Source organism: Prionailurus viverrinus, chromosome D1 (assembly GCF_022837055.1).
Source record: "Prionailurus viverrinus isolate Anna chromosome D1, UM_Priviv_1.0, whole genome shotgun sequence".
Taxonomy (NCBI): domain Eukaryota; kingdom Metazoa; phylum Chordata; class Mammalia; order Carnivora; family Felidae; genus Prionailurus; species Prionailurus viverrinus.
The window spans coordinates 93,346,777-93,635,134 of NC_062570.1; the positions used below are offsets into that span (position 1 = coordinate 93,346,777).

General features: G+C 37.9%; 1 protein-coding gene and 1 pseudogene across 10 annotated transcripts; both read right to left on the bottom strand.

The window, feature by feature from the left end:
- Positions 1 to 28,222: 28,222 nt before the first annotated feature.
- Positions 28,223 to 28,803, bottom strand: LOC125146538 (1,2-dihydroxy-3-keto-5-methylthiopentene dioxygenase-like; annotated as a pseudogene).
- Positions 28,804 to 68,678: 39,875 nt separating this feature from the next.
- Positions 68,679 to 233,987, bottom strand: LRRC4C (leucine rich repeat containing 4C). Of its 10 annotated transcripts, none has more exons than XM_047824182.1 (4): positions 232,677 to 233,987; positions 232,248 to 232,593; positions 92,028 to 92,397; positions 68,679 to 71,190 (listed from the first exon to the last, which is right to left on the bottom strand). In XM_047824182.1, exon 4 carries the CDS (start codon positions 71,146 to 71,148, stop codon positions 69,226 to 69,228), a length of 1,923 nt encoding a protein of 640 aa, XP_047680138.1. In that variant the 5' UTR covers positions 71,149 to 71,190; positions 92,028 to 92,397; positions 232,248 to 232,593; positions 232,677 to 233,987; the 3' UTR covers positions 68,679 to 69,225. The 10 variants fall into 10 exon arrangements, with proteins under 10 accessions (XP_047680138.1, XP_047680137.1, XP_047680143.1 ...); XM_047824181.1 differs by having other exon boundaries at positions 92,028 to 92,094; positions 92,346 to 92,397; positions 232,248 to 233,987; XM_047824187.1 differs by lacking the exons at positions 232,248 to 232,593; positions 232,677 to 233,987 and adding an exon at positions 181,625 to 181,657 and having other exon boundaries at positions 92,028 to 92,094; positions 92,346 to 92,397.
- Positions 233,988 to 288,358: the final 54,371 nt, after the last annotated feature.

A 288,358-nucleotide genomic window follows, 5' to 3' on the forward strand; every position in this document is an offset into this window, starting at 1 on the left:
GTGTATAAATGATATACAACTTTAACATATTTAATATTATAATATATATATATAATTATAACTATAAATACATTACATATTTTAACATACAAATAATGTATAAAATTTATGCATATACTATATAAACATATTTAATTCTCCAAATATTTCACAAATTTGAAATATAAGATTCTTAAATGATTTTTTACCCCAGAGGACACACTGCAACTTTAGTGATCATCCAACTTTTTTTTTTTAACCCTCTTAACCATTTTTAAGAGTACAGTCTGGTATTGTTAACTATATCCACATTGTTGTGTAAGAGATCTCTAGAATTTTTCATCTTGCAAAATGGACACTCTATACCCATTGAATAACAACCCCCATTTCCCCTTCCCTCCAAAGCCTGGAGACCACAATTCCACTCTCTGTTTCTGTGAATTTGACTATTCTAGATATTGCACATAAGTGGAATCATACATTATTTGATTTTTGTGACTGGCTTATTTCACTCATCATAATGTCCTCAAGGTTCATACATGTTGTAGCATGTGACAAAATTTCCTTCTTTTTTTTAAGGTTGAATAATATCCTATTCTCTCTATAATATACATATATATGTATTCCACTTTCTCTTTATCCATTCATTTGTCACTGGACATATGAGCTGCTCCCACCTCTTGTGAATAATGTTGGAGCTGAAGCAGACATGAGCCTAGAGGCCCAGGAGCACTCTGCACTGGCATGGGGGGCACCCTAGCAAGCCCTCTGAAGACAAAATGTTATGGGCTTGGAGTGTTCTAAAGTGCTTTGAGACTATGTCACCTTGGCACAACTAGCTGGAGCTGTAGTAAGCAATGCCCAGGAGTGTCCCAGTGTGCGCCATGCTGCGAATGCCTTGGTGGGATGGCTGGGGCTGATGTGGATTAGGGGCCTAGGACTCACTGAAGTAGGAGGCCAGCAATGGCACCCAAACCCTGCTCCAGTCTGCACTGTCAAGATGCAGGGGAAACATAAGCCATGGTGCTCACCAGCCCCTCCCACCTAGAGAGAGTTCCAGCCACCACCCCCACCCCCACCCATACCCTCACTCCCCACCCTGCCCCACTGCTGTTTGGTGGAGGTCTAGGGCTGGATCTTTTATATTCTAATTCCCTCTTATTTTTTTTATTTTTTAAAGGTTTTTTTTTTAAGTAATCTCTAACCCAATGTGGGGCTTAAACTTACAACCCCAAGATCAAGAGTCTCATGCTCTACCGACTAAACCAGACAGGAAGCCCTATATTCTAGTTCCCATTTAAACCATAACTTTTTTTTTTGTGCCCCAGGGCAGATGAATATGTTCCTAGCCCCTCAGTCTTGTCTTTCCTCACTGCGCTTCGCAGCTTTGGGGGTGAGGGTTCTCTTCATTACCGTGTTTCCCATCTCTCTTGCATTCTCTATGGGCTTTCTCGACCTTTTGTTTTGCAGAAGTTTTTCAGTCAGCCCCCAGTTCTTCTTTAGAAGAAATTGCTCTATAAATAGATTTGGTGTTTGTGGAGGAGGTGAGTTCAAGGTCTTCCTATCTCACCATCTTGAACCAGAACTCCATGATCATTTACCCTTTAAATGCTGTTAATTTACACTGCTTACATCATCTCATTCGAGATGCACTTAACAGAGTGCATATGAGCTGTGATAAAATATTTTCATCTTATGTGGGTATTTTCTTTCATATTTTAATTTCCTTTACATGTTTCTCAGCATTAATATGAATTTTATCTGTCTTTTTTATGGGCATTGTAACTTGAATGATCTGTCTTCATCATCACCAGTACTATGAAACTCTTGTTAGTTGTCAATTTTTTTAAATAAAAAATGTATTTTCAGCAAAAACCTGATTGATGTGTACCACATTTTGTTTAAAAAATGCATCTAAATTTTTACCACAGTATTTAATAAGATTTTTTAATTAGAAAATGCCTTTGGGACCAAGACCATAAGAATCAAAGTCCTATAAAATCCACTTTTTCATTTATTCATTTAATAAATATTAATTGAACACATGCTATGGGCCAAGAACTACTTTAATATTTGTAATGGGCTATATATATATATATATATATATATATAATGTAATCAATTGAACGGTGATGAGTGCTATCATTAAAAAAAAAGTAAGTTAACAGTGATAAAGAACGAGAGACTAGAAATATGTGCAATTTTAAATAGAATAGTCAGAGAAGACCTCATTGAAAAGGTAACATTTGAGGGGGCAAAAATTTAAATGAAAGTTCTAGCCATGTAGCCACCTGAAGAATGTTCTAGCCTGAGGAAATAACCAAGACAAAGTTGCTAAGGTGAGAACATTTCTGTTATGTTTGAGAACAAGCAAGAAGGACAATATAGCTGGAGCATATTAAGTAAAGGGAGATAGTAGAAGATAAGGTTAGAAAGGTAACATGGTGGCTAACAGATCATACAGGAACTTGTGGGCCATTACAAGAACTGCATGAAATGGCAAGCTATCATGGAGTTTGGTACAAAAAAGAAACATGATCCGCCTTATATTTTAAGAGTTACTTAGCTGCTATGTTGACGATTGTCTGGAAGAGGGAAGGGGGTAGTGTAAAATCAGGCAAGCCAGTTAGGGAACTATTGCAGTAACTCAGTAAGAAATGATGGTGACTTCAAACTTGTACCAGAATGGCAGTAAATTGGTGTTAAAAGTAGTGAGATTCTGAATATAGTCTGTCATTCCTATTACATTGGGTGTGGGGTCCAAGAGGGAGAAACTGAAGATCACTCCAAGATTTTTTACCTAATCAAGTAGAAAGATAGAGTTGTCATCAGTTCAGTTCTGTGGGTGGCACAGGTTTTTAGGACTGCTATATTTATCAAATAAAAACAGAGAATACTCTATTAAATTTGGATTGGATTTAACTAGGTGGAGGTTACCTGAAGACATCAGTAAAACCCATTTTGTTTATGTACAGGGATGAAAGTCTTACTGGAATAAATTTTTGAGAAAATGGAAGGGCATGGATTGGAGAAAAAGCAAGTTGAATACATTTTTTTGAGGTGTTTTGCTACAAAAAGAGAAAAGAAAAAGAAAGAGATGAGGTGATAGCTAGTATGTATAGTGGAATCTTGCATGCATTGTGTATTTATTCATTCATTTTAGGTAAGGGAAATTATAGCATGTTCACTGCTTATAATAATCTAGAAGGGAAAGAAGAAAATTGGTGGAACTATGTTCTTGAGTAAACAGGTACATAGAATGTAGAAGTATGAATAATTCATTTACCATAATAGATGGGTAAGCAGAGTATAAATGTGCACGTATTGGTGGTAGATGAGATGATGGGAACCTATGCAAATTCTCTTAGGATTGTTTCATATTAAGGATAAGAAGTAAAGTTTTCAGCTGAGACTGAGGATGATGAGAGGTGTTGGGAGTTTGAAAGGAAGGTATGAAAGACTTATAGGAGAATGTGTGAACAATTGTTCTAAGAAAGTATAACATGATTGCCTGACAGAATTAATGCATCACTTGAGATTTGTGGATATAATGTAAAATGAGGCCAAGCAGCATGATATGATTCCTTAATAGAATCAAATGTACAGGTGCAATAATAAGAGATATGAATTTAACCATGTTTGTGGCTTTGTGAAGGGAAACTCACAAAAGCAAACAAAGAGCAAAGACTTTGAGGGTCTGTGCAAGGGAAAGGGTATAATGCTTGACTGAAATTTTAAATGGGTAAGGAGAAGAGAGGGAACATCAATGGGGTCAGGGTTCAAACTGTTGGTTCAATAGACAAGTGATCAAAGAGTAGTTGAAGGGTTTGGGGAGTTATGGTATAGAGTGAGTAATTTGGAAAGATAAAAGGTTGTGGTCAGAGAATGGAATGTATGAATTTGAGATTGAAATTATGGTGACAATGAAGTTATTGATAATGACAAAGTCCATTGTTTGAAGAAGCTGGGGTTGACATTTGGAATATTTGAAAGCTAAATCTGCAACTTTTAAAGCTTAATGCAACTAGAAAGTATTAGGAACCCTTTCTCTGCTACTTCTTATGCTGAAACATTCACACTTCCATGTTTTTAGTGTAATGCACTAGTTCACCTACTCATTGAAAGAGTGATGTGAATACTCTCAGGGAGGAAACTGTCCATTGTTTCTTAGCCAATGTTTTACATAATTCTCCAGATGGGGCATGTAGTTTTTCCTGATGACTCATTATGGGATTTTCCATTGACTAGAATTAAAAACCAAGAAGAAAATGTTTGGATGCAAAATCAGTACTACGATTCAAAAATCTTTCACTTAACTGAATGTAGTAGGTTGTTAAATGATTATAAACAATACTAAGATACATGAAATAAGTCCTTTGTCATTATTATATTTATAATTATTACTACTATTTTAAATTTATTTTAAAGTATCGTGTCTTATTATTTCAAATTGAGATAAATTGCTCTATAAAGTTTTACCAAAACCTAATAGTCTGCATGTTTAACGATTGCCCGTTTTACTGTCCATGGGAGCAAATTTTTGTAGTATACTATTCTACACATAGCTCTTAGACAATAGTACTCACTTCCATGCATTTAAATGGTATCTGTTTGCCTATAGATCCTATATTCATATCTTTAGCCCCAGTTTTTCTTCTGAGCTCCATACCCGCATATTCAGATGTCTACCTGACCTCTTCCTAAATTGGTTTCACCAGCTTTTCCCAATATGTCCAAACCTGAGACTGGATTGCTCCCATCACCAACCAAACTTACCGGTCAGTCTCCTAAGGCTTACTGATTTACAATTCTAAAATCCCAGGTGGTCAAGGCAGAGACTTGAGATACCTCCTTTATTCTTCCTTTTCTCAAGATCTGCATTCACTATATTCAAATTTATATCAATGGTAAGTCTTGGGAAAAGGTCTGAATTAATCACTCACTCTCCATTAGCAGTGCCAATTTCCAAAGCTAGAATTGTCTCTTGACTGAAATATTGGAATGGCTTTCTAATCCATCTCTGACCCTTGTCTCTCTCTAAACATTCTCCAGACAGCAACTAAAGTAATCATCTTGGAATAATTTCAACAACAAATTGATCATGTCAGTTCCCTAGAAACAACAAACAACCAACATGAAACTCTTCACTGGTTCCCCAATTCAATTACAATAACATTTTAAAAATATTCAATACCCCTCAAGACTTTATATGATGTGGACTTGCCTACTTTTTCCATGTCAATCTGGTATCAGTCATGTTCTGTACCTCAACTAAACTATCCTTTTTTTCCGAATTCCTCAAACATAGCTACTTTATTCCTACATTTGCATATACTCTCTCTTCCTAGTACTTTATTTGCTACATCACATTTCAGTTGTCAAAAGGACATTTTTCTGACCCCAGTCCAAGCTTGTAAACTCCATTATATTCATGCATAGCGTTCTGTATTTTTACTTCATAATTACAATTACACATTTTTTTCAATGTTTGTATCTCCACTATATTTTTAATTCCATAAGGGAAAAGATCATGTCTGTTTTACTCAGCACTTTATCTTTATTTGTAATTATTTTATTAAGTGTTTTATTTTAATTCCACTGTAGTTAACACACAATGTTATATTAGTTTCAGGTGTACAATATGGTGATTCAACAATTCTATACATCATTACTCAAGTGCTCATGATGATAAGTATACTCTTAATCTCTTTCACCTATTTCACCCATCCCTTACCCACCTCCCCGCTGATATGCTTTATTTTAAACAAGCACTTTATCTTTAGCACCTAAGAAGGTACCAATAAAATGTGTTGAATGAAGAAATAAACTTGTAAAATCCTCTACTTTTTAATTTCAGCATTTTAATTGGCTGCTTAACTCAAATTCTCCCTCTCTTCCTTTAATTTAATATCTACGTTATTAAATTAGAGACAATTTGAGTCTTATTTTTACCACTAACTACTTTGATTTAGATTAAACAAATATACTATATACTCCTCATTGGCAGTTTGCACAGCCTCCTCTTTTGTTAGTTGTGTTTTTCTAAAACTACCATTGTTTTCAGGCATTGCTCTAAATTTGATGGGAGGAACAGATTTAGATTTTTCCTAATTCTCACTAACACAAAAAATTAGAGAATATCACTCAAAATGTTTGATAATGTATTTGTTCTAGTCTATTATCAAGTTATATATTTAAAAGTTACACACATATTAATATGTATTCAATTAACCATTTTCTTAATAAGCAACTGACACAAATCAGAGGGAGTATCAAATACAAAATCAACTGCTTTCAAGAAATTGAGAAGCCTGTGGGGATGGATTGATGTAGGTTTAATGGAACCTTGATAAATATGTGAGATACTGTATTTCGTGTTGTGACACGGAGTTATGTGGTTTCAGAGGTGTATTTAAGTTAAAATTCAATTAACTTAGATTATGAATAGGTTTCCAAATTTTTAAAAATATTTGTTTCTTTCTCTTTCATTTTTCACATTTGAATGATGGGGTTTTTGTTTGTTGGTTGGTTGGTTTGTTTGGTTTGGTTTATTTATTTATTTATTTATTTTTTTTTTTCAACGTTTTTTATTTATTTTGGGACAGAGAGAAACAGCATGAACGGGGGAGGGGCAGAGAGAGAGGGAGACACAGAATCGGAAACAGGCTCCAGGCTCTGAGCCATCAGCCCAGAGCCCGACGCGGGGCTCGAACTCCCGGACGCGAGATTGTGACCTGGGTGAAGTCGGACGCCCAACCGACTGCGCCACCCAGGCGCCCCGGTTTGGTTTTTTTAATGGATACACGTAAAAGTTCCTAAAATATTATGGAGGAAGGGCATCTACAATAAAGTACCAAATTTTATGGTAAGGACAGAGAAGTATAAGAGCAGAGCAAATGCTACAAGGGTACACAGGATCAAAAACACAGAGCTGACAGCGAGGAATTCAATTAAGATGAAAAGCTCCCTATGTCTGTTCTTAACAAGATCATACTTGTCTTGGCAGTCTCACAGCATAGGTGAGTTAATGGAATAAAGTGAAAATCCTGTTAATCATCTTATTTTTTCCAACATTTATTTGACTGAAAAGTTATTATAGAAAGAAGTTTATTTTGGCTTTAAGTAGCTAGCCCACTGAAGGATCAAGTTTTGGTCTCTGAGTCATCTGTCTTAGACAACCTGTGAACCAAAGTAAGATACTCCATGGACATTACTACTAACTAAATTTATTATTTCCTAAACTCAATTGCAAACTCCCAACTTCCTCTACTAAATCATTTCCATTCTTTTAAGGACAGCTAACTGCTAAATATCTTATAGAAACACTCATATGAAACTAATAAGCAGGCAATTTATTTGACTGCTTTTATAATAAGGAGAAACTATAGATGTCTTTGGTGAAGGTGAAAAGGGTGTTCAGAAAACACCTAATTTACAAAGGCAATTCACCCAGTCGATTGCTTGGCACTAATAAGATCACACCCAGGATTCCACCATACTCAAAGCTAAAAACACTGAATGCTATGTATTCCTATTTCTTAAATTTGCTTTAAGGATAGTGGCGCTGATCTAAGAAGTGTCGTATACTGAGTGTTCTATGGTTACTTACGCACTGTGGTCAAATTTCATGCTGAAATATGACATTTCTAAGGTTTAAAACTTAAATGTTAGTGGTCTCACCTGTTAAAATCACCAAGTGCAATAAAGGAAAACAAAAAAAGAGGTTTCAATCTTAATAGAAATTATAAATACCTTAAGAGTTGCGTGAGCTGGAAGGTAGTTGTTCTTCAGAGTTTCATCAATAAGAAATTTAATTGTTTCCATTGTATGTTATTATTATTATCATTACCATTACTATTAGTATTTAATGCCAGTTAGGGGATCAAAACTACTTGGCACTGGGTATTTCCTTAAAGAAATGAGCTACTTGCCTTTTACAAAGCTGGAGCAGTGACAATTGTTTAGGATTCAATCTATAGACGAGTTTCACACAAGGGAAGATCTAAATCTCCTTTTTATTTGTAACCTCATAAAACTGATGCACCTCTTTCGAGGTAATTAAGCTCAAGTCACAAAAGGATTTGGCCACGGAGCTCAAGGGAACTGGTAATAAGATATTCAGCCTTTTATCTCCATGCATTTGGTGTGAGAGTGTCTAGGGCTGATAATGGATAAAAACAGTAAGTGTATGCCAATGGACTCAGGGTTCCTGCCAGCCAAGTTCATGATTCCTTTTCTGTTTTCATGTTTCACTTGCGAACTGGCTTCTAATTTGTCATTTGAAGAGCAGAATCATGCTATTAAATGCTTCCCTACTTTAAACATTTGATGTTCTTTAAATTTATGTTTATCCTCACTATCAACCTTTAGAGTAGTCAGATGTTATGATCCCCGGTGGATTCACAGACCGATTACACATTCAAGGACACGGAAATAATTGTTGACTAAATCGACACTTAACCTAAAAGTGAACAAAGATGCTGTTCTAAGCCACCTGAAGTGGTCAGTTGTACTTTGAGAGGTTTCCTGGCAAAAATTCCAATGCTAAACTTTATTTTCCCGATTGGAAGATTATAAAGAAAAAGAAAGGGGTACGGGTGGAAAGGGAACTAGTCCCTGAGGCCTACCTTACAGCAGGTATTTAGTAAAATTTCTTAAAATTTCCTTTTATTCTTACAACCTCTGTTAAAAGGCATTATTATTGTCATTTTACAAACTGTTGAAGTTGAGAATGGTGGATATGTACTCCTCTGTTTTCTAATAAGAGTTTTTCTCATAGACTTTTGTTTTACAATTTTTAAAACTTGCGTGATTAGATATTTATAAAATTAACTGAAAGATATGTTACTCTTACAGAAAAAAGTACTTTATATCTAAAATACAAAGAGGAACAAAAATATTTTCTTCCCACCAAAACTGCATCTTTTTTGGAATTTTAATTTATGTCAAAATGTTATATCTTTATTGTTTTCTTGTTATTCAGGCTTATTATGAAAAACTTATTCAAATAATATGGAGGTAGATATTGCATCCATATTTACACAAGATATCATCAATTTTAGTGTTCTATGTTTATTCTTCTAGACCTTTAAAAATATTAGTATATTGCATTTGTTAATTTGCAAGAGATTTTTTAAAACAAATTTAATATTTTATTAATAACACTTTTCTGTGTTAGTATACATAGATATCTTTCATGACTGTATTACAATCCTTGGTATACAGTGTCAACTTATTAAACTGATCTCTTATTAGTTCATTTCTTGTTATTATCATTAACATTGTAAATATTCCTGTGACATTCCTGCACATTTACTGAAGATTTTCTTAAGGTAACTCATTAAAATTAGAATTTCTGGGTCAAAATATATGAACATTATATTTCAGTACATACTCATTTATGCATCCACACATCCATCCATCCATCCATCCATCTATTCTTCATTCATTCAGCAAATATTGAGTATGTTCTGTGTATCAGGCATGGTTTTAGATGCTTGAGTTTTATCAGTGAATCAAATAGACTAAAATATATCTAGGCTCCTAAATTCACACTATATTGAGGGGAGAAAGACCATTTGAAAAAAATGTTAAATAAATTATGCTTAATGGTGGTATGTTCAAGGAAAAAATAGCCCAGAGTTGGGGAGTTGAATTACAATTTTCCACAGGGTGGTTAGGGTAGAAATCATTGAGAAGGTATCCTTAAATAAAGAATTGTACATTTTTATTAATGTACATCCCCAGTAATAAAGTACGAGAGTGACTATATTCCCAATCTTTGTTAACATATGGTGTTATCAATCTTGTGAATCTTACATACAAAAATGATACTTCGCTCCTCTTTCAGTGTAACTTCTTTAGTTGAGAGAATGTTGAAGATCTTGTTATGTCTTTGAGAATCAGCTAGTATTTTTTCACTTGAGAATTTGTTATCTGTTATCTTAGCCCATATTTCTAATGGTTTATTTATCTTTTTTTGTCTACTAATATTTAAGTAGTATTTATGTAGCAATGGTATTAACTCCTTTTTTTCATAAGTCAACATTTTTCCAGTGTATTTGTTTTGTCTTGTTATCTGATTATAATTGTGCCTGACAGTCCTCAGAAATGACTTCTCTTTCTCATCCAAATATATTACCTCATTGTGTGAAAGAAGATAAAATATCACTGCACTGTGAAGCCTGTCCTGATTAGTCCCACCTTCCCCTAGCAGTAGTCAAAGTCTATATTATACAAGGTTATACAGTGTTTTCTAATTTGCTTATCTGCATTTTTGTTCTTCAATCAAATGACCAGCTATATGTTCCCAAATTTCTTTGAACTGATCAAACAATGAAAGATCAAAAGCAATGACTCTGGAAAACAAATATAACAAAACAAATTTAAAAAATGCCTTTAAAACAAAAAATGGAAAACAACTCTGTGCTGAAGCATTTCTTTTTGACATAACGTGGATGTCATCAGCAACCTAATATGAAACAATGTTGTATGGTTCTTAGACATGCTAACCTGCAAATTTATCATCTACCCTGATGGTCTTACACTGAGATTCCTCACACTTCCCTCTCCTGAGGTTTCAGAACAGCACAGAGTCTACACCATCTTGGCAAATTTGGGCAAACCCAATCCTAAGCCTTTGGCTGCCTGCCTGCTTTTTCCAGTCTTAATCTTCCCACCTAACAAGACCTGGTGCTGAAACCAAACTCATCTTCACAGTGAAATCTCAGTCTAAAGTAGGAAGGTTGGACCTGAGAACCAAAAATTTATTCAAAGGTTCTCAGGGAACAGAGGTCAACATCCCTGGGATGGCTGGAGATCTGTGTGCAACTTGTCCAGGTTGTTGTGCCAAAGGCAGAAGGAGACTTCAGAACTAGATGCGAAGTTGTGTTTCTAATGACTCATTGTCATTCTAAAAGGAGTCAAGGTAAGCCCAGTGAGCAATATGGCATTGTACTAAGTTTAAGAAACTAAATTAGCATGGCATGCAACTTTACATAATCAAGAGAATACAATGGCAACAACTTACTAAAATAGCTTTACCATAAAATTAATCTTCTTTATAAAACTTAATTGGATAGAGGGAGATCAATATAACACAGTATTAAATTACTTGGATGTGTTCTATTCACTCACCCCTTTCAGGCATTTACTATTATTTATCCTCTCTAACTTCTAGGTGGCTGATGCTCTGAGACGGTGCGCTCCGTAAGTAGGGAGTATTTATTACGCCAAGTTGTGCCTCAGTATTTCCTGGACTCTGCTGACTCATATTTTCTTTCTACCATGCCTAGATACCTAACCCACCTCATCTAAAATTTTAGTAAGCAGATCCTCAAGCATTATCATGCCTTTCTTTCTCTTTGCTGTGCTGTGGCACCCTAGGGTCTAGATTCACTACTTCTGTTTGCCTACCTAGATTTTATTCATCCATTCAAAAACAAACAAACAAACAAGCAAAACAAAACTATGAATCAAGTACCATGTAAGGAAATGAGGATATGGAATTGGTTCCTAGAATTGCACCTAGAGATTTTACCATCTTGTGAAGGAGACAGGCATGTAAGTACATGTAAGGCTGAGCATAGTGAGCACTAAATATCACTGTTATTTAATGTTTTGACCCCCAAAATATGGAAATTCCATACTAGGAGAAGTATGACTCTATTGTATGCCTGCTGTTCCTGAGTTCATCCCTGTAGGGAAGTGCAGGAAACTAAAGCAACTAAACTAAACTAAAGCAACTAAACTAAAGCACGGTGTTTAGAATACACCGTGGAAAGATGATCTATGATGGAGTCATGTGAGGAATATTTTGAGAGCACAGGAGGTGGTAGGGGTCAGTGGGATAAATAGAGGAAGCAATGCTGAAAATAAGTAGAGAATTCTAATAATATGTTTGGTACATGAGCTAGACCCTCACTTCTTAATCTCCTTACTCTCAATTGTACTTTGTCACTTTATTTACAGACTTCAACTTTTCTCAACAGTTATTTTGGGGGCCCTTTTCTGGATATTACATTACTATATGTTCCCTGGTTTTTGTAATCCTTCTGTCTTACTGTTCTCTGTTAATGGCCCAGGATATCACTTTCCATGACTATTTCTTCCTCTTTGTTCACTAGTTTGCCAATATATAGACCTAACCTACATTTAGCACAAACCTGACTTAATTTTAATACCCCAGTGCTAAAATGGCAGGTATATTTAAAATACACATCCTGACAAAAATGAGCTTGTTCTCTACTACCTATACTCTCTGTTTTAAACACAGCTGGCATTCTATTAATAAATGTAAGGCATTATTTTAGTTGCTTTCTTGAGCACAGGCACTGACACATCTTGTGTTCACATTTGGTGCTGAAGTAGTCTGCATTCTCATAAAGCAAAAATCCAGGAGAAAAAAATGCCCAATTTTTCTGCTTTTTTATCCTTGTTTTAATACACAATATTTTTAGCACTAAAAATCTATTTGTTATTCTACCATGAACATTTTTAAACATGAAAGTAATGCGAATATTACCTAAATCCAGAATCACTATCCACACCACATTAAATTGAAATTTCAGCAAAAATTAGCTAATACGTTTATTTAAAAAATTTTTAATCTTTATTTATTTTTGAGACAGATAAAGACACGGCATGAGTGGAGCAGGGGCAGAGAGAGAGGAAGACACAGAATCTGAAGCAGGCTCCAGGCCCCGATCTGTCAGCATAGAGCCTGAGGTGGAGCTCGAAGCCACAAACTGTGAGATCATGACATGAGCCGAAGTTGAACGCTTAACTGACGGAGCCACCCAAGCGCCCCTATGTATTTTTTAATATTTGCATCACCCTCTTATCTCAAATGACATTACATTACAAAATCTAAACAACAAATTAATGATGACCTATATCCTTCAGATTAAGGATAATGTTCCTTATTTGCAAGCACCATATGTATTTTTAAGGTGGTATCTGATCCAGGTTTTACATAATAAAAATTTTAAACATGCATGTATTAGCCTCCATAATGTATGACTTTGCTCCAACCATATATGTATATCTGAGGACTTGAATTAGAATTTTAGAGAATAGGTTACATTTTTCCCTAAAAATTAATATATAAAATATCCTTTGATGGTGATAATATAATAAACTGGACACCATCTATTGCCCAAAAATGCTACCCAAGAAAACACCCACCAAACTTCACTGGGATACAATAAGAAATGCTCATTTTTATTTACCATCTATGGGTTATCTAGACAGTTCTGAAAACAACTTGGCTCTTTCACACAACTGCCAGCCAAGGAAGAAGTTCTGCTGAGCTAGAATGAGCTCTCTTTCATGTAAGTTTGATGTAGGCTGGGTCTAGGCTGGTATACACTGGACTCGGGATAACTGAGTCTACCTGGCCTCTCATTGTCCATCAGGAAAGCTCAAGCTTACTATCATGGTGGAGAAGGGATTTTAAGGGAGGACAGAGGCAAGCAGGGCTGCTTGAAGCCTAACTTCAGAACAAACACATTATCATTTCTTCCACATTCTGTTGGTCTTAGCAAGTCACAAGATAAACTGTTTCAGTGAAGCAGAGCCTACCTCTTGATGGGAGAGTCACATTGCAAGGAGATGGTGGAGAATTGGAGTCTTTTTCTAAAAACAATCTACCACAAGCACTGACATTTCTTTCCGGTGAAACCAAAAGCAGATATTTTTTAAAAATTATTATGTGAGACCAATTAGACCAAAATCTATTTAAAACTTTTTTGATTGTTTGTAATCATTGATCAGTTGATATATTTTCTACGAATATAATCAAAGAAATGCTATAAAAGCATAAAATATTTCATGGTGAAAATGTCATCTCACAATTTTTTTTCTGTTATATAATGAAAGACAAATGATCAAGTGATCAACAATATAAGACTGATTAACCTAATTGATGGCATTCGCTCTAGAATATCATGCAGTTTTAAAAACAGTCATAAAGTTTAGAGCAACATAGAAAACACAGGTGAAAAAGTAAAAAATAATATTCACAGTCAGTTAAATATGGAATATCATACAAAAATGCAGAAAAACATAATATTTTACTGTTATAATTATTATTTAAATATATTTAATGGTAGATAGCTCAACCTCTTTGGACTAATTTTCCAAAACTTAGTCAATTTGAATCTTATTTTCTTGGTTTTCTTAAACATTCAAATTTATTTTTATATAAAAGTTATAAAATGAAATCTCTTATGACTATTAATAATGTATAGCAAAGTAGGGGAGGAGCCAAGATGGTGGAACAGCATGGAAGATTTTTTTGCATCTTGCATCCATGAAATACAGCCAGATCAATGCTTAACCATCCTGCACACCTAGAAAACTGATCAGAGGATTAACACAATATGCACAACCTGAACCACAGAACTCAGCAGGTACATGGTACAGAGAGGTTAACTGCAGGAGAGAAAAGCAGCGAAGGGCAGGGAGCTGTTTTTGCTTGCAGAGAGAGGACGGAGGTGGGAGAGAGTACGGGAAAAGCACCCCCACCCCCAAAAGCGGCTTGGGAGAAAGTGGAAAAGTGGAAACAGCCACAGGGACTGAACTGAAAAGGGAGAAAGGAGAGGGTTTAAATTCCATTACGACTCTATAAACAGGGGGAGCTCAGAGTCTGAAATTCCACAGCTTGATGCCTGGTGGTGCTCTGATGGGAAGGGCGAATCCCCAGGAGCAGAGTGGGTTCCAGAAGGTTCTCAGGCCACACAGGAGAAGTGGTTCAACTGCTGGAAGGACATATGGTAGAGGCTCTGCAGCCACCCAGTCCCAGCAGACCCCAGAGAACAACCACATCCTCTGGTACTGGAACAAGGTTGTTAAGGATGAAGCCTGATGCCAGATGTGTGTTGTGATTTTCCATAATCCCATAATCCCATAATCCCATAATCCCAATGCTGCTGCTACAGGACCACGTGAACTTTTTCTGGGGTGGGTTGGCACCCAGCCGCAGTCTCTGCATCGGCAGCAGCATGATCCCAAGAACATTCGTAGGTGTGGCTGGCACCCAGCCATTGCTTGGTGAGACCCTCCCTCAGAGGATCTGAGCAGGTCAAAGCTGCAGTCTCTCAGAAGTGAGGGGTCAGGAAACACAGCTGCACCTGAAATAAAACTTAGGAGGGACGTGCTGCCTGGCAACCTCATGGCTTTGTCATGGACAGTTTAAAAGCAGGGAGTGGACACAAGCTGGAGACAAAGTATGGGTGCCTGATTGCTGATCTGGGAGAAGGCAGACAGTTCTGATACTAGAGACTAGGTAGCTGGCTGACGCCATTTTCACTGCTCCCGCGCATGCACATACACACCTACAAGAGCTACAACAATCCACCCCAGTAAGCTAAGCAGCACCATCTAGTGGAGAATGGAGCCGTTACACTAAACCCCACCCAAGTGAGCCAACCTCGTTCTTCAGGAACACCACAAGTCTCTCTGCCTGCTGTTTATGGACTATAAAGTGCTTCATAGTTTGACTTCTAGGTGAAAATGATGTAATTTCAATCGTATTTCAGTCGTTCACTGGTCCATCTTTCAATTATCTATTTTTTTATCTTTTTCATTTCTTTTCTTTTTCTTGAATACAGAAAAAAATTATTTTTAATTTCAATCTTTATTAAAAATATTTTTCTTTCATTTTTTTCTACTACATTTTTACTGTTTTATAAATTTTTCAAATTCTATTTTACTTCCATCATTTCATTTTATTCGATTTCATTATATCATTTTTTCAAATTTTCAAAAGTTTTCCTTTTTTTCCCTTTTTCTTTTTTTTATTGTTTCTTTCTTTACTTTTCCCCTCTTCTTCTCTAATCTATAAAGCTCCTTTAAACAACCAGACCAAAACACACCTAGGATCTAACATCATTTATTTGATTTGTGTGTGTGTGTGTTGTTTTTAATGTTTTACTTTTACTTTTTTTTTACCTTATTAATTCCTTTTCTTCCTTCAAAATGATGAAATGAAGGAATTCACCCCCCAAAAAAGATCAGGAAGAAATGACAGCCAGGGACTTAACACAGATACAAGCAAATGTGTGAACCAGAATTTAGAATCACAGTAATAAGAATACCAGCTGGGGTCAAAAATAGATTAGAATCCCTTTCTGCAGAGATAAAAGAAGTAAAAGCTAGTTGGGATGTAATAAAAAATACTATAACTGAGCTGCAATCTCGAATGAATGTCGCGAAGGCAAGAATGGATGAGACAGAGCAGTGAATCAGTTATATAGAGGACAAACTTATAGAGAATGATGAAGCATAAAAAAAGAGGGAGACTAAGACAAAAGAGCACAATTTAAGAATTAGATAAATTAGTGACTCGTTAAAAAGGAACATCAGAATCATAGGGATCCCAGAAGATGAAGAGAGAGAAAAAGGGGTAGAAGGGTTATGTAAGCAAATCACAGAAAGTTTCCCAACCTGGGGAAAGACACAGACATCAAAATCCAGGAAGCACAGAGGACTCCCATTAGATTCAACAAAAACTGACCATCAACAAGGCATATCATAGTCAAATTCACAAAATACTCAGGCAAGGAAAGAATCATGAAAGCAACGAGGGAAAAACAGACCTTAACCTACAAGGGAAGACAGATCAGATTTGCAGCAGTCCTATCCAGAGAAACTTGGCAGGCCAGAAAGGAGTGGCAGGATATATTCAATGTTCTCAATCAGAAAAATATGCAGCCAAGAATTATTTATCCAGCAAGGCTGTCATTCAAAACAAAAGGAGAGATTAAAAGTTTCCCAGACAAACAAAAATTAAAGGAGTTCGTGACCATTAAACCCACCCCAAAATAAATTTTAAGGGGGATTCTCTGAGGGGAGAAAAGACTAAAAAAACAAAAAAACAAAAAAACAGACCAAAAGCAACAGACTAGAAAGGGCCAGAGAACATCACCAGAAACTCCAACTCTACAAGAAACATAATGGCAATAAACTTTCAGTACTCATTCTAAACGTCAATGGGCTAAATGCTCCAATCTAAAGACATAGGGTAACAGAATTGATAAGAAAACAAGATTCATCTATATGCTGTTTACAAGAAACCCACTTTACATCTAAAAACACCTTCAGATTGAAAGTAAGGGGATGGAGAACCATCTATCATGCTAATGGTCAACAAAAGAAAGCCAGAGTAGCCATACTTATATCAGACAATCTAGACTTTAAAATAAAGAGTGTAACAAGAGATGAAGAAGGGCATTATATAATAATTAAGGGGTCTATCCACCAAGAAGACCTAACAATTGTAAACATTTATGCTCCAAATGTGGAGAAACCCAAATATATAAGTGATTTAATCACAAACATAAAGAAACTCATTGATAATAATACCGTAATAGTACGGGACTTCAATACCCCACTTACAACAATGGACAGATCCACGTAAACAGGAAATCAACAAGAAAATAATGGCTTTGAATGACACACTGGACCAGATGGACTTAACAGATATATTCAGAACATTTCATCCTAAAGCAGCAGAATATACATTCTTCTGCAGTGCACATGGAATGTTCTCCAGAGTAGATAACATACTGGGACACAAATCAGCCCTCAACAAGTACAAAAAGATCGACATCATACCATGCATATTTTCAAACCAAAATGCTATGAAAGTCAAAATCAACCACAAGAAAAAATTTGGAAAGATAACAAATACTTGGAGACTGAAGAACATCCTACTAAATATTAAGTGGGCTAACCAAGAAGTTAAAGAGGAAATTAAAAATACATGGAATCCAATGAAAATGATAACACCACAGCCCAAAACCTCTGGGACACAGCAAAAGAGGTCATAAGAGTGAAGTATATAGCAGTCCAGGCCTTCCTAAAGAAGGAAGAAAGGTCTCAGATACACAATCTAACCTTACACCTTAAAGAGCTTGAAAAAGAACAGCAAATAAAACCCCAAACCAGCAGAAGACTGGAAATAATAAAGATTAGAGCAGAAATCAATGCTATCAAAACCAAAAAAAACAGTAGAACAGATGAGTGAAACCAGAAGCTAGTTCTTTTTTTTTTCAATTTTTTTTAACGTTTATTTATTTTTGAGACAGAGAGAGGCAGAGCATGAACGGGGGAGGGGCAGAGAGAGAGGGAGACACAGAATCGGAAGCAGGCTCCAGGCTCTGAGCCATCAGCCCAGAGCCCGATGCAGGGCTCGAACTCACGGACCGCGAGATCATGACCCGGGCTGAAGTTGGACGCTTAACCGACTGAGCCACCCAGGTGCTCCCAGAAGCTAGTTCTTTGAAAGAATTAACAAAATTGATAAACCACTAGCCAGTTTGATCAAAAAGAAAAAGGAAAGGATATAATTAAGAATGAAAGAGGAGAGATCACAACCAATACAGCAGAAATAAAAATAATAAGAAGAAAATATTATGAGCAATTATATGCCAATAAAGTGGGCAATCTGGAAGAAATGGACAAATTCCTAGAAACATATACACTACCAAAACTGAAACAGGAAGAAATAGAAAAATTGAACAGACCCATAACCAGTAAAGAAACCAAATCAGTAATCCAAAATCTCAAAAAAAAAAAAAAAAAAAACAAAAACAAAAAAAAAAAAAAAAACAAGAGTCCAGGGCCAGATGGCTTCTCAGGGGTATTCTACCAAACATTTAAGGAAGAGTTAACACCTAGTCTCTTGAAGCTGTTCCAAAAAGTAGAAATGGAAGGAAAACTTCCAAACTCCTTCTATGAAGCCAGCATTACCTTGATTCCATAACCACACAAAGACACCCACTAAAAAGGAGAACTATACACCAATTTCCCTGATGATCATGGATGCAAAACTCCTCAACAAGATATTAGCCAACTGGATCCAACAATACATTAAAAAAAGTATTCACCATGACCAAGTGGGATTTATACCTGGGATGCAGGGCTGGCTCAATGTCCACAAAGCAATCAATGTGATTCATCACATCAATAAAAGAAAGAACAAGAACCACATGATCCTCTCAATAGATGCAGAGAAAGCATTTGACAAAATACAGCATCCTTTCTTGATAAATACCCTTAAGAAAGTAGGGATAGAAGGATCATACCTCAAGATCATAAAAGCCATAGGTGAAAGACCCAACGCTAATACCATCCTCAATGGGGAAAAACTGAGAGCTTTCCCCCTAAGGTCAGAAACAAGACAGGGATGTCCACTCTCAACAGTGTTGTTTGACATAGCGTTGGAAGTCCTAGCATCAGCAATCAGACAACAAAATGAAATAAAAGGCATCAAAATTGTAAAAGAAGAAGTCAAACTTTCCTTTTCACAGATGATATGATACTCTATATGGAAAACCCAAAAGATTCCACCAAAAAAACTTCTAGAACTAATCTGGTCAGCAAAGTTGCAATATATAAAATCAATGCACAGAAATTTGTTGCCTTCCTATATACCAATAATGAAGCAACAGAAAGAGAAATCAAGGAACCAATCCCATTTACAATTGTACCAAAAACCATAAAATACCTAGGAATAAATCTAACCAAAGTGGTGAAAAATCTATATGCTGAAAACTATACAAAGCTTATGAAACAAATTGCCGAAGACACACACACAAACTGGAAATATATTCCATGCTCCTGGATAAGAACAAATGTTGTTAAAATGTCAATACTACCCAAAGCAATCTACATATTCAAAGTAATCCCTATCAAAATAACCCCAACATTCTTCACAGAGATAGAACAAACAATCCTAAAATTTGTATGGAACCAGAAAAGACCCCAAATAGCCAAAGCAATCTTGAAAAAGAAAAGCAAGGCAGGAGACATCACAATCCCTAACTTCAAGCTGTATTACAAAGTTGTAATCATCAAGACAGTATGGTACAGGCACAAAAACAGACACTCAGATCAATGGAACAGAATAGAGAACCCAGAAATGGACCCACAAATGTATGCCCAACTGATCTTTGACAAAGCAGGAAAGAATATCCAATGGAATAAAAAGAGTCTCTTCAGCAAGTGGTGCCAGGAAAACTGGACAGAGACATGCAGAAAATGAACCTGGACCACTTTCTTACACCATACACAAAAATAAACTCAAATGAATGAAAGACCTCAATGTAAGATAGGAGCCATCAAAATCCTCAAGGAGAAAGCAGCCAACACTTCTTTGACCTTGTCTGCAGCAACTTCTCACTTAATACGTCTCTGGAGGCAAGGGAAACAAAAGCAATAATGAACTATTGAGACCTCATCAAAAGTAAAAAGTACAGCAAAGGAAACCATCAGCAAAACTAAAAGGCAACTGACAGAATGGGAGAAGATAACTGCAAAAGACATAGCAGATAAAGGGTTAGTATCCAAAATCTATAAAGAACTTCTCAAACTCAATACCCAAAAACAAATAATCCGGTGAATAAATTGGCAAAAAACATGAACAGACACTTTTCCAAAAAAGACATCCAGATGGCCAACTAACACATGAAAAAATGCTCAACATCACTCATCATCAGGGAAATACAAATCAAAACCACAAGGAGATACCACCTCACACCTGTCAGAATGGCTAACATCAACTCAGGCAACAACAGATGTTGGCAAGGATGCGGAGAAAGAGGATCTCTTTTGCACTCATGGTAGGAATGCAAATTGGTGCAGCCACTCTGGAAAACAGTATGGAGGTTCCTCAAAAAATTAAAGATAGAACTACCCTACGACCCAGCAATTGCGCTGCTAGGTATTTATCCAAAGGATACAGGTATGTTGTTTAGAAGGGGCACATGCACCCCAATGTTTATAGCATCACTATCAACAATAGCCAAAGTATGGAAAGAGCCCAAATGTCCATCAATGGATGAATGGATAAAGAAGATGTGGTACATATATACAATGGAGTATTACTCAGCAATCAAAAAGAATGAAATCTTGCCATTTGCAACTACATGGATGGAACTAGAGGGTATTATGCTAAGCAAAATTAGTCAGTCAGAGAAAGACAAATATCATAGGACTTCACTCACTTGAGGACTTTTAGATACAAAACAGATGAACATAAGGAAAGGAAAACAAAAATAATATAAAAACAGGGAGGGGGACACAACATAAGAGATTTAAATATGGAGAACAGACAGACAGTTACAAGAGGGGTTGTGGGAGAGGGGATTGGCTAAATGGGTAAGGGGCATAAAGGAATCTACTCCTGATATCATTGTTGCACTATATGCTAACTAACTTGGATGTAAATTAAAAAAAATAATAAGTTAAATAAAAATACCAAAAAAAGAATATATAGCAAAGTATACCATTTTTAGAATACAATTAACCAAAAAAGGCCCAAACCTATGCACAGAAAAAAAGACTTATCTGTAATTATTGTGCAAAAATTTTTAATTTTTATGTATTCAAATAATCTGTTTAAAATATTTTCTATAACTATGCACAGTAATTGCTCCTAATCACGTGCTGCCTTCACATAAAATTCCAGCATATGCATATTTCTATGATACCCACACAAGGAAAAGAATTTAAGGGCACAAACTTGGAAACCATATTGTGCTGTGAAAATGTTTTGAAATTAGGAAAGTTGACATAAGGATAGGATCCAAGAAAAGCTACTGGCATTTGATCACTGGAAATTATGGAAAAGAGGAAGTAATAATGAATTAGGTCTGACAGTGGTTCCAAGGGAACTGGGTGCTAGAACACCACCTATAAGAATCTCCAGATGTTTGGATCAGGGTGATTTACCAGACAACTATAACTTTTTAAGATTCTCTTAATTCCTCTGCCTGGTTCATATTCAACCAATCACACTGCTGAGCTAAAACTAATTTACAAAAATGATTTCCCTGCTTCATATAGAGTAAGTGGACTTAGTCAAATAAATGTTTGATGGTTGTTGTTTCATGTCTGCCTCAGACTGACGATCAAAAACCCATACTTTAAAATAATGTAATTATTTCTACAACACAGATCAGTTCTGCAGAATATGGCCTTTGAACTTCCAGTCCTGTGAAGCTGAATACTTGGATTAGTAACATCAGCGCTTGCAAAGTGGTCAGAGTTGGATGGATATCATGGGGAATGATAGTAGAAGATTCATAAAAACAAATGAATCTGCAATTTCTGTTTCTAAGTGTGCATAGCTCATTTTAAGTGTTATCATTATCGTTGTTAATTTGATGCATTAACTTAGCTAGGTAGGCTATGGTACTCAAATATTTGGTCAAACACCAGTCTATAGCAGATGTCAAACACCAGACGTCATTGTGAAGGTATATTTTGATGAGATTAACATTTAAATAGTAGACTAAGTAGACAAGATTACCCTCCATAATATGAGTGGGTCTCATCCAATCAGGTGGAAGCTTTAAGAAAAAAATCCTGAGATCCCTCAAGGAAGAGAGCGGGAATTTTTACATCTAGACTCAAGCAGCAACATCAGATCTTTCCTGGGTCTCCAGAGTTCAGACTTGCCAGCCCCCACAATGTTATAAGCCAATTCCTTAGAATCTTTCTCACCTCCTCTCTCTCTCCTTCTCTGTGTCTCCCTGTCTCTCTCTTCCTCTATGTAGATACATGACAGATAGATAAATAGATACACAGGAAGATATAGATTTTCACGCATGCACTCGTGCGACACACACACCTTACTGGTTCTGTTTCTCTGCAAAACTTTGAAATATCATATTTTGTGTTCTGACATATTTTAACTATTTTAAGATTTAACAATCTCTACCTATGGTAAACAATATTTTCTGTTCTCATATCAATCCCTTTTCATGGCAACTCAGGGGGACCATATCTTCTAGTCTCCTTTGTAGTTGTGTTGAACCTATGTGACTGAATTCTACCCAGTGGAGTGTCAGTGGAAGTAATGTAAGCCTCTTCCAGACTTAGTCCTTAAAATCATCTTACTTAACCCTCCAACTCACTCTTTCTCTTACAAAGCAATCTTGAAGGCCATGTATCCCAGAAGACATGAAAACAAGATAAAGAAAAGCTCTCTGATCCACATGAGACTAGTTTAAGCAAGAAGTGAGCCTTTATTACATGCAGTGATTGAGTTACAGGGATTTATTTCTTACTGCAGCATAGCCTAGTATTAGTCTTATTTATACCATGCATCAGGTTGGTTGCCTATAGCAAGGTGTAACAGAAACGCCAGAATCTGATTAGTCTGAACAATATGGAAATACATTATCTCACATAATAGGAAGAGAATAAGTTGGATATGTTTCACAACTGGTTGAATATGTCAATGATGTTTCAAAGTCTGTCTTTTAAAAAATACTCTTATTCTCCTGTGTTTCAGCTTTGCCTTTATGCTGGTTCTCCTCATACTCATTTGGCCATGCTAGACACAGACTTCACATCCAGATCCACTACTTCCCAGAATTGCCAACAGTCCTACCTCCTCGTGTTCCATTGAACATGAGGTGAGTTACACACACCTACCACCTGACCAATCAATGGCAAGGGGATTAGGAACACCATCAGTATTTTAAATAAATAAAGATTTCCCTCCCTGGGACTAACGTTAGGGTATGTACTCCAGAGTTATGTGAAAAAGAAGTTATTTTAAGCAAATCAAAACTCTGTCAATAGCATGTATCAAACTCAAGGTCATTGGGACACTAAGTTTTGAAATTATGCTTTGGACCTGTGAACAGGTCATTACCTAATATGCCTAAGAATCAAGCTATAAAAGGGTCACTACCTAAGGTGAAGAATCCTGACCAAACTCATCACCATTGCTTCTGAATTAAGGGTATATACGTAGTGCCAGAATCACATTCCTACATTGTATGACACAAGTAGGGCAAGAACGTGTATGTCCTGAGCCTTATGCCATACACTAACTCTCAAAAAGTTTATTTTGGGGAATGCCTGAGTGGCTCAGTATGTTGAGCAGCTAACTCTTGAGTTTGGCTTAGGTCATGATCTCACAGTTTGTGGGTTCAAGCCTGACGTCAGTCTCTGCACTGGGAGAATTGAGCCTACTTGTGATTCTCTTTCTCCTTCTCTCTGCCCCTCCCCCACTTGCACTCTCTCTCTTTCGCAAAATAAACAAGTAAACATTTTAGGGGCACCTGGGTGGCTCAGTCAGTTGATCGTTTGACTTTTGATCTTGGCTCAGGTCATGATCTAAGTTTGTGAGATACAGCCCCCCATCAGGCTCTGTGCTAATAGCACAGAGCCTCTTTGAAATTCTTTCTTTTTGTCTCTCTGCTTCTCCTCTTAAAATAAACAAATAAGCTTTAAAAATAAATAAACACCTAAATACATACATAAACAAACATTTTTAAAAAATAAATAAAAAGTTTGCTTTTCTACTATCATAAGCTGTTAGTGATTTCTCTCAGTAATAAAGAGTGAGGACAAGGCTAGCCCTTTCAGTAAATTCTCTAAAGGAAAATAAAAAGTAATAGGGTGATCTGTAAAATGCCTTACTGGGAATTCAATATGAAAATGCATTAATTTCAGCTTCAAACAACAGAGAAATACATTTCATAATACATGACTACATTCTTTTATCACTCAAGAGAATAGCAAAAATGGGGGAGGAGAGAAGTTTGGAAAAAAAGATGAGAAAGATGTAAGAAAAATTAAGGAACAATATTAATGAAAAATGCCATTATGCTTCATAAAATTAATTAAGTCTTCTATTGAATGTCACCCCAGAGCCACATAATCTCTGCTCAAAAAGACTAACCCAATTTGTGCCAATTAACCCAAAGCAAATCTAGCGTTTTTGTATATGTTTAACAGAAGCATACACAAAATGATACAACACATCAGGATTAGAGAGGAGTCGTTATAATTCTATCTTATTCAGTAAGCATTAAAACAGAAATAAAACGTTATCTATTCAGTTGTTGAGTGCATTCAAAATGTCATTTAATACAGGTGCAGAGTATAAAGTTAGTGCCCATGATCTTGACTTTACTTTCCTGACATTCTATGAAAGCTCAGCACAAAATGGAAAATGTTGATTTGGTTGGGGAGTTAGGGTTTCTAGTTTTAAAAATCTCTTATTACTTTTGTAACCCTGGGCAATTCACTGAAACTTTCCTAGGTTCTGTTTAGTTACCTAGAAAGTAACAACAATGAATATATTCCTGTAAACCTTCAAGAGTTGTGTTATTTAAGTCAGTACCACCCCAAGGTTAGACAAAAGAGCTGATCTGAATTATCACTGATAATTCAGTCACTGATAATTATAGTCTTGAAATAACTGCTTGTTCATTATAATACTATATACCTCATTCAACATTTGGCAGCTCTAAAGCCTTATTCCTTTATTACCATTCAGTTGCTAGACATGGAGGACCGACTCCTGTACTCAAAGTAGTCAAGAAAGGGCTAATGTCACAGCTTTTCATTGCCCCCCCCTGCATTATTGAGGTATGTTTAATTATTTTATTTGTATTTCAGGGGTACAACATGATGCTTTGATATACATGTACATTGTAAAATGATCACCACAATCAAGCTAATAATACCCATATTTAACTTTTAACACATGTTTAACTTTTTTTTTTTTTGGTGAGAACACCTAAAATCTACTGTTCAGCAAATTTTAAATATAAAATACAGTATTTACAGTTACTGTGCTGTATATTATTTCACTTATTTACCCTGAAGTTCTGAAACTTTGTACCTATTGACCAACATCTCCCCAGTTCTCTATACCCCGGTCCCTGGCAACCACCAATCTACTCTCTGCATCTATAAATTTATGTATTTTATACATATATCAAAGATCATATAAATATGTGAGCTTATTTCTGGGCTCTCTATTCTGTTCCATTGGTCTATATGTTTGTTTTTTATGCTAGAACCACACTGTAACTTTGCAGTATATTTTAAAATCAGGAAGTGTGATGCCTTCAGCTTTGTTCTTCTTGTTCAAGATTGCTTTGACTATTCTGTATCTTTTGCGGCTCCACATGAACTTTATGATTTTTTTTCTATTTCCATGAAAAATTCCATTGGAATTTTGACAGGGATTACATTGAATCTGTAGCTCAGTTGTGGTAGTGTAGACATTTTAACAATATTAATTATTCTGATCCATGAACATAGGATAGCTTTCCATTTATGTGTTTCTTCTTCAATATTTCATCAGTATTTTCTAGTTTTCAGTGTACAAAATTTTCACCTACCTGGTGAAATTTAATTCCAAGTATTTTACTCTTTTTGATGCTAGTATTAATGGTATTGTTTTCTTAAATTCTTTTTTGGGTAATTCATTATTAGTGTACAGAAATGCAACTAATTTTTGTATGTTAGTTTTGTACGCTGCAACTTTATTAAATTTGTTTATTACTTCTAACAGTGTCCCCCCCCCAGGGGAATCTATAGGGTTTTCTATATAAAATTGTGTCATCTATAGACAGAGACAACTTTACTTCTTCCTTTCTGATATGGATGCCTTCTATTTCTTTCTGCTTACCTAATTGTCCTGGTTAGGATTTCCACTAGTATGTTGAGTAGAAATTGTGTGAGTGAGCATCCTTATCTTGTTCCTGATCTTAAAGGAAAAACTTTCAGCTATTCACCATTGAGTATGATGAGGTTAGCTGTGGGCTTGTGATATATAACCTTTATCATGTTGAGGTATATACCTTCTATAACTAATTTGTTGGAAGTTTTTATCATGAAATAATGTTTTATGTTTATTCATCTATTGAGATGATTATATGATTTTTAGCCTTCATTCTGTTAATATGGTGTATCACATTTAATAATTTGCCTATGTTGAGCCATCCTTGCATCCCAGAGAATAAATACCACTTGAACATGGTGTATAATACTTTTAATATGCTTCCAAATTGAATTGTCCATAGCAGTTTCTTATGATCATTTTTATTTCTGTGCTATCAGAAATAAAAATTACAATGTCTCCATCTTTCATTTATAATTTTATTAACGAGTCTTCTCTCTTCTGTCTTAATATAGCTAAAGGTTTGTTAGTTTTATCTTTTTAAAAAAAAACAAATAAATCCTGTCAATCCTTTATATTTGTTTTTCTCATCTCTATTTTATTTATTTCTGCTCTAAACTTTATTATTTTCTTCCTTTTGCCAATTTGGTTCGTTCTTCTTTTACAAGTTCCTTGAGGTGTAAAATTAGGTTATTTGAGATCCTTTTTTTTTTTTTTTTGTAATTTAGGCACTTTTTCTGCATCCTAAAAGTTTTGGTATGTTGTGTCTCCCCATTATTATTTGTCTCAAGACGGTTTTATATTTCTCTTTTGATTTATTCTGTGACCTGTTGGGTGTTCATTTTCATGTTGTTTAATATTTCCGTATATTTATGAATTTTCCAATTTTCTTCCTGTTATTGATTTCTAGTTTCATACAATTGTGGTCAGAAAAGATTCTTGATTTGTGTCTCAATTTGTTAAGTCTTATTGTGTGACCCAATAAGTCTCAATTTGTTAAGAATTATTGTGTGACCCAATGTTCCATGGGTGCTTGCATAGAATATATATTTTGCTGCTGTTGATGGGAATGTTCTGTTTATGTCTGTAAGGTCTATTTGGTCTATAATTTTATTCAAGTTCACAGTTTCCTTAGTAAATTTCTATCTGGAAGATGTATCCATTGTTGAAAGTGAGGTATTATAGTCCCTACTATTATTGTATAGTTATCTACCTTTCCCTCTTCTGTTAATATTTGCTTTATGTATTTAGATGCTCTGATGTTGAGTATATGTTTGTAGTTGTTATTAACTTTTTTATATAAACTTAAGGCAGTTCCTTTATTTTGAAGAAGAAAATGGCATCAACAATTCTGAGTATCCCCCCAGTGAATATGAGAGCTCACCCCTGACAGCACTCCCCACTCAGGGGAGAAAAGTGTCTTCTATCTGGCCAGTCCTGTAATCTACTATGACGCCTTCTTACAAGGCAGGCATGAGACAGACTGACATCTGCCTACAGTAGAAGGACCAGGTCTGGATAGATCAGCTTAGTGCTTACATTCAGGGAGATGACTCTCATTTGGGTTAAAGTCCAATGCATATGTTAATACAGAACTGGTGACCACTGATCTTGAATAAGGTAAAATTAATGTGATTTGTCCACATTTCCAAGGTTGCTTCCATGTAAAAATCCCTTTTATAATAAATCTCCTTTCCTTAAAACATACTGTGATCAAATAATCATGCAAAGAAAAGTTCACCTAGTCCCCCAATATAAAAGCAAGGAGAGAGGACAGGTTCTCTACTGTGATCATGTTCAGGAAATTCACAAAGGCAGAGGGTGAGCTAGGCCCTGGGAGCACCACTGCTCTGTCTGTGCTAAAACTTTCATGTACTGCCCCTCCAGCCTCAAATTGGTCAACTAGCCAGTTGTATGCTGTCCACACTGGTTCTCCCACAATCAGACACAGGACCTTCACTTAGTTCTTTTCATCCAGTGTGGAGTGGTGATAAATCCCTACAGGAAGAGTTATCATGTCTCCTTTTTCCATGAAGATGTGGATCCACTTGTCCTCTTTGTCTTTCACATCAAAGTACTCACTGCCATCCAAGATGTAGCAGATCGCATCGTTGAGGTACAAATGCTCCTTGTAGAATATCTTCATCTTTTCTTCATTATTTGGTAATTTATCCTTGTATATGATTATTATGTCTATCCAGTAGTAGTTTCTCTCTTTTTGAATATTTTGTTATTCTGGATAATTCTTATATATGTCAGCAACAAGCTTACAGTAAAGAACTCCCAGCTGGCACAGCTGCTCCAGGTGTATGGGCAGGGGATGGCTTGGCATGGTGGGGCCACATCAGGTTGTGGGCAGACTTGTCCATGTCCCAGGCCTGTACCATGGCCCTACTCGGGTGCAGGGAACACCTGCCTGTTCCACTGCCCAGGCCATGGCCAGCTGATCCCACACAAGCAGCTGCAGGAGGTAGTGGAGAAAGGAGGAAGGGGACCATTATATATTTTTGATGATGAATTATTTTTCATTGTATGATGACTTCTTGGTCTCTTTGTGACAGTTTTGATTTAAAATCTAATTTGTCTGATAGAAGTGTGGCCATTCCTGTTCTCTCATGGTTTCCATTTTCATGGAATATCTTTTCCCACTCATTCACTTTCAGCCAGTCTATGTCCTTAAAGCTATAATGAATCTTTTGTGGACAGCATATTATTTGACTTTTTTTCTTTTCACCCATTTAGCCATTCTATGCCTTTTGATTAGGAAATTTAATCCTTTTACATTTGTGATAACATGAAAGCTTCTCTAAAAGTACTCATCACATACCAGGAAACCACAATAAGGCTATCATTGGATTTCTTAATAGAAAATTTGCAGGCCTGGAGAGGGTAAGGCAATATATTCAATGTGTTGATAGAAAGAAAAAAAAAAAAAAAGAAAAAAGAAAACTATACCTGGCAAAGCTGTCCTACAAAATTGAAGAGGAAGCATAAGCACAGGAAGTTTATCATGACTACACCTGCTTTATAAGAAAAGCTAGGGGCGCCTGGGTGGCGCAGTCGGTTAAGCATCCGACTTCAGCCAGGTCACAATCTCGCGGTCTGTGAGTTCGAGCCCCGCGTCAGGCTCTGGGCGGATGGCTCGAACCCTGGAGCCTGTTTCCGATTCTGTGTCTCCCTCTCTCTCTGCTCCTCCCCCGTTCATGCTCTGTCTCTCTCTGTCCCAAAAATAAATAAAAAACGTTGAGAAAAATTAAAGAAAAGCTAAAGGGGATTCCTCAAATCAAAATAAAAAGACAACAAGAAAACATATAAAACTCACTGTTAAGGTAAGCATATAGTCAAATTCTGAATATTCTAACACTCCAAATAATTATAAATAAGTTTTAACTCTGCTTAAGGCCCAGAACATTCTGAAGTCATACTTCATTCATCACCACATTCTTACATCAACAATGTTTATACATACACTATTTTCTGGGATTTTCAAGATCAGACACTGTAGCTGTTTTATTCACTACTGACATACATAGTACCATATCTGACACATACAGCTAGTCCGTAGCCAAAAAAAAAAAAAAAAAAAAGGTTACACATGCCATTTAATAGTCTTAGTTGTGCCCAGAATGTGTTCCTTGGACCAGCAGTATTGGCATTACTGGGACTTGTTTTTAAACTGAAGTCCATGAGTCCTACACAGACACATAAAATCAGAATACATAAGGGTTGGGGCCAGGAATAAAATAATAAAATCTCTAGGTGATTTGTACACTGACTAAAGTTTGAGAAGACTTGGTCTAGGTAAAGTCTTTAAAAGGCAGGTAAAATATTTAGAACTTTTATTTTCAAACATTGAAAGTGTAATGCCATTTAAAGGGGACATTATTACAGTCAAATCAGATACAGTGGGTAGTTAGCACATGTGATGTAAAGATAAATTCTTCTGGATTTAGAATCTATATCTCTTAATTTATTTTCATATTTCACAGAGTTAAGTGACCACTGTTGACATGTTAGTGGCATTAATGAATGTGCCCTGGGTATACAACTATACATTAGAAACTTGGCATACATCTGAGGTAAAATCCTTGCATGATAATATGTGAGTTATGACAAATAATGAGTGTGTCATAAAAATTCAAATAAAATTAATCTCTTCACAAGAAAAAAAAACTCAGTAGTCAAGGAATATGATGACAGCTTGGGAGTGTTCCTAATATTGAGAAAAACCTTTTGGAAGAAAGCATATCCCGACTTATTCTTAAGTAGAATACTAATTCTTTATTACAAAGAAAAGAAAGCACTACGACTTAGTAAAAGTTTAAGAAAAAAAAAAAAAAAGAAAAGCATACATTTGGCTTATAAAGCAGAAATATTGACCAGAAGGGAAAATATACCTTGAAACACAGAGAAAAGTGACAGTAACAATAAAAAAAAAAAATAAGCTAGAGATAGAGAGTCAATGGGGATATAGCCAGAGGTAGAAGAAAAGGACAAAAGGACCATTAATAAACCCATGTGCCAAACAGAGGCAATTAGTCAAAGACACGTAAACTCCTAAGTATATATCTTAGCCCCCTTGCATGGGGACTTCCTAATTGCTTAGACACTCAATGAGGTGTATGTGGATTATTCACGTGTTTCCTGCCCACCCCTCTCTTGCTTGTAACTACAGACAAAAAGGAGAAGGATGAGAACTGTGTTTGGAACTCTATTCTAATGGCATTTTTGTCCTGGTGTGTAGGAAGTGTTAAAAATAATAAGTCTGCTTTTAAGATACCATTCCTTGGCTTTCTATGGGAGAAGTATCACCTCCAGGGTAAGATAACAATCTACTCAGAATTCAAAATCCTACCCAGGAGGGACACAGGATTGAAATCATGGTAATGTAACATGTTATTATAAGAATTGTCTTTTCTTTCCAAATTTCACAAGGAAGAGCACATTTTCAGACTTTTATTACTTTAATAAACATCACTACAAAAGCAGGTCATTGTTATTTTTTAATTAAAAACAATTTTTAGAACAATATCAAACCTTCAAGGTAAACCTACATAAGGAGAGAGAAACTGGTCAGTTTTAAACTGCTATAACCACACTATTGACTGACATCTTTACATGGACACATTTATGTGCATGTGAATTTTAGAAAAAGAAGCTCCCAGGCTGCACCAATTTTTAGTGCCAATCCACCAAGTAGCTACAATCATTGCTATTTTAATAACTGTATTCATTTCAAAGAAACCCAAGTAATGCAGCTTTCTGCAAAAGCCTTGAAACTGACTAAGCCCTTGGGGTATCAGCATTTCTAAAGGAAAGAGGTTCACAGTTTACCATGCTATTTATAAGCATATTGAAAGAGAAAGATTAAAAGCAGCATTGTAAGTGTCTCCCTGCATTTTATGCCTGCCAACTCTTTACTCATATCAGAAAAAAGAAAAAAAGAAAAGAATGTAAACTAAGGGGATATAATCTACTCATACCTTGCTTAAACTAAGGCAGAAAAACCCAAAAGTTTCTGTGTTGCTCTGGAGAAATGCCTCTAAGAGTATCGAATGGAGTCAGTCATTCTGCAAAAGCCCTCACATTTGTGGGGGCTGTCATATACTCATCTAGCTGACCGCCTCCGTGAAGCATTCAGAGATCAATCCAGTTTTATACAAATTTCTTCCCTGCTCATATTATATTCTCAGATTATTCCCAGATTATATTCTCAAGTAGGATATATAAATCTTGATGTGGGTTGACACTCCCTGGCTAGATCATATAGTCTTGAAGAAGCTTCCCTTACAACCCACCTAGGATGCAATATAGTATCTTATGCACAGAAGGTTCTAAATATTTCAGTTTAAACCTGAGTCATCATACTTAATGTATTTACCAGGGATTCCATATTTGTCACACAAGGATATTTGACTCAGCCAGTATTGTAACCACATATAATTTGTTTAGGGGCTGAGTACTTTCATAATGGTTGCCATGGGTGATAAATCAGCAGAACTCAAAACTGACAGTTTGTATTCATTATAAAGTTTTCTAAAGTGGGAAAAAGTCCATGCTTTTTATATGCAACATTTCCAAAGAGGATCTTTGAGGGAAAATTCTTGCAAGTTTGGGGAGAAATGAGAAAAAGACAACATTTGTAAAATTGACATTTTTTATTCTATCCTTCCATAGATGGGGATTTACTTTGGGATTCAATGGGTCATGGGTACATTGGTCATGATTGCCAAGCCCAAAAATCTGGAAGCTGTCTGCTGAGGCCGTATTTGTAATCAGGATTATTGAAAAAATCGGGAATAGTAGCCAAAGACAGGAGCCTTCTTATACCTCCCTCATTTAGGCTTGGAACAATTTATGTTCAGGATCCAAGATTTCAACCTGGCCAAAGAGAGTTCAGAGAAAAAAAATAATTTCTGCTCTTCTGAAGGGGAAGTCTGCATACCACCTTCAAGTTGTTATCTTGCAGCATAATTACTGTGAACATAGCCAGTTCTGTAGAAAATTTCACTACGTTTCTGAAGATATTCAGTTTTTCTTGGAAAGTTTTACAACTCTAACAACAGTTGCTAGTCTGTAGCGGGCTATGGCTCTTAAAAAGCATGAAGCAACCCTTGTTGGTGATCATTTCTAAAAAAAATGTCACACTTTGCACCCAGGTACCACATGAAAATTCCTCTAGTGTGTAAAGGTTTGAACACGTTTTGTCCCACATGTCTGGAGTGTTTCTCAAAATATTAAGTTTACCTCTTCAACATTCCCAAACAAATGCCTTAGCGTATAGCCAAGATAATCACAAGGTTTAACTTTTCAGGCAGGGGAAAGATAACACAGTATGGAAGATTGGACAGAGATCAAGATTGGGTACCAATCTGCTTGGTTTCTAATCTCATCTGTGAAATAATCTTGGGAGTACATATCTTTAGCTCTCTGGAATTCAGCTAAATAATTTCTGTAGTCTTGTCCAGCTTTATTCTATAACATGAGGAGCTTGGAAATATCTCTATTCTTTCTTGACCATTTCCATGATAACATTACATGGTTAATAAATGTATATGATAGATATTCTCTCTTTCTTTCATCTGCATAACATGCTGTTGTTGCAGCCAGATATAAACTGAGGCATTTACAAAGCCTGTATTAATCAGGGTTCTTCTGGCTGGAAGTAATAAAATATCACTTGAATTCATTTGAAAAGAAAACAAAATTTTTTATACATATTAGCTGAATAAAAGTTGGAAAATCATATAGGCCCATCTTGCACATTCAAAGAAATAAGGTCTGTAAATCAAATTTAGTTATTGATAAAAAATGATTAAAATCTTCACTGAAGTCTCTCAAACAAATTCAAAGAGACGGATTTGTAATTCACAGAAGTATTTCAGAAAATTCTCCACTTCTCAAATCCTCAACAACTCTCACATTCTGGGGCCAACTTGCTGTCCCTCTTTCAACCGCCCCTGAGGCCACTCCTAATCAAACAGTACCCCAAGCTTCCCCGCCCCGGCCATGCAGATCATCTCCATTTCTCCCCTCCTCCCCTTTTGAAAATTCTACAGTCTTTTCTAGTGTAAAGTAAAGTGAAGTGTAAAGTAAAGCTCTCTTCTTCCTAATGTTTCAGGTCTATCTACCAATCACTCAGAATCAGTAATACAAAGACAAGGGAACTTAGGTGGAAAACTTGAAATCAAGTTTAGAAAGTGAAGAAAAAGAAGAAAAAAGAGATGACCTCAACAGAGATATTAAAAAGGGGAAACTTTGAAAACTTTTATAATTTTACATATTCTACTATTTTCTGTACTTTAACATACATGGGGAAAGGGACAGCAGGCTCCTGACAATCTATATGAAAAGAAAATAGCTGTCCTCTAGAATGTACTAGAAACAGTAGAATGGATATTTTCAAGGGTATCTTTTTTCAGTCTCTGCTTTTTCTGTGTGTGCATGTTTGTTTCTTTCTTCTCTCCTGCTCTAGAAACTGTTCTTGACTGCATTTTTGCCTTTATATGGGAAAAAGCATATTTCCACTGAGTTTCCATTTAATATGTTATATATTCAGCTGCCAAGAGAATAAATCAACTCTTTGTAATAGGAAGGGAATCTGATTCAGTATAGATCTCAGGTCCATCTCACATCTAATTAAAAATGGCCAAGGTGACTGGTTCATATTTTCCCAAATACACCTTGAAATGCAAACAAACAGGATTTCTTAAAATGCAGTGGAGGGTATGATCTGAGAAGACAATGCAACTGGTCACTTACAAGGCCAATCATAAATTTCAAGTCCGGGTGTAAGAGTAAACTTTTGGATTCTTTAGACAGGCTTAGAGTACCATTTGTCTCCTTTTAATTGTTATTTTAGTTGTATTTCATGTATCTCAGTTTCAATGATGCATCCCTTATTGTAGGGTGAGCTATTTGAAAATAGATTTCTAGAGGAGCACCTGGGTCCCTCAATCGGTTAAGCATCTGGCTTCAGCTCAGGTCATGACCTTGAGGTTTGTGAGTTTGAGCCCTGTGTTGGGCTCTGTGCTGATAGCTCTGAGCCTGGATATTTGGAGCCTGTGTCTCCCTGTCTCCCTCTCTCTCTGCCCCTCCCCCTCTTGTGCTCTCCCTTTCTCTCAAAATAAACTTTAAAAATTTTTTAATAAAAAATGTTTTCAAATACATTTCTAGAGATAAAATGTTTTCTTCATTATTCATTGTATATCTTCACACAACATTGTCATATGTATTAGTTTTCCTGATGAAACAATGATTTTTATTTTTATCCAGAATCTTGCTTTCAGATTAGTAAGATATTTAAACGTTTCAATATATTCACTATAGATGATACAACTAAGAGACTTATCCAAGACCACACAGCTGGTAAGAGAAAAATGCAGTAATTCTAGATCTTTACTTTTCATTTAGTTTCACCCGTGGGCCTATGCAGTATAAGTAAACCTGTTTTGTACATTGGAGGAGGAGTTAATTTAGGATTGGCTAAGTTAGAGTATGCAATCTTCGAAGAAAGATAAAGGAGAACCAACAGCTTTGGAATTTAAAACAGGTTAATATGCTTAGTTACATACAAAGTTATATGACCCAGGAAATTTATAAAACTCTGAATTTTCTTTGTGTCCTAATACCTACAGTAATAGTGAATTCTACCATAGCTGTAACTGTACATAAGAGGTTTTAAAATGACCTTCAATCAAATACCTACATTTCAGGCATACAGAAAGAATACATTTAGAATGTAAAAATGGGGGCACCTGGGTGTCTCAGTCAGGTAAGCGTCCAATCCTTGATTTCAGCGCAGGTTGTGATCTCACAATTTGCAAGATCGAGTCCTGCCCCAGGCTTGTGCTGACAGCACAGAGCTGTGGGATCATGTCAGGGTCACCAGTTGTGGGTTTGGCTTCCAGCTTTGTCCAGCAAAGCCGAGGATGGCAGAAAGGATTATTCAACACTTCACAAGAGAGGAGAGGGGGAGGCCAAGGGAAATCTCCCCGAGCTACTCTCAAGCTCCTGCATTTATTAGGCATACATATATGGAAAACATTGCACAATATGTCAGTGGCTATATGCCAGTAAGATTGTATAGAAAGCATGCAAACAAACAAGGCATTCCCACAGCTACAAAAGAACAGATGCAGAAAGCAGAACAAGACATTCCATAGATAACATGGTCTAAAGGAATTCATGAGCACAGGCAGGATCCAATCCCTATATACGCATTAACTAGATACTGGTCTGCTGTTTTCAGCAGGGCCAGAAAGCAGTGTAATGCGTTCCCTATAATCTCCTTAACCAGGACATAGCTATTTGATTTCCCACAGGAAGGCTGCTTGGGATTCTCTCTCTCCCTCTCTCTCTGCCCCTCCCCTGCTCCTGTGTACGTTCTCTCTAAAGATAAATAAACATTAAAAAAAAAGAATGTAAAACTGGATTTAAACTTTCCTTAGATCCACATAGATTTTGCATTCAACTATTTTTACATCAATAAAGAAAGGAAAAAGATCATCTACCTAATTTGATCATGATAAGGTTGGGAAAGAAGATGGGCAAAGATGGGGTCCAAAGAGTTAACTACACTGACTAGAGAGACCAGCAAAACCATGGCACAGAGTAAGCTGCAAAAGTTTTCTTGGTGATCGAGCTATGTAGAGCCTTGACTTCCTAAGGGCAGCAACAAAAAGAGCTGGATTACAGAGAGATCCAGATCAAGGAAGTCTCCAGTCAAGGCCAAATTCACACAGATAAATGCACATTGGAACATAGGGGGTAGGTGCAATAGGAGTTAGGGCTAGTGGAACTAAGAGGCAAGTCAAAAATATTTATAAATGAGTCGGTAAAAGCCAACCAAACTTGGGGGATTTTGTCTTTGTAATAGTTAATTTTATGTATCAACCTGACTTGGCTAATGGATGCCCAGATAGCTGGTAAACTTTATTTCTGGGAGTGTCAGTGATGGTGCTTTTTAGAAGAGGCTAGCATTTAAACGGGTAAAGAAGTTCCTTTCTCACCAGTGTGGGCAGGCATCAGCCCATCTGTTGAGGGCCCTAAACATAATTAAAAGGTCGAAGAAGGACACATTCTCTCTCTCTCGTCTTGAGATGGAACGTTCAATGTTCTTCTTGAATGGGGACATCCCACGTTGTCCTTCCCTTGGACATTGAAGCTCCTGATTTTCCAGCCTCTGGCCTCAGATTGAATTACACCACCAGCTTCCCTAGTTCACCAGCTCACAGTGGCATCTTGCTAAGGGCTGTGGTTAGTCTTCAGTGGGCTTCATGTGTAACACCACAGTGATTTATGATGCACTACTTAGAATATCTATAATTTTGAATTGGCTCATGATGATAGGGTTGTTATGAATACATACTTCTAAGTATATGATAATCTTTTAAAAGATGCTTTCCACTTGGGATACACATTTTTTGGTCCTGAAATCTTAACAAAATTCTGGTCTTCTTTCACTCAACCCATCCGTTTCAAATTATCTCTGAAAAGTATGAAAAGTATCTCTCATTCTCTTTCTTCTAAATGCCTCTTTGGAATTTGACTTCCTCTTTAAAATAGAAATGGTACAAATACTCTGAGACAGAATTGCTGTGGCATAGTCAACAAACACTCTATTTTCTTGATCCTCATTCAGAAAGATCTCTGGTTCTTTCCACATTTCCAACTCACACACATTCCTTGTATTTCTCATGTTCAGCCTGGATATTAGAAAGAAATTCACACTGCATAGGATTCCTGGTGAGCAGTAAAGACAAATTCAGCCTTCTTAAATTTCAAGATTTGTGTCCATGAAAAGAAGAATTGAAAAGAGAAAATGTAAAAGTTCCTGAGTGGGACTAGTTTTTTTAAAGATCTATTTAAAATGTACAGGGTACCTGGGTGGATCAGTCGGTTAAGCATCCGACTTTGGCTCAGGTCATGATCCCATGGTTTGTGGTTTCCAGTCCCTAATCAGGCTCTGTGCTGACAGCACAGAGCCCCGAGCCTGCTTTGGATTCTGTGTTTCCCTCTCTCTCTGCCCCTCCCCCACTCATGGTCTATCTCTCTCTCTGTCTCTCTGAAAAGTAAATAACTACTTAAAAAAAAAACTAAAAAAAGATCTATGTAAAATTTTATACAGATCTTTAAAAAATCACACATATCTATGATAGCTTTTATACATATATACATATATGTAAGATTTATAGCTTATAAGCTATAAACATAAGCAAGTAAGATTTCTAGTTTTCTCACCTGTAAAATGGGGATGATATTAACTTACTTCAAGGGTGATTATGAAAGGAAAAATAATTATTAAGTGTTGTCTATAAGTGCATGACATTATTATTATTACAGATGTGCAGCTCCATTGGGTTGGTATTTCAACAAGAGGCTACCAAATGTTAAACGCAGTTGAGATGATCATAGTAACTACTCAAATCTTGAATTTGGAAAAAATATAAATTCAGGGGGCCTGTGTTGTACACAGACCGTGGTTTAAGGTTACTGCTTACCCAGACTTGCAGTAGAGCCATAAGAAAAGAAAAAGAGCGAGAGAGAGAAAGAGAGAGAGAGAGAGAAGTGTACTACTTTCTTTTAAGGCCACTATCCAAAAAGTTGTTCATATCTCTTTTACGTTGGACAGAACCTAGTCACATGGCCATACCTAAGTGCCTTAGGGGCCTGGATGTATAGCCATGTGCTCAGGTAGGATAGATAGATGATAGAGATGATATAGATATAGATGATAGTTATAGATATAGATGATATAGATATAGATAGATATAGATAGATACGGACATGGAGGGGGAGGCAATGCCAGCCTCTGTCATTGTCCCCATTGTTTTGAAGATAAACATTGTTAAGTGTTCAGAAGAGACACAGTTCCAGTTTTTTCCACCTTGATCCTATTTCCTGACCTATCTCACCTTATCCCTGGTTAGGATTTAATAAAGAAAGCCTATTTAAGTCAAATCTTAGAATAGCAATCTTGCAGCATTGGTAAACATTTCTTCCTTTTTTTTTTTTTTTTGACTCTGCCATCTCTATAGATGCTAATGTGGTCTTAATGGATGAAAGCTTTAAAATAAAAACCAGGATTTTTTTTTTGTAAGGAAAATACACTTTCTATTGACATAGGGCAGCTTCAATGCCTTCTATCAAATTAAGCAAATGTCTTCCACTACTGAAAGCAGCATCAAAACGTTAAAAGGACATTGAATATTCAACAAATGTCAGGCAACTTAGGTCTTAGTCTTGACTCTACAGGTGAACAGCTGACTGGCCTTTGGCAAGACCTTTGTGATATTAATGTTGTGGGCAAAGTAATGGCTCTCCAAAGATGTCTGGGTCCTAATCCCCAGAACCTGTGAGTATGTTAGGTTATATGACAAAGAGGAATGAAGTCCGCAGGTGGAATAAAAGCTGCTAATGAGCTAACCTTGAGATGATAAATTATATTGTATAATTCTGGTAGACCCAATATAATTACAAGAGTGTTGTTTTAAATCCTTAAGTTTGTGGTAATTTGTTATACCATTAATGGGAAACAGATAACATTATTTATATTACACTTAGATCAAACGTTTTACTACGTGATTCAAAGCATCTCTTTGACTCTCTGAAGTAGGTATTGAAGAAAACCCAGGATTAAGGAAGTTAAGTAGCTTTCTCAAAGTCACCCCAAAATTGGTGAAGAAAGTACTCAAATATGTTCAAAAGTCTACAGTATCTTAAGACACAGTCTTTGTATTCAAGGATCTGAGAGGGGTTCTGATTCATTAATATTATGATATTTTGAAGAGCGTAGAACAGGAGTTGACAAACTTTTCTAAAAAGAACTGCATGGGAAATATGTTAGGCTTTGCAGGCCAAGTGTTCTCTGTTCATGCTCAAATCTGCCATTGTAGCATAAAAGAAGCCACACACAAAAAGCTAACAAATAAAACTTTATTTACAAAAATAATTCTGGCAGCGAATTAGCCTATGGGTGTGGTTTTTTTAAACTACTGCTCTAGAATATAGGAGCTTAAATACAGGGAAATCTATTAAATGGCTTTGCTTAATGGACACTATTCTCTGTGTATAGGTAAAGATTTACTAGAAGGAATAATTAAGAATGAATTGGATTTCATACTGGTACTTTTCATTTACTATTCCCTTCCTGATATGCTACTTCTCCCCCAACTCCTATATCTACACAGCTAGCTCCTTTTCTCTTTTCAGTCTTTATAACTGCATGATAGATCCCCTTTTCCCTATTCTACATTTCCCCTCCTAAGGTATTTATTACCTTCTAATATATAACATATTTATTCATATTATCTATGGTTAGGTGCCTGTCTTGCCATAATAAAAATGCTCTTTGGGGCAGTGGGGTGGCTCAGTTGGTTTAGCGTCCAGCTCTTGATTTCAGCTCAGGTCATGATCTCATGGGTTTCTGGAATCGAGTCCCATGTTGGAGCCTGCTTGGGATTCACTCTCTCTCCCTCTTTCTGCCCCTCCCCAACTTGTGTGTGTGCTCACTCTCTCTCTCTCTCTCTCTCAATCAAAAATAAATAAAGCTTTAAAAATGATCTTTGCCTTGTTTTGTTTGCTGACACATCAAGTATCTTAATATAGTACTTAGTACATAGCACTCTCTCAACACATATTTGTTGACTAAATATTGTCCATGGTATCTTATTTGTTTCTTGTTAGGTCAGACTTGTAAAGCATTAATTTCTTCATACTTGAAGTGTGTATGTGACCAGAAGCCTTCACTTAACATTAAATTTCATTTTCTATCAGGATATCACACTTTCACTGCCTTATTAAATACAAACATAATTTCATTTAACCTACTGAGTCTCCTTCCATTCAAATGGATTTGAGGTTTTCTATTGCTGTCTCTAAATTCACATTGCAATGTAATTCCAAATATGTGTTGCTTTTCTCTCCAGAGAATCTCACATCAGTGATCGCAAAGCACTTTGAAAATATTTCAGAAACAAGTGGCTATTTAAATGCAAGCTCCAATATGGTAATGAAGAAAAGGAGAGACATTGCAAGACACAAGTGAAAGATAGAGCATGCTTGTGTTTATCCTAGAGCTGTATTGGGATTCCTATAATGATTAATGATGCAATAATATAATAAGAACTCAGTGGCCATGAGGCAGTGGCATTTGCAAATAAAGAATGAGATCGGAAAGTAATCAGCAGCAACTTCGAACTTAGTTAAGGTTCCAAGTTATGCACCATTTTTTATATCATGTTAGTTCATTTCCTTTCATATTACTACCCTAAATCATTTTGCTCTAAGGAAGAAAGAACAGCTGAGTTGAGTATGAAGATTAACAGGCAGTATATCTATCTTTGTTTGCTAGGGTGAGCACCTAAAGTTTAGAATGCAGATCAGAACTTCTCGGTTTGCAAATTGGACTGGAAAAATGCCCAAGAACAGGTTTTTTACTAAACATACTCTCTAACCCTGGTCATACTGGAAATGCTATGCTGGTCCTTAGTTTGCTGGAAAAGCTCTGAAGAGAACACAAATATATGAATGAAAATCACAGCAAATTGAAAGAAACTGAGTCTCCACAACAGTTTGATCAAAGTTGAAAGCCTGATTATTTGAATGTGGGACATTTATTAATTGAAAGTATACTTCTCTGGACTTTTGCATCTCTCTTTCTTGACATCAATACCTTTTGGACACTCAGACTTGCATTTCTAACTGTTTGACTTCTCCATCTCAGTGTCTTGCCCAAGGGCCACTGATACCATAAACACATCATGTTCAAAATCAAATTCGTCACCTCTCCCTTAAAATGGCTGCTAATAGCACCAGTCACAGAGATTTGATTCCTCCTTCTGACTTCTATTATCTAATCACTTACTAAAATCACATGGATTCTACATTCTCAGTGCCCTTCATATTTTGTTCATTCTCACCTACATTACCCATTATAATACAGGCCTTTATAACATTTCTACTTTGTCATTGTAATAGCCCTCTCACCGGTCTACCGCCTTCTTTGTCTCCAAGGCAACATCCTGCAACCAGATTAATCTTCTGAAATTATATCTCTGACAATAACTTGCTCAAATACTTACCAACTCTTCAATATCTCCCAGATTAAGGATGACTTCTTTGTCTTTGCATTCCAGTCTTCCAAGCTATTATTGAAATCCCTTTCCAAAAGCATCTCCATGATGCTGCCAAACACAGAGACCAAAATGTAGCCCAAACCCCCTTAACTTTCCAATGTGAGTGCTTTTGCTCTCAGTACATTCCTTATATGGAATGAACTCCCTTAACTCTTCTGCCTGTGAAATTTTACCCATTAATCTCACACACAAATTCTTCATTATATTCCTATTTTCCTTAAAATGTTTTATCCTACCTCTGTTGAATATACATAATCCTTTCTTAGTATTTTCCTATATCCTCACCTCACCCCCAATTAGGTCAAGAAGGACTGTGCTTCATCCATACCTGTGTCCTTTTTGACATATCACACAGGGTACCACACATAGCAAGCTCTTGTTACATGCATGTGGCAATAAGTTGAAACCAGAAATATGAACAAGGATATGACTAAATATTTCTAAAGGTCAGTTAGTGGTTTCCAATCATTTTAAATTTCAGTTACTATAACTGTTTTTCCCCTATCCTGAAAATTCTGAATAATATTTTTTCATAAGGGAAGAAAAATGTACTGAAATTCAGGTAACCAAATTCAGTTAATCTTTAGGACAACGTTAAACAACAAAATCTAGCCATAAACACCTATTCAACTTGAAGTAGCAAGGGGCATATATGTTTTGGTGAGAAGCACTCCCAATTACCTTGCCCAACCTTTGTCTTTCCAGAATCATTGTGTCCATTCATTCAAAGTATTAACTATTCCCACATTACTAAATCTAAAAACCTGAAGACTATTTTGTGGTTGGCTCTATTGGATTATTCCTACCACTTATCTGTTTTCTTAGCAATTGCCTAGAGAACTGACCATATTTCTGAGACACTTCTTCAGACTAAGTTACATGTATTCTGCTGAATGTTATTTGCTCGAAGGAAAACAGAAAGATCGCATCCATGGGAAAAAAAAAAACTTCTTGTTTTATTATATTACAATATAAGTGTACAATTTAAAATTGTAAATCTGATTTTGCAAACCCAAAGGAAAAGTGTAATTATTAATTATCATGATGCCATTTCATCACTGCATTTGCAAATATTTGTTCCAAACCTAGTGACAGGTTCTATATTAAAAATGAACACTTTTGATGAAACAGTCACTAATTAGAAAACTAATGTTATAGTGAGCTTACTCCAGACATTTGTACCATCAAAAGAGAATATAAGTTTGATCCAGTTTTTCTAAAGGAAGGAAGGCCTCACTGCAGCTGCTGTGTTCCATCTATATAACCCAGATGCTGAGTATGATTCTTCCTTCTTAGTCAAATGCAGGAGATTCCACTACTAGTGTTTCCCCACCATGTCCAGTAATGATACACTTGGAGTCTCCGATATCTCTTTGCCTGAAAGTTTGCCATTTGCTTGGTTTCTTTGCCTGAATGAGCATGAACAGAAATTCTCACAATACCCACAGACACAAAAACCATACACACTCACAACTGCTTAAGTACCATATACAAATAATTAAAAACAAATAGGGGTGCCTGGGTGGCTCAGCTAATTGAGCATCCGACTCTTGAATTTGACTTAGGTCATGATCTTGCAATCATGGGATCAAGCCCCACATTGGGCCCTGCACTGAACACGGATACTGCTTGGGATTCTCGCTCTCACTCTCTCTCCCTTCCTCTGTCCCCCCCTCTCTCAAAACAAACACGTACACAAAGAACAATAACAACAAAAAGAAAAGCAAATAAAAAGATACTTCCAATGCACAAAGGAAAAAGGTCCAAACCTCTTACTACTGATTTCAAAGCTCTGTATAACCTGGCTCCTTACCAGCTTCCTCTCTTGTGACTTCCCACTTTGGAAAAAATACTCTACACTTACATGCCCCTGAAGATGCTGATCCCTCTGTGTGAACTCTTATCCACTCTGATGGCATGAATTATTACCATTATGCTGGAGACATTCACATCCCTATCGGTAGTCCAGCTTTCCTTTCTAAGCTCCAGACCATGTTTTCAAATGTTTATAGCTCCTCTTCAGGTCCCATGTCTCACAGTTCTTAAAATTCAAACAGACCAAAGAGTTGCCACTTTCTCTACCATCCAAACTCACCCTTCTTTATTCTCTAATCAGTGAATGGAGCGACATTGTAGTAATTTCCCCACGTCAGAATCATAGTTTCACCATTAATTTTTCCATTCCCTTTGTAACCTATAATATACTCGATTCTATGTCTATTTGAAGACCTACTAATCTCCTGAACTCATCCACTTTTGTCCATTCCCATGTGAGTACTCTAAAAGGCCACCATCTTATCTCTATTCTTTAAGTAAATTTTTTCCAGTCTTCTGTGGTCCCCTGAGTGTGGGATAGAAGCCATTCCTGGGCACTCTTCCTAATGTAGGTATCAGCATCCCCCACTAGAGTGCACCTCTCTATATTTTATAATTGGGTCTCCGTGCCTTGTTATATGCTGATCCAAAATGTATATTCATCACTTTTTTTTTAGTCATTATAGATAAAAATGTTTAAATTACTGGTGAAAATTGAAAGTGATTTTTTTTTTAGTCATGATAAAATGTATGACAGTGAGTTTATGATACAGAAAAAAAGAATGCAAGAAATCAATCTAAAACCAATGGCTTTTTAGCCAATTTATGCTGACAGAGCAACTGGAGAATATAATGGAAGGAAGGAATAGGAGTGTGGATTTGCATGTGTATGTAGTATTCAGTTGCCAAGAAATCATTTAGTTCTTGATCTCTCCAAAGCCAAACCTGGACTTGTTGGTTTGTTAAGACTCTCTCTCCTTCTGAGCGTTTGGCACATCAAAAGACCAGAGAGTCACCTACATCAAAGAATCTTGGTGATAAAAGAGACTTTCACCTAGGTAAAACCTAAAAGCCTCCATGGGATATTTGTTATTGGACCTTTATTCTAAGATCAAACATGTCCCAACTCAGCCAGCTACCAATCTAAACTAGGTATCAGTTGATTAAAAACTGAGAAGCAAGCAGATGTTACCAGTCAAGTGCCAGGGCTCATATACTTTCAGCCTTGAAAACTGAGGTTTGTGAGGAACTTTCCATTTACATCATCATAAAAACTGAAGCCGCTCCTGAGTTGCCGGTTGTGAATCATGCAGGGGAATGCGAGTAAAATTTTATAATCAATAAAATAAAATCAACAAAAATGGAAGTCATTCAAGTCAACAATGAATAAATTCGTTGAAAAAAATCTGTTAAAAATCAGAACACCACCACTGTTTTTTGTCCTAAACTTCTCTCTCAAGGGCTTTGTATTTGTAAGATACATAAGATACATAAGATGCTCCCACCCCTTTTTTTTAAAAAATAAATACTTCCCTCCATGAACAGAGGAAAAATGATGTTTTCAATTTCGTATCATTTTGTTACCTGTTAGTTGTTCACGGGTCTCTTCCTTCAGCTTCATGTTATGTGAAAGCAGGTATCTTGTCCCTTTCTTCCCTAGGCCCACTTTCACACACAGGGTCTGGCATGTAGTGAACAATTAAGCCTTAAACAATAGACGTGCTGAATACATCAGGGCAGTCTTTGGTACTTTCAACTTCATTCTACCTGAGATCTTCCATTCTAAAGAAAAGTTTCTCCTGCCAGGAGTTTTCAACCTTGGCTACAAAATTAAAATCATCTGACAATTTACAAAAACAAATTGGCCCCTCCCCAATTAAGTCAGGGAAAGAGTCAAGGGTCACAGAGGAGTACGTGTTAAGAATTATCGTGAAATGCTTGCTAAATTCAGATCCCTGGACATACAGTCAGAGGATCCGATTCCTTGGGGTTAGGTGGGACCTTGGAGTCTGCATTTTAAGACAAGTGCTGCCTAGGTTGTGATCTTTAGAGTTCATAGTGGAATGGCGGTGCTGGATTTAGTAGCCGGCATAATGTGTCTGAATATAGCTGTGCCTGGATTCGACAATTTCCTGAAAAGGTTAATGGAGTTTGGAGATGTCTTCACAAAAACTGTGCATTCATTAAATTGAGGGGGAAAACCCCATTCTAGAAAACAATACATTTTAATTTAAAAACGATGCCTTTCTTTTTTTAAGTTTATTTATTTTGAAAGAGAGTTAGAGGAAGAGTGCGTGCACAAGTGAATTGGGCAGGAGCACAGAGAGAGAGAGGAAAAGAAAAAATCCCAAACTCCAGGGCCCCATACAGGCCTTGATCTCATGAATGGTGAGAGTGTGAACTGAGCGGAAATCAAGAGTCAGACTCCTAACCAAGTGAGCCACCCAGGCACCCTGAAGATAATGCCTTTAAACAAGCCTTTGTTATAAATACTATTCTGAGAACTGAAAGCTGGGTTTTGCTATACTAACTTTAATAATTAATTAATGCTTTCTTGGTGATTTGCTTTATGTTAGTCCTACTCTACCAAATTCCTTGAGGTTATGAATAGTTAGAAGCATGGACTATGGATTTAGAGCTGGGTTTTAGTCCCTGCTATATTTCTTTCTAAATCAGTTAACCATATGCCAACACAATCTGCTCTTCTATAAAGTGGCTACCAATAACAACCTGTGGGCTAATTTGACATCATTTATGTAAAATGCTTAGCGCTGTATACAACAAGCATTCTATATATGTTTTTCTTTTTTATTATATTTTGTTTATAATATCACTTATTTATATTACTTTGTATATAATGCTACTTCTTTATAATATTTTGTATACCAGCTTTTACCAGACACAAGCCTGGGGATTTTATAGCTATTTACTAAATATTTATTAATTGCACCACAGTAAAAAGAACTAACATTTTTAAAATGTCTACTGGACATAAAGCCCCATGCTAATGCTTTATATCCATTATTATATTTATATGTCACAACAAAATCATAGGAAATTGGCAGATAGAAAACCAACTTCAGAGAGTTAGGTAACATGACCGGGGTCAGAATTTCAATAACAGGCAGAGTTGAAATTTGAACCTACAGTTGACTTCAATGTTAATGTTCTTTCCATTGTATTACACAGTACCACACTCTGGAGGAGCCCATGCCAGGGTCCCAAGGATCTAGAAGGCCTGCTCTGGTCTACTGGTTCTCTCTTGGAGAACTCCCATGGAGTGAGGAAACCACAGGGTCAAAAGAACATGCCCATCAAAGCCTACACCCACATTTTAATCCATACTTCAGTTACCGAGGGCCTAGATTTCTCTACCTAAACATCCCTGGGCCAACTTAAGGTAGACTATGGCACATCTCATGTCCTGAGGGATGGTGAAGGGGCAGTGTGGTGGGCTTGGGAGGTTTATTGTCTCCCTGGTCCCTAGAAGTGTTGATAGTACAAGGAGGCGGAGAAGAGAGGGCTATAGGGCTTTACCATGACTCTCCCTGAGCCACCACATTCTGAGAGGCCGAGAAAGTTAAATTCATACCAGCTAGAATAAAGGCATATTTGTCAATATAGGAGAATAGTATATATTTTATTTGCCTATTTGTTAATTTATAACTTTTAAATATTTAGATGCATGGTATGTGGCTTCCATTTGTAAGCTTACCTAGAATCCCATGGTTATTGTGTTGGCGTCATCACCTGTAAATAAATATATATTGCTTGTTTGATTTAGGGGAGAGAATCATTAACTGATATATCTCAGAAGCAAGAGCGTAAGTGCAGTTTATATATATTTAGCAATTATGGTTGCCTTACCTACTTCAAAAAAGGATTTGAAGTGATTTATATTAAAAGACCAAAGGAAACCAAAGTAGAAAATTTTCCAAGCACAAAAACAAAGAGGGAAATGTGAAAAAAAAATGGCTGATAGATTTTATAAATAGCAGTAAAGGGCATATAGCATTAATAGACTCTCTTCTATTTATATTGACAATCTTGAAATTGCTTAACTTTAAGTCACACAGCTCTTGCAGTCCAGAGAACTGTATTAAGAGGAAATCTTTCCAAACGGTGAACACCACACAGTGTGAAGCCAGGGAGCCTCTTCTGTGGTTTCATTAGCATAATTGGATATGCAATTCTGCCCACCTGAAATTTTTCAAGAGCAGAGGAAGGGCCAGAAAAAGACAAATGCTCCCAGGTAAACTCCATGCTTAAGAAGCTTTTCCACTTTTTAAAATCATCTTTCATGCGACATCCACATGAGGAAGTGCACAGTGCCAGAACCTCAACCATGAAGTGGGGGACCACTGTCTCTAGAGGCAACTGAAAAATAATTTCCCATCGTTACATACACTCTGTTTCTAAGATGTTCTTGGAACACTTTGCACTTTAAAAATGTGGTCTTTGGTTTCAAATTACTTATCCTACATTGGTAAAACTTAAAATCTCTGGTTTTGCAAACTCTGATGACAAGTATTTCCTTTGGTGAAGACTAATCCATGGGGAGTTGAGGAGGAAAGAGTATGTTGATACATTTATTTAATAATCCATTAAATAGTCATTAAGTGAGTGTGTACTATATGCCAGGCAGAGAGTTAGGTGCTGAGTCGATAATAGTGTTGATATCAAATTTAGTCCACCATTGTTGGAGCTTATAGTATTGTGTTGGCTTCACAAACTTTTTCTTCAAACAACTAGATAGAAAATATTTTAGGCTTTGTAGGTCAAAGGCTATTATGTCAGCACTTAGACATCCAGAGGGAAAATATATTTCCATAAATTTTATATCAACATGAGTCATGCAAAAACAGGGCAGGGGAATGGATTTGTCCCACAGCTGGCCCACAGTTTGATGGCTCGTGCTATAGTGTGTGAATAATCATTTTTCACCATCACCTCTAGATATAGTGTGAAATATCAGAAGCTTAGCTTCGATTTCATTTTACCTGGATGTTTTCATCCATTCACTTATTCATCCATCCATTCATTCATTCATTCATTCAATATTTCATCATCACCTGCATTGTGCCAGGCCCATATAAAACTCAAATTTTAGTGCATCATTCCACTCCGTTTCTTTTTAATAAAACTATTCAATTAATAATAATACTTATTATATGAGAAATTGTTTTTCCTTAATTAATCCATATACCATAACACTGAGGGAATATGAGCCCCAGTTAGGAGATGAGAAAATTTAGAGCCCTGCGATGAATGAGAAGTTGTTAGAGACATTCTGGCTGACCCAAAGACATGCTCTTACATCCAGCCCTCTGTGGGCTTTCTTAGTCTTTTTAGTAGAAAGCAGGAATGGGATGGAAGGCCATGTGTTTTATTCATCCAACCATTCATTTATCTGTCCATCCACTCATCCATGTGTACTGAGAACCTATTCTACAGATAGCATTGAGGATAAAATATATACCAGCCAAATGAAATAGAGTATCTAGTGCTTTAACTATGGGTGTGTCTCTTTTTCCTAAAAGGTAAAGTATAAGCTTTTCTCAGGAAAGGGTTTAAGAAAAAAGTCATTGTTCGGGGTACCTGGGTAGCACAGGTGGTTAAGTATCCAACTTCAGCTCAGGTCATGATCTCAAGTTTTGTGAATTCCAGCCGTGTATTGGGCTCTCTGCTTTCAGCACGGAGCCCACTTTGGATCATCTGTCCCCTTCTCTCTGCCTCTCCCCCACTTGCACTCTCTGTTTCTCAACAATAAATAAAACATTAAAAAAAAGAAAAAAGGCATTGCTTTCTCACTGGTCTGCTTCACTCATACACTCATGACCTCTCCCCAGTAAACAAAACAACCGAAAAATAATCGCTGTGCCGTTCCATCAGCACCACTACTTGTTTTTGACTTGAATATCCTTCTATACAGAATTATTTTAAAATACCTATTCATATCTAGCTTAAATCAAAATATTCCCAGAAATAAAGCTCTGGTCCCACTTGGCTGCTGCAGGGGTCTTGCTGTCAAATGTCCTAGCTTAGTACACTGGAAACTATCTCTTGAACAGATTGGAGAAAAATGACTTGGGAGCTTTCTCTTCTCTAAAATTTATAAGTTAGTCAGTATAATAGCTGATTGGTGACAAAAGCCATACCTTTTTGTAATTGTCTATGTTCCAGACCCCATCCTAACATTTTATATATATACATTTCCTCACATAAGCCTCACAACTATTTTATGATGTAATTAGGCTATTATTCTCATCTTGCAGATAAATGAACTGGGCCTTCAGAGCTTAAATTGTTTCCTTTCTAGTGATTGTTGGAGGAAAGATACAAAGAGGCATTCTACATCCAGGGGGCTAACTTTTAAGGATTTCACTATAGACTTGTTTAGTTAGCTGCTGGTACAGGAAATATTCCTTCCCTGGAAGGAAACAAATTATTGTATGATATGATATACAATGTTTTATATATCATGATAGTAGCTTAAGCAAACTAACCATGTGCAAGATAGACACCAAACTGTTAATGTTGGTTACCTGGGACGCATGGGTACTGTCATCTTTAATATCCTTGTATTGGATTGGATCTTCTATTACAACAGTATTAATTTGGTAACTAAAAAAATGAGACAAAGAAAAAAAGGAGAAAAAGAGAAAAAGGAAAAGAGAAGAAAAGAAAAAAAGGAAGGAAAGAAAAAAGAAGGAAATAAGGAATCATAATTACAGTATTAAACCTGTAAGAAATTTCAACATTGATAGTGAAATAAATATTCGGTATAAAACACAATATTTCAAAAAGGGCTATAGATTGATTTTTTTTTTTTAATTTTTTTTTTTTTCTCAACGTTTATTTATTTTTGGGACAGAGAGAGACAGAGCATGAACGGGGGAGGGGCAGAGAGAGAGGGAGACACAGAATCGGAAACAGGCTCCAGGCTCTGAGCCATCAGCCCAGAGCCTGACGCGGGGCTCGAACTCCCGGACCGCGAGATCGTGACCTGGCTGAAGTCGGACGCTTAACCGACTGTGCCACCCAGGCGCCCCAGATTGATTTTTTTTTAACAAGAGAGGACAATGAAAAAGATCAGTGTTAGAATTCATTGAATTACATTCAGTGAAAGAATAAAACTATTTTGGGTGTTCTTTCTTTTCTGTTAGCTCATCACCACATGACATTATTTTCACCATGGATTTCACTAGAAACATCTGAGACTTGAATCACAAGATCATACCATATTGCTACAGCTGAAGGTTAAGCTTTTCTTTCTGCCATCCTCTGCTTATCTTCCTCTGCCCCAGGAGAGATATATGATAGGGAAACCCTTGACTAGTTATCTAAGAAATTCAACTTCCTGTCTTCTGTGAAGCTTGTATTTTTCTTATCCCAGAAAAGGCATATGACTCCCTCATTCTCAAAGACAGTCCATTGATGGGGATTATAACTTTCTTTATTCCTACATCCCAGGTCCTGTCTATATTCACAATCTGAAATGTACTACTTTTAGCCTCAAGGATTACGTTAAGCATTTAAACTCATTATTGTAATAGATAGAAGCAAGTAGTTGACAACTACTGTTTTGCACAAGTAGTCAGTTTATATTCATATATATTTATATCCATTAAGCCATCACAAGTATTGGTTGAGTATGAAATTGCATGGCAAATGGCATCCCATATACATGTATGATAATATTACTCTGGAAGACAAATTCTAGTTATCTGCTTACATGCAGTGTAGCAACTAAGTTTCCATGCATTGCTTTGCTATTTCAAGTCCATTCCAACTCCATCAGAAACTTTATGCTTTGCTTCTAGTGACAGTCTATTGGGTTTGTCATTCCATAGAATCTGCCTGCAGTTATTAAAACATTTAGATCAGCAGTTTTTAACTTTAGTCTATATTATAACCACAATGGGATCTTTAAAACAGTACAGATGCTTTGGCTACCCTAGACCAGCTCAATCAGAATCTCTAAAGTATGCATGGATCTTGAATACACTATTATGTAAAAACTTCCAAGGGCTTTCTAATGTAGAGTCAGGATTGAGAGAGCCTGAGACATTTAAGAAAGCAGAGGCTATGGATAGAATCTTTATGGGAAAATTATCTGAAAAGGAGCTTTTCTTATCTTGGATTACTAGGCAAAGAAAAATCTCCTTATTGCTCATTATTCCAAATGGAGATCTGGAACTTGTTCAAAAGCACTTGGAAGATAGATGTGAAGTCAGACTCCTCAAAATATTAGATATTAGTTTTAGTGAATTGTGGGCACATTTCAACTGCCCTGCCAACTTTCAAATCCTCTGCAATTATTATCCAAAATGTACTTGAAACCAGCTTAATTTATTCTTTTATCTTCTCTTTGATGTAACTATAGATGGAAGTAGAACGCAATGTAATTGTGTTATTTCAGACAATAAAACAAATCATCTACCACAGAGAAGTAATCAAGCCATTTAAATTTGTCATGGTTGCCTGAACACCTGTCTTTTTTATTTTTAGGCCTGACTATATTTCCCTAATAATTCTAGTTGAAAAAGAATCATCCACACAGGGAAATAAATATTTCTTCAGGAAAACAGCATTTAACTGAAGAATCTACCCAACATATAAGCTAAGCATAAATGACTGTGAAAGTTTCTAGAGAACACTCACATTTAAGACATGGCCTTTATTCCTTTCTTTACAGAAATAAAGCCTTTTTGATGAAAATCCATTGGCTGGTTTTCTTTTGATAATGACATTCTTGTTGATTTGCTCTGATGCAATTAAAAATATTGAAGGGGGGTAATAAATTCTGCAACCAATGAAATACTAGAGGAATCTCAAAGACAAGATTTTAAGGCATGGGGGCATGTCCAGTGCAAAATTTCACTTATAGATAGCATGCTGTTTCAACCTACTGTGCTAATGAGCATTGTAGAAATGGGACGGTGGAAGGAAGTTTCTTTTGAAGAGTATAGATGTGGGACTTCAGAGCCAAACTATTATAAATCATTTAGTACTACATAAGTGATTGCTCATAGTTGCAGGAACTAATTTCCTTCTTCTACAGCAAGGGTTGGCAAACTCTCTGTAAAGAGTGAAATAGTAAATATATTAGGCCCTTCAAGACATATAGTCCTAATTGAAACTATTCTGCTATTGTATGAAAGCAAACAATGACAATGAATAGTTGTATTCCAATAAGGTTCTATTTACTAGCAGTGGTCGTTGACAGGTAGGTATTAGTTTGCGGACCCTAATTCAAACAAACTTTGTTAAAAGTGAAATTTTGCTTTTTAGTACCACATAACTGATCTGCAGATTGACTCTATATAGTTGCAAGATTTCTGATTTATCTGTTACTTTCTGGTCAGTTGATTTGAAATTTTAAAGGCTTTCTGCTAGTGTATTTTTAAAAATCTTTTTTTTTTTTTACGATTTATTTATTTTTGAGAGACAGAGACAGAGCATGAGTAGGGTGGGGGTGGGCAACAGAGATAGAAGGAGACACAGAATTTGAAGCAAGCTTCAGGCTCCAAACTGTCAGCACAGAGCCTGATGTGGGGCTCAAACTCACAAAATGTGAGATCATGACCTTAGCTAAAGTCCAACGTTTGACTGAGCCACCCAGGCGTACCTCTGTTAGCATATTTTAGAGAAATCATAAGGATGGAATAATTGTAAAGGGAAACCTGAGAGAAAAGAGACCACATTGAAAATCTATGGTTTTTAAGGTCCGTTTTAACCCCTAAAAAGAGTTTTTAGAGTCTAGCTGAGTAAAGACTAAGGAGAATGGCAGAAATACCTATGAACTGTAGATAAGAGTATGGAGCTATGAAACAAATGTAGCTGAGTTTTGTAAAAGTTTTCTTCTGAATTCACTGACATAATTCTATGGTGTTTGGTAACTGGTGTATGCATTTTACTTTAAAGTTTATTGCATCTTTATGTGTGACACCTGTGTGTTTTAGTATCATGTGATCGAGTTTTTCGCTTTTCAAGATCCCCATATTTTAGAGGAAAACAAAGTGAACTAAAAATTCTAAAACCGCATCATATTAAATATTTTCTAAAAACCTTCAGACTGAAAACACACTGCTTGGCAGAAATATGATTGAGGCCAGGAGGTGAAGTCCCAGGAGCTCATATTAGCTCAGTTCTGTTTAGCAAGATAGTCATTAGAAATATCAGGACAAGAGAAGGACTGACCATCAACTTTGCAAAATTATAAACCATGCTTTTCACATTTATTCCTTATTACATCCCTAATGGATTTCTTCATGGCTACATTTTCAAGGTCTTGGTTTTAGGTAGCTGAAAGAGTTCTGTAACTCTGTAACACATTTCCAAAACACAGAAATAGTTTAGGACCAGAGAGATTTTTGTGTGTGATTAACCTTTGTAGCCCATATTCCCTTTTATGGACCTATGAGAGGCTGAGTGAAATTAAATATACATTTACTAACCACTTTCTTCAGTTCTTTCTCTGAGGGACTTATTTATCAAACAGGATTTAACAAAGTAGTCTCTTTATGTAAGTCACAAGTATAGTGGGAGAGTTCCTATTCCTTAAAAATAGGCATTAGGAAAAGAGGAATCAAGACGATGTGCAATTCTGGTTCTAATTTTCTCTAGGGTGAAATCTTCAAATTCATTCCTTACTTTTCCAAAATAACATAGTGATTTTTCTTTTCTTTTTTTTTTAATGTTTATTTATTTTTGAGAGAGACAGGGGTGGGGGTGGAAAGAGCATGAACAGGGGAGGGGAAGAGAGAGAGGGATACATAGAATCTGAAGCAGGCTCCAGGCTCTGAGCTGTCAGCATAGACCCTGATGTGGGGCTCCAACTCACGAACCGTGAGATCACGACCTGAGCTGAAATGAGATGCTTAACCAACTGAGCCACCCAGATGCCTTATGGTGCTTTTTCTTAAATATAGGGGGGAAGGCAATTAGAAAACTTGTGGAATGTAGAATCAATTTCATGAACCTAAGAGTGATCTGAGCTGAGAACTCAGTGAATATATTAGCTATAATAATTTTATTAAGATTATATTTAATAATTACTATCAATGATGTAGATACACAAATTATGTACCGGGAAAGACCTGTTTTTCTCAGAATGAAAAGGAAAATTAAGAAGTATATTGAAAAATAATGTGGCTTTGAATTTGATGCCACATATATTCAATATTTTCAATGTCAGAAGCAAGTGCACAAATTAATAAAGAAGAAAAAGTACATTCTATGTCCCTCTCCTGTTCTGAAGTTGTTTTTTTTTTTTTTAATTTTTTTTTTCAACATTTATTTATTTTTGGGACAGAGAGAGACAGAGCACGAACGGGGGAGGGTCAGAGAGAGAGGGAGACACAGAATTGGAAGCAGGCTCCAGGCTCCGAGCCATCAGCCCAGAGCCCGACGCGGGGCTCGAACTCACGGACCGCGAGATCGGGACCTGGCTGAAGCCGGATGCTTAACCGACTGCGCCACCCAGGCGCCCCATGTTCTGAACTTTTAAGGTAGGATACTACTGGAAGAGATAAACTATTCTACAAATAGTTTTTTGTAGAATGATGATGAAATGATGAAATTTGTGCCTGGGAATAGCAAAAGAAAGGTGAATATAAGTATGGTAAAGAAGCACATGAATGTATACCCACACATACATACACGCACATATACCCACTCACCCAAATACTAGAGTCATAGTGTTAAATAAAAAGTCAAAAAATTTTAATGGAAATTTGGAAAATAAAAATAAAAGCTAAAAAGATTGTAATTAGTGGCTGGGTGGCAACTAAGGCAAAAAAAATTGAAATGGAAAACTTGAATAGTGCAATTAGAACAGATATGATTATTTGATGATAGTTTACTTCTTTCCTTTAGTGTGATATGCCTATTCCAAAATTTATGACTGAAGCTCAATGACAAATGGGTAAATCTAATAGGGTATGATGTGATTAAAAAAAAAAAGTATGGCTAAATCACACGGTGTTTGTGCCCAATGTTTAAAGGAAGCATATAAAACAAATATTGTAAAATGTAGGACATTTTCCATAAGTATGAAAAAGTTGAACAATTTCCAGGTATAAGATAAATAAAGCACGGTAAAATCACCTGTTTTGCCAATATGTTTTTGGTCATTTTTTTAGGGACCAAAAGAACTAAATAAATAAAAAGATAAAGAGTAAAGTCAAAACTCAATTCATACATTTGATTCACTGGGTACAGACAGAGTTGAGATGCTTAAGGCATTTTAATTAATCCATTAAATTTTAATCAATTACTTAAAATAATCAAATTGAAGATGATCAACTTCAGAGAGGGACTGTATCTAAATACTACACTACAATTTCCATTTTATGACATGCTAAGAAACCATGGAATAAAATAATGATGGACTTCCATGGATGATGTGCTAGTAAGAATCCAATAGAGGAAGTGAAAAAGAAAGTAATGGAGATTCTAAACCACTGATGTAGGCTTTGTGAAATTTAATAAAGGGAAACCTTACTAAAATAGAGTTGGGAGGCCAGAAGGTCTCTCACTCCCTACCACTTCTTTATTCTTACACTTTATTACCCCAGCAGGAGGAAAAAAATACTTTCTCCTTACCCTCAGTAGCCCAGCCAATGAGAATCTATCACAACCTCAGCCAGTGAAAAGCCACTACACTTTGAACACCCAGTTTACTCCAATGGGCTGTTTACAACAGTCCCACCTCACTTCCCCTTTTCCTCTATAAAAGAGGGTTCTCGCCTTGGTTCTCTGGACTTGCCAACAGTTTTTCCATAGCTTGCATGTCACAAATTGCAATTCTCTAGCATTCCAAAATAAAATTATTCCTGCTGGTAAAATATCTCATAGTTTTATTTTTAACGTTAACAATTTACAAATTGAGAAATTATATATATATATATATACACACACACACATATATACACATATAGTTATATATATATATATAATAATATGTGTATATATATATATTTTTTTTTAAACACCCTGTGTCTGGGGAACACCTCTCTACTTGCTAAAAAGTATGCTGCCCAAGTCATGAATAGCTTAATGAAACCAATTCCATCTTTTAAATGTTTTTTTTTAAATAAAAATAAACACATTGTGTCTAGTGAAAACCTCTTATTTTTCCCCCCTCTCTACTGTGTCCCCAATTTCTAATAATTATCATCTTGATTCAGGTGAGGTTACCTGCTCATGGCTTTTAAGTTTTTCATTACTTCGTGGTTAATATGGAAATATTTTACTCTGACCTGCCCTCCAATCATGGAAAACCAAGTTGTCATGGCTCAGCAAGAAAGTTCTGGGCTTCTTAAATGCTTTTCGAAATGCTAATTATTAATACAACAGTAAATTTATTTCTGATAAATGTAGCATGCTATATCTTGCTATACCAGCATGAGCAGATCACTTGTAAATAATGTTTTCTGTAAAAATAAATAAGAAATCTTTGTCATTTATTTACCAATTTAATATAATTTCCCTTGGAAGAAGTACCAAAACTTTTTAGTACTTTCAGATGGTTGGATTAGTAATACATGTGATGCAGCTACACATTTAATGAAAAGCCTTTGAGAAGGAAGAGATATATTCCATCACTTCCTGTCTATTTTTTGTGTCCACAGTAAGATAGTTACTTGTAATCTGGTCTTTAGAAGTTTCCTTTATTCCATATTGCAACTTTACTACTTTCCTTTGAATTATCTTTTATTCTATTCACAAGTTGAAAAACCTTCATTACTTCCATTCATCATCGTTCTCATCTGACGGCATTGGAAAATGGCAACTGTACCCTTTTGCTCTAAGCTATTATGACATTAATTAATAAGTTATTTAATAGATGACAACTTATTTTCACTCCCATAATGGACTTTGAAATATTTTGGATTTCATGTTTTATTGTTCTTCCATTAAATGCAAATTTTATTACTTGGTTGAACATCAAGAGATGAAAGAACTTCCTAAAATCGATTAATTAGCCATTCAAGAAATGTGTCAAAAGTATTTGTTTCTTGTTCTTTCAACTATTGTACATTATAAACGAGTCTGGATATGGGAAATGCTGAGTCCATGATTCCTCAGGAAATTCTCTGTATTCTCAGGTAATAATAGGCTACTCATGTGATATAGATCAGAAAACACAAAATTTATATTTAAAAACAAATCTACAGCATTTTCCTGTCATTTTCTCAGGCCTGACTAGATTGGGATTTATAATTTTAGTGATGTGCCATTTCATTCTCATAAATTAATCCTTGTGATATGAACGTTGCCCGTATGTACTTTTCTTTTCTATGGTTATCCTCTTGTCTATAGAATAAAGTCTGAATTCCTCAGACTAGCAACTTCCTTGCCCTCTGTCTTCTCCTTCTTGTTAACATCAACCAGCACTAATCTCTCTACTTCCAATTTTCTTTTAATGCCTTCAAAAGAATCTATCTCATTGCCTCCATTTCTGCCCCCTTCCTTTAATTTCCTCACCTCACTATAATATGGCCTCCTTTTCTTTTCTCGCTGCTCCCCCACATATACATATTATACACATTACATTTCTAAATGTATATTTAGAAATCATTTCTAAAATCATTTCTAAACTGTTTTCACTAAAGCTATCACTAATTTCCCAACTGCCAAATTCAGTGAATGTTCTAAAGTGTTTCTTAGATTATTGGATTTATGCCCTTCACAAAATTCTATTTGTCTGCCTATCATAAATCTTCTCTTGGTTCTTCTCTTAAAATATTTTTCCAATCGTCTCATTTATCTGATTCTTTAAGCCTCAGGAACTTAACCCAGACCGGTTCCTCTATTTCAAAGTCCCTTTGCCTCCACTCTTTTTTTGCCTTAAAACAATTCATTCTTCTTGTCTCCCTTTAAAGGCCACTGCTTTAAAGAGACCTCCCAGACTAGAACAGATCCCTTTGTTTTACATTCTCAATGATGTGATCCTGTAATTTTACTTTATAGTACTTATCACAGCTGCAATTAAATAATTATCTTTGCCATTTGTCTTTCTGTGTTAGCCTGGGACTCATCTTTAAAAGGATAACACCAAATTCTAGCAATAGGGCATGCAGCAAATACTAAATGAATATTTTTAACGGATTTTGAATAAATGATTTTCTCTTCCTTTCCATATCTATCAAATATTGCTTCTCATGTTTCTCTTTTACCCACTGGATTTCCTGTATTGCATATTAGGTAGTCACATCCACTTTCTCAGCTTTCTTTACAAATTTTCTATTAATGATGGCAAGATTCATATTGCTCGTCCAGGAAAATTTCCTGCTGAACAACTCTACCTGGATTTGTCATAGGTATTGTAGAACCAAACTAAAATGGAGTCATGTATGGCAGGGACAAAATGGAGATGGTCAACACAGGTGCATAAAGGAAACTTGACCTAACCTTACAGGAATTTACAGCTCTTCTCAGAAATCAGCAAAGAACTCCAATCACCAAATGCCAAACCTGTTTATATTGTCTCCAGATTTCCTTGTTTCCTTGATTTCAGCTGCCCTGGTCCAAATCTGGAAGAAAACCAGTAGACAACCTAGCAGCTAAAAAAGCCGAATAGTTTTTGCATTTATCCCATAAACATCCCTTAGTCGGTGAGCATCTCGGAAGTCCTTGCTCCCGTAGCCTCGTTTCTCTGCTTGCAGGTGGAAAGCCTTGCAATAAATTCTCTTTCTGCTTTGTTTTCTTCCTTGTGCAGAGTTTAGTATTGGGCAGTATTCAAACTCCATATAGCTAAAACAGTGAAGATGTAACCTTTTTCCCCAGCACCCATCTAGAAGAGCATATTCTACTTCAGCTGCCAACTATAAACATTATCATCTACCTCCCACTCACCTCCATATTTCTACTAACACATGGAACAAATCCTGACTTCTTATCCTCTCCTCAACATCTAATGAGACACCAAGTCCGACTAAGCTTGATTTTTTGTAAATTGAATCCTTTAACATATCCTATGATTTCCACCAACCGTCTCTTCATTGGAGTAGTAAAACACCTTCAAAATGGGTTTCTCTTTGCCCCAGTCTTGTTAGCCTTTTTTCTTCTTCTGCCATACAAGTGACCTATCCAAAGCTCAAATCTGAAGATACCACTCAATTACTTAGAAAATATTCATACCTCATCACCATCTATAGGCTAAATTCAGTAGGGTCATCATGCTCGAAAGGTCTTTAATCATTGTCTTGGCTTTGTCTTTAGTAATCTCCAAATTGCATGGTTTGCTCTAGCAACATTAAACCACTTACAGTTCTGTCATACATGATGTGGCTTGTTCTTTGACCTTGCTGTACATTGTGCTGGAAAAGCTAATGTATCCCCTCCTCCCACCTGCTAACTCCTATTCATCCATTAGGGCTCAGCGCGGGCATCACTTCAAATGAGAAGTGAACGTGATTTCCCTTTCTTCAACCACACACCCTAGGTCTGTTGCCTTTTGCTCTGCTTACATAACAGGCACTGCCTCTTCTATTCAATATGTCATATTTTATTTGCAATACTGTTATACAGTATATATATATGTATACATATATATGTGTGTGTATATATATATATATGTATATATACATATATATAACTGGAGTCCGATTCTCAAGTCTGGCACTTATACCTTTATGTGGAGAGACAACTTTCCCACTGCACTTTAATCCTGGTTCATAAAACCAATTAATTCTTTCATGTATTCATCTATTTTTATCATATCTTCTCTTTGGTTGCATTCATTACTTATCAAGGGTAATGCTTTTACTTAGTATGGACAATAACTACAAAAACTTAAGCACAGAGGTTTAAATTTGTCAGGAGCACTTGGTTGGAATAATTAACTTTTTTATTTAAAAGTGTTCATTTGAATCCTCAATTTGCAAAAGTTAAGCCTCTTTATTTGGGAGTATAACTTATGTTTTAGTGTATTCTGTCTCTTTTAGCTTCTTTGCAAGTAAAAAACAAATAAAGCCTATAAAAGATATTGCCTAGTGTTTACCTCTTGTAGTTTAGAAAACTTTAAACAGTGTGTTATATTCTAGGAAAGATAAGTTGGATGATTTTATTGACTTCCTGAAAACAGTTTACTTAAAGAGATGTTAAAGAGCTATCGAGGTTGGTAAAGAGGACTTTTTATATGGGAAGGAACTGGAATATGACCCTTTAGTTACTGTTTTATTCATGAATATATCCATCAATGACATTTGATTAGAATATAAAAGTGAATAATAATGAAACACTAAAAATAAAAATACCTAAAACTGATTAATGATGATAATAGTATTGATTAATTCACTTCACCTTTGAATTCTAGCTGACCCATGTTTCCCACTTGAAGTTCCTCTGTGAAATTCAACATAGCAATATTTCAAAAGCTGCCACAGTAGCCAATCAAGTGCTTCAAAGATATTGGCCTACCATTTTTATTAATACATTTCAAGGAACAAATAAGACTAATTACCAAAACGTGTCTCCAAGAAAAGGCTGTTTTCCAGGAGGACATCACCTAGTAGAATACAAGACATGATATATTCTGAGGAGAGTGTTCATGGTTTTCTATTCTGAATAATAAAAGTATTTGCTAAATTAAGGCCTGTGATAGCCCCCTAAAAACGCCAATTCTGTTTCATACTTGGTTTTCTTTCCAACTTTTGTGTGGTGGAAAGAGTTTATTCTCAGTTTCTTCCTCCCTGAAAGGAAGAAAGCAGTACCTACCTTACACAGTTGTGTACGTCCTGGAGATGAGTGTAGGGGTCCTGTAAATGGCGGCTATGTTAATATGATTGTTGACATGTTCAGACTATAACTGCTCCTTGAGGACAAGCTCTGTTTTCTGTACTTCTGTTGCACTCTACAGAATGCTGTCTAGAAATTATTCTAGGGAATTTGATATTGCCAGCATTTGTTTATGTGATGACCTTGCTCAATTTAGGAATAAGGTGTTTTGACCACTTCCTACTTGTGACAAACGTAATCTGGCATTCCCATTAGCAATGAGATTAGCACATTAATTTTAATCATGGAATCAAGGTGACAATTACCAGAAAGTAAGGTCTGGAGGAGGGTGACCAACCGTCCTGGCTTGCCCCAAATCAAGTGGTTTCAGGAATACAGGACATTTATTGCCAAAACCAGGAAAGCCTGGGAAATCCAAGATCAATTGGGTCACCCTCTCATATAAGCCATGGCTTTGTTTTGTTCACTGTTGTACATCCTGAGTCTTGAACAGTGCCTGGACTTTAGGTTGTTGAATTCATAATCTGTATGCAAATTAATACATTCTAACATAAAAATAATCTAACCATGTTTTCTACTTCTACCATTTACTTACTTTCTCTTTCCCAGGGTTTTGTTTTCTTCCTTTCTGTTTATGGCTTCAAAAATATTAATGGTTCTACATACAGATAAATACACTATTCAGGGAAAATTTGACACATTAATTAAAATACACTCACATACCATTATTTCAAGGCTCAACAAATAAGAAAACAGGTGAAAGCACTTTCTAAGCTATAAAGCACACAATTTTTATTTTGAATTACTTTAGGATTACTTAATGGTATCCCACTAATTTTCACAAGCCCAGTTTATTTCTGACATTAATTTAATTGGAGATTTTTACTGTTTAACATCAGTGCTTACTCTCTTTACTAAAATGGCTTTTAAATAACTATTACAAATCACTCTCAGGATTTGTTATAATTTAAGTTTTATAAGATTTTAATGATAATGTCAACAAATTGAAATCATGTTGGCCAATTAATGAGATTTTTATCTCATTAGCATATACTTTCTGATGAATAATCAATACCTATTGGTATTTGTCTTTGATAGGAAGTATGGTAATACATTTGTGTTTATAAAATTATAGATGAGAGAGATAGATTATATATATAAAGTTATTATATATATTCTGCAGCTTTTAAATATTTTCAACACTATGAAATTCCTGGTTTCTTCACTTTTCTTGGAGGTAGAGGTTATATTAATCATAATAAAAATATCAAATCTCTTAAGTGGAGTTCAAAAGTAGAAATAAAAAAAGGTACTCCTACAAAGCCTAGGCAATGATCCTACAAAGCCTAGGCAATAATTTATTCACCTATATACATTGTCCCCAATATTATTAGGGTTGAACTCGAGATTGTGTAACTAAATGCTGTGTGTGACAGATTCTGATTTTATAGTACTTCTGGAGAATCTGAAAACATGCTGAGATAAAATATATGTCCACATGGGGTGAGTATATGTATTGAAAAACAAAAATGTGGGGCACCTGGGAGCTCAGTCAGCTGAGGGTCAGACTTCAGCTTAGATCATGAGCTTATAGTTTGTGGGTTCGAGCCCTGCATCAGGCTTTGCGCTGACAGCATGGGGCCTGCTTGGGATTCTCTGTCTCCTTTTTCCTCTGCCCCTCTCCTGCTTGTGCTTTCTCTCTCTCTCTCTCTCTCCCTCTCTTTCTCTTTCTCAAAAATAAATAAACAACATAAAGAAAAACAAAAATGCAGTTGAGCACCTAAAAGCTGGCATTAATTTTCTAAGAGTGACTTGTTTGCAAGACTCAAAAAAATTTCAGGTGAGAATACAAAACAACATGACATTTAAAGCTCATCTGTAACTGCCCATTTATGCTGAGAAATATCTTTACAATTGTATTAGTCTGCTTGAGGGATGCTGGAGAGAGAAAATTTATTACTTCTCTCTTTCATTTTGTAAAACTTTATTTTTTTAATTTCTTTAATGTTTATTTACTTTGAGAGAGAGACAGAAAGCAAGCAGGAGAAAGACAGAGGGAGACATAGAATCCGAAGCAGGCTCCAGTCTCCAAGCTGTCAGCACAGAGCCAGATACGGGGCTCGAACCCACGAGCCGTGAGATCATGACCTGAGCTGAAGTCAGATGCTTTGACTGAGCCACCCAGGCGCCCCTATAAAGCTTTACTATTTTGAAAACAAAATAGAACTAGCCATAAGACTGGGAACTGTGAGACATTTTACACATTTTGTTAAGGTTTTCTTCATCATGATTCCATCACTAAAGAAACTTATGATCTCCCTAGTATTAAAAATTATTTGATTTAAAATTTTATAGTAGCTTTCATAAAAAAGTACATACCATAAAATATATAATTACTCTTGTGTCTGAGTTGGGTTTAGGTGTCATTTCTCTTAGAGAACTATACATGTTACAAAACTAACGACTGTGCTTAAATAGAAATTAAGTTCCACTATATTTTTACCTCTTTAAGGTGGAACTAAGGGCTGAGGAGTAAGGAGATTTACTAATTGTCATTCAGAAGCTTTACTGATATATAGTCACAATAAATGCTAGGGGTTCTCATAATGGATTTTCATTAGGATATCCTGGGGCTGAGTTAGGTGGATATTCTGCCAACTTCTCAGGGTTATGGGACATAAATCAGGAGGGATTCCATGGCCACCACAAAGACCAGTCCCTCTCCTTCAAACGACACAGAAGATTCCCTTTCATCTGGGTTAAAAGCCACTATTTCTGCCAACCGCATAAAGACAAGATTGAAGCCATTCGAACAAATTCAAGTTCAGCAATTTAGCATCTAATAGATAATAAAGTGCAGTCTTTATAATCTGGAAAGTGAAATTAAATTACTGGGTCAAATGTTGAAAGATAAGGCTTTATGGTCTGGAGTTTCGTAGGTCCTTACTTTCTATATTTTGTTCAGTGGATACATGAGTATCCTTGTTTATTGTGCATGACAAAATTTACAAAACACAAGGATCTTCCAATATCATGTGTTTCATTAAAATAGACTGAGTTGATCGTCATGCTGCAACCCCCCACCCATCCTTTTTTATTTTTATTTTTATTTATTTTAGGCAAAAGCAAAATGAACACCAGTTTCACTTAGTGCTGCTAAACACTTGTTATACGATGTAATTCTACAATTTTATACATAATTTGTATGTTTCTTAACGCTAAGTAAGGTTGAAGTCTCCGAAGTTTTCTGGCAGCACTTGAAAAAATAAAAGGACGTGAACTGATTTGTGCTGTGAGAATGCTTCACTCAGCATCTAAATTTGGATCTTAATTGATAGTGCACTGTCATTCATTCTGGATTTCTTTCTTCTCTCATGGAGCCAGATGTATCTTATTTTGTACCCTGATAGAGCACGGAAAGACAATGGTGTCACAGCTGGTTTCTACCTAATACAGAGTTTCTTAGAATTTATATTTCTCCTTATGGCAGAAGAAAAAGAATAGAAAATACTTTGATTTTTTAAAGGCAATTTAAAAACTCATTTTTATCTAAAGTAGCTTTTGCACAGGGGCGCCTGGCTGGCTCAGTTAGAAGAGCATGTGACCCTTGATCTCAGGTTTGTAAGTTAGAGCCCCACACTGGATGTAGAAATTATGTAAAAATAAAATCTTAAACAATAAATGAATAAAATAGTTTTTGTACAGAAATCATATTCTAATAAAATATAATATATGCATATACTTTAGAGGGAGATGCTTTTATGAACGATTTGACTCTGTGCTAATATATTTTATGAGAAACCAAATGATGGTTTCCTAGAAGAGTCTGACTCCTCAGTCACCCAAATGTTATGTGTGTGATATTTAATGATATGATTTTCTGCAATATCCTTATTAAAACTAGTAAGTTGAAAACCAAATCAACAGTTGAACACACTATTTAAAAATTACATTGTTTCAGAGCACCACACTGTACTCAACAACCACTCATTTGACTCTTCTATTTATCTAAGCATCCTGAAGTTTACCCTAAAAGGATAGAGGAATCAGAGTTGGTGGTGGTGGTGTTTTTCCACCTTTCAATATTTACCTTGGAAATGTTGGATACTCTAGAGCCATCCATTTATTTATTTATTTATTTATTTATTTTCATGTTTCAGTAACTCCCATTCTAAAAAAGCCTTTCTTTTCCTTCACCCATGTAAATACCCTTCTATTGTCAAGTAATTTGCCAGCAATCTACATTCAAAATTTCATAGTGTGCAGTCTCAAATATCCTGATTTTTAACTCTTGGATTATGTGGGCTCAGAGCAATCATGGACTGGCAACATTTTCCTCCTCAAACACTGATCAACGTTCTAAGATCAAATGACCTATTTAAATCTTGGGAAAAGATGTTACTTGATTACAGAATATTCAGAATATGAAGGATAATTAGCAAAGCTGTATCAGGGCCTGTGTGCATGAGCTATACAAATTCTTCTGTCTTGTCACTGAGAATGTATTTGCACACATTCAGAAGAATTTAGGTAATTGATGTAATCATCACGTATATAGGATTCCTGAGTAGAAAATGTTGCAGATTCTTCTTTCTAAAACATCTTCGATGTTTCCCTGAAGCAAACTGCATACCTTACGTAGGAAAAATATATATGTACACACACACACACACACACACACACACATATACACTATCATCAGGTTGCCTGTCATCAGGTTGCCTTAACTTGGTTAATTGTAAATGGCATATTTTTGGTGCACATTATTTAAGAATACTGCCACTTGGATGCCTTTGGATAGAATGAAAAGAGCGATTGGCATAGAATTGTGTTTTGCTACAAGGATATATACCAAATGTTTAAACAGTCATATGAACCTTCTGCAAGGACCAAGAAGTCCACAGTGTGTAGATGGTCTCTAATACATCTGTGCAGCTGCTGTACTGAAGGACCAAAAGCCAAGTACATTATGCAGAGCAAATACAGACACCACTAATCATAAATCTCTACATACATACATCTAGATAATGCATTTATAGCATTCCACCTTTCAACCCAAAAACCTGCAATGAGGACCTTTGGTCAAATTTATTGTGAAAGTCAAGTTTGACTTAACCAGTCTTTCATCAATATATTTTCTTCTAGAATATATTCGTTAGAGCAACTATAATCTCCTATAAGACCAGAAGGTATGCTTTTTTACCTAACTTTTTTGAGTTCACCTTTCATTCTAGTTAGAATTTATCAACCTGTTCAGCCAACCCTCACAGCCAAGGGGAATTGTGTGCTAGGACTAACTCCATAAGAATTATCAGCTCAGACTGAATGGAGGTTCAGAGTCAGCAAAGAGAGAGCTCAGTGAACACAAATCAAGTAGAGAAGGCAGGATTCTTTTCCCTCTTGGCTTATACCACTCTTCTTTGTACTAACACTCGCTGAATATTCCTTGGTGGGTTGTTTGTTTGCCTTGTGATCCGAAGCTTGGGAATATATTAAGTACATTCTATATTGAACAGCTTGGCCAGTGACAACCAACACGTGTTTTCCCTTTTCTTGGGTCTTCTCCACAGTAACAGTAAAATGTGAATTGTGTTCCTAACAAAGGGAGGTATAATACAAGGGCAGAAAAGGCTACTAGAGAATTGGTGATCAAAAAATAGCGGTAAAACCCTTGTGTGGCCTTATTCATTTGCTTCCCCTTCATTCCAGTTCTCTGACCTACTTTGCCAGCAATGATTTATTTTCCACACCTGGAGATCACAAAACCCTGGTGTGAAGTCCAGTCTGCAGTTAACCGTGAGTATAGAAGCTCCCCATCCACTAGGTGATAAAGTTTTCTCCAGTTTGGGCATCACTTACATCACCAATGAGGTGGCAGATTTCAAGGGCTAGGAAAAAGAAAGTGTCTATCTTGGTTTTGCTTCACATCAGATAAAGACAGAAGTCACACACATACTATGTTAACATATCAGGAGAGTGCCGAGGTACCAGTAACCAGCAAGTTCCTTTTTTACTTGAAACCTAGTGTATGTTCTCATACCTAAAATTTCTCCAGTTCTTTAAAGTACCTTTAGTGAATTACCACTGTATTAGCATTGCTATCTCTTGGTATGCACACATCCATCATGGCAAATCCATACTCACACATCTTTACAGCTCTGCAATCTGCATTTGAAAGAAGAGAGTCAGCTCTTTCAGAAGGATGGAAGAAACCATAAAGCGAGGAGGTTTCTGTCATGTCAGTAACCCAATATTTTGAAATTCCGGGTTTGCAATGCACAGCCTTCCACCTAACAGTGAAATTGGAGCTGGCCATCAATCATAAGCTGAAATTTCTTTAATCATATTTCATACAGATCATGTGTGACTTAAGGACAAGAAGCAGGTCTTGTCCATTGTGTACCCACGGCACTAAGATCAGTGTTTAAAACATAGAAGGGCATTAATAATTATTGTGGAATTGAATGGAATTTGATGATAGCACCAAAAATTATTTTTCAACTTGGATAATTTAGAATACCTTCACGTTCTCTTGTTATACTTTAGCTAGCCAGTAGAATTTTACTTAGGAGACAGTGAATAAATTATACTGAAACTTTCTTCCAAGTGGAATTGAATTTACTTCACAAAATCATTATTTTTTTAATCTGAGCATTCTACAAAGGGTGATCCTAATGAGAAGGAAAAAAAATACCACAGCATCCCTGAATATAGATCCAACACTCAAGTCAGCTAATAAAATAGGACCCCATAGAGATTGATGCTGTGACTGAAGAATACAATAATTTGTTTCTTTCTTAGAAAGTAGAAAATCTAATTACCTTCAAGTTTCTCACATTTGAGCCATACTACAAATGAGTTGTGTCCAGGTACAGAAAAACCAACAATATTTTATTTATAACCTTATTTTTTTAGTTTTTGAACTACAAATTCTGGTTCTAGAGTTGTTTAAAAGATCATGGGTTTTATAGATGCTCATATGTAAATTAATCTGTTGTTTGCTTACTTTTTTTTTCTTTTTTTTTTCTTTTTTTTTCTTTTTTTTTTTCTTTTTGCTTGGCCATTGAATGGTTCTCCTCATAAATACAGAACAGGTCATTACATAAAAAATATAAGATCTTGCATTTTTTTTTATCTCGTTCTCTCTTAGAAATCTATTTCTAATATTGCATTCCCCATTGGACTACTTGATAAGGGCATGAGGAAAAAAAAGGAAAGGGGGAAAAAAAGAAAGAAAGACAAAATAGACTGGATCTCACCACTAGAATTCACCATAAAAATCTCAAAGTGTAACAGAATTCTTACAAAATTTCCTAGGCCAGTTCTTTAGGGACTTGAGATGTCCTATGAAAAATATGGCAACCAGGGTAGGCAGGGATGAAATGTGGGAAAATAGTAAATAAGTGCAGCAAAAACAGGTTCTGAGGAATACACATAATTTTGTCTGCTTTAGATCACAATAGAATTTTTAATAAATAAATTTCTTTTCTTTTTTGTTTTTTTTGTAAAGACACTTTTTTGAAACAGTAGATTTAGCCCAGTCATTTGTGTCATTTTTAATAAACTGTCTTTTTTTTATTGTTTGTTTTCTGTAACTCTGTAAATGTTTTAGATTTGAGTCTCTTGTACATTGTCTTTAGAGTTCATTCGGATCAATAACGGTTCATGCACTGAACTGTGTATTGAATTTATTGTGTTAACTGTTGTTGTGTGGTTGAAGGGAGATTTGTAAGAGTTATAGTGATTTAGGTGCTCATGCTCAATAGCAGGCATGGGCAGGTGGCTTTCCATGGGTGTGTCTCCTGTAATCTCATCATCCACATTAATGATTTCAACAGTTCTTGTAGGGGCGTGATGGTTTTGCCGATGGTGCTGCTTCCTCATCTTGTAGAAAATGACCAGCATCACTGCAGCCATGAGTGTGATGGCCACAAAACAGCCAATGATGATTTTGGTGGTCTTCATGACCTCATCAATTCCTGGGATCCCACTGTTTATATCGGTCACTGGGATGGTGAATGTTTTTTCTGTTGACCTTGTGCTCTGTGGCGTGAGAGAGGTGGTCACGTTGGTGGTCTCCCAGTCGATCACTGGAGTGGGGCCCACGTTGTTATCTGTGGTCCGTGCCTCATCCTGAGAAGGTTCCATAGTCTCTACTGTGACGGTTGAAAAGTAAGAGAAGGGAGTAGTGGTTGCTGCAGTAACATTCAGGGTGGCTGAAGCAGTGGTATTTCCAACGGAATTACTCACCATACACGTGTACATGCCTGTATCTTGTACGGTTACATTCGTGAAATTTAATGTGCCGTCACTGAGCACAGCTATCCTCACTTTGTATGCCCCATGTGTCATGACCGTTCCATTTGGAGTAATCCATGATACAGAGGTCAGGGACGTGGAGGCCCGACATTTCAACTCAGCTGCCATGCCCTCAGTGACATTGAGGTCAGCTGGGGGCTCCACAATCACAGGAGCATAGCATGTGAAATAATTCTGGTCAAGCTCCCCGATGTACCTCCCTTTCAGATTGGGAGGGGTGTTACATCGAGCACAACAAGCTGTGTTGGAGGGGGCCATGTCTTTTATCCACCAGCTGAGCCAAAGTATGTCACAGTTACAGTTCCAAGGGTTGTGATGTAAGTGTATCCGCTCTAGATGATGCAAGGGTGTGAAGAGGTCATGAGGCAGTAATGTTAGATTGTTGTGTGCCAAGTTTATCTCCACTAGTGACTGAAGGTTATCAAAGGCATTCCGTTCGATCACTTGAATCTGGGACTGTATCATCCACAGTTTTTGAAGGTGCATCAGTCCCTGGAAAGAGCCAGGCCTGATGGCCGACAAGTGATTCCCAGAAAGATCCAGCTCATCTAGTTTTATGAGAGGTGTAAGGTTAGGGATTTCACGGAGGTTGCACATGGCAAGGTTCAAATATCTCAAGTTGGACAGACCTTCAAAGGCACCTTCTGAGATGTATGAAAGCCTTTTCAATTCCCCTAAGTCTAGTCGGCGCAAAGAGGGGATTCTGTTAAAAGCATAAGAAGGAATGCTTTCAATGGGGTTGTTTCTCAACCAGAGCTCCTTCAGTTTAGACAAATATACAAAAGCTCCATTTGGGATGGTGGTAAGACGATTGTCAAAGAGTTCCAGAGTATTGAGGTTTGCCAGACCATTGAAGGCCCCGATTTCAATTGTTCTAATATGATTCCTACTCAATTGTAGGATTTCCAGGTGCCTCAAGTGCTTGAAGCTATTCACTTTGATGATCTGGATTTGGTTCTCATGGAGGTTCAGCAGTCGAGTGTTGGTGGAGATGCCATCTGGAACCTCACGTAGGTTTTTCCGGACGCAAATCACCTTGCTGAACTGGTTGCTGCAGGAGCAGACAGAAGGGCAGGTTTGAGCCCGCACCAGACCAGCCACCACAAGAAGTTGAAGAGCCAGCAGCACCACAAGCAGGGGGTCGAATAGGGCCCTGTTAAACCTAGGACCTATCATTATCTGCTGTGGATGTAAGGTCATCTTGTTCAACATTCATAATTTATCTGGTGTTGGTCCTTCTGGAGTTCAAATAGTCTGCAATATAAGAGCAAAAAAAAAAAAGACAAGAAAAGAAAAGAAAAAAAGTATTAGCTCTCCTCCAAATGTCTTTCTGGAGCAATGTCAGTGATGCAGTGTAACAGCTAAAGCCATCATTTCTCAGACTAAGGAAACAACAAATCAAGTATCCCTTGTAGAGTGATGCGGCTCATGTTTATATAGAAAATGTTTCTGTACTGCAAATTAGCAGCCATCCACAGCCCATATCCATCAAATATGCAATCACAGGGAAATGGAAGCATGAGGTAAAACACCTTAATATAGTGTTTACCAACCAATTAGGACTTGAATGCATAAGGACATATGAAATGTACCCCAACAACAGGTTGAATGTCCAAACCAGATTGGAAAAGATCAGAAAACAGGATTTGGGGCTATACCCAACAAACTAAAAACTCCCTTGCAAAATTAGTAATAGTTGAATTTTATTGAGGGCTACTTTTAGGCACCATGGTATACAGACTTACCAACCTATCCAGGAATGGCTACATAATTTTCAGGGCCCTGTACCAAATGAAACTGGGGGATGGTTTGTTCAAAATTATGAAGAATTTCAAATCCATAACAACAGAGCATTAGCCAAGCATGGGCCCTCCAAAGAATGGGGCCCTTTTCAATTGCAAAGGTTGTGTGTCCTGATCCTTTTTGCCCTTACAGCACTCCTCTGAGGGAGAAATTTAATCATAGGGAAAGTAACATGAATGAAGTCACAAGGTTAGTAAGTACAGAACCAGGGCTCACACACATATCCGATTGGTCCAAGAGCATATGGTCTCAAATACTTTATGCAAGAGCTTCTGGGAGAATGATGGCAAGGCAAAATATTTTTTCCCAATTAATTTCTTTAAAATACTGTTTTGGGCAGGGGTGACCTCATCTGTAAACCCTGGCAACTTGACTTATAGTACCTGTGAAGATATACTGAAACAGCAGTATATGCAAACGTACATAAACTTTTGAAGATTCTCCTAAACTGAAACTCATTATAAGATAGCTAACTGCTACCTATAGGCAGACATAATACAAATTAAGTCATTCCTATGATATCTAATTTTTAAGTACAGGGAATACCTGAATATAAAAAAAATATTTTTTATCTTGGGTCCTTACTCTGACTGATTTTAAGTAGATTTGGGTGAAGGGAAATAAAATAACTTGCTTTCTGCATTTCTTCCAGCACAAGGAGGAATTTTAAAGGATCTTGGGCTACCCAGTGTACGTCCCACTCAGCTGGCTTACTATGAACTGGGCACCTGTGTAATGACTTCTTCCAAATGTCTCATCTCAATAAACAGGGTTTCTTCTATAAACCTCTTGGAAACAAACAAATGACGAAAGTGATGGTGGATCACTACATTCCAATTCAAAATGGCACTGATTTAGTACTTACTATGTGTCACCTTGGACAAGTTACTTATCTTCTTTCCATGACACATTCTCCTCACTTGCAAAATAGGAGTAACAATATTACACACCCCTTGGTGGTGTTGTGAGGATAAAATTGGTTAATGCAGATAAAGGGCTCAGAATAATGCTTCCCACGTTGTAAAAACTCAGTAGTGCTAAATATTATCATTATTGTTGTTATTGTTATTACTATCGTTACCATTTTTGTTGTTGCTCTTACAGACATCTTGTCGAGTACTGGGCATATAAAGATGAAGAATATAATCCTTATGCCTGAGGTAGTTATGATTCAAAGCATGAGACAGATAGGCAAACAGATGAAGTACAATAATATATGTTCATTGGTATGAGACCAGGCCACATTGGCACAAGGGCACTGATACCAGATCAGCTCAATCTGTGCTGGTAAATCAGGGGATTTTCGAAGAAGAAGATCATCTGATCTAGGTTTTATAGAAGTTGATGTAAATAAAAAAAAGGGAAAGAAAAGCATTTTAGGCAAGCACCAGCTTGAACCAAGATAAGGACACATAAAAGATGCTCATACATCCAGGGAACAGTGAAAAGTTCCCTGTGGCAGGATAACGGAGGGCCTGGGAGAGAGACTTCTTTTCTCAGGGCTGTTGCAGCTCTAGACTGATCTTTCACACCATCTAGCACATGATCATCAGCCCCTGGGTCTATTTTCCCAACTAGCCTACAACACCATGAGGACAGAGGCCATGTCTGATGGTTTTTTCTCATCCCACTGCCAACACAGTACCTAGCACACTGTAGGCACTAAATAATGGCTGTTGCAAACACACAGAAACAGTTAATACCTAATTAACAACTCTTTGTATATGCGTTGGGATAGGTACCAGTATATTAATCACGACTTTCTAATGGTCTGTATTTTCTGATGTTTTGATATGCAGGGCTTTGTTGTTCCAGAGAGACTTCTCCAAGGGCTAGGCAATTTCTAGGGATAGTAAAGGACTTGACCACAAGCCTGCCTTTCATATTCAAGCCAATCAACCTGAAGCCTATGCCCCAAACCACCTCATTTATCAGGATCTCCCAGGGCTCTTATACTTGGGCCACTCTCCCTCTGCCCCAATGATTCCAGAGCTAGAATCAGGCACCTAGGGACAGCCCCTAGGTCCCAGAATCCACTGAAATTATTTATACTAGTCAAATGCAAGCCCGCTTCCTCTGCCTTCTCTTGCTTTCTCTCAAAAACCATAATAAAGACTCTTGCTCAGATTTTCCCTTGTTCTTTCTACCCCCTGGTGACCCTGCTGCTTCCTTGTGTGGCCCCTGTGTGGCATGGCATGCTCCCTCCTCTTGGGAACTAGGAGTAAAAAATATATCTCTTCAATGACAATTGTCTCCTGATTTGTTTGTCCCATCATACCGAAATAATAATAAAATCTACATTTAAAACAACTAATCACTAAATAGCAGGGCTCTGCTCATCTTATTAATCTCATTGATGGCTTTACAGGTCTATTCTATTGTCCCATTTATACTGTGACAATGATGTGTTTGATAGGTTTTTCACCCTGAGTTAGAGAAGGAGTTATTTTTTATTGTAAATTTAAACATGACCTTCAAAACCCTTGTAGATTTCCATTTTAAACAGAATCCTACTTAAATTTCCAGTGATCATGGCCACTGAAAATTTTTTATTCATATGATTTGGTATAGTTTTACATACGCTCCACACGTTTTAAGGTAATTGGGCATTAAAAAATAGAACATAAAATCTCTGATACATTAATTGGTGTTTTTAAATTTTTTTTAATTTATTTACTTATTTTGAGAGAAACAGAGACAGCACGAGAGGGGGAAGAGCAGCGAGAGAGAAAGAGAAACAGAATCTCAATCAGGCTCAGCACTCAGTGCAGAGTCCAACAAGGGGCTTGAACCCACGAACCGTGAGATCATGACCTAAGCCAAAACCAAGAATCAGACGCTTAACTGAGCCACTCAGGTGTTCCTAACTGGTGTTTTTAGGTGAGGATCCCAGGGTCCTGCTCCTCTATTTTACCTCCCACCTCCCACCCTATGACTCTTAGAATCCTAGGGTCTCTGGCAATACAGGTTGAAATAACTTATTGACCAGAAATAGTACAGAAGTGAAGAAGGTAAGCCTTTGCTTAAGACAAACCATTTGTTAACTTTTTTTTTCATTAAAATAAGAAACAGCAAAGGCATCCATGTCCTGTAATCAAGGGAGAAGGCTCTGGTAGACTTCCTAAAGTTAAATGCCTGCTTAAACTTACAGGACTCTGGGGTGCCTGGGTGGCGCAGTCGGTTAAGCGTCCGACTTCAGCCAGGTCACGATCTCGCGGTCCATGAGTTCGAGCCCCGTGTCAGGCTCTGGGCTGATGGCTCAGAGCCTGGAGCCTGTTTCCGATTCTGTGTCTCCCTCTCTCTCTGCCCCTCCCCCGTTCATGCTCTGTCTCTCTCTGTCCCAAAATAAATTAAAAACGTTGAAATAAAACTTGCAGGACTCTACAATTTACGTCTCTTACTTCACTTTCCCCATCTGTAAAAGGGGGACACCACTGTTATCTACTCAAAATGTTTTTGTTGGCACTCACATTATTAATGTATATACATGTAAATATATACATATATATGTAAATTAATATATATTAATGTATATATGTATGTCAAGTTACCAGCTCATAATAAGCAATATATAATAAATATTTAAAACATACTGAAAATAAAAATAAAGTGATGGGACACTCAGTTTTTTCCTCTTATATAAATAAGAATAACACTAATATCTATTATTCAAAGTTATGGAAAGGATCAACTATAATGATCAGAAGCATGCTTTCATATGCAAATACAACACCTTTCTCTTAATTGTAGAGTGCATGTGTCTCTCCTTTTCCAATCCCCAGGCTGTTTTATTTTCTACTTCTTGCTTACTTCAAGGTCTTTTTGCTATTGCTATTAATGAGATTTCCTATCAATCAGTCATAAGTAACAATTTATGAATTATAGCTGGTTCAAAGCTAATTTATAACCCATAGAAAATAACGCTTGGTACATGCACTGAATCGAATAAACTGCTATCAACAAAAGGTTTTCTATTTTAAAATCTAAATTACGTTACTTTACATTAAAAGCCATGTTTCAACATCTCTCTCATAAGATGTTTTTATCCCATCAAAAAGAAATCAATTTAAAAGTACGCGCTATCCATTACAATGTCCTCTGACAGCATTTATTTACAAATGGATCTGTTTGGGTTTGGAATTCAATGATAATACTTTTAGCCTTGTCCCAGAGGATATTCTGACTTTGTCAACAGACCTTTCTTCTTTCCCTACCTATGCTGCTGTGCACTGAGACACAGGGGGTGCTTTAATCTGCACAGTATCATTGCTCAGTTAGCATAAACTGTTTACATATTGGAACTAGTTTGGAAGCCAGGTGAAAGAAAGATGAATTTATTAGCTACAACCAACTTTCCCTCACAGGCCACACACTCACAGCCATATGTATCTTTAACAAGCCCCCCCCCCCCCCCGCAAATGCTGAGAACCAAAACCATTTCCCCACACTCAGCCTGGATACTGAGACCTCCAAACCATATCTTCCTTCCTACTGACATAAACATGACTTTGCTCTTCCATTATCTTTATTAGCATCTCTATCCTTTATGGGGGGACTTTGTTGTCGAAGCAAATGGTTTCACTGTCCTTCTAGGACAAAGATCCAAAGATCCATAGTTCCATAGATCCATAAGTTCTTTCATGGAAAGCATTTAATAGCAGTGTGCCTCTAAGATTCTTTGAATCTCTTGCCTCACCATTGTTTTCACCCATCCTGGATTGCAGTACCATAATTCTTACTCAGTCCTAATCAACTTCCCACACTGAAAAATTTTCTTGAATCAGACTCCCAATTCCCCATAAATTCTGGTCTATTTTTCACCAGTCTACTCATAGATACTCCCAAACTCTTGGAAGATAGTGATCTCCCTTAACATAGTAAGCAGTAAACTCGCTCTGTCTTTTCAACAGGTTGTGCCGGTAATATTTGGGGAGTCAGCTTTTTTATAGCACTAAGGATTCATTTAACTGTGCTTGAACCTTGCTTTCTCTTTCTTCACATTTGTTGCCTACCCAGCATCCTAATCCCTTACCCTTTCCCTAGAAAATTTTGTGCAGGAAACTTCACTCACTTCTTAGAAAAGTCACAAAACTATATTATCTGTTTTGAGAGACACTGACCCAGGACTGGTAGGTAAAGAGAATTTGGTTTAAGCTAAGGCTAGACAATTTTTTTTTCTGTAAAGAGCCAGATAGTAAATATTTTAGGCCTTGCAGGCTATATGGTCTCCTCTTGCAACTACTCTACTCTGCCATTAAAGCCTAAAAGTAGTTATAGAGAAAAGGGGAATGAATAGAAATGGGTGTGTTCTGATTAAACTCTTTATGAGCACTGATATTTGAATTTTGTATCATTTTCACATATGTCAAAATATTAACACTTTTTCTAACTATGTAAAAATTCAAAAACATTCTTAGCTCCCAGGGCTAACTTTTGGACTATAGTTTATCTAAACAAATGTTGGTTGTACGATTTCTGTTGCCAGAGACGCGTTAGGTCTGGACAGGTGACACAATTTGGCCAATGAGATGTAAGATGAAGTCAGCTGAGGGGGTTCTGGGAATTTTTTTTCTCCCACTACTAAGAAGAAATATATAGGGAAGAAATAGTTCTTCATTCTGTTTTTGGATATTGTTGTGAGTACAAGATGCCTAGAGTTGCTGAAGCCATCTTGTGGCCAAGAAACGAGGAAGCCTGAGGACAAAGCTGTTATGCCAAGGAAGAAAAATGGAAAGAGGGGAAGAATGTATATTCTTGATACTTGTGATGGGCAGATGAACTAATGAATCCTGTTACTATCTTTCCTCTGTATTTTCTTATTATATAAAATAATCAATTTCTCACAGTATAAACTGTTAACTTTTTTTCTGGTTACTTACCGCCAAACCTATCTAGATACTTACATATTCATTCTCCTTTCTCCTCCCCTCTCTCCCCCTGCCTCTCTCTCCCTCTCTTTTTCTCTCGATATCTCTCCTTTCTGAAACCAATAGCAAAGACAAGTGAAAAATTCTGATTTCTTATAAATCATTCATTATAAATTTGAGACCTACCAAAGGAAACAAAGTAAGCTGAGGTAACAAGATTTGCTTATCAGAAAGGAGGTGAGGCTCATCCCTATCATGCTAAGAAGGCGTTCTATTGCCATCATTTCTCTGGATAACTCTAAATTTTATTATTATTATTATTATTTTATTTATTTATTTTGAGAGAGCGAGCAGGGGAGGGGCAGAGAGGGAGGAAGAGAGAGAGAATCCCAAGCAGGCTCCGTGGTGTCAGAGCAGAGCCTGATGTGGGGCTGGAACCCACAAACCATGAGATCGTGACCTGAGCCGAAACCAAGAGTCAGATGCTTAACCAACTGAGCCAGCCAGGCGCCCCCAAATAACTCTAAATTTTAAAGAGTGCTAGAATACATTGGAGAAGGAAAAACAACACCTTAAATAATACCACTGTCAAAAGTAGCTATCTCTCCCAAGTCAAAATTATTTTACAAATATTTTCTAATTAGTTCATTATTTCCCATCTGCAACCCAGCTTTCCAAATCTGTTGAGTTTTCTCTACTCCTATACAGGAGCATGTGGTTCTGCAGATTTTCAGGGAGAAGAAAATTTTTGTAACTATGCCTAGGGCTGACCCTCTAGGCAAATGTAACGGAAATGATACAACATTAAATGGCTGTAACCCAGGGACTCAACCTGTCAAGTCAACAGGAGGTTCTTTCGCTGAACACACTGACCTGGCAATGTTTCTAGAAAATTGTAAGAAACTGAGATTGAAAAGGAAGAAGAAGATGATGATGATGATGATGATACCTGGGTCTACACTGCCATTTTTCTAGAAGACTTATCTGGTTTATAGTAAAAGAATACATATATTTGGTGTTTAGAGGTGACAGCATGACAAAATTATTAGATGGGAAGAAGCAGTGAGTAGAGAGAACTATGTATTTAAAAAAGCAAATCAAAGAAAAAAAATAAAATGAAAACTAAAAGCTTGTGGCCAACATGTTGCTATCATTTGGACAGTATAATCAGGATTATCAGAATGAAATTGGCCAGGCCTTCTAGAACGTTATAATCTTGTTGAAGCTATAATACAAATGTATAGATACATATAAAAAAAAAATAAAAAGTGTACCTGTATGTATTTTAGGTACTAATACAAATCAACAAATTCAGTATTTAAGTGTCATAAAGCATTGTCAGAAGTCATAGATAATCAGAGAAAGTTTTAAGAAGAGGATTTGTGACTTTATGTAAGTCTTTAACATACATAAACTTGCATTGAGGCAGGGTGGTCGTGGAAGAGGTAAGAGATTACTTGTAAAAACAGAGGAGTAGGAGCATGAAATGAAAGGAAACTGACTTGCTAGAAGGAGAGGGCTTATGCTACAGACAAGTCTGGTAGAAGTTTGGATTCATTTCAATAAAGAGATTTAGGAAGAAACTGCCATCCCTTTATGTGGGAAAGGGTTTGATGAGAGAGCACTGTTTTAGAACGATCTGTCCTTGTGTGTAAAAGAAATTGGAGAGAGGAATAGTTGATAGAAAAGTCCTATGACTTTAATAATCGACATCCCTAGCATTACTCTAAAACTGAACGAAACTGATCTTCAATCTTCCATCTGATGATCTGATACTGAGATACGTACAGGTTGAAATTAATCAGCCCTAGTTGAAATCCAGAGTCTGAAATACTAATGAGGGCAAAATTAGCTTCTGTATGTGGTCAGGTTAAAAAATAACATTGTACAGGGGCGCCTGGGTGGCGCAGTCAGTTAAGCGTCCGACCTCAGCCAGGTCACGATCTCGCGGTCCGTGAGTTCGAGCCCCGCGTAGGGCTCTGGGCTGATGGCTCGGAGCCTGGAGCCTGTTTCCGATTCTGTGTCTCCCTCTCTCTCTGCCCCTCCCCCGTTCATGCTCTGTCTCTCTCTGTCCCAAAAATAAATAAAAGTTGAAAAAAAAATAACATTGTACACAGAGAACACGATATCATTTTGGAAACTCTGATGTGCACAAGAGAAGCATCTCTGACCCCTGGTGCTGCTCATGTCTACTCTGTAAATTGTACACAAAGGACTACTAAACACACATTCAATTTTGGTTCCCTAATGACATATTACACTTTCCAACTTGAAACAATGCTGAAGTACAGAAAGAGCCAGAGACTTATATTAGCAAAACCTAGAGGAACAAAAAAACAGATCAAGAATGAAATGAGGAGGGTTGGAGGGTTGGCTTAGTACTACTGACTATTTGATTTATGGCAAACTGTCTCCCTCTGAGTTGCACCTTTCTGAGTGGGAGTGACAGTAAACATTACTAAATCGACACTGAGAGGATTACATGAATTAAATGTCATAGCATATACTAAAAACAAATCCCCAAACTTACCTCTCACCTCCAAACAATGCCACTGCCACACACCCAGTGGCTCAATGCAAAAATGTAAGAATCTTCCTTGACTTTTTAAAAAAAAATTATTTATAACCCGCCCAACACTATTCATCTGACTCTATTACTAAAATACAACTGGATCCATCTACTTTTCCTCCTTGTACCTCTCTAGGTCAAATCATCTCCATTTCTAACTTGAGCCACTAAAATACCCTCTTACCAGTTTCTCTATTTTTGCAATTTCCTCACTACAATTAATGCTACAGACAGCATTTAAAATGAATTTTTAAAATTCTTCAGTTGAAATGCTATTAGCTCCGTATCTTTTTAGAGCAAAATTGCAAACTGTTTTGGTCCCCAAATCATGATGTTCTGGTACCTGCCTGCATCTCATACCTTTCAACTTTTCTGTGTCTCCTTTCTCTCTTCCATTGTTCCTCAAATGCTCCAAGCTTGTTCCTCCCTCAGGACCTTTGCAGTAGGGTCCCTGCTGCCTGCAACACATGTCCTTTGTTTTTTGCATGGTTGGTTTTCCTTGTCCTTAAGAACATCCCTTAAAGTTTTCCTTCTCAGAAGTGTTTTCTTGACCACCAGCCTAGAGAAGCACCTCCGTCAAAGTTAATCACGTCACCTTATTTAATTTCCATTATAATACTTCTCATTGATATTTTTCTCATATACTTAGATGCTTATTTTCTTACTGCTTGTCTCGTCTGAGTGGAATGTTAAGTTCCATGGAACAGAGACTTTTCTGTCCTATTCAGTGGTTTCCACTTGGAATAATGTGCATCAAGTATTTGTCAAGTGTATGAATGAATGAAGAAATGAATGATCTGGTGTTTAAGTACACAGAAGCAGCCTGTAGATAGTTAAGGCTACAAATTCATTGAGAATCTAAATGATGTCACATTCACTAATTGATCCCTAGCATCTAGTAGAACCCAACTCACATAGTAGGAATTTCATCAATTTCTGAAATGATGCCTGTCTCGTTTTCAATGATTTTCAAAGAAGTTCTTCCTACAAAGAAAAGCTAGGGAGCACAATGCAATATAAAAGCCATTGCATTGTTTCCTCACTCTCTTTTTTATGTTTGTTTTTGTTTGTTTCTTTGCAGGGGAAGGCTTCCCTATTTCTTTATCTATTCTTGTCAAAGCAGCCCTGTTTAAGTTTGGCCAAACAATGCCCTCTGCTGTATGTGCCTAAAATAACATGATTGCCTTGAAAATTCTAATGTAGGTAATGTATAAGTTGATTTCCTGGTATGCTTCTTCACATATCACCTACATGTACTTCAGAAGTAGGGAGGTTTGACTCATTTTCCAGGTCATTCCATTGGATGAGACCACTTAGAGCAGAGAACAAGAATTTGTATGGCAGAAAGTCAAGTAATCTTCAAATCTCCTTCAAAATGGAAGAGCTTCTTGATCACCACATTTCTGCTTCTAGAACTCATTTGAATCGTTAATTAGAAAATCCATGGGTGAAAAAGATCTCTTAATTCTTCTGTTACAATCCAAAGGAGGATTCCTTTGGATTCTAAAGATGGAATAGGCAAGGGATTAGGGTAGGCGGTCACAGCTCCAACTTCGTCTTAGCTACAAAAAGTCAAATCTACTTCATGTTAGAAAAGCAGAACTAGAAATATAGCCAATGACTTGGCAAGACTAAAAATAAAATTAATTTGTTTTTTCCTGCTTGTGTAGTCTCACATGATGCAAGAGGGATAAACATACCTGGCATGAAGTTTCTGGCTGTTTATGAATCCTTTTGATCATATTCACTTCTTGACATTTATTATTTATGAAGACATGAAATATAGATGGCTGACTTGTTTCTCAAATTAAAGGGTGGGATTTGAGGTGTTCAGGGATATGTTTGTATTTTTATGATAGATGTTTGCTCTGTTGGTTTTGTGAAATGCATAACCAAAGAAAAAAGCTTAAAACCTCAAGCTCCATATACTGCTTGATATTTCACTCTTCAGGAAATGAAATCAGACCATTCCAATTATCAGAAATGTGCCTGCTTATCCCAATGCCTGCACTCTCCTTTGCACTAATATTTTTAAGTCTGGAGCCTATCAATGTATGAAAACCTCACTTCTTTCCTTTTCCTTTAGTTCTTTCTCTTTTCTTAGGTTTAGGGGACAAGAAATGATCAATACATGTTATTCTTTATCTCCAAAACTGGCCTTTTCTTCTCATACTTTTTCTGGGGCTGATCTACACACTAACACTTTTACAGATTTAGTGTAAGAAGCCACAGGAACCTTGGCAATCACAGTTCAAGAAAACATAACCCACCCATAGTTCCCATTTGCTTAGAGAATAAAACCTAAATCCCTTACTGCCTCTACCCACTAGATGCCAGTAGCACCCCCAGTTGTAATGATCTAGCATCTCCAGACATTGCCAAATGTCCCCTGGAGGGTAAATTTGCCCTCTTGTAAACTACTGCCTTAGTGTGACCCGTAAGACACTCCATGATGCTGCGCCATACTGCTTTCCCAGTCTTATCTCCTACTGTTCTCCATAATACAGTCTAGGCTGCAGTCTGTTCCTGATTCTAAAAATATGCCTCCTACTTTTCCTCTTCAGAGCCTTGCTCCTGTTTTTCCCATGGCCAGGAATGTCCTACTCTGGGTTTTCTTTCAAAATTGTACCCAATTTCAGAGCCAGTTTTAAAATGATCATTTCTATTTGACCTTCATTGGTCTTACTGGCTGGTAGCAATCTATCTTTCCAGAAGTGTCTGTAATGCTAAGACTATGACATTTATCAAATCTGTGTTTGAATATAAATGTTTGGGTATGTATTCAACTTATTTATCATAAACTTCTTAAAGACAGAAACTAGATGATGTTTAGGAACGCAGAAAATATTTGTTGAATTGCATTACTGAATGTGGCCCACATTTTAATTCATAGTCAGGAGCCAGGATGATAAGCTAATTTTATAACAACAAATAACAAATCAAGGTCCACTGACAACACCTGTATGAGAACAAAAAAATAAGTAAATAAAATGGTATATAATTTAGTATAAAAGATAAAGAGGGGTAGGGGTTCAATAATTACTCCTTGTCCCCCCATACACATAAAAATGTATAAATAAATTAACAATGAGAAAAAAGGATTACCCAAAATCAGCCTGTAAATGGGTGATTGAAAACAACATACTAGCTAAAGATTTCTCTTTAACAGCAATAAGCTGTATGTATCCTAAATATTACATTCAGAGTACATAACACAGTGTATATACTATAATTATCTATCTATCTACCTACGTACCTACCTATATATCTATAGATGCATGTACTAAATGAAGGAAGTAAAGACAGAGCAAAAGAGAGAGAAAAAGAAAGAACGAAAGAACAAATGAAAGAAAGAGAGAGAAGCTCAAGAAAAGGTTGGTACTTATCAACTACTTACATAGCTAAATGAAGGCTAATGGAAGATGAGATTTGAAAAAAAAATCAGAGATAAAAATGTTGTATCTATCCATCTGTGAAACTGCCTAGAGGTTGGATACTCTGATTTATATACTCTATTATTGTGAAGATACATGAGTTACTATATAAAGAAAGATTTAGAACAGTGCCTGGTACACAGCCAATACTGTATGAACATTTTTTGTATTATTGTTATTGTTATTTGTCTAGTCCTGGTGACAGCTGAAGTCCAATTATGGAGAATGATTGATATATCAGGCAATTATAATCTGATGCTAAAGCAATTTGAATTATACAATTAACTTTTTTTTTAGTTTGATTTCTCATCAACCACCTTATTTAATTATAATGTTTTTCCATGAAAATGCATAGTTCAATCCAAGTGTTCCTAAGAAGCTCACAAATGGACTTCAAACCATTTATGAATCTCTTTAAATTATATGCAAATTTGTGTATAAATGTGGAAACTGTATATTTTTATAGGAAGATTATTCATTGGTTTTATCATCATATTCTCAAAGAGATTTATGACTCCAAAAAAGTTTAAGTTCTACATAAAAAGATTTGACAGACTGAACTACTTGAAGTGTCTGTTATAGTTTTAGCTATAATTTAACAAATTGGCACTCTGCTCTCTATATTCATTTCTTATGTGTTTATAAGTGTGACTACAACTTTCTCATGAAGAGCTACCAAAATCAAATTTCTGGGAGTATAAAACTAAGGACCAGTCCCACATCTTGAGAAATTCTTCAAGACCAATATCCATTGGGAAAGGTCTTGGAATGCAGTCTTCTCTGGTGACAATTATCCTTACCACATACATTAACACTGGTATTCAGGTGAAATTTTCACTCCATATGAGTTTTAAAGGAATTTGTGTTAATGTAAGAATCAGGATGCTACATGATGAAATGGGGACTTCTCTGATCCAGAACTGTCCTTCATCTGGCCATAGGTTATTTCTCAAAGGAAAATGCACTGAGGAGATATAACTAAATTTTTAATGTTTATCTATCTCTTAGAATATTTGGGGTAATTCTGACTGATGCCAAAAGAGGAAATATCACGCTTATTAATATTAGTGAAGATCAACTGTAAAAAATTAATATTCCATTACAACTAATACATCCAAACCTCCAACAAGAATCCCGCTCCCACATACACACAAAATCTATTTCTGAATGAGGTTAAACTGCAGAAATTGGACAATGTTTTAGACTCTCAGGATGCACAACAGGATGATGCTAGGCTTTCAGTTTGAAAAAGGGAATAAAAAGAAAGCAGATAAAAGAGGCTCAACATTTTAAATTATGTTTATTTGAAGTATGGAAAAGTACTTTCCTCCTCATGACATTCTTCTATCAGTCCACAGAAACTAATAATTATTCTTTTATATATTTTATCTACATTAACATTTAAATATTTTTACATCCAGGTTAATGACAGGGCAAGTAACTACAGAAACTTTTGAAAACCTAACAAGTCCATCTTAAATATAAGCCCTTGGCAAGGCAGGTAGAGAAGGATTTGATTTCAGAAAGATGGTAATGCAGTTAATGACCTTGTTTCCCATGCTTCCTTTGGATTGATGACTAGCTAGGAGGAGTTGATAGCCATTAACCCTCAACCACTCATTAATCCTTAGGAAATGCCCTGTGCAAGGTCATCATTGCCTTCATAGGTTGAAAGCAAACAAACCAACAATAGCATCCAAAAGGCATATAGATTTTTGTAATGAGTAATGCAATTTAAATTACCATCCAAGGGAATCTGCAGAGAATAACTACCACATATAGAGAGCCATTCTGATTTTAAAATCATCTTCCAATGTTTTATCATGTACTTTCTTCCCTGTTTATTATTAAACGGTACAAAACCCAAATTTCCTAGACAGTAACCAAACATATACACACACACATATATATATCTCCCCAGCCAAAATGCTAATGGTGTTTCGGATTCATTTCATAGTAGGATCTGGGAAAGAGAATCTTAAAGTCATTTCAGTGCTAATAATACAGAATTCCAAGTATGTTCACCAACACTACCTGACCTTTACCCGTGAGAGAACCCCTTCCACTCAGTAACTCCCCATCACTGATCATTTGAAACACTGTGCTGAGACAAGCCTAACACAAACAACAAAGTCATGAACCAATGCCAAAGTGTTATACTGAGTGAGTATATAGGTGGTTATGTGGATAATTAGAAGCAGTCTGGTGTTCAGAGGGACCCAGTAAGCTTTGGACAGTCAATGAAGGCTATGAGGACACGGATTTTAGTAGATGTGGATTTGGATAAGTACAGTTCTCAGCTGTTGACACTCAGGACAAATGTCTCCCATTGTTCATCAGGTATCTCACAGTATAGTGGGATTCATAAGAAGTAATAAAAAGGGATTTTAATACAGCAGAAAGTGCTAGAGAAAAAGGCACAGTGTGTTTAAGGAGGACACAATAACAGATGGAAGAAGAAAGAGAGAGAGAGAAGGGAGAGAGTTTGTTGGAGAAGAGGCATGTGGTTGGTGGGAAATGTGTGTAAGCGAACATGAATGTAGGGCAGAGAGGCACAAGATGACTCCTGTGAAGAATCTATACTAAAAACCAGTGGGAGAGAAGGTAGGGTAAGTAAAATAATGCCAGATTGTGAAAAATAGACCAAAGAAATTTAGATTTTGTATGAAGTCATCAGGTGGGTTGTAGGGACTTGGCTTTTCTCCTTGTGTTGGAAGGGAATAATATAATGGGAAGAGTATCTAAGGAAAAGCAAATTTGCATTGTATAGAGCATGGATGGGATACAGTACACTGTATGCTCTGAACACCTACTAAGAAATTATTTCAATAATTGAGGAATAGAAGAATGAGGGCCTGGACTAGGCTCTGCTTTTTCGCTAAAATATAGGCTGACGTGACATTATGACCTTCACATCTCTGCTCAGCAATCTTTACCGAGACTCCCTTCCTATTTCACCAGCATCTTTGATTCCTGACCCATGATTGGCTGCTCTGACTTCTGTATATTTCAGACTCCCTGAAACATCAGAGCAAGTCCCATCCATCAAGTCCTGGCTCCTGCTGCAGATCTCAGAGCCCCCACCTTCCAGTTTTCAGCATGACTCAAGACTTTAATAAATTCACCAAAATGACCCACAAAAACCTGATAAGGAAACTCTCTTTAATTGAGTCTGTGTTTATGAGATCTGAGCAAGGGGAGGAAGCAGAGTAGACTCTTTCTGTGATTTCCAGGCAACATCATTTAATCAGAATGCAGATAGCAGGGATGGCCTTCTAATTGGAACTGCAGTTGGTTTCAAGTAACCTCAACACTGTTAACATTGCATAATGAGGAAACCTTGGTGATGGCATGTCAGATAATGGGAATGACTGTAATCAGTGATTTCTTTGTTTCTCCCTAATGGCCACAAAAGAGGGAATTATATGGCAGATGCAGACATTTGGAAATTGGATTCTTACTTATTTACTTAAGGCAGTCCTCATTTTGTTTGGTGCCGTGTTAAACATAGGTCATGCATATTGGAACCAAGTCCTCTTCTTTGCACATTATCTTATAACAGATTTGCTTTCAGTTACCATGGAACCTTGCAAAATGACGACTCAGTTCCAATATGAACAAGCTTCAGTTAACACAGTTCTGTGCAAAATAAGAACTCCCAATATTATCTGGTATTTATTTGCTTACAGTGCATCATTTCCAAAAACATACCAGGGGAAAAAATCAGGAATATACATGAAAAGCAATAAGGAACTGCATCCCCTATGGTATCTTAATGGAATAAGAAAGGGAAGCCAGTGCTTGTCCCTATTTAAGTCATTAGTTAACTAGTTTTTCCTTGGTTTGTAATGAAAATTACTTCTTGGTTACTTTTCCTACTATCTTTCTTTATTCTTTAAAGGATGCATCTTAGAAAGAATAATCCAAATGAAAAAACACAAGGGTGACAGATTCTACTATGGATATCAAAGATGCTGGGTGACACTAATGCAAACTTAAACTTTCTCTACCCTTCTGTAAAGTGAAGACAGAATGAATACCTGCTCTTTCCATGACAAAGGAATACTAGAAAGATGAAGTTTAATCAAAAATAAGTGTAACAAAAAGCAAAATCCAAAAAAGTGAGGATAAATTATATCGTTGTCAATCCTACATTCTCCAGTCCCGTATTTTAAGCTCCAACTGCCCTATGAACAGAAATGGAAGGTGGATAGAGATGTAGGCAAAATTCTAAGATCAGTAGTTGGAAAATTATTGCCCATGGGCAAAATCTGGCTTGACACCTGTTTTTGTCAATAAAGTTTTATTGGAATACTTCCACACCCATTCATGTATGTATTATCTATGGCTGCTTTCACATTAAAGTGCCACATTGTGTCATTGTGATAGAATATAAGGCTCACATAGCCCAAAATACTTACTCACTGACCCTCTACAGAAAAAGTTTGCTGGCCCTGCTTTGCAAGGTCAGCTTTCTAAACTATCTTTCATCTCAGAAATAAGAAAGAGATTCAGTTGTACTCAGTTGGCAATGGTTCCATGTGTCACATAACATATGTGAGGAGTCCTGAGCAAAAGAGGCAGTTCCACAACACGGTGGGGTTGTCCGTGGTACCTTTACTTGCTCGCATGTTTTCAGCACTTAGTGCCATACTACAGTCTCTGTGTGTTCACCTAAGTGGCTTCAGGGATTCTCTTATTTAGATTTAAATAAACTAACACAAAACGGAGAAAGGAGCTTAAAAGCATTCTTTCAAAGACAACACTGAATATTCTCAAAATAAAGCAAGTGTAGATAGGCACACCACAGCTAAAAATGGCAGAGCTAAGCTTTTCTCTCCTAGTATGACCTCTTCGAAGTTTTACGACACTTATGTATTAAAGCAATGTTCATTCTGATTAATCTTGTGTATATATGCATGTCCATGTGTGTGGGGTGGTGGGTAACAATTATGTTCTCCAGCAATCATGTCCCATCACACTCTTATCCAAACTGTTTACCCTCTTGGCTTCCCATCAGTCTTTTCTCCCCACCCCACCTGACCCCACCAAAGCCTACTGCTGTGCAAAATCAGTTCCTCTTCTGTCCCTGGGATTAAGACCTGTGTTTCCTCATTTCTCTTGGAGAATGACTAAAAAACAGGTCTGTAAGAAAGAAACTTTGTAACTACCCTCTCCTTACTTCTTTTCCCCTTTTCCTGCTAAGTGTCTTCCTCTTACCATTCATGGGAAAGATGAATTAAAATCTGCTGGGCTGAAGCTTTAAAACCCATGAACATAGAACCCAAATTAAAATAATAGACTCTGAGAGTTTTAATTTTAAAAGGAATCCCAGAGATCTAGGTAAAAACTCCATTTTCTCTTTCACTATATGGAGATGTGGTCGATAATTCTGAATCTCATTTTCCCTCACCCGTAAAGTGGATGTGATATTTTTTGTCTTTCCCTTCTCATTATCAGGGCAACTTTAAATAGTTTATGAATTGTGAGATGGCTTGTAACTTCTAAAACTATAAATACAGGGGCACCTGGGTGGCTCAGTCGGTTAAGCATCCAGACTTCAGCTCAGGTCATGATCTCACAGTTTGTGAGTTCAAGTCCCGCATCGGGCTCTGTGCTGACAGCTCAGAGCCTGAAGCCTGCTTCAGATTCTGTGTCTCCCTCTCTCTCTGCCCCTCCCCACTCAGCTGCTGTCTCTCTCCCAAAAATAAATGAGCATTAAAAAATTTTTTCAACTATAAATATTAGGTAGACTTTGTGGAGACGGATCATTTTTTTACTTTGAATCCAAACTAAAAATAAAATCAATCAGAAAGGGGAGGGAGGAGGGAGACAGAAAGAGTAAAAACCACAGCTTTCTGTGTGGCAGATACTCTGCGTACTTCACATACAAAATTTTTACTTAATTCTCATAACAGCTGCACAAAATAGATGCTTCCTGTTGCTCGCCACAAATCACACAATTAGTCGCTGATCTCAGGTCTGTCTTAATATTCCGCTTTAACCATAACCATCCAGAGTATGGATATATACTCTTTGCTAGCTATGTTGCTTTGGATAAGCAATTTACTCTTTTGGCAACTCATTTTCCTCATTTTTAAAGGGATGAAGAAAAACACCACTCCCATGGTGTACTGGCTGGATTATTAAAGCTAATCCCAGGGCCGCCTGGGTGACTCAGTCTGGTACGTGTCCGATTTTGGCTCAGGTCATGATCTCAAGGCTCTTGGGCTGGAGCCCCACATTGGGCTCTGGGCTGACAGCTCAGAGCCTGGAGCTTGCTTCAGATTCTGTGTCTCTGTCTCTCTCTGCCCTTTCCTTGTGCCTGCTCTGTCTTTCTCTCAAAAATAAATAAACATTGAAAAAAGTTAAAACTAATCTTAATGAAACGTTTCTTAGAAGTTTCTTAAAACGTTTCTTAGAAGTGCTTATATTCATTTTGCCTTTGACATGCCAAGACAGAGCATCTGAGAACTATAATCAAGGTTTTACCACCACCTGGTTGTGGGATCTAAACTTCAGCCTGGATCCATTTTTCCTTCCAGCACATTGCCTGGCAATGAATTTTGTGGGATTAACGAAGACAAGCTAAATGCAAGTACCTAGAAAAATATCTGGCACACAGTAGGTACACAATATATAGTATGTTTTTTTCCTTTCCTAAATAAACTCCTTTCTCTTGGAATGTGATCAGCACAATGATTTCATGCTCCAGTTAGAAGACTGCAAATCAGGATTGAGGAGAAAGAAACATCAGTTTGCGCTGCCTAAATCAAGGAAAAGCCACAGCTGGGGTGGAAATGTGGCCCATGATATAAAGCCTGCTTACTTCCAACTCGCAGTCAAGGGTTTCTTCTTACCAGCATGTGCTTCCTTGGTAAACTTCACTCTCAATTCTTTTGTTTTTGAAGAAAAACATTTCCAGCTAATAACACAATTACACTTAAGTATCAGAGCTCATTTTAGTATTATTGCATTTGTTAAATCTAACTGAGTCCAAATTACTTCCTCATTGCTAATAAGAGAAGGGGGAGGAGGAGCAGGAGGAGGAAGAAACCAAGGGGGAGACCAGAGGAAGACCAAGCGGGAGAGGGTTCCAGGGTTAAAGAAAGAGAAAGAGATGTACACACACAGTAACGGGAAAACAGAGATAGCAACACTACATGTAGCATCAAGTCCAATGAATGTCAGTTAAACTTGCTGCCCACGGTTTCTATGGAAACCCCTTAAGTTAAGAGTGGAACACAGACATTTTTTGGACTGCAATTCACAAGCTGTTTATTTAATTATGATGAAACATGAGACTGTTAGGGACAATACTATTATCATACTGATAGCATTTAGAATTCAACGAATAGGTATGGCAAAATAAAAACTTAACAAAAAATTTTTTAAACCATTACCTTCATGTGAATTGCATGCAAATAAAATGCGTCTTGTTTTCATACATTATTTCCCGCAGGCAACCCCCAAATTAGCCAAATGACATTCATTAAAAGGGAGTTCTTCAGAGGCCTCATGCCAATTATACACCCCCCATGCCCAGTGAACAAAACCAAGGTCACAGCATATTTTCAATTAAACCCAGGATAGCACCAAAGTGCAGCCCAGCTGGAAAAGCAAGCACATTATTACCCCATAGATCATTTGTGAGCAATGAATAGGTCTCTGGTGTTTTTCTGTTTTATAGATATTTGAATATAAAAATAAAGAAAATCGCTTCAGATTAGCTTTTGCCTTCCAAAATAAACAACCACTTTCAGGGCATTACTCCTGGCGGCCCAAAGAAGAATGACTGGAAGCCATCACTTCTCTGTCCCTGATGGTTGGGAAAGGTTTGCTTAGCCTTTCATCTGGCCACAGGGAACCAGGTGATTGATGAACTCACTCATACCCTTGTTCCCTCACTAAATGGACATGTAGTTTCTAACTACTGTATATCAGGCACTGTGCTAGGGACAAGGGAGGCAAGAAGATTAAATCCTAGTCCCTAGCTTAATTATGGATTTTTTAGAAATGAATGCATTAATTTTACTGATAAATATTTAGGGAAGGACAACTATGGCTCATAGACATTAAACTAAATAGATCAATAAATCCAGGATTCAGCCTTCCAGAAGATTACAATTAAATGGAGACAAAAAGACACATTGTCATAAGTCATACAGCAAGGAGTCAGTGTTCCTGCCTGCTGCCTCACGATTTCTCTGTGTATAGAAATGCTACCTATGGATGCTGTACTGCAGAAGGTAAACGTGTTTGTGTGTACGGGATGACTGGCTGGTGGAAGATGAGGTGGAGAGGGAGCTTTGGGAATATTTCTATAGGGGAACCACATTTCCAGATTTGTCTATGAGCCACCCCTACCCTTATAAAATCTTTAGTCCATAAAACATAACTAAAGGAGGAGGCACTCACAAGAGAAGTGGATCCCAAGGAGAGTCATCTCTGGTGTCAGGCTGGGAACATGAAGGCTGTTTCTAAGCTGGCAAAGAGAAACATACAAGAAATTTGCAAATATGACTCAGTGAATATGTCTTTTCTACTATGCTGCAGCCTGTTTTTTGAAATCCAGTAGTGGTTTGCAGTAACTGGGCTTCCCACAAGTTGCTCGTGCTAGCAAAGCCAGTCGTTGCTGTTATTGGATTCGACAGTGTATAATGAGCCGCTTCACATTAGCTGCTGTTGTAGTGTTCAGCATATTGTGGGGAAGATTTAGCATGAATCATCACCCACCTAGCTCTCCATTGTGGTCTCTATGCTGTAAACAGGCAACGTGTTTGCCAATCTAAAAAAATAAAAAAAATAAGAAAGCATCCATTAGAACAATTCAGCACATTTCTGGATCTGCTGCCACCACCATCGCCACAGACGACACTGGTGACAATATTTATTGAATTGCCACTGTATTTTAACATTCTCCTGGGCAGAGACCCAAGGCAGCTATTTTAACCACTGGCCATTTTGAACAATGCATTTTTTAAGGCCCATGAAAAAATGCTGTTTGGAGTCAGAAGACCTGCCGTCTACACTTGGTTCTGACTCATCCAATGCACGCCCTTCAACAAGTCACATGTTCTCTCAGATCCAGTCTTTATCAAAACTGCCCCTTAAGATCAAATGAGAGAATACACTTTGAGGATGGACAGGAAATAGTAAACTGAACACACTGAGTTACTAAAGTCAAATGGGATGTTAAGACTTTGATAGAGACATCAGCTGTCAACTCCAGTTGTTTCTTTTTCCACACCCCAAAAACAAGAGAGATATTAACATCTCCTCCTCCTGCCCATCCCCTCCCAACATTCCTACAGCAATGGCAGATTGCAAATTAGAATCTGAGATTGAAGGCCACACAGGACTTGGAGCAAAGAAATGTGAAAAGGTAGAGCTGGCATTTTGCAAAGCATCGTCAAGAAAACTAAAGAATCTTTAATTCCCACAAACACAGGTCTTCACAGCCAAAGCTTAGACATACAGTTGGTGTGAACTATACAAAGTGGAAACCCTGGGCAAGTACAGATGGGAAAAGCCCACACAATTAGTAATCAAGATCAAGGGACTGACATGGATATTGAAATCACCAAGATTCTATCAAGAGTAGGATTGGAAAGAACAGCAGGGAGGCAGGTGTTAAAATCTTCAAGGAATGAGGAGGAGTGAAGTGTGGGTCTGCTGGGGACTCCTACAAGGAGGTGTTAGCAGGTGGCATAGTCTGATGGTGTAAGCTTCAAAGTGGGGCACTTTACTGTGTTAAGATGGTTTTGTTTGGAACAGATAATGCAAGTAAATGTGCTTATCAAACTTCAAAGCAACATACCGCTAGTAAATATTATTCTTATTACATAAGTAAAACTGACTATAATGAAATTTTATTTCAGAGACGATCTGTGGATTTTCTGTTATTGGTTTTAAAAGACATGTAACTCAATTGTATAGAAACTTTCCCCAAGTCTCATGGTTGCAAGAACTTCAGATAGGACACATCATGAAATGTGAGTGACAAGTTAACAGGTCAGGGATTTATGAAAATGTGAAAGCAAGGAGGTGGGTAACAATCAGTGTGTGTAGGGGGGTAAAGAAAAGGTGGGAGGAGAAAACTCATGTTAATTGTTAAATAAGTAGCCAATTCTCAGTTCTCATATTAGACAAAATTACCAGTATTTGACATAGTGACCACCCTGTCTTTTCTGAAACATTGTCTGCACTTGGCTGCTGGGAAACCACACTCTCAATTCTCCTTCTACCTCATTGGTTAATCTGCTCTGCCTCCATCACTAGTTGTGCCTTATCTCTTGGCCTACGAAACCCTGGAGTGCACCAGAACTCAGTTAGTGGACTTATTCTTTGTCTATACTCATTCTCCAAGTGGTCCCATGGTGGCTTTAAATGCTATCGACAAACATATACCTCCAACCTGTGGTACAGACTAATACATATAACTGCTAACTTGAGACCTCCAATGGAGGCATCGAAAATCAATCTGTCCAAAATAACACTCTTGATTCCAACTCGACATTCATCCCCAATAATTTTCTAATAGCAACTCCAGTCGTTCATGCATTCATTCAACAAAAAATTTTAAGCCCCTACCGGTAGATATGCCAAGCACCATTCCGGGGATCATCCTCTGAGCAGCTCAGACCAAAGTCCCCCTAAATCTCCATTGTTTCACTTCATACTCACTACTGCATCCTGTTACCTCTACACCCTATCACCTTGACACTCTATTGCCTATACATTGGAAATCCTGTATATTAAGAATCTTGTTACTTTTCTTCACTTCCACTGCTACATCCTAGTCCATTTTCTTTTTTTATTAAATTTTTTTCAACGTTTTTTATTTATTTTTGGGACAGAGAGAGACAGAGCATGAACGGGGGAGGGGCAGAGAGAGAGGGAGACACAGAATCGGAAACAGGCTCCAGGCTCCGAGCCATCAGCCCAGAGCCTGACGCGGGGCTGGAACTCACGGACCGTGAGATCGTGACCTGGCTGAAGTCGGACGCTTAACCAACTGCGTCACCCAGGCGCCCCCTTAGTCCATTTTCTATCTGTATAATTCAGTGATTCCTATAGCCTGGTCCAATATCTGGTGTCTCTGCTTCTCTTTGCGTGCTTCTTCAGTTTTATCTCACACATGGAGGGGTCCTATCAGACCCCTTATATTATACATTACAGATTAGATAATTTCCTCATATATATTATCCTGTCTGACCCTCATAATTATGGGAGGTAGGTAGAAATAGGTTATACTTTTCCATTTTGCAAATGATAATGTTAAAGTGTATAAGGAAGTTAAGTAATGTGATCAAGTTTCAAGGGGACAAGACTAATATATGATAACTGTTACACAAGAAGTTAAGTGTTTAGAGATCTAAGCTAGTGCTCTGCCTAATATATAGTCTTTCAACGTGAACAAGCTAAGGAAGGGAAAGAGGTACTTAAGCCATTAATCATTACAAGGTTCTCTAAATTTGTAGGAACCTACTTTTTTGTGCTTTTTTTTTAAACACATTGTACAATATGGGAATAATAAAAAGAACATTTATTGAGCAATTATCAACTACTGTGTTAGCCATCCATGATGTACTTGCCTACCATGTGTCTTTCTGCATCTTTAGACAACATGCTCTGTTGAGATCGGCACTATATTCCATTTTATGTGCATGTATAGCCCAGTAACTGCCATATAGTATATGCTTAATACATGTTTCTTGAATAAGTGAATTAAATAGCTTACTTGGTTATATACAGAAAGAACCAACTGAACGTACACGCTGAATCTGAATCACACAATCCATCAGTATATAAAATTATAGAATTATAACATTCATCAGTATGTAAAATCATAAACTTTCCGCATTCTAAATCAAAAACTATTGGTATCAGCAATTTCTTATGGTTCAAGCTAAGTTTCCAAAGAGGGACAGTGATTTTGGAAATGTACAATTTGTCAATCAAATTTCTGGAATTCATGGACAATCTTTCAGTTTACTTCTGTTTATATAAACTTTCATGTACCAATCAAGGGAAAAAGAGCCAATAATTTTATTTCAATGCAAAGTCTCCTAACTTCAGATAGTCAATCTGTGGAACAGTAATTACAAACAAAACCAGAATAAGGACACTCAATACTGAGTTATAAAAGGTTCATTTTCTATTGATTACCTATAGCAGGGTCCGCAAGCATAGAGCAGACAGGACACTTGCTCTGCCATAGCCTTAAAATCCAATAGGACAGCCATTCATACATCATGGAAAACTGAGGCATCCATGCTGGTTTTTCTTAATAAAGCTGCTCAAATATTATTAATTCTCAATAGTTCTATTCTGACTTGCTCCTTTGTCATCTGACTTGCCCAAAGAGAGAATTAACCACATACATATCATTTTTTCATAGTATTTTCTTGATTGTACCACTTATCACCATGTGAGAACCAAGACATCCTATTAATCAACTGCTACTGTAGAACACTGTGTTGGGAATACACAAAAAATAAAAATTTTAGATTAAAGGGAAGTGAGTATCTGAAGTAGAGACATGCGTATAAAATATAAAATATACTTTATATATTATACAAACATTTTATAAATATAAATAACATATAAATATTTTATATGCCACTTAAATACCTCTTTAGCTGCTAGTGGTATCCTAGTTTAACACTGGAGATCAGGATGTGTGGGAATAGGGGAGGATACAACAAAAGTGTCCTTGATTTTCAAATAACAGCACCGAGTCAACCTCCTGCTCTAACCAATCTAAATCTATGGTCTGAAAGGACACATGATACTGTGGTCTGTGTAAATGTGGCATTCATCTTCATGAGTGTACAGATGAAGAATGGATCAGGACTGGCACAGTCATGAGTGACTTATCCCATTCCTCCTCACAAGTGAAGATAAATGACACAAAATACCAACCACCATGCATTATATATATTTTATTCCACATTTACTCCCACAGACACAAACATACAGGAGGCCTTTTCTTCAACCTGATTGTTTTTTTGTTTTCAAAATATACAGCTAACAATAACAACAGAGAACCTCTGGGAAAGTCAGAGGCAATGAAAAATGCTAAAGTAACTTCTACAGGACAAGCTTTACCCAGTGAGGGGATATGTCAACAGACCTTATCTCTGGGAACTCTAAAATGGCTGCATGCCTCCAAATAGGATTTCACGGGTCTCTGGCTGCTGTCATTAAGCTAATGTTATGAGAAATCACAAAGACCCTCCAAGGATACTGCACTAGATTACTTTCCCACCTGTGGAAAATTCACTAAGATGGTGATTCTAACAGAATAGCTTCCAAGACCTCCTGATTACACAGTAGTCCTTCTTGGTTTACTTTATTCTCAGATGACATTCTTTATCCTCCGATGATGTGCATTCCTTAACTTGTGAGTTGGATTAGGATGTCCTCATTAAGCTTCTTAAACAGCTGGTAAGGTAGAAAAAAGGCTAAATAATGGCATCACCAGGGATATTCTTCCCTCCCCACCCTCATAGCTAGATAACGTGGGTACTCAGTGTCAGCCTACCTTTGTATATGGCCTCTTTTAGGTTACAATGCTGTAGTACCATCGAGATCATATGGGATCATTTTGAATTATTGCATTCAGACTTAAGCCTAATTTGAAGCTGGCCCTGTTTGGAAGGATCTAGTCCCCTAGATCTAGTTCCCTAAAAAATTGCATCTGGATTATTAGAAAGCCAAGTTTTCTTTTCACCAGAGCAATTGAGAGTCATGGTCTTTGTCTCCTATTGCCTGTGCCTGACTTTTTCCCAATGTTGTGAGTCCCACTTTCCAGTTAATAGTGGGCAATGGACTCCAGCTACCGGCAGAACAAATCCTGGCCATCTTCTGTAGCTTCATTCTCACACTCCACCTCATGACATTGTTGTTCCAGATTTAGCTCTGATCTTACACTCTAATAGCTTATACTCTATACACCACTTTGGGAAATTGTACCAGTTGAGCCCCAAGACCATGCCTCCATATGTATCTGTGATCTCTTATGAGATTCCTGTCCTCTTCTGTAAGTCTAAGTCTTTGGTAGTATAACATAACCCAGATCTCAGGACCTCAATGACCAAGGACCTGGCTTGTTTCTTAAAGTGCTAGATATCCAGCATATCACCTTAATCCTCATCAGAATTGATAGCCTTCTGTTATATATCTCATTCAACATTAATTAAATGCTTACTGAATATCTGGGACTACTCTAGACACTCCGAATTCTGAAGTGAGTCAGACAGTGAGAAACTCTCACTTCACAGAGCATCCCCCCTTAGGGGCTAGACAGATAACAAACCAGAAAAGATCAGGTAGAGATAAGTATTGAAATGAAAATAAAAGAGTGACAAGATAGGGAATTACTGAAGGGAAATATTACATTGATTTGGTCTAGTAATATCCCTCTGCAAAAGAAACAGTTATGGTGCCTGGGTGGCCCAGTAGATTAAGTGTTTGATTCCTAGTTTTGGCTCAGGTAATGATCTCATGGTTGGTGAGTTTGAGCCCCGCATGGGGGTCTGTGCTAGTGGTGCAGAGCCTGCTTTGGATTCTCTCTCTCTCTCTCTCTCTCTCTCTCTCTCTCTATCTGTCTCTTTCTGCCCCTCCCCTGTTCTCTCTCTCTCTCTCTCAAAATAAATAAATAAACTTAAAAGAAAACAAACACTTAACTTAAATAATGACAAGAAAGAACTAGACATAGAAAGATCTAGAAGAAACCACTGCAGGTAGAGAAGGCAGCTAATATAGAGGCTCCAAGTTTGAGGGAGTGCTGAGGGCTAAATGTTTGTGTCCCCTGCCTTGAATTAATATGTTAAATTCCAATGCTGAATGAGATGATATTAAGGGGTGGGCCTTTGGGAAGTACTTAAGTCATTAGGATGAAGTGCTCCTGAATGGAATTGGTACCTTTAAAAAAAGAGACTTCAGAAATCTCTGTTGCTCCTTCTTCCACATGAAGACATGAGAGTCTGCAACCTGGAAGAGGGCCATGCTGACTCCCTATATCTGATTTTATTCCTCCAGAACTATGAGAAATACATTTCTGTTCCTTATAGGCTACCTGGTCTGTGGGGTTTTGTTGCAGCAGGCCAAACAGACAAACACAAGAAGCATGTTATACTTAAAGAATAGCAAGGGGGAGAAAGAGGCTACTCTAGTAGGAATAAAGTAGGCAAGCATAAGAGTAGGAGATGTGGATGGAGAGTGTGTTTGTTTCCTTTGGTCTCCACAACAAGTATTGCACCCTGATGGCATAAAACAACAGAAATTGATTCTTTCCCACTTATGGAAGTCAGAGGCCTAAAATTGAGATGCCAGCAGGACTCTCCAAAGACTTTAGGGGAGAATTCTTCCTTGCTGTTTCCAGCTCCAGTGGCTCCAGATTTTCTTTGTTTTGTGGACACGTAACTCTGATCTCTGCCTCCGATGGCCTTCTTCTCTTTTCCATATGTCTTTCCTATGGGTTGTCTCCCATAAGAACATTTGCCATTGCATTTAGGGCCCAAGTGGATAACCCAGGATGATCTCACCTCAAGGCCCTCAATTTAATTACATATGGAAATATAATTTTCCAAATAAGGCCACATCTATAGGTTCTGGGAGTATGAATGTGGACATATCTTTTAGGAAGCCACCATTCAATCCACTACAGAGAGTTAGCCCTGCTGAGCCAGGGAAAACAGTTTCTTCGTATTCTGTATGCAATGACAAGCTCTTGCAGAGTTTCACATTGGAAAATAATACAGTCTGGTTTAGACTTTTAAGCTATCACTCTGGCTATACATGAGAAGTGATTGAAGGGGTCAACAGCAGATCAGTAGTGCATGTGAGAGTGGCTTGATACTCAGTGGCAGCAGTAAGAATAGAGAGAATTAGAAAATTAAAGATTATTTCTGGAGGCGGCATCAAGAATATCTGCTTAGGAATAACATATGGGGATGGTGGTTAAAGAAACCAAAACAACTACCTCATGCCACCGACCCAGTACAATTGTCCAAATATCATCTGCTCTTGAACTCACCACTGCCATGCTCCATATGCCCTGTAAGAAGAGTATTTGTGTGAAGGGATCACCTCTACTTCCCTAGCTATTCTTAGACCTTTGAAAATATTATCCTCTCTGGGACAAGTCTAGCTCTTGTCCCAGTTCCTATGGCTGGGTGTGCTTTGTCTAACTTTACTTCAAGAGTCTGCCCTTCCAGTAACCGATCTCATTTTAAAACAAGGCTTTTGCAATTCTTTATCATTCCAATACAGTTCCCTGGGGCATCCAAGCAGAAGGTGAGTGATTTGGTTATACCCTGAAAATGGTACACCATTCAGATTATTCCCTGGAATGTCAGAGATTTACCCATTCTCTTCAGGTCAAGGGAACTGAAAACTCTCCGGGAACAGATCTAACAAAGTTTCAGAGCCTGATTATACAACGATTACCATGTCAGCAGCCTACATATGGTCTGTACTTAAACCCCTAGAGAACTATAGCTTCTGTATTGTCTTTCTACTTCAGGGACTCCTTCTGAATAAACAAAGCGACTGGCTTAATAAAAACAATACTTATTCTGTTAGTTATGTTTTCTGAAGAAATTAGGATTTCAAGTCAAGTATAATTTATCTCCTTAAATAATTTCAAGTCAAGTATAACGTATCTCCTTCATGAGATTGAAGTTCTGATAGAGAACAGAGCTTTAAAGTGTCCTGAGTAGCATGCTAAAGGTAGAGATAAGAGATGGCAATGGGCTATAGTTCGTAAGTGAAATCCCTTAATAAAGGCCAAATTTTCATCTTGAGCAAGCCATTTTATGGGATTGTGGCTGGCAGCCTAATAATATATTGTTGGGTTCTAGGGGACAAAGAAAGCAACATGAGATCTTTCTCCTTTTTCCCTGACCTCATTCCCCATGAGCTGTTCCCACAAGACATTCCAGAGTGCCTGCGTAGTATTTCTTCTTCTAAGGGCCTTAATAAGCTTATTTTTAAATAGGCTCAAGTTTTCAGAATGACTTCAACTTTCAGTTTTGATTTCAAAATGACATTTATCTGCAACTATATTTTCAATGTATCATTTATGGTATATAATTGTTCTTTTGTCCCTTAAATGCATACTCAGTTTTAGGATTTCGTATTCTAAAACCAACAGTATTTAGAAATAGTCTTATTACAGCAAGCTTAAAGCATAGCAAAAAGATACAGGCCTTCCTTGGAGAACACCACAGTGAAGCGACTAATGCAATAAAACACATCAAATGAAAATTTGGGTTTCCCAGTGCATATACCAGTTCTGTTTATACTAAGTCTATTTAGTATGCAATAGCATTATGTCTAAAAAAATGTACATACCTTAACTGAAAGTACGGTTTTCCTTAAAAAAAATAAAAACTAACCATATTTGAGCTTTCAGAGAGTTGGAATCACCGATTAAAGATCACCGTAACAAATATAACAACAAAAACATTTGAAATAGTATGAGAATTACAAAATGTGACAGGGACATGAACTTAGCAAATGTGGTTGGAAAAATGGCATCAACAGACTTTCCTGACGCAGGGTTGCCACAAACCTTCAATTTGTAAAAAGACAAACAAATAAAAACAAAAACAAGCAAAAAACACATACCATCAAATCAGTATCTGTGAAATGCGACAAAGCAGAGCACAATAATGGGGCATGCCTGTACATTCCCAGGCATGTGAATATTTGGCAAGGGTGACCATGGAGCTGCTCCTCTCTGGTTCTGGATTAGACCATCCATGCATCTGAAAGATCTTTAATGTAATCCAATGTAACCCCAAGTGGCAATTCTATAGAAATACAGGTCACCAACCTAACATTCATCAGCAAGTGGAAAAACGTTGTTGATGTTTACACTGACGTGTAGTTCTATTCTTACTTTGGGTTTGTTTAAATGAGAGCTACTGTCTTCATCACGAAGGCTGTATCAAATCCACTGTGGGTTAAGAGTAGAAAAAGAGGGGGACCTAGGTGGCTCAGTTGGTTAAGCATCCAGCTCTTGATTTTGGCTCAGGTCATGATCTCAGGGTTTGTGATATGGAGCCCCGCATCATGTCAGCGCGGTATGCTTGGGATTCTCTTTCTCCCTCCCTGCCTGCCCCTCACCTATTCCATGCTTTGTGTCTCAAAATAAATAAATAAACATGACGAGTAGAAAAAGATTGTAAGAGAGAAAAACTTCCTAGTTGATGAATATTCGTCTCTTTACTCATTCATTTACTCCTTAACTATTTTGTTATCTTTGAGTCACCTAAACCTGAGCACAAAATGATTAAGTGGGAATGGGGCAGATAGTGGAGTTGGGTGGATATTAACTATGCTGCACTGCACCACAAAAGAGTGAAGTCCCCATGTCTCCATAAAGGGAAAATTCCCTTGCAGATGGAAATTTGGCCATTGATTTTTTTTTTTTTTCACACTCAAGAGTCTAAAATCCTCCTCCCATTGCAACTGCTTGGAGAATCCTGATCAGGATAGGCATCTCGGATGTCGGGGAGAATTTTCAAATTGGAGTTAGAGAAGCCATTCCCAGGTTAATGAGTGCAAAGCAGCAGGCATTTTGAGGAGTTTATTTGGAGAAAGGAAACGTCTGCAGAAATCAAGTGATTAAGATGTGATACTCAAAGCGAACTCTGAGCGATCTCATTAGCAGAGACTAAGAATAGTCTACAAATGTAATAAGAGCCCTGATACAAGGTCACAAACATCCCAATGCAAGCCAGATGTGTGGGACCCAGTGAAGAGAAAGATGGAGAACCTGATCAGGAAATAATCTTCCCTAGAAGAAAAGAGGGTTTCTTCCCAAGTCCTAATGGAGGAAGATCCAGAAATGCATATGAAACTTTCCAATGCTTATTATTCATAGTTCTCCAGATGTGCATATGTATATTATGTATATTATGTATATTTTTCTTCCATGATATGGATTCAATTATTCCGAATTAATTTAATAACTCCTGTACAAATGTCAGCTTCTCACAGATTTTCCCTTCAGAAACTTCCCTAAAAGGACCCCTTAATCACCTGCACACTGTTTCTCATCTCCTTTCTCTGAAATTACATTATTTACTTTCCTCTTTTTAAAACTATATTCTTGCTTTCAGAAGACTATAAGATTCATGTATAGAGGGGCATTATATAGCTTATTCACTATCTTATTTCTTATGCCTAGAATAATGTTTGGTACATGATAAGTCACTCAGATAATTATTAAATCAAAAACATTAAGAACTGTTCTCATGTCTTTATAAAATCAACTATAAACTATACCTAAACGATACCTCTCTGCATTGTTATACAAATGAGAGAATATTGAAATGGTGGTTTTAGCTAAGGAACCAAGACATAGAAGATGATACATTTCAAAGAGGGCACAAATTTACAGTGGTGGTTGTCATATATTTGCACAGCTAATAATCTCTTGCTAATAATCTCTCACAAGGACATCAATGAACCAGAGAAGGCTCATGAAGAGGACTTCTTTGGAGAGACCTATACTGTGAGTTCTACTCCTAAGGAAAGTGGTAGGTAGTCTCTACGGCCTAACCCTCAGCTTACTTAGGGGCATTAGGAATATTAGAGAATTTTCTGAGGAACTTTCAGTGGGTTATGACTTACTATCACCAATTCCAAGACCAATTCCAAAAAGAATTCCAAGGATTTCTATCCTTCACCTCAAGACTAAGAATATAAGGCTGTGATGGCACAGTAGAGTAGACATAGGAGGGTGGTATCTAAATCCCATCTGAAAAAATCTCAAAAGCAAGAGACCAAATGTTGATCACACATATGAGGGAGTTGATGAGACAGCCTTAAAGATATTTTGGATCCTGTGCAAAAGGGTTGCTTGATGAGGTAAACAACTTACCAGAGGGAATCTGAAAGTATTTCTGGATGACTAGGAGCTGATGGAGTAAGTGATATGTCAGGGAAGAGAGTCTCACTCTCACCAAAGCAAATGTGGGAAAAGTCAAAGAGAAGGGGTCGGTCACCAAAGAACACATGTAGAAGAAAGCTACCCTAAGAAAGTCAATTTCAAATGTCTGGCAAATCCAAAGATTTTGATATCAAGTCAAGACAGCACCAGGCAAGTAAAAGCTATTATGCCCAACACCTAACTCCTTTCCCTAACCATGATACAACAAATAAAAGTCAGAATTAGGAGTAGGCAGATGGGAGAAGAGAAAGAATAGAAGGTTCTGTGGCAATACAGAGAAGAAACCAGCAATGTCCATTCCCCAGTCTGCGACATCAGGCTTCCTACTTGAAATCGGGACTATGTTGGGGAAGGCAGGAATCTTAGTATTGAAATAAGTTCAAAGTTTTGAATATTATATAACGTGGATATGTCAATTACTTTCCATGGTGTCTTACATTACATAAACATTACCAGATAGTTTTCATCTAAGTGCAGAAGAAAAAACTAGACCCAATGAATAAATTTTAAATGGGAGAAAAAAAATGAAATCTCCTTATAATTACATCTACAGTTTGTATTAGTTTAAAATGATAGTTATAATAATTTTACTGAATTCAAAATCACAAGGGGTCCACAGTATGAATTTTCAGATAGAAATTCACTCTCAGATTTTAAATTTCAAATTTTAACCTTATTTCTGTCTGGTTTTGCTTCACATTTTGCTAATGATTGATAATGAAGACAACAGCAGTTTTTGAAAAAAAGGGCTCTCAAATTCATTCATATGAATTATTTTGTAATCAGCAATAAACAATTCCTAGTGCTTAAATATTTTTAAAGTATCTGGTATTTCTAAAAGAGATCATGACAGAGGATACATCCAGGAGTTTTTCTTTTTTTTTTTTTTGAAAATTAGAGACAATAAATAATTCTTGTCTTATTGTCTGGATCATACACTACTACAGAAAAATGTAAAGAACCTAAAAAAATGAGATAAAATATCCATATATGTGTGTGTGTGTAGACTTGGGAGTGGGTGAAATACATAAGACAACAGATGTTTGGAAAATACAAAATGGTAAATATTTTTGGTAAAAAAGAAAAAAATAAACAAATAATAAGGCATTGATGGGGCGCCTGGGTGGCTCAGTCGGTTAAGCATCTGACTTCAGCTCAGGTCATGATCTTGAGGTTTGAGTTTGAGACTGAACTGGGCTCTGTGCTGACAGCTCAGAGCCTGGAGACTGCTTCGGATTCTGTGTCTCCCTCTCTCTCTGCCCCTCCCATGCTCATTCATTCTCTCTCTCTCTCTCAAAAAATAAACACTATTTTTTTTTTTAAATAAGGCATTGAATGGGACCTCTCCCATTGCAGTAGAGTACTTCTTGTTAGCCTCAATGGGTATTTGTGAGTTCTCACGTTTTTAGAAAAGAGTAGACCAGAAATAATTACGATATAATTTTACCTAATGTAGGGCTTGAACAACTTTTTGGACTTTGTGTTTGGTTTTTCATTTTTAATGTCTGTCCCAGATTTTCCCTTTTCTTGACTCTTTTTATAGGAGTGTTTGAAACATCCATTTCCTGTAATAATCAGCTGATCTGACTGGCCAAAGGTTGAAAAAAGGCCAAGTTGCAAGCCTATCCCAACTCAATATTTGCAAAAAATATAGGCTTTTGGTGTCTCTAACAGCTGGCAAGGCAAGAAAGAGAAATGCAATTTAAAAGTATTATTAACAGAAAAAACCCCACAAACATTTACATTCTAATTTATGTGGATAAACCCCACCCTACATAGAAGTTTTGTTGCAATTCATATGTTCTCACACCAACCAACCTGAAAATATTGCCACATATTCTATACTCTGTGCAGAGCTACAAAGACAAAAGCAATTGAGATTGTGATAGGTTTGTCCCTTCCTCATTATTGATTTGCAATCCTAGAAACCATTGCCGATGGTGAAGGAGAGAAATGGGGAAGCGAAGCAAAGTTAGGAATTTTACCCCACATTTGTCCCTGGAGACCATAAAAACTATAAAGACTCTAATCTGGCTAAGAACTCAATATTTTAAATATTCATGAATGAGTGCAAGGGGACAATGGATCATACTCATAGTTCCCATTATTTAACTTCTTACTCATCGTCATCACCTTTTTATTATCTGGAAAACTGGTTCTGGGAAAAAAAAAAAAGACTGACCATTTGTACCAGATGTCATTTGCAGTCCCAATTTTGTTGTCTCCTCTCCAGGGACTCAGTCTGACCTTCATTAGCTCATAAACATCCCAGCTGCAAATTCTTTTCACCTTTGCTTCCCTTTTGGCATTTTTCTTTGGTGGAAAGGTTAAAGGAAAATGGATTCTAAGAATTTTGGGTACAGAATTAGAGAAGGAGACACAAATGGAATGGATTTAAAAAAATGCTTCCTTTAGGCCCAGGGTAAGAGAGAGGGCAAGGCAATGCTTGTTTGATTATCTTTGCTCTCTCTCGAAGATTACAATTTCTCTCCACTATTATGGGAGTTAGCAGGTTGCTCTGTAATAATTCTTTTGCCTGAGTAACAACCCCTTCCCCACCATTAGATTGTGAACTTCTTGAAGAAACCTGCAAGGGTTTTGTCATCTTTGTAGCCACAAGTTTTTTCTGCTTATTTCCTCGTTTTGTTGTGTTTTGGGGGGGCCAAGTACTATGGCCAACTCTCTCTGTAAGGCGTGTCATTTCCATCCACTTCAATGGGAAAGTAATAGTGACTTAATAAGGTTAACCAACTTGGTGAAAGCTGGTAAGACAGTTTTCCTGTCCAGGCTGTCCAAATTCAAAGATGGGCATTTTAACTTGTATTTCTAAGTACCTATTCAGAAAGAAAGGCTTGGAAAATCTTTACTGTGATCACTTTCATGAAACAGGATTGAACTCCCAACTTCCTCATAGCCTTTCTGGATGAGATGTTCTCATTTGCCATCTCACCCCATCTACAAGCTTCATTATCCCTCTAATCACGTCCACTACCTATCTCTTCTGTCTTTTGTCTTCTATTATAGTTTTGTTAAAGGGCAGCAACCATATTGCACCTAGTCTTGATTAAGCAGACACGCCATTTGTCAGGGAGCCAAGCAAGAAAAGTCCTTATAGTGGTCCCCTTAAGCCACTGCTTGGCATGTTTCCCAGAAAGCATAGTGCATCTTATCCATACGCAATCCGCCATACCATGTGCAAGAACATTTATACCCATTAAAAGTTTCAGATCTATTTTGAAGCAAATTTTATAATACGGCCCAGAGAGAATGATAGTTTCACGTTATCTTGAAGGTTTGATTTTAATAAGGATTGGCTGTCTCTCAGAGGGTTTAGAACAAAGTGAACGGCATTTCAAAAGGAGTCACCACATCCTTTGATGTTCTAAATCTTTTCTGATTCATACTGTAGGTGAGAGTAAGGTAATATAAACTCCCTCTTAAAGAAATCACTGGGTTGTAACATATCTACACTATAAAGACATTTGGTGGCAAGGTATCAATGTATATATTGAACTGTGGCTGATTTCAGTTCTATAGTAGGATGTGAAATTAAAAGAACATACATAAATATTTGTATCTATGTATGTGTGAATATGTGTATATTCTGAAATTCAATATGTTGTCATATATAAATTAGACTGTAAGTTGCTTCTAGACTCAATATATCCTATAAATAGAAATTGCTTATGATAACATAACAGCAATTATGCTTACCAGGTTAGAAATACCAACTAAAAGGGGACACGTGGGTGGCTCAGTCGGTTAAGCATCCAACTCTTGATTTCTGCTCAGGTCACGATCTCACAGTTCATGAGTTCAAGCCTCGCCATCAGGCTCTGTGCTGACAGCATGGAGCTTTCTTGGAATCCTATCTCACCCTCTCTCTCTGCCCCTCCCTTGTTTGCTCTCTCCCTTTGTCAGAATAAATAAAAATAAACTTTAAGAAGAAAAGAAATACCAAGTAAAAGAAAACTCTCAAGCCATGTGTAGTAGGCACAATTTGAGGATGACCCTAAGCCACACCACGGAATACTCTCCCCACCCTCGAAGTATGAGCAGGGTTTGTAACTTGCTTCCAACCAAGGTAAAATTACAATAGTGGCAGGACAGTCACTATCTTGATTGAAGTACATTATACGGCAAAGGTAACAGGTTATGCCTACAATTACATGATGCTATGTAAGACCTGTCTTAGGAGACTGCAGTGAGAGAGTCATCTGCTGGCCTTAAGGAATTAACCTGCCATGTTGTGGTAAAAGGGCCACGTGGCAAGAAATTGTAAGTGGCCTCTAGCTGCTGAGCGTGTGGCCCTGTGGACAGCCAGCAATGAAGCCTAAGTCCTGAGCTACAAGGAATTGAATCTTGCCAATAACTCCTTTAACTCAGAAAAGAACCCCAAGCTTCATCTAGACCCTGGCTAATACTTTGATTGAAGCTCTCTGAACACCTGAACTGAAGACCCTATCAAGTTGTGTCCAGAATCCTACCCCCAGAAATTGAGATAACAAATATATGTTGTTTTAAGCTAATACATTTTTAGTAATTTGTAACACAGCAATAGGAAACTTATATATATATATATATATATATATATATATATATATATATATATTCTATTTATTTCTTGAAATTACAGAGGCCACATTTCAATCATTAGCAAAACTATCTCCTTTCAATAATTCAGTAGAATCTGAATAGAAAATGTTCTTGGAGGGGGGAGAAAAGACACCCTAAATTAGATATTATAGGTTATGAATTAAGTGGACATAGGTATGTCCTGTGGATGCTGTGGGAAGAATTTATAATTGATACCCGTCTGGTAATTAAAGCTCAGGGCATGTTACCAAAGTAGAATATAAATATATTTCTCTAGAAATCTTAAAAATATATTTTAAAAAATCTCCCTCAAAGTAAATATATGCACAGATATTTATTAGGAAACCATGCATCATACAAATATAAGCTTAAGGAATTTGTTCTGTGGTGGGCAAAATTATGAATGTGAAACATGACATATAACCTAGTATATCATTTTCAGGTATGTGTCTTGATGTGTGTCTATGTGTATCTGTGTATGAGTCTGCAAGTGCCTTTATGCCCACGGTAGTATGTGTCTATATATGCTTCTGTGTATGTGTATGTACGTGTCTGAGTATATACCTCTGTCCTTGTTTGAATCTGAGTATTGTGGGAGTCTATGTGTGTATCTGCACGGGGCAGAGTATGTGTATCTGTCTGTGTGTGTCTGTGTATCCATGTGTGTGAGGAGGCCTGGAGAAATGGGAAAAAAAGACAAAGGGACCTCTATAGAGGACTTCATAAATATTAATAAGCAATAGAGAGGAAAAAACAAACAAAAAACATTGACTTTGTACCCTGTAATCTAGTATTAGTTCCAATTCTGCAATATACAGTTGACTCTTGAACAATGTGGGATGAGTCACACTGACCCCCACGTAGTCAAAAATCCATGTATAACCTCTGACCTCCGCAAAACTTTACTAATAGGCCACTGTTGACTGGAAGCCTTACCAATAACATAAACAATTGGTTAACACATATTTTTCATGTTATATGTATTATATACTATATTCTACAATAAATTAAGCTAGAGAAAAAAATGTTAAGAAAACCATAGGAAGAGCAAATAACATTTACAGTACTGTATTGTATTTATAGAAAAAAAAAACCCTGCATGTAAGTAGACCCACACAGTTCAAATTGGTGTTATCCAAAGGTCAACTGTATTAGCCCTGTGACTTTGGTAACCTGCTTCAATTCTGAGACTTATTTTTCCTACATAAAAAATTTAATTAGATTGTAAAAATTAAAATAATCCCTCTGCTGGTGAAAGTATAAGCTGGTCCAACCACTTTAGAATAAAGTTTGATTGTATTTAATAAACCTGAACATATTCATGCCTATGACCCAACAATTCCAGTCCTAGGTATCTATCGCCAATACAAACATGAGTGTATGTTTACCAAAGGCACACGTTAGAACACACAGAGCATTGTGATTTAGTCCTCATAAGCCCAAACTAGAACTGTCCCAATGACCATCAGCAAATGAACGGATCAGGCACTGAATGGGATACGATGTAGAAATGAGAATGAGCAAACCTATATAGTCTCACAACAATATGAATGGATCTCACAAATATAGTGTGAACACATGAAGGTGGATACAAAAGAGTATCATATGATTTATATAAAGTGCACAAACAAGTAAATGTAATCTAAATAGGCGAACTTAGTCCGGACCCTTAGAAGTCCTGATAGTGATCATCCTTGGGGACTGCATAAGGTGGGGGCTGGGGGGCAGGGGCCGAGGTAAGGACATTGTCAGCTTCCTATTGTGGGCACTGGTTACCTAAGTGCATTTAATTTGTGAAATGCAGTGGATATGTATGCTTCTGATATGTGTACTTTTCTTGTTAGAACATTAAATATTAATATAAAATTTTTTAAAGCTCTCATACTGTCAGGATGAATGTGATGTGAACAAGTTGCATCAGTGCAGCTCTACAAGAAAATGGTTTTCAAACTGGGTAATGACCACTAGGTGGTCACGAAATCAATTTATGGATCATGACCTGAATTAACCACAATGAAAGAGAATAGAACAGAAAATATCAGAGTGCATTGCATAGTGGAAACTGTTTTGTGATATATACGTGTTTTTAACTGCGTTATAAATATATGTGTTCATAACTGGGTGGAGATGTAAAATGTACTTTTATTATGTGTCACAGCCAAAAAGGGTTGAAATTATTGCTAGGGCATACCCGTGATGTAAGTACATATAGCAGCATCCTGGGTTCCCTGAATGCCTCCTGCTTATCCTTCTCTCATTATGACCCCTTGGACCAGAGAATCACGCAGTCCACGTCGATAAAATGAAGACGCGCTTCATCTGGGGAATTCCAGAGTACAATTAAGGCACTTCTACTATATACCCATCAGTAATATTAACCATCGGATTTATCATTCCTGACTATTCACCAGAACACCTAGAGCTTTCCACCCAGAATAGGGCCTATAATACTCCAAATTCCAACCACAACAGGGAAAATTGCTGTCTTCCAAATCGAAGCTTTTTCTTGAAAGTCCACAGACTCTGTTTCAACCATTTTTCTCTGTAACACTGTAACAGAAGCAGCAAGTGGTAGCACTGTGTATCAGTGAAGACGCAGAATGGAAAATATTGCTCATTTGCATATTCCCAAAATAATGGGATGGAGATAATAATTAATAGCTATTTTTATACCCCTTGATTTAATTAATTCCAGCTAAGATGTTTGTAAACATGTGATGTTATGTTTGGATAAATGTGTCAATGTGAAAATTAGTCACTAATACAAGGCACTAAGGAAAAATAAAAAAACACCACTAGCAGAAGGCGGGCCTAGGTAGTTCCCCATGTCCTAGTTTGGGACATGTTTACCCAGAGAAATCAGTAGTGGTGATATTCTACGACAGAACAGGCTCTGGAGAGACACTGGGAAAGCAGGCCAAGTAGAATAAAGGGGTGGACAACTGCACAGGGTGAGACATGTTACTGGAGTCCTGGTAAAATTCAGATTTAATGCTGGGTAGAAAGGGGCCATTTCTTGAGGTGGGGGCCATTTCGATTCAAAGCCATTTATGGATACCATTCTTCCCCAAGGAAAAAAGATTTGAGATAAGGAAACAAAGGAGGGAACATGATTAGAGGGGGGATTGTTTTACTGAGGGTCAGAGGTTATTCCAAGGCTCCTGGCAAAATCAAATGGTGACTAAATTTGTTTGAAGGAGGACTGTTCAAAGGGGCAAAGATAAGGTGTGCAAGATCATTAAATCTGTGCCTGGGTGGCTCAGTCGGTCAAGCGTCCAACTTCAGCCCAGGTCGTGATCCCAAGGTTCTGAGTTTGAGCCCCATGTCTGGTTCTATGCTGACAGCTCAGAGCCTGGAGCCTGCTTCATATCCTGGTCTCCCTCTCTGTCCCTCCCCCACTCACACTGTGTGTGTGTGTGTGTGTGTGTGTGTGTGTGTGTGTGTGTTTCTCTCAAAAATAAATAAACATTTAAAATTTTTTAAAAAGACTAAAATTTTAAAAAGACTACAATTTTAGGGAAAGCCATATAGATTGGACACAAGTGACAAAGAGGGAAAAGAAAAAGGTAGGGATGCACAATGGCCAACATAACAAGATGGTTTCGGACTGAGGGGCTCTCTCAGATTTGCTCTAGTCTGGCTCCAAACCTCCCCCATGTTTCAAGTTAATGAACCCACTTCACATCTGTGTGGATTAGTCATATTAAATAGAAGGAAAGGACCCTGAAAATCTCCACAGCATGCAGGGGCATTCCTTGGAGCTTATTAAAGCTGGAAGCACAGAGGACAAAGCTTCCTGCCTTCTCGGCAGCCAAAGGCGTCCTGCCCTGTGACAGGTCAGAGGGGGAAGAGAGACCTCATATGGGAGCTAATGATCACAGCCCTGCTTAGCTAATTAATGCACTGACTCATGTGGCGTAAAGACACAACTTAAAAGGCTCCACACCAGCCGAGGAGTCTGGGCTGGGGGAGAAAAGGAGCACGGAATCTTTTACGTAACACGAATGAAGGAGAATCTTTAATTTTCTGTTAATTACATCTTTTAAATGTATAATTTCTGAGCAGTGCAGGTAGGGAAAATCAAATCAGTGCTACCATGACATGGTGGTTCTATTTTAATTAGAAGCCATCACCTTTGTATTATTACCTCACATAAGGGCAAAGGCTGGAGTCACTGGGATCTCATATTTACTTCAGCTTTTCCCTTTTAACTTTCCTATGAACAATTCTAACAACAGACATTTATTTATAAAACAGCTGCAAAAAACCATTTTAGTTCACAACAGTATAAAAACTAATGAATATGCCCTCACATGGATTTATACACCTTTATACGAATACATTTATATACATTGTATGTGAATATAAGTTCCTGAGAATATATAACATTGAGAGTTATTTTTCTGAGGTGTTGTAAGCTCTAAGTAGGACCCTGGTGTTCTTAAAGAGTTTATGTATCCTGTGAACTGACTCATTGGCCAATTTGTAGGTAGTTCTTTCCACAGAAACAGTTTCAATATTATTCCATCAGAGAGAAATTCTGGTCCAGGAGAGGATACAATGTATTAATATACATGCATATATTAGTTTAAAACTCTGCCTGGGGAATCCTTAGAGCATATGAGATATGGTTTTGATGTATAAATATTTGGGAGGTGGGGAGGGTCAACACTAAAGTATGAACATTACATGAAATATATTTATTTGATTACTTAGCAAATTTTCACCACAGGGATGTGCAAATTTTGTCTCTTAGTAGGTATATGAATGTTTGTGTGTATATATAGCTCACATATATATGTATATATTTGCAATGTAGTACTTTGATGAAGCCTGCTGAACATGCTATGTTTATAGCTGGGAAAAGCAAGCACATGTTTGTCAGTTGAGATTCCATTTATCTTTCTGTTGTGGAGAGTTAGAATCTGTTATCTACTATGGACCTTACCCTGTAACTGTCCTGACCTAGTCTCTTATTTAAAAAAGAAAAAAAAAAAAGATACAAATTGCAACATCACCAGTGAAATTCACACTTCACATCATTTCTGTATAGGCACTAATTATACATAAAGACAGGTCATTTTGTTTCAACCAAACCCCAGACTCGTGTTGATTACTGCTATATTATTAGAACGTTAATTTGGGAACTTTCTAATTATCTTTCCCTTTTGCAGACACAAGCTAATGTTAGACTTTAGTTATGAGATACATTTAATTTCTTTTGTGTAAAGGATACATTAGGAATGCTAGCATGGTTTTCTGATAATATAATGCACGTAGTGGTCCCTGATAAAGCCTGAATGTGAGGTATTATTAGATACAGAGTCCTGTTTTTGCCATGCCCAAAACCTACCTAAAGAGGTGGTACATGTGAGTGGGATTCTGAATATTTGCACACATCTTCCTGCAACCCAACGCACACATACGAATTGTTAGAAGTAGAAACAGTTTCCTTGATGAGCCATCACACTACCCCTGCTTTGCTCAGTGTAGTCATAGCTGCACATTAGTTTGGATGCTAACTCTGTTCCAGTGGTAAACGCAAAAGCAGAAAACATTGTGCACCCAAGGAGATGTTTTAAAGGGCCCACTTAGTGAAAACATCTCCAGTGCCTGTTTTATTTTTATTTATTTTTTAAAAACAAATTTAACGTTTATTTTTGAGAGAGAGAGAGAGAGCAAGTGAGGGAGGGGCAGAGAGAGGAGGACACACAGAATCCAAACCAGGCTCCGAGCTGTCAGCATAGAGTCAGATGCGGGGCTCGAACTCACAAACCATGAAATCATGACCTGAGCCAAAGTCAGATGCTTTCAACCGACTAAGCCACCCAGGTGCCCCTGCAGTGCCTATTCTAAATCAAAACTTCAAAATGACATCTTCGGTGAAAGCAAGCTACTCATTGCCCAGTGAACTAAAGGGGCATATGCCTCACAATGGAGATACATGAAGACAGCAGAAAAAAGTAGGAATAACCAGAGAGGAAAGGAAAAGGGGATGGAAGAAAACATGAGATAAAGAATGGAGGATGTTCCAGAATATCAGCAGAGTGCAACAGAAGCTACGCTAATGTGTGCAAGGTTAGGCAGATGATATAAGAAATCCAAGGTCTATTGTACATGCTATTTTGTTGCTAAGACATTAGAAATCCAAGGTATGAGAAAAGAAACATTCTAACTGGTGACCTAGTGGGAATTTACCTGTGGATTAACAATTCTGCCTCTGAAATCTCAGGCTCACTTTGTCTTCCCAACAAACGAGCAAGAAATAAAACGAGGGTATTTTTGTTCACAAGGCGATAGATATAATCTGAAGAGGATGTCTGTGATTACACTTTTCAGGGACAAGGCATTAAATTAAAGCAGGCTGCTTTCCTTGCAACACTTCTCAGACCCTTCTACATGCTAATGTGACAGGCGGGAAAGGCAAGCAATATATCGTGAGAAAGTGGATCAAGCCTCCCTTCATACAAAGCATTTACATTTATTTTTGCTCCCCAAAGCTTATTTTGGGAAGAGCTGAATTAATTTTTTCAGTTAAGATATCTAACAATATCTTAGACTAAAAAGAACGCACGATTTGCAAAAGCCATTAAAAAAAACCCTCCTGAAAATGTTATTCTAGCATTACTTTAGGAATTGATTTTTACATTGTTTGGTGGATTTTGGTAATTATTGTAACAACCTAATTTGATCACAAACTGATTTCTACATTTTTTTTGTCGTTTCTGCATGTTGATATCATTTACTTAATGCATTAAATAAAATCACTCAGAAGTGCAGCATTCAACTTAGCTTTAAAAGCTTAACATATCAGAATTTAGAGAAGCAAGGTAAAAATATTTGAATAAAGATTCTAGTAATAACTAGAATTATCTAGAGACTTGTGGATCTAGGGCATTGCTTTTTGCTACACCTACTAATTAAATGAAGCAAAGCATTAAAATGGTTTACATTGTGCTTGACACATATAAGAACCTATTAGAAGTAGCTATTTTCAGTTATTATTGATATTTTTATGCCATATATAATTTAAATACTAGGATCTTTATGAGTATGGAAATGACTTCCTAGAAGTAAGGAAAAGGAACTAAGTGGTAACCTTACTTAGTATTTACAGAGGTAATCAGTTTCAAATGAGGTCATCAGAGTGGGTGTCAGTCTGAAACAACAGGTGCCCTCCTGCAAAGGGGACATGCAAGAGGGGTGAACATGTGAGGACACACAGGGCAGAGAAAGCCATGTGACTGCAGTGATGTATCTATAAGCCATGGAACACCACAAATTCCAAGAAACACTAGAAGCTCAAGGAAGCAAGGAAGAATTCTTCCCTAGAACAGTCACAGACAGCATGGTCCTACCCCGACCTTGACTTCAGACTTCTGGCCTCCGGAAGTGTGAGGCAATACATTTCTGTTGTTTTAAACGACCCGGTTTGTGGCAGCCCTAGTAAACTGGTAGACAGTGTTGGCCATTTTCTTTGTAGCATCTGTGACAACTGCAATCATTTATCTGTTTTTTTTTTTATTGCCTATTTTCAGCCTTGGAGTGGAAACTCAAAGGGGCAGGGATCTTGCGCATGTGGTTATCTGTCGTATCACCTGGTTCTAGGAGACTTTCTGGCAGAGATTTGGTGCTCAATATATTCACCATCAATTAAAGGATAGTATAATTGAAGGGAAACACTGATCAAGCTTTAGGGACAAGCAACAAGAACACCTACAATCATTCATTACTAGTTGGTGTGTTTGCTTGTTTGCTTTTTCTACTCTAAGTATCCTTTAAACCCAAGACTTCCCAGGAGTACAATTAATTGTATGACTGTCTACAAAGGTCCATAGATTGTTATAGAACTAAAACCTCAGTGGATCTTACTTAGGGCTCAGAGAATTATAGAATATCACTGACGTTCCATAGGAAGAGGAAAAAGCAAAGAATCTTTTGAAAGAAAAGTATGGTAAAAATAGAAACTACTTTCTGCCACCCATCCCATACATGATCACACATGGATCAATTGTTGATGAGAAACTTGATCACAGATATTTTTAAATCAAGCCACTTGGTAAATACTCACAGTGGTAAAATATGTTATCTGTCTTTCATTTGGGGAGGCATGGAGGTATTACTATTAAAAGCACAGGTTCTGGAATCGAGAACCCTCGTTAGAGTTCAGGCTCCTTTACTTACAAACTCTATGACCTTGTACATGCTGCATTCTCTTCTAGACCTCAGTTTTTCCCATCCCCTACCCCTTGACAGAAAAAAGGCAAGAAACAATAGTACCTACCCTAAAATGTTAATGGGAAAGTGATGATGTTTGCAAAGTATTAGCACACTAAACACACAGTAAAAATGCAGTAAATGTTGTCATTGTCAGAGTTCTCTGGTCACAGATTCCACTGACAAGATTGATGTCTTGTAGTATGTGATAAATACAAATTTAAAATATGTTCTTTAACTCACACATGAATGAAATATTGCAGGTGTACAATGTAAACCTATTTTTACTTCTGTTGGCCTTGACCACTAACTTAGGGTTCATTGATTTAAATGGAATTAAAGACCAGGAATCACTTTAACATGTAGAAGTCATATGCCCAGGCTGTTGTTTAATCTCCAAATAACTGATTTATCTAAAAATGCTGAAGAAACACAAAATATTCTTTCCCAAAATTCTCATCTGAGCATGTTAGAAGGCCAAAGACATCTACAATTCATGATGAATCTAAAGAAGGATTCAGCTGTGTGTTTGTGTGTGTGTGTGTGTGTGTGTGTGTTATTTTTTTTTCTGCATAAAGCCATATTTATGAAGCAGACACAGGAAGAGTTCCATGTGTGTTTTTAAATTTTCTTCCTATGTTATAACAGCAGTCTAGTCTTTTACCAGATGACAATACTAACCACAGAGACACAGGAAAAAGTGCAATGGTCATAACAATAGCCAATGGATTTTTTACTGCATTATAGTTGATAAAGGATTTTTCTACTCATTAGCTTACTTGATCCTCTTAGTATACAGGTCAAATAATTATAGGTAATATTTCCATTTCAAAGTAGGGGGAACTGAGGTCAAATGCTTCTATTAAAGTCAGAGAGCTACTCTGTGATAGAGATGGTACTAAATCTGTAATTTTCAACCTCAAATCTCCTTTCCTCCCATTATAACTTGCTGCAATAATTATGTAATAAGTGAGATGCACAGATTGATGATCTAGAGAGAAACTGCATGAATATATCTAGTCCTACCATTTCAAGGTAAGATAATTTTAGATTATCAGCTTTGAAAGCTTTACATCTTGCCCATCTTGAGTTCTAATACCATAAAATTGTGGCTGCATAATAGACTTAATTGTGTTAAACTTACATGATACTATTTACCCACAAAGCAAGAGACTTAATGTCACTGACTAAATTTGCCATTACATGAAAATTCAGAAAGTTTCTTAGATATTCTAAATGATCTCAAAATTCATAGCAAAATTGGTTAAAAAAAAAAAAGGAGGTGAATGGTTGTTTTGCTGTCTTAGCTCAACATCCAGGCTTCCCAGTGAACAAGGAAAACCAGAAATCATGTCCTGCTTATCTCTGGGAAATCTTCCACTTGGTCAAAGTCCCAGCTTAATTCTTCTACCCAGACAAAACAGTGTCTTCATCCAGGCTGACAGGCCACCCAGGGAAATGATTCAAAGTCAGAGCCTCATCTTTCAGGGGATGCTAGAGGTGGTCTCATATCATGGCAGCCTCAAACTGCAGACCAGTCTCTTCTATAGAGTGATGGTAATTTCTCACCATCTGGATAACCAGACCCTGACCCTTTAGTACTGCTGCAGATGTACTAAATGCAAAAGCTTGTCCTTGATTAGCTCCAGGAGCCCAATCAATCCCCAAGCACCACAGGCTCACTGAAAGCTTCCAGAACACAAGGTCTCCTCCCTATAGATGCAGTTTGCAGCATTTCAGTACTTGATTACATACTGTCTTCTGCTCTCTATTTGTTTTGTGTATTCCCATTCTGTTTCTCCAACACATTCCTTAGTCATTTAATTCACTTTTCATTCCTGAAGTGCCTCATCCTGTCACTATTATGCACATGAATTCAATGACTCTGAGCTATGCTCTGAACTAGATTCTGGGGCTATAAACGCGATGGATCAAGAAGCTTTGTCCTTTAGAAGCTCCCGATGTACTAATGGAGACCCTCACATTTACAGCTTACACTGATAAAATACAAGAACTATGTGGGCAGGATAAACACATCGTTTGGGGAGTTTAAGAGAGAATGAGATGACATAATAATCAATGTGATGATCCCTGGTAGAAAAGAAGGATGGGATTAAGCAAGGGTATTTCAGGTAAGAAAAATATGACCAAATTCACCTAGTTTTAATTTTTTTAATATTTATTTTTGAGAGAAACAATACTTCTGGATTGTCTTCCCACCTGTCAGCACAGAGCACAATGCTGGGCTCGAACTCACGAACCATGCATTCACGACCGGAGCCAAAGTTGGACCCTCAACTGACTCAGCCTCCAGGTGCCTCAAATTCACCTAGTTTTAAAGAGTAGGTTTGGCATGTTTTAACAATGTCACATGGTGCAGTGAGACTGCACTACAGAATGAAGATATTTAACTGAATGGTATTACATAGTAAAGGAAACTGAATACTTCTGGATTGTCTTCCCTGCTCTAATGTAAACTCATTGAGTGCAGAGACAATGTGTTTCCTTCAATGCTTCGTTACCAGTACATAGCACAGTGTATGGCAAATAGTAGCTATTTAGGAACCTTTTTTGTTTCAAATAACTAGATGAATGAATGAATCAATGACCAAGAGACAAAGAAAGCCCAGCATGATATTCAAGCAAAGGAATAACAAATAGATTGGGTCTTAAAAGACAACTTTAGGTTCTACCTTGATTTTTTTCCTTCTAATTTTAAGTGCGCTCCTTTTATAACATACACTTTATTATTTAATATGTCTCCCAGTTTCGACCTTTGTCCTGCTATAATCTCTTCTCAACAAAACAATGAGAATATTCTCTTAAAATGCAAATCAAATTAGGAAGCTTTCTGTTCAAAACCCACCCCTGGCCACTCATCTCAGGGTAAAAACCATCATCTTCCAATGGTCTGAAAGGCTTTACACTATTAGTATATCTTACTTTCCTTATCTTTAATTCCAACTCTTTTCCCCTTTCAATCATACTGGACTCCTTGGCACTCCCTGGATAAACCAGGCACAATTCTCTCTGACTGGAACTATCTTTTCCCATAGCCATTTAGTTCATTCCTCAACTCTTTTTGGTCTATCCTTAAATGTCACATTCTCATAAAGTCCTCCCTGAGCAATTAATTCAAAATTGTATGCTTCATTTTCCCCACCACTGTTCTCCCTTTCCCAACTCTGCTTTTTCTTTCTATAGCACTTCTTCACTCGACCATTACTCTATAATAATTTGCTTTCCTTTCTGTGTATCTGTTTTCCATCTTCTCTCACTTGACAAGAACAGAGATCTGTGCCTACATTTTCACCTACTGACATACCCTAAGTGTTTATACTACAATTGAGCCTGGCACATAGTAGGTGTTTTATCTATGGTTGCTGAATTGCCTTGAATGTTTAGATATTTAAATAAGGATTTTAGTTTGGGGATATATATATATATATATATATATATATACACACACACACACACACACACACACACACACACACATAGCAGTAGGGAGTGCATATGACTTGCCAAGCTATAATAAATGTTAAAATCCTGACGAGAGTATAAGATCCTTTATGCTTATTAGACAGTACTTTCTCACAGGCATCACAAACAGCATAAGCCACAACAGACCATCATGTCATCTTCTTTTTTAAAGTATATTTATTTATTTTGAGATATATATATATATATATATATATATATATATATATATATATAAAGAGAGAGAGAGCATGAGGAGGGAGGGGCAGAGAGAGAGGGAGGGAGAGAATCCCACACAGGCTCTGCACTGTCAGTGTAGAGCCTGACGCAGACTCAAACTCACAAACTGTTGAGATCAGGACGTGAGCTGAAATCAAGAGTCAGATGCTTAACTGACCGAGGCACCCAGGCACCCCTCTAGTCATCTTATTAACATCTGGAAGACAGGCTCCTCAATGGCAGGAAAAGAACAGAAAGAAATAAAACGAGTGTCCAAAGAATATAGAAATGCAAATTCATTCACTTGATAAACACAATTGGACAGATGGGTAGCCTGTGCCAATTCTACCCAACTAAGCTGGATATTTTTAAAAGGTAGATGAATGAGCAGTTGTGAAATGATGAGCAGAAGGGAGAATGCCACATGGGTGACTCAAAGGAAAGACTGGAAGGAAATGATGGCTACACTGCCAGTCAAGGTGGCAAAACTACAGCAGCCAGGAACCAATGAGAATGGACACATCCATTTGTTGCTTAAGGGGAAGGTAAGCCAGAAAGTTAAAGAATGGGACATCCTTTATATTCTGTAACTACTGTATGACCTTCTTCAAACATCAAAATGTCTTATATGTTTTATGTTTGCCCCTCTAGATCCACTCTTCACACTATACCTGATAGGACATAGGCTTGTATTACCAAATCAATGGGCTTCTTAGCCCTCTAACTTTGTTTGGAAGGGCTTCATCCAATGGGGGATATCAGCAGGAGAGGAGAGCAGAAGTGTGCAGGCAGGCCATATATTCCCTTAGTCCCCTCCCTGTGGGATCAGCTGGGTTCCCTGTAACCTTCAAGCAAATGCTATTGCTCTTAGGTGACCTTCTCTGTAAAACTGTGTCCTTCTGGGTTATCAGTAACTTCTCCCTCCTGTGTCTCTCCAGGACTAAAACTCGTGATAGCTCTTCTCTTATTAACAACGGTTACTCACTGCACCAACCCTTGTGGCTCACCAAACCACTCACACCTTTGAAAAGCCATCCCTTCCTCAAACCTTATTTGAATTATTCTAATTTGAATGTGCCAGCTGTTGAGTTTCCTGTTGAGCCCTCCATAATACACAAAAATTCTTTGACGCTTAGTTTTCACACCAGTAAAGTAAAATTAATGTCTACCACTTAGGGCTATAGTGATCATTAAATCAAACAACCTTTGCCTATCAAAGTAGCTGACCTGGAAGGAATATTCAAGCAAGAGTTTCTTGGCTTGCCTTGCTGTAACTTATCACATTGTGCTATAAGCACTTGCTTATTCTGTCTGCCTCTCCCTGGAGATGGAGCATTCCTTAGGGGCAGGGCCACAGGCACAAAGATCTGAACGTGTGCATCCAGCAGGTGTCCTAAAAACGTCAGTTAAATGATCAGTGAGTGAATACGGCACGCCAGCAGCAGAGAGAAGACAGAACTCCAAGACATCACCAGGTGAAACTAGAACATAAAGCTTCAGACACTGAAGTTCAGGATGTCATAATTAGATAGAGGAGCAGAATGGGAAAGACGACTTTGCTATCCGTAGCCCCACCTAGCTCGTAATAATGTTGGGAATCTTTGTCTCACACTCTGATTACCACTCCTTCCCTCAACTTTTGGAGCAACTCTTTCTTTTGTTTTTGTCACTGCCCCTCTGCTAACCAACAAGTGGCAGCTTCTTTTGCTGAATTTCATTATTGTAGTGTGTGTGTGTGTGTGTGTGTGTGCGTGTGCGCACATGCAATAGCTTGTAAGTAAGCACTCATACGTACCTTTCAGTGGAAATGCCATCCTGCCATTTCTGCTTTGCATGTTTCATAAGATTGCCACAGTTTTTAAAAAATGTTTATTTATTATTTATTTTGAGACACAGGGGGAGAGAGAGAGAGAGAGAGCAAGCGAGCATGAGTGGGGGAGGGGCAGAGAGACAATCTTAAGCAGGCTCCTCAATGTCAGCACAGAGCCCAAAGTGGAGCTCAATCCCACGAACCGTGAGAGCATGACCTGAGCTGAAATCAAGAGTTGGACGCTTTACCGACTGAATCCCAAGACACAGTTTTTAATTTGTAGCATCAGCGGCTGAAGAGTGAAGTTAGGTCAGAAGTAAGCAGCATTATGTCTCTGATGGTGAACATCAGCAGTACAGGAAGTTCAATGACTGCTAGAGGCAGGAAGTAGAGCTCTGTGCTTAAGCATACCCCTAAGGCAGGTACACTTAGGTTTGAGACCAGCTTCTCTCCTACTCCCTGGGTAGCTATGGGCAAGTCATTGGACCTCTCCCCAAGTTCTCTCCATTTAATAAAGTATGATACATTCATAATTACATATTTACAGTTTATATAAATACATATTGTATACAATTTATTATATAAATATGCATTTTATATAATTTATCATATTATAAGAGTACCTACCTCATAGTATTGTTTTGAGGGATAAGTAAGATATTTATCATAGTAACATGATATTTGTACACATAGTAAGTATGAAAGGGAACAGGGTGTAAAAGAAAGAAGACAGAAAAGGAAGGAGAAAAAAAAAGCAATAAAATATCAGAATGGCCAAAATCTGGGAAGAGTCAGAAGGATAGAGGGAGTAGGGAGAAAGACAAGAAGGGAGGGAAAAGACATAGCTCTCCCATTATTCAATAGAAACCCTGGTAAAGGGAACTTAGCCCTGGCCCAGTGGTCACTTACACAGTATTTATTCTGAAACAATAACATGATGAGAAATGAGATTTCTCCTTTTCTACCTTGAATTTTTTCAGAATTGTGTACATGTCTTATCTTGTCTCCTTAGACTATACACTCCTCAATGGCATGTTAATGTTTGATTCACATCTCTGTCTTTCACGATATATCTAACAGGGTATCTTCAGGAAGGTAATTCATATAGAAATAAACAAACACAAGTTGAAGAGCAAAGCAAGAGGCTGCCAGGAGCAGGGAATAATGGATATTGGGAAGCAACAAGGAGGTCTAAAGCAAAAGTCCCTAATTTGTTGGTCCATACAACAGGGAAATGGGTTGGCTACAAAATAAAGAAGGAAGGAAGAGGGGGAAGTAAGGAGGAAGGGGGTGGGGAGGAAGGAAGGATGGAAAGAAGGAAGGAGGGAGGTAAGGAAGGAGGGAGGAAGGGAAGCAAGATGGGAGGGTAAGGAAGCAGAGGGCAAGGCAGGGAGGGGACAGTCCATGGTGAATAAGCTTTGCCTGCATAGGTACAGAAAGTTTAGCCTGTTTCTTTACTGAAGGGCCCTTAATGTGCTGAATTAATATTCTCACAAAGGGGCTTTATGGCATTTCACACATACTAAACTCATTTGACCAAGTAGTTTTATCTCTACGTATTCTAGAACAGTAGTATGAACACTAAAATATAATGCCTTTTGGGTATTTTTCAATAATTTTTTGCAGTAATCATCAGCCTGAAAAATATGTTCTCTGTGCCTCAGACGGAGATGGTTCATTACAATCCCACTACCATCATTTCTAGCCAAGATGTTATAGAAGTAGGTCCCTCTTCCCTCTGACCCCTCCACTACTTGAGAATACTATATAGGACACCACATATATTTGTTGAGGAAAAGAAGAGATAGGAGGGAAAGAAAAAAAAAGGAAGGAAGTCATTCTGAATTTCTCCTCTTCTCCCTCCAGTGAGTTTGAGGCTAAAATTCTACACTCTACCTACACTTCACTTGAAGATAAGGCATACTGCAAACAATTCCCTGATTTAACTTGTCTTGGGCTCACATCCAATCCTCAGGTTTATAGGGCCAGCTACAAACACAGAAAATTAGGTCAGTGCAGGGTTCATGTTCAATGTAGGCAATGTGCTTTGTGATGGGCTTCTCATGTACATGACTATCTTGGATGTCATATAGGGCTAAGTGAAAAAGAACTATCCACTTGCTATCCACTGTCTGAGAGCTAGGCTAGTTCAGCTTCGTTTGATGGCAACAGAGCAAGATAATGTGGGTAATTGAATATTTAGTAAATCCAATTCTGGTCCATTCTTAGCCAACCATGAGGAGAGAGTTTAATAGAGAGTAAGATAAGAAAGCCACGGAGGAACGTAAATGAACAGTCAGAAGGAGGCAGAAGGGCAACGGACTTCTGCTCATCAGAGTCAGAGGATCCCAGGGCTGGTAGCCACGCCCAGCCCAGGACTCGGACTCCACCTGCCCCTTTCCATGGCCTCCTGTGGTCAATTCCTTCCTCTCATATCTCTAAATGGTGGACAAGGAACAAGAGTGATTGAAATATTCATTAGTGTGAGGAAATGTAATCATCAGGAAATGCCATTCCTTGATGCCCCCTGGCTCTTATTAGAGGGGTTAACTGAGTCAGAATGAAGCAAACCCAAATATTTAAATTTATTTCTGCGTATTAATTTGAAAGTGCTTGAAACATATTCTCTGAAGTAATAAGTAAAAATTATTAACAATAATAATTATAATTTATTACAAACTTACTGTGCTAAGCACATTACATGCCAGTCTTATTTATCCTCATAACACTATTACAAGATAGATATTATTAGGTTCTGTCTTCCCAAACTATTTCTCTCCTTTCTCTCCACTGCATCATCCATCCTGGCCTCAACTCCCAGATAGAAATCTCACAAACCACCCTGCCCTCAGCACCATAGGAAACAAAAGATCAAAAAGAGAGAAGAAAAAATAATCATATCTGGGTTCTTGAGGGTACACAGAAATTTAAGGAAGAACAACTCTACTGAATTTCTTTCTCTTTAGCCTCCCAACTTAAGGCTTACTACTTTACTTAATTAAAATAACTACACAACTAAATGCCACAGAATAAAACATTTTTTTAAAAGAAAAGTTCTTATTTTAGGGGCACCTGGGTGGTTCAGTCGGTTAAGCACCTGACTTGATTTCGGCTCAGGTCTTGATCTCATGGTCATGGGATCGAGCCCCACCTCAGGCTTGGCACTGAGCGTGGAGCGTGCTTCAGATTCTCTATCTCCCTTTCTCTCTGCCTCTCCCCCATGTTCATATTCTCTCTCTCTCTGTCTCTCAAAATAAATAAACATTTTTTAAAGTTCTTATTTTAATTTTATTTAATGTTTATTTTTGAGAGAGAGAGACAGAGTGCAAGTGAGGGAGGGGCAGAGAGATAGGGAGACACAGAATCTGAAGCACGCTCCAGGCTCTGAGATGTCAGCAGAGAGCCCGATGCAGGGCTGGAAGCTACTAGATGTGAGATCATGACCTGAGCCAAAGTTGAACGTTCAACAGACTGAGCCACCCAGGTGCCCCTAAAAAAGTTCTTATTTTAGAATTTTATGCAACCCAAAACGTATGAAAACAATTCTAACTGCATGTAAAATGTTCAATGACAATGTTTAGTGAAAAAGAAAAAGACACAGAGCCACATTCACAGTATCACACACACACACACACACACACACACACAAATACACAGTAGCCAAAATGAAAACACCCCTTAGCTCTGGGTGGAGAGGTGATTATATTTATTAACTTTGTATTTTCATACTTTCCTGCAGTTTTATTTGTAGCTAACATTTACTGAACACCAACCAGGTTTTATTCTAAGAACTTTCCATGCATTGACTCACTTAATTCTCAGAACAATGTTAGGAGGTAGGACTATTATTACTCCCATTTTCTAGATGAGCAAAATGAAGTAGAGAAAAGGTAAGAAGCTTGCAAAGGCAGTAGATAGCATAGCAATTATTGAACCCAGGAGGCCTGATTTCAGAACCTGAGCTTTTAACTACTACATGCTCCTGCCTAATCATAAGAATGTTAGAGCTTTAAAATTAGAAAAAGGGGTGCCTGGGTGGCTCAGCTGGTTAAGCGTTCAACTTCAGTTCAGGTCATGATCTCACAGTCTGTGAGTTCGAGCCCCGTGTCGGGCTCTGTGCTGAGCGCTCAGAGCCTGGAGCCTGCTTCAGATTCTGTGTCTCCCTCTCTCTCTGCTCCTCCCCTGCTCATGCTCTGTCTCTCTCTGTTTCAAAAAATAAATAAAAACATTTAAAAATTTTAAATTAGAAAAAAAACTTAGAATATTTTATTTTTTTAATGTACTCTGCAAATTTCCTGATAATCATGGAAAAGAAATGATGCACATACTGTGGTAAGTGCAGAAGGAATTTAATCAAGGTTTTGTTTTGTTTTTTTCTCTCTTTTAAAATTGTCATTTCATTGGATTGCAATAGCCATCAGATTTGCTTCGGGCCATTAAAAGGCAAATTGGACATTAATTTTTGCATTTGAGTGCTTTTTCCTTTCTAATTATCAATAATGAAATTACCATGGAGTCCCTGTTTGGGGGAGGGGAGGAAGACATTTGAGTGTTTGTGTTGCTTTCTCTTTGCTCCCATCTCCAGAAATGCACCACACAGCTGAGCTTGCAGGTTTCAATGCTCTTCCTGTAATAATCAGTCACCTCATACCACCTGCCACCGAAGGGGGTGGGAGAGTGGAGTCCATTATGGAGAGGCCCACCACCATTCAGGTGAGTTCTTTCAAGACCTTCAGTTCTACATTGCAGTTTATGGACTGGAAAAGTGGCTTCCACAACGTGATCAAGCTAGGATAATGATCGCATTATAAAACCAAGCAGAAACTCTGTGAAGCTTTCTTTTTTCTATTATTATTATTAATTATTATTATTATTATTCATTGAAAGGTTGGGAGATAAGAGAAAAAAGAAACACACTATGTGGAATGTGCATTTTGAAAATGGGAATTTCAGTAAAGGCTAACTTGGCTTCATATCCCTTTCGGGTTCTCATCCTCTGCCCTCCTATCCTTAGTCTGGGGTTAAATGTTAAACATTGTGGATATGCCTCAGGTTGGATATCACTCTAAACGTGGCTAGAATTTAGGATATCAGCAGTGTAAGCCAAAGTCCTTGAGAGGGGTCAAGAATTGAATGCTGGAGATTTCTAAAAAAGGCAATAATATGGATCATTAACAGAAGATACAGCTTAGAATAAAGAATAAGGCAGAACTGAATCACAGCTAGAGCATATCAGTAACAAGGAAGGAGAGTCAGCGGTAAAAATCAGATGCTAAGTTGGGTGCTCAGTTGTGTTGTGCTTTTTGAGTGACATTGCATCCCAGCTGCCCTGGACAATTCTGGTTTATCCTGTTGTCCACAAAAGTATCCTGAGTTGGAAGGTACACTACTCAGGCACAGTAAGAATTGCTGATGTATGTGTATGTGTAAACTGGCTCATAGGATCAAAAAGGAAATGGAAGTCCCTGTACATGGGAATGCCTGAGAGGCTCTTTAGGAAGAATGTTAAATATTGAGATTTCAAATGTATCCCCTTCTGTTATTACTCATTGGCCAATAAAATCTTCTGCCTACACTGTCTCATCCAAGTGGAAGCAGAGGGAGGGAAAGGGGTATCAAGAAAGACGTGTGGTCAGTATTTGGATTGATACCAGAAGGAAACAAAGAAATAATTATAGAAAAAAAATGAGTAAAGAATAAGAAAATACCACATAGATTGGATAAAAAGGGAGCCAGAAGACAGTAGAAATGCAAACGCCACAGAGATTTTGTGGTAGTCTTAGAAAGGGCATTGGACTTCCAACAGTACTGAGTAGAGTGAAATCTCATCTTGATTTTAAGAAAGAGGTTGATCTCAGCTAATGTCAGAGTATCATTAAACAGACAAACAAAACACATGAATCATTCAGATGCATTTCTTTCTTATTTCAGAAGAGAAGGGTAGAGAATTGTCAGATAATTACATCACTGGAGGGAGGATATGTAATCTTATGGCCAAGAGTCCTCAATCAGAACAAAATAATTTTCCACCTTTCTTTAATGAAAGAGTGAATTAGTCCCATTGTACTCCTGTTGGGACAGCTTGTGCTCACAAGTTGCCTTCCTTTTACAGTGGTTGTCATTACAAATCCCAATTCTTCCCAGGAGAGAATCTTTCACACAATAAAATTTAAATAAAGTGTGCAAAGTGAGTTTTAAACACGTTTCATGACAGGTGTAAAACCTTACTATGGAAACTATCAGTAAGAATCTGTTAACCAGCTTAACACCTTCGTTGATAGCCAGCTGGGGACAATAATGGGACACAATGTGGGCACTTTTACGAGGGGCAGAGTGATTGTGGAGATGGAAAAAGGGACCTGACAAGGAGGCTAGGAAGCCACTAAAAGAAATGGCTCTCCTTCAATACTGCCATTTTCCCAAGCAAGAATGAGCCACCTTGAACTTAATTACCCAAAGACAAAGGATGATGGGACCAAAAAACCCTGACTTCTAGCTTTCAGCACTTCACAAATTGTAGGCAACTGTCAGCAAAGTTCAATGTCAAGAACCCAAGAAAGGCTTCGGTGTCACCTCACCTCCAACCTCAACCTTTCTCAGAGGACCAACACTACACTGTCTTAAATAACCATCTCTAGGAAGAGTTGCAAAATACACTTCAGTTGGCAATTTGAATTAAAGCAGGCTGATGCAGACAGGAAGGCAAGAGTGAGAAAGAGAACAAAGACTTGCTGTGCTTCTACAAATTTTTCATTTTATATTGAAATAACCCTCAATATGTAGCTTAGAGTTTTTATTATCCCCATTTTTCAGACAAAGAACGAGTGCATGAGAGGTGAAGGAACTTGCCCAAGGTAACACAGTTAGCAAGTCATGGAAACCAAATTGGCTACCTGAGGTCCTGTGTAAGGATAGAAGAAAGAACATCATCAAAAGCCCAAACATCTGAGAATATGGTAGCACCTAGGAGCCTGGAATGTTCTTCCCCATCCCCTCCTTCTTCTCTTGGTAGCTAACTGTCCTATCTCAGTCCTTCATTGTCCTTATAGAAGCCCTCCCCACCCTCCACTGCCAGCAGCCACTTCTCTCCTACTGCCCCCATTCCCAGTTCAGCCCATTTATTCCTTGTGCAGCACTTCCTGCAATCTGTATTTAGCCTGCTTAGTCATTTACTTGTTTACCAGAGCCTCTAGAAAGGCAGTGACCTGGTTGTTTCTTGTTCACTACCCCAGACTGGATCTACCTGAGGGTCTTGCCTGTAGTAGATGCTCAACAATTTGTTGAATGAATTAATGGATGTTTGAATACATGAATGAATGAGTGAATGAAAAGACTAACAAAGACAGAAAACAGGAAGTCTAGAATGTTGTAGGACAGATTTATCCTATTTCACAATTTTGCTTAATGCTGTTCTTATTTCTCTGAGTGTCTGGGACTATCTCCTGTTTTCACCCTGCCCAGGTGAAAGGAAGCCAGGGAGAAGAATGACACAGATACACCGAATGGATGAAGAATAGTACATGACAACGGTGTTCTTCATTCCTGCTCCCATCTCCTTCCCAGACCAAGTCTCCCTGAATTGGATATGGTCAAGTCTCGGAAAAACAAAGTACAAAGCGTTTTCTTACAGTCTCCCATGCAGCCGGAGGCCTTGGGAACCGGAACATCCCTTCTGAAGCATCACACGGAAGCTATGATGCTGGAGTCTATGAATCACCGCCACCTTTATACTCTCTTCTTCTAAAGGCATGGCCAATGCAATCTTTGCTCTGCCGATGCCACAAAGACCCAGAGTTTTGGGGCTCAGCCTAATTTTACATTAGATGACCTCATGTCCACGCAATGGATGGCACGTCATTGCCATGGAAAGGTAGGTTTCCTAAAAGCCCATATGTCTCTGACATTTCCATGTTAAGAGCTCTATGAGGAAAAGAGGCTGATGGACAGATTTAGGTTCCTCCTTTAAGCAAATGCTCCACCCCTGTGCACCCTGCCACTTGATCTCTCTGTGTGGCTGTGGCCCCTCCGTCAGGAAGCATTTTGTGCACGATGCCCTCAGTGGCTCGAGAGTGGCAGGGCTGTGTCAGGAGGATGGCAGCTTCTGCTGCCACTGTCACATTTCAGTCAAGCCGTAGCAAGCCTCTGCCAAGCAGGGAAGCCAACAAAGGAGCCGCGGTGACTGCCTGGGGCTCAAATCGGATCATCACTCTCAGTCTGGGGGAAAAAAAATTCCAGCCACTCAGCAGTGGAGGTGGTGGGGGAAGCCTAAGGAAGCCTGAACTCTGACTTCTCTCTTGGCTTTGATGGCTGGCTCTGTGCCAAATGCAAAATTACATCTGAACTCTTAGCACTGCTTCCGAGTAGCAGAGGCACACTCTGTTGCAGATGAGAACACTTCAAGGTGAAATGCCTTTCAGGAGGCTTTTTTTTTTTTCAGCTGCTGAATCAAGGTTCTCAGCTACAAATGTTAGCTTCCTGCATTTCTATTGGATCTGGTGTCTGTGTAAGTGTTTGGACTGACAGCCCTCTTCAGGCCAGTTCTAACTTCCAGGCTTTCAGAGAGGGCCCTCCCTCCATCCACTGCGCTGCCTCTGATCTCTTGAAAAGGAGCTGCCCAGTTGCAAGCACAGGGATACTGGCACCACTGAGAAGGACCCTGGAGATTAACCAACTGAATGAAGGGGCTTTTGCAAGTGAGATGTTTTTATGTGTCCTGACTCCCGGGGCCCTCCCTGCAAGCCTGCTGCCTCCTCCTGGAAGGCAAAGTCACTCCCTCCAATCACTTGGTTGCCTAGAGGATTCTAAACGACTTTCATACATGAAGAGGTTTTACAATCAATACCCTGTAGAGAACAGGTGTAAAGCTCCTGTTCTTACTCTAGAATCAGCCTTGAGGGGGAAAAATGCATGATGGAGGGAGGGAAAGAGAGGAGGAGGGGAGGGGGGTAAGGACCAAAGAAGTAAGGAAAAAACAAAAAGAAAAGACAGGATATTAGGATATTCAGGACTCTTACCTTAGGGTGCAGTGCTTAGGTTTAAAGATCTATTGTCCACAGCATAGTGTAAAACACCTAATTTGATGACTTTTTTTTAATGTTTATTTTATTTATTTTGAGTGAGAGAGAGAGAGAGCGCGCGCGCGCGCGAGAGAGCATGTGCAGGGGAGGGGCAGAGAGGGAGGGAGAATCCCAAGCAGACTCCTCCCTGTCAGTGCAGAGCCCTAACGCTGGGCTTGATGTCAGGAACCAAAAGCTGAAATCAAGAGTCAGTCACTTAATGGACTGGGACACCCAGGCGCCCCTGGATGACTCTTTTAAAGTGGAAGGTCCTAACGAAAGATGGAAGAATCTAGCCCAAAGCACCAAGGGGCCAACTTAGTTAGTATCAAAATAGTGTAGATGAACCACCACCAAGAATCAAATGGGGTCTTTTCTCCAACTGAACCTTGAGTTATTTTTTAAATGCAAAGATCTTGGTTATAAAAAGCAAATTAAAATTCTGATTTCTTTTTGGTACCAAAACCCTAAATAGTACTTGCAGCAGATGTATTTTTTACCTCTCTCTCCATTTCAAGACTGTCCTTACAGATTTGACTAGAGAGGACCTATGTGAACATAATATACTTGGCTTCAAGTAATGGGATTTTTAGTGAAAATCAGGATGAATGTCCATAGAGGTCCTACTACCAAAAGCATAAAGAGAAATACAAACTATTTCTTAATATTTAAAGGCATTTTACTGTATTGACTGCACCACCCTTCCACCTTCTAAATTTCTGTTCATGTATGTTATTGTTATCATTTTGATGGTTTCAAAAGATTTGAACACAAAAGATTTAAATCATAGCAGCATTTGCTCTATTCAAAACTAGTACAGAAGACAGCAAGATTTCTTTCTCGTGCTCTACAAACCAGGGAATTACTAAGCCCAAATAAGGAAAAAAAAATACATCTGCATCCAATTCCAAATACAAATTGTGGTCCTGATTCCTGGAAAGAAGCTTCAAAGTGGACCTTGATGATATGAAATGAAAAGGACACAAAAATAGTTGACATGAAAGCTTTCTTTGTGCACACCTGCCCAAGTCTTTGATATTCTATTGGTTCATAACTTCTCTAAGGAATACATTTTGGCATTAAATTACCCCAAACAGTCATGAAGGCTTTCTTTCAATCTCTGAAATGTGCTTGCATCGGGGAAAATTTATTATGTCGTGTGTGTCAACAAAACCAGCATGTCTGCTGCCCCCTTTCTGGGTCTAGGCCAGGTCTGTATTAATGTGCTTGGGGCCTCAGATTCAGGTCACCCACACGTAAGTCACTTCTTTCCACTTCTGTTACAATCTAGTAAGGATAAAAAGAGGTGATGCCTTTGTTCCTTTTCTTCATTTTTCCTTTTAATGGTATCTGGTCAGGACTTTTGAAAAAACTATTTCCTAATCATTCTTTGTCTTAAATTATGGCCAATCAGTTTTAAATCCAGGTTATTTACCTCCCAGGGTAAAACACTGGATTTGCCTCATATAAATGAGACAAAAATATATCTATATCTATATCTATATCTATATCTATATCTATATCTATAGATGTTTTTATGTGTCCTATCTAGATCTAGATGTAATGGATACATATGGGGTTTGTGGTTAGGGAGACTTGGGTTCAAAATGCTTGACAAACTGCTTATCTCAGTTTCCTAAACTGCAGAAAAGAGGAATCACAATGCCTTCTGCAGAGCCCTCTATAAAGAAAAGCAAAATAACAGAGGAACATACTTAGCAGTAGACCTGGCATATCACTTATTAACCCTTTTATGGGAGGCAGATTTAAACGACAACCAGAAGAGAAGCTGGCTGAAAGATCAAACCATAACTTGAAAAAGTAGTGAGAAAAAACAAAAGATGACAAATGCAGCATTTAGATTTTGTTTTGTTTATATGAGGCTTCTAGTGATAATTCGGATATACATGCCATTTTGATAGCAGGATTATCTTATGGGTAGAAAAGACTGTAAGTATGAACCCTATAGGAATGCTTTTTTATGATAAAATACGATCCATGAGGATAAACTTGAGCAATATCAGTTAACTTTTCAAATATAAATGCTATTAAAAATGTTATCATTTCCCGGAACCAGCCATTGTTCCACATGGGATCTACCTACAGTTTTCAGTACCAAATTTTCATGCTCATGCAAAGAAGGACAATAAGTGAAATTTCCAAAGGGCAGAGTATTGTAAATGAAACCTTCACATTCACCAACACTGAAACAAAGCCAGACTCACCTGCCTTTTCTGTTTAAATAAAAACAGCTGCAGTTTTCAGCAGGCTACAAAACCCCACGAGGATGGCAGGAAAGATGGAAGAAGCAGGACTCAAATGGGATTTTGAAGACAGAGACAGAATTTAGAGGCAAATGAAGAACTCTGCACCAGGCCAGGCCTTGTTTCCCACTTCATCAAACTATACTTCCAATCTAGACCCCAGAGTTTCTAATCCTAGCTGGTCATCAGCATTTTCTTTGGAAGGTTAAAAAAAAAAATCATTACATTTTGTTTAAGGTAGTAGTTTCGGAGGTGGAGCAGAGAGAATATTGCAATGATTTTTAAAAGCTCCTCCAGCTGATTCTGAGGTTCTGCCAGATTTGGGAACCACTGGACGAAGGGCAAATTATGTCCTTATGCCATTACCAAGCAACTCCATCATGTGGCTTCCGTGGCACACAGCTGCACTGCTTAATTCTAGGTGTGTTTTGATTAGACACAGATGCATTTAATTAGCAGTTTGTATCATCAATTAGAACATGAACCCGAAAAGTCACCTTCTTGCTTAGATACGCTTTGAACACAGATTTTTTTTTACATAAGTGATGATTCCTGAAGCAAAAGGGGAGGGGGATTCTAATGGAGTCATTAAAACATGAAAAGATTTCACCTGGGGATGTAATCTGGAAAGTAAGAATTCCTTGAATAAGTTAATAGTTAACAGTCAAACATCATCAAGCCTCAGAGAACCAGGGTACGGTAGACTAACAACAAAAAAAAACCATGATAATAATAGAAAGCTATATTTCATTTTTATATCATTTTTTGTAGACTGCTGAAAACTGCATTTCAAGGCATTTTCAAAAGCCACCCTTGCCCCATTTCTATGAAGGGAAGAGTTACATCAAAGGGAACTTGCATTCATGAAGTCTCTCATTTGGTCAAAATTAGTTCATTCAGTTTTCTGATCTAGTCAGCGAAAACAACAGCCACCACAGCTATAACTACCTATTACTCACACAAGCCTTTAGCTCTACGTCAAGGAGCTGAACGTGTCAATCAACACACAATCCCATCAGTCAACCCAGTATTTAATCTTAGAGTTGAGGAAAAAACGGGCTCCGAGAGGTGAGAACTAGAATCTGAACAACAGTTCACGTGACCCTGAAGACAGCTGCTCAACCACCTCCCATAAACAGCCTCACACACCAAATTCAGAATGGAGACCCAAACTCAAATGATTTCACCAAGGAGCTGCTTTCCTGTTTTCCTTCCCAAACTCAACTGTACTTTCAAAATAGACGTTCATCTTGTCACATCCACACTGGAAACACACAGTTACGTCACACTCCAAACGTGCAAGTCACGAGACATTCCCTTGTGTCCTCGGTTTTGTTGTTTCTTTTTTCAATTAATGTTTATTTATTTTTGAGATAGAGCAGGAGGGACAGAGAGACAAGGTGACACAGAATCTGAAGCAGGCTCCAAGGTCTGAGCTGTCCGCACAGAGCCTGACGTGGGGCTCAAACTCACGAACCGCGAGATCAAGATCTGAGCTGAAGTCAGATGCTTAACCAACTGAGACACCCAGGCACCCCATGTTTTTTTCTTTAGAAAAGGGGGCAGCTATAAAATCCTTGGCTGAATGCAGAGGTCCCCTCTCCTGTCAGACCCACACTGCCACATCACCAAGTGGTTACAGGAGCTGTGGGTGCAACCATGGGCCCTCCTCCTCAAAGCAACTTAGATAATCACATCTTCCCAATCAGAGCTGGCATTTAGGATGAAACCTACTTGCCATTCAGAGTTTGTACATTCTCTAATGCTATTCTTGATTTTTAAATCTAAAATTCCATATGAGTTATATAAATCTGTGAATCATTTTGTATTTAAATATGGGTCTACAATAACACTACACGGGCACGATGATGACTCTGGAAGATGCTGACCATACCAATATGTGGAATATTCCAAAAATGATAAAGAATCATAAGATTTCCTTAAGTTCCAGAGGACAAAGCATACTTGATTAGAAAGTCCAAATATATACATAATTTCTTAGAACTTGTCTAAAAGGCAAAGAACAAAGCCACAATGTGGAGACATGAAGCACTTACCACATTGGGCAACTGCTCAAAAATCACCACAAATGGAATTCCCAATATACTTCAGTAAAAATCTATATAGCATCCTACATAGAAGTGAATTTATATTTTGGGTAAAGACACTCTACCTAAACCATGAGTATCATAAAGCTTAAAGAATCCCAAAGCTTCTTAGAAAGCAGTTTCTTTCTTCTTTCCTTCTTTCTTTCTTTCTTTCTTTCTTTCTTTCTTTCTTTCTTTCTCTTTCCTTCTTTCCTTCCTTCCTTCTTTCCTTCCTTCCTTCCTTCCTTCTTTCCTTCCTTTCTTTTTTTCTTTCCTTCCTTTCTTTTTTTCTTTTCTTTCTTTCTTTCTTTCTTTCTCTTTCTTTCTTTCTCTTTCTTTCTTTCTTTTTCTTTCTTTCTTTTTCTTTCTTTCTTTTTCTTTCTTTCTTTTTCTTTCTTTTTCTTTCTTTCTTTTTCTTTCTTTTTCTTTCTTTCTCTTTCTTTTTCTTTCTTTCTTTCTTTCTCTCTCTTTCTCTCTCTTTCTTTCTCTTTCTTTCTTTCTTTCTTTCTTTCTCTTTCTTTCTTTCTTTCTCTTTCTTTCTCTTTCTTTCTCTCTCTTTCTTTCTTTCTTTCCCCAGAATTTTGGAATGCATTGCAAACTAACCTATGTCTAGCAGGAGCTTTTTCCTTGGTGTGGATAAGAATTGAGCAAGCAAATGAACTAAAGGCTTTGATAAGGAAAGCTTAGTAAAGATTTAGCAAGACACTACAGGGTGGGGGGAAAGGATGAACCAAACAAAATGAAAACGTGGGACATAAAGAAATAAAACCTTCAGGGAACAGATATACTAATTCTATAGAATTTGTGATCCAATTAGAGAAGCCAGTCTCAAACCAGCTGGACAGTGAAGGAAAACCAGCCATCACCATTTTGGGCCAGGCAAAGAAATAAAAGAAGAAAACTAAAGCAAAACCTACTGTGCCACATAGGTCAGCCCATGAGTTGATCTTCTGAAATGATCTTCTTGGTGATCACCATATCTTATAACCTAACTTTCAGTCTTTACCTACCTTCATTTCTCTCCCTCATACAACACACACACACTCACACACACACTCACACATGCACAAATATGCACAATAAGACAAAGCATAAAATTCTCAAAGCATAAAATACTTCTTCTGAGGTGGACTGGGGTAGATCAGAGATTTGGGCTCTGAGCACAGGGTCTGACATATAGCAGGTAAATATAACAGGTAAATATTAGCTATCATTATGTTAAAGGGGCTGGAACATCTTTCTAATTATCTATCTACTTTAATTTTCTAAACAAATGAATAACATTTCATAGTATAGTAGCATTACAATTTGACCAATAAGTTGAGGGACATTTGTGTTATTTGAAATATGCCATTGTTTTTTTGCACAGTATAGTGACTATAATTAACATTACTGTATTATGTACTTGGAAGTTTTTAAGAGAGTAGATCCTAAATGTTACCATCATCATCACACACACAATTGCAATTATGTAAAGAGACAGAGATGCTAGGGAACCTTATTGTGGTAGTCATTTCATGATAGATACATGTATTTAATCATCACAATATGCATCTTATTTAACTTATATGTTCTAAGTCAATAATAAGTCCCTAAAGCTGGGAAAAACTTATCAAACTCAACACCCAAAACCACAAATAACCCAGTGAAGAAATGGGTAAAAGACATGAACAGACACTTCTCCAAAGAAGACATCCAAATGGCCAACTGACACGTGAAAAAATGTTCAACATCACTCATCAACAGAGAAATACAAATCAACACCACAATGAGATACCACCTCACACCTGTCAGAATGGCTAACATTAACAACTCGGGCAATGACAGATGTTGGTGAGGATGTGGAGAAAGGGAAATACATTTGCACTGCTAGTGGGAATGCAAACTGGTACAGCCACTCTGGAAAACAGTATGGAGGTTCCTCAAAAAGTTCAAAATAGAACTGCCCTATGACCCAGCAATCATACTATGAGGTATTTTATCCAAAGGATAGGGGTGTGCTATTTTGAACGAGCACATGCACCCCAATGTTGATAGCAGTGCTATTGACAATAGCCAAAGTATGGAAAGAGCCCAAATGTCCATTGATGAATGAATGGATAAAGAAGGTGTGGCATATATATATATATATATATATATATATATACATACATACACACACAATGGAGTATTACTCTGTCATCAAAAAGAATGAAATCTTGCCATTTACAACAACATGGATGGAACTAGAAGGTATTATGAAGCGCAATTATTCAGTCAGAGAAGACAAATATCTTATGACTTCACTCATATGTGGAATTTAAGATACAAAACAGATGAACAAAAGGGAAGGGAAGCAAAAGTAATATAAAAACAGGAAGGGGGGCAAAACATAAGAGACTCTTAAATACAGAGAACAAACTGAAGGTTGCTGGAGGGGTTGTGGGTTGGGGAAGGGCTAAATGGGCAAAAGGCATTAAGGAAGACACTTGTTGGGGTAAGCATTGGGAGTTACACATAGGGTTTGAATCACTGGATTCTACTCCTGAAATAATTATTGAACTATATGCTAACTAACTTGGATGTAAATTAAAAGATAAGTAAGTAGGGGCACCTGGGTGGCTCAGTCGGTTAAGCATCTGACGTCAGCTCAGGTCATATCTCGCACTCCGTGAGTTCGATCCCTGCATCGGGCTCTGTGCTGAGAGCTCAGAGCCTGGAGACTGTTTCAGATTCTGTGTCTCCCTCTCTCTCTGACCCTCCCCCATTCATGCTCTGTCTCTTTCTGTCTCAAAAATAAATAAACATTAATTTTTTTTAAATAAGTAAATAAATACATAAATAAATTACATATTGAATTAATAATACCAAAAAAGGCTAATCTATATATACTAATCTAATTACAACCCTTATAATGATCCTATGAGGGTATTAATTGTGGCAAAATGGGCTGAAGTTGTGATTTACCCAAGGACAATATTGTCATTAAAATCCAGGGAGAGCTGGCCTTGGAACCTGTGTTTGTTTGTTTGTTTGTTTGTTTATTTCTGTTGTGTCAAACTGCATTCCAACAACATATCTAGACAGGATTGGAATACTGAAAAGATTAAAAACATGTCCTTCTCACCCCCACCCAAAAGTTAAAATAACAAACAATAACAAAATAACTAACCTAATCCAGAGCCAGACACTCTTTTACGTTCTATTAGTTTCACTCAGAAACACAAACTACCAGATTGATGGAGAAGTTTATTTCTGCTTGAAAAATTAATGTCGTGTATTCTGAAGCTTCCTGCACTAATATAATTCTCTCAAGTGCAACACTTCATAAATTCTGCTAACCTCAAGATTAGCCCCCTTCATTTACCTGCTTATCTGACCCACGGGAGTTTATAATTAGTCAGACTGGCACTCACCTATCCTATCAATTCATGGATTCACACAAAAATGTACTTTATTTGGCAACAGATAATCCTGCTGCACTCAGCGGCCAGATACTAATCTTATTAAGAGGGTGATGCCATAATGTCCCCTTCTTGCTCAGAAATGACCAAGGTTTCCTTGTAGCTGTGGGACTGAGAGCCCCAAGCTCAGCTCATGCTGACAACTTTTCACAGAATGAATCTACCCTTTAATGCAAATTTTCTCACCACAAATTTGTCTCATCAACCCTCTGTCCGAGAAGCCTGACCTGCACCTAATAACTCTTGCCGTTCCAACGCATTTCCCCATTCTTTCCATTCAAATTCTACTCTGTCATACCCCAAGGAACAGCACACAGGCTCTGGCTCATCTCTGAACTCCGACAACACTGATTTTAGCAATCGTTTGTTCCTTATAATCTACTGCACTCGACTCTGCTGAGAGAATGTGTTTTATCTCCACAACAAAATTGCAAGCTCCTGGGAGACTAAAACTATTTCTGATAATAAATGTTATTTAGGGCTCTACACAATGCTTCATAACTAGTCCACATTGGGTCAATTCATCCATTCATCAAGCAAGTATTATTAAGCACCCATTACATACCAAACACTATGCTATTACTTCAAAATACAACAGTGAACAAGGTAGACATGTTTACGGTTCTTGTGTAACTTACATTTAATAAGAATGAGACAGTTACTTGATCAGCACTTTCAATGAATTATAGGTGGGAAGTGGGGAACAAATTCATGTTCTGAAGGAGGAAGTAGCAGCAGTGGTGAGAGTGAAGGTCTGAAAGGGTTTTCCATACATAGCAGGTGCTATTTACTCACTGAATGAATGGATAATTGGATCAGGGAGAGAAGGAAGGAAAAAAGGAGAAAGGAAGAGGCAAGCCTTAAGCCTTAAAAATTGGTAATTACATGTTGCTACGCTGTGGTTACACATAGGTAAATAGAGAAATAAATACAGAGATAGTCACACTCATATATACCATAAACGGTCTATCTACTTACTTCCTGTGAGAAGGGTAAGGTCTGACTCTAACTCCCAAATCTACAGCCAGCCATTTTCAGCCAAGATCCAACACCACAATTCCATTACACACATGAATTAGTGGAAATCTAAGCTCAACGATTCAATTACCTTCCTTACTCCATTAACAATTGTTATGAGATAGACATATCCTCCACAAAGATTCTTTCTTATAATATCAATGCAAATTTCCCCAATCTACATGTCAAGAGGCACCATAGCATGTAATCAATTTTTATATTTACTTATTTATTTATTTATTCCTTTCTTTGGGGGAATTAAAGAAAGTCCATTTTGAAGCTCAGGTAAAGTTCACTTTTAAATTCCAATTCTAGGTGAAGATTTATGCCAGCTCTTACTTAGCATATGTACCCATCCATGTCCATAGGCCTCTCTGGTTCTGAAATATGGAATAATTCTACATGTATTTACATTCTTCCAGCCTGCTTATTCAGCAAGCTTTCTAAATAGATGCTGTTTTGTGCCCAGGTAATAAAGGGAGCTAAGGGGGACTTCAGAATTGGGGCATAAGGTCAGAAATGGACCCTCTCACAGAAATGAATTACAGAAATATAAACTGTGGATAGGATTACTTTCTTCAGAAATCTCCCCAGAGGGCAAGGGAGTATATACTTTGTGGATATATGGGAGATAATTATTCAGGCAGTAGAAAGGCACACACAAAGGTTTTAAGGCAGCAGCCTACCTCACAGGTTGGAAAAACGCGAATGTGGCCAAGAAGTTGAAAGTTGAGGGTGAGGTGTTCCTTTTGTTTCGGCTGATAAAGAGATGGGGTGCAGCTACATAGAGCCTTGTGGGACTTCATTAAAAATAAAGCTTTTACAGGTGCTTGCGTGGCTTGGTCGGTTAAGGGTCAGACTCTTGATTTCCGCTCAGGTCATGACCTCTCAGTTTGTGAGTTCCAGCCTCACATCGGGATCTGTGCTGGAATCTCAGAACCTACTGGGATTCTTTGTCTCCCTCTCTCTCTGCCCCTCCTCTGCTCCTGCTTTATCTCTTTCTCAAAATAAATAAAACAAACATGAAAAAAGAATAAGGTTTTTACATGGACTGAAATGAACCATTGGGCTTTGAGTAACAAAGTGATTCAATAGACTTATTTTTAATGGATTCCCTTTTTCTTCCTTAATTGGGCTTCCATTACCTAGTGGGATGGAAATGACTGGTCATTTTACAGGGATATTAAGTTTTTTAGAGCATAATTACACTATCTAGCAAAGATTACCTAAATATGACTCTGGTGTTTTTTGTTTTTGTTTTTGTTTTAATCTGTTAACATTTTTGCTGCTCGTTTCCCTTGTGGGAAATTTTCTTGCAAAGTGTAAGAATGACAGAATATAAAAATCAGCCTCCAATGTCCAGCTAGCTGACCACAGAAATGTTCTGTTTAACCTTGCAAAGTAGATGCAATTTTCCTCGAAATGAGAAAGCAAACTTTGAGAGAGTGAGTGGCCCAAAGGCATGTGGCTAGAAATACAGGTGACAAAATTAGCTCTCGGGATCCAAGGCCTTTGTGGACCTTGATCTTTCTGTGCTGACCCAATGTTCCCAGCTGGATAATTAAAATTCTTTTTTTTTTTAATTTTTTTAATTGGGGGTGGGAGGGGCAGTGGGAGAGGTAGAGAGAGAATCTCAAGCAGGCTCCATGCTACATATGGAGCCCAATGCAAGGCTAGATCCCAGCACCCCGCAATCATGACTTGAGCCTAATCAAGAGTCGGATGCTCAACTGACTGAGCTACCCAGGTGCCCTGATAATTAAAATTCTTAAAATAACTTTTAAATATAAAAAATCTCTGTCTTCCACAATTTTGATAACTATGAACAAATACCACAGGACCCTTGGCTGGCCAGATGAAGCTTTATTGCTTTATTGCTAAACCTGTATTCCTGAGGATCATACCTTTTTGTTGGTTCTTCCATAAAACTGCAGCCATTCCTGAAAATGTATGCTGTCTGCGAAGTACCCAGCTGAAAAAACCTTATGTAAAAAGTTGGGTAGGAGTGTAGTGTGTGTATTTATATGATGTATATGCACATATGCACAAGGGTGCAGGAGAAGGGGAGAAAGAATGAGAAGAGACAGAAATGTCTTGATTCCAGTCATGCAAAACTGTAGCCACACCCCATACCACTGCCTCCCATCCCAAGGGCATATGAGGCAGAAAAGCACACACCAACCAGCCTGCACTTGTGAGCCTGAGGCTTAGATGTCATACTTGGCAGTGGGGGTTGCTTACTAGGACCAACCTCTTTTTCTTTACAGTTCAGTTTGCAAATGAAGTATTTCAAAACATCCATCTGTGAAGTTCTTGCTTCTGTCCTAGTCATTTGTCATTCTTTCACTGACTTGCTCACTATTTTCTAAACCAACATTCTCCCCCCTCCCACCCCCACACACAAGAAAATGCATTACTCTTACTGGATACAGCAATAAAAGTAAATAAATCTTTCCTTCTACTTCAAAGAAACGAAGACTTGCACTTTTATCTTCCCAAGCAGACTGGAATAGAGAGACTTTCTTTCTTTCTTTCTTTCTTTCTTTCTTTCTTTCTTTCTTTCTTTCTTTCTTTCTTTCTTTCTTCTTTCTCCCTCAGCAGTGGAAACGAAAGCCTCCAATTCACCAACTCCACTCATGCCCTGGTGGCTTCCTTCTCAAAGGGTCAGTGAGGTACCCAGAGCCCTCAGAAGCACAAATGTAAGTATGACCCAAAGAATCCTCGCAAATACTCAGATGTCCATTTTGAACAATAAGTGCTTGAAGGAAGCATGGCTGGGAATGGAGGAAAATCAGTTCCTGAAGGGAGATGATTGTAGGATAGGTGTTTGTCTCCATAGTGACAAGGGGTGGGGGTGGAGGGGGGAACGGCAATCAAACATAGGCTGAAATACCTATGGGGCATTGGGAGGAGGAGAAAGAAAGGAAGATGTTACCAGGCAGGAACTGCTACCTCACAGGACCCTCTCTGCAAACAGTTTAAATCATTCCTTGCATTTAGTTACATAGGCTATTCCTATGAGGATGGTAATGAGGCCAAATTAGCACAGAATATTGGCTAAGGACCCAGGTGTTAGAATCACCATGATCTTTGCTCAAATCCCAGTTCCTGCACTTAAGCAATGTGTGGCTATGGGCAAGGCGTTTAACACCTCTGGCTCTCATTTGCTCATAGTATACTAGAGCTAGGTGGTCACAGAATGGTTGGCTCATTAAGGAAAACAAAGTGTGGGAAATGCTTATTCAACATAGTACCTAAACAGCCTTTCTCTGAGGGCATCTGGTTGATTACTACAAAAAGGGACTCCACAGTAGACTGGCCACAGGGAGGCTGTCCAAGGAAAGCAGTGTTTTGAAAAGAATAACTGATTAACAACTGTGCTCCCATTCACAAATCAGCCCCAACCTCTCCCCTAACCTTGAGAAAATTACTCAATCATGAAGAAATGGTGTCAGTTGGAGGCAAAGCCAGGCAGGGAGAGAACATCTGAGTTATAATTCTCCCTCTGTGCCCAACAAATTATACTACCATGGACAGGTCACAGAACCTTTCTGGACCTCATTTCCCTTTGTGTAAAATGAATGAGTTGGGCTAGACCAAGCTCAGAGGCTCCAAATTCTAAAACTCTGCTTAATTTCCCCAAAAGAGGAGGGGCCATTTCTGCCTCTGTAAGCATGACGGCGTTTGACAAATGTCCTCAGCTCCTGTATGATGGTCAGTTATCAATTCCAATTATGGGATCAGAAGAGGAGCAGTCTGAAACCTGACTGCAGGGCTCTGTGGCTGCGGGGAGGGGGTGAAGCTATTAAGGGTAAGGATACAAACCTGACCATTTAAATGGGGAGGCTGGTAGGCAAATTCACTGCTTCTCCCCAGGATCATTTCCCCTGGCCTAGCAGCTTGCATCACGACACCGGCAGGGGCTCATCTGCTTCTCCACGAAGACAAATGGTCTTGAATGATTCACACTTAGAGTATTAATTATGAAATCATCTATTTGCTTTTTCATCCTTCTTTGCGAATCATTCTAAAATAATACCAGTTAAACACTGATTCACATGCAATGCCCAAGTGAACTCTCTAGGGAAATCCTAGCCACTGCAATATTTGAAAATGCCCCTCTCCATTAGAAAGCCGTGCACAGACTCTATTGGCAAATTCAATCATCCTTCTGCCACTGGGTACTATTATTTGTGGCTCCCTTAAAGAACCGGAGTTTACCCACCTTAGATGCCAGTCAGTCTGAAATGATATGAATACACTGTGAGTTTAGTGGCAGTAGCTCCACTAATATCAATATACAACAAAGAACCACACAGTGTAATAAAAATAAGAACTCCAAACAACATCCAAAAAGCTTTTTAAGAGCAGAATAAATGCTCAAGTGACATTTCCCTCTCCTCTTATCATATAAACTCTTAAACAATAGTGTACAGGTTTTGTTGGCATTTACAATTCCTTCCATTCAGGTGCCATAAAAGGGAAGTGGGGTACTGGATTTCATTGGATCCATAATTCCTGGGTTTCCCTAACAAAGTGAGTCAGCTTCTAACTAAAAGCAGAAGTTAGTATTTTTTCTTCTTTTATTAGAGGCACCACCAAACGTTTCTACCTAACGTGGATGAATACAGGTGCAAAGGGATGAGATTTTAAATCTCTGGATTCTACAAATAGAAAATGAGAAATAATTGGGGCTCCTAGAGAGTAGTCACAGAGAAACCAAAATGAAGGAATGGAGATTGGGATGCTAGATTTTGATGCTGGATTTTAAACCAAAGTTCCATCCAAAATGGAGGCAGTTTCACTAAACTGTGAGGAGGTAGTGACCGGATTAACCATTACCGTTTATCCAAATGAGTAAAATTCCTTGTGAAATTCCTCATCTCTTTAGCTAAACTGAGGACACAGGAAATTTCAAACTTGTAAAATATTTCAATAATAAGCTTTCTAACCACACATTCTATTCTTGACATCCAGTTATAATGTCCTTGTTATGTATTTGACCAAGATGGCCTTACCCTTTCTCTCAGTTTGACTCAACCTTACACAGTCTTCTTCCTGATTCCAGGACCACTAACAGCCTTTTCTTACAGCTGTTTAGTCAGAAAACTTAAATCTCTTCTCTGCCCCTTTGACATGTAAATTCTTTGTAAAATCTCTTTCCAGTGTCACAGACCAGGAATATCTTTCTTTCTCTAGGACCTGGAACCCATCTCTTTGAAATGTGACCAGCAAAGGAGTTAGAACGCCACTCTCCCAATTTCAGTGGGAAGGTAGAAACCTAACTTTGGTGAGTGCCTTGCTCCAAGATGCAAAACTAACCCTGCCCATGCTTGAAACTAATGATGAACAAGGGTCCCAAAATATCCTTGGGCAGCCATTTCCCCCTTGACCATCCCTGACCTTGGATAATCCTCCCTTACAAGGAACCTCAGTCATGATCATTATGAATTCTACCCATCAACTCTGGTTCTGCCATTGGAGTCCAAATGGAATAAGCTTAATATTTTACACATCCTTCAAAAATTACTAAAGAAAACTTCTCTCTCCTAGGTTCAGCCTTCCCAGGTATTTACAGAGGGTTCTGAGCCTCAGGGCTTGAATTTAGCTTTGTCAAAGATCTCCTGCAGGTAATGTCTAAGGATACAGAGGCCTATTGGTCTAGAAGAGAAAACTGGAGGGGTTTTGTTTTAGCTCAGGAAAATAAAAAGTTATGGCATGATAACTAATGTATGGCCCACAGATCAGGGGTCATCAGAATGAATTACAAATGAACTCAATTTTCAGTAATGCTTTCTTAACCCTATAAACAAAAGCAATCTAGTTGAGGTGTGAGTAGCCCAGGGTAAAGATACCAATGCTTCTTGGTACTTAAGTCTTCTCGAACCATCAAGAATATATACTACACATTCTATTTCGAGGGAAAGAAGGATAATAGCTGGTAATTCTGATCAAGACTACATTCAAAACCTGGAAAAACCCATACAGTTCACAAAATTAGCTGTTCTCTTATTATATTTCTCCATTGCAGACTTTGTCATTCATACTCATACATTTACCCTTCCTCCCTAACTACATGAAAATTCCCCTGCCTTAAGCTCTAGACATTTCCCAGCTCTAAATGTTTTCCTACATTCTCACCCCTATCAAAACTTACTCATCTAATGCCCCATTGTATCAGGTTTGGTTTAAAATAAAGGGGCAACCGATCAAACAAGTAATTGATCAGGCATTATTATTTGATTAAGTAGGTTTTCCAGCCAAGAAAATACCATAAGTTACAAGTGTGTTAATAGTTGACCCGGAGGGGCACACTTGGTGCTCATCAAGGGAAGGATGGAAATCACAGGAGTATTTCATGACTTTTCCTTTAGAAAATATTTATATCAGAGCACCTAGGTGGTTCAGTCAGTTAAGTGCCCAACTCTTGGTTTCAGTTTAGGTCATGATTTCACGGTTTGTGGGATTGAGCCCCATGCCGGGCTCTGCACTGACAGTGCACAGCCTGCTTGGGATTCTCTCTTTCCCTCTCTCTCTCTCTCTCTCCAAATAAATTTTCAAAAAAATATATGTCCTCAATCTCTGCTGCTCCCTCCTATAGCCCTTTCTCTTCAAAAGTACTCTATTTCTGAAACTTGCATAGGATTTTATTTGTTATCTTTCTTATGGAATATGCTTTCAAATTAATTTTATTATACTATGTATTGATGGTACCTTCTCTTCCAGGCTTAGAGTTTCTCAAGGGCAAAGCTATTTATCTTTATATAAATAGCCCATAATAACCATATAGCCCATAATAACCAGTGTAGTGCGTGCCACATAGTATAGCTCAATAAATGTATTTAAAGGTATAAAAATTGAGGAAATTGGTTAAGTAAATCATCCCAACAGCCCTGCAAGACAGAGAAAGAAATAATTATTTATTACCACTTTTCACAGATGTTAAGTAATTTTTCAATGATCAATGTGGGAGGCTATGCTTCCTAAATATTGAATGGGAATCTGATGATGATGACCTAGGGTATGCTATAAAACCTAGAGTTCCATAGAGTTCCAGACTCCACGTCTGTTGTAGACGTGTGTCAGTTCTGGTTATTTAGAGGGACACAACAGAAGCCCAGATCCTCAGTTTTAGTCCGTGTGTACACATGTATGTTTATGTGGGGGTGGGAAGGAGGACCAAACTTGCATTTTGCTAGCTTTGATTCTGTTCTGAACAGATAAAACCCATGTATTCATTCAACTTGGCTCTAGAAAGAGGGACTTCTCTATTAAAGGCAACCAGTGAGAGGTATACATTTGAGGAAAGGGGGATGCTGCCCACACTCCCTAAAAAACAAGAAAAATCTTAGATCTTTACTTTGCAAGAAACAGGGGTGGCAGTCCTTTATATCCACAACTCAATCTTTCAGTTGAGTTCCAGAAGAAAGTCCATATTCATAAATTCATTACCCAAGCCTTGATCAATCTTAATATGTTGTACAAAACTGTCGGTGCAGCTGAAATGGCTCCTTCTTTTCCCTTTGATGTTCTTGCAAATGGATTCATTTGGAAGGAGAAGTGAGAACTTTGAATGAGAGAACATAAACACAGAGCAGCTTTCTAGGCTGTGGGAAATTTTGAATCTGGCACAATTGTGCATGAAGCCTGATACCATTGCTTTACTGCTTTACAGGATAAGACAGTCAAGAGATTTGTGAAAGCTACTTTTCTGATAACTAAAACATCTTTGATTTCCTAAGAAAGAACTTTAGTCAATCCATTAGTCATATAGATATGAACTGGGGGCTGACTTTATCAGCTTTATCCATATATAGTCACGGGTTCATTGAAGCTCCTGCTCATCTTAGGTAATTAATGATTCCTTGAGTGTTTTATGTCACCTGATTCATACTCCAACGAGGAGTTAGAACCATTAAAATAGAATTATATTTATATTTAGACTTCAATTAAACTTTAAAGATAGCATTTCATCCAGTCCCATAGCACCATCTACGTATATCAGTTATGGCACCAAGTCCCCTGGGAGCACTCTTAGTAAAGGGAATCAACTTTCCAGGGAAACCCAGGCCTCTGTTACCTGGCTCTGCATGTCTGACAAGGCAACTGGACACTGGAAAAACCTCTCTTATGGTTCACCATCAATCTACATTTGGCTCTCAGAAGCTTCTTAGAACATGTCTAATCTCTTCCCTATGTTATATTAAAAGGAATTTTCAGAAAAAAATAAAATCAAGGACATATAAAAATGCCTACATGTTCAAGAAATAATTTGCTTATATGATATGAACAAAGAAGATGTAATACCAGTTTAAAGTTAAAGTCAATGGGGCACCTGGGTGGCTCAGTTGGTTGAGCATCTGATTTGAATTTGGTTCAGGTCATGATCCCAGGGTCATGGGATCAAGATCTATGTCAGGCTCCATGCTGAGTGTGGAGCCTGCTTAAGACTCTCTCTCTCTCTCTCTCTCTCTCTCTCTTTACCTCTCTCTCTCTCTCCCTCTGCCTTGCACTCTCTCTATCAAAATAAAATAAAATGAATTTAGTTAAAATACTACACAATTATGTGGAATAAAGGACAGTTGAATGAAATTGCAAATGAAGACAAACTGATGTTTTCCCTGGGAAGAGGGAAGTCAACTGAAATATTATGAACAAGATAGAAGATGCATCAGCTACTTGCAGTTTACAGAGGTGTAAAATAGCTCAAAGACAATGAACAGGACTAGACTCAAACAGCCTAGATGGGTATGTTCTAGATCATGAATGGTTTTCCACTGAAGCACTATTTTTAAAAATATGAACATAGACTTTCAATTCTTTTTACGCAATTCTAAATTACAGAAAAAGGCCCTGAAAACTGAAAGCTACTTTTTTATACATTTAGTATTTATATGTGTGTCATAGTATAAATATTCATTAATTGTAATGTAGAAATATTAATGTATTTTATTACAAGTATTGCCCAAGATGCCTCTGCAGGTGTTACATAATCTATACTATATTCACCTATTAGCTTCTTAAAATCAGAAATCTTTTGAATTCTTAAACCCATTTAGACCTTTAGTGATGGTGTGTGGGAATAAGCTTAAGCCTCAGCCAGTGTAGGCATCTCTTCTCAACTCCACATTCAGTAACTTCAATGTGGTAGCTTGGAATTAACCAAGGTGGGAGTATTCACACAAGAAAACAGGCAAATGCTACAAATCAGGGTGGGTGTGGGTGGGTGCACGCATGCGCATGTTTTCTGAGAGCCCACTGTTAACCTTTACCAGCACGCCATTTCCCCCAAGGGTTTCAGATAGGGGAGTGTGAGCATGTATCCCAGCAACTTGCTCAGGATAGGTGAGAAGGAATAAGCTACACTCCCTGCCCTTAAGGAGTTCACAGTCTAGGGAAGAGCTTTTGGTCCAGTAAATAAACTTACATATTTATAAACATGGGTTATGCTTCCCCAAAGGTGACTGGCTTCACAACAGGCTTGGCCTACTATTATAAAATGGATTAAATCTAAGCCAATTTAATTTGAGAAATATGCAGAAGTGTGAAGTCACTAGATGTTTCAAAGGATATAAACAGCAGATTATGTAGAAGATTCAACTGGAATGCAAAAACACACATTTTACTTAGTAATAACTTGCGATAAAGGCTAAGAGCTTCTCCTCCAATAACAATTTTTGGAGGAAAAAAGATTACACAAGCAAAACAGAATTTGTGAATTTTCTATCTACTCCACACTGTGAACATAAACATTAGCCTTGTCTTTAATGGGCCTTTTTTTTTTTTTTCATGTAACAAAATGTATTTTTAAACACTGACTATATTCCAGGGACTTTGCTAGGTATGAGAGTTTTAACAATAAATAAGCATTACATTCTATTCCTAAAGAACTTTTATTCTAGTGGTAAAGAATAATATAAGCATATAATCCTAATACACTATGATGCATGATATGAGAAAAGTAAGGGACCAAACAGAGATAGAGGCAATTAAGCCTGTGAGAAAGAGCTGGAGGAAATCCTTTCAGAGGAGACACTGTGAAGGAAGATTAAGATTTTGTCAGAGAAGAGAGGAAGGGTATGCTATTCAGAGGGGGCAGTGCATACAAAGTTCTACACATGGGCACAATATAGGATGCTTTAGGGAACGATGTAGAAAGGTTCAATAATGGGAAGGGGCATGAAGCTGTCCGTATGTCTTCAAGAGAGAAGACAAATGAACATAGAGTTAACCTATAGTGTTTAAACTTATTTTGTATATAAAGGTTCCGCTAAGCAGAACCGGATATGAAGAAATGAAACCTCCTGGATGTACAGGTACAAAGGTTTTCATTTATGAGCTTCTTGAGCTCATCTGAAGTCTCTATAATGAGAGTACCTTGAGGACAGGGAATGTTTCATACTCATGTTTTCTCTTGTGGGCCCAAGTGAAGAGTGTCACACATGGCAGGCAATCATTAAAGAACCGGTGAACTGAAGAGAAAAATAAGCACTAAAAGACAGAAATGGACATTTCCTTTCCTATCTCGCTTTGGCTACTGTAGCATACTAGCTGTATCCTTCAAAATCCTGGAATGATCTCTCCTCTTGATCTCCTTGGCTCTGACCTCTCTCCCTGTGCAATTCATCTCGTACAAATCTCTCTTTCTATACTTGATATCCAGGCGCCTTGCCTCACTTGCTGTTCCTGAGCATAGCTGGGACAAGCCCCTTCAAGAACTTTTCCCTGAGGGCATTTATATTGCCGTTCTCTTTGCTGGAATGCTGACCCTGATCACCCAGTCAGAAATAGCACTCTTTGTCATCCAGTGCTGTCTAATCCCTTACCCAGCGTTATTTACCACAACATGACTTTATGCTGTAGATTTTTTTTTATTCTTTATCTTCACCCCCATCCAAACATACGCCCCATATTGGCTGATACTTTGTGCTCCTCCCTCTTTTATTCCCAGAACCTACACAGTGCCTGGGACATACATAGAAGGCACTTAGTACATTTTTGTTACATAAGATAAATAAACTACCCTCTTTTAACATGTGCTTTTATAGACAGTTTCTCAGGTTTTTTTGAAAGCAAGTGCTATGCATTAATATATTTGAATAAAATAAAAAACAAACAGACATCAAAGGATATGGAAAAATGCTGCACAGAAAGTAAATGTATCCTAAAATTTTAAGTTCTAAGGAAAATCAACAATATACCAGGAGACAAAATTAAAGGTTAATTTTAAATGTGCTAGTTGCCCATCCAAAGGTTATTTTACTTTTCTTCCTTAAAATCTTAGTTTGGAGCCCACGCTGAGCCCCCAATACAAGAGTGAATTTACCAGTTGTACCTTGGTGTCATTCTAGGACTAACAAAAATGAGCTATAAATCAAAGTGTCCCATGGGAATAATAATGCTTTCAAGAATAATGCTTTAAAGAAGTAAATTCAGATTAGAGATGACCTTACCGTGCCCTTTCTCCGCTCTTCCTTTCTGCTTCCTAGAATACAGACATAGCGGCTGGAGCTTTAGCAGCCACTGTGGATCATATTTTAACCTTGATGCTGAAAGCCTTGTGTTAGAATGTGGACTGGAGACACAGGAGAAGTCTGGATCCCTTATGATTTTGTATAGCTGTCACACCAATTCTGCACTATTCCCAGACTTTCCCATGGAACAGAATAACCCTTGTGAGCTGATGCTACTGTAAGTTTTAGTTTTGTTCTATGCATGAAGTAAAGTTCATATTTCATGTGAATATTTTTTAAATACTGTGAGTCCTGTTTATTAGCCTGCCAATGCAATTATCAGATTGGTAGTAAATGTGAAAATCGTGCCTACCAGGCTCTGAGTCTGGTAGTGAGTCTGAGCAATCTAAAGAAGTCCTGTTGTACCATCGCTGTTCTTATTACAACTGTTGATACATTCACCACCTGTTTAGATAAAGACATCTGTTAATTTTCATGATTTCACTAAGTCCTGCATAAATATTAATTAAGCACAATAGCTCTGAAAAACAAACTAAAAGCTTGCTATTGTGGATTTAGGAGCAAAGCATTCAGGGTAATTACACGCTCAGACTGGAAACTTCTAGTAGTTTGTAAAAACACACAACTTTTACAGGGCCTAAACAAGATAAACACAAGGAAAATAAAGGAACTGTAAGAGTGCTTTAAAAATCTCTGAAGCTATTAGGAAGCTAAATACCTGGGAATTACAAACGGATTGTTATGTCTATACTAGTTAGTATAAAGAGTTAGACTGGGGCTTCACTCCCCGTGAAAAGAATAGGAATAGTCCACACGTCCAACAGTATCTATTAGATATGGCATTCTCCTGAGTGCTTTACATATATATTAATATAAATTACATAAAAGCTATTTATATATAATGAGTGGTATTAACATCACAGCAGCCCTATGAGACGGATACAACTCTCATCCTTGTTTTCAGATGTGTTGGTGCAGAGATGTAACATAACTTTCTTAAGGTCCCACATCTAGTCAAACTGGAACCTAGAATGGAATCCCACAGGGAAGTTTCAGATGCCATGTGCTCAGTCATCATGCTCTTACTACTGCAAAATGGGTGTGAAGAAACAATGACAATTCCCAAATTCTAGGGAAAATGGCTGAGTGGAAAATACTACCAACCAAATGAAACTAGAAAACGATGCCCGGGCCACAGGGATTGGGATTGAAATGGAGCAGTATAGGCCAAGCATCTTGGAACCAGGATGCCAGCAACATCTGGAAGTGTTGTTCTGTTCTGCTCTCTTGACAAAAGCTGCATGTATCACAACAGTTCTAAGCTGAATTCAGAGCACTAATTTGCAACCTGTTTAACAAAATCCAAGTAGAGGGGTGCCTGGGTGGCTGGGTCAGATAAGCGTCCAACTCTCGATTTCGGCTCAGGTTGTGATCCCCAGGTTCTCCTGGATCAAGCCCAGAGTTGAATTCCGTGCTATTGGCACAGAGTCTGTTTAGGATTCTTTCTCCCTCTCTCTCTGCCCCTCCCCTACTGGCACACACACACTCTCTCCAAAAATAAATAAACATTTTTTAAAATGTTTTAGAAAACATACAAATAGACCGATATTTTGAGGAGTGTCCCCAGTAATTTGTTATCGTAAGTGTCAGAGTAGTAAAGTTTGGAAATGATGTCTTTAGTCTTACAATGAGAAGATATTCAACGTTGTGCCTAGAAATAGTTTTTCCCACACACTTGCAGTTTGTTCTTTTTCTTTGAGTCAGAGCCAAAGGAATGGTGTTTGACAATGTAATGCAACAGGGGATTGTCAGCACCCATGGGGATAGGTCACAAGAGCATCAACAGCAGAGAAGAAGCTGGGGAGCACAGGAGTAGTAGAAAGAACACTAGCTTGGAGTCAAGAGTCCAGGAATCTTGGTTCTGCTATTTATTAGCTGAATGATATTAAGTAAATTCCCATAAATTATAGTGCCTTCTCCTTCCTAATAGGCAAAACAAAAGGGCATTAGATGGAACACCCTGAACCCCAAGACCCGCTTCCTCTCACAAAATCATGATGCCTTGGTATGATTCCCCTACTCAGTGAGCTATGAGAATAGGCAGATACCCTCTTAAGTGACAGAGAGAGGTTGACACATTAAGAAATGAGTGTCTTTCTCCTTTCTTCCCTACCAACTGCTTACATTGATTGAACATTTAAGGTGTTGCCAAGTTTTCGGTAATATGTTTTACATACTTAGTAATCCTTATTACAACCTACATGGTAGGTAATATAATTTCAAATATAATCTCAAACAAGAAAAAAGGGAGCTCAGAGAGAATTTAAATACTAGCTCAAGCTCACAGCTAGAAAATGGCAAAGAGAAAAACTTGAGCCCACACAAAGTTTATTGGTTAGAATAAAGGGGATTTAAACTCAGACTTGTCTTACTCCATGCTATGGGCTAAACTGTGTCCCCCCTCACCTCCCAATTCATATATCCAAGCCTTAACCCCTAATGTGACTATATTTGGATATAGGTCTTTATGGAAGTAATTAGGGTTAAATGAGGTCATAAGGGTTGGGCACTGATCCTGTTGAAACAGTGTCCTTATAAGACAGCAGAAAGCTTTTTCGCCTTCCACTGTGTGACAGCACACCAGACAAGATGGCCACCCGCAAGCCAGGACAGGAGCTCTCCCCAGAACCGATATGTTGGTACCCCAATCTCTGATCTCAGACATCCAGCCTCTGCAATCATGAGAAAACAAATCTCTGTTGTTTAAGCCCTCCACCCTGTGGTGTTTGATTAGGAGAGGCCGAGAAGACTAATACACGCCAAAGATTTTCTTTCCTCTTTTTATGAAGCCATGCCTAGTCAGCATGTTCAAAAATGCCTGAAAAATGAACAGAAGAATAGTTACAGAGTTGGTGAGCTCACATGTGATATTAGAAGTTGTGATCTGCGCTCCCCTGAGTTGTGATGTGCACAGCATGCCATGTCTTTACCTGGTAGCCCCGGCTGCCATCTGCATAATTAACATTAACTAATAAAATAAACACGACACTGGGTGCCAAGTGCTTACATTGTCACCCTCCAGGGCTACTACAATTCAGGCTATTACTATTTTTTCTAATATTGTTACTATTCTGTATCCATTACCAGCATCTCCACTTTGAGTACAGTTACAAAAAAAAAACAACAACACTTTGGCAATTCATCTCTAATTAAAAGTCTTTACCCTGTCCCACCACTAAGTATCTTCTCCACTTTACAGATGCAATGAGTGGCAATGGGAGAGCTGCTGAGACTGACTCAGCTAGTCAGAGCTAGATCAAAGCTCAAAATCAGATCCCTGGTCACTATTCATCGTATCCTATGCTGTACCCTCTAAACTTGCCTGTATATTCATCTTTCTTACTAAGCACTTTCATATCCGTGATTTTATCATGTTTGAAGTATATGTCCCAGAAGCCTAATACATTTCAGGATGGCAGGAACTCTTTCTAGTTGGTGCAGTGTGCTCTCAAAACATGCCCAGCAAAACTAAACTTGGCCCTTGAGGGTGCCACCGATTAACTGCTTTGACTGTTGTCCAGAGAGCTCTTGGAGCTACAATGGTTGTTGAACAACTTCGGGAAAATTCATTGGCTTGATTAGTACAATTAACTCAGAAACGGACGTACAAAAACAGGCAGGAAACCCCTGCTGGGTCCAAGAAATAAATAAAAGATATAATCCTGGCACTGACTGCCTGAATGTGAGGGGGCCCATGGAAATTTCTCCATGGAGTGAAAACACTCAGTCTGGGACAGGACCAAGCTCAGGAATGGCTGGAGAAAGAAACAAAGAAAAGAATTAAGATCTTCTAGGAAGGCAAAAAGCCTAGGGAGAAGGCTCAAAGAACAAATACTCTCTGGCAAGCCCAAAGGCCAAAGAACTGAGAGAGAAATTTGTGAAGCATTCAAGAAAACTGAGAGACAAAAGGTCTGTGAGTCTAGAAACATGGTCTTCTTTGTTCAAAGCTGGTAATGAGATTAATCTCTTTGTGAGCAAGTGGAGCAAATAAAAAGAAGGAAAATTCCCCCTTGTTAAAAGACTACTATTCAAACACTGATCCTTTTTAATGTATTATCTTTGTGCGCTATTCTCAGCATCCACTCTTTGGGGAAAGTTTTTACTTACCTGTAAGAACAGAAACCCCACTCATCCCCTACTTTTCTTCTTACATTTTTAAAAAAATTTTCTACTTAAATATGTAACTGGTAAACCTATAAATTTCTACTATGACTAGAACCCCACCTGTACTGTGACTCATATTTTCTGCTAGTATTTGCCTAATGAAGACAAATCTAACAATTTCATTTGTGGTGGAAGATGGATGATAGAACATTCTCCGAGCCACCACAAGCCCCATGTCCTCAGGGCTAAAATGCCCACATGACTGGTTCCCAAAGTTAGCTAGCCAAAAAGATTCAGACACCAACAAAACACAGATTTCCCTTATTTTCTCCCTAATTATCCCTATGTTCTGTGGATCAAACTGTGACCTGAAAGGTGCAAAGCGGTGCCATCTAGGGCTTTTCTTTTTGTCTGACTAGGGAAGTGTTTTTGTTGTTGTTGTTGTTTGTTTGCTTGTTTTTGTTTTTGTTTTTTTTGTTTTTTGCTTTGTTTTTCAGTAGAAAGACAAGACTTCCATGATACCAAATGGACCATGGATTGTTGGATTACAACAGGCTAGCTCACTTCTAAAATGAGACCATGAAATAGAAGTTGGGGAAATAAGGGATTTAGGACAACCCAGAAAGAGCCCAGAATTGCAAGAGAAAGACCCAGGGGGATCCCCAGAAACTAGAAGAACAACACAGCATCTTTTCATGAATTTCCCGAGTTATGAAAACAGGAAAGTTTTAGAAACCAAAGGCATCATCAGCGTGTCTGCCAATGTTTTGAACCACAAGGGAACAGGGTTGGTAATAAGTTGATGACTTGTTACTAAGTAATGGGAAGACCTCAAGTTTTTTGGAAGGGTGGGAAATGCAGGGTGAACAATAAGATGCCAAAGTCAATTTTTCTGAAAATCCTGATTACAGACAGACAGCGGCAGTCACAGAGCATCTGAGGAAATCCAGGATAATTTTCAGTTCTGAGGAAGGAAGTCATTAGGCGGTTAATCAATTTTCCTTTAAGCTCATTAATAATGGTATCTGGTTGTTCATAATCTGTAAATTATGGAAGATTCAAATTTAAGAGCAGCGTGGCTGGAAAGACTGAAGGAACAGCAGATTTATAAAATCAGTTTTATTATACCACATGGACGTAGCATGCCAAATAATTTCTTCCATTTCCTACTAATGTATACAAGAAGCTTAGATAAAATAATTAATAATTGCTAACATTTATGGAGTGATTACTTATCCTAAGCACTTTGCTGTGCGTTTATATGAATTATCTCATATAATACAGTAACTTTGTAACATTTAATTTTAGTATCCTATTTTATGGATCAGGAAAATAAAGCCTAGCAAGAGTAAGTAACTTTAATAAGAGTAAATATACCAGGATGTAAAAAAGTAGAATTCCGATGTTATTAAATTATAAGTGGAGAGGGAGAATGTGATGGAAGGAACATAGGTTTTAAGGTTAGAAAAAAAAGAAAGGCTCTGGGTTGAGTCCAGGTTCTATCGCGTACTAGAAATGCATGTATTTCAGCAAATTTTTGTTACTGCCTTACTTTCCTGTCTTTAAACTAAAGCATCACTAGCTAGTCTGTCATACAAATGAAATGTGGTAATACATGTACAGCGCATAGTATGTATGCATAAGGCAATGATGATAAAAGCCATTTTGCATTGTTTTGTCCACTCAAATGTGTTATGTCGCTCAAACATAACAGACAGAATTACGTTTATTTTACAGAGTGGGCACTCAAATAATGTTAATGCCTTTTCTCATCCGTTCCCATTTATCCTTATATAAGGACTATTTACTAATTCTATAACAAGCTAACTAAATAAATAAGAAAGTAAATGAAGAGAATAGCAATTCCAAATATTGAAGCCTAACTGAAGAAAAATATGTCCCTGTGTATACATCTTCTTGATTAAAAATAAACTTTGGAAAGAGGGAATTATAAGTATCCTTACAAAGAATTCAGTTTCCTGTAACAAGTAAAGTCACAGGTAAAGCCAAATTCCAAGATAAAAGTCTATTATATGGCAGCTAAGTGTCAATATGTGTCGAGAAGGTTTAAAATGTGACAGGTATATTTCAGTGAGATGAAATTCAAGATAAATCTGAATACCTGCAATTTCTTTAACATCCTGTACAGTTTTACGTGACTAATGCTCTCTATTCTAAAAATGTTTTGCATTCACATCTCCTTCTCCACCATGACCTATAATTCTCATTAATTTTACAGAGTTGTCTGCTTATAAAAACTGGCATATTTTCTTCTGTAACATGTTCCCATTACATTTCAATTTTCAAGATAAACTCAATCCCAAGCAAACAACAAATCTGCTGGGGAAAGGAGAGACCTCAGGATGGCTGTGGTCATAAATGTTTCTCAGCATGGTGGGGAAATACCCAGGAGCTACTCAGAATCACAGAACATTTAAAATTCTGGGCTCTCTGATAAAATAAAAATATGGCCTGATAAAATATTCTACCTGACCTTCAGGTCAACAAGGGGTTTTATGTATATGTATATGTATATATGTGGTTAACACATTAATGTTATGTTAATTAATGTATATATATGAATTATTCATAATATATGTGTGTGTGTGTGTGTGTGTGTGTGTATAGATATTAATTAATTAAAACTAGCGTGGAGTTTCTGATTACTCACCATGACCACAGCCTTTTGGGTCTCACTTCCTACCTTTTGCTCACACACTCACTCTATTACATCACACTGTCATTTCTGCCATTCCTCTTACAAACTGGGTGGCACTCACATCAAGCCCTCTGTACTTCCCAGTCCCTCTGTTTGGAACAATTTTTCTCCAAATATCTGCATGGCTTCCTCTTTCCTCCCTTTTGATATTCACTCATATGTCTCCTCAAGATGCTTTTTCTCACCACTCTGTTTATAATTGCAGGCATTCCTCTACATTCTTTTTTTTTCTTAATTTTTTTTTAATGTTTATTTTTGAGAGAGAGAGACAGATGGAGTGGGGGAGGGGCAGAGAGAGAGGGAGGCACAGAATCTAAAGCAGGCTCCAGGCTCTGAGCTGTCAGCACAGAGCCCGATGCGGGCTTGAACTCACAAACCGCGAGATCATGACCTGAGCCGAAGTCGGACGCTTAACTGACTGAGCCACTCAGGCACCCCTCCTGTACAGGCTTCATATGTACTCTGAACTCTTTTATCTGTCTGGACTTTTGCTCTCCAATATGGTAGCCACTATTCCCATGTGGCTATTTAAGTTTAAATTTAAATTAGTTACGATGAGTTAAAATTTAAAACTCAGCCCTTCAGTCATACTAGGCTTATTTCAATAGCCACATCTGGCTAGCGGCTACCATATTAGAAAGCACAGCAAAAGACGATTACTGGCATTGAAGAAATGTCTATGAGACAGTGCTGTTCTAGACAGGGACATACTTGATCTATTTGTTTTCTATCATCCTCTCCTCTATCAACCCACATATGTACACCCGGAATTGTAAATTCCAAAAAGGGCAGAAGTTTTTTCTGTTTTATTCCACCGATGCATTCCCAGTACCTAGAATAGCCCATTGTCCATAGTAGATAAATGGATTACAACAGAATCACTCATTTCTCCCATAAAAAAAAAAAAAAAAGTCAAAAATAAGGGAAGAGTTGTATCCCTCCTCCTTCAAGGGAATTTCAACACGCCAAATGACCCTCAATTGCATTTCACCAGGCCTACTTTACATGTTGCTTCCAATTGTCCAAATGTCTCTCCATGGTAAATCTTTTAAGACTATGTTTTGTTCGTTTGTTTGTTTTTTGGTTTTTGGGCTTTGAGTTTTTTTGTTTTGTTTTTTATAATCACTTGTCTTCTGTGCTGGAGTGAAAATCACTGAAATGTGTCAAGATTTATGGCACAAAATTCTGTCAACTCTTAAGCCTGTCAAAAATTGTTAAGTATCATAAAAGTTTTAGGAGTTGAGCATTTCATTGCAGTAGGCTTTTCATACCCACATCATGGTAGATACATATAGAGTACTGGTGGATGGAGGCCATCGGTCAATCTATTTGATTTTGCAGCTTAGATATGAATTTGACTTGTAAAAACCATTTTTTATTCCTAATTATACTCATTAGAATGAAAGCCTACATGTGAGCGATCACTACCATCCTTGGGTGACCTTGCAAGAACACGAAGTATTCCTGAAATTTTAATTCATCGTTGTCAATACTGTATAGGACATTCAATATGCATAAAAATAAAAATGTATCATTTGATCTGCATAAAAATCCATATTATTGGCCAAGGCAACAGCTTTCAAATGGCATGTAACCTCTAAAAGCTCTCAATCTGTGGCTATTAAATTCAATGTTTGAACTTTTGGAGAACTGAGTTAATTTTTATCATATTTTTTCTTACTATAAATACAATGGAACCTAATGGAATATTAAAAAATACACAACATATTTAAATAAAATACACACTCTTATGATAAAAATAAAATTCCTCTTAACATTTTGGCATATTTCTTAGCTCTTTTCAGCCTTTTTCCATCCCTATTTTTTTTTACATAAGTACTTACAATCTTATGTATCTCTAATTTACTTTCAGCTTCCCTTTCTTAACACTACAACGGTCCTTGGCATTCATATGTTCAACTGTTCTTACCTAATTTCAAATGTCCCTGACTTGCAATGATTTGTATTTTTCTAAGATACAAATTTGAATCATGAGGGGATATGAATAATTTAAGCTGATGAATGATTCTATTATGTGGCCCATAATTTTGACCTCAATGTGGCTGTTTTGCTCTGTATTCACTGCTGCACATGTAATAACTTGCATTAATGCAAGGATGTCACTGAGAGGTAGGGAACCACAATGAAGACTGCTGATCAGCCTTGAGTTCAGATACTGTTACACCTCTTCACTCCACAGTTGTTCATTTAGCTAAGCACCATACTAGATCCTGAATATACACAAGTAGCTACTTTCGAGGAGCACTTGCTATGTTTCCGGTGCTGAGGTAAGTAAGTACTGTATCGAGGTATCTTTTTTGATCCTCATAATGGTTATTACCTGTTACATAGTTAATAAAACAGTTACACAGAGAGCCAAGTAATGTACAAGTGATGGATCAAGTAAGTTACAGGACAATTCAAGATGACCTGGCACATTGGAAATAAGGAGTAAGGGTTAGCGACAATTATTATACTGTACGGAAGCACTTTTGAAGACATCAGGAAGAATTCCTTGTGGATGGCAAGAATTTACTGTATATTACAATCATTTTCCCACAGCATTAAAACTTCCTTGTGCACCTAATGGAATATCACTGAGTCATAAAAAAAAAGAATGAAATCTTGCCATTTGCAACAACATGGATGGATCTAGAGAATACAAGGCTAAATGAAATAGAGAAAGACAAATATCACATGATTTCACTCATATGTGGAATTTAAGAAACCAAATAAATGAACAAGGGGAAAAAAAGAGACAAACTGAACAACAGACACATAACTATAGAGAAGAAACTGATGGTTACCAGAGGGGAGGTGAGAGGGGGCATGCATGTCATAGGTGAAGGGGATTAAGAGTTCACTCATCACAATGAGCACTGAGTAATGTACAGAATTGCTGAACTCCTATATTGTACACCTGAAACTAATATAATACTGTATGTTAACTGGAGTTTTTAAAAAAAGAACAAAAACCCTTCCTTGTAAACCTAATTTTAATGACTGTAGTACAGTCTCTATATGAACGTGGTATAGCACAGATATTCATTTCCCCTATGTCTGGGCATTTAGATTGCTTCTGAATTCAGTTTTCACTTGAATAAACAATAAATTTCAAAGAAATAATTATTACACATTCAATAAATAATTATCTGTTACGTTCCATGTTAAAATCCCTGAAACAAAACTTCAGATACTACAATGAGGGCCCATAGTGGATTATGATGAGTCCACAGGGTAGATGCCAGACAAATCCGATATAGACTCAAAGAAGGGTTGGACCTCATTAGCAGGGAAGATCAAGACCTATTTTTTTGTTTTTTGTTTTTTGGTTTTTGTTTTTTTTAGAAGGTGATAGTACAGTTTCAATAGGTAGACAATGTAAATAGAGCAGAGAGGGCACAGGAATAAGAGAGATGTTGCCGAGACAGAGGGAACACTTTGTGCAAAAGCTGGAAAGTGGCAAAACATGAGCCAAGGTTGGGGAACAGTGAGTAGTCACCAGTCTGGAGCAAAGGCATATGTAGGAAAAGGTCAAGAAATATAGAAAAGAAAATATAAGAAAAGGTTAGAAATATAGACTGTTTTCATATTATAAAATACTTTGAGTGGCAGGATAAAGGGTCCATCCTTTATTATGTTTGCAATAGGGATAACATGACAGATTCCACTGAGTCCAGCTGGTACCAGTTAAAATGGGAAAAATAGCATCGTATCTTATCATGTCATTAGAGAAGGAGTTGAGTCCTGTATTGATTTAGGATGCAAGAAATGAAATATATACAAAACTTTTTTTAAAAAAATAGAAAGGGCATTAGCATTTAAGTAAGCAGAAAGAGAACATCAGTGCTAGTGTGACCCCAGGACTCAGGGCAAACAAACAGAAAATATCAAGCCATATGGATGGTTCCCTTCAGTATCATGAACTTCTTGTCCATGCTAAATAGTGAGAATCCAAGGGGATTAGATAGGATAAGGAGTCTGGAACTCCCACTTAACAGAAGTCTGGGCAACTAATTCTATTTCTTTTTAGACCTCCTTAAGAAGGAACTGACCAGAGTGTCTGTCTAGAGTGAAATGTCTGAAAGGTGTCTTTCTCATTTGCATTATTGGACAATCATCCGAGCACACACTATTTCAAAATGTCACCCAAGAGAACAGACAAGATACCAATAAGAGGTGTATCTGCAGAATGAAATGTGCCAACCACAATTTTATCTGCAGAGCCTTCTGGGAAATTAATTCTTTGCCTCCTTTCCAAGACCTTCCATTCATGTATCCCTTTGCAAAACTAATTATTTTTAAATGACTGCATGTTTTCCATCCAACTGTAAGGAGTCTTCAGTTTCTAAAACTTATCCTATAATGCTTTAGTTTCTGCCTACAGATTGACTTTCAAAAAGATTTTCTCTTCTAACTTTTTTTACCTACTTAGATTAAAACCTTTATTTAAATACACAGAGAGACATGTAGTTCATAAAAACTAGAAGTTTGAACGTATGTGTGTTTTTGCATGCATTTTACACAGAGAGATCATTTTGGAGATTAGAGATGTTTCATCCAATTTAGTTTTATACTCCTCAACTGATTTAGCTTCCAGTATTTCCCATGAGATGACTCAAAATCCAAGAGCTTTTTATTCTATAGAGGCTGTCAAATACTCAATAGCCTCCACATTTATTAAAATCCTTATTATATAATGTGGATCTAGGTTATATATAATTCCAGTTCCATTTAGCATTTATATCTTTCAGCATGTATGTATAAATCCCCTGCCCATAACTTGGGCTTTATTGAATACCCTTTAATCTATTTTATATGCCCCTCCATCTAATTCTTTCATTATTTGCTTGGCTTTTTTAAACTTTCTCCAATTTACACTTTTCAAGACTTGTGGGGCCTAAAATAAATGTAATAAAACAAATGTGATTTATAAAGACAAGGCAACATAGCCCAAAGATCATAATCTTTAGATTCAAGTAAATCAGTTCTTAGCTCAACTATCTATATGCATATGAGAAAATAATGTACTGTTTCTTATAAATCTTTATTTATTGTTTCATCTCTTAACTGGATATAGTAACAAATTTACCTACAGATTTGTTGTGATTACACACATTTACTATGAAACATGTTAAAATGTTTAGCCTATTTGCTATCAAATTTGATCCCAAGACACCTTCATCCCAAGATACCTGCTGGCAAGTAGTTCTTCCTTTGCTACCACTTCTTGTAATTCTAACAATACAGTCTATTTGTTTTTTGTTTTTTGTTATGTTCTCTTAGTTGTTACTTTAAGGGCCACCTGAAAGTATAATGTTTTATCATCCACCAGCACTGGAGTGGCAGATTAAAATGGCATGGGACAGCATAAGAACTCATATTCTTCAATCTTTTTCTCCTGACTAATTTCTACCACATTAGCTCAAGCATTAGCTCTTTGGAAAATATTTCCAGAAACTATTCCACCCCAAAATCAGTTAGGAGAACTTAACAAAACAGTTTTGTCATGGTATTTGCATTGTATCTACCACACTATAGTACAAGTACCTCTCCAGGTCCTGTGCCCCAACAGACTTGGAGCTACTTCATACAGGGAACATAATTTTCACTCATTTTGTCTCCCCATAATCTAAGAGCAATGTAACAACATAGGCACTAAATGAATTAATAAGCAATTCTGAATGGAAATCATTAATAACACAATAAGACTCATGACATCCATTCAATTTAATTTTACTGATTTTGCTTCCATAGCTTTGTAAAGTTGAAATATCCCTGAAGGTTATTTTGTTTGTCTTCCATCATCTTCCCTCAGGCAGAATGGGTGTTTCCCTCACCCAAACAATGTTAGATAGATAGAGAGGGATCCATCTCTTAAAATAAAATGGAATTACCACAGTGACCCACAGGAAACTGTTGAATAGGCCACTATTATTGACTAGGACTTAAAGTAACTATAAAATGTGAAGAGACCAATAAGACCATATAGGAAATGAATCCCTATATGCTGCCTGTATAAAAACATGAATTATCCACATGAAGCTACCTGAAACATAGGCCTACATTCCATTATTCTTAGACAGAAACAACAACAACAAAATGAGCTATTTGAATATCTATAACTTTGTCATGAACTAGCCTGAACCCCACTGGAGGAAAAAAATACAAACCAAAAGATAGACAGATACCATATGTGTTCACTCTTATGTGGATCCTGAGAAACGTAATAGGAACCCATGGGGGAGGGGAAGGAAAAAAAAAAAAAGAGGTTCGAGTGGGAGAGAGCCAAAGCATAAGAGACTCTTAAAAACTGAGAACAAACTGACGGCTGATCGGGGTGGGAGGCAGGGGAGGGTGGGTGATGGGTATTGAGGAGGGCACCTTTTGGGATGAGCACTAGGTGTTGTATGGAGACCAATTTGACAATAAATTTCTAAAAAAAAAAAGAGATAAATATGGCTTCCTTAAAACTTTAGGATTAAGTGATTAAGCAGACTCTGGGGCCAAAATGAAATTAAACGTGCACACACACACACACACACACACACACACACACCAAGTAACAACATAAACTACAAGGAAGATGGAAATTTCCTATAAAAATAAAACTTCAACACAATAGATTCTTTTTATTTATTTGTTTCACTCTTTTCAAGAGCTGTTATTCACTCATATGGAGGGCAATGGATGATAACATCTAGAAGTGTGATATTAGAGGAAAGCTACATAATTAGTAGATAATATAGATGTCCTAATTGGTTACATAAATACTTTCTCCTCCATTGCTGGTCTCTGGAGGACTGCCTTCTACATAACAAACCCTAAATATGCTTCCTAATGTCTCTGGATAGGTTTCTTTAGATTCAGATACAAGATATGTTCTAAACATTATGCAATGCAACTTTATCCAAATTATATTTTCTAATTCTCCCTAAACTATATGATCTAGAAATTATTAGTTTGATTTCTGAAAAGAGTACCTTGAGACTCAGAGAAATTCAATGACTTGTCAGGACTCATACAGTTTGTAAGGGGAATGTTGGTTTGGGTATTGAATCTCAAGTCCAGAGCTCACTCCATTATGATTCAGATTGCTCCTACCCTATCAGCAACAATTTTAAAGCTATATCAATATTCGGCCAATAAATTCACTCTGAGTCTTTTTTTGGCCTGCTATACCAAAAAAGCTCTATGTACTTCCTATGAGCAATTTTCAACAATGCCTCCACTCCACCACAATGATACATTAAACACCACTCAATGTGGAAGGTGGTTGTTGCCTTGGCAAATGACATGGATTGCTGCCAGTAATATTTCCCTAGCACAGAGTTGGCTCTAAGCCTCTATCTTCTCCTATGCCCAATGGGATGAAAATAATTTACGATTTTTCATATAACAGTAATAATCCTACTTATGCTTAAAAATGGTTCAAGGCCAGTCACAAAGCATTTCTCCTTTGTTCTTGGTCAGATTCCATAGACTCTGTATAGAACATCTATAATGAGGCAGTCTTGCATGTTGCACAAAACAGGGGGTCTAAGAAATCTGGTTTCTGGCTTGGTATCTGGCCCTAATAAGCTCTAGGATCTTAGGAAAATTCATTTCTGAGCCTCAGTTTTTAAAGACGTAACATAAGGGGAGAGCCTAAATTCCCTTCCAGGACTAAAATGTAGTATATTTCATATATATATATATGAACATATACACATACCATAATGCACATTTTGCATCCAGTTATTTAAATGCCTGTTAGTTCAGCATATTTGTTTAGAACTAGAGAAATAGTTCTAATTTTACTCTGATTTTACAAACCATCTTTTATCTCAGGACTGTGAAGGATCTTACATCATTCATTAATTAAGTCTCACATCTCCCCCTCCTGAAAGGTGAGACCTCAAAGACTGTTATTCTCTGTCATTGCCCATATGGTGCCGTAACATGATGTTAACTTTGGAACACAGTGCGCTGAGAACCTAGCAACTCATAGAAAGAGTGTCCTCTCTCAGAAAGAACCAGGCAGAGGGCATAATGAACAAATCAACTGAATGAAGAAGCTGCAAGAAAATGATATCTAATTTTCATTGTGGGAATCTCTGGCAGATAAAGTTGGTTTTAAAATTGAGAATAATTTACATAAATGTTAAACCAATGATCTTTCCTCCTCTCCCTCCATCCAATGGATTATCAGACCCTGTAAAAGTGACCTTATATTTCTCTTTCTCAATCTATGTAAGCAGGTGATGCTTCTTTGAAGAGGATTATGATGATGACAGATTTTTAGCCTGCTTCCATCTGTCTTCTATCCTGCCCCCCGAACACAGCTTCTCTGCAGAGTTAGAATTAAGTCAATGACTTTACTGCTGACACTAGCCCCCACCCCCCTACCCCTGCCCAAATATGTATGTATGCATCTGGTTCAAAAGGTCATACAGATGAAGGACAGGTCTGTTTGTTTTCTGGAAGGAGAGGAGGGAGGTGGGAGGTGTAAAGTCACAGGTTGATAGAGGGTTTGCAACTTCTCATTTGAATGCAGGATCATTCCCTTGCATTCTGAGTCAGTGGTTTCTTGTTGAGAGAAGAGGGTTACAAACTATAGAAACAATGGGTGCTAAAAACAGAACAGAATATAAGAATCTAGGAAAAGAAACACGAAGTACCTCAAAATATCGCAGATGCCTAAGCATGGCTATTTGAAAGGTAAGGAACTGGACATAGAATATAGATTTTAATTTAAAAAAATTTAAGATATGCTACTGCTCAGGGTAGACTTGCTGCCTGCAAGGTAAAGGGCAAAGGGAATCCCATGTTATCCACGTGATCCAGTAAGCAGTCTGCATGATAGGTAGATGAGTGAGTTTTGCAAAGAGGAAAGCAAGGGGACACCTGGGTGGCTCAGGTGGGTAAGCATCTGACTTTATAGCTCAGGTCATGATCTCATGGTTCGTGGGTTGGAGCCCTGCATCAGGCTCTGTGCTGACAGCTCAGAGCCTGGAGCCTGCTTCAGATTCTGCGTCTCCCTCTCTCTGCCCCTCCCCCCACCCTTGCACTCTGTCTCATTCTGTCTCTCAAAAATAAATACGAAAGGTTAAAATTAAAAAAAAAAAGAGGAAAGTAAGGCTGAGAGAGGGGCAGGTACCGAGAAGAGGAGGGAGAATAACAAGTGCTTCTGACCCAGTCCCCACACCCCAGCCAAAAGCTTTTCCTCTTTCCATGAACTCACATCTATCTTACAGCTTGTCTTTTTTCATCTCCAATCATCTCTGCTACATGAGTCCAATTCGTCCATCTCAACTAAACAACGTCAGAAAGGCTAGGAGATTTGCTGAGCGATCTCTAAGTGTGAGGCCCTGCATTCCTCCAACAGAGCAAAAAGCTAGTTGAATTTTGATCCCCATGTTTGTGTGGCTTCCGCATGGACTATCATTTGAACTATCATTCAGACTTCGAGGAAATTACAACATGCATTGTGACCTGCAGCCTTTTTAAGAGACTCTTCGTTCAAAGTGAAACAAATCCCTCTCAGAGGAGGGGAGAGAACAGGTAATAAACTTTCCTTCTACGCCCATGCTGAAAGCTGCACTATACAAACAATCCTAACATTCATCTTGACGGAAGGCGGAATACTGGCAACATGGTGAGCAGCAGCAATATTTTCCTCAAGTGCCCCGCCATGAATTGTAAGTGGCTGCTAACAAGGATCCTTTGCTCTGTGAGGATGCTCACCAATCATCCCTTCAGAGGTATGACTCTTGGTGGCATTTGGGAGGCTTATGTTAGTGAATCATAAGTTTTTCCTTTGGTCCGTTTTTCCCTTATCCCATTTGGTCAATAGGAGAACATACTGATGAACGATGAAGTAAGACCCAGCGTTAGTGTTTCCCTTGGCATTCTGGGAAATGATTTGTCTAGGGTCGCTGCACAAAACTTATTTGCTCAGCAAAGCTCACTTTAGCTGAGGACCAACAGCCATATATACAGCAATGACACCACTGTTTACTAACAATGCTAGTCTATTACACCAGATCGAATGCATGGGCCAAAAAAGATGTGAAACATTAAGACACATTAGAGGGGCACCTGGGTGGCTCAGTTGGTTAGGCGTCTGACTTTGGCTCAGGCCATGAACTCGCAGCTCATGAGTTTGAGCCCCTTGTTGGGCTCTGTGCTGACACCTCAGAGCCTGGAGCCTGCTTTGGATTCTGTGACTCCATCTCTCTCTTCCCCTACCCTGCTTGTGCTCTGTCTGTCTCTCTCTCAAAAATACATAAACATTAAAAAAAAATTAAATACACATTGGAAGTTTCAATTCTTCAAAAGAGGAAGGAAAAATAGTTCACATGGGAGTTCATAAATAGGTCATTTGCTTTAGAAATACTCAAAACAGGGGCACCTGGGTGGCTCAGTAGGTTAAGCGGCCGACTTTGGCTCAGGTCACGACCTCGTGGTCCGTGAGTTTGAGCCCCATGTCGGGCTCTGTGCTGACAGCTCAGAGCCTGGAGCCTGTTTCAGATTCTGTGTCTCCCTCTCTCTCTGACCCTCCCCTGTTCATGCTCTGTCTCTCCCTGTCTCAAAAATAAATAAAACATTAAAAAAATTAAAAAAAAAAAGAAATACTCAAAGCAAATTTTAATCTTCTCTTCTTCGACCTCTTCTAGGAATAATTGTCTTCTTTATCTGTACCTCCTCTCCAAGCAGCCTTTTCCTCTCTGCCTTGTGTCCTATTCCATGTAAAACCCCACATTTTAAAGACATTTAAACTTTTCCTTTTAATCTATAGTTAATATTAACCCCATCCTACATGTGTGCCAGGATATAAAAACTAGTTAAGAACACAGACAAAATGAAAAGTGAGGGGGTGCTTGGCTGGCTTAAAGTTGATAAAACATGCAACGGTTAGTCTTGGGACTGGGAGTTTGAGCCCCACGTTGGGTGTAAAGATTACTTAAAAATAAAATCTTTTTTAAAAATGAAAGCAGGAAAAAAGAAAACTGTCATATTTCTTCTTCCAATGTATTTTCCTTAGGGACTTAACATTACCCTAGGGTTAGGGTGGTTTAGAGAACTTGATGCTCCCTGAGTTTTTCAAAGATAAACTACAAGGTTAAGAAGGATGTACCACTTACTTTGCACCTACCATGTTCCAGACAGTTTTACACTTACACGTATGAATTTAGAAGTGACTCTTTTTTTAAAATATTTTTAAGTGTATTTATTTATCTTGAGAGAGAGAAAGAGAGGGTGAGCAGGGGAGGGACAGAGAGAGAGGGAGAGAGAGAATCCCAAGAAGACTCCACTCTGTCAGTGTGGAGCTCGACATGGAGCTTGAACCCATGAACTGTGAGATCATGACCTGAGTTGAAACCAAGAGTCACACACTTAACTGACTGAGCCACCCAGGCACCCCAGAATTCACTCTAAGAGTGTGAACCATGGGAATGAAAGCTGGTGCAGCCACTCTGGCAAACAGTATGGAGGTTCCTTAAAAAACTAAAAATAGAACTACCCTATGACCCAGCAATTGCACTACTAGGCATTTATCCAAGGGATACAGGTGTGCTGTTTCGAAGGGACACATATACCCCCGTGTTTATAGCAGTACTGTCAACAATAGCCAAAGTATGGAAAGAGCCCAAATGGCCATCGATGGATGAATGGATAAAGAAGATGTGGGATATATATATAATGGAGTATTACTCGGGAATCAAAAAGAATGAAATCTTGCCATTTTGCAACTCTGTGGATGGAACTGTAGGGTATTATGCTAAGTGAAATTAGAGAAAGACAAAAATCGTGTGACTTCACTTATATGAGGACTTTAAGAGACAAAACAGATGAACATAAGGGAAGGGAGACAAAAATAATACAAAAACAGGGAGAGGGACAAAATAGAAGAGACTCATAAATATGGAGAACAAACTGAGGGTTACTGGAGGGGTTGTGCGGGGGGGGATGGGCTAGATGGGTAAGGGGCACTAAGGAATCTACTCCTGAAATCGTTGTACTACATGCTAACGAATTTGGATGTAAATTTTAAGAAATAAAAAATAAATGTAAAAAGAAAGAAAGAGAAAGAAAGAAAGAAAGAAAGCCAGAAGAAAAAAAAAAAAAAAAAAAGAAGAGTGTAAACCAGAATGAAACTTCAGGGCCTGAATGAGTTTCAGAATGAAACTCAGAATATGATCAAAGCCAACTTATGGTATCTTTCATTACTGTGATGTCAATCACTTCTTTTCAGTGACTAATAGCAATGGTTAACATACTCCTCCATAAACATGAACTACAGTAGGAGTCTCCCATTCAGATCCTGAGCAGTCGGGCATTGGCAAAGGACTCAGATTCATAGCTGGAACTGCCCTTGGAAGCATAAAATATCAGTGATGGGAAGGAAAGAGAAATCCAGCAAGTGTATCAATGTGGAAATGTGTATGAGGATGTTTTTGAAGTTCATAGATCAACATAAAGTTATTCCATGTTAAAGAGAAACATTCTCCACTCACAGAAAAAGAGACAACACAGTGGTAACACTTAATAACCAAGTCACTGACTTAATTTTCTCTTCAACTCTTGCTGCCTAGCAACTTGCAAATTGCTTTCTTATCCTACTAATTTGGGGCATAAGGTATGTGTGCAGTGTTTCCCTAGAAGGGGGAGGAAGAAAACTGGCAGGGGGTGAGGAACATCTGACGACCTATTGGCTGTGGGCTACAGGCAGCCACTGAACATTGACAGGGATCCTGAAACCTCCGTCGGGATGACTTTATAGATGATACATTTAACAGGGGTTAGATGTATAGGAGGAGAAACAATCTTTTGTGAGAGGAAGGAACATAATGCATTTGTTTTAAGCAGAATGAATTTCAGATATCTATGGAACATCTACCTACAGATTGCCAAAAGTCAGATGGAAATAGGATTCCGGGGTAAGAGAAAGTGATAGCAATTACTGATAATCATTGGATGTCTTCAGCAGGTGGGTGGTAGATGAAGACAAGAGAATGAATAAAAAACAGATACTTAGAAAGAAATGCTCCTTTATGTTTCCTCTATGTAATTTCCATTCTTCTCTATTTAGTTTAATGACAGACGAATATGTACATAATAATTAACCATATGTCATGTAGGAGAGTGGAATGCCTCTTTACTTGAAAAGGATGTATTACACAATGTTCACACCATTTTATTGCAGTCATTTGCTTTCATGTTTGTTCCCTACCAGACTGTAAGACAGGTTATAGTGGCTGGCACCAAGTAGAGATCCAGTAAATATTTGTTTAAATAATGAATAAAGAAATGAATAAGCAAATGAGAAAAAGCAGGATATAGAAACTGGGTCAGAATCTCAACTCATGTGAAGCCATATATTCAGAGCTAACATTTAACTTCTGATTCATGATAACTTCCCAGGACAGAAATAACCAAAAAAAAAAAAAAAAACCCACAAAAAACAAAAAAACAAAACTAATTTTACCAAGGATAGCTGTAAGACTACTCGTCATTTTAGGGGCGCCTGCGTGGCTCAGTCAGTTAGATATCTGATCAGATCATGATCTCACAGTTTGTGAGTTTGAGCCCCGCATCGGGCTCTGTGCTGATAGCTCAGAACCTGGAGTCTCCTTCAGATTCTGTGTCTCCCTCTCTCTCTCTGCCCCTCCCCTGCTCATGCTCTGTCTCTCTCTCTTTCTCTCAAAAATAAATAAACATTAAAAAACCCACCTATTCATCATTTTGAATACCATTGCACAGCCATTTTTGTTATAATCATCAATAGCAAATGTAGTGTATATATGTGCATATACACATACATATATACATATGTATATATTTATCTTTTTTAAAGGTTTATTTATCTTTGAGAGAGAGAGAAAGAGAGAGAGTAAGTGAGGGGCAGAGAGAAAGAGAGCAAGAATCTCAAGCAGGCTCTACACTGTCAGCACAGAGCCTGATACAGGGGCTCAAACTCATGAACTGTGATGTGAGATCATGACCTGAGCTGAAATCAAGACTAGGATGCTTAACCAACCAAGCACCCTGATATATACACATTCATCATAAACCATATAGTTAACCTGTGATATTAAAATCATATTTAAATTATAAATGTATTTTAAATGTATTAACTTATTAGATATGTATTAGATGCTAGATACTAAATCCAGCATATTTAATTCTCTCAATTATCCTAAGAGAAAGAAATTATTATATCTATTTTAGACACATATTTTAGAAATCGACATCTGTTGACCATTGAACAGCTTTTATAGATGTTCAAAATGGAATATTCAATTTTCTAAATACGGCATTCAAGGCCTTATGCAAAATGTCTGCATATGTATACATACAACTTTCTCTGTGAGACAGGATAAATGAAATTTCCTATCAGGCCTCATGGCTTACTGAGGTAGAAATATCCTACTACCAATATATAAAGTACATCGACTTAGAATGTAGTCTTGTAGGAACCAGGAGGGTGAAAATCACTCATTAGGAAAATTTGCTGATTAAATGCAATAATAGAGGGTTTTCAACTATTATACAAATATGGTTTCATTTTTGTTACTGCTGCACATTTGTGTTTTTACTCTTTGGAAATGGATTATTCATCAACCTCAATGCTCTGGAATGTAGCCAAGAACAATGTAAAAGGTAAACTGCCAAATAAATCTTCCCAAGTCCATAAACTAAATATCAGCCTTCCTCTCTCAGGAGAGTCTTAGTCATCAGAGACCGCTTCTATTCCAGACACAATTTGGGCTGTTTTCATCACATCCTACCTGGACTACTGCAGCAGTTTCAAACTGGTGTTTCTACCTTCACTCTTTCCTACTTCCAAGCCTGTCTTCCCATGAACATCTACCATATCAACAACAAACTTAAACTTCCCAATGGCCTGTCATTGCCTACTGGATAAGGCCAACTTTTGCGTGCTTTAGAGGGTTGTATGATAGAGACGCTGGCTATCCTTTGAGCCTCATCAATGCCACCATAAACCTGGATTTTGTCTGTCTTTTTGTTTGTTTTTTGTTTTTGTTTTTGTTTGTTTTCTGTCTTTTGATTCATTTTGGTCTGTAGTCATACCGAGCTTTTAAAAATTCCTTTATTCAACACCACGCCCTGTCAAAAATAAGGAACTTTCCTTCTGTAATTGCATCTGCTTGTAATGCTTGTTCTTTTTGCCTTGCTCATGCTAACTCCCTTTTTCAGACTGATACTTCGTGATCGATTCCACTTGAAGGCCTGGCCTGTCTTTCAGCCCACACTGAAGTTTCTGCCTCTATGCATAGCAATTGATACCTCTTAGGCATAGTGTAGGTCACTTTGGAACTAAATGATTGTTGAACCTGTGTTACATTTTCAATGTTTACCTCTGAAAAATAGTAAGCTCCAAGAAAGAATTATTTTGCTTTGGTCATTAACATACCTTAGAGAGCATAGTATATATAGTATGTTCATTAAATACTGATCAACTAATAATCATGCAGATATTTAGAAAAGGCAAGTACAGACTACGAGGGTCAGATAGCTGATCTTGATAGCAAGGAAGCAAAACCAGTATGTTTTAAGAGCAGACAAGAGAATGAAACCATCCAGCAGGCTAGGGTAAAGAAAATCTTCTTACTTCAATGGTTTTAGAAGTTTCATGTACCATAATCTACTACAAGACATGATAGCATTATGACACAGGCCTTGAATTAACCATAAAATATCACTATTATTTGGCATGCATTTTTAAATAAGAAAATAATTTTGAAATATAATTTTAGAGCTATTTCCATTATTCTAATTGCTAAAATAAAACAAAGTGTTCGTATTTCAAGAGGTATTTCAAGAGATATTTCAGAGGCTGGTATTTCAAGGTTCAGTTACTTAGAAAATTAATTTATATGCTATGTCTTATCTAACAATATTAAGTAAATGAATAATAAGTGCTAATAACTGTCCACTTCTAAGTGGTAGGCACTGTTCTAAGCACTTTATACTTATACTCTCTTTTAAGTCTGACAGAAACTCTAGAAGACACATATTACTTACTACCCTCATCTTACAGATGAGGGAACTGAGTCACAGAGTTCTAAGGCACTTGTCCAAAGTCATACTGTTAAGAAGTAGAGGAAACAAGATTTAAAACACAGCTGTCTGATCTGGAGAGAGGTCTTTTAAAGTACCTATTCGACAGCATTCTTTGAGGGTTTCAAAAACATTACTATGATTGTTTAACCAAAGTTTATCATTTTCTCACCTAACATATGGATCATCTATGAAAGCCAGGGACTATGCTACTCACTGTGTATACATGCTCTCATTTAATCTTCAGAACAATCTTGTAGGGTAAGAATATTTCTTTCCAGCATATAAGTAACTAAATTAAAACTTGGAGAGCTGAACTCCCAAAGTCAAACTGTAGAGCGAGAACTGAACATCAAGTACACTGACTCCAAAGACTGAGCCCTTAATTACACAAGTTTCCCTATATAAGAATACACTTTTACACAAGATCAGCCTTGGTCCTATTGACATTTTGGTCAACAAGAAGCTGGACAACATGGCTGCCCAGTGCATTGAAGGATGTTCAGTACAGCCCTAGCTTCTATCCACAAGATACTAGGAGCACCCTTTCTCCCAGTCATGAGGAGATAAACGTCTTCAGGTTTTGTCAAATGTTTTCTGGATGGGGAAACAAAATTGCTCTTGATTAAGAGCTACCACACTAGGTAGTAGATTCTTCTTTTGAATACTCGTGGATGAAAGCAGAACATATTCCTCCTGCCTTCTCTCTATTTCCAAACTTTCTGACTACGGTACTTTTGATAAAACATACTTTCTTTATGCAAGTTAAAATACACACTTACGCTGAGGTTTCCTTTGGTTGTCTTTCAGTTTAGTGGAGTATCCACACATTTAGAAACCAGTGAGATACTTTATAGCAGGACAAGCCTCAGTTAACTTGAAGTAGGTCAACCAGTAACTTCTGGTCATGTGACATTGGGGAATTTATTTAACATCTCTCTAAGCCCTTTCTTGGAGTGAAGTTAATAATAGCCCCTTATAAATATGTAGGTTAAATGAACATATCCTTATAAAACAGTCAGTGTTTGGATCATAATGAATGCCCAATTAATGTTCATCATTACATTATATAATCATCACTATCCTCATCATCATTACTATTACTTGTGTTATTTTCATAGTTGGCTCTTTCTAATTTATCTTCAAAATTTCTGAGGCCATTGTAGTTGGTTTCCAAATTCACTGAAAATATTTATTTAGAGGTCATAACCTATGTCTACATGCCAAAGCAAATCCATTATATGGATATAATTTAAAGTCAAAGAAGTTGAAAATCAAGGTAAAGAGAAAATTGTTGAGAGGAAATACTTGACAGTGAAAGCTCAACTTCTTAACTCTGTGGATAAGACGTATTAAATTTACAAATAAGCCATAAAGGGTGAAAATTGTTTTCACTGTAAGAAGAATTTTCAAAAAATGGTGCAGAATTTTATTCTTATATTCCTTACAAACAGACATGGTACCAATTTTTCAGTCCTTCACTGATTGTTTACAAGAACAAGAGCTTTAACAAAAACCTATGTACTAAACACAAAAAGAAAACATCTAGACTTTCTAGCAGCACGTCTTCTTTGACCCAGACCCATGTTCATACTCTCAAGCGTAAACTTACCTGCATGGCCTTATTATGGCTTTTTTTTTCCATTTTTATTTTTCCCGAAGGTTTAGATCTCTGCAGTTGCATATTCTTTGCTATTTGTATGGTGAATGCCAGAAAACTGTCTTGATATGCAGCCATGCCAGTCATAAATATTGGGACATCTATACACAACAAGTGCCCCACAAAGAAAGAACTATGAGGGTGCACAGATTCATTCCAGCCTTCCTGACTCACAGCACAGAAAATTCGCTTCCTTCTGTGAAATAACTGCTATAAGGCCACAGGTTCAAGAAGAGAAAGTCTAAGACCCAGGCTTAGTTTCTAAACACATTTTGACCTTTATTTAAGAAAACAAAGCAGACAGCATTAACACACACACACACACACACACACACACACACACACCACAACACAACACAAGGAACTTTTAAATCTTAAGTCAATTATTTCAGATGGATAAAAAGAAATGCTCTAAAGAAAACATCAGTTGTTGGCTCAAGGAGCTATAGGCTTTGCCAAATCGTAATATAGCCCTCGATATTCCCCTGGAATTCTCATTTTCCTCATATGTCTCCCTAGTTTCCATAGAAGGCGTTAACTTTAAATATGTAAACTTTGTTATTTCAGAACTTGTAATACATCATTGACAGCACTCACCAGGATCTGTTAATTCTTTCTTTTATAGACACAGAGAAGATTCTATTTCCCAGCTCCCTCACCACCTCCACCCTCAGAGTTAGGTGGGGCCAGGTGACTTTTGACAAATGGATTATAAATAGAATATAAGTGTGTCACTTCTGAGGAAGGCAGAGGAATGCCCTGAACTATCTCCAGCTTGCTTCTCCCTGTGATAGCAATCTGGAAGCCACATGTTCAGAAGGCAAAGCCATAAGACAGAGGCAGACCAACCCTCTCACACATCACTTGAGGGTTAAAAGAGGCCCACAGTAGACTCAGCCTGCACAAACAATAAACTCGTGTTAATCCACCGAGATTTCAGGGTTGATCTGTTATCACAGCGAGTTTAGACAATCCTGACCAATACAGTTCCTAACATGGTTTCTAGTATTTAGTAAGTGCTTAATATGTAGCTCCTTAAAGAATCAGCATGCAGGGCTGAGATCACCATTTAGTAGAAACATCTAAATCTAGACATGGCTTATGAAGGAAAAAAAAAAAACAGTCATCTTGATTTATTTAAAAAACCAATTTCTGCATATTAAGCATGTAGAGACTATATATCAACCGTTATACAGCTCAGGGACTACCCAGCATGACTGCATATTGCTGACTAAGGAAAAGACAGGTCATGTTCATGTAAAAAGATTATTACCACCATAAAGTAGTCCCTATATGTTAGGTTCAAAATGAATGAAGAGAGTAATTTGTTTGGAAGGGAACAGATCTGTGACTTTTCCATTTCCCACTTCTGCCTTTTATCTAAATGGCGTATCATATCATAGTTAAGCTACTTTGTGACAAAAAAGGATGTCACTTTCCTTGCAGCCACTATCATCTGCCATTTTCGGCATGGTTCTAGAAAGCAGGAGAGATCCAGGTTCTGCCTTCACTCCGCGGGGGAGTATCTGCGGGACTATGACCTCTAAATAGACTTTCTCTTACGCTCTATTTGACCCTCTGGTAAAGTGGGCCCAATGATGACCTTAACACCAGGTCATGGCAAAATCAAGTAGCACATTGCATAATAAGAACCTAGCACAGGGTTTGCTACATTTTAGCATATAATAAATGTTGGTTTTATTTCTTCAGCCCCTTTTTCTTATTCTCACCTCCCTCTCTTTGGTCCTCCCCCTTATTTCCTTTCAATGTCTTGGGGTTTTGGGTTTGTTTATTTTGTTTTTTGTTTTGCATTATTTGTTTCTTTGTTGTTTAAACTGAAAAGCAAAGGCAGTGAATGCTAGATGATTCTCAAAACATCTCTCAGTATGAAATACCTAGGCCCTTGAAGTTTGCTTATTACTGGGAATTTGGAATTGACAGCAGAGGCCACAAGAATGAAAACGCTATCCCACACCACCGGAGTCGGGCCTGAGCAGGCAAGCAGGGGCATCAAAGGTGAGGAAGCAATGCCAGAATGAACGACAAAGGGTGCAGTGACCTGGTGGCAGCCACAGCTAAATGGAGTTTTATAAAACTAGAGCCTCCTAGAGTCTCTGTTGTCTATGGTTTTCTAGATTTTGATTAATTCAAATGAATTTAAAACAAATCAACACTGGGGGGAGGTATATCACTTTGCCCACTGGGATGCAGAAGAGTCTGAAGTTTATATTGTAACAGAAGTTTCATGTTCATCTGGGCTCTTAAGAGAGCATCTTCAAAAGGTGGATAATAAGGAAGATGAAATGGTGTTTTTGAATACTTCCTTGTGCCTGTAAGCCAGTCTCAGCCAACAAGTGAATATACAGTAAGAACAAACACCTCACACCGTAATTCCTCGAGTGGGCACTGGTCCACACTGTTTCCTGATATGTGCCTGAATACCTTTGAATTACGACTTCATTTCACCTCCTGACTCTGGCCCCACACTTGTCCCTGGATTTGATAATGGTTAACGTTCTTTGGTTTTTCTCCCTCTATCTACACTGGATTCTCAGGCCACATTGACTACAGTGATTCAAGATTTACATCCCAGCTTTACATCCCCCATTCTACCCAGGCAATGGCACCAGCCAGGGCAATTAGGATTCAGAAAATGGTTGTAAAGTCACTTTTTTTGGAATAGCTAAGCACCAGCATATCAAAAAAAGAGATATGAAAGGCTCTTTATTATCAACCAATAATACTCCAAAGTAACTATCAGGGCAAAAATTCACTTAAAGAGAAATTTAAATTCACATAAATTAGAGTAGAGAGCATCTTTAACACATCTGAGTGTCAGAGTTGTAAAGAGGAAGCACCTAACGAGTCAATGAATCATGGAAATATATATATATTTTTAAATGTTTACTTATGTTTAGAGAGAGAGACAGAAAAAGAGAAAGAGGCAGAGAGAGGAGAGAGAGAGAGAATCCTTAGCAGGCTTCGCGCTGTCAGCTTGGAGCCCGACGTGGGGCTCAATGTCACCAATCATGAGATCATGACCTGAGCCAAGAGTGGGTCGTTTAAGCACTGAGCTACCCAGGTGCCCCACGGAATTTATTTTTAGGCAATTTGGAATCATTTCTCTCTCACCCATCCCTGATTCATGTATCTTCTAAAGTGTTGTGTTTCGATTGCCAAGGAGAGGTGTTTATATAAAAGGTGATCTTTTCTCCTGCAGATTCTAGGGAACTACACCCAGTAGGAAAAAACTGAAATTTGAGAGAAATACCAGCTAAAACACTACCGGACCTGGCTTCCCTCACCTCCAACAATCCCACATAAGCTCTAGGCTTTAGCCTGAATTCCAAAGAAGGACATCTAAATACAATCTTACACTGTGTTAGTTGAATTATACCGACCTATGTCTCTGCTTTTGCTCTCCACTTACATACCTACAATATGACAAAGACTTTGCCTCAAACTGATTTCTGGCCTCTATGTGCAAGTGACCATGATCTCAATTCTTCCTCCTTTACAATGTCTTCTGAATTCCCTCCCCAGCAGCACTGTTGCCTCTTTTTTCTTCAAATTTCATCGTGTTCTTAGCAGAGCTCATATTTTTACTTAAATTCAAACCGCCTTGTATTTGCTTATTTATTATGCCTGTGAATAATGTCTAAATGTGAACTGACAATACCCAGGATCCTTTTCCTGATCCTCAGGCCCCCTCTCAGAGCCTAGTTCATCACTGTGTAACCTAGTTCTCTGTCAATGTGTGTGGAACTGAATTTAAAAAATAAAAACAGGGAAACATCTCACATGCTTTCTCCCTGTTCATACTTCTGTTAGGGAAAGGAGTGATATAAGACAATGTAAATATGCAATGTGCCAGGGCAAAAATGAGATTTCAGACAACCGATCACATATCCAGAATTCCTATGGCAAGACCCAATGACCTCCACTAGATACAACCCGGTAAAGAAACCAAAAGCAAGTCAACGGCCTTCGTAATGCGTTGGTTCCCTCAATCTTCTTTATTGCTAACTGTTCTGTATATAAAACCCCTATCTTGCTACTGTCTTTCAGCCAGAAGCCCCAACCAGTAGAAGCAGAGTGCTTTCCCAACACTTAATAATAAAACCAGAAAGGGCTGAAGGCTCTTTTCTTGTGTGGCAAGGAGGAGGCACATCATTAGCCAGGCTGGATGGTATTCCCTTGATGTATAAATCCCCCAAAATATGTAAAAAAATTGATTTCTAGTAAAATACTTAGTTGACTTTTGGTTACACCTATGACTCTGATGGCATAGAACCTTGCTACTCAGAGTGCTGGGACCAGCAGCATCAGCAGCATCTGGAAGCTTTTTAGAAATTCAGACTCTCAGACCTCATCTCAGATCTAATGAATCAGAATGTGCATTTTAACAATATGCCCAAGTGACTCAAATGTACATAATATTTTAAGAAGCATGGACATCCAATATTCCAGCAGCAATATTTCACCTGCATCATAGTGGTCTCTGCTCTAAGCCATGATTTGATTGTAAAAGTAAAATATTTTCTTCTCACACTCTCTCTTTCTCTACCCCTCACTCTTTTCTATACACCTGTCCATTTCCTTTAATATGCAGTATAAGAAAACACAAAAGATTTTTCATACTTTCGATTGTACACATTTCTTTCATATACATTATTCCATTTCATCCCTTTGATATCTCTGTAAACACCATCATGCATAACTTGTCAAATGTCATCTTGGTAATAAATGTCTGACTTGCATGCCAATGTTGTAAACATGCTTCCCCTGTAACCAATGAACTCCCTACCCTCAAAATTCTCTGCATTATAAATCGTACTTTAAAAATGAATTGAATCCACATATTCAACAGGGGAAAATGGATATTTAAAGTATCCCACAGAGTTTGGAAAGACTTGTACCTGATGGGGACCTTAGGGAAAACAGACAAAAAAAAGAGGATATTAATTTCTTGCTCCTCCCATTACCCTCACAACCCCCTGCCGAAGTCCATGGAGCCAAGGACTTGAAATGCCAGGTGGATCTTAATCTTGAATCTTTTGCCCTTGCCACTCCCTAACCCAGATTATCCTAAACAGACAGTAAAAATGCACACTCTTGATGAAAGCTTTTATAGCTTCCATTACATAATGGATTTGCTGTCATTTTATTGAAACTGTGCATACTGAAGAAATGAGAGGAAAAAAAAAAAAGATCCAATTATTGCTTATAAGCAATGGAGTTTTCAATGAACCCAAACCAACTTGGGCATTTCTATCCTATAATGGCAGGACTTCCTGAACAACCCTACTCATTGATGTGACTCGAAATTTCCAGCAATGAGTAAAACAACATAAGGCAATAGCAATAAAGAAACATTTCCTATAGTTTAATTAAGAAGTTGTCTGTAGTCTTAGGATATAATATAGTAAATTACCAACCATATTCAAAGCCAGGCGCACTTTCAAAATCTTTAGTCCAAATCTATGCCATGTACAGAGATAAGTATCTGTACATAATATGAAATTATTAACCAGACTTTAGCCTTCATCCAAATTCTTGAACACTGACATTTAGGCATATATTTATCATCATTTTTATAAGAGGCTCTTGATTATTACAAAATGGAAATCACACTGGAAGTTACAAATCTAAAATTAAACATAAGTAGAATGTTACAATAAGAAGGAATTTTAGAGAGATCACATAGACCTATCCTTCATTTCCAATTTATAGATTCACTGAGAGGCCCAAAGAGGCCACACAACTTACCCCAAGCTCCACTGTTGTCTGTTACTGACTAGCTGAGTAACTCTGGGCAAGTCCCCTCTCTCTCAGCCTGTTTCCTCATCTGCAAAATGACGTGATTGGACTAGATGATGTTAAGATTCCATATAGCCTGAAAAAGACATTTTTCTACAAGGCCACATCCTAGAATATCCACCCTTCAAAAGCAACATACAAGAATATGAAAAGATATTTAAATGGCGCTGGGGGGCCACTGATGTTACCATTTGTTGGTATTGTATCTCAACTTGAGACTTTAGAACCACATGGGTTGCATGGGTGCCCACGAACAGTAGGCAAACCAGGAGAGAACAAGTTTGGGCATATCCTTTGCCAGAAAAGTCTTGCAACTGAAAATCAGTCCAGGGTGAGGTTTTATCTTCTCCTCCCCCTTCTGAGGATCTAGTGACTTCATCTGTCTGGACTCTGCCTCAGAGATTTCTCCTCAAGGTTCACTAGAGCCCTGTGAGTCCAGCCCTTGACCTAACCCCAGACAAAGATGTATTTCCTCCTGGAAGACTCCCCGCCTGGACGCGTCACTCATAATCAGCCTTAAAAGAGACTTTAGGCTCCAGGGAGCTGCACATTTTGGCATCTTTTAAGCAGCTGTCTGGCTTAGGTCTGTAGTGAAACCTTTTTGTTTTATTACAATTTTATTCTGTTAGAAACAAAGAGTTGGTACGCTTAATTAAAAAAAAAAGTAGATTAAGCCTTTGAATGGAGGAACTGCATGATCATTGGTCATGCTTTAGGTACATGTATTTATTTCCCTTCCCTCATTCTTATGTAGGGTTGTAGCTTTGAAATGGCTTCTATTTTGTTCAAGTGAGTTTCCACCTTTCTCTTTTTATTCTTTTCATTATCGCTATTTTCTATGGGGCAATCACACAGCCAGGCAGTGGTTTAGGTTTTTAAAAGGGTATTTAAATATAACGACTCCACGAAGCAGAACCCAGGAATTATGTATGCAAGAATGGGCATTGCCAATATCCCTACCAATTAAGTCAATCATTAAACCTGAGTTTAATTTATTGGGTTCATTTTAATGATATACACAAGTGAACCTGAAACCCTGTGTCCTATTAACAGTAACATATTTAAGGAAAGCTGGCATCTATATCTAAATCATTCTATACAAAATGTGGCCAACCAGGAGAGGAAGAATTCTATAAACTATGCCTAATCCAATAAATAACAATTATGTTATTATTAGCATTATTATCATCTATTCTTTACAGATTGCTTATTATGCATTGTGCACTCTTCTAAACAAGTTACATGATTACGTAGTTTTAACTTCACAGAAACACTGCAATATTAACCATGAAAAAAAGACACGTAGAGATGGGATGGAGCCAAACAATGGCCTCCGACAGGGTAAGCTTGTTGTAAAAGGATGATCCTAGGGGCGCCTGGGTGGCGCAGTCGGTTAAGCGTCCGACTTCAGCCAGGTCACGATCTCGCGGTCCGTGAGTTCGAGCCCCGCGTCAGGCTCTGGGCTGATGGCTCGGAGCCTGGAGCCTGTTTCCGATTCTGTGTCTCCCTCTCTCTCTGCCCCTCCCCCGTTCATGCTCTGTCTCTCTCTGTCCCAAAAATAAATAAACGTTGAAAAAAAAAATTAAAAAAAAAAAAAAGGATGATCCTAAACTGTTAACTGGCTATACTGGGAAAAACCAAGATTGGAAGGTACAGGGAAACCAAGTGTGGCTCAACTCCCATCTATGCAATGTAAGCAGCAGATACACCTGCCTATAGGGAGCGTGTTTATCCCTAAAGGTACTCAGCAACAGGGTTCTGTGACCAAGATCCCAGGGATGGTGTAGAAAGGGATTTCGGCAATGGATGGAAGCAGTGAACCAAGGATCTGCCAGCCCTAGAATTCTGGGTAAAAGTACATGGGGAATATATGAACACTGGGAGTATAGCTGTACAAATACATGAATGAATCAAAAGATAGGTGAACAATCTTAGATAATGATACTTTGTATATGTCTCTCCTACAGCACTCATTCTATCTTGTGTGAAATCTATGTGTGTCCTTTCATCTTCATTTCCAGTAAACTCTAAGTTCACTGAATCATGACTTACCACATACTAAGTATTAACCTTTGGAAAAGTGCTCATTTCCCTCTCCAGTAGTAATGGAACCTATCATACAGGATCGTCACAAGGAATACATTAGACTGTATATGGAAAGGAGTTAGCCTAGTGTCTAGTATAAATCGAGCTCTTAGTTATTGTTACTACCACTATTCTTGTAATTATTACTAAGCCACAGATGCATTTCTTAGGCCCATAATCTTGATTTTATAGTCTAATAAGTATCAGTCAATAACCAGTTTTACATTCCAATAGATCAATTAAAGCAACACGACTTTACCTGCCAACCTGCCAATATAAATTTTCCAGGGAGGGGAATCAAACCCAAACCACCCAAGAGTTCATCAAAGAAGCAACTCAATAAAATGTTTTCACCATGCTTCTCTCTTAAATAACAAGAGAATATGGAGTGAGGAAAAGACAAAATGAAATATTTTATTTCAATCTGTTAAAAATTATTACTGTTTGATGCTTGTTGTATGCATGACAAATGAACATACATTTCTCTCTTTTTGTGGTGAAAGAACTGTTACATGCCTTTGCAATTTATTAATGTTGTCTTCAATTTTCCTATGAAATGAATATCAAATTCATTTGAATGTGGCTTCTGGAATAATAGCAAGATGGACTTTTAAATTGCATGTGTTCAAACTGGTTTAAAAAGGCAAATTTCCATACTGTAATTTACACTAATATTATTCAAGCAATTTTAGCAACGGGGCTCTTTTTTTAAAAAAGTATCTTATGCCCTCCCCCCCCCCATAAACTAAGGCTTTCAAATACATATCATTGGGTAAGAAAATACTTCATTCTTCAAGGAAGTCCTGAAGTACCTTCCTAGAATTTTTAAAGTAGTTATAAAGCTAGCCTTCAAATCCAAACACCTTATATTATTGATGAAAAAACTGAGTCCCCAAAAGGGAAGCTGATTTGATCATGTTACAAAACTAGTTAGTGGCAAAACTTAGAATCCATGATTCATTCGTTCATTCATTTCATGTTTATTGAGAGTTTTCCATGTGTCCATTCTGTGGTAGGCTTCCTATAGATATTGTACTTATTAGTCTTAAAATTCATTCAATTTCCACTTGGCAATTATTAATTTAATATCTACTATGAATAGGCACTACGTTTGGTATAGGGTGCTGAGATAAGGTAAGTGAGAGTTGTTACCTATCGCAAGCCCTTAAAAACTAGTTGAGGATGTACTGAGTACAGAGGTAGAGTAATTGGTAGCATGTAGTTAATACCATAAGAAAGCAAGAGAATTTGATGAGTTAATTTAGTATTTTCCTAGCCATATATAAAAAATGCCCTATATCTATTAACCAATCATCAAATCTGTATTTATCATGTAGCATGTACAAAGAACTGGGAATGTGATTAGAAAAATCCAAGACCAGCTAGAAATTTATAATCTAAGAAGCTGAGATGCACAAACAAAACATTTGTTTTACAACATCAGGACACTGGTTAAGTACTAAGGGTAATGTAGCAATTTAGGTATTAAAGAGATTTCTTTAAAAGAAAAAGCTTAGTGTGGACTGACTTTAAGAATCTGAGTGGGCTCCAAAGAAGAGGTATAATTTTAACTTAAAGAATTTATTATTACTATTCACATTTACCATTAACATTGGCATATTCCATTGCACCTGAATTTCTTAACAATGCTCTTTGGAATGACTACATAAACAGACTTTTCTCCAATTAATAGTTTATGAACAACTAGCACAAAATTACATTATAATATCAACAGGCCCCCAAAGAGTCATTTGGCAGTTGAGCAGTTTATTCTTCAGTTGCTTTGTGACAATCCTGATTTTTCACCTATTAACTCAGGAAGCATTTCAGAATTGATCAGGTCTTTATCAATCTTAGCATATCCTGACACACTTAAGTCTCTAAGAAAACTCAATGCCATCTCTTCCACATTTCTTTGACTTAATTGTCACCCAAGTCACAGTGCCCTCTCCCTCTTCTGAGCAATGTAATGGTCTGTACCTTTCACTTGAAAAATCTTTTTTTTTTAACCTAGTCTTTACATGTTACTACATTACTTATAAATAAATACCTTCTTTTCCCCTCATCTATACTAGAAGCTCAAGATAATAAAGGCATAGCTTATACCTAAATACAATGATCTGCTAAAGAGGCACTTAATAAATAGTCACTGCTGTCATTTGATAGCAAAGGAGAGGTCCCTGTGTGTAACAGATATACTAGTCAACGAGTAGGAGTTGACAACCTACAACTTGTTATTTCTGATGCTTTATTAATTTAATCCTCAACTCCTGGGAGAAAAAGCAAGCAACCAAGCAAGCAACCAAGCAAAGAACAACATCGAACAGTAGTAGGATACCCATATTCTACTCCCAAATATGCCACTAATTTAACTGTGCCATTCTGCATTAGGGTGTCAATCTATTATTCAGTCTTCTGTTTCTCCATATGTAACCCAATGGGCTTGGCTGAAATACTGCAGAAGACGCATTCTTTCTGATTCTTAAATATTACAAGAGTCAACCAGGAACACACCAAATGAGAAAATTATTTTGTTCGGATTGTCGCAATATGGGGGTTGGAGCGAGGCTGAACATTCTTTAGTGTAGTTGCTCCAAAATTTTTAGTTTTTGTATCGAATCTCCCAGTGAGAAATCCACTATGCAGCGAAACAGTGCAAAGCTTCTGTTTCTCCCTCTCACTCTTTCTCTCCTTCTCTCAAAACTGAAAACGAAGTTTTACCAGTCAAACCTTGCAACGTGGTACACAGTAGCTTTTCTATTCTATCCTAGCCCACCCCATCCTATCCTGTCTTCTGCTACCTCATTCCATTCCAGCCCATTTCAATCTATTGCCTTAAATAAAACCTCAGATTTGAATAATCAAATTGATTTCATTATCTTCTCTGGCTACATGAGTTCAGTCACATTATTAATTTATTCTATGGATTATTTTCTTCATTTGTAGAATATGGATAACATGTCTTTAGAGGGTTGTTTTTGGTATTAAATAGAATACTATTTAGCACTGTGCTTGGCATTAAGTGTTCAATACAGATATATTATTTTTATATATGTTATTATTTTACCTATTTTGATTATTATATTATTATCATTCATTTTACTTAAGGGTATTTGGAGACTGTTAATTTATCTTATATTCTCATATACCTGACATGGATAGTGAAACTAGGAAATCCTTTACTTTTTAGGAAATCCTTTACTTTTTAACCAACAAGTAGGGAAAAAATTAATAGAATTGGTCCAGGGCCCCTGGATGGCTCAGTCGGTAAAGCTTCTGACTTTTAATTTCATCTCAGGTCATGCTCTCACAATTCATGAGTTTGAGTCCCACATTGGGTCTTGCTTGGGACTCTCTCTCTCTCCCTGTCTCTCTGCCCCTCTCCTGCTCATGCATGCACACTCTTTTTCTTAAAATAAATAAACATTAAAAAAGTGTTTGGTCCATACATTTCCAGACATCAAATACTCAATATTACTTTGTTTTTGGTTAACTCTGGAGACTTTTCATTTAGTGCTTAATCTCCATGGTGATTAAGGGATGTGGAAATGATAACACTGGCATTTCATTTAAATGTTTCCATGAGGTGACATATGACAGATTCATTCTTCTAACTTAACTGAGATGAAAGTCATCTCATCTCCTATTACTAGGGGACAAATATGAACTGAAGCATGTGGTTTCCCTCACTCCTAATATCTGTACCAGAGGAAAGATATTAACTAAAAGGAACAACTAAGTCCTCTGATTTTTTAATGATTCTAGTTTGAATCTTCAAAACACTGCTTATATAAAGGGATATAAGGAGAAGTCTCATTTTTATTTCCATTTTTAATTTTTTAAATATGTATTTATTTATTTTGAGAGACAGTGACAGAGAGTGAGCAGGAAAGGGGTAGAGAAGAGAGAGAGAATCTCAAGCAGGCTCTTCACTGCCAGTGCAGAGCCCAATGTGGGGCTTGAACTCACAAATCATGAGACCATGACCTGAGCTGAAATCAAGAGCTGGTGCTTAACTGACTGACCCATCCGGGGAACCCCAATTTCCATCTTTTTTAGATTACTGAAGGAGATCATTCTTTCATGATAAAATTCACTATTCAATGATTTTTCAAACTAAAATATAAACATTCAAAATAAAAGGTATATATGTGATATAGCATTTCTATTTCCTGTAAGCAGAAATACTTACAGGAAGCAGAAAAAGTAACTGGTGGAGCACCTAGGTGGCTCTGTCAGTTAAACATCTAACTCTTGATTTTGACTCAGGTCATGATCATAATTCATGGGATTGAGCCCTGCATCAGGCTCCATGCTGATAGCGTGGAACCTGCTTGGGATTCTCTTTCTCTCTCCCTCTTTCTCTGCCCCTTCACCTCTCTCTCTCTAAATAAATAAATAAACTTAAAAAACGAAAATAATTTGTTTAGTATTTCTGCCATGACTTGTCAGAAAACTGAGCATGTTCACACACAAAAGCAAAGAATAATACCAACGGCTCAGCAGCAGATGAAGTGGCAAGATTTCCCTAGGTGGAGTTTATAGTTATCTTTTAATCACTCAAGAGACTAATTTTTTTTTTTGACCTGAATTCATCTTGCCTCCTTTCAACCTTACCTCCACTGATCCTATAACATCTTCCTCTTCTCTGTCTCTTTTTTTAATACTAATTTAAATATGGACCTTTTTGTAATCACCATGTGTGCCATCGGCATCAACATTTCAGAAGACATCTTCAGCGCACCCACTGAGTATCCACCATACTTGTTTCATTTTGTTAATTGAATGTTTCTCAAAAAACCTCATTATCTGCCCTCAGCACTTAGCATTTTCCTGTTATAAAACTATCCTTTGCAATGTCTTCTCTGCCAACCAGAAGGGCGAGACTCTTGCTTATAGCATCTCCCCAAACACAGGACTGGTCTTTAACAAAATCCCCATGTTGTCAGACCACAACAGGGGAAGTGAAAAGAACTAACACTGAGTGCCTACTACATATCAGGCTATAAATGCATGGTATTTAGTCTTCAAAACAGTCCTATGATACAGAAGACATTACACCAAGTTTAAACAGATGATGGAAACAAACAAACAAACAAAAAATATTCTATCACTTATCGCAAGACACACGATGGGCAAGTTCTTGAGACAGTATTCCAGAGTCCACACTGGGTCACTGCACAGTACCATTTGTACTAAGGAAAGGCTGAGTTATATTCTGGTCTTTTTTTTTCTGTCAGAGAGCTCTTTGAAGGCCTTAATACTCTCTGTTGTCCAGATATAGGGGCCATGTTAACTCCCAAACAGTTCTAAGCTGTGTAAAGCCCTTTCCCTCAGCTCCAGTTCTAGAAAGGTTTGGAAGACAGGAAGAATTAGCAGCCACCCTGTAGACATACTGACTATACTGTGGAAAAGCTAAAGCCAGGGGACCTGAAAAGCTTTCTCCCACTAATGGAAAATTATTTTAGGTCTTTTCTCTTAGGGAGTTTTACATATGAAGCTTGAATTCACACACACACACACACACACACACACACACACAAACACACACAACAACAACAATAAATACCTCTCACACAGAGTTCTGTTAGTAGCCTGATTTGTTTATAACCATGAATTGAAGTCAACCTCAGTGGTAACTGTGTAGAGTGAAAGCTTTATGGGAAGTTACTTTCCTATGCTTCACTCCTCTTTGCACCCCTACCCAGAATGCTCTCTGCTTTTCCATCCTTCCCTAGCAAAACAAACCACCCTTCATTCTTCTGGGCCAGGCCCCAAGGTCACCTCCTCCACAAAGCTTTCTTCATCACCTTCCTACTCCTAGTTATCTTTCCTTTGAGTTTCCCCCAACATTTTATTCATGTCCCCAAAATAGTGCCTATCACAGTGCATCACATATTTCTCATTCTACAGACCAGGTTTTTCAACCTCATTACTAATGGCTTTTGGAGCAATATAGCTATTATTTAATGCCCTGTGAATCGTAGGATGTTCAGCAGTATTCCAGGTCTCTACCCACTGGATGCCAGTAGCAGCTCCCCTTTGATTGTGACAAATATTCGATTGAGACCAAATGTGTCTCTAGATAGTGTCGAATTTCCCCTTAGGGGAGGGCAGTATCACCCCCAGTTAACAACTCAGTTTTAGATCACGGGGACCACATGAGTAGTGACTGTGCTTTTTTTCATCCTATACACATGGGAATATCAGGCCCATGGCAAACGGTTAATTAAAATCTGTTGGTTTTAATGAAATTACTCTCATTTCCCAATAACTACATACTGCATTATAAAATGCATAAAATTCATACTTTGTTCAAAAGTGAAACAAACATGACTGCTAAATTAAACTCTGGATTCAAGGAAAATGAGATCAAAAGTCACTGGATGTCAAAGTAGAGAAAATACTTCTTGGGAACCTGGGTGGCTTTGTCACTTAAGCGTCTGAGTCTTGGTTTTGGATCAGGTCATGACGTCATGGTTTGTGGGTTTGAAGCATGCATCAGGCTCTGTGCTGACAGCTCAGAGACTGGAGCCTGCTTCAGATTTTGTGTTTCCCTCTCTCTCTGCCCCTCTCCCACTAATGCTCTGTCTCTCTCAAAAATAAACATTAACGAAAGAAAATTTAAAAAGAAAAAAATACTTTTCCCTATATATGTAAGAAATCAAAAAATCATATATGCATTGCATATAATTATATATATGAACTATATTATATAAATGCGTGTATACACCCATACACATAGTAACTTTTCATAGAAAACTACGTTCAGAAAACTGGATATATGTAACCTGATATCTCTAAATACATCATACCTAACATGCTTTGTTCAATACAATATGCAGTCAATTGCTAGGTTTTTTTTTCCCCTGAAAGCCTCATTCATGATAAAAGTGATGCTTATTTTGAAATTTCAAAATTAGAGGGAGCTGATTAAATAAAGAAGTGCAGACAGTACGATATTGCCTTTCTTCCTGATAAGATATTCATCTCTTCCCAATTTGGTGCAGAACAATTTAAAGTCATCTCACTTTGTTTATTTCTGTGGACTAGTTAACCATTTATTTGGCCTGAAATGCAGAACCAGTACTATCTTAATATCAATTTATGATGAAAGATTTTTTCTCACCTTGGAATAGGGAAGCCCTGGCATATCTTCATTTTTTTCCTGAGCTGAGGTTGCTATTAAAGTTCTAGAAGTGAGGGGCTCCTGGGTGGCTCAGTTGGTTAAGCAACGACTTCGGCTCATGTTATGATCTCAGGGTTTGTGGTTGTGAGTCCTGTTTAGGGCTTTATGCTGACAGCTCAGAGCCTGGAGCCTGCTTTGGCTTCTGTGTCTCCCTCTCTCTCTGCCCCTCCTCTACTTGTGCTCTGCCTCTCTCTGTCTCTCTTTCTCAAAAATAAATAAATATTTTAAAAAATTTCTAAAAGTGAGATATATTTGTCTTTTCTCTTAGTAGCACATCTGCAGAGTCTGTTATTCTCTGTTATTCTCACTGGTAGACTGTAAGCAGCAGCAGGTGCATTTGGCAAGTTGATAATTTTTGCAAGAAAGAATTGCAAAAACAAGACCGGCCCCTCCTGAGCAGTCAGAAAGGTGGTCACTCAGCACAAATATGCATGATCTCAGAGAAATTATGCAAGACCATATTTTCAGTTGCCACGTTTTATTGGTTGCCTCTTTTTGGTTTTAGATACATGAATTATACTTTTCATTACAATACTATGAGATGGTGATTATTCCTGCTCCTATAAAGAGGAAGTTATTAAATACCAAGATAATAAAAAAATCGTGTGATGTCATTTAACTACTCGGGAAGTGGACCAAAATTCACCCCGTGATCCTTCTCAGGTACAGACAGCAAGCACCTCAGAGTACACAGTAGTTCTTTTTGCACCCACTCCTCCACAAATACCACCCACATGCAGATTCAAACTTATAACCGGGGATATTTCTACAATCTTCACTCCCTCACCCCCGGACTGTCCTCAGCCCCACAGGCATGCAGAAAGGAAAGTAAAAGTCACCAAAATGCGAAGGAACATGCACTTTTGGAACAGTCTGATTCTGAGGTTGAGGGGCCTGCATTCCTGAGATAAGAAACAAACAAAGAAACAACACTTTCACCTCCTCATTTTATACCAGTGGGTTTCCTGTTCTCTGGTTTCAGTTTAAAGAACCTGGGCTCCAATAAGTTACTTTAATTTAAAAGAGCTTACATCATTCCTCACACGGATTTTGCTCTTTAGAATGCCTTGACAAATGTCATTTTCTGCTATTCTTGCTGCAGCATTTTGTGCTGTGATAGAACAGACCACATGCTCACCTGGGTCCTTATACTGTAGATGCATCTTGGAAGGCCACTTTTCAAGTTTCATTTGGTCCCTTCTAACCAGCTACATGAACACAGCTTCACTGGGCGTCAATGAATCACTGATACTTATTGTCAACCTATTATCTTCTATATCTCTCTATCTCTCTATCTATCTGTCTATCTATCTATACCTATCTATCATCTATTCATTCATCAATCCAACCCTCCATCCTATTTCACAGTATCAGAGGACAAATGAAATATTACAGGTGAAAGCATTGTGTAACCCACAAAACATTATTCACATCTAGCAACCAAGCAATTTCATACACACACACACACACACACACACACACACACACGCACACGCACACACACACTCATACAGTACCCCAAGGAACAGATGGCTTTCAAGAAAAATGGATCTTACCACACACTTTAGAATTACAAGTCAGTGCAGAAAGAGTCCATTTTATTCTGATAGGGGTGTGAAAAGGTCAAGTATTGATTTAGCCTTCTAAGAGGAGACAAAAAATAAAAAGGCCTTCCTGAAAATATTTACTACATTTTGCTTTCATTCAGGGTTTCTGTGCAGAGCAGAGATGGTTTGAAGCCCACAGGATGGCAAAGATAAAATGGCCCAGCTTATAAATGTGGGCTTGGGATCAATTTTACTTGTCCCTATGACCTTTAATACACAAAATGGAAAACTCCTATATTGTTGCAGTAGAAAATGTATGAGAAATGAAAATAAAGCAATCAAAAGCTTTATGTAATTCATATATTAAAATATACAGCATGTTTTATGTTTACTCATAAATAATGTTTTGTCAAAGCACTTTCATATAGACATATCGCTGCACCAAACATAAATATTTTCTTTTTGACAAATAGAAGACTTTAGACTCATCTTCCCAGGATTTAAGTGTCTCTCTCTTTGCTACTAAATGAAGTGTTGGCACAAATACTTTAATGATGCCTGGGTGAAATTTTAGGGATGTCTGTGACTGTACAGAAAATAATTTTGTATCAGAAGAGATTTCTCTCAATCCTCAAATGTATAAAATGTTCCTTGGCATTTATCCAGATAGTAGCAATTCCTAAATATTTTCATTGGTGCTGCAAAAGCATCTATGCTTAATTCCAACGTTATCATTCATCTAGATTCTCAGTGTATACTTTTATGTTCAAATAGCTAAGGCTACTTCTGGACTAGGGAATTCAAGAGGAGTTGTAAAAGATTTTACTGTCTGGAATATGTTTGACTTTATAATGGTATTCTTGGAAACCAGAGGCATCCCAGAACACTACCAAAAACAATCTCTTATTGTTTGTTTGCTTGTTTCCGTGGTGTTTCTGACTAAATACCAAGCAAATGGTATGCAGAAGCTGTGTAGAATCACATAAATCTTGTTTCGCTTCCTAGATATTTTTAGCTGAGGGACATAAGACATGTTACTCAATCTCTGTAAGTCTCCATCATTTTACATACAAAATGAGGATGACAGTAACCATCCCTAAAAATACCCACGATGATCAGATGAAATTACCAGGGTATATGAGTTCCTGTGTTACCCTGTTCTTACTTCTCTTCAAAGGATTGGGGTGAACATGGTTTATTCTTGGTCAGCGAGGTGACAGAAATAAACTGATTTATGGATTAGTAAACCTAACCATGAACATGCACTATAGCCCAGGAGCTACCCATTGCCTTCGGTTCAAATTCAACTGAGGGACCTTGTGTGAGTCACTTAACCCTTCTCCATCTGTGACTGTCGACTTTAAAATGGGAAAACATTGAGATATTTTACTGTGTTGTTTTAAGAATTAAATGAGTTAATACCTATAAAGTACTTAACATATAATAGTATTATTTTCAGGAGCCCTTTCCATTATAATGATGTTAGTCCCACTGTATAACTTGTTACAGTAATAAAGCATGTCCTTTCCCCCTGTGTTAATCATAAAAAATGAATTCAATCTCTCTTCATAGAATCTCTAAGGTAGATAGAGAAAATAGCTATCTGGTCAGTAAGCTTAATTCCAGGCACCAATCTTTTCTGATCTTCCCTGTCTCCTTGCAGGTGACAGTTGGGTTATGGTTGTGTTACCAAATATGAGTGTCAATGCCGCCAGACTGGCAAAGCCGCACACTGCTGAACCAAATAAAACCACACACTGCCAAGAATGAATCTCAGCCTTTTATCCTAACTCCTACTGAAAGGATGATAGGACTGATAACATACAATGATGTTAGTTGTTTACACTTTAGTTAAAATATGGGCAGGGAAGTTGACTTTGAAAGATGCTAGAGAACACAAGGGCACTGAAGGTCTGAATGAAGTAGAGTAAGGGGAGTAAACAGAGTGGAAAGGCTGGACAGGAAGGTTTGGGAAACTGCAACTCACTTCTACACTTCTCTGAAGATGATCTTGACAATCCATACGGTCGAGACCAATAAAGGAAATCAGAGAATGATGTTTCATAATTGTATTGCTATTGTGATAGATCACTTTTAGGTTTTCCTATACTTTCTTTTTTTAAAAGTGCAATACATATCATAAAATTGTATGTGTGTGTGTGTGTGCATGTGAATGCATATTTTAATTAACTGTTCAATGATATTCACTGAATGCCTACCAAATAGCTTCTTCTCAGAACTGAGGATGCACCAGTGAATAAAACAAACAAAAACCTTTCCTCTTGGAGCTTACATTCTAGAGGAGGAGATGGGCAATTGAAACAATGAGTACACTCTATTACATCTTAGGTGATGATAAGTGTTTGAATAAAACTAAGCAAGGAGCAAAGCTAGGAAGCATGAAGATAGGGCTGTACTTTTACATCAGTGGTCAAGCAATGATCTCCCTGATAAAGGTGACATTTGAGCACTCTTTGGTGCCATAAGGGTTCCTTCTCTAGAACTCAGGTGATGGACAGTAAGTACAAAAACGCTGAATACGGAGCAAGCCTGATATATCTGAGAAACACTGGAAATTTCTAGAAACTTCCATGATAATTTCAGTGATTGCTCTGAAGTATTAATATAGCAAGGGGGACAAATGCTCAGTTCTCTGATGTATCTGTCCGCATAATCTAAATACGTGAAAACCACCCAAACATTATGTACAACCTCTGGGACAGCTATTTTTTTTTTAACATGCAAAGTACACTTGTTCAGCCCCATAAGGCTAACCCACAGGGTGTTTAGGCAAAGGGACAAAAAACTCAATGTATCTGCTCTTGGGCTGTGTGACTTTGTACAGGCTAGTTGGCCTCTCTGAATCTCAATCCACACGCTCACACAGTAGGAGGAATGCAATGGGTCCCATGCTTGTTGCTGAGTTATTCTAGACTTAGGTTCGAAGGCACTTGATGCAGAATCATTTGCTACACAAATGTGAAACATTTTGGTAAAATCTCATTTATGCTAAGGCCATTTGTCTGTCCATTTCACTTATACGAAAGACAACTCAGTCTTTAGAGGGAAGCCAAAATGTTCCATAGAAAGCCAATTAGGTATTACATTACTGATACATCAAACATCTATATTTTACTTCTAGGAAAGTTCAAAGCTCTTACTCAGAGTCCAATTATTCATTCCATAGGCATAATTCTAAATTCTTGAATACATCAGTTTCTAGTACTACCACTGGTCGACTTCAGCTTTGGGATGCATTATTGTTTTAGTTATGTTGGATTGGCTTGGATTCACTCACACATTCTGGATAGCCAAGTCTGAGAACTAACAATAGAGAATTGTTAGTAAAGCTATCTGGGTATCTACAGATCAGGGTAAATTTGTAATTAGGGTAAAAATCAATCTGATTCATGGAAGGGAGCTGAAGTTCTCAGCTTTTGAATAACATAAGTGTGAGATCAAAGCTAGGATCACCACCAATAATTAGAGTCATACTGAACAAATTACTTAATGTCTAAGCCTCCATTTTATATTCTTGGAACTGGAGGTAATGATAAAGGTCCTACAGGGTTGTGAGGAGTGTTGGAAATGAATTGTGTAGGGAACATCATAGTAGAGTGAATGGCATAGTTCCCTTTACTTCCTTCACTGCTCTACACACAGGATCCAAATGTAAGACCCTGGCCTCTGCAGACCTTGACATGCTCAGCACAAAGCTATGCCTGGAAAAAAACCAATACTCTTAAGCATTTACATGAATGTGTGCATGAATCAATCAATGAACAAATAAGCAAATAAAGACATTTATAAATCAACTCACTAATTATACTACCAAAGTTCCTAAATCCTTAAAAATCAGGAAGGGAGACAGAATACCCCTTCATCATATATTATCTGACTAAACACGAAATGGCATAATATTCCCAACTGCAGATGGAGAATCTTTCTTATCTTTACAGTAATTCAGTAGGCACAAAGATATCAGGTTGAGCAATGTGCTCCTAGGTGCTCTGGCAGAAGGCAGGAAGTCATTTTCTTCAGACCAGGCTTTAGCTTCAGCCACAGTTATTCATTCTCTTTTGCAAGGAAGAATTCATTTAGGTCTTCGGGAGACAGATGTATCAAGCCATCGGGTGTTTCTGCCAATCACCTCCTGCCAAAGCCCTGATGTTTTATTTTATTAGTGCAGGCACTTTCCATTAATTTGGATACTGTTTAAGAGTGTTAGTTCCAAAGGACATTGTTTTTTGGCTCTTCTTTTTTGAAGGACTATTTAATACATTACTGCAATGAATTGGCCCCTTGCCAAGAAAAAAGCAGTGACCACCCAATTCTAATCAGTTTCTGACAATATGATCTGAATGTCTGGCTCAACAATATGTTTATTGTGCTCTACCTGGAATTGACAGAAATACATCAGAAAAATGCTACTGGCTCCATAGTAAAGACTAAATAAAACACAACACACAGTGTTTTCCTTCCTTCCTTCCTTCCTTCCTTCCATCCTTCTTTCTTTCCTCCCTTCCGTCCCTCCTTTCTTTTTTTCTTTTTTTTTTTAATGTTTATTTATTTTTGAGACAGAGAGAGGCAGAGCATGAACGGGGGAGGGGCACAGAGAGAGGGAGACACAGAATCGGAAGCAGGCCCCAGGCTCTGAGCCATCAGCCCAGAGCCCGACGCGGGGCTCGAACCCACGGACCGTGAGATCGTGACCTGAGCTGAAGTCGGACGCCCAACCGACTGAGCCACCCAGGCGCCCCTATTTTTTTCATTAAAATAAGAACATAAGAGCATTCTACCATATGTCAAGTATAACAGATACTGGTGATGCCAAAACACATGTATTCACATCCCCATTCTTTCCAGTTTCCTAAGCAAACCCCAATTTTATTCAGGTATCTATCCCTGCATGCAGCTCTCAAGGCAACCTCAAAGAGTGGGTCCTGACTCATCTGAGACAATTATTGGTGTTTCATTTTCTCTGCTAGTGATTGGTTTGGACATACAATAAAGGCAGACTTAGTGGAGATTTCTGAGAAAGTTTTCCTTACTCTTAAAACACTCAAGGAAGACATCAGTTCTTCTGTCTTGGGCTCACTCATGTCAAGATGCGATGCTGATCACTGTTGTAATCTCTTGTGACCACAGGGGGAGTTTGACTAAAGACAAAAGTGACAAGCAGACAATAGGAGAGCAAAATGATAGAAAGATGTTTGTCCTTGACGCTGCTGTTGAACCACTGAGATAAACCAGAAGCACTCTTCCTCTGTATGTCCCATGCTGTGTGGAAATAAATTTCCTTATTTTTTTTAAAAGCCAGGAGAGACAACTATTATCAAAGCCTACACTAGGCTGTGGTAGAACATCAACAGAGTAAATGGTCCTGTAAGACCATTAGCCCTTCAAGAATTCTGGAATACCATGCGAGTTACTCTGAATAGTTAAATATTACAGTAACGTACCAGCCTCCTAAAAGTAGCAAAATTTAGCACTGTGACTCATTTGTATCATGCTTCAGAGTCCCTACCTGAATTTTTTATCTCTGTCTACAATTATAGTGAGGGGGATCTTTTATAGTGATGTACCCAACTGTTGGTCCTCTGGATTTGGACCCCGTCTAAGTGCTCAGATACTTGTACAAACTTGCTTCATCCACAGCTCTGATGTTTAGAAATGAAAAATCCAACTCAAAAACAATTTCTGCCTGGGGCGCCTGGGTGGCTCAGTCAGTTAAAGGTCCCACTTCGGCTCAAGTCATGATCTCACAGTTCGTGAGTTTGAGTCCCGCATTGGGCTCTGTGCTGACAGCTCAGAGCCTGGAGCCTGCTTCAGATTCTCTGTCTCCCTCTCTCTTTGCCCCTCCCCAGCTTGCATTCTGTCTCTCTCAAAAATAAATAAACATTAAAAAAATTAAAAATAAATAATTTCTGCCTAAAACTCCCCAATTTTTTCAACTAATGTTTGTTTCTCAATTTTCTTGCATGCATTTGGGGAGTGATAATTATTTACACTATCTAGTTGCAGCAATGTGTATATGTACATTGCAGTAATATATCTAATTTATTTCATGTGTGTAGCCTTTTTTCACCAACTAGAATTTAAGATCCTTAGAAGCAATTCCTATATTTTCATTATATCACTTGCAGGCTCTAGCAAAAAGGCTACTTATAGAGAACATATTCAATCATATTTTGTGACCAGTTAAGTTGCTAACCATATATGGGAAATAACAAAAATCTCAGCACCTTTTTCCTTCTACCATGAATGTTTAAACTTATCTTTTATTAAGCCTCCAAGTACATTTGACTCTAACCTAAATCTGGTCTGAGTGGGAAGAGTGAAAAATCCTGTACTCTTCAAACTATTCTTTGCTTAAAACCCTCTGTCCATCTCCCACTATAATGGATGAAGCATAAGCCAAGAAGAAGTGTTCCCTTGCTGCAGCTGAATTTCTCTGCATCAACAAACCAATGCACCCAGCAACAAATATATCAGAGTAAGGAATGATGGAATGGTTATCAACCAAGTCCACATGAAGACGACAGCGAAGAAAATAATTAAGAGCTACATTCTATCCGTTGTTTACCAATGTGCCAGGCACTGTTACATCCATGAGCTCTTTTAATCCTTGTGACAACTCTATTTGATCCCACTGCTGTCCCCATTTTGCAAATGAGGTACACTAACATGCAGAAAGTAGACTGACTTTCCCAAAGTCTCACAGCTGGGCCAGTTGAGAGTCAGAGCCAGAATTTAGGGAATCAGGCTGAATCTCAGTTTTTGCTGTAAACACACCCATCACAAAAGGTGTCCTTTTCTCCATAGGTAATGCAACTCCATAAATAAAAGGAATGCTTGCACAAAGAGCTTTCCTGAGAGATGACAGGGATGCATACCAAACACTATCATTCGCACAACCAAATTATCGCTGAAGATAGCACCTAGCTAGGAATAGAACTGCCCACTAACAAGCAACCGTTGACATCTGTCACCTTTCTTCTCTCCACATCATTATTTTTAAAGTTAATTTTGCCTCTTTTCAGAAGATAACTAGAGAAAAATCAATACAACTCATGCATATACAAATTGAGAAAAAATACGTGTCCCAAAAGAACGACACACATATTATTCAGGCCGAATTCTCTGCTAGATATATAAAGGAAGCAGCTCTTTTAAAAAATAATATATAGTAACTTTAAAAAGGATAAAGAGACACTGAATGTTAGTGTAAAAGAGAAGAACAAACTAAAGTTCACTGGGATTTCTCTCTCTCCCCCAAATTAGGTAGGTTAGGGTTAGGTTTTATCAGAAGGGAAGACCATATGTTGCGGCTGATATGTTTTCCAGTGTTCAGGAAGAGGCATCAGAAGGCATTCTTCAGTGGGGTAGCAAATACATGTGCCTTTACTGAAAGACTATAGAAACCACTTCGACCTTGCCAACCCAATATTTAGCAAGATTATAAATCTGGGGGATAAAACAAGTTTCAAAAGTTATGAGATATGGAAAAGGCAGGATGCAAGTAGCCGGGTTCCATTATGGACGCTTATCTTGAACACAGAGACCATCACCATATGGTGCTGGAAACAAAAATTCCACTCAGTGATGAAGCTAAAGAAAAGGGCTTTTTCGGTCAGCTGTTGGTATCTCCAACATGCTCAATGGAGCCAGACACTCAGTCCCCCACTGGAAAAACAGGACAAAAGAAAACATCAAAACCGAAACCAAAAACAACAGGAGAGATACTACCTAGCTCCCTGAAGAGAGCAGAATCTTAATAATATCGATGTATTGACAGCTCCTAATTACGAGTAGCTACAAAATTAGCTTCTGAGGCAGAGAGGAAATACAGCAGTTAGCAAAAGCACAAGTTGCGTGCAAGTCTATCTGACTTTCACACTGCTAGGATGGGATCAGTGATTGGAAACAAAATTTTTAACAGTTCCCTGTAAAAATGGTAAGATTAAACCGGTAGGTTATTTTGAGGGTAAAAGAAGTTAATACACAATGATAGAAACTGTTCGTTGTCTCCCCATATCCATTTTCCTCTTCTCCTTTTGGTACCCCTCAAGCAGGGATGCTCTGGTGCCGAACCTCAAAGGTCACCACCATTCACATTATAACCTGTAGGAATATTTCCTACATTTTTAAGCAGCATACGCGGCTACCCAGCAAGAGTCTAGCTTCTCTTTGGGCCATGGCAGGAAAGTCTGTTTGTGTAACTAAGTTCTGAATGACAGAACGTGAGTGTAAATGATGTATGCTCCTTCAGGGTCACGTTTGCAAACGAAGCTCTGGGTCCTGGATTCTGGTACGTAAGTATGGTTTTGCAGAACCAATCCCATGCAGAGGGACATCAAACCAGGCAGGTTTGGGAACAACCACATGGGGGGAATGCAGGTCCCAAGAGGATGCTGTGGAGAAGTTCACCCCCACCGCCTTGTCTACCCACCTCTGTGCTGTTAATGTGAGAGACACATGAAATCTAGATCTTGCTTGATCCATTCTACTTTAGGTCTCTGTGTAGTAACAGCTGGGGCTGATTCCTCTTTAATACCTACGTGTAAAGAACTTAGAACTGTGCTTGGCACATAGTAAGCTCTCATTAAATGCTAGTGTCCAACTCTCTACGTGAAAGAGGCAGTATTTGAAAACAGAGAGCACTGTGTGCCTCCAAAGCCCATGTTCTTTCCTTTCCGGGAGAGAACGCTGCCTCCAGTGCACGGAGACTGAAAAGGCAGAGATATTTGCTAGAAGCACGTCAGTTGCCAACACTTTAAAACCTCTCGTAGTTGAAGTTGCTTCCCCCGCCCCCCAACATTCCCCAATTTTTAATGCTAGTCTCAAACTCATGATTTAAAAAAAATGATATTAAATTTAATTTGGCAAGTCACTTTAAATTCTTTGACCCTTGAACTTCTGCTCCCTCCACCTGAGTCACCCCATAAAACACAGTCATGGTGAGAAACATAAGGGTCCCCAAAGAACTATACACATACTATTCAGGCTGAATTCTCTGGCTGTCACATATAAAGGACTTGCATCCTTTGGACCATAAAAGTTTTTTTTTTTTCTTTTTTGTGGGGTTTTTGTTTGCTGGTTTGTGTTTTCTGTTTGTTTTCTGTACTGATGAAAATCTCTAGGCTCTCCTTGAAGAGCCAAGTCTGCAACCTGATTTGCATGGGAACTCCTATACCACCCTTCTTGCTCTCAGTGCTTACCTTGGGCAAAACTGCCAACAAGAGGAATTTTGGCTTCAGGATAAACCGGAGCCTGCTCTCATTTTCCATCCAGTCCAGGGCAAGAGTGGGGGGCACTGCCCCTCCCAACTACTCAGCTGTCCCCATCTGCCCAGCTCTGGAAATTCACAGATTTGAAACATACACAGACCATCCATTTCTACATATATGGCATGACTAATAGGCTACTTCAGGGAAACAGAGAAACACATTGTCCACTATTGCTTTATAATACTGAATTAAATAGCTGCAGGTCAGGGGTCTCATGCCACACATTTAAAGGGCAGTCCAAGTGGTTTTTAGTTCTGGGAACAACAGGGAAATCTGTTGTTTTGAAGGCAACATAGATTTAAGAGAAAGCCTTCTCTTCTTCTGCTCACTCCCCCTCCCACCTCTAGCACAATTAATGCTTCCTCCTTCCAATTTCCCATCCATTTTGTGCAACATTCTATCAACATTTCTTCCATTGTGCTATAAATATCTGCTCCCATGTCTTTTTCCCTGGGAAGGCTCTGTAGGTCTGTCTTTCATTATCCTCTTGGCATGATTGATCTCATTACTTTGCCCTTTTACTTTGCCTCATGTATTTCATGTTCATGCTTTCCAGTGTCATTTTATTATTGCAGCTGTTGAAGTAATTTAAATGTGCTTTGAAAATATACGTAACGTCGGGAAACTTATTTTTCAAAGTGAACAACACAGATTTAGACACTTAAAAAAGGGCTTCAATTTTGCCCTGCTTCCTGAATCCTCCATAGTCTAAGTATTTCGTTAACTCCATCTGCAACCCCAAAGTGTCTCAAATTAAAGACCACACTTCAACTGAAGTCACAACCAATGAAGAATAAATTGTTCTCTTTTCTGGAGGACAGACGCAGCAGGTTTCAAATATTTCAGCAAAACTCAACTCCGAACAGCACTAATGGTGCCATTTGGCACTAATGCATTGTCAGGAATTAAAATCTGAATGGTAGAGTTCAGAACAAGAAAAAAAAAAACATATCAATAAAATTCAGCTCAGGCAGACAAGTATGTGGTCGGCATTCGATGGAGGGATTATATGCATACATAAATAAACCATTAAAATCCTCCCGCTAGAGTCTGCTCAATTCATGGTGATTTGAGTTGCTGCGGGGGCAATGGCAAATCTAAACATAATTTGTTTGTTTGCAGGATGAGAAGGAAGAATTTGACAGATTTTAAATATATACAGATAGTCCATTTCTGCATTTTTAGAATAGTTAATATAATACTTCAGTCAAAATATGAAGCACATTTTCCAAAGCATCTTTAAAAAAAACGTAAACCACTCCAGTCAGGTCTTATATTCCACAGCACCATCTAAATTCTTTGGCAAGTCTATCCACGTGTTATACTGAGAACAGTATTGCTGGAAGTACTATAAATGGAAAAGGAAGGAACAGACGTTTATTGAATCTCGTGCATAGGTATCTTATGAAATCTTTACCACTCTCTAAGGCAAGTTTATTAACCCCATTTAAAGATGAAAAAAAAACTGACTAAGGATTCCTATCTTTCCCAACAGAACATATCTGGTAAATAAAAAAGGAGACAGGATTTAGCACAAGATTGCTTTGGCTGTAATATGCATGTTCTTTCCATGGTCTTAGACGAGTTGGGAAAATCTATTTCAGAATGTTGTATTTCAGAGCGTGGAACCACTTACTCTCTGTCACACACACACACACACACACACACACACACAATCACTCTTTTTCTCCTCTCAGTCAAGGGATGGTTACTACCCTCTCCCTGAAACCTTCCCTTTTTTGACTGTCAATGGCACCTACTGCTCTTAATACAGAGTTACGTTGTGAGAACATACTGTTATTAGGAAACTGGGGAACTAATTCTTAGACCTAATTTTGTGTCCTCAGATAGAATATAATAATTCTCAACCTAAGAAATATGCCAAGTTTCCCTTATATATGCTCAGTGGCATATGTAATCTTGCCTCCTAATAAGTGTTTAATCAAAACTTATTAATTTTCTAAGTTATTATAACTGAATTGTATGATATTAAGGAGTGGCACTTCATTCCATACGTTAAAGGTTTCAACGCAGTTGAGGGCAAATACATTTTATATGAAGCTATTGTATTTAAATGAAGTGCTTAACAGGACCTTGTGGGGGCTCTTTTGTGCAAAACTAATCATGGTACTTTAAGGTATAATATGTTTAAGTATTAAGTTTGCTTCAAATGAGAGTAGAACTGTACACTGAAAAGAAAGTAGGGAAATACAGAATGAAGTTGAGTGAAAATAACATTAGGTTTAAATACTAGAAAGTGTGATAGACTCCCTGCCATCTCCGGGAACATACTTAATTTTCTATAACCACTGGCTTTCTGTTTCATAAACTTCCTACTTCAAACCTCCATTGCTTCCCCTGCTCCTATTCCATCTGGAGATGAAATTGTGTGTGGACAGCAAGCCAATAAAAAGAAGAGAGATTCAAATCTTCAAGAGAATGGCAGGGGGCATCCTAGTAAGTAAGGATCTGCACCCTTGTATCACCAAATTTCCATAGAGTACAGGAAAGAGCAAGAATACCTTTGTGGGAGAGAGAGGAATATTTTATACTCAGCCCCATATTACTGGGTGCTGAGGTCTTTAAACACAAACAGTGCTTTCTACTTGGTTGGTGACTTATCAAATCACCTAGTACCTGCCTTTTTATAATAGGAAATGAATACCATTAACTATTGCAGCTAAAGACACTTCAAAGCGAGATACAAGAGGGTCATGATTCATGTTGCATCACAGACTTTCTATTCAAGAAAACCTGGAAAAAACCATCATGCTTCTTAATTTGAGTACAAAGAAAATTGTTTTGTGGTTCTGAGTTTATATTAAAGAAATGTTGTGTATGGTTTATGACTTTTATGATTTCATACAGAGCTCTAAAAGTCATCATGAAATTGTATCATTCTGAACAGCATTATACATTGAAAAGAAGATGGGGAAATATTAAAAGCATAAATAAGCCTTCTTTAGGAAAACCCGATCATTTTCAGAGACCAGATTAGTATTTATGTAACATCAAACTGTGGCATTGCCAATCAGTAAGAAAATAAAATAGGTTTCAAAATACGGCTTTTAACACATGACATTTTGGGACCCATATGGAAAATCTATATAGAACCATGATCACACCACAGGCTGTATGTATGTACTTCAGGATCACTCATGGACTGATCCAAAAGGAAACATGCTCATACGGAGAACCCATCCCTGGAGAGTGTGAATCAGCAGGTGAAGCTCCAGGATATGGACAACTTTATATTTCCTCAGGAGATCATGAGGCACGGTCAGGTTTGAGAACCACCAGTCCAGGGGCTCTAGGTAGAATCACATAAGTATCTTACTTCACCAAGCCCTGTTGTTTTCAACCCTTTTTAAAGCTGTTTTGAATTCTGTTTTTTTTTCAGCTTTCACCTTCTGAAGGATGAAGCTAATATTGATACTTAAAGGCTCTGTGTTTTAGATAGAACTTTAGCTTATAGGCCTCAAACAGGATTACTGTGAATTTATTTAAAATCTACAGCTGATGTTGCTATCTTAGAGAGTTTTCAGAGTCTCATCCCAGCCGTACTCCTCATGCTAGAAACATGATATTTCTCATAATGAAAGGTAATAGCAGTGATACCCAGCAGTCAAGTCAACATTAAATGTCGGTTTAGCCTCGGGGCGCGTGGGTGGCTCAGTCAGTTAAGCCTCTGCTCAGGTCATGATCTCGCCGTTTGTGGGTTCGAGCCCCCCACGTTGGGCTCTGGGCTGACAGCTCAGAACCTAGAGCCTGCTTTGGATTCTGTGTCTCCTCCTCTCTCTGCCCCTCCCATGCTCCTGCTCTGTCTCTCAATAATAAATAGACGTTAATAAAATTTAAATGTCTGTGTAGCCTAAATAAGTATTCCACCACAAAGAATGTGTTGAAAGTGAATATCATAAGGAATAACAGTAGTTAACATTTATTGATTTCTTACTATGTGCCAGATAATCTGCTAGGTGCATTTTTTTTTTTCACTTAAGGATAACAGAATGAGGTGGGTATGACTCTCATCCCTATTTACAATGACTATTATTATACCTATTTGTTATTATCTCTACTTATGGTGAGAAAGCAGCATTTAAGAAATAGAGTGCTAAAGGAGTTCGAAGTGATAACACATGATGATGTCTAAATTCAAAGTCTACCTTCGAACTTGCTCTGACATATCCCACCATACCAACCCAAACTGATTATCAACACTACTCCGCAACAATGACAAAATCAAACTAACAAAATCCCACCATTTCTTTCTCTTTTATTTAACCTGAGACCTGTTTCACTAAATATTACACAATACGTCCATACCTCAGTTATTATGGGTTCAACTGAAGACCACACCAATAAAGGAAATATCACAGGAAAGCAAGCCAAATGATTTTTTTTTTTTTGGTTTCCCACTGCATATGAGAACTACATGTGCAGTAGTATCATGTCTAAAAGGCAATGCACAGACCTTAATTAAAAGGATACTTTATTGCTAAAAATGCTAACCATCATCTGAGCTCTCAGAAAGTCATTATCTTTTTGCTGGTGGATGGTCTTGCCTGATGTCGGTGGTTGCTGACCGGTCAGAGTGGTGGGTGCCGAAGGCTGGAGTGGCCGTGGCAATTACTTAAAATAAGACAAGAGTGAAGTTTGCTGCATTAATGGACTCTTCCTTTCATGAATGCTGTCTCTGTATGATGTGATGCTGTTTGATAGCATTTCACCCACAGTAGAACCTTTTCAAAATCAGAGTCAATCCTCTCAAACCCTGCCGCTGCCTAATCAACTAAGTTTATGTAATATTCCAAATCCTTTGTTGTCATTTCAACAATCTTCACAGCATCTGCCCCAGGAGTAGATCCCATCTCAAGGAACCACTTTCTTTGCTCACTCCTAAGAAGCAACCCCTCATCCATTCCAATTTTATCATGAGATGGCAGCAATTCAGTCCCATCTTCAGGCTACACTTCTAATTCTAAATTTCTCATGCTATTTCCACCGCATCTGCAGTTACTTCCTCCACGGAAGTCTTGAACTTTCAATGTGTTAAAAAAAAATGCAAAATTTAATTATCTGTGAAGTACAATAAAGTGAAGTGCAATAAAATGAGCCATGTCTGTAAATAGCAAAATTGTACGTATACTGAATAGGCTATTGCTAAATAGCCTTGGGTTTGTATACTCCAAAGGATGCAAATGTCTCATCCCTGCACCACTCCAGGAGTAAAACATTCCTGAATAACAAGTTTCAGGAGATCAAATGGGGGTCTGTGGTAGTCCTTATATTTGAGGCAGATCCTGAAACGTCTGGCTAATACATTCCCTTTTAGAACTTAGAATTCCTTCCTAGCATCTGTATCTTCTAAAAGAAGTCCAGAATGGAAGGAGGCTATATTACCCACGACATATGAAACTAGTCCACATGTGGGTTTCTAGGGCAAGTCCAATGATTCTCCAGAAAGAGCAACTCTTGTGCCCTCCACCTTACCATTCTGGTTGGACAGCCAAGCTGATGGTCCATGCTTGCTGGAGGTGATGAGGAGGCATTCCTTTAGACGGGTACATAAATCAGGTCATTTCTTCTGTTATGGTATTGATAGCTCTACAATCCAGTTAAGGAAACACTGCGCAGTCATTGTATCCCTTTGCTAGGGCTCCCATAACAAAATACCACAGGACGGGTGCCTTAAACAACAGAAATGAATTTTCTCACAGTTCTGCAGGCTAGAAGTCCAAGATAAAGGTGTCACAGGTTTGGCTTCTTTGGGGCCTCTCTCCTTAACTGGGAGATAGTCACCTTCTCACTGTCATCTTACAATCTTTCCTCTGTGTGCATGCATGTCTGTGTCCAAATTTCTTCTTACAAGTCCACCAGTTGTTTGGAATTAGGACCCACCATAAAGATTTCATCTGTATTATTTTAGTGTTTATTTTATTTTTGAGAGAGAGCACGAGAACACAAGCAGGGGAAGGACCGAGAGAGAGTGAGACAGAAAATCTGAAGCAGACTCCGTGCTGTCAGTGCAAGGCCCAATGTGGGCCTCAAACCCACGAACCATGACATGATGATCTGAGCTGCAGTTGGACGTTCAACCAACTGAGCCACCCAGCTGCTCCAAGACTTCATTTTAATTTAATTACCTCTTTAGAGACATAATCTCCAAATTCAGTCACATTTTGAGAGGTTAGGGTTAGGACCTCAAAATATGAATTTTGGAGAACACAATTCAGCCCATGACTGTTTAAAAAAAAACAGAGAAAGATTCTGTTCTATTTTATTTATAGAAGGTCTACTTTTTCAACCAATCTAAGAACGTGAATCCTTCTTACAATAAGGCAGAGGCGAAGAGAGGAGAGGGTGGCGATTGACTTTTATTTTCACACAGTTGCTCTTTGCACAGTTGATTGGAAGCTGGAAACTCAATAAACAAAGATTTCCGCTACCACTGGGTCTACAGCTGCAACTAACAAGATCATTGACTGTTTATAGGCAGAACGAAGTTGAAAGTTACCATGCGTATCAGGTGATTTTGATCACAGTAGTGTACACAAACAATCTGGGTAAGCTAGCTCTAATACTTTTTTTTCTTTCTGTTTTTGTTTCCTCAGTAAGTTGGCTACTGGGAAAAAAACTCAGCATAATGACTTTGGAGCACCCACTGCAAGCCAGGTGTTGCCACAGAGTCTGAAACCCTCAATTTGAGTATCGTTTTAAAAACCATAAGAGACTTCTATACTCTAAAGGGATAGATGCACTTTAGGTCTCAAAATAATTTTTATCAACACGCCTAGCCCCTGTGCAACCCAGATATATATCTTACCCAAAGAAAAGCAACTAGCTTGCTATTGCAGGACCAGTTGCCAAGGGACCCTTTCCTTTCCAGCAGCCTGTAAACCCCAAACCTCTCATAGATAAAAATTATGTAGTGTCCTCTGCTTTGCCATCTGTTTCCATCTTTTCAACAACACTGAATGTGGGAGCAGCTGCATTTCACAGACGAAGAGAGGGAGCTTCTGAAGGGTTAAAGGATTTTTCCTAAGTTACAGAGCACAAAAGGTCGGGAATGCAAGTTGAATTTCTTCCCTTACTAACTTTACAGCTCTATGTAACAGAGAGGATTTCATACCTAACATATACTGGTAGTGGCTAGCATAGCATAGCAGGCATTTAAGAACTTGCTCTGAACTGGACTACATCAAATGTGTTCACATCCTGGCTCAAGCTGAAGCTGCCTCAGTGAGTATGAGCTTGGGCTGCCCTGCCACAAAAAATTACTAAAACAATATTTCTGCTCAACCTGAAACCTCTCATTCTCCACTCCCATCAATCCTGAATGTAGATCGCCATTTGTCAATATGGGTGAGGGGACATGAGGATCTCGTAAGGAAGGACTCTTTCACGGGTGACACACACATGGACATCTTGGTGGAGATCAATGGCTCCGTTCAGAACTGCACCCCAGACTTAGGGAATCATATGACAGCATTTTATCATATCACATCATATGACGTGACAAACTAGGAATGAACCATAGTATGCAGACCACTTGCTTTATTTCCCAACTCACTCACTTATTAATATAATTCCAATCAGTCTAGCATTAAGTCCCATCCTTAAAGGTTCTAAGTGAAGTTCAGTGCTATAAAAATGTCATTAAAAACCTTAGCATGACACATCAATCCATTCTTGCATATTACAATAGGCAATAGGCATTCTCCAGATATATATTATCAGTCCATTATAATAGGCATTCTCCAAACTGAACATAAACTAAACACAGATACACTCAAGAGTTCCAGAAAGCTGAAGGTTTTCATTAGGTGGAAATTACATGAAAAGATGGAACGAATAATGAAAAAATATTCTGAGATTTCCACAAGAACCAGCCTTATAGCCTTATAGTTAGCTTTTTTCCACCAGTAACCTAAAAAAAACAAAACAAAACAAAACAAACCCCAGAAATAGCAACAATAAAATTCATCCACAAAGTGTGTAATACTATGAATCCAATCCTATACACTCTTGAAACAAAATAAAATGAACATCTGGGAACATAATAGACCCAAACCTTCCTTGGTATATCCATCTATGTCTGACTCAAACACTTAAGCCTGTGATAAATATATAAGAGGGTGGCTATGAGTTCTGACCTTACACATGATGCAGGTAAATCCACTTCAAGAAATAGCTCTCCTTGGGGTGCCTGGATAGCTCAGTTGGTTGAGCATCTGACTCTTGATTTTGGCTCAGGTCATGATCTTACAATTTGATTCATGGGATCGAGCCCCACACTGGGTCCTGTGCTGACAACACAGAGCCTGCATGGGATTCTCTCTTTCCTTCTCACTCTGCCATGTCCTCGCTTGCTCGCTCTCTCTCAAATACATAAAAATTTAAAAAAAGGAAACAGCTTTCCTTTAGCGAAGATCCACAGAAGTGATTCTCCTTGAAATAACTGAAAAATTGTGTGCATTGAGGGAGGAGGAGAAAAATCCGTTAGCTTTTATTGTCTTTGTAAGGTGTGTAAGACCCAAAGAGAAAGAACAGTTGATCCTGGGTCTATTCAACTCTTAGTGCATTAAAAATAAGGAAAAAAAACATGGGCGCCTGGGTGGCTTAATCAGTTAAGGGGCCAATGCTTGATTTCAGTTCAGGTCACGATCCTAAGGTTCTGAGATCAAGCCCAAGTGTCAGGCTCTGCACTGACAGCATGGAGCCTGCTTGGGATTCTCTCTCTCTCCTGCTCTCTCTCTGCCCCTCCCCTACTCACATGGGCTCTAAATAAATCAACATTGTTTAAAAGAAAAACAAAAGGAAAGAAAGAATAAAATTGTTGCTAGTGGAAATCTTAATTTCAATGAAACATCTTCATTTGCTTCAAAGTCTCAAACAAAAATCATCCTGGAGGAAAGCAAGTCTTATTATAAAAGCATTAATTAAATTATTCAGACTGCATGAACAGAGTGTAAACCTATGATTCATTCTCTTTTTCTGTCACTGCAAAGACACCGAATGAATTACTGCCTCAAAGGGGGGAAAAAAGATTCCTGAATGATAATATATCTTTTAAAAGGGGTTGTATATGTGAAAATTCAAACTCCTTGACTAAAAATTGATAATCTGTATATACTAGCTTTCCCACTCTTAGACACATATCTTACTTTGTGGAATGTACACACGTATCTCTTGAGTCCACAATTATACAATTGTATCAAAACTATCCAAGGTACCCAATGTTTATTTTAATCAATTATTCTCATGCAACTGCAGAAAGATATTAGGAGCTGAAATTTAGCAGAAAGTACATTCTCAAATGGAAAGCAATGTGAAGATTTCTTTAACACATTTTTTTTTCTTTTTACTTTCAACTGTTTAGTTGGGCTATATCTCTGCTAGAAACAGTTAAAACAATAGTATCTGGATTTTAAAGGAATGATATTTTAAAGGAATGCAAAGAGTTTAAACTTCTTTAAAAGTTTATTTACTTATTTTTAAGAAAGAGAGAGAGCAGGGGAGGGGCAGAGAGAGAGGGTGACAGAAAATCTCAGGCAGGCTCTGTGCTGTCAGTGGGGAGCTGGACGTGGGGCTCGAACTCATGAACCCTGAGATCATGACCTGAGAAGAAATCAAGATTCTGACGCTTAATAAACAGCCACCCAGGTGCCCTAAGGAATGTTGTTTTGAAATCATGTTTTTGATTATAAATTATAGAATGAGCAATGATTCTATCACACTTAATTCCAGCTATAAGTAGATTCCCTTTATAATGAAAAATGTGTCATTCTTGTACAAATGTGAAATAACCTTTCATTACTCTATTATCTCCCACATTCTATTTGTATTTTTTTTTTTTACTTTTTAAAAATTTTTTGAGATAGCGTGAGTTGGGGAGGTGCAGGGAGGGGGGTGGGGCAGAGGATCCAAAGCAGGCTATGCACTGAGAGCAGCAAGCCTGATGCCTGAGCTGAAGTCGGACCCTCAACCAACTGAGCCACCCAGGAGCCACTCTATTTGTATTTTTTTTCAATATATAAAGTTTATTGTCAAATTGGTTTCCAAACAACACCCAGCGCTCATCCCAAAAGGCGCCCTCCTCAATAGCCATCACCCACCCTCCCCTCCCTCCCACCCCCCATCAACCCTCAGTTTGTTCTCAGTTTTTAAGAGTCTCTTATGCTTTGGCTCTCTTCCACTCTAACCTCTTTTTTTTTTTTTTTTTTTTGCCTTCCCCTCCCCCATGGGTTTCTGTTAAGTTTCTCAGGATCCACATAAGAGCGAAACCATATGGTATCTGTCTTTCTCTGTATGGCTTATTTCACTTAACGTAACACTCTCCAGTTCCATCCATGTTGCTACAAAGGGCCATATTTCATTCTTTCTCATTGCCACGTACTACTCCATTGTGTATATAAACCACAATTTCTTTATCCATTCATCAGTTGATGGACATTTAGGCTCTTTCCACAATTTGGCTATTGTTGAGAGTGCTGCTATAAACACTGGGGTACAAGTGCCCCTATGCATCAGTACTCCTGTATCCCTTGGGTAAATTCCTAGCAGTGCTAACTATTTGTATTTTTAATGACAGTATAATGCTGTTACATTGCAATGTGTTATACAGGAAAACACTGCAAGTAGAATCCAGACTTCTGAGTTATTATCTGCCAAGAAATATACATGTATAATTGCTTATGTGTGTATAAAAAGTATACATTTTCAATATGCATATATGTATATGCATTTATGTGTGTATATATGCATATGTGTACACACGTATGCATATATTATATACACACATAAAAATTTCAAATATTAAGTTAGAAAATTTTTAAATTTAAATGCAATGTATTAGGGAAAACTGTCATGTTTGTTTATTCTATGACAAGTTAAAAGGGACTTAACAATTATCAATTCAATTTGGTCCATATAAGAGAAGACAATATGACCTTAGGCTTCTTCTTTTTGTCTGTCTTTTTCTTTCAGAATAAAGTTACAAATATAAAATGGCTGTACTATAAAATGAAGAGCTAACTATTTGGAAAAAAAATTTCTTAAGTAACTAAAGATTAACAACTAATTTATTAAAACTAATTCTTGGAATTATATTCATTCAGTAATATTTTAAAACAATGTATAGATATGTTTTAAAACTCAAAGTAGTGTCTTAAAACACAAATGTATGAAATGAATTTAGTAGTACTATTTGACATAGTAATTCAAAATAGTATGATAATGAAATTTACAAAAGAAAATTTACTCAAATTCATATTGCACTGTAATCAGAAAGATTAAATCTTGATATTAACAAATTCCAAGGTTTAAGTGTTCACTATACCATTTATTTTCTTTCAACACTGACTGAGTACCCACTATATATCAAAGAGGAAGACAAAGAAGAATGAGACTGGCTTCCTACATAGAAAAATCTCTGTGGGCACCTGGGTGGCTCAGCCAGTTGAGTGTCTCACTCTTGGGTTTTAGCTCAGGTCATGATCTCATGGTTCATGGGATCAAGCCCTGCATCAAGGTTTATGCTGACAGTTCAGAGGCTGCTTGGAATTCTCTCTCTCCCTTTCTCTCTGCCCGCCCCCTGCTGTCTCTAAATAAATAAATAAATAAACTTAAAAAAATAGGGGCGCCTGGGTGGCGCAGTCGGTTAAGCGTCCGACTTCAGCCAGGTCACGATCTCACGGTCCGTGAGTTCGAGCCCCGCGTCGGGCTCTGGGCTGATGGCTCAGAGCCTGGAGCCTGTTTCCAATCTTGTCTCCCTCTCTCTCTGCCCCTCCCCTGTTCATGCTCTGTCTCTCTCTGTCCCAAAAATAAATAAACGTTGAAAAAAAAAAATTAAAAAAAAAAAAAACAAAAAAAAGGAAAAGCTCTGAATGCTGTGGGGAAGATATTTAATAATCATGTAATTACTAAAGGATGCGATAAGTGCCATGGCAGAGATGTGTATGCGGTGCGGGGGGAGATCACCAGAGGCTACTACCAATGTAGCAATGGGAAGATAAGGTCAATTTATGCTATCAATCAGCACACGCTGCACATGGAACAAATAAATGAACTGTCTAGAGACAATGACACTTAGTTCAGGACTTTTACCAGGGGTGCAAGGAACAGAAGGTATAGAAAATCAGAAACATAAATTTAGTACATTTTTCTTTTAATCCAATTACTTTAGACAAGTAACTGAACTGCCTGGATGGGCTCCAAGAAAAGCCTCTCTTACAACGGATGCTACTCTATTACAAACCATGTTCTACTCTATTTTATCATACAACATATATTATTAGCTAGATACTATTTACAGAGATTTGAAAAAAGACATGAATCCCTATATAAATGGAAAAAATGTCAAAAAAGTAGGTAAGCACAATTCTGTGACAAATGGTCACCATACCTATCATTCACTGGCGGTTACTATGTATAGAGAAAAAAAGAATGAAACAAAATGTGATTCCTGGAAACAAACATGAAAATAGATTTCAAGTCAATACTTTTCCTGAAAACCAGCAGATGGCTCTGATGCGAGGTGTGGAACCCTATTACAGTTTCTTATATAAGTCCTTTCTGATGGAAAGGAGGTGAGGATTTCAGCCCCTGTGGAGGTCTACTTTCCTCATGGGCTTGGGGCCAGGTGGGCAGTGGCCATGGGGGCATCTGGCATGGAATAGATATCACTAAAGTCTCAGTAAGCATCCAAAGAGTATTCACCAGGTATATGAAAAGTAGAATTGAAGCAGTGGCCAGTAAGCAGGGCAAGGTCAAGAAGAACAAGCAATGATTGTTTCTATAAACACAAAGTCACAAAGAATGGAATTCTGCCCACTGCAGTATCGGTCATTTGGCTGTTCCCCAGATGCATGAATACTTCTGAGAAACAGCGAGATAGCTATCTAGTGTGGGAAGTCAAAGGAGATTTCAGGGGGAGGGAAAGATTCCCGTCAAGCCTCTGGCCACATCCAGGGCTTCCCTTTTAATGAGTTAATATAAACATCAAACCAAGTGCTGAATCAATGAATTCACCTACTTAATTTCGTAGTTAATTAGTGGAAGCAAGTCTGAAATGAAGTGCTTACCCTGCGGAATAGCCACACACACACAAAAAGGCAACTCTACTGTGGACGACTTGGCTAGACATAGATAGGAGAGGAAAGAAATATATTTGACAAGCATGATGGAAAAAAAAGGCAGAGGAGGGTAAGATGTGCAGAAAGGAAATTAGCCATCGGGAATATCCGAGAAGGGGAACAAGAAAAATGCATTCCCACTCTCTCTGGCAAATATAGTCCTGTTACCTGCAAACAGTTCCGTGAAATGTCTTAGACTTCAGAAAGAGAGAGCTAAAAGGAACACTACGGAGCATCTAAATCAAAACTCTTCATTTTATAGATTCAGAAGGCTCAGAGAGGGGAGGTAACCTGCTTAGCGTCCAATAGCCAGAAAATAGGAGCAGCAGCATCAGAATGTTACCTTTCTTTGACAATGGCATTCGACAGTGGGAAAAAGCCATTATCAAAATGCTATGGTGATATGGAATGACATTTTCTATTTTACCTACAACCACCTGTTCAAAGTTTTCCCCAGGACTCTAGTGTTTATATCTTATTGTAGTGTCAATAGGCTACTATTGAGCTATTGAAGTTAATGACAGACATGGAGGTCACACATCATAAACATAACTTATTTTGCCAAGAAATGGCATTAGAAGACAAATAATGCCATATATATCATAGTCATTCACCTTTAAAAAAAAGGGGGAGGGGCATTTGACCCTATGAAATGACAAAGAAAAAAAAGTTCAATTTTTTAAATCATATAAATTTGCTGGGTGCCTGGGTGACTCTGTAGGGTAAGCGGCCGACTTCAGCTCAGGTCATGATCTTGCGGTTTGTCAGTTCAAGCCCCGCGTCAGGCTCAGTGCTGACAACTCAGAGCCTGGAGCCTGCTTTGGATTCTGTCTCCCTCTCTTTCTGCCTCTCCCCCATTCACTCTCTCTCTCTCTCTCTCTCTCAAAAATAAATAAACATTAAAGAAAATGTAAATCCTATCTGTTTGCTTTTGTGCTAAATTCACTATATTTTGCTTGCTTCCCCTATTTGTTTTTGCAAACTTCATCATGATACCTTCTCATTTTGTGGATTAGCTTCAGAAATCAATGCTACATATCTGAATAATAGGCAAACACAGGCAGGAGATTTAAAACATTAATAGCTGCAACTTCGTTACACTCTTATAACTGTCACAGAACAAGAAGTTGGAAAAAGAAACCTCATGTACACATGAATGTGCCCCTTGGGAAATCCATCTAATCATGTCAGCGCTATGGAACAACAGAAGTAGGGAAGCTTGTGAAGAAGACAAGCATGCCTTTGCCCACAGAAGCATATTGCCTTGACTATGGAGTTCCATATCCCTGCTAAGCAAACAGCAACAGGAAACCTAGGGGTCTGAATTACTGCTCTTTGAATAGCAGCTCTCTCAAGGAATCCTACAGGACACTCAGCAAAGCAGAGTTCGTCTTGTTGCAAAGACGGCATGCTGCTAGGTGGGTGCCCCTAGTAGAGAAGGTTGACTAGCCCCAAGTAGAGTCTATGAGGTCATCTATTAGGAAAAATAATGAAAAAAATAATGAAAAACAAAGCAATGTTTTGTTTTGTTTAAGATTGGGAGTTGGAAGCTTATGAAGCCAAACTTTTTTTTTGTTTTTCCTGCTATGAAGATAGATTGGGTATCTCCTCTGTGTTAGGCATGGAGGGGAGGACACAGAACTGCCAGTCAAGGAGCTGACCTCAGGGAGCCTTCACCCCAGGTCAGGAAACAAATAGGTACATAGAACAATTGCCCATACAAAGCAGTGTATAGGAAATGGCAACAATATGGTTAGAAATATATACTGAAGTTGAGAGAAAAAGAGCTGAGAAAGAGGCCCTCTGGAGCAGTGCCAGACTTCAGGGTCTGGCATTTATTTTCCAAGTGAGGGTTTGCTACCAGGAGAACAGCAATGCCTTTGGAAAATAAATAACTGGTGATAAAGGTGGATGGGGAGGAGAAGGGCAAATCAGGGCATGATTATAGTTATCCGGGCCTGATAAGTACTAAAAGCCTGAGTTAGGGTAGGAAAGGGGCATATTCTGGAGACAACAAGAAGCAAGAACCACTCTGTCTTGTCAGCCCCCAGGGACAGGAAGCAATTGTTCAGATATCATAAAAAAGCGAAAAGCACCAAAGCCTCTTCTGTTTGTTTCTAAAAGCATTAGATTTGGGGATAAGAAGCCGCAACTGATATTACAGTCACTTCATATTCTTTAAACAGAGGATATTGGGTCAAATATACAGTAGGCAATGAGGAGAATAATTCTCAGATGTCAAACCAGGCCCTGAATCCACAATCTATTGCCCTGTGTGCATTCTTTCTCTATCTTGAATCACAGAGAAAGATGAATAGCACAAGGCTCTAAGAGGCCCTTCAGAAGTCATGTGGGAATTCAGAACACTAAGATAAACTGGTGGGGATTATGTGTATGCATGTGTGTGTGTGTGTGTGTGTGTGTGCGCGCGCGCGCGTGCACACACGCACGCACATGCGCGCATGAGCAAGTGTTTGTGTCCGTAGAGCCTATAATTGCTGTGTGCGTGCTCGCTTTCTGTGCTCTTGCATTGTATGTGTCATAAGTGAAAGAACGTGTGATACAGTGAATGAGTAAGGAAAGTGTTTGGGGCATTGCCTCCTAACTGGCCCAATGCCTGGATATGCTGAGGACAGTAATTTTGTTTAATTGCTTCTTGGGAAAGGCAGCAAAAACAGTGTCCCAGAGCTATCTCCCCTTTGGCTTCTCAAGCATACCATGCTGGTCAGAGAGAATAGTCTTAGGGACTATAAGGAAAGGACCCAATCACCCCTTTCTATCTATAGAGGAGGGTGTCTTTTGATGGTTACAATGAGACAAGAAATACATAGTAGAGCCGTATGCAGCTAAGCATGTGATGCTTGTGTCCTACTGTCTTCAGGAAGAAGGCCTACCAACCACTAGTATCTGCTGAGATACTCAAAGTTGCCAGGGACCATGGGGGGGGGTAGTAAATGCTTCTTCATTCTGCCCAACAGAAGACAAACAATAAGGCCACCTAAAAACACTCGTGTAGTTTACCTGACGTGATCTCAAATGGTTGATACCGTTCAACTATCCAGAGTTGTGCCTTAGCAGCTGCCCTCAACCAAACTAGAGCCTGAAAAACTACTACAACAGACTGGCAAAGCTAAGAACACAGAAAAAAAAATTCAAAAACAAGTGAGGTTTAATGGAAAGAGTTACAGCTCTTGGTGTTTTGATTGCTTTACACTTAAAGAAACCAAGTTTAAGTGGTGTTCTGTTGTTGTCCTTGTTGTTGTCGTTGTTGTTTATATGAAGTAGACTCATGTGAGAGGCAACCTAGCAGAACAGAAAAAGCACAGGGCTGACCAACCTTTCAAATCAGCTGTGTCATTCATCAGCTCTGTGGCATGGATATGTCAACTGACCCTACTGAAACTTTGCTTTCCTCAAGTCTAAAAAAAAAAAAACAAAAAACAAACAAAAAAAACATGCCTATTTGCTTGTGGATCCATGTCATTACAAAGGTAAAGCATTGGGGTGCCTGGGTGGCGCAGTTGGTTAAGCGTCCGACTTCAGCCAGGTCATGATCTCCCAGTCCGGGAGTTCGAGCCCCGCGTCAGGCTCTGGGCTGATGGCTCAGAGCCTGGAGCCTGTTTCCGATTCTGTGTCTCCCTCTCTCTCTGCCCCTCCCCCGTTCATGCTCTGTCTCTCTCTGTCCCAAAAATAAATAAACGTTGAAAAAAAAATTTAAACAAAGGTAAAGCATTTAGAACAGTGCTTACACATAACAATAGACCAACAAGTGTCAACTATTATTGTCATTTTTTGTATTTTATTATTATTATTATTATTATTACTATAGTAGTTTTTGCAAGGGTACAATGAGATAAAACATGAAAAATAACCCACTACCATTACTACTATATAAAAGGTGGTCAATAAATTGGTGTCTTCTTCACTATTGTAAATCTCTAGGTACTACCTATTCTACCAGCATTTTGCTCTCCAACAGCTCTTATGAGAAGCATTTGGACTTGCTTGGAGTCTCAATTCAAGCATGCCACTATGTAAGTATAAGTAAAGTATCCATAGTGTGCACAATACAGTACACACAGTGTGAAGACCACAGATAATAATTCCCAGTCCTTGAACTCGGTGAGCAGTCATGTCTTTAAATGGATCACCTTAACAAATATTTGTATCCAAAGCCCAGTAAGTATTTCTTCCACCTTGTCTTATATTAAGGAGCAAAGGACATTGTGCCATATTACATGGATTACTATCTCTGGGTAGGCAGAACGGAGAGTTTGGGCACGGACTATGTCACTGCTGCGATCTTTGTAGTGACCAATTAAATGAAATCAAAGCTGGATAGAAGCACACCCTTGGCTGGTGCAGGTGACCAGGAACATGGGTGTTTGAGGTGGTTTAAAGAACCTCTACCAATGAACTGTGATTGCCTGAAGAGGAGTCTTTTGTTTTTGTTTTTGTTTCCACACTTCCAGAGAAGCTTGTAAACTCCCATTCAAAAACAAAAACGTGTTCCTAAGAGATGAAAGGGGCAAGGCAGAAACAGCATGAAGGCAGATGAAGTTGTTCCTCTGAAAAATTGATGGCTACAGCCAGATGATTTGCTGGAAGAACAAAACTCCTTAGGTGGTTATTAAAACTTCAATACCTATACACAGTGTAGGATTACAGAGAAGTATGAACAAAAGTAACCCTTGTAGCAAGTTACTGTGTGAAGCATAACAACTCATCCTTCCCACTCTCCACCTAATTCCCAGCACCTAATTCCCCTTGTCTCTTGATAACTTCTGAATTCCATTTGGATATGTATTTGACTGTCAGTTCCATTCCCTTGAGGCCAATGATGAGTCAGTGACTGGGCATATAACCTAAAAGTCCGGTTAGATTAGATCTTAGGATGCTCTTTGGAAATGGTAGGACAAACTTGTGAATCTTTCTTTGGTGGATGAATTAGAGGATGTAAAACAACAGTCTGAGGATGAAAATGTTCCATGGAAGAAGGCTGAGCTACAAGAATTACACAGAAAATAGAGCAGGGTCTCCTATGACATGGTTAGCATCTGGATCAAACCATGCCTGAACTCTATGTACCACAGTACTTTTCAATTGTGTGTGCCAATAAATTCTCTTTTTTTCTTAACTTAGCTAGTGTTATTTTTTCTTATTTCCAATCTAAGGCATCATAATTGATGTAAAACTCAAGAGATTGACCCCACAAAAACAAACCAAAAATACCCTAATACGGATGGATGGAAACCATCTATCCAGAACAAATGCAACAAAAATTTATTTCAATGATTCTATCTTTTCTGCTTTCCAAGCTGTCAGTTATACCCAAAATATCAGAAACTTCACAATTTCAAATTCAGAAACTCATCTTCAAAAATGACTTTTCCTTTTTCACTAAACTATCAGCCCTTAATTATTTTTAATTTTGTTCTGCCTGAGGCACATGCCTTGTGACTATTTCATAACACTGTTATATGAAAACACTGTTCATATTTTCACAAAGGCTTGAATGTTTTTCATGTGCAAACATTCTGCTTAAAGTTTTACACACATTACCTCAAGTATAATTCATAAGTCTACACTGTATTTATTCCCATGTTGCAGATGAGAAAGGTGAGGTTCAAAAGAGTAAGTAAATCACCCGAAGTCACGGATCTAAGAAGTGAGAAGGCTCAGTTTGATTTGGCTCCCATGCCTATGCTTTTATGTCAACTATCTTGTGGGATCATCATATGTCCCAAATAAGAGATATGCAGAGTGCCTGGCAGGTAGCTAGTACTCGGCCTATGGCAGCTCTTAGCGTTACTGATGGAGCTATGCTTTGGCAGATAAAAAGGGATTCTAAAATCTCTAGTATACGAATCTGAGAAAAAGCAAAAAGTATCCAATAACACAAAGGTCCCTCATGACTTATTTGGTTCTGAACTACCCATCTTCCATGTCAGGTGAGTATCCGGGCATATTTGCAGGGGCGCCGACAAACAGCTTTCACGGGGAAAAGAGGGAACTTCTGGGTGTCGGCACCCACTGGCTGCCTCAAACTTATCGGTGATGCTCCAATCCTTCCTATTTCCTCACTGCAAACACCTAGGGGATGTGTTGAGCCTCATCCCCGGCCAGACTGAAAGGCCCAGAGGCGCCTCACAATGAACAGTGCACAGAGAGCGATGGGACTGGAGCCTTTAATACAGACAGAGCCTCTGTCCCTTCTTGGCTGCAGCGAACAGCAGCAGGGTAGGACGTGAAGTGATGGCGCTGTGCCGGCAAAGCACTTTGGCACATGCCGGGATATGAAAGGCTCTAATGAGACCCATTTCACAATTCACTGGCCACGTGCATTAAGCAGGCAAAGATTTCTTCCTAATATTCCTGTGATCTATCCTATGGCCCAGGTCTGCATGCGACAGGGTTCACCCCCACCCTACCCCCACTAAACCAGATCTCTCACTGTCCCCTCACTTCACTTTCTTTGGCAGTAAAAGAAGCCAGTGGAGAGGCAGCAACCTAGCTTTAAAGAGACAGGAGGCATTTCCAACTGTAGATCTCTCCTGGGGTCTACGGGAACCTTCCACAGACGGGCAGTGCATGCTAATCCCTCCACTGGTTAAGAGACTGGGCTCCTTCATAGTAAAGTCATTGTTCTTTCTAATTGTCAGGGACTGCTGCTCTGCACTTGCCTGGAGCCATCCAATTAACATATCACCACAACACCAACCATTATAATATGTTCTATGTCCTACCAACAAGGGAAAGCCCCAACCCTGCTTCCATCCACAGCTTCTATCTAATTAGGTCTTTAATGTGTAAACAGACGGGGAAAACAGAAACGCGGATAGAAGGCTGTATGTCTGACTCACTTTCTGCCTAAAACCAACCTCATGGAGTTGGAATATTTCTGTTGTTAATGGGGAGTGAGTTAAGAAAGTGAGAACAAAAGAAGGGACTGGAGAGAGGAGGGAAAGAAGGGGGAGGTAAGGACTAAGGATGGAGAGAGACAGGGAGGGATGAAGCGAGGATGAGAAGGAGAGGGGAAGGCTGTTTGCTGCTTTGGGGAATTGAAAAAAAACATGTAACTTCTGCTGGAAACTATTGCCATGGCAACGTGCAAACAATACAGAGAAAGCCTTTATAGTTCCATTCTTGCCTTCCTGAACACCACTGTGTAGATGTTAACTCTTTTAGGGTGGCTTCTGACTTTCTGCCTTTTCAGTTAGAAGAAAGCAGTCCCCTGGCTCATTCCCCATAATGCATTTGAATTCATTCAGCCACACACATCTCTGGTCCCTTCTCAGGTGAGTCTCTCTAGAGATCAGCTCACTACATTATCAGCATTCTCTCTGCCCAGATCAGAACAGCCAGGCTCATGGTAATCTCAATCTGTCAATCGAACACCTCCCCAGCTCCCGCATTCCCCTCATTCCCATGTAAGGCTGTAAAATCAGCACAATATGAGATCTGGCTCAGATTCAACTGTCAACCGTTCAATTGTAAATCATTGCATTTTAAACCATTCGTGTCTACATTTTGAAATGTCACGCACCTTTTTAAAAACCTCTGCATACTTAGTTACTAAAGTTCTCACCATCATAATTAGGTCATCGGTTCAAGAAAACCTGTCTACTGTCCTGAGAATAGTACTACAATTCTTAGGCTCAAAAAACTATAAAATCATCAGCTGTTATTAACAACAGCACACCTTTTTAAACATCACAAACCAATCAATCAACTTGTTCTAGGAAGGACCACATCACAATAACAGATGACTGTAATAACAAGAGGACAGTATTAGTCATAAGAAAAAGACCTTATATACTATTTTTTTAATCTGTGAAACCAATCCCCATCCCAGATACCCACCTTAGCAACAAACACAGGAATATCATTGAATGGCTACATTCTCCCACATCCCATAAGTGACTTGGCCAAAACTGATTGGATAAAACAAATGGACCTCTCCAAGAAAACAGTGTTGTCTCAGCAGTTTGTAATTTGGCAAGAAGCAGAGACCAAACTTAGCATTTGCTCTTCTAAAGGAAACTTCCCTTGCACACCACCCCTTCTCCCGCCACCACGCATACCAGATCCCGATGCTTTATCACAAAGGATGGAGTTACTAGGCAGAGGGTATTGCTTTGGAAGTTCTGGGACCAAAATCTTGTTGAGAGGATTCAAAGGTATAGCTAGATTTAAAAAGCACTGTGAAGCACTGGTATTAATGCTCTCTTATTTACTATTATTAGAAATTAATAATGGTAATCCCTAAACTGGAAAAAAGAACTACAACTAAAAGAAAACTTAAAAAAAAAAGTCTAAAGGAAAAAGAAATGATCGAATTCAACAAATTCAAGACATTGATTTACATTCAAACATTGAAGAATAAAATAAAGCCATAATCAGTGTCTTACCATTTAGCACCTTATTTTTTTCATCTAATCCAGGTCTTCTGCTGTTTCTTATGAAGGGAGGAAGTGTCCTTCTGAAACATGATGCTGGAACATCTTCTGAGATATACCAGGCTCCATAAAGTCAGCTGTTTCCATGGTGTAAAAGGTGACTACAACCCACCAAATGTTATAATCCAGGCATTTTCACTAAAGAGACCATCTTTTTTCATCCTCCCACTGCATGAGTCCATATTTGGGCAATACGCACAATTAAAAGGCATAGTCTCTTTCCAATAGTCACTCATGAGTAAAAGGGCCACTTCATATAACTGCACAGGTTGTGCAAAATGTCCAACTGCAAGGAACACCTTCCTTTTCGTAAACAATATGCTTTGTGAACAGTGCCACTGAAGAGTCTGCATGGCAAAGCCTGTAGTGAGCCTATTGGCAGCTATAAATTAGAGCATAAAATTCACACTAAAATATATTTATAGAACTATTTTCACAATGGCTATCCTCAAAGACAGCTATCACCAATATTGCAAAAACCCAACTAGAAATCATGCAGGTACTCCTACAACTGCATATGGTAATTAAAACCCCTTTCCTTTTGGCTCAGTTTATGGCTCAGTCATGGCAACAATGCTTACCTGGGTTAGTTCTAGAGGGATGACTGGCAAGTATATGTTTTCAATTAGGGAAAATGGAGAAACAAATTGCAAAGTAGTTCTGACACATTGGGTCCCTAAATGAAAAAAATATTTAAAGGTGATTCCGATGGTGAAAATATTGGAAAAATGATGGCCTACACCACAAACTGAATTGAAGGAACCTCTTCACTCTAAAAATGTGTTAGATCATTAGACCAGTCCACTCATTTGTTGGTGCTACCAAACTCATTGAGAACTCCTGCCCATTATGTTAGTTAGATACGGGATACGACAAGGTGAGTAAGATGAGGCCCATATCCTAAAAGAGGTCACAGTCTTGTAGGTTTTAGCCAAATAAATAGGTGTTATAACAGTAATAAAAGCTATTATAGATTTATTATTATTAATTATTATTATTATTAAAGTAATCTCTACACCCAACGTGGGACTCAAATTCACGACCCTTAGATCAAGAGTTGCATGCTCTATGTACTGAGCCAGCCAGGTGCCCCTAAAGCTATTACAGATCTCTGAACAAAATGCTGGTGTACAGAGAGGATAGGGGGACTCTGCGGGTCTAGGGATACCAGGAGAGGTTTTTTCCAGAGGAGATAATTTGCTGTGAGATTTGAAGTATGAGTATATCCTAGGCACATGGATGAGGTCTCACGAAGTTTGAGCCAAAACTAGCCTAGGGTATCTCCAGAAGAATAAAATACTCAGTAGATTAGGCAGGCAAGGTAGTTCCTATTGCTATGAATAGGCTGGCCAGATTCTATTATCAAGAGAAGAATTTTGATTTTATCCTGTAAATGTATTTATAGAATATAGAGAATGGGATGTCCAGATTTATTTCTTAGGATGATCCTTTTAAAGAAAGAATGAATAATGGACTACACTGAAGAAGAGCTGGCGTCATCAGAAGACATCTAGGAGAGAAACAATGAAATCCAGGCAGGGGGACAAAAGAGCTGAGTTTAAGACAGAGAGTAGATTGATGATTGATTTGATGAGTCACTGGATATGAGGGAGGTAAAAGAGGTATTGATATCATTTGAAACTGAAAATATATAGGCTTCCAGAGGGCAAACAATCAGTTACAGTTGGGGTATTAAGTTTGTAAGGTCTACAGCAGACCAGATAAGTGAATAGGAGCTTGCTGGCAATGGAGACTTAGGAGCCACAAGGGGGGCTGAGGCCAAGGATTTAGTGTCATCTCTTAAAATAAGCCCAGGTGACATCTCCTAAGAATGCAGAGAGAGAAAGAGACAGACAGACAGACAGACAGACAGAGAGAACATAATAGAATACAGTAGAGTAGAGTAGAGTAGAATAGATTCAAAGGAGGAAGCCTTCAACAGGAAGGCTGGAGGAGGGTGAAGTGAAATTAATAAAGGAAAGGATAGTGAGCAGCACCTTAAACTTCTGGAGGGGTTTCAGAAAGCCAGAGGTAGTAATGGCATCGACAGCTACAGACAGATCAATTATGATGAGACCTGAGATCAGGCATTGGGTGCCTCCCATTAGGAGCATCTCTGGTTTGTATGATATTGTAACTAAACACCAAACTTAATATTAACATTGACCTCATTTCCCATACAGCTTTGAACTTCCAGATACTCTCAGGGCAATTTGCAAAGCCGTTCTATTAGTATGTTGAGTGAGGTAGGGCAATTTTCCCCAAGTATTTCTTACTTGTCCCTTTCTCACTTAGGGACACACTTGGACATTATTGAAGACTGATAACAATATGCAAGGTATGTGACCTGAGCATCTCGGTATAACCTTTGTTTCAAGAAACAGGGAAAACGAAGACTGTAGCCATCTCAATCTCAATTAAAATATTCAGACTGAGTACTAGGCTAGATGATGGTGAGCTGGCAAGTTTATTTGTTACCAAGTCAACAAGTCTGAATTTACTGATTCTCAGGTTCTAAAGCCAGAAGAAATATGGTTTCTATTTCTAGCTGCATTCATTAGTTGCTATATAACCTTAGACAAATTATTTAGCCTCTTTGTGTTTCAGTTCTCTAGATGAGAATTAAGCAGAAAGCTGTATAATTTTGACACAGTGCCTGGTGCATACCAAATGCTCAATAAATGGTAGTTCCTATTGCTATTAGGAAATTATCCTCATGATCTCCATAAGTGTTAAAAGCTTCCTTCCATGAGCATAGAAATCTACCATCAGCTGATGCCAAGGTTGAAATAAAAGTTTATTCATCTTACATAAGTTTTTTCATCATTTTTAGACTTCATTATAAAAATGACTGACATTAGCATTATCAAAAGTAATATTACCAACTTTGATGGTAAGTTGGCAAAATCTTTCATTTACATATTCAGTATAAATATAAAGCAAAACACTGAAGAGACTTTCAGTTAAACATTCCCATTTCTGTGAAAAATAACCAAAGATTTCAATGAAAAGAAAGTGAGCTAGCATTTATTGTGAACTGATCATGTGCCAAATGCATAGACATCTCAATGCTCCCAAAATAACTGCAAAAAAAAAAAAATCTCTATTATTACAGTTGAGGAAACTGAGGCCTAGAAAGGTTAATTTCTACTTAGGATCCACCAGCTAACAGGTGTGAAACAAATTTGGAATTCAATGTCTATCTATTCCAAATCCCATTATATTTCCCCTACAAACACTTTTAGAGATTTCCTTCACCTTTTTATCCTATGTGTCTACCATTATAACATTCATTTTGCTTTCCTCTTAGAATACTATACTCTACATTTTAACAACTATTATCCCAAGATCAGGGATTAATATTTTCAGTTTCTAGAAATCCTGAATTCCTAGGTAGTCAATTATAAATTCAGAATCCAAAAATCTTAGCTTGAAGAAACCTTAGTTTTTACATTTAATAGAGGAGAATAGAAACCTGACCTAAATGAGATAAAATGACTCAAACAAATTGTTACAGTTCCTTACTGATAGCATCAAGAGTAGGAAAAATACACTGTATCACCCAACTTTCAGACCTCAAGATTTCCAACATAAGGGAGCCACTCAATAGATGCTTAATCTGTGTGTATGTGTGGGTACAGATATCACCACACACATGCACACACACACAGAGTCCGTACAGCCATTGGCATTTCTCATTAAGCCTCCCTAGATTCCTGAAAGCCAGGTTTCATGTTGGTAGGCTGGTGCGAGCACACAGATACACATGCGTTTGCGTTTTTTGGAGGGGATGTCTCAAACCAAATTCAATTAGCCATTCAAAGAATATCTACTGCATGGACACTGTTTGTCAGACACTCTTCTGAGATGCTGAAAACATGCCAGAAAACAAATACAATCCTCGCCGTCAGAGAGCGTTACAAGCACACTGTCTCAGCCACAGGATCTGCCCGCCCAAATTTCAACTGTCAAATTTACATCTCCCCAGAGGAATCCTTTTGAAGAAACAGTAAGAGGCAAGAGAGTCTTGATCTCCCCGGAGACTCCTCCAAGACACCATTTATAAATCGTTAATTTTTTATGTCTGTGTGACAAAGTACTTGGCAATCTAAAGAAAGTTTATGTGGACACAGAGTATGTTTTCCATAATTCACAAGGTATGCTTCAGTCGTTTCTGGAGGGAATGACACTCACTAAAGCAGTCCCAAATACACTTTAAAAGCGTGTTATCTTACCAAAACAAAACAAATGAGCAAAGGGGAGGAGGGGGAGAGAGAGGAGGAGGAGAGGGAAACCAAGAAACAAGACTCTCAACTATAGAGAACAAACTGACAGTTACGAGAGGGAAGGAGGCTGAGGGGGTGGGTGAATTAGGTGATGGGGATTAAGGAAGGCACTTGTCAGGATGAGGACCTGGAGATTCAAATAAAAACTTAGAAGAAAAAAAGTGTAGGATCTCGCCAAAAATAGTTGTACCCATCTGTGTTACTCTGACCCTATTAATGCATTTCTCCTTTTTAAAATCTATACCAACATGAATTTAGGTTAACTGCTTCCCTCAAACAAGACAATATCAGGTTTTTTTTTTTTTTGGTAAACTATGCATGAAACTGAAATCATAGATGCTCAATTTAAACGTGCACTTATTAAATGCCTACTGTACATAACATACGCGATCTGATTTCATCCTCATGGCAGTCAGTTCTATACGGGTGTTATTACCTCTAGTTTACAGATGAGCAAACAGACTCTGAGAGGTTAGATAGTGCATGTAACACTCATGACCCAGTGGAAAGCTGAATATTCAAATTCACTTATGACGCCAGAGTCCACATTTCACCTTTAAGAAGCACCCAAAAAAGTAAAATTTGTGAAATGGTAAGAACTTCCACCGAAGTGAAAATGATTAGCTTTAAGATGTTTTTCCAAAATTAACACAGATTTCAAACCGCTTTCCTAATTGGAAAGAAAACAGTATAGAATTCCAGTGGGCAATTCCTCAGCCTGACTTTCCCGTTATCACCCACAGATAAGATATCAAGAATAACAATAATTAAAACAGTAGGACTCCTTTTCCCCCCAGAGAACAGGTCTCTGGAAACATGTTGACAAAAAGGACACAGCACAGGGCTGCTGTGGTAGACAATGAAATTATGAGCAATGACCGTGACTGGCTGCCTCAGAAAACCACTGGTAAGTTGATGTTGGAAGATTTGAACACACAAAGTAGAAGACAAGCATGTCTACATGGACTCTGGATTTCATTCCCCTGTCAGGCCCTTATCCTATCACAAAGTGAAGATTTTCAACTAACATAGAATTCATTATAATTAGGAAGGCTAGGCATTCAAATTGTGGACTTCGGGGCCTTAATATTAATGGAATTTTATACTAGCTACTTTAAGTTATATAATTGTCTAGAAACCTGTCTTTACTTTGAGCATTCCAGAGGCAGACAACGTAATTTATAGCTAAAATTATACATTTAATATACAAGAGCTATCACATGCAACTTTTAGACCGAAAGTATACACAACAGCATTATTTTTTGCTAAAATCTCTCTCAAGTATTATTTTTGCTGAGATTTATTTTTCTGTAACTTAAGGAGAAAATCTTGATTTTCAGCTTCGGGCTTGAAGCAGCATTTCCTATCTAAAGTGATCTATTACAGTCAATCTGTCCTGATAAGGCATCAAAAGAAGAATCTGGCAACTCCTGTAAGGTCAGTTGCGCATTCCCTAGTTCTCAAGTGTAGCCACTAGAACTGGTAAAGTGCTCGGCCAGCCTCTATTAATTCCCCAGCAAGTTAATCCAAATTAATCCAAGAACAACCATAACAAACAGCCTTCCTCAGAGGGTCTATTGTGCTTGGGGCTTTGCATAACATTACTTTCAAGTCACAAAGCAATTCTAATTTGCTGACATTATCATTCCCACCATACAGATGAGAACATTGAGGGTCAAAGAAAGTAAAGATATTGCCCAAAGGACACAGTGATTAAGTCAGAGAGGGGAAGATATTTGAAAAGGCAACCTCAAAACTTGCAAAATCCAGTAGTGTTATGGGCCTGTGGCCCTCAGCAGAATCCCAGTATACAAGTATCTACTCAGGAATGTTACTCAGTGGGTACGACCCTCAGCCCTGAGATAAGCTGCAGTGAGGTAACTTTCCTAGTCTAACATGGTCGAAATTCTTCCATCAGCCCACGAGCAAGTTGCCTAAAGTATTAGGCCAACTCTGAACGCCAAAAGGAAGGGGCTAACCCCCAAGCTGGCATGTCCCTAACTATAGTGCTGGTGAAGTGACTCACCGGCATGGAAAATGATGACACCCTTAGATGCTCCATCATCTCTAGATCTGAAGAACACGTTTAAGTGGAGGTGAGTGGGAGAACACGTTTCAGCCCACGACTTTAAACACATCTATACCCCTTTTCTCTCTCCGTCTGCCCTCCCCCACCATCCCCTTCTTTTCTCCCCTCTCTTTACAGAAAAGTTTGCAGGTGTGGAGGGCACAGAGAGGAGCTGACAAGGTTTAGGAGAGGGACACACTCTGAGATCTAATTGGAGTAGCAGTGAAGAAATTCTGAATTCCAGAAAAGAAAGAGAGAGAGGAAAGAAATAGAGAGGAAGGAAGGAAGGAAGGAAGGCAGGCAGGCAGGCAGGAAGGAAGGAAGGAAGGAAGGGAGGGAGACCTCCATTGATGGGCAGAGCCAGGCTGACTGCAAGACTGGATGGGTTTCCCACGTGAAGCCCAGAGCTGAGCTGTCCAGTAAAAACAATCAAAGTTCACTTTTTTTTTTTCCTTTTTCTCTTTTGTCACCTGTGCTAAGTTGCAACTGAGCAGAAACTTGAGATAACTTGAGTAAATCTATGATCACAAGTGGTGACTTCATTGTGGTCACGTAAAAACAAAACAAACGAGTAAACAGAAAACCTGCAAGGAATTTTAAGATATGCTGAAACCTACAAGGACTCAGAGGAGAAAAAGAAAATCCTGCACGATTATTTTCATAGGTTGGTAAATTTATTGCCCGATCTGTGTCCCAACAGGAAACATGTGCCCAGAAAAATAAATTAAAGAAGTGTTCAGCTGTAGGCTAGTTTAGTTAAGGAGTAATGAAAAGGATAAGAATAGATTATGTGAGTGTAGGAACAGACTCAGATGCTTTTAGCAGGGTGTTTCTGGTTTCTGTTATGATCTCTCTAATATAAATCTAACTCCATGGTTCTTAATGACTCTCCAGGGACCACCACTCACCAGATTAAATGTGCCCAACACCATGAAGGGACCCAGGAGATTTCTGCCTCTTATCTCCTTTGGGACATACCAGAGTTGAGGATCTTTTTTTTTTTTTAGTAGTATTAAAACTAGGGTTATCTGAGCTCTGCTATTAAAAAAAAAAAAAATCTAAGAAAGGATATGAATAGTGGAGATGGGCTACTTTTAAGGTCCAAAGTAATAGGAGTCTACTTCAAGCTCTCAGGACAGTTTCCTTCCTTGACCCTTCTAGATAAAAATGGCAGCTGTGGGGACAGAAGTAGCCCGGTCATATATGGTTGATTCCTATCCGGCTTGGATCCCAAACTGACTTTTGCCTGCAGTTCTAAGGCTTGTGTGAGTCACCTGTCTCATAAGGTTTGGCTGTTACCCAGAGTTATAGCTTGTCTAGGCCTCAGTTTCCTCCTTTTATTGGCATGAGACCTCTGAGGAGTCTTCTGGCTCTAAAGTTATAGGAGTCTATGATTCTGATAAAAGGCCCCCGAGAGGAATATAGAAGGATGAAGAGGAAGAGTTCTGTTAAACAAAAAATTAAAAGCCAGCTCCATGACCCTGGAAACTATGGAGGAGGAAGGAGATGGAAAGAGGGGTGATCCTACAGGAGATGGAAAGAGGGGTGATCCTACAGGCCCCCAGGCTCTCCAAGCATTTTCAAGCTTCTCTTATTTTTCTTTAGTGGCCTCTCTCTCCCAAGACAAAGCTGGCACCTGAGAAGCACTGGGGCTTAACACACAAACCTTTTCTTTAGCTCCTTATCTAAGTTGCCACAGGACAGTAGATTTCTGCCTTTTTTATCAAGAGCCCCGTTTTGGTGATGTTAGAAACGTTTCTGGCAAAACCCAAGCCAACTGCCCAAGCCACCTTCGATCTACGTATAGCCTCTCCGTTATCCAAAGAAGTGGTTAGTTTGAAGGAGGTTAGGTTGAAGAGAAGTGGGTCCTCCTTCTCTTTCTTAGCACTGGTGAGAACCTAGGTAATCTGAGGACCACACTGGAGCATGTGTGTGCAATACATATGGGGCAAACGCAGCCACCTCTTTCCACCACTTCCTCCCCCATGCCCACTCGCCCTCCCTCAATCCACCCACCCGCCAGAAGCCAGAAGCCATCCTTCATCTGCTCGGTGTATTATCATATTTTTGTGTTAATACATTCTGTTGATCTGCAATGTCAGGTTGGATAATGAAATTTAAATTGGGTCCCTTCGATTTCCAATGGCTAAACATTTGTGCATCTAACTCCAGGGCTGCCCTGCAACTTAAAGGCATTCTAGAGTGTCAGTCACACAGCACAGGCACCCCACACTGCAGCGCCTTTCTTGGGGAGATTTTTTTTCCCCTGGTGAAGATTTGCAAAGGCCTTTGCCCAGGATGCAGACAACCTGCATCATTATAACAAACCGGCTCATTGGTGAGCACAAGCTGAGGGAACATATGCCTGGGCCACCCTCTCCTTATTTCCTGGCCCCCAACAGCCAGGTCTTTAAAAATCACACTGAAAGGGGTGAGGGGATATAGGAACCGGGATTGCTAAATTAATGTGCATTTTCTTCATCAATAAAATAAGAAAATAAGGATCACTCACTGTATTTCAGACTGATCACAGCAACATCCAGATGGAAATCCAGGTGGTTAAGAACAAGCGAAAACGCATGATCTTGACACCAAAAAGAAAGAAAGAAAGGAAAAAAAAAGGTGGGGGGGAGGTCGATGAAGAAAAATCCAACTGCAATTATCCATCAATTTTAGTCAACATAGGCACAAATCCAACTGTGCTCTCTGCTGGTTTGTCTCCCCCAATCAATGCCTCATTCTGCCGCGGTCAACTTTTCTTCTCCGAAATTTCTTTGCAGATGTATTATTAATTCCCTCTCCTCTTGTGGGAAATTCAAAAAGAAGAGAAAACACCACCATAGCAGGTCTTTACTTTCCTAAAAAAAAAAAGCCCCAAACTTTCAATTCCAAAAATATCTCCTTGGCTTACTTTCTCCTTTATAGAGAAAAACGAACATACTTTTTCTTTGTGGATCCTCCGTTCTCCATTTCCAATCATCCTTTGGGGAGGGGGGGGGCAGCTGTTTTATTATTATTTATTTATGTCAGAACACACCAAGCCCCGTGGGTCCGACACTGGTTTATTTCATTTTTCAAGGCTGCCTGTGGGCACATATACACATTTGTGTTAAGATCCAGGTCTCACAAGGAAAAGCTTCCTCCTTCCTTTTCTCTTGCACAATCAGTTTATCCACGGCGTTCGGTTCCAAGAGAGAGCTGCGTCCCGCATCCTTCATTTTTGCAAGGCACCCAACCGCCACCGCCACGGAAAAAGTCTCCTTTTACATCACTGATTCCTCACCCCTTGCTCCCCCTTCGAAGAATTTGGGGATCAACTCCCCCCACTCGCCACCCTTCCGGCCGGCCCCTTCTCCAAAGATCTGATTAGATTTCTCATCACAACCCAGTGCGCAATTGGATTTTTGATTTCAGCCACCCGGCCAGCCACCTTCCCCTCTCCCTCCAAACTCCCTGTTATATCCTGTCTCCTTCCCTCCACCGCCTCTGCAATTTCATAATCTCACGTTAAATGGAGTGCGGGGGGCGGGGGCGGGGGCGGGGGCGGGGGTAGTGGAGGAAAATTTCAAGGCTCCGTCAGCTGTCAAGAAGAAACCCATTCCTCTCCCCCCCCCCCCGCTACTTTTTTTTTCTTCTTCTTTTTTTTAAGGCTCGGGGTGGCTTTCGTTTCCTCTGTCCCCGCCCCCACCCCCGGCACCCGGTCCAGATCCTCCAGGTGTTGCAGAACTCCGCGATCAGCGCCGGGATCACGGGGGAGACGCGTGACGCGGTCCCTCGCCGGTGGCCCCCGCCAGCCCCGGGGTCCCCTTCTCCTCCATCAGCGGGCAGCGCATCCGGGGGCGCCGCGGCGAAAGAAGTTCAAACTGGGCTTTTATTTCAAACGGGCAAGGCGAAGTGAGGGGGACCGACGGGGTGTGAGGCAAATTTAGAAATCGTAATAATAAGGAAAGAAAAAAAGGAAAATAGAAAACGGAACGAAGGAGGTGGAAAATTTTGTTAAATCCCTAATCGCGGGCTCCTCGCCTCCTTCTCGAAGGAAACTGCAGCTTTGATCTCATTTCCAGCTGCGTCGGGTGCATTTTGGAGCCACAAGTTGGTCTCTCTTCGCGCAGACCTTCCCGACGCTGGCGGGTCCTCCGCGAGGAGACGCGTTCCCGGGAGCGCAGCTGCTCCGCGCCGTCCTTAGCGCCATCGCCCTGGCTCGCGGCTCCCTGCGCGGCAGAAACCCCGGTCCCCTTCCATCCACTCCGGCCTCAACTCTCTTCCTCCCCCGCCCGCTCCCCTCCCGCCCCCCGCCCTCCCCGCTCTCCCCGGATAAATAAATGCGCTCCTTGTGCCCGCGGCAGCCTTTCTCCCAGCCAGTGCCACGTCCTGACGTTTTGGGTCCTAGCTCCCCAAACCTCCTCTCGGACTGCAGTCCCTTTCCTCCTCTGCCCCTCTTTCTTTCCCCTTTTCCCTTCCCTTTCTCTGCTTGTGATCAGTAAAATACAATTACCCAATTACCTCCCATCATCTTAGCACTGATTGGTCAATTGCATTAACACTTGAAGTCGGGGACGAGGGGATTGGAGCCTCTGCGGTGTGGCACTGCTGCCACCTGGAGGGCAGAGCCGGAACAGCTGAATTTCAAAGCAACCCCCACGCTCCGAGAGGTTAGTAATAGGCAAAGAAACTCAGGGATTTGTGTGGGAGAAGTTGTCAATTTTTTTCTAAAAGCCTGCCTGTTTTCATCCCGAAAGCCAGGAGTTGGAGCTACAAAGGGGAAGACATTGAAATCAAATCACCACTAGGATTCAAAAATATCACCAAACACACAAAGCTGTTGCTTTTCAGATTGCTGTGCAAGAGACTCTCCTCTCCCTAGCCAAGCAGGCTGGTCACAAGGTAAGGATTAACACGGTACTATTACCCAGGACAGGATAGGCTGATCAGAAGGCATCTAGGAGTAACCGAAAAGCTGCTGGGAAGGGAGACTGTGGTCCAGGAGGATAATCTCAACACGAGAAAGCACTGTAAAGGCGAGATAGGAGCCTTCAGCCTATGCAGCGTTGCAGTAAATTGGCCTGTTCAGTTTGTGCAAGACATCCAGGACAGCTTGACAACTCAATTCCAACATCCTTCCTCCTGGTTGTGGGCTTTTCCATCAACTCCTGTTAAGGGGTCGGGGTGGGGGTGGGTGGGGTGGGCCAAGTGCCACATTTCAATTTCACAGGGTACTCTTAGAAACATGGAGGGCCCACGAAATAAGTATTAGTACTACATTCATGTTGGTTTCTTTCTCCACTATATAATTGTCAATAAAAAAGTGTGTATGTTGGAGGAGAAGGGAAAATACATATATTTCAGGCTCCCTAATTAATGATCTTTGTGCTGATTTTATTTTTGAGAGATCAGAATACGTACTTGGCTTTAAAACAATTTAAACAAAGTGAGTTCATCAGAATGAGAAATGTCATTAGACAAAAAGATTTTTCCTAAGGGAATATCAGAGGCATATCCAACTTGACACCAAGTGTTTTTTTTTTTTTTTTCTTTCCTGTTCCCTTTATACTACATGGATTTTTTTCCACTTAGCATTTGAAAATGAAAAGAGAATTACATTCATACATGTATTTGGGTACTAAGCACATGCTGTAATATGTGTCTCAAATGTTCAGACTCGGTAAGGGGAAAGGCCTTTCTTTACCCATGGATTGTGATTTATTATAATTTCTACATCTTTTTGAAAAGCTCTGATGGAGTTATGAATTGCATCAACATGTAAATTTCTTGAGGGGTAATGGCATCGCTTCCAGGTTTAAATAAATGCTGTATTGATTGACTTAAAACATTAATGGGCAGTTGACTGTAACTTTGTCTTTTGAAGCTCTTACCCTTATATGCCAATTACAGTTTATCAACTAATAAACCATTAAAAAGTACACTTACTAGTTACTCTAGATAGCTTCAAAGGGGTCTACACTGGGGTTCTGAAGTAAACTAGAAGCCATTTGAAATGCAAATTTCCTTTTTAGGGACTTTGACAGCAAGGGAAAGGCCAATGATTTGTTTTTCAAAGCTGATTATTAGCTACCTACCAGACATCTTTAAAGCCTTTCAGAATGAATTAATCTATCAAACAAAGCAGCAGGGAAGGATCAGTGCTATTTAGCCAAAAAAGAAAAAGGAAGGCTTCCCATCCCTGTTTACCTTCTTATTCTTTTTCCACATCAGCTACCCATTCACACTATAGGACCTTGCATTAGTCATTTGTTTTTCATTTTTTGATTCAGACTCAAACCAGTGATTATGGGGCATCTATATGGCGTACTCTTTTGCTGACTTCTCATATACATCAACTTATTTAAAACTCAAAACATCCCCTTGAGAGATTTTTAAAGATGGAGAAGGGGACCCTAAAGCCACATACTTGGTAAATGCCATAGACAAGTTTTGAACCCAGATCTATTCAATAGCAATTCTCCTAGTTTTGCTACTACTTCTAAGTAGTATGGGGAATACATCTGAGACTGTCACAGGCATTCAGGCTACAGTTATCAGCTCTGGAGGTGAATGTGTAACCTGTGGGGAGACGAAAATGCCACATTTGTCCCTGAATGATCTTACTCAAGGAGAATTGAAATGAGTACTAAACAAGCTAACCATCATACAAATACACATGCAAACTAAATTGTTGTTTAGCAATGATGTAAATATAAACAAATATATAAATATCTGTTCACTAGAAGTTGCCAGGAACTGTCAACAAAGACAGGGTATGTGTTCAAGTAGAATTCTTTATATAAGCTCTTTTAGAAGAAATAATTACCCAATGAGCAATGGGATCGGTCCCATTGTCACACTTCCGGTTAGTCCATCTGAGTTGCCAAAAGCTTGGGGTGGACAAATGCCATTAAAATGAGATAGCCCTGGCGAAGAGGAACATGGTGCTGACATGCCAGGTTTGTCTGGGGGCATACAGGATCCTGTATTTGTTTTCCTCTCCTGATTTATAGGCATTTGGTTGGTGAAATGAAACTACCATGTTGTTTCCCTGTGTGCTGGTGACTCTACCTGGTGTGATCTTCAGCAAACAGCAGAGGACAGCATCTTGTAACCAGAAATACAAAATAGCAAACAGAAGGAATTCAGTAACTTTGCTTAAACATTGAGAAAACATGGACGTTTCTGTTGTGTTTATTAATTTGATTTCACAGGCTTTAGGCCACTGTATTCAATTCAAACACTTAGGATTTGGGTGTTTAGGTTATCAATTCTGGGAATAGATAGTCCCTTTCACTCTCAATTCTATTAAACAGGGCCACAATACCCTGTGGGATAATCGTATGAAGCTTGCCTCTATCGTCACACATAATGACATGTGAATTAACTTCTTTAGATCAACTTCTTTTGAAAACTACTTTAATGATAAAAATGCCGTATTTCGTGGGAACTTACTACATGTGTTATGCCATACAAAATGTTATGCTAGACAAGAATGTTGTATTTTAGAACTATAAGATATCCTAATGGTTATTCCTTCTTTGTTCCTTGAAATACAGATGAAGATACTAAAGTCCAAGTAGCTTTGCAGATTTGTTTCTACAATGGCTACCTCTCCACCCAGTTTCTACCCCTATATATAGTCTTACTTTTTGGTGCTTCCCTACGTTAAAATTTTTTTTAGCAATAACTGGCATTTAATGACATTTGTGAATGCCAAGTTCAAAGTATGTTCTAAGTATGTTATAAATGTCAATTCATGCAATCCTGTAAATAATTTTATGAGTTAGGTGTAATTAATTACCATCCCATTTTATAGATAATGAAAGTAGAGTTGAGGGCACCCAGCTAGAAAGTGACAGAGGCAAGATTTTTAGCTCAGATTATTTTGCTTCAGAGATCATGGTTTTAACAGATACTTCCTGTTATGATACTAGGATGGAAATGATTTGCTTATATCTGTATTCATCCCCCACCCCCGCCGCCCAAAGCATGATTGATTTAATGAGAATTTTTTTTGTTATTTCTAATATTGTGTACATAATTGAATAAGTGTCTAAGACTATATGACATTAGGAAATGGGGGAATATATGTCTTTTGCCTCTTACTGGATATTCTTTTCACTGTGGTACACAAAAATGTTAGAAAGATGACGTACTTACTGCAATTACTAAATAGAAAAAAAACTAATAAAAGATGTAACCACGTAAAATAATAATCAGAGAATTATAACTTTTGTATCAGCTAGCAATTTCTGCATAGTTAACCATCCCAAAGCTTGGTAGCTGAAATCAGTTATTTATTTTCTCTCATGAGTCTATAGGTCAGTCAGAGATTGGTTAAGTGGCTCTTCTGATCTTGGCAGGGATCACTGTTAGCTGATATAAAATAGACTCAACTTGGGTCACTGGGGCAGCTCAGCCCCATTTTGTATGTCTCTCTCCCTTCATCAGCTTGGCCTAAGCAAATTTCTTGGCGTAGTAGACGTCCAAGAGAGGAAGCAGAAAGGCATGGGTGCTTTTGTATGAATCACATATGGTGACTTTCTGTTGGCTAAAGCAAATCACTTAATTGAGCCCATTGTCCAGGGATGGAACAGGTCATCCTACCCCCGATGTGGGGTGACTGTAAAGTTACAAGATAAAAGAGAGTGAAGAATCAGAGCAATCATTGCAATGAACCCCAACTTGTATACACTACAAATAAGAAATTTCCTTCACGATTACTGGGATTTATAGGAAAGAAAATTCTCTACATAAGGGATCAACTGGTCACTTATTTATTTCAACAGATGGATATTAACTTCCCATTATGTGTCATGCATTATGAAAGTTATCACTGACTCCTCTGCTACCCCCATTATCCTGGTCACATCTGTTGATGTTAATTCAAAACTGGCTCAACATCTGCCCAATTTGCTCAGTTCTTTTTACTGTATTACTTTGGGAGACCAGGCTCAGGTTCCTCTGTGGACCCTTTGCCACCCCATCCCTACTTCCAGCTAGCTTCTGAAAAAGAAAAGCTGACGAGAAAGTTAAATGGAAGAGACAATAAGCAAAAAATAGGTTCCATATGTGCAATAACAAGAAACCACAACAATGGGAAAACTATTTGTGTTGCATAGGACGAAGAATTCCTACTCTAAATGTATAACTACTTGTTAGAAATAACCATTAGAAATAAATGAGAAAAACAAAACTAGCCTTACAGGTGAGTGGAGAAAGATACATTACAAATCAGTTTGCAGAAGAACTGGCTATTTGAACACTTACTGATACCCATGTCATTTAGCACAGTGCCTGGTTCTTTGGCCTCTTACAACATTGTGAATGATGGATGAATGAACTATTTACTTGGGGAAGGAAAGCGGGTGAATAATAGGTCTGCCAGTTACAAGCAATGGTGATACAATATGGACAGATTTTTACCAGCAGTAAGTGTACAGAGCTTGGGGAGAAGAGGAAATAGTAGCTACCTGTGTGTGGGGGCAATCCTAGAGGACTTCACAAGTAGGACATGTAAATGGGCTAAGAGCTTCATGAATGTTAGCATACGGTTGATGGATGCAGGATTGACATTTTGCAGCTGGAGAACAAGGAATAGGGTGCATTCCAAGAAAAAACAATTTGTGGCCCAAAGATGAGCAAGGCTTAAGATGCTCTAAATTATGTACTTAGCCATGGGAGAGGTGATCAGACTATTGGATGCCATGGAGAGATCAAGAGAGTTCAGATTTTCGAAGTAATCTTAAAATGTTCCTTCTAAGAGAATGTCAACTGCAAATGATGTCTGGGAAGGAAGGGCAACAGTGAAAGGAAGGGATCTTAAGGGAGGATCCTTCCTTTCTCAGACCCACTAGGCAACGTGACAAATTTTAGGCGTGACTTAAAGGAATAAGAAGAAAGCTGACAGAGACAATTGCATGACAATTTGGCAACCAATTCTAAATCAATTTAGATCCAATTACATTTTGGAAGTCCTTTTTAAATGGTGACCCAAGCACTTGTAGAACACAGTCTCCTTTATCAAATGTTTCTAGGGGAGATGGTATCTGTGTATAGAAACTACATGGTGGCATTTTTGTACTGTGTAACTTAGGATTCTTTGCACCAAGAAGAAAATTGGCCATAAAGGTATCTTTAAAACTCCACCAGGAATTAGTTGATGGTGTGAATCCAGTTGTGTAATTTGAGAAGACAGCTGTATTTTATCTAGCTAAATCAGCACTTGATACTAAACAACTCCTAAAGAATGTCACTTTACTTCAGCATTAGCCATGCAGTGCAGATTCAAGAAATGATAGCTTTGTTTCTCCCACCGTATTACCATTGTGTTTTGAGGAAATGAAGTGCATAGATTTCAAAATTCAGTTCTCTTCACATTGAAGATGCATTAGCACATCTGTGATTCCAGGCTTCCAGCTGATTTAGTAGCACATGATTCAAATAATGTTAAACGATCTGCATTTTTAAATATCCAGGTTTCTAACATGCACAGCATTTTTGAGGAAAGTAAATGACCAGGAGAAGCTGCAGATTGGAAAATAAATCATCTATTGTGTTTACATGGAAAGTGAAAATAACTTTATCACTCGAATGAAATAATTCCCTAAATGCCAAAATAAGCATATATAAAGAAATATTACTCCGACTCAACTTTCAAAACGGGAGGGGGTTGGGAATCCTTTGATTCACGACACAGATGGTTTTTAAAGCCGTCCACAACTGTATGAGTTTTGTAAGGAAATGTGATGTAAAATAAGTATCCCTGTGGCAGATGGAAATTGTGAGGCGTGTTGTGGAGTTGTGGTCCTATTGAATGGAGTGAACCCTGGGTGGCTGCTATGTGATTGAGTGTTTCGCATTTTACTACAACCTGCCATTGACAATCTTCCTGGAAAGGGTTTTTATTAAACGTTTAAAAATCTTGTGGGAGTTCATATTTTCACTACGATAACAATTATGCCCACATGGCAGAGGGACCTAAATAGATGTTTTTCCGAAGAAGACAAGAGAAGAGCCAACAGGTACATGAAAAGATGCTTAATGTCACTAATCATCAGGGCAATGGGAATTAAACCCACAGTGAAATACCATCTCACACCCATTAGAATAGCCATTTTCACTCTCCCTCTGTCTCTCAAAAATAAATAAAGATTGAAAAGAAAATTTTTTAAAGGGGCCCCTGGGTGGCTCAGTCGGTTGGACATCCGACCTCGGCCCAGGTCATGATCTCACGGTTTCGGCCCCGTGTTGGGCTCTGGGATGATAGCTCGGAGCCTGGAGCCTGCTTCAGATTCTGTGTCTCCCTCTCTCTCTGCCCCTTCCCTACTCACACTCTGTCTCTCCCTGTCTCTCAAAAATAAATAAACATTGAAAAAAATTGAAAAAAATAGAATAGCTACTTTCAAAAAGACAAGAGGGGCATCTGAGTGGCTCAGATGGTTAAGTGTCTGACTCTTGAATTCAGCTCAGTTTATGATCTCGTGTTTTGTGAGATTTAGCCCTGCGTTGGCCTCTGTGTTAACAGTGCAGAGCCTGCCACTCTCTCTTTCTCTCTCTCTCTGTCCCTCTGCCTCCTCTCTCTTTCTCTCTTTCAAAAATAAATCAACAAACTTAAAAAAAAAAAGACAAGAAATGACAAGTGTTGGCCAGAGTGTGGAGAAAAGGGAACCCTTGTACACTGTGTATTGGTGGGAATTTCAATGGGTGCAGCCACTACAGAAAACAGATATGAATATTATTCAGCCATAAAAAAGAGGACAATTTTTGACAACATGCATGGACCTTGAAGGCATTATGCTAAGTGAAATAAGTTAGAGAGAGAAAGACAAATACTATAAGAGTTGCACTCATAGAGAGAGCATGGTGGTTGCCAGACGCTGGGGGCTGGGGGCGATGGGAAGATATTTGTCAAAGGGTACAAGATTCCAGTTACAAGATGAATAGGTTTCAGGGATCAAATGGTGACTATGGTTACCAATATTGTGTTATATACCTATAAGTTGCTACAAGTGTAGGTCTTAAAGTTCTCACCACACACAGACATGCACACACACGCACACATACACACACATTCACAGGTAAGTACGTGAGGTAATGGAAGTGTTATTGTGATGGTCATTTCACAATACATTAAATGATAATGTGCATCGCGAACTCACATAATGTTATATGCCAATTATAGCTCAATAAAGGTGGAAAAAAATCAAAGGATACAGAAAAAATATGCTGCATTGAAATTTAACTTCCTACTTGAATTTTTATTAATATTACTGGAAAACAACATTTTTGTTATTGTTCTTATTTATTTTAGTGGCTATATAAAAAAGTCCACTGAATTTTCTCACTTCTTCTATTTTTTTTTTATCTCTAGGGTTAGAGGGTGGCAAAATAATGATGTCAGAACAAAGCTTGTCTTTGAAGGGGACTATCCCCCTTTTGGGTGTCTTTCCTTTTTATTTGTCTTTACATGAGCCTAAGGCCTCAATCATAGGTATATCCCTTCTCCAGGAAGTAAGACACGAAGTCAGCACATCTGCATATCGGTGCAAATGTTTTATTGAGTACTGATTTTGGTGGGTTCTGTATACTGTGACTGGGCAAAGTGTTAACAATTTTTCACTATTTCCCAGAGGTGCTTACATTTTTAGAAAGGATTAGTGTGTACTCTAAAAGACAGTATGTTTGATCCAAAACATGGAGTAGGGCCAAGAGCAGCAAGATTGGAATCGTAAAGTCCTGAGTTAGAATGTGGCAAACATTCATTGTTTGTACTTTAGGAGAACAGAAATTACTTAAACTTAAGGAGAATGTATGACAGGAAAAGAAATGAAATGCCAAAAAATGAACCTACACATGGCAGCCAGATCAAAGATTCTGTGTGTGTGTCGGGGGGGGGGGCGGGGGAGCGTTTTGGGAGGAGTTTGTTCAAAAAGCAAAGGGGTATCATTGAGGGATATTAAGTTAAGGAGTAACACGTTATGTTTGGGACTTTCAAAAGACATTACAAGGGGCATTATGCAGATGAATTAGAGAACAACTGGAGAGCAATTTGGAAACTATGGGAGGTTATAGGGATTCAAATAAAGGCAACAGCCTTGGGGTTAGAGAAGGAGAGATTGGTATAAGATGCCAAGTGTTAGAATCTACAAAATTTTAATAATGTGCATGCTTGTCATTTATTCATTTGTGTATGTTCATTTGTTCATATGTGTGACATTCTGGATGGAGACTATACATAACTTCCATGCAACATAGTGAAACACTTCCTAAAAAGAAAGCTCTCTCAACAGGGAATGGGCTTCCAGGTAAAATTGTCATTGGAGTTGTTCAAGCATAGGCTGTGGTTGTGGGTGGGTCTCTAAGGTGACGTAGGTTGGATAAGCAATTCCCAAACATTGTCCTGGATTAAACTTCCACTGGTCCACTCTAGCAAAATGAGACAAGTAACGGCAAAGTGGTGGGTTTGTCCTATTAATTAGTTGAATTGAAAGCAAGTATCTTCAGTTTCTGATTAATTCCTACCTACATTTTTACAACTATAATTTCCTTTCTAATTTTTACTTAGTAATGTTTGAACTGTAAATATCCAGTAAAATTAATAGTTGGAAACACCCTGTTGAGCCACTGTATATTTACTCATGTTAATGACATGAAAAGTGTTAAAGTCTGTGGCCCGCTACACTGATGGCCTTTGAGGGCCTTTAGGACTCTTAAATTTTGTGCTTTTGTCAGAATAGGACCACCTGAAGAAGTGTTTTCATGTAGATCAACAGAACAGTATGATTGACATTATTCAGCCTTTCATAAAACAAATCAGTGTGTCAGTCTATTAAACTGCAGAAAATGCTCCCAAAGTTTCCAAGTACAGCCTTTTTAAAAAGTGAAATTCTAAAGTGAAATTGATGACATATTATAAACACTTGTTCAAATGTTCCGTTCATAGCAAAATATATCATTGCAAAGATGTTTAAGAACCAAATTGTCAGCATCACTCACCAAAGTCAACTATTTTGGAGTCCCCCACATACAAATCTACAGACCTGTATCCAGCCATTTTCTATGTATCTTTAGTGTCCTGAGGGGCCTGGCAGTCCAGACTCTTTTTTCTTAAGGTTCTGCTGACAAGCAATGCCATTACACTAAGCTTCGAGTCATAGAAGGGTGCCTCTAAGTGCCTGTGCAGTCAAATGCCACAGGATTTCAAATGGAAATGACATGAATTAATTTCCTGAGAAGAACAAAAAGGAAAGGAAAATTGAGAAGAAAGGCAGCTTCTTGTAACACAATATGCAGATTAATGGCGCCCACTGATTGATTGAAGTGTCAAAAATGTGCCTTTCATATAAATGAAGCTACTGAAAGAGTTTGGGGGGGGATCTCTCACTTTCTCTCTTATTCATATGAAATCTTAACTGGTAAAGTCAAAGTAAAATTAGTTTTTCTTGGTATCTTTAAAATCTTCTCTATCCCAAATGCTAACCTTTTCAACATTAGTCCCTGGGTGAAAGAGGGTAGATCCTCCTGAGGGCATCTCATTGTACCAGGAATAAAATTGAAATTCCTTATATTGGCTTGTGAAATCCTATTTTTCCTGGCATAACCAACCTCCTCTTAACCTTTCTTCAATTTTATCTTACATCATCTGCTCCTGCACTTAGCTTCTCCAGATTCACGGGCCTTCTTTCTGAGCCGACAATAGGGTCTTAGCACTAGCTGTTCCCACAGCCTAGAACATCTCCTTTTCTTTGCCTCCTGTTCTTTGCAGGCACTGATCCGATCTTGGTCTAAGAGAAGCCGTCGCTCCCAAGAAGCTGAAGTAGGCACCCGATGTCTATCACATCACTCTATTTTGTATGGTGTGAAACACTTATCTGATGTTCTTTTTAAGAACTCTGTGGAATTGTTTATCTCTGCTGGACTGTGTTGTTCCTGGGAGTAGAGACCTTGTCATTCTTGTTCATGGCTGTATCCTCTACTCATAGAATGCATGGTGAAGATGCTGAATTCACATTTTTGAAAGAAGCGCTAAGACGATAATAGTGAGATCTGGAAGCCACTGTGCGGCATCGATAAGTAGTTAAGGTAGGAGATTTGAGAAGGACGCGTGCTGTTCCTTTAGCAACCACTCTGTGGTCACCCTTAGGTAGGGCTTCCCTGAATGGCACCTATGCATCCAGTCTTGTTTATAATCTGTCAAGTACAAAGAGAGGGAAGAATTTATGTTCCTAACTACTAGTCATACATATATACTATTGGGTAAAAGCTTGGGCACTTGAGACCAACACTTGAGGTTTGAATACTGCTACTACTTCCTAGCTGTATGACCTTGGGTAAATCATGTAGCCTCTCTAGGCCTCAAAGACCTCATCTATCAGTGGTTGTATCTATCCTATAGTCATGAAGAATAAAATAAAATAAGCCACATGAATAGTTAGCACAGTTGCTAGCATCTAATGGGTACTCATTCAATATTAGTGGTACTTTCTACTATTCATAATGATACCAAGCCTTCAGTTACCATGGGTTCTCTTTTCTCTTCCACATGTTATCTGGCCATTCAGGCCATTTTCTTGGCTTTCTCTTAATAATGCAGCAAACGTGAAAAAGAAGATAGAATCTCACTCCATGCTTTTTGGGAAAGTCTTCCCTGATTTCTCTACATATCTCATTCAGCCAGAATGCCTGGCTAGAGGTTAAAATAACTTTCATCTATACAAATATATAGCAAAATAAATGTTAAAACCGTTTTTGGAAGAATTATTAAAGAAAATGTCATTTTGCCCTTATCTTTTCTATAAAGATTTAGTTATTATATCTTCAAAAAGGTCAAATTTTCCTTCTCCCTAAGTTTCTAAAGAAATCTGAAAATGTGGTATGCCCTTGAACTAATTGCTTCACCTTTCTGTGTCTTAGTTTGTCTGTTTTAAGGAAGTATAATGATTCCTAACACAGCAGCTGTTCACTTTATGGTAGTCAGGTGAAAATTAGTTTCTCATGTTCAAAACCAGAGCCACCTTCACAACGTCCCCCAACACACACCAATGCATTAATTGGTTTGTCAGGCTCTCTAGTTCCTCTGTGGGCAACATTTTTTTTCCCTTCCTGTGCACTCCACATGCTTTCTCTCCAGTTCACACTCTGAGCACCTGCCCTAGTCCCAGACCGACTTTCAGTCCAGGGTCTTTCCTACCCCCAGAGGAGCCCACTAATGGCTGACACATCACTGAAAGCATCAGCTATCATTCAAAGCAGCAAGGAACATTTATTGAGTGCTTACTATGCATAGGGCATTGTGCTTACTGCGCCCTTACTTACTTTATTTGTAATGTCATTGAACTATAGCTTCACTGCATGTCCTGCCCATATTCGGAGAATCTCATTAGCTACTTAATTGTATCCATATTCTTCATGCCCTATAATGTGGCCCTAATCTTGTTAGGTCTTTTACTATTTTAATGACCTCAGGCAAGGTTTGTAATCTTAAAAAAACCACAATTTCCTCATCTGTAACATAAGGAAAATAATAATACTACAACCTCACAAGGTCATTGCAGAGTTTCTAATTTGTGACACAATTGGCATTTGGGGTCCGATAATTCTTTGTTTTAGGGGGTGCTCTGTGCATGTAGGATATTTAGCAACAGCCCTGGCTCTACCCACTAGATGGCAGTATCACCCTCCCTTCTCCCTCCCCCACCTCACGCCCACCCCCATTTACAGGAAAGTATCTCCAGACATTGCCTGATCATCCCCTCACAACAAACATACTGAAGACTACTAGGGTATTGGGATGAATAAATTAGACACCTTTAGATGCTGGGCATAAATGGTCCCTTTCAGTCCTAAGTTCTTGGGACCTCCTCTGCTTGTACTTTACCATTCCCCAGTATTATCAGAGGATGTATGGCTCCCACGATTAGTCCTAGGTTTCCTTGCTTCCTTGCTTTGCATGTCTTTCTATTGCTACACTCTCCTACTCTACTTCTGCTTTGTAAATTCTTCCCTATCCTCCAGAATACTGCTCCTCCCAGAAGTTTCCCCTAATTCTTCCAAACTGAATGATCTCTCTCCCTGTAAATACTTTGATCACCATTTTTGTGTCCCAGTCATGACCTTTACATGATTCCATATTGTATAGTTATTGGTGTCATTGTATTGTCTCTTCTCTTGGGACTGAAAACTCCCAGAGAAAGAGAGTCCTTGTTTTCTGTCTTTTTAGCCACCATAGATGTGAGCACAGATTGGGGCATGTATTAGTTGCTCATTAAATGATGTTTGTTAAGCTGAAGTTAGGACATGGAAGAAATAAGTGACTTATTAAAAGGCATTGCCTACAAATGTTAAAGTAAACTAAAAAAACATTAGAGAATAAAAAATTAAAACTATATCCAGATGCTTGTAGAAATAATCAGATAATTGAGCCAACTGAGGTTCACTGCTTAAATTATTCATGCAACTGCCTTAGTTCTCTGCTTTTCATTGCACATGTAGGAACAGCTGAGAAAGAATTATAGTTGTCATTTGGAAACTATTAAGTAATTTGCCTGGAATCCGTAGTCTTCTGCTAGAAACAGAATTCATCAAATAAAGGAGATGCAAACAAATCTATATTATTGCTTTATTAATCAAGAAGGAGGTCCAAGGAGGCAACTGCCAGTGTGGAATGATGTAAGTTACAAGTGAAATCGAACTTCTATTCCCCACCTATACCTTGTGTCTTAGAGAAAAAGCACTCCTCTCCCCCCCAACACATTCTTATTTGCTATAGTAGGTGAAATTCCCTGATCTCCCAGAATTTGAAATCTAGACAAGCTTATACACAACCACTGTTACATTATGCAGTTATGATAAAGTAGAAAAGACACAGATCTTCAAGTTGGGAAACATGGATTAAAGACTCAACATTACCTCCAAATACAAGTGACGATGTTATGCCAAATTATGGCCCTGCAAAGATGTCCACATCATAATCCCCAGAACCCATGCAATTTTGAGAGAGAGGGAGACAGAGTGTGAGTCAAGGCAGAGAAAAAGAGACACAGAATCTAAAGCAGGCTCCATACTCTAAGCTATCAGGACAGAGCCTGACACAGGGCTCGAACTCTGACCAAGAGATCATGACCTGGGCTGCAGTTGAACACTTAACTGACTGAGCCACCCAGGTGCCCCTAATCACAAATATCATTGTAAGAGGAAGGCGGGAGGGTTAGCATTCCAGAGAAAGCAATTTGAAGATGCCACACTACTGGGTTTGAAGTTGTTTGAAGATGGAGGAAGGGACCACAAACCAAGGCCTCTGGAAGCTGGAGAAGGCAAGGAAACAGACTCTTCCATAGAGCCTCCAGAAGAAAGTCAACTCTGACAACATCTTGATTTGTATCCCCTCCAGAACCATAAATAATAGCTTTGTGTTGTTTTAAGCCACTGAGCTTGTGGTGATTTCTTACAGAAGCTGTAGAAAACTATGACAGTGAACTTGAATAATCTCAGTTTCCAAACTTCTAAAATTTGGGGTGATAGATATGTAACCAGATTATTTGGGTGATATAAAAAAAGAAAGTAGTAGACATTGGTTAGTTTAGACATTTTACTGTGTTTTAGCTAGTATTTTGATATAGCATCTCAGTTTATTTTTTCCAGACTTAACCCTCAGACACTCAGGTAGAAATGAGTATAGTTTAGTTATAGTTATACAGTGAGAAATAACTTGAGCACAGAGTCCACATAATTGGTTGTGTGAGGGCAAGTGACCAGGCAGGCCAACCACAAACCTTTCTCAAGAATGATAAGAAAGGAACTACCCTGCATCCCCAAGACTGCCAAAGTAACTTAATCCTGTGGTGGTTTGGGTATTTCTTACCTTTGAGGAAAAGGCCAGCAGTAAGAAGAGTAAGGGCCATGAAATTAGCAGCAATAGATTCCACATACTAGCTATTGAGCATCTAGATCTTTCCATGCCGAGGCTATTCTGTTCTGCGATTTTTTTTTTTTGGTTACATGAACCAATAACATGTGTGTGTGTGTGTGTGTGTGTGTGTGTGTCCCCGTGTGTATTGGATTTTATTTACTCAAAACATTAAAAATCTACGTGAAAGTACGTGGCAAAGAATACACTATACATATATAAAATCAATTTTTTTCTATGAGGTACAAATACTGATGGTAGAAAATTCAGGTAATACTGACAAAGTATATTAGCCAAACTATAAATCATCCCAAATCCCACAGCTGGAGATAATCACTGTTAATATATGAGTGTTATTTGCCTTGACCATGACTACAAAGTATAATAAATACGAAAATTTGGGGGTTGTTTTCTAGAGTGTGAGGCATCTAAACTTAACTTTGAAGGATAAGTGGGATTTTGATTAGCAAAGATGATGAGAAAGTAATACACACAGATACACACACATATATGAATTTTGACAAAGATAAAAAGATAATTCAGTGGAGAAAGGATAGTCCTTTCAACAAAAAGTGCGGAACAATTAGATGCCCATATGCAAAACTATGAACTGTGGTCCATACCACATGCCATACATTAAAAGTTAAATCAAAATGGATAATAGGCATAACTGTAAAATGTGAAGTTATAAAACTTACAGAAGAAAACATAGGAGAAAAAGGTTTGTGATCTTGGGTTTGGCGAAAATATTTTAGGTACGATACCAAATGCATAATCCATGAAAGAAACATAAATAAATTGGACCTCACCAAAATTAAAAGTTCAACTTTTGGAAAGACATTGTTAAGAGAAGGAAAAGATAAGCTGCACACTGGGAGAAAATATTTGCCAACCATGTATCTCATAAAAGATTTGTAAGCAGGATATATATACATATATGTATACATACATACATACATATATACATACATACGTATATACATACATAAATATATATGTATACATACATACATATATGTATATATGGCTCATAAAACTTAATAGTAAGAACACAGACAACTCATACAAGAAAGATAGTGAATAAGTTACAAGCCATATAGATGGCAAATGAGCACATTAAAAGATGTTCAACATCATTAGTGATTAGGGAAATGCAAGTTGTAAGCACCATGAGATACTGCTACACATCTACCAGAATGACTGAGATCAAAGAGTGTTGGCAAGAAAGTGGAGGGACTAGAACTCCCGTGCACTGCTGTTGGGAATGTTAAATGCCACAACCAGTTTAGAAAAGAGTTTGGCTTACCATATGATCCAGCCATTCTACTCCTAGGTATTTATGCAAAAGAAATGAAAGGATATGTCCCTATAAAGATTTGTACACCAGTATCCATAGTATTTTTATCTGCAATAGCTAAAAGCTGAAAATAATCCAAATGTACACCAATGCCTGAATGATAAGAGAACTGCAGCATACCCATATATGGGATATACTCAGCAATGAAAGCAAATGGGCTTTTAGGCGCACACTAACATGGAAGTCTGAGAATAATTATGCTGTGTGAAAGAATCTGAAGAAAAAAGGTATACATACTGTGTGCTTCCTTTAATAGAAAGCTCCAGAATATGAAAATGATTCTGTAAGTGACAGCAAATGATCAGCAGTGGCTTGGAATGAACTGGAGGCGGGAACATCAGGCCAGAAGGAGGGCCGGGGAGCATGAGGAAACATTTGGGGATGATGCATAAGTTTACTATTCTGATTAGATTATCTTGACTGCATGATAGTTTTACAATGTTATACATGTCAAAACTTATGAAATTATACACTTGAAACGTGTTCAGTTTATTGTATACCAATTATACCTTATCTATGGGGAAAAATGAAAGTGAAGAAAGAAAACATACACATACATGCAAGGGAAGGGATTCCGGGCACAGGAACTGCTTCCATGTGCTCAGAACACAGAGATATAAGGGCAAAGGAAGACTGTCGAAAGCATGTGAATAGCAAAGCAGTTGAAAGGGCAGAATTCTGAAACTAGGCTTCCCGAGCCTAAGTCTGTCATTTACTAACTGTGTGACTGGAAGATTAGCTTTCTCTCTGCTTGCTCATTAAAAAAAAAAAATGGGAATAAAAATACAACCAGCATAAGAATGTTGTTTTGAGAGTTCAACAGAAATGCAAAGTTAACATATGTAAAATGTTTGCCACATGCAAATATGACATGGTTATAATAATGTTGGCCATTCCCACGATGATTATTTGTTTAACAGTTTCATTGAAATAGAATCCACCTACCATACAAGTAAGTAATCTGAACATAAAAATCAAAGGTTTTCAGTACACTAAAAACTGTGCAACCACACCACAGTCTCATTTAGAACATTTTGTCATCTCAAAAAGAAACTCCTTATGCCATTAGTGGCCATTCCCCATCCCCCTCATCCTGCCTTCGTCAACCACTAATCTACTTTCTGTCTCTATAGATTTGCTTATTCTATATTCATATTGATATGGACTTATATCTGTATCATATTCAACATTTCATATAAGTGGAATCATATCATATGTGATTCTTCTGTGTCTGGTTTCTTTCATTGATCATAATGTTTTCAAGGTTCATCCATGTCATAGGATATCCTGGTATTCATTCGTTTTTATTACCAAATGATACTCTGTTATTTGGATACACCACATTTTAGTGCAGGACAGAATATTTTTGTGTGAGGAGGAAACAGAAGAAAGAGCAGAGGTGTAATCGTAATGGCTGTACAGCAACCTACAAGCGGTGAGGAATTGTTTTTGACCAGATAAGGGAAAGGGTGGCTGTAAAAGAAGCTGAGAATTTCATGGGCACAGGCCGAATACTGATCTACTTCCTTAGGCCTAGCCCCACCTGGGCTCTGAGGAAAAAGAGATGACTCTTTCGTTCTGTACAGAGGCAATTTACTGCAGAAGAATTCCTTTCTCACTAGTCCTGTTAGCTTGGGCAAGTCATTTACATCCTTGAATTATCAGTTCCCTCCAAAACTCTCCTCACCCCTCCACTCATCCCCTCCAGCCCTGGGTTTACTTCACTGAAGTCTGTGAGGATCCTATGTTAATGAAGGTAAAAGTATCTAAGTAACGGGAACATTTTTTAAGTGCAAAAGTAATTCAATACTACATTGTTCTAGAGGCATTTTGAAATGGTTTCTGATGACCAAAATATCCTATAGGGATCTTTGAATTTCTTTGGAATTAATAGGTAAATAAAGAGCAAATAGGAACCCCAGATAGCCATTGTGGTTTGCTTAAAATGGACCTAAATAAACTCAGATGCCCTGGCAGGTAGGACTCAACCCTGTCCATCACTGTACTGTACTGTCTGCCATAATTTTTAGGATACGGTAATGTCTCAATACACTTGTTTTATTGAAGCAAAAAACAAATTGCATCAGTCAGTGCACACATCACTTTTATGTTATATTCTTAATAAAACTGCAAAGAGGTATTCTTGATAATAATCTAGCTTACATTTACTGAGCATGTACTATGTGCCAGTGTGCTAAGTTCTTTGCATGCAGTGACGCACAGTAAACTTCCTTTCATAAATAACCTGGAGGCAAGAGAAGTAAGTGCTTTTTTCAAGTTTAAAAAGTAATTTGCAAAGCAGGGTCTTTAACCCTGTTTGATCTAAGGCCTAAGCCTTTAAAAATGGTTTTGCATAAGAGACTGTTAAAAACTGAGAACAAACTGAGGGTTGATGGGGGGGTGGGAGGGAGGAGAGGGTGGGTGATGGGTATTGAGGAGGGCACCTTTTGGGATGAGCACTGGGTGTTGTATGGAAACCAATTTGTCAATAAATTTCATTAAAAAAATAAATAAAAAATAAATTTAAAAAAAAGAAAAAATGAAACTGAAAAAAAATGGTTTTGGCTTACTTTTATTTATTACAATGAAGTGTAATAGTTACACATCATTTCATATACAAAGACTTTACATTCCAAATGAAGGACCTGAAGGGGATCTTTTGTTTCTAAGACTAATTTTGTTTCTAAGACTTCACTTAGAAATACTCTGAAAAAACATGGGACACCTGGGTGGCTCAGTCGGTTAAGCATCCAACTTCAACTCAGGTCATGATCTTCGGTCCATGAGTTTGAGCCCTGGGTCAGGCTCTGTGCTTATATAGCTCAGAGCCTGGAATCTGTTTCAGATCCTGTGTCTCCCTTTCTGTCTGCTCCTCCTCCACTCACAGTCTGGCTCCCCCTCTCTCTCAGAAATAAATACACATTTAAAAATTAAAAAAAAAAGAAATACTCTGAAAAAATATACACATCAAGTCTGATATTTGATTCCTACCTGGGGGTTTTTACCTAAGCTGTTTCCTAATTCAAATTATACTCCTTCATGATAATGAGGACTCTTCAGATTCTCTGTGAAATTATCTCTGCCAAAATAGAAAATGTTTCCACATTCTGTGCCACAATACTTTATTCTTTTTTTCCCCAAAACTTTTCAAAACTCAACTCATCCATGAAATCTTCTGCGATCGAGGTGGAAGCCACCCAGACATTCTGTTAATATCTTCAGTGTGATTGATATTTCCCTCCTGCAGTGTGGTAAGATAGCATATGCGTATATGTGGGCAAGCATATATATCTTTATGTTAATGTGCATCTGTTCCTCTCGTCTCTACCATATACTATTAAGATATTAAGATCCTGGGGTCTGTCCTTGCTTCCCTCCACAGAAGAGAACATTTATTCACCTGGGTAACCCCAGTGCTCAGCTCTCTGGTATGATGTACATGTTCAATAAACATTTACTGAATGAGTGAGTGAGCGCTCAATGGTAACAGTGACAACCTCGAAGGGAAATCTCTCCTCGCACACAGAGAAAATAAGATCACGTACAAATATAACTGCAAATAGCTTGCCTTCTCGGGTATTTTAGTTTTAAGCATTCTCAGCTGAAATGTGCTGTAGAATGGCTGAGACTTAGCAGGTAATTTCCATTTCACCTCTGTTTCCAAATGGTTACCACTTACCAAATACAGCATGCTTAAGGGTGTGCTTTCCCCCCTTCAGGTACAATATTCTTGTACAGTGCTGGATTCTTTCAGATGTCTTTCCCTTTTAAAGCTATGGAGTTCACTCATATATTGCTATTTATCATGGCTGTGCAAAAGAAGAAAACTAAGGAAGAAGAACGAGGTTCTAATTCACCAACTGCCCTCTTCTGTTACAAAAAGAATATCTGAAAAGTCAAAATTCTGAGTCCTGGGTGCCTTTTGCTTGGTTACATCTGATGTCAGTATTTTCAAAGGATTACTGTTACGTTAAACAATAGTCATCCACAAACACTAGAATGTGTTCTGTTCTACGAGAGTCAGGAGAGCTGCCAACGATTACAATTGGAATAATACTGCCTAGATTTTAATCCCATACCCATCTTCTTTCTTTCTTCTTCTTTTTTTTAAGTTTATTTATTAATTTTGAAAGGGAGAAAGTGCACGTGAGTGAGTGAGCAGGGGCAGGGCAGAGAGAGAGAGGGGAAGAGAAAATCCCAAGTGGGCTCCACACCATCAGCGCGGGGCCCATTGCGGGGCTTGAACTCACGAACCATGAGATCATGACCTGAGTCTGACACTTAGCCAACTAAGTCACCCAGGCACCCCTCCTTTCTATTTGAATGACCTTGACCAAGTTAGTTAACTCCTCTTTAACTTTGAAAGGAAGGTAGAAAGGGTGTTGTGAAGATTCACTGAGATAATTTCTGCAAAGAGGCTTAGGTCTAGTCATATGCATAGGAAGCCTTTCCTCCTTTATTTTTACTTGCCATTTTTATCAAGATGGTTAACTAAGTAGACTGGGGTAAATAGACTCCTCCAGAACAGACCCATTCAAAACCTCTTCAAGGGATTCCCAATGTTTCATGACACCAAAACAGATCCATCCAAGAATGCTAAGTGAAAAGCAATTTCCAAGGAACCTACAGCTGAAAGACTGGGCTGCTCCTGTCTTAGCCTTGGGTGCCAAGGACTCATTCTTCACCTCAGGGATACTAACTGTTCCATGAATGCAGTGTGGTGGTGGTTTCAACTTCCCAGGGAAAGGGGTAGGGTCGACAGTCTAGATGAAAGAGTAGGGGACTTCTCCTGAAGGGTATTTACTTGAGCATTTAGTTGCTTACAGAGATTGGACTTTGGTTATATAAGGGCTAAAGCATTGCCTTTGCACCTCCCCTGAACACTTTCTTCTGCACTTTACAGGATTGTAGAATTGTGAGTCTGTCATGCAGTCCTTCTGCCAATCATGCACTCCTTTCACTGAGCCCCCAAACACCTAGAACGACAGTAGTAATCTTGGCTTCACTTTGTTGCTGAGCAACATGCATAGTGTGTATTATTGCCTTCCCCTTACAACCATCTCCAATGTCTCTTTTTAATCTCTGGCTCTGGGAATTATAACTGGCATGCTTCTTGTTTAGTCCTATTTGTAAACGATCAACTGTGTCGTTTATATTAGTTTTCACCTTGCTTCCCCTTGCTTTTTAGCATATTGCTAGAGGTCACAGTCCTCATAACAACAGGCAAGGGATATTGTCACTGTTATAAACCAGGACAATAGGAGTAATAGATCAGCCTCATTCCCGGGAAAACATGGTACGTCCACAGATTGACCTCCTACTCAGGCCTCCTTCTGGTGTGAAAACAATATGGATTATAAAAAGATAGTATGTGTACGTGTCTTTTAATGGATGTAAAGGGTCATTTCTTACCCTTTGAAAATCTTTTCCTTTCGTTTACAATTTATTTTTTTCAATTTGTTTTCCATGTCTATTTCGTCAGAAAATATATGAAAAGAATAAGTCAAAATCTCATCACTCAGATATTTCTATACATATCCATGCATTATATAAATACATAATATATAAATTGCTGGTAACATACATAATTTGCTATAATCAGATTTTTAAAATTAATAATATAAATAATATCTCCGTGTCTATACATTTGGAGCAACAGCATCATCACTAATGACTGTATAGTGTCTTATTATATCATTAGGACATATTACAACAAGTCCTTTATTGCCATATATATATAGGTTGTTTCTGATATTTACAATGCTCCAATGATTGTGCATGTACAGTGTCTTAACCCATTCAGCCACTGATTTCTTTAGGATGAATATTAGAAAAGGAAATGTTAGGGACAGTCTGACTATTAAAGACTTTTGATAGAATGCCCTATTGGTCTCTGCAAGGGTTACACCAAGTAACTCTCTCAATAGCATTTTATAAAAATGCTCTTTGTTTATACTCTTGCCATCACTGGGTGTTTTAATTCAGTTTTTAATTTAAAGGCCAAGGAGGAGACATCTCATATCATTAGATGTATGGTATAAGAATTCGTTAACTAGGGCCTGAGTCATGAGAATGTGGGCATGCTTTTTCTATTACCAAGAACTCTATGAATCAGATCTAATAACTATTTCAGTCACTACCAATACAGCCACATTTCAGAGACAACCCAAACTGGGAAAAGCTATATTTTTTTATCAAAAAAATTCCCATGGATGTGATAATAGCAAATATCCTTTTAGTTCTTTTTAGATTGAGGCAATAATATTGTTTCATTTGAAATTACGTATCTCATTTTAGATGTTGGAGGATCTAATTTATAGATATGTTTCCAGGAATAAGTGGAACTCTATTTGTTCCTAAATAAAAATGTCAATCATAAAGGAACAGTCACTGCAACTTAACCGCATAGATGTCTAGTTTTTGTATATGAATCACAAACCTGACAAGACTATTTGAAGCCTGTTACAATCGGTTGCTCTGTCCATTTAACCACCTTTATAGAAGACAATAATTCTCAGTCCTATGAGCAAGCAGAAGTCAGAAACAAACTTAAATGCTGATAGGGCCAATTCCTATTAAGATAAAAATTCCAAATGTGACAAAAGTCTGCATGCCAGTACTTATACACAACATAAGGGAAGAGCTGTGATAGTTAATCCAAGGGGTAGTTATATTTTCTGATCTCCCCTAAGATTTTAATATATTTTTGCAAAAGTTTCTTGGAATATTTCCCTGATGATACAAACTTTTCTTTAGAACCTGTTATCCAATCATTTTACTAACTGGTTTAAATGTGATTAGAAAGTTGACAAATCTCAAGGAAAAATTGAAGTTAGGCTGTTTTCACTATCATCTAATTATATTATGCTGTGGTTTTTTGGTGCCCAGAAACCAAATAGCCTTGAACTTCTGAGGTCATATTGTTTAGGATAGGTCTACCAGGGATGGACAAGCTTTCTCTTTAGTTACCTGTGATTTTATTTTTCATTTCTGTCTCCTAGTATGCTAAATGAATGATATTATTAAGGTTTTGGGGATATGAGAAAAAGGAAAAAAAAACTCATTGACTCATTCTAAACTAGAATGACAAACATGTATATTTTAGAAAATAGTCTCATCAATTTATAATGAATCTAATTATCCATTCAAATGATTTATTTCAATGAACATTTGTTAACATCAGCAATGAGCACATCTTTGGTTGTACTTAATCTGGAGGAAATCTTAGGTCTTAAACTCTGGGTCCTAAATTAAGATTTTTCATTTGTCCCTTTCTGCAGCAGGTAACCCTACTGACCTAGGACCACTTTATCCCTCTCTAAAGGTCTTTGTTTTGTGAAGGATTTTTAGGTTTGGCTTCCCCAGGGAAGCCCCAGTCTTTCTATTTCCTTACTGTTTCTGTTCTCTTTTTCAGTATATTTTTGTTTATTTGTTTTGGGGGACTAGTCCCTTTACTGAATGGCTTTTACTTTCCCCAGGATATAATTATAGCTGGGTATCTAATCTGGCATCTCAGCAGAAGGAAGCCATGGCTCCAAATTGTAGGGCTGAAAACAGATTACATGCATGGCCTCATTTCTATCCAATTCATACCTCACTGACAACAGCAGACACGTCAAACAAGTTCCTCAACATGTGCATTTATGGTCATGCTTCCTGACTTCCAAACCTTTAGGCACTGAAATGTAGTTGGACCACTCTACATGTCCCTTCTTGAGATCACCTTCTCAATGACTAAATTTTCCTTCCCATTTGTCTTCTGTGGTTTCTTTAGTTCAAGCATGGTTTTAGATACCCATTGTCAAGATTACAACACTAGGCTGTGTTTCTTTGTTTTTTGTTTTTGTTTTTTTGGTTAAATATAGCTAGCAGAATATTTTAAATCAAAAGGTCTCCCATTCCACACTTGAATGGGATGGAGGGAGAAACCAGGCTCCTCCTTTAAATATCAGAAGTCCGTATTACCTGTAGGAGCAGAGGTTTGATGACAAGGGATAGCCCTTCCTTTCAGAGTGAATATAAGATAGGATCAGGACCTTTATAGATTTAATCATACTTTCATAATAACTTACAGAAGTATAAGTTTTGAGTGTCAAATTTAGTTAACCCTCCTTGTTATTCTTTTTTTACTCATTAAAAAAATTTAATGTTTATTTTTGGGAGGTGGGGAGCGCAAGTCGGGGAAGGGCAGAGAGGGAGACACAAAATCCAAAGCAAGCAGGCTCTGGTCCCTGAGCTGTCAGCACAGAGCCCAACACAGGGCTTGAACCCACAAACTGCAAGATCATGACCTGCGCCGAAGTCAAAGGCTTAACCGACTGAGCCATCTGGACACCCCAACATTCCTTATCATTCTTTAAGGATATATGAAAGAGACCTTTGCTAATAATCAGCTTTCTAAATGTCAGTGTACCCCTTACATTTTTGTGGGTTACTCATGTTAATAGATGATACACCATGTATTCCATGAAGTGTTGAGTATCAACTAATATCAAATATAGACTCCTCTTTCATGATGATATCTTATCTCATTTTTGATGATTAATTCTTCCCCATGATATGTATTCATGGTGTATTGGTATATCCAGATGACTGTCCTTCCATTATAGGAGACAAAGTTGCTCTAAGCCATTATATTTTTTCCTTGGCTAATCCTTAGCTAGTATAGCTAAAGGGCAAAGATATCACCAAAATCAGACTAACTCAAATGACCAAAAGAAATCAAATTTTTTCTTGTGTGATCTTGAATCTCAGATGAAGAAACATAAATATAAATGAAATAGCATTTCTTCATTCTAGAGGCATCATCCAGTTGAAAGTATTAAGCGGATCCCATGACCAAGAATATCTGCAGATGGTTGGCTTTGTTCAAAATCCTTTACCAGGTTTATTATTTTACTCTTACATTCAAGCTTATAGTTCTTTTTCTATTCTTTTAATAAGTTCCATTTTTTGGTTTTATTTTTACCAACACATAAAGCCAAGTAACATTGATGATTCATTAAGTTACAATTATAAATTCTCACTGAGATAAGCACCCTGAGGAGTTACCTAAGCTCACTTACTTCCTAAACAGTTCCTTCCACACCTTCTTTAAAGAATAATTTAATAGTATGCTTGAAAAATCAAACATTATCTGGTAGGCTTTCTTTATGAACTAAAACCATTAATGCAGATGTCTACCATATACTTATCTGCTTTATGACAATACAGACAACATGCCCATTGAGATTCTGAAAACACATGACTTCTAACAAACCATTGGCAACAATTCTTCCTTGAATCTGGTTTGAATATCCTTAAATCAGGAGAAATCAGAGTGCTGTGGTTGTCTTCATCACCCAGGAGAAATTCTCTTGGTGTGCTACTAGTTTAATAAAGTCCTGATGCAACTTCTAATGGACCCTTCTTCTGTTTTACAGGTCACTCCTATTCTTCAGTGGTATGAGGGAAGAATATTTATTCTCTTTTCTCATTTTTTTTCCATCTGAAGAAAATTCCACCATAGAAAGCCTCTTGGCTTCTTTTTACTCCATTTATTTACTCTCTCCTCTCCTTGGTCATTAGAGTTGTTTATTTGGTGAACTCAGGAGCAAGACTTTGTCACTTATCATTTAACCTATTCTATTCACCTGTATCTTTAGTGCAGGCTGCCTTATATCTGCTACTTCATGCTGGAAATTTAATGGCCAGGCTGCCATATCAGAGGAGTCTGCTGTGGCCCAGAACTTCCTGGGCCTGGATGAGTGAATCTATCTAACTCTTGGATTCAATGTTACAGAGTCTATTTTAGCCAAGCATTGAAACAGCATCCTTAGATATTATCTGCATTATTAATAAAAGTGGCATCCATCTTTCCATTTGCCTGTTTTTTTGACTTCTTAAACCTCACTTTGTTTTGAACTTGGGCAGCTAGAATGGAAGCCCCGAGAGAATAGATTAGTAGCTTGGAACTTACCTTATCAAAATTTCTCCAACAGGTCCTGATCTTCCTGAGAAAACCCAAAGAATTTAAAGAAGTGCTCGGGATTTCGGCAGATGATGTTTATTTTACACCTGGAGTGAGACAACACAGATATATTTTTAAACCATGTTATATGAATGAGAACAAATTTAGGGTAGACATTTCTGCCTGCCAAACTCACCCAATAGAATGAATTGATGAAATATTCCTCTTTCTAACATAAACACATATAGACATATATATATATATACATATATATGCACACATATATATAGGTACATATATGGGTCTATATATAATACATATATATGTGTATGATACATATGCATTATATATATATATGTATACATATAGTTGCATATATATAGTTGTATATATATAGTTTGTTTAGTGTATCCATCCTAGATTTGTTAGTCTTATTTTGTCAATATTCATTGCATTGTATTATTGAAATGTGCCATAGGCTCTTTTTTCAATTATGAAATGTATTGTCAAATTGGTTTCCATACATAGGCTTTTTATCTATAGGTACCTTTTTGAACATATATTTGAGAGACTTCTTGTTCTTACCTCATCCTTCTGTCATGAGTTCCAACTATACAGATAATTATTACTTTATTTCAAACCTAATGGTCAAATGAACATAGAAAACTATAAAATATACACTGTAATTTACAGATTTCTCAGTTTGATATAGCAACAAGAAAATGAGTAAATATAGGCACTGAATTGAGAACTGGAACTAGATTCAATTAATAATCCTGCCATAATTAGCCAGTTAATTTTGCGTGTCCAAACATCACTAGGTCTTAATCACTTCACATAAAAAAATAAGGGCTTTGTACAAAATTGCTACTGAGGCCCCTTCCATCTTTTAAATTCTGTGATAACTTTTCTTCTAAAGATGTGGTTTGATGTAGATAGAATGGTTAGAGAGAGTTTGCAGTAACAAAACTATCATGCTAGAAAAAACCTGAATTTTTATAAATTTATCATATGTTCCTAATTGCTAGCTTCAATCTTTGCTGGACAATTAGTTACTTATAGTTAAATGATACTAAGGTGACTATAGTCAATTACTTTCAGGTTCATCTATTGATTTTGTAAAAAATCAATTGTATATCTCAGGGAGCTGAATAAAATTTTATTTTTAACTCCTAGGATTCATGATACATTGGCACCTTATGACCATTGGTTCACTTTCTGTCTATCTTTCTGCTGCCCTAATATTGAAGGGAAGAAGCTGGAAAAGTATGGCAAGTTGTAAGCTGTTTTACAGAATTTGTCATTATACCATGACTTGCCCACACCCTCAGGTACTTCCCAAAGGGGAGAAATGTCTCTTGGTGAAATAGCCATACCTAATTGGTGTTTCATATGTCATTGTTTTGCAAAAAACAAAGAAATTTTTAAAATTGGGAACTGAGTGATAGCTGAAATTACCACTTACAAAGATAATTTAAAAACTAAACCATGAGCTCTTTTGGTTGTTATTAGAACAATGGAGACTCATATAAACCTGTACCAGATTTCTCACAGGGATAACCTACCTACATTATTTTACAGATTAAGCCTCATAATCACCCTATAAAAATTTTGAAGTAGGAGCTTAATTTTATAGGTGAAGAAACTGAGGCATGAGTCAGTTTCCCAGAAAGAGGTAAAAGGTGGCCAAGTTAGCAGGTCTGTGTGATTCCAGAGCAGTCCTCCTTCCTATCCCATATATCTTGATATTACAAAGCTTGTTGGCCACACTAGGCCAGTAAATACTCCATTTCAACAGGTTCTCTTAGGCTTGTTATTTATGTGAGCCTCTGAATGCACTGGTTAATGTAATTTTGATATAGGAAGGCCTTGTCTGATTTTTCCCCAGGACTATGATTTTTGTATTTCATTTCTACGTTCAGGGGAATAAAATGCCTTATCCATCTTTTAGCCTGAGTTTTCTGCCTGATATTTAGCATGTTTCAAAGACATGTGTTGATAGCAGGATGCTTACTTTCTATCTTTGTACAGAAAACTGAGCTAGGTGGGGCTGCCTGCAGGGGCAGAGGCATTGGATGCAAGAAAGCATCGTGGTGGGTGGTTGTACAGAGAAGAACTGGGCAGAGGGTTTGTTGATCAGAACAAAGTGAATCATTATACAAAGTCATAGAATGTGGGGCTGGAAGAAGCTTCACAAACCAATTAATTCAAATTTCACAGTGTTTAGTTGAAAGAAGTAAGAAACAAGGTATCCACAAATTAGAAACCGGGTTTCTGGATATCACCCACCCACCCAGCTTCTCAGTAGTATAATGGAATCCTCAACTGTATGCTTATATGTATCTCTTAAAAACAGAATGCACTGTTCTAGGTTTATATGTGTCTGTAGCATTGTGTGGTTTGAGACCCAAAATGCTTAGTGGTTATGAGAAAGACCATGGGGTCAGACCACCCTGAGTCCTAGGGCAAGCAACATCACTCTTTCTGCTTGTAGAATTTTAGGAAAGGCTTAATCTCTCCGTGGGACAGTTTCTTAATCCTTAAAACAGGTTAATAAGAGTAGCCGCGTCTCTGTACTGCTTTAGGGATCACATGAGCACTTTACAAATAAAAATAAATAAATAATAAATATATAATATTTATATTATATATTTTATATATAATAAATATATAATATTTATATTATATATTTTATATATAATAAATATATAATATTTATATTATATCCCCGGCAGGGGAGGGGTAGAGATAAAGGGGAGAGAGAGAATCCCAAGCAGGCTCCACACTGTCCCAAGCAGAGCCCGACACAGGGCTCAAATTCACAAACCATGAGATCGTGACCTGAGCCACAATCAAAAGATGAATGCTTAAATGACTGAGCCACCCAGGTGCCCCATGAGCACTTTTTATAAAACACTTTGCATCAAGGTACAGCACAGAGTAAGTAAGCATATACAAAAATGTCCAGTTATCAATCTCATCACTCATTACAGTGAGCCTAACATAATGAGACATTCTTTGAAAATTGTGTTTTCCTTTTAAGTAAGGAAACATAAGTCCCAATGAAAGGAGACTCTGGATGAAATCTAACAGACTAGAGTGAAATTGCCAGCATGGTCATAAAGACTAGGTTTCTCCTCAGTGACATGGGAAAGATACTAATCTCTATACGTATTTGAAGTTATATGTGTATTACTGTGAAAGAAGAGATTCAGAAATTGATCTTTTTGCTCAAGACTGTCCAAATCAATTGCACTCAAAGGCAGAAGTTCTCATAGCTTCTCATAGCTAGAACTTGTAACTAAAACAAAGGATTTTACACAATAAAAAGAGAGTGAAAAATAGAAAGCCTCACTTTTTTTCTTAATCGTAAGCTGATGTGAAGGGATGTCCTTTTGGATTCTGCTGTTAGAAAGCTCAGTTATGCAATATTCATACAAAAATAGTTCTAAATCAATACAACATATTTTACATTTACATTAACATTTAAATTAATGAGAAGCTTAATGTGAATTATGGAGCTTTAGATGTTTAGGACTATGTCCCTTCTTGCCAACTTGGAACAGAGTCTATTGACTCACCTTCTCAGTCTTATAAACAGCTTCCAGACTTTGTGTATTTTCAGTGCCAGACGATTTTCAGGCTGGTGAAAGATGCCATATTGACATCACCAGGGAATGAAGTTGGCCCTATTCATTAAATATGTAAAATGCCTCCAGCAATGACACACACCTTCCCTGAAGGGTAGTTTGCCATAGATGGTTGTCAGTCCCAAGAATGCTCTGGGATCAGCACTTACTGCTCCACCTTTCTTTTCCCCCATTAAAATGATCTGACAAATATTTCTCGAACACCTACTATGGACACAGAACTGTGCTAAAACAACACAGATTCTACTTCAAGGAACTCATCTTGTATTGAAGGATACAGTCACATATATAAACAATTATAGAATAATATCACATGTTCTGTAATGAAAGAAGATACATACTGGGTGCAGTGAGAGACACCTGAATAAGACTGGAGGAGAATCAAGAATGGCTTCTGAAGAAACGAGGCTTGAAAGAGAAGTAGGCATTAGTCAATCAAAGCAAAGCCGACATCTCACCATTCAGAGAGGAGAGCCTATACATAAGACTACATCTTTGCTTAAATAAACAAGAAGTTTTAACTGATTAGTGTGAGAGGTGGCTTAAGGGTGTGTGTGTGTGTGTGTGTGTGTGTGTGTATACATACATGTTTGGGTGTAACAAATTAGCATGCATGGTTAGATGGTTAGTCAGGGACAAGTTCATGAGAGATAGATATCATATGCTAGCTTTAAGAGCTTGGTACCATCCTTAAAATGGTGCAGGTGAAGAAATTCTGATGTAGTCTGTTTGTTTGTTTTAATAATTCTTATCGTATAGAGAAGTTTCAGGTTCACAGCAAAACTGAACAGGAAATAAAGAGAAATATATCTCCTATCCCTACCCATGCCAAACGTCTCCAACTATGGAGATATCCCACACTACAATGGTACATTTGTTACAATTAATGAACCTACATGGACACATCATTATCACCCAAATTTCATAGTTCACATTAGAATTCACTCTTGTTGTTGTAAAGTCTATGAAGTTTGACAAATGTATACTGAAGTACCATTGCATATTCAGACAGAGTAGTTTTGTTGCCCTAAAAATTTTCTTCACTATACCTATTCATTCTCCCCTCCCCCACCCCCTGGAAACCATTAGTCTTTTTACTATCTCCATAGTTTTGCCTTTTCCAAAATGTTATATAATTGGATTTATAGAATACATAAACTTTTCAGATTGGCTTCTTTCACTTAAAAATATGCATTTAAGTTTCCTTCATATCTTTGTATGGCTTGATAGCTTATCTATTTTTGGTGCTGAATGATATTTCATTGTCTGGATTTACCACACTTTATCCATTCACTTACAGAAGGACATCTTGGTTGCTTTCAAGTTTGGTCGCTTATGGATTAAACTGCTATAAACATCTGTGTGTAGGTTTTTGGGTAGATCTAAGTTTTCACTTCTTTGGGTAAATACCACCTGATGCAATTGCTGAACTACATGATAAAAGTATGATTTAGTTTTGTAAGAAACTACCAAACTGTCTTCCAAACTGGCTGTACCATTTTGCACTCTTACTAGCAATAAATGGGAGTTTCTATGGTTCCACATCCCCGCCAGCATCTAGTGTTGCCAGTGTTTTCAATTTTGGCCATTCTATTAGGTCTGTAGTGGTATCTCCTTATTGTTTTAATTTGCGTTTCCCTGATGACGTATGATGGGGAGCATCTTTTCATATGTTTGTCATCTGTATATCTTCTTTTTTAATTTTTTTAATGTTTATTCATTTTTGAGAGACAGAGACAGAGCACGAGTGGAGGAGGAGCAAAGAAAGGGAGGGAAACACAGAATGTGAACAGGCTCCAGGCTCTGAGCCATCAGCACAGAGCCTGATATGGGGCTAGAAATCACTGACCACGAGATCATGACCTGAGCTGAAGTCACACACCCATCCGACTGAACCACCCAGATGCCCCTTGTCATGTGTATATCTTCTTTGATAAGGCTTATGTTTAATGGGGTGTTTGTTTTCTTACTGTTGAATTTTGAAAGTTCTTTTGTATTTTATATATTTTATATACTAACTTATATTTTATATTTTATATACTAACTTATTATCAGATGTGATTTTTGCAAATATTTTCTCCCAATTTGTGGCCTGTCCCCTCATTCTCTCAACAGTGTCTTTCCTGGAGCTGAAAATTTTAATTTGAATGAAGTTCAGCCTATCATTTATTTCATTCATAGATCGTGCCTTTGGTTCCTTGTGTAAAAAGTCACTGCCATATCCACTGTCATCTAGGATTTCTCATATGTTATCCTCTGGGAGTTTTAAAGTTTTGCATTTTACATTTAGGACTATGATACATTTGGAACTAATTTTTGTGAAGGGTGCCAGGTCTTTGTCTAGATTCTTTTCTTTTTCTTTTCTTCCTTTTTCTCTTTTTCTTTTTGTTTCTTTTTTTTTCCTTGCATGTAGATGTCCAGTTGTTCCAGCACAATTTGTTGAAAAGACTACATTTTCTGCATTGTATTGCCTTTTTTCCTTTGTCAAAGTTCAGTTGACTATATTTATGTGGGTCTATAGCTGAGCTCTCTATTCCGTTATTCTCTATTTTCTATTCTATTCTGAGTTCTCTATTCTCTATTTTATTTGTTTATTCTTTCACCAATATGTCATGGTCTTGATTACTGTAGCTTTATAGTAAGTATTGATATTGAGTAGTGTCAGTTCTCCGACTTTGTTTTTCTCCATCGACACTGTGTTGGCTATTCCATGTCTTCTGCCATTTCACATAAACTTGAGAATCAGTTGGGAATTTCCAAACTTGCTGGGAGTTTCATTGGAATTTTTATTTATTTTTTTTATCCTTATCTATTCTTGAGAGAGAGAGAGGGTGTGAGCGGGGGGGGGGGGGGGGCGGGGGCAGAGAGAGAGGGAGACACAGATCCAAAGCAGGCTCCAGGCTCTGGCTGTCAGACAGCTTGAGCCTGGTGCGGGGCTCAAACTCACAAACCGCGAGATCATGACCTGAGCTGAAGTCAGACACTCACCAGACTTAGCCACCCAGGGGCCTTGGAATTGCAGTGAATTTATAGATCTGATTGGGAAGAGCTGACATCTTGACAATATTGAGGCTTTCTTTCAATATTGAATATCTGTCCCTTTGTTCAGTTCTTCTTTGATAACTTTGATCAGGGATTTTTAGTTTTCTTCATATAGATTTTGCACATATTTTGTTAGATTTATACCTAACTATATAATTTTTGTAATATGTGGTTAATTATAAATTCCATTTGTTCATTGCTGGTATATGGGGAAAAGATTGAGTTTTGTGTATTAGCCTTGTATTTTGCAACCTTGCTATTACCACTTATTAGTGAAAGCTCCTAGAAAGGAGCTTTTTGATTCTTTCAGACCTTCTAATAAAGTCCTCTGCAAAGAAAGTTTTCTTTCTTTCTTCCCAATCATTATATCTTTCATTTCATTTTCTTGTCTTATTGAATTGCCTATAATTCTTATTTAAGAAATATCACTCTGGCAATATTATGGAGAATAGATGAAATCTGAGGAGTGCTTTCTCCATAACATTGTCAGATGTTAACATATGCCACAGTAAACCCCTGATGGAGTTCTTGTGATATCAGACGTAACTCACAGGTGGTGGAGAATGTCATAGATTCAGTAAATCCAGTCCTTATGGCTTTCCTTTTGACAGTGGATTGATATGGGTCAATGAGAGAAACATAATTAGCAATGCTGTACCTGTATTCTACTACCCTAATTCAGTTTTGCAAAAACATATTAAGTACCAACTATGTAACAGGAAAAGTATTACATCCTGTGATGGAATGATAAAAAAGACAGCATGGTGCTTGCCCTCAAGAAATTTATATTTTGGTGAAAGGTGAGAAAGAACATTAAGTAAATACAAAATGCTTAGTGACATGGTAAAAACTATTAAAAATAAACAGGTTATTGTGATAGCCATTAGTGTGGGGTTAGTCAGTGTTGCTTTAACTGTAAAGCGGGTGAACTCTGGACTGGGACTCGCTAGATTCAAATCCCAGCTCTGCTAATTCCCATTATGTCATCAAGATCCTGTGCCTCAATTTCACCATCTGCAAAATAAAGATATATATTCTACTTCATAGGGTTGTTCTGAGGATTAAGTGAGGTAATAAATGTACAGTAGGTAGCCTAGTACATGGCACATGGAAGTGGTCAACATTATTACCTATTATTATAGTTGTGGTTACTATTATTACTTTGTGCTTACTATCACTATTCTTTGGATAGCTTGGTAAAGGAAGTCCTCCTCAAAAGGGTAATTTTGGGCTTAGGCCTGAAGAATGAGAAGGAGCCTACCATGTGAAGAGCTTTAGGAAGGATGTTTACATAAATTTCTAGATAGAACCAGCAACAAGTGAAAAATTCCTGAAATAATGTTAAAATTATTAGGGTACATAGAATGATTTTACGTAAGTTCTAGCTTCTTAGGCTTTGACTCCAGGAAAGAAGAGATAACATGTCTCAATCAAGAACCCATAATCCAGAGGTCATCTGCTAGAATCATGTAAGAAAAGTCACACTCCAGCAATAGCTACCAAGACTTTAGTCCTTCTGTTAACCAACACCAGGTGATCTGATATTAGAAAATACTAAACTGGTATTTGTTGGCAAATAAATATGTTGGTACTTGGCATTATGAATAATAGAAATGGGCCTTTATTGATAAAATTAAAGGTATTTATTATTATTGTTGATAAAAATTATGATATGTGAAATTGACCTATATATTTTTGAGATAATCCTCATATTTATTTTAACACAGTTTAAGACTCTAATGGGGCATGAGGCTTATATCCTTAGGTTAAGGGAGATACCCCAGGCTTGATCCATAAATGGTTCTCTGTCCAGGCATGAGTTAGAATAACATTTCATTTGCTGATCCAACTTTAAAGGTATACTAATTCTACCTCTAGAATGCTCTCTGCTGAAAGGTGACATTCAGAGCACTTCAAAGAACAAAAAGATATAACTTTGTTGCACTTTTAGAAGAGGTTGTTGTTGAAACTATTTTGTGTTTATTCACTAATGCAAGCATGTATGTCTAAAAGATATGTGTTTGGCAAAATTAGTTCAGTGGCTTTGCTTTACTATTACATAATACTGAGGGGATCACTAACCTTCACCTAGTTCAGGCCTCTTTCCCTATTATTATCTACATATAGTGCCTATGTGTTTTGCAAAACCAATTCAGCTTAGATTAATTTGCAACACTTTCCATGTTCAAGGAGCAAACAGGAAACTGCTGGGTCTTGAGTGCTCTAAGAAAGATATTATAAGATACTGGAATCAGAGAGGTAGGCAAGAAACAAAGAATACAGGGATTTGTAGCTCCTGATAACATTTTTGGATTTACTTTTTAGTTTAATAGGCGTTCTCTAAGATATTGGAAGAGAGTATCACTGATCTGCTTTGCATTTTTAAAAGATTACATAAACCAATGTGTAGAAAATGAATTGTGAGGGTTGAATGCAGGGAGGAAAGTTGAGGAATAGTACAGAAATCCAGGCAAGAGTGATGGAGACTCACACCCAGTGTTAGAAATGTATATGAAAAATGTGAAAGGACTTAGAAATGTATTTTGGAAGAAATCCCATTAAGATTTGCTTGTGGATTGGAAGTGCAAAATATAAGACTTCTATGTTTGGGGCAGCTGTTGGAAAACCTTCCATGCTGAATGTGGCTGTTGGAGAAGGTCTGTGTTGGAGGGCTGAGGTTCAGTCTTACAGCTATGGGGTGCCTCTGGCAATGGCTGGAGGAAGAAATGTTACAATGTTATAAGAAATAGCAGAGGCAGTCTGTTGATTTCCCCATGGATTCCCACATAAAGTTGCTGATTCCCACAGTTGGCCTTTCAACAGAGACTACCTGTGGAGGGCACATGTGAGATGCCTTGTTCACATAATGAATCCAACATCTCAGTGTTTTAGATTTCTTTCAAATTCACTGTGTCTTGCTGTTTGCTTGTAGAAAATGAATGGCCATGAAGAGGATCTCCATCTTTGTCATCATTAAGAAGATCATTTTAATCAAAACTATGGGGCTTCACAATAATTATTGACTCTTGGTTCAGTGCATGGAATATATTTTCATAGTCATTGATTTAGTCAGTCAATCCATCTGTCAGTCAGCAATTCACTTGATAAATATTTACTAGAAATTAGCCTTACACTGGGCTAGGTATTAGAGATGAATCTTATATAACCCTGCTGTTGCCTGTACAGCTCTTAGATGTTTAGTCTATCAAACACAAACAAAAAATATTCCAAGCTGAGTTCAGGAAATTGACTTCAATGCACTCTATGTTGACTCTGGGACAATTGCAAAAATGAAGGAATAAAGCAATACACCAATAATAAAGTTGATTGCTTTTATGTTTGATCTATGAAAACTTTACATCTTCTAGAAATTCAGATTTTATTCTCATTTTATACTTCCAATTTCTAGTTGTGAATGTACTCGAGATTTTTTTTAAAGAGTGGTATCAGTCATTATATATAAATAATGGTGATCTTGATACAAGTTAACAGACACATAATATAGATACATAGGTATTTATCCAAAGGATACAAAAATGCTGATTCAAAAGGGCACATGCGCCCCAATGTTTACAGCAGCACTATCAACTATAGCCAAATTATGGAAAGAGCCCAATGTCCCTCCATTGACAAATGGATAAAGAAGATGTGGTATGTATACACAATGTAATATTACTTAGCAATCAAAAAGGAAATCTTGCCATTTGCAACAACATGGATGGAACTAGAATGCATTATGCTAGGCAAAATAAGTCAGAGAAAATTAAATATCATATGTTTTCACTCATATGTAGAATTTAAGAAACAAAACAGATCAACATAGGGGAAGGGAAGGAAAAATAAGATAAAAAGAGAGAGGGAGGCAAACCATAAGAGAGTCTTAAATACAGAGAACAAACTGAGGGCTGCTGGCAGGGTGTCGGGTGGGGGGATGGGCTAATTGGGTGATGGGCATTAAGGAGGGCAGTTGTTGGGATGAACACTGGGTGTTATATGTAAGTGATGAATCACTAAATTCTACTCCTGAAACCATTACCACACTATATGTTAACTAGCTTGGATTTAAATAAAAATATTTAAAAAAATAGACACAAAGGTTTGTAGATGACTCAGATTGAAATATTTTCACATATACTTTAAAAGAATTTAGTTTGCATAGGAAGAACTAAAGGGAGGACATTTACACCCACACATGATATTTTAGTTTCCCATGGCCTGGAAGCTTTGAAAAGAGACCTCTCAACATTCTGTACCACAGTATTTTTACCTAAAGTGGGGTTCATAATATGTAGCCGCTTTAAAACATTATTTTTTAAAATTATCTTTTTAAATTTTTTTAATGTTTATTCATTTTTTGAGAGAGGGAGAGAGAGCGAGAGTGGGGAGGGGCAGAGAGAGAGGGAGACACAGAATCTGAAGTGGGGTCCAGCCTCTGAGCTGTCAGCACAGAGCCCGATGTGGGGCTCGAACCCACGAACCGTAAGATCATGACCTGGGCCGAAGTCGGACGCTCAACTGACTGAGCCACCCAGGCGCCCCCAAAATTAATTTATTTTTAAATTTTATTTATTTATTTTGAGAGAGAGAGAGATAGAGAGAGGGGCAGAGAGAGAAGGAGAGAGAGAATCTTTGTGCTGACAGCACAGAGCCTGATGTGGGGCCGAACAAACTGTAAGATTCTGATCTGAGCTGGAATCAAGAGTCAGATGCTTAACCAACTGAGCCAACCAGGTGCCCCTAAAATATTCGTACTTAACATGGGAATCAGAAGTCTGGTGTCCAGAAAGTCTTCTATGCCTTTTGATTTTTATCACAAAATAAACAGAGCAAATAATTCGTGTTACGTGAAGTGAAAAGGTTGAGAAAGTGAGAGGTGAATTGCCAGAAATAACATATTCATAACATTATCAGTTCAATGATATGGTACAAAAAAGTCCACATTGTGGGGTTTTTTGGGTTCTTTTTGTTTTTTTTTTTTTGTTTTTTTTTTTGTTTTTGGTCTTTAGCTGTTGGACACAACTGAAGTTGTTGACAAGTTTCATGCATATATAACACCATGTTACCATATTTCCTCTTCTACTTCTGTAAGGCAGGCAATAACAGTTAACTTGAAATAACTCTCATTGGATCAACACTTAACAATTGAGATACAGGACATTTCCTAGGGATTTATGACCAGAATGGAAAAATTAGTCATCTCAGGGATTCCTGGGTGGTATCATTTTTTATTTGACTTTTTTCCCAGAGAGTAATAACCATGATGATGATTTCTTTCATAAATTAAAAACAAGAGAGAAACGACAGCCATTCAGAAACAGAATAACTTATGGGGCTATTTAGCTTTTGTAGAGTTCAGAAGATGAGTAGTTTTGGTTTAGACAATTCATGAATGTAAAAGAGGTAATAGCAGGGAAACCCTCAACATTTTCTGAAGTAGTGCTTCTTTTCATTGAGAGATCTTAATGTATTTTAAGATTTTTTGATGCCACTTTCATAACTCAAAAAGAACAAACACTGCCACAAACATAAGTCTATTTGTCAGTGAGGAAAACTTGAGACCTCTCTGATAAGGCACAAGGTAAACTTAGTGAAAGGAAATTGTGGGTGAGTGCCTAAATGGTACTTTTTATAAGTGGGACTGATTCTGTGCTCATATGCTCTGCTCTCATTATGTATTCTGCTAATAGCACAAGGACGCGAGAACAACAGTTCTGCAAGAGCCGGGTGCAACATTAAGATTTAATTAAACCTTGTTTTACTTGGGCAAGCTAGCCATGCAGCAATGTCACGGGAGAACAGCAGCCAGTACTGCGTTGACTAGCCGCAAAACGACGCAGAGCTGAATGCCAGGGCACCTGGTTAATGTAAACAAGACGAGGGGAGCCACCAGAGCCCTGCTGTGAACTGAAACCAAGTCACGTGAGCCATGCTCAAAGGATAGGAGGGGGTGGAGTCTGTCTGCTGGAAGAACAGACCTGGAGGGCACTGGCCAGGAATCAGGCTTGCTGGTTGTTCTGGAAAGTGCAATTACTACTGTTTCCCGTGCCTCAAGGCATGGAAAGAGAACCAAACATGGTAATGTTAGGAGATGCAGTTTCAGCTTAACACAAAAAGTGTCTAGGCCACAAAACATCCAAGGGTGGAAGAGACTGCCTTTAAAGGTAGTGAGTTTATTGTTCATTTGAGTATTCAAGTAGAGGCTGCACAGCTCCTTGGTAGTTACTTTCTTGGCATACTGTTATTCTCCAAATCCAATAAGCTATACCATTTTGGTATTATTTTAATGAAAAAGAGACAGTTGCATTATGAATATATATGAATTGCAGTTGCTTATGTGGTAGAGTTTAAGATCAGATTGCTAGCGTTAGCCCAAGTGCCATAACATATAAGTTAACACTGGAGAAACAGTATTCTGATGAAGCTTTCTCTACATATGTGGCCTTTCAAAATTGAATACTGTTCATTCTAGCAGTGATTTGTTTCCTTGGACTGCCATAACACAGTACAGGCTTCCTCCGCTATCTGAAAGTAGAGTGTTCTCTTTTAAAATATTTTCAATGTTTTATTTATTTTTGAGAGTGAGAGAGACAAAGTATGGATGCGGGAGGGGCAGAGAGAGAGGGAGACACAGAATCTGAAACAGGCTCCAGGCTCTGCACCGTCAGCATGAAGCCTGACGTGGGGCTCAATCTTGTGAACCATGAGATCATGACCTGAACTAAAGTTGGACACTTAACCGACTGAGCCACCCAGGTGCCCCCGGAAGTGGAGTGTTCTAATGTTCTAGTGTTCTAAGCAGAGTGTTCTAATCTTTTGCAAACTGAAATGGCATAAAGTGAAGAAGTGATTACCATTAATTTGTAAGGATTTTTTTTTGGATTCTCACATAAAAAAAACATAAATAATCTCTCTTAGGCTTTTCTGATACCTTAGGACACATCTTGCTATTTTGCTAATGGATGCGCAAGATAAATTGAAACAAGCACAAATGCTCACAGACACAGTTCAAAGCTATGGTCGCTTGATGCTGAGGTGCTGAGAACTACTGTAATTTTTGGCCTTTTTTCATAAAAGCAAATATCCTCTACAGATTCCTTTTGGTTAGCAAAAACAGGTACTAAGGGCTTTCATACAAGCAGCATGGCATTATGCGAACTTTCAAAAAAGCAAGGGATACCTATACCACAATTGGGGTGACTTAAAACAACAGAAATTTATTCCCTCACAGGGCTGGAAGCCCGAAGTTCAAAATCCAGATGTGGGGAATGATATCGGAAAATGGACAAATAAAATGTCCCTTTCACACAAGTCCCCTCCTTCCCCCCCTCTCAGCAACAGATCTGGTATCTATGCACAGACAAAAGTACCTTCATGGGAACTCTGGGATCCAGGTAGGAGACTATGAAACTTTGGTGAAATTCAAGACTGAGGAGAGCTTATCAGGCTTTAAACCAGGCAACTGAGTCCCTGACCACAGCCCTGGCCACTGAAACACAAACAGTTGTGGACTCCAGATAACTTAAGTACAGCCCCATCTGGCTTTGGGTTTATCACTAGCAGCATATGCCAAGAGACCTGAGAGGAGTCATGCCTGTCCATGCATCACATACTAGACCTATAGACCTTGATCTTGGCTGTGGACCCTAAAGTGGCCCACAAACCAGTCCCTCTTGGCCATAATCTGGGAGCCCCTGGAGTTAAGTCCAGCAAATTTGGTCAGATTGTAGATTCTGAAAGAGCCATGTAATGTGCTCTAGCCCATCCCAGCCATAGGTAAATAAAATAAAAGTCATCCACATTGGAAAGAAAGAAGTAAAACTGTGTCTTTGCTGATGATATAATTTATACATAAAAGAATCCTAAAGATTCCACCCAAAAGCTGTTAGAATTAATAAATAAATTCAGTAAAGTTTCAGGATACAAAATCAACATACAAAAATCAGTTACATTTCTATATTGTAACAGTGAAGTCCCTAAAAAAATAAAGGAAATAATCTATTTACAATAGCATAAAAATAATAAAATACTCAGGAATAAATTTAACGAAGGAGTTGAAAGATTTGTACACTGGAAACTATTATACAATGATGAAAACAATTGCAGAAGATGCAAATAAATGGAAAGATATCATATAATTGTTGACCAGAAGAATTTATATTGTTAAAATGATGGGGCACCTGGGTGGCTCAGTCAGTTGAGCGTCCCACTTCGGCTCAGGACATGATCTCATGGTTTGTGAGTTTGAGCCCTGCATCAGGCTCTGTGCTCACAACTCAGAGCCTGAGCTTGCTTCAGACTCTGTGTCTCCCTTTCTCTGCCCCTCCCCTGCTCATGCTCTGTATCTCTCTCTCAAAAATAAATAAACATTAAAAAAATTTTATACTAGACATATGCCAGTATACTAGGCATATATTAGATCCAAAGCCATCCACAGATTTTAGTGTAATCCTTATCAAGTTTTAATGGAATTTTTTGCAAAAATTTTAAAATAACTTAAAATTAGTATGGAAGTACAAAAGACCCTAAATAGCCAAAGCAATCCTGAGAAAGAAGAACAAAGCTGGAGGAATCCCACTTCCTAATTTCATTTTTTTTAATTTAAAAAAAGTTTGTAAGGTTATTTATTTATTTTGAGAGAGACAGAGGCAGTGTGAGTGGGGGAGGGGCAGAGGGAGTGGGAAAGAAAGAATCTCAAGCAGGTTCTGAGCTGCCAGTGCAGAGTCTGATGCATGGCTTGAACCCACAAAACCGTGAGATCATGACCTGAGCTGAAACCAAGTCAGATGCTTAACCCACTGAGCCACTCAGGAGCCACTCCCGGCCCCCACTTCCTAATTTCAAAATGTACTTCAAAGCTATATTAACTAAAACAACATGGTAATCTCATAAAAAGCAGATACATAGACCAATGGAACAGAATAGAGAGCCCAGAAATAAAACTATGCATATGTGGTCAACTACTACTTGACAAGGCAGTCATGAATGCTCAGTAGGAAAAAGACTTTCAATAAATAGTTCTGGGAAAACTGGATATGCACATGCAAGAGAGTAAAACTGAACCCCTATTTTACACCAATCACAAAAATTAACTTGAAATGGATTAAAAATTAAAGCATAATAACTGAAACCATAAAATTTCAGAAGAACATACAGGGGAAAATCCCTTGATGTTGGTCTTGGCAACAATATTTTGGATTTGACACCAAAAGCAAAAAAGTGGAACACACAAACAAGTGGAAATAATCAAACTAAAAAGTTTCTGTGCAGCAAAAGAAACACTCAACAGAATGAAGACCCAACCTATGGGAGAAAATATTTGCAAACCATATATGAGATAATGGGTTACTATCTAAAATATGTAAGGAACTCCTGCAACTCAAGAGGAAAAAGCAAATAATAGAGTTAAAAAATTGTCAAAGAAAACTGAATAGACATTTTTCCAAAGAAGACACACAAGTAGCCAACAGATACATGAAAAGATACTTAACATCACTACTCATCAGGGAAATGCAAATCAAAATCATAATATGATATCATTGCACACCTGTTTGAGTGGCAATTATCAAAAAGGAAGAGACAACAATGCTGGGGAGGATGTGGAATAAAGAGAACCTTTGTGCATGGTTGTAGGAACTTATGGTATGGTGTAACCACTATGGAAAACAGTATGGAGTTTTCTAAAAAGATAAAAAATAGAATTACTGTACAATTTATCAATTGTATTTCTGAGTATACATATGAAGGGAATTGAATCAGGATCTCAAAAAGATATCTGTATCTCCATGTTCATTATAAATATTGTAGCACTGTTCACAATAGGCAAGACATTGAAACAACCTAAATGTCATGAATGGAATAAATGGTGAATTGGAGAAAGATAATGTGATAATGTGAAAGATATCTATATCTATATTTATATCTATATCTAAGTGTCTATATCACATTACACATATTACACACATATACACACATACACGGATATACACATATATTTATATGCATGTATGCACATATACATGCATATACACACACAATTGAATACTATTCAGCAATGAGAAAGAATAAAACTCTTGCCATCTGCAACAACATGGATGGGCCTTTAGCACATGATGCTAAATGAAATAAGTCAGGCAGAGAAAGACAAATGCTGTATGATCTGACTTATATGGGAAATCTAAAAAAAAACACAAAACTCTTAGAAACAGAGTAGAATGGAGGTTACCATGGGTTAAGGGGTAGGGAAAATGGGGAGATACTGGGAAAAGGGTATCAAACTTCCAGTTATAAGATGAATAAGTTCTGAGGATCTAATGGACAGAATGGAGACTATAGTTAATATACTGTATTATATACTTGAAAGTTGCTAAAAGAGTAGATTTTTAAAAAAAAAATTATGTTTATTTATTTATTTTTTTTGAGAGGGAAAGAGAGAGCATGAGAGAACATGCACAAGCCAAGCAGGGGCAGAGAGAGGATGAGAGAAATCCTAAGTAGGCTCCACGCTGTGAGCTCAGAGCCCCATGCAAGGCTTGAACTCACAAACTGTGAGATCATGATATGAGTGGAAACCAAGAGTGGGACACTTAACCGCTTAAATGACCGAGCCACCCAGGCACACCAAGAGAGTAGGTAGATCTTAAATGTTTTCACCACACACAAAAATTACAATTATGTGAGACGATGGTTGTGTTAATTAACCTTATTTTGGCAATCATCCTGCAACACATGTCTATAAAATCATCATACTGTATACCTTAAACTTACACAATATGCCAATTATATCTCAAAAAAGTTGGAAAAATTAAAATTGAATCCCATATAAACAATGAAAAATTATTAAGCATCTCTCAAATACATGCACTGTTTGTCTGAAATTCAAGTTTTACGAAAAAAGATGATGTGGGCAGGCCCTGCTCGCTCTGACGCTCTGTGGAAGAATCTCTGTCTCTTCTTTTAGTAATTCTAGGTGTTCCTTGGCTTCTGATGGCACAACGGCAATTTCTGCCTCCATCTTTAGGTCTTCCCTCTATTGTGTCTTTTTTGTATCTTTCAATGCTCCTCTATTTATAAAGACACTACTCATTGGATTTAGGGCCCACGCTAATGCAGTATAGGTTCACCTTAATTTGATGATATCTGCAAAAATCCTATTTCCAGATAAGGGCACATTCACAACTACTAGGGGTAAGGGCTTCAACATATGTCTTTGGGAAATAATTAAACCCACAAGAAATCTTACATCTTTCCTCATTCAACTTTTAAGTGTGAATTAATTAAGGTATCTGATTTTTCTTTTTAATATCCTTCCTTTCCTGTGTCTCAATACCCAATATTTTGTGGTTACTTGCAAGAATCCAGAAATTATATGCATAACAATGAACAAAGCATTAAGCAGAATACTGAAGTCACAAGAAAACTGAAGTCATATATATATATATATATATATATGTGTGTGTGTGTGTGTGTGTGTGTAAAATATATATATACACACACACACACACACACAAGTAAGCAAACCAGCCACCCAGCCAGTCAGCAGAGTGAGGTATAATAAAACATCAACTTAACTAGGGGTATCTATCTCAAATTTTTACTTTACTTCTTTTTCTCTGTCTCTTCCTTCCTCCCTCCCCCTTCTTTTCTTCCCCCCACTTTTTTTCATTTCAGTATGTTCTCTGCTACAGATCACCAGCTATAACTCATGAGAATGTAATCTGAAAGCATTGTCTAAAACTTTTACTCTGGGCTCACTCTTCACTATTATGACACCTTTCCTAAATGGGAATGATATCTTGGCTATGACAACCCCTTGGAGTTACTAGCAAAAGTACTTTTCTTCTCTCTTCAATTTTGAAAGAATTGAATCCCCTTTCAGACCCAAAACTTTCAAAAGGTTCAATATTATAGCGACATATAATTCAATGGTCCAAAGTCCTTCTACATTCTATATCCCTAGTAAAATTGCGAGGGAAGAAAATTAGCAACAAAAACCGAAGCAGCAACATCAGTAGGATAGCAGTAATTTGGCCACTGGAAATTGTTGAAATCATTCACTGAGTTATTAATATTCTTTGTGGATTACTAATCAGTATTTGATTGGTCCACAATATTCTATGTATTCATAAGTATTAAAACAATGGAGTAACCATAGATTTTTTTTACTCATAAATGACATGTTATATACCATTTTAAAAATATACAAACCAAAAAGTCCAAGACCTTTTTCTAAACTGAAAAGTTTTATACATTGCAGTGTCTCATAATTGTTCCTGTTTCTTATGTTACATTCTTTTACTTGCAGAAACTATTACTATGAACACAGAAGTCAGGTTGTGACCTGTGTCTGTGCTAGAATAAGGTTCACTCTATAGGTATTTATATTATATCAAGAAGGAAGTGGGGTTTTTGTGGATGACATTTAAAGGTATATCACAAAAATAGATTTCTGAATTAGAATTTAGGCTTAACATTTCTCTTTCAGTCTATAAACTCTACTACACATAAGTCCTCTGTTATTAGGATATAAGACAGAAGGTGAACTTTCTTATTACAGGGCTTTTCAAGCATCATTCCCAATGAAATACCAAAACAACAGAAAATAAAGAATTAAGATTTAATAAAAATGGAATGAATTCCAATTGTGTTTGCTTTACTGTAGTGTGAAAAATATATTATGTGACCAGGATAGAGAAGAAGAAAATCTTAGAATTGCAGTTATTAATTGTTGGATGCTCCCAGTTCAGATGTCCACCCAGGGTATGAATCTCTTTTTCTCTCTCCTTTTATGATGCTATCCTGACTCGGATAATATACCTGCAGCAAGAAAGAACTCACTTTTTTGAGTGTATATTCATCTAAAATAGAAGGAACTAGTTAAATATTTGAAATTTCTTACTGTGTAGTTATTCATTCAATACATACCTAGAATGGCGCTGTGTCCTAAATAGTTAAGAACATGATTTCTGGTTCTAGGCAAATTGAATTCAAATCTCTACTGTGACTTTTACTAGCTCTAAGACCTCAGAAAACTTCCCCATTATCTATGTGCCTCATTAACTTTTTCCGTAAAATGTGACAATAATAGCACCTACCACAGAGTCATTTTGTAACATGCTCTATGTCAAGCATTCTGAATGGTGCCTGAGACATACTAAGCACTATGTACTAGGTTTTCAGATTTATTTATTTTTGTTGAACACCTGCTATACGTTAGGCATTGTCCTTGGCAAAAGGGTATAATATGAATAAATACAAAATCCCTGCCTTAATAAAATTATCTTCTAATTTGAGTGATTATGAGGGAATCTCCATAGCTATTCACCAAACCTCTCTACTCTTCCTTCTTGCCAGACAGTTGAACTGCAGATCCCAATCTTCCCCACAGTGATATATATCCATAAAACTGTGTTTGGGAAAAAGGGTTGTGAAAGGAAGTGCATGTACTATTTGCAGGTATGGCTCATAGATGTTTCCCACCTGCTATCTATTCTCCCTTCAATTTCCTGTTGGCTCTATGCCAGGGTGAATGTGAAAGCAACAAGTCAAAGATGTCAGTCCTGGTTTCTGAATGCCTGTGTAGTATAGACCCTAAGTCCAACCTCATGCTCCCACCAACATTCAGATTTTGTACAACTAGGAAAGCTATCTACTACTATACTATGCTGCTAAAATAACAAGGCTTATCTCTGATAGCATTAAACATTACTCCCATTAATATGAAGAGGAAAAGGAAGTAATGTAAAAGATCATATCAGTTAAAGCTAAGTTCTTGGCAGGAAAGTGAAGTAGGGAAAGGGAGTAAATAATTGAGGAGGGTGGTCAGGGAAGTTCTCGCTTTAGGAGTGGGCATCTGAAGCAAGACTTGAGTGAAGTAGAGAGACACATACATCGCTATTGGAAAAGCACCTCTGGCAAATGGAATCAGAAGAGCAAAGACCCTGGCTGTTGGAATGTGCTTGGAGTTTTCAAAACTTAAGGAAAAAGTCAGGCTGCATTGGAGTTGAATAAGAAGAGTTCAGAGGTAACCATGGGAAAGACTGGTACAGTTTCATAGACCATGGTAAGGATTGTGGATTTTACTGGAAGATTTTCAGTAGGGAGATGACACAATGTAATTTACAATGAAAAATAGTCACTCTAGCTCCTGTATAGAGGTTGGGTTAGGGGAAGAATGGAAGCTGAGATATCAGCTATGAAGCTATTATGGTAGCTTTGAAAAAAACAAAATGGTGGCTCCAAGTCTTCTCATGTCAATGTTTTTGAACCCTAGATCTTTTGTTCGTTCGTCATATAACAAAACTCACATATCATTCCCCATCCTGTTTACTCTTTCCTGAGAAGCACTTCAGCTTCATGCCATCTTTCTTACATTCAGCCAGAATTAAACATTATTCTCAACATATGTACAACTCACGGTTTCCTAAGGCTGGGCATTGCACTGCTGCATAACTCATTAAACTATGGAAAGTTTGTTTTATATTTTTTACCCTTAAACCTTTCACATACATTTTACGTTTCTGCAATTGATGGTTTTGTAAATTATTTTCATTTCCATTTCCATTTTATTTATTTATTTATTTATTTATTTATTTATTTATTTATTTACTAAGTAGACTTCATGCCCAGTGCAAACAGAACCCAATGTAGGGCTTGAACTCATGACCATGAGATCAAGACCTACGCTAAGATCAAGAGTCAGATGCTCAACCAACTGAGCCACCTAGGCTTCCATGAAAATTCTTTTTAAGCTGAGCTTATGTAACTTAACTTTTGACTATATTTTCCATATGAACCTTTGACTATTTGGAGACTTAGCTCAACTTCTACCTATCATAATAATTTAGTCCTGGCCTTCAAAGAACATGTCCTAAAACAGTAAACAAGTTTGATGTGAAAAAAAGGGTCTAATAGTTAAATAAGTTTTGGAATCATTTAACTAAATAAAGTTAATCAGATTCCTCCCTTCCCCCTGCCACCCCCTTTTTTTTAAACATTTTACAGGGAAGTTAAGAGAATTTAACATAATTTTATGCATTGTGATTCTCCATGAGATGAGATGAGATGGTATTTGGAGTATTTATCAAACTCAACTGACTACAGAAATCCCTCTTCTCCCCACCCCATCCCTTTTTGTTTTACTTTTATAGAGCATTTCATGGAACTAAAATTCTGCTTGGATATATGCTACTGACTTCTGCAAGACAGTAGTTTTAAGTAAAGTTTAATCTTAAGTAATCAAAAACCAGCAACCTGTATGATCAAAATCATAACTGAAATGTACCTAACAGCTAACACTCACTCAGCTTGTATACCCACAATAATCTCATTCCTCAGAAAACTTCCCTTGATAACAATCCCATGACAAAACCATTTGGGAATTGATTTCCAAAATGAAAATGACTCCAGGGAAATAATTAATACTACCTAAACTTTCTCTAGGGGTCTGTATGGAATATCCACAAATATCATGTATTCAGTGTTACCTTCCTTAAAAATAAAATTTGGGGGGGGGGAGTCTGATGGAAAAATGCTTGGTGCTATTTCTGGCCGCCAGTGTATAAAGAGGGACAGGGTTTCCTGATATTATACGTTTGCAGTAGAGCAGAACTGTGATTCATCCAGTGACTGAGGGGCCTCCAGAATGCCAGAGATGAATGTTTGCATTCACCTTTTGCTTATTCCTGCGTCAAGATGAGTAACCAGTTACAAAGACCAGAGGGTGTTTTTGCACCTTTTCCTCCTCTTGATTAAGGTAGATTTTATAGTCCAATGTGACAGGTAGTGTTTCTGCACACCAGAGTCCTCTCAGAAACATATTATTTAACTCTGCGGGAACTGGATATTTTAGATTGCTTCAGGATAGATAGACATCACTTTGCCATCAGCAATCTCTTTGTATCCAGAAGTTTGTGTCAGGTATGCTATAGTTACTTTGGACAGTTGAGTGGCTGTCCCAAATTACAGAACACCTTCTCTCCCCACAATATAGTGAAAATAGCATGAGATTTAGAATAAAAAACACCTCCAACTCTACATTTGTTAGTTGGAATAGTGCTCAATGCATGTGGGCCTGTTTTTGTTTTTTTGTTTTCATCTTTGAAATGGAGCAGAAAATTTAATGGAGCTCTAATGTCAATTGATGTGATATAAAATTTTTAATATTCTAGAATAGATGTTCAATAAATCAAGTATGCTGACCGTATTGCTTTTTGTCTTACACCAAAGACCAAGAGCTGCATCTTGCAAAAAATAAGCAGCACACTTGTTGGTTGACTGGACATACTCACTATACTGAATCTCTTTTTCTCAAAATCATAGATCTTAACATAAACATGATCACCAGTAATATGATATGGTCATTGGCAAAAAACTTTTTATTTATCTTGTAGTACTACTTTTAATACTGGAAGTGTTTTAGGTGACTATACAGTTAAATACAACTTCCTTGTATCAATTGTAATTCTACTAATGTCTTCTCCTTTTTGGTGAGCTTTCTCTAAAGAGCAATAGTGAAGGATAACTGTGCTTTTGGACAGTCATAAAATTTAAAGATGATTTTAATACTTTGAGTAAAGAGGAACCTAGAATTTACTTAGAAATTTGTCATATGTTGGTTCAAAGAGCAAAAATCCAAAGATTGCACAGATGTAGGTCCTTCTTTCTTTCTTATGGTGTTTTAAAATGAGTAACTGGACATTTTGAGAAAAAATTTCAGTATAATTGTTTATGTTTTCTATTGTTCTAGCATATTCTTATTTTTCTAAGTAACTGTCCACTTAATCTCCCTACCCATTCTGCCCAGGCACATGGTTATTTCTACTTTTATACTATTCTACTATTTTTTAGTGTACACAACTAACAGGTGAGAGAAACTATGCATATGGACATCAGATTTATCTTTTGTTCCCATGGGCAGAAACATGAGAAGTTCATCATGGAGCCAATATAGAGCTCAAGGGTTATCATTTGTTGCATTGCATTACTATAAGAAACAGGAAAAAATAAGAAAATGACAGTGCTAGATGAGGATGTAATTGTACACCCAGTTTTACCTACCTAATTTGTTGAAAATTGCTATCCTCTAAAGACACTGTGATTAAGGAATGGATATTACCCCACAGTGGTAGGGTAAATTGGGATGGGAGCTATATAGAGAGAATTGGAAATCTAAATTTTTGATTACATATGTCCATTGTAATGTAATACATACATGGATACAAAGTAATAAATACAATGAGAGTAACCCTAATAACTTTCATTGAATGTTTACTCTGTCACAGGCACTCCCACAAGTACACCACAACTCTTTCACTTAATTCTTCTGATGCCACCATATAGGAATTTTACCTATATTTTATAAAAAAGAGAACACATACATCAGAGGAATTAACCAACTTATATAATACCATGACACACACATGCATAGTATAGGTGGGGTTAAATCTCAGGTCTGTTTATTCTTCTTCCCCTTCACTAAGGGTGAATGAGTTTGTCTTTCATAAATACAGAAGAGGATAGGGAGAGAAAAAATTGAATTTCAAAAGCCCCAAATTAAATCCATATGGTGACTTATCTATGGCAGGAGAAGATTTGAAGGTCAAGGTTCTACCAGTAGGGATCATCTCATAAGCTCATATATTCCTGTTAGGTATACAACATTTTTATAGTGGATGTCACACAAAAGAAACTAAGAAAACCTTGAACTTGCAGTGGCTCTTTTGCAAGTTGTCTGCTGGTGTCACAGCATCAGATTGTTGAAACTCAACTGTTGAAAACCCTAAAACCAACTGATGCCTGATGTTTCTCATTTATTTCCTAACTTAAAATATATGAACTATAAAAAATATTAAATTTTTTTATTAATTTTGTTGTTTTATCTTCTTTCAGAGTTCAAATGACAGAAGCAAAGACAGTCATCACAGTTGATACATCACTTTTCATATCTCGACTTTGCTTTGCCTGAGTGGCAAGGTTGGTGTTCACATTTAAAAAGAAATATAAATTGATGTTCCTTGCACTTGAAAAATATGGGGATGACATTGTATATTTGAACCATAATATGGAGTTTTTTCTGAGTGTTTCTTTGTAAATTATAGCTCAGTGTTATGCTTTGGATTTTGACAGAGATTATATTACTGGTATTTTTTTTTTAATTTTTTTTTTCAACGTTTATTTATTTGGGGGACAGAGAGAGACAGAGCTTGAACGGGGGAGGGGCAGAGAGAGAGGGAGACACAGAATCGGAAACAGGCTCCAGGCTCCGAGCCATCAGCCCAGAGCCTGACGCGGGGCTCGAACTCCCGGACCGCGAGATCGTGACCTGGCTGAAGTCGGACGCTTAACCGACTGCGCCACCCAGGCGCCCCGGTATTTTTTTTTTTAAAGCAAGACAATTTAATCATTATAAAAAAAAGATATAAAAGCCTTTCTACATGTAGACCATATGGTTGAAAAATTCAGGAGTATTATTATACAAAATCAACAATCTTCAGCTTTATTTATGGCATATTAATGCATAAATTTGGGATAAATTTAAGCCTTGAAAAGTTAATATAAGCACTTAAAAAATTAATGGTGCGAACCTTATAAACCAGTGGGAAAAATATCTGTAATTTAACAGAAAAATAGGTGAAGAATATGGGGAACCTTTGTATAGAAAAATAAAGACAATTGGCTAAAAAAAAGTTATAAAAATTATGCCATATCACTATCTTAAAGAAGCAAATAATAATGAAATACTGACATCATTGGTTAGTTTTATAATTCTCCTTTAACTGTGATAATTAAAGCATCTTTTAAAAACATCTCTTTGGTGAGACCAATTGTATTTAAAATGGCTCAATTTCCCCAGTTGATGTCTATTTTATTTACCCTATCTATATACTACATATTGCTAATTATACTAAATTACTATGTAATTTGCTTTTTATATCTATCAGTCGACCTATCTATCCATCCATCCATCCATCCATCCATCCATCCATCTTTTTAGCTATCCATATCTCCATTTATGCACGTATTTTTCTTTTTGTCAAATAGAATGTGGGCTCCATAAATTCAGTAGTAATGTATCCTTACCACCCCATCCCTTGCCTAGAATAGTACCTGAAAATTGGTATTCACAAAATGGTCACTGAAAGATAAGTACATGGTACACAATTAAACAATGCATAGATAAACTGCCTCACTACTGTTGGAAGTGCATATTAGTATAACATGGCTTATGTATACTTTGACAAATTTACACAGGAATGAAGCCTTGTGAATAGAAGGGCTTATAATATAGTGATATTTATGACAGTAAAGATCCAGAGTTAACCAAAATTTATTAATAGGAGCCTGGACAAAAAAATTACTTGGCATTCATATGATAGGGATACAATTAGCCATTAAAACCAATATGGTTATTTATATGGAGAGATGGCTAAAGATCTCGAAGTTCTATTTCTTAGTTTTTCTTAAGCAAGAAACACATATTTGATTATAATATTCCAATTTGTTTAAAACTTTTATATATGTGTGTAACATTCTATACATACACATGTGTGCATATAGATAGATATAAATCTATGTGTAAGAATTAGAAATTTCTAGAAGGAAAAATTATGCATACTTATTACATTTAAAAAGTGTGAGGTTGGGAATGAAGTGGAAAAGAGACTCTTTAAATTTTAGCCTCTTTGTGTTAATATGTTTATGTGGCGTTTTTCTGTGGGGAATAAGCTTAGGAATTCCCTGAGCTTCCACTAATGGGTTAACAAGGCATAAAGAAATAGAAAGCCACAGGATGAATGCGTACAAAATTAGGTAAACAAGATTAGGTAAACAGGGCAAAGGCCCCCAGTATAGGAAAAAGGTACAGCAATGGGAAATCTCAGGATGAAAACATCCAAGATTAGGTAAAAACGATCAGGTATTCAGGGTGGAAGCACCCTCCAATTTAGTACAATAGCAGAAAGCTGCTTTCACAGGAAGGAAGGACCAAAATAGGTAAACAGGTAAACAGGGCTATAGACCACAGCAGGGCAAAGTAGCCCAGAGTGGAGCCAATGAGCAAAACAAAGGTGTCTTATTGACCCTGAGGTAGCATGCTCTATCTTTCTTGTCCCCTAGGCCAGTTTAGGTAAACAGAGGTAGCTCCTCATATCTGCTATAATCATCCTTCCACCCAGCACCAGGATTTTGTTTTGCATTGACCCAGACTCCTAACACCACATATCTTCAAAACTCCTTTTCCCTCACGCCCATGAGTTAATGTTCAGTTTCATTGTCTCTTTGTGTACATCCATCACACTTGTAAGCTTTCTGATCCTAGTAAAAACGGAGCAAGGACCCTTACTTGGGGCTCTTGTCTTCTCCTGGGCATTAGCCATCTCTTGCATTTCAATCCTGTGTCCACTCTCTTGCTGGACAAGAGAGAACTCCAGACCTAGAGTCTATGACATTTTTCTAGTGATGATAACATGAAATAACATCTGAAAAAATTATAATATAGACCTACACCGTTACTCTAAATGCTATTCTAAATGATTATATATATATAATATATAATATATAATATATATGTATATTATATATTACAATCTATATTTTGGGGAAAAAAAGAAAGTTGTAGAAAAATATTGTTAAATAAAAGGAATGCAAGAAATTGAGATTAAAAAGAAAAATAGAGAAATTGAGAGTATAAAAGAGCCCACATGTATAGGTACTAAGTGTCTATGTAGACATACACGCTAAAGCCTAAATGGTACTGGATGAATGTCCATCAAGAGTTACCTACAATGAACTTTGGAAAAGAAATTACAAGTGGGAATGATAGGAAGATTTTAATGTTTTCTTTATGTTATTTATGTTTGAATATTTTAATAAGAGGCAATAAGAGGATGTTTTATGCATTACTTTTGTAATTAAAAAATAAAGGGAAGGAACTGAAGCCTTTATTATATATAAAAACTTGGTATCACCAGATCTGGAATGTGTCTACCTCCAGATACTTTGGGTATGAAAAGAATGTCTTTAACAAGCAAAGTGAACCTGGAAGATAAATATTAAATGAGGGGTGGGGTCAGAAGTTCAAAATGAATAATTTTATGTATCCAGCAAGAACTGTACAGTCTATTCAGGCCAGTTTACTCTCCTAAATCAACTGAGGTCTTTTAACTCTTTGAATTTAGGCTTAGCTAGTCTCTACCTAGAATACCCATACTACTGTTTATACTGAGCACTCCAATGTCTCTTTCTCTCTGATGACACCAAACACCTGAAGGAAGAATTGCTTGTTGCATATTCTACATTGTTCCAGCATTTATAAATTTATCTATATGTGATTGTTTAACTTTATGATCTACGAATATTTTGAAGTCAAGAATTTTGAGGGACATCTTGTCCTGAGTCCCCAGCTCATTGCAAAGTGTGGTACAAAAGTGCTCAGTAATTGTTTGTGGATGTTGTCACTGATTCTTGACTTCAGAAAGACAATGAAGACTTCCATAAAGTGTAGCATCCATGGTCTCTGCTAAAAGCACTGCCTTGACATTTGAGTATCACTTTCTAGTTTACAACTCTTACATTGCATTATCATCTTCAAGGATCATCTCAAGCCAGAAAAAATAGGTATTACCACTATTCACATTTTAGTGTTGAAGAAACAGATTTAGCATATTTATCTTCCCGAAGGGCTCACAGCTCACAAGTGGCACAGCTGAGCTTGACTCTCTGGCCATTTAGATATAAA

Excerpts from the sequence above, each read along its gene's own strand:
- LRRC4C (XM_047824182.1), bottom strand. The coding sequence starts at position 71,148 with ATGTTGAACAAGATGACCTTACATCCACAGCAGATAATGATAGGTCCT.